Source organism: Giraffa tippelskirchi, chromosome 4, assembly GCF_054371585.1.
Source record: "Giraffa tippelskirchi isolate mGirTip1 chromosome 4, T2T-mGirTip1v1.2.pri, whole genome shotgun sequence".
NCBI classification, from domain to species: domain Eukaryota; kingdom Metazoa; phylum Chordata; class Mammalia; order Artiodactyla; family Giraffidae; genus Giraffa; species Giraffa tippelskirchi.
In genome coordinates, this window is record NC_137278.1 from 7,412,294 (window position 1) to 7,688,109 (window position 275,816).

Here is a 275,816-nt window from a genome sequence, read left to right on the forward strand (position 1 = left end):
TTAAAGGGATAGGGGGAACAATCAGGTTTCGAAGGGGCTTTAAAGAAGGAACGGGCGGCCTCTGCCGCCACGGTCCCCACCCAGACAAGTCCCCGCCCTTCGGGCGCTCTCTTTCCAGTGCCACTGCCTCTAAAACTTCCTACAGCATCCTTCTGAGCACTTGCCACTCTCCTTTTTCGGGCGCTGTTTGCAAAAGTGCCACGCTTCCGTCACCAGACAGAAGTCATCTCCCTGAGAGTTGGTTCGGTTCTGCCCGCCCAGCTGTGCTTTGCGCCGAGCACTCGGTTTGATATCAGGCCGATCTGAACTGGAATCAAGTTGTGTCACGTCAGCTCTCTGGGGTTTATTCAGTTTCAGGGTGTGAGTCGCTCAGTCGTGTCCAGTTCTTTGCGACCCCATGGACTGCAGCCCGCCAGGCTCCTCCGTCCATGGAACTCTCCAGGCAAGAATATAATAATGACTCAGTTTCAGTCAGTTCAGTTCAGTCGCTCAGTCGTGTCCGACTCTTTGCGACCCCATGAACCGCAGCACGCCAGGCCTCCCTGTCCATCACCAACTCCCTGAGTCCACCCAAACCCATGTCCATCGAGTCGGTGATGCCATCCAGCCATCTCATCCTCTGTCATCCCCTTCTCCTCCTGCCCTTAATCTTTCCCAGCATCAGGGTCTTTTCCAACGAGTCAGCTCTTCGCATCAAGTGGCCAAAGTATTGGAGTTTTAGCTTCAACATCAGTCCTTCCAATGAACACTCAGGTCTGATGTCCTTTAGGATGGACTGATTGGATCTCCTTGCAGTCCAAGGGACTCTCAAGAGTCTTCTCCAACACCATAGTTCAAAAGCATCAATTCTTCGGCGCTCAGCCTTTATAGTCCAACTCTCACATCCATACATGACTGCTGGAAAAACCATAGCCTTTACTAGACGGACCTTTGTTGGCAAAGTAATGTCTGCTTTACTCAGTTTACTCCTCTGTAAAATGGGAATGGAATCCCTGCCTTGCCTGAGTAACAGGGCTTTGGTGCTGATAGTAAGGAAACTGTGGCAGTCCTTTCATAACCAGAGAACTGGACACATCTAAGTTTTTAAAATGTAATTATCAGTAAGGTTACATTCTTTCACTCATTCAACAACGGAATAGTTCTGTGTGACAGCCCTTTGGCTGGACTTGATAGTGGTAGACAAGATACATATAGTGAAGATAATTACAATCTTTTGTGGTATTGTTCCAATGATGGAAACTGAGAAATCCAGGCTCCCTCCGTATTCCTGAGTTTCCCCAGGGACGGACACCTGTGCTTCCATGGGGAGGTGAGAGACTCCAGAAAGAAAGTGACGTCCAAACAGAAACCTAAGGATGACTAGAAATTAGCTGGGCAGAGAGAAGAGGAAAGAATGTTCAGGAACAGCTTGGACTGTGATCCAGAGGCAAGAGCAAACCTGGCATCTTTGACTCAGGGTGGCAGAGAGAGGGGAGGGTGGCAGCTGATGAGCCAAGGAAGTGGTAGCCAGAGCAAAGGAGAGCAGGCTTCACCACTGAACTGCCTGCGTCTGAGGCCAAATCCATCGCTTACTCCCCTGTGTCCTCGGGCAAATCATAACTTCTCTAAACCTTAGTTTAATAAGGAGGAGGATACTTTCTGAGTGGTTATGAGGATCTCATGTGATTATTCACTTTAAAGTGCTCAGTGTTCAGCCTGGCATGGGCTTAGGAAATTTCAGCCATTGCTATTAGACAAACCGAGTGGAAAGCTAGATAAACAGATAAAACATACAGACTGGACAGAGACAAGATCAGGAATAACTAACACTTACTGTCTCTCTCGCTCTCCTTTACCCTGTTGTTTTTCTTCCCAGGATCTGACATGGTTATATATCTGTTTGTCCAAGAAGAGAGGGGCCTTGTTTTGTTCACTGCTGTGTCCCTGGCACCTAGAACACTGCCTGCCACAGAATTCGTGCTGATAAGGTCTTTTTCCTTGACCTGACCGAAGTCAGGCTCCTCTAAGCCCTCTACTCAACTAGGTTCAACCTGGAGCTCCCATCTTGTAGAGTGCAGTTTTAGCAAGAATTCTGTGGGGCCAATTTACCAAAATCTCCAACCCTGGATTTCTGATCACCCTCCACATCTGATCAAATTCTTCATCCTCCATCCTGAATATCTTATCACCTGGGCCTGCCTTCAGCAAGAATCTCACTAGCCTCAATGTTCCTGCTTAGTCATTTTCCATCCACTGACCCCTAGTTCTGTTCATGGGCTATAAATCTTCACTTGGCCTTATTGTATTTGAAGTTGAGCCCAATCTGTCTCCCCTACTGCAAAACCCCCACTGCACTGGTCTATCTTGAATAGTCTTCCTTGCCGTCTTTAACAAGTATCCTGAATTTTTTTTTTCTTTAACCGTGCTCAGTGTAATTACCATGATCAGTGTAGTTACCAAATGAATGAACATGTTACTATATTGATTTATAGCTGTTGAAAGGTGATATGGCTGGATGCTGGCTAAATGAATGATACAGTCAGCTACAGACAGACGCTGGTAAATAAGTCAATGATCAATACAAATAGAAATACGTAGTGAACACATATAAACACACAAAGAAACAGAGATGAACTGCAGGTGTGTGAGTGACATGAACACTGATGATGACTCCATGCAGATAATAATACAGATCAGTGGTTCTGAACCTGGAGTGCACATTTAAATCACCTGGAAGCTTTTCTAGACTCTACCTGCCAGGCTTCACCTGTATGGAGAGAACCAGGACTGGGAGTGGGACCAAGGAGTTTTTAATAATCCCCCAGGTGACTTGAAGCTCACTCTGGACAGACAGGCTGGGGTAGAGGATGGGGAACTGGGGTGAGTGCAGGGACATAGACAAAGCTAGGAATCCAGGGACAGAGCTAGAGAGGAAAGGGTACAGATTCAGGAACAGAGCTCTCCACTGGGTAGGAAGAAGAAGTCTAGAGGTAGAGAGAGGTGAGCAGTGGAAACAGGTAATAAACCCGTTCCAAGCCCCCTGGGAGTGGGGGATATACCTGCAGGCCAACCTTCTGCCTGTCTGGGTCTGTGATCAGCACCGGGTCCATGCCTGGAGGGTTCCTCCACCTAGGCTGAACAGAAGCCTCCCTTTCCTCCTTTCCTACCTGTTAACTCTTCCTCACACACTTTGAGGAACCAGAGGGTTTCCTGGGGCCAAACAGCTGTTCCCCAGCGGTGGAGTCCCCAGTGGCCCATCCCCTAGCTCAGTGGTCCTTAGTGTCACTAGGAGGGGCGCTAGAGAGGTCATGCTGATGGTGGTGGTGGTGGTGGATGGTGGCACAGAAAGATCCAGGCCTAAAGAGGCCGAGAAATAGGGAGCCAGAGGGCCCAGCCGGCGAGGAGGGTGCGAATGAACAACAGGAGAGTCGTCAGTTCAGTTCAGTCGCTCAAGTAGCGTCCGTCTCTTTGCGACCCCGTGAACCGCAGCACGCCAGGCTTCCCTGTCCATCACCAACTTCTGGAGTTGACTCAAACTCATGCCCATTGAGTCGGTGATGCCATCCAACCATCTCATCCTCTGTCGTCCCCTTCTCCTCCCGCCTTCAATCTTTCCCGGCATCAGGGTCTTGAAAAAAAAAACAAACAGGAGCGTAAGAGGCACCAATGGGCAGGGAGCCACCGGACCGGTAAGCCAGAGAGGCTGGCCCGCTGGCGGCCGCAGCGGGGCAGCCGCGAGCAGCCTCCAGCCCGGCCGCCCCGCCCCGCCCCGCCCCGCCCCGCCCCGCCCCGCCCACCCGGAGGCTCCGCCCCCGCGGCCAGCGCCCCGCCCTGCGCGCTCGGGCAGGCTCGGGCGGAGGCAGCGGCTGCGCCGGCGGTAGGGACGGGCGGGCGCCTGAGGAGCCGGAGCCTCGGCAGCAGGTGGGCGCGGTGAGGGCCAGCGGTCGCGGGCAGGGGGCTGCCGGGCGGCGCTCGGGCCGGACGCGCCGGCCGTGCGGAGCGCCATGGACTTCAACATGAAGAAGCTGGCGTCGGACGCGGGCATCTTCTTCACCCGGGCCGTGCAGGTGAGGAGGCCGTGCGCCCTGGGCCCCGCGCGGCCGGCGGGCACCCCTGCAGCAGAGCCCGGGGCCTCGGGACAAGGCCCTTGCGGCCACCGCTCCTTCCCGGGTCACCCTAGCCCCCCACCAGCCTTCCTCCTCTTCTGCGCTGCCCAGTCGAGAGAAGGAGCCCCGGGGCGGCCGGCTGCACTGCCCTGTACTACTTTCTGCGTGGCCCGAGGGCCGGGGAGCGAGCTAGGCCTGCCTCGGCCCCGCTGCTTGGGCGGGAGGTGTCAGCCTCCCCCGTTGCGACCTGCCGGGGCCGAGTTATCCCACTGCTCTGGTGCCCGCCCCGCCCGGGTGGGGGCTCTGATGGGGAAGGGCAAAGGGCCCCAGGCGGCTTCTGCCACCCTGCCCGTGGCCAGCAGTGACTCTGACTCCCGGCCGGTGTTTGGAGGCCTGAGTTCCAGGCCCAAGGACTCGTGCCCCCCGGGCCCCTGAGCCCTTTTCTGAGCCTCAGTCTCCACACCTGTGCAATGGGCTGTTGGAACTGATTCCCTCAGGTCCCTTTGACACGCTTGGATAGTCAGTCCGGAAGCCAGGAGGGCTGGGGTTATTATTTCCTTTCTGCTCCATGGCAGGCCTGTTTGCTCTTACTTCCCCAGCCCCAGGGGAATGGGGAGAGGGCTGGGATCTGGCTGCGTGCCCTCCTTGGGGAGCTGTACGCTGGGTGACACTGGGATTAGAACAAGTCCTATCCATGTGGAGGAAAGGAGAGAAACTGAAGCAGCTTATCGGTGAAGACCGGGCATCAGCTGTGGTCATGGATGCCCCCTCTTGTGACTTTGAGGAGGGCGGGGGCTTCACCTCTCTGGGCCTCAGTTTTTCAGTCTTTTGAAGATGGCCTTAGCAATCCCTCCCTCCCAGCATGGTGTGAGTGTCCCTGGCACTCCACATGAACGTGCTCACTAAAGGCAAGTCACTGTTGGTGTAATGTGCTTAGTATTGCACCCGTGCCGCCTGTGACCTTGGGCCAGTCACTTCTCTGGGAGCCTCCATGTCCCCTTCTGTCCATCAGGAGTGGCACCAAGTCTGCCTCCAAGGGTGGCCGCAGGCTTGGGGCTTGGCCCAGTCACAGCGCCCTGGGAACAGATCCTGTTGTTTGTCCTTGTGGCAGTTGGTTCTCTGGAGGAGCCCAGCCCCAGACCGTCTCTTGGAAGCCCACGTGCCCATGTTTACTAGAAAGCGCAGCATCCTGTTGAGGATGGGTGCCCCAGAGAGGGTTTGAGGCCCTGGGTTCTCAGCCCTACCGGTGACCCCAGCCTTAGTGGGGATGCCTACAGCCTGGAGCTCCTTGGCCAGCCCCAGTCTATCCAGAAGGTGGGGAGTTCGGCCCTCCTCCCCGTGTTGGTATGGCAACCACTTTATCTCCCACATCTGGGAAGAACCTGATCTGCCAGTTTCTGGCTACTGTGGGGCCTTAGCACCCGATCAGATCTGGCCACGTCTGCAGAGCCTGGGGCGTGGGGAGGCTTGGGCCCCGTGGCCTGGTGGGGGCAGGCCCACTGGGTCGCCCATACTGGCGTGGGAGCCAGCGCCCTGGCCCCCCGCCTCCAGGGCGGAGGAGGGAGCTGGGAGCTTTATAAATAGAGGCTTTCTCTGGCTCCAGCCGCCCACCCCCTGCTGCTGCCATCTTGCAGGGAGCAGCCTTGGACTCTGCAGTCATGAGCCTCTGAAGCCTGGCCCTTTCTCTTGGCAGGGATGGGGCCAGGTGGCGGCCCGAAGAGAGAGGGGCTTGAAATGTGACCTGGGCCGGAGAGCCCACTCGGGGGACCCCCCCGAGGCCAGTTGGCCCTGGGATAGGAGTCAGCCAGAAGGGACGGAGGGTGGTTTATTATCAATGTGTGGGCAGCTCTGCGTGGGTGCCACCTTGCCAGGTGGAAGGACATGCTGGGCAAGTGCTCAGCCCCTCCAGGTACCAGGGGCACTTTGAAAGAGCCTCATCTCATCCCCACCCCATAAGGAATGGGACCTGGGAGAAGAAGCCAGAGTGAGGATCCCTTTTGCACGGGTGATCCTAAGGTGGCTTCTCAGTCCCCAAACTGTGCCTTGAACAGCAGGAAGGGTTTGCAGAGTTGATCCCGGTGATGGGAGCAGCTCAGCGAAGGGCACCCAGGCAGGAACAGCTAAAGCATATTTGGGTAAGATGCCACTGGGGGTGGAGTGGGCAGTGGAAGTGCTAGTACCAATGCTGTCAGTAGTACTGACTGTATTACTAGGAGTGGAGGTAGGAGTGATGATAATAAAAGCCAGGGAGGCTGTAGCATTGTTTTCATCTGAGCCGGGCAGGCAACAGTGGACGTGGGAGGGATGCCCAGGATGTTGGAAAAACCTGGTAGGACTTTGAACGTGGGTGGATGTGTAGTGTGAGGGACAGGTGGCCAGGTGGCCCGGCGGGAAGTGCTGCCCATAACCGTGGCAAGAAGAGGAGGAGATACTGAGCGTGACACCGTCACCAGAATCAGAGCGGCTGGTCCTATCGGGGTAAGGACGTCCCTAGGTGGCTCCTGGGAGCCGAGGAGGGACCTGCAGATCTTTTATTGATGATGGTGATGACATTGACACCAGTTGACATTTATCAGGCCTGTGCTGTGTGCTGACCACAGAACTAAGCACCTCCTGAGTATTCTGTGAGATGGTTCCTGGTATCCCCATCCCCCCGGTGGAAACTGAGGACCAGAGAGGTGACTTTGCCTCTGAGCCTCAGTTTTTCTCATCTGGAAAATGGGGCTAGCGCCACCCCGACCCCCGAAGAGGCTGGGTAAGGGCAGGCCTGTTCAGGGCCTGGCTCTGGGAGGCCCCAGTTTGTGGAAAGTGAGGAAGAAGAGTCAGGAGAGCAAGAGTAGCTGGCTTCCGGGCGGGGAGCTGCAGGCTCTGACGCCGGCCCACCTGGCCCTGCAGAGAGAAACCCAAGCCCCCATGCATAATTGATGGCTGCTGAGCTGGAGAAGCCTGCAGTCGGTGGGGCCTCCCGCTCCTTGCAGCTGGAGCTGTCCTTGGCCTCTGGGTGACTCAGGGCTGCCAGGTCATCTGGGAAGGGCCTCCAAACCCCCAGCCTGTGACGACCCTGACTCCAGCGCAGCCTGCCTCTTGCCCGGCCTCAGTGGCACATTCTGTGAAATGGGAAACTTGCCCGTGCTGAGTGCCGGGTCAGCAGTGTCTGTTGTTGTCAGAGCTGATCTCGCTCCTGTGCGGTTTATCTCTGACCACCACCCACCACGGCTGGACAGGGCCTTTGAGATCAAAAGGGCCAGGACCTGGGCTGGTTTCTGGCTTTTCCTACGTGGCCCCCATGGTTCCAGCCAGCTCAGAAAGAGGACCCTGTGACATCCTGGTCCCACCCTGGCCTTGGGGCGGGGCTGCCGAGCTTCCTGGGCCTGGGCGTGCCCAGCAGTTGGCTTGGATGACTTGGCGCTGCTCCCCATGTACCATGCCAGGCGGCGGAGGCCATCCTCCACCCCACCCCTCTTTTCTTCCCATCAGGTCTTTACAGCATCAGCCCTTACACTGGGCACAGAACTCCCTGTCAGACCCTGGCCTTCATATCTTACTCACATCTTTTTTATTTCCTTCTCACAACCTACGAGGGAGATGCTATTCCTTATTATTCCCATTTTCAGCTTAGGAAACTGATGCTCAGAGAGGCAAAGCCACTTGCCCCAGGTCACACTGCTCATCAGAACTGAGACTTGAATCATGTCTCTCTGGTTCTGGAACCTGGGTTCTTCCCACTTCCTCCCCCGGGATCCCCTTCCCCGGGGCTCCCAGCTGCCCCGGCGCCCGCTGGTCACCCCAGACCTTGCTCTGTGCCCCTTCTGTTCCCTGAGCGCCGTTACCAAGTGCTTTCCTCCAGAGTCAGGCTGGGAGGACCCTCAGTGATGGGCTCCCAGCCTTCCTTACACTCGAAGTTGTGTTTGATTTTGTACAGGTGTGCATTGAGGGGGCAGGGGGTGTCTGTATCTTTCATTGGATTTCCGAAACAAACCGAGATCTGCCAACTCTGGCCCAACCATCCCATGTCACAGAGGAGCAAGCTGAGGCCCAGGGCAGGGTTGCAGTTTGATCAGGGTCCCAGAGCGGATGGGGTAGACTGGTTCCTGGACCTTAGGACCTGCGTTCCAGCCAGGTGGGAGGGGTAGATGGGTGGGGCAGGGCTGGTCCTCCCCTCCCCCTGCTGAGTCTTCCACCCCTGGGTGCTCCCCCCGCCCCGCCCCGCCCCACCCACAGTTCACAGAGGAGAAATTTGGCCAGGCGGAGAAGACCGAGCTTGACGCCCACTTTGAGAGCCTCCTGGCCCGGGCGGACAGCACCAAGAACTGGACCGAGAAGATCTTGAGGCAGACAGAGGTGCTGCTGCAGCCCAACCCCAGTGAGTGGACACGGGCCGGCCCTGGGCAAGGGGCGGGGCGCCGTGGGCAGGGGCCCAGCTGCTGAGGCCGTGCCTGGGCGGCAGGCGGGACTTGGGTTAGACTCGTGGGGCTCAACGCTGCTGTCGGTGGCAGCGGAAGGGGGGTGGTCCCCATTAAGAACAGCCAGTCTCAGTGTTGGGCTCCACAATGCACTCACTCTCTGGGTCGTGGAAATGCAAGTTTTGCACAGAGGCGTTGAAGAGATGCCTGGAAACTAAAAAGTCACTGGGAGAAGAGGCAGGAGAAACGGGAGACCAATCACTGGGGAGCAGGCAGCGAGGCTCAGGGGTGAAGAAGGCTCATCCAGGGTCACACGAGAGCACAGAGCAGGCCCCCGCAGCTGCAGGGGAACCTGCCCTGGGGTCCGGAGACGTGTCTGCCTGTATGTCTGCTCTTAGCTGAGGCAGTGTGCTCAGAGCTTTCTGGGTCCAGCCAGAGCGCTGTTCACGAGTGTGGTGCGTACACACATGCTAAGTCGCTCAGTCGTGTCCGACTCTTTGCGACCCCATGGACTGTATCCCTCCAGGCTCCTCTGTCCATGGGATTCTCCAGGCAAGAATCCTGGAGTGGGTTGCCATGCCCTCCTCCAGGGGATCTTCCCGACCCAGGGATCGAACCCATGGTTCTTAGGTCTCCTGCACTGGCAGGCGGGTTCTTCACCACTAGCACCACCCATGTGTCACGCTCTGTAAGTCCATATTCTAAGGAGGGAGGAGTGGAAGGCCCGTCACTGCAGCTGTGTGACCTCAGGCGGGTCTCACAGGATGGGGCATCAGCAGGAGAATGTCCTGGAAGTCACCGGGCTGGGTGCCCCTGTGGGCCGGTCCTGGACTGGCCTTGGGCTCCTCTGGAAGAGCCCTGTGGCTTTGGCTGCTGTCTCCCACAGGCGCTCGAGTGGAGGAGTTCCTGTACGAGAAGCTGGACAGGAAGGTGCCCTCGCGGGTCACCAACGGGGAGCTGCTGGCGCAGTACATGGCAGAGGCGGCCAGTGAGCTGGGGCCCACCACCCCCTACGGTGAGCTGGTCCCCATGGCCGGGGCGGGGCCACAGTCTCTGGCCCTAACCTCCCTCCCTCCCTTCTTTCCTTCCCTTCTCTGGTCTTGTATTTACACATGTGATGCCCAGATTCATTCTACTTGCAAATACCTCAATCAACAGAGGTGAAAACAGACTGAAAAATAGAAGCCTCCTGGGACTTCCCTGGTGGTCCAGTGGCTAAGACTCCACACTTCAGTGCAGTGGGCCTGGGTTCAATCCCTAGTCAGGGAATTAATATCCTGCATACCACATGGCACAGCCAAAAACAAAAGGAGCCTCCTTTACCCACTTTTGGTTTGTGTGCATTTGTTAATGTGATCATATTATCTTATGTGTGCAATTCTGCAACCTGATTTTTAAACTTGGTATTGTTTTACAGGTTACCTGTTCACAGAGGCACTTAAAGAGCCACTTGAATCTTTGTTTTTTATTTAAGTTTTATTGAGGTATAATTTATGTATTGTCTTTCTCTCTCCAGTATGACAGTCTCTGGGTTCATCCATGTTGCAACAAATGGCATTATTTCATTCTTGTTTTTATGGCTGACTAATGTTCCATTGTATATATTTACCACACCTTTTTTATCCATTTGTCTGTTGACGGACATTTAGGTTGCTTCCATGTCTTGGCTATTGTGAATAGTGCCATGATGAACATTGGGGTGCATGTAGCTTTTCCAATTACGATTTTCTCCAGGTATATATATCCGCAGGAGTGGGACTACAGGATCATATTGTAGCTCTGTTTTTACTTTCTAAAGGAGCCTCCATACTGTCCTCCAGAGTGGCTGTACCAATTTACATTCCCACCAGCAGTGTGGGAGGGTCCCTTTTTTTCCACACCTTCTCCAGCATTTATTATTGGTAGACTTTTATCATTGGCAGACTTTTTGATGATGGCCATTCTGACTGGTGTGAGGTGATACCTCATTGTAGTTTTGATTTGCATTTCTCATCTGACCTGTCTCTTGAGAAACCTGTATGCAGGTCAGGAAGCAACAGTTAGAACTGGACATGGAACAACAGACTGGTTCCAAATAAGAAAAGGAGTACTGTATATTGTCACCCTGCTTATTTAACTTTTACGCAGAGTACATCATGAGAAACGCTGGGCTGGAAGAAACACAAGCTGGAATCAAGATTGCCGGGAGAAATATCAATAACCTCAGATATGCAGATGACACCATCCTTATGGCAGAAAGCGAAGAAGAACTAAAGAGCCTATTGATGAAAGTGAAAGAGGAGAGTGAAAAAGTTGGCTTAACATTAACAAAAGCTCAACATTCAGAAAACTAAGATTATGGCATCTGGTCCCATCACTTCATGGGAAGTAGATGGGGAAACAGTGGAAACAGTGCCAGACTTTATTTTTTTGGGCTCCAAAATCACTGCTGATGGTGATTGCAGCCATGAAATTAAAAGATGCTTACTCCTTGGAAGGAAGGTTATGACCAACCTAGATAGTGTATTGAAAAGCAGAGACATTACTTTGCCAACAAAGGTCTGTCTAGTCAAGGCTATGGTTTTTCCAGTAGTCATGTATGGATATGAGATTTGGATGGTGAAGAAAGCTGAGCACCAAAGAATTGATGCTTTTGAACTGTGGTGTTGGAGAAGACTCTTGAGAGTCCCTTGGACTGCAAGAACATCCAACCAGTCCATCCTAAAGGAGATCAGTCCTGCATGTTCATTGGAAGGACTGATGTTGAAGCTGAAACTCCCAATACTTTGGCCACCTCATGCGAAGAGTTGACTCATTGGAAAAGACCCTAATGCTGGGAAGGATTGGGGGCAGGAGGAGAAGGGGACGACAGAGGATGAGATGGTTGGATGGCATCACCGACTCGATGAACATGGGTTTGGGTGGACTCAGGGAGTTGGTGATGGACAGGGAGGCCTGGTGTGCTGCGATTCATGGGGTCGCAAAGAGTCGGACACGACTGAGCGACTGAACTGAACTGAATAATTAGCAATGTTCAATTATGTTGAACATCTTTTCATGTGCCTTTTGGCCATCTGTATGTCTTAATCGATGTGTCTGTTTAGACCTTCTGCCCATTTTTCACTGGGTTGTTTGTTTTGGTGATGTTAAGCCTCAAGAGCTGTTTGCAGATCTGGATTGCTGTTTTGTTACTGTTCTCCCTGTGTCTCGGGTCTTTTTTGTTCGACCCTCTTTTACTGACTTCTCTTGAGTTAGAATGTTCTGGTGTAACATTCTAGTTTCTTTGCTGCTTTTTTTTTTTTAACTTAAAAGTTTTTTCTTAGTGGTTTTAAAATTTGAATCACAACATGCATGTTAACTTAACACAGTCTAATTCAGAGTAATGCTAACTGAATTCCGGTAAAATATAGAAACTTTGCTGTAGGGCAACTCCCTTCCCTCCCTCTTCCTCTGTGCTCATATTGTCATACATACTATTTCTCAACAATACAGTTTTATAATTATTGTTTTGTGCAGTTGTCTTTTAAATCAGTTAAGAAAAGACAAAAAGCATTTTTTTTGTCTTTTATGTGTGTCTGTGTAGTCACCTTTACTGGTGCCTTGTATTTCTTTGTGGATTCACCTTACCCTCTGGTGTCATTTCACTTGTACGTGAAGTATTTCTTCTGTGGCAGGTCTGCCAGCAATGAATTCTTTTTGCCTTTGTCTAACTGGGAATGTCTTCATGTTCACTTTTGGATGGCAGTTTTGCTGTGTTTAGAATTCTTGGATGAGAGTTTTTTCCTTTCATCGCTTTGAGTATATTCTCTCACTATCTGACGTCCCTTGTGTCTGATAAGAAGTCAGTTCAAATCTGCTATTGAAGCCTTCTAGTGATTTTTATTTTTCATATCAGTTGTTAAGCTTTTCAACTCGAGAGTTTTCACTTCTCTTTTTATAATTTTAATCTCTTTATTGACACTTCTTCTTTGAGAAGTCATTGTCATCGTACTTTCCTTAAATCTTTTTTTAAAATTTTTAATTGGAGGTAATTGCTTTACAATGTTGTATTGATCTTAAATCTTTAAACATCGTTTTTTAAATTTTTTAACTGAAGTATAGTTGATTTTAATATGTGTTTGTTTCTGGTATATGGTGTAGTGATTGAGTATTTTTGCAGATTATATTCCATTATAGGTTATTACAAAGAAATGGCTGTGATTCCCTGTGCTATATGGTATGTGCTGTTGCTTATCTATTTCATATACAGTAGTTTAATCCTATACCGGAATTTGTCCCTCCCTGCCATTAGGGTTTTGGTTGTTTTTTGTTTTTTACTTATTTGTAATAGCTTCTTAGAAGTCTTGGTCTGCTAAATCTAATATCTGGGCCTCCTCGGAGATAGTGTCTGTTGATTGCTTTTCTTTCCCTGTATATTGACTGTACTTTCCTATTTCTTTGCATGTCTTATAATTCTTCTTGGGTTATTAGTGCTATTCTTTAGGGACTTGCCTGAGCTAATTGTTTAGAGTCTGTGTTATTTGCTGTATGCAGCTACCGATGCCTCTGCTTATTTTTCTACGTATTCTTTTTACTTTTAAGCCTAGCTTCCTAAGGGTTGCTTCTAGGTCAGCATATGTTGGTGGTCAGCTAATGATTAATCAGAAGTTGTGCTTAGATGTCTTGCACCATTAAGGCTTTGCTGATGAATTTTTGAGTGGGCTGGGAATACACTCACATTCAAGCAGTTTATGCATGTGCCCAGCTTTTACTTCGTGAATGTGCAAAGCCTCCCACGAGCCAAGAATGAGCTGATAGCTGGGGTTCTCGCCTGTCTCTCCCATGCATGCTACACACAGGCACAGCCATCCAGACCACCAGAGCTGTCTGGAGTTTATCAAGGCTCACTGTGACTATCTCATTTCCCAGATCTCCTGTTAAATTTCTGGCAGGCCTGCTGCTTATTCCAGCCAGTCCTCCAGCTTCATGTTAGCTGTGATATTGGCCTTTCCTGATTATTTGCCATTGAGATCATTACTGTTTGTGACCATGTCTTGTGAGTTTTATTGTGTTCCAGCCAAAATCAAGTCCGCCCCCTCCAGCAGCTTCAGGGCTTACCCCACCCTGATAGAGGGGCACACCACAGAGCTTGGAGAGAGGGCAGCATGCCCAGGCTAAAAAGCCACCATCTCCATGGTTCTTACCAAGGTCCTGTAGTTCTGGAGTAAATGCTTCTCAATTTGTTACTTGCCTGTGGTCAGTTTCCAGGGTCCAGAAATGACTGTTTTTGACCACTGTGTCCAGTTTTGTTTTGTTTTTGAAGGAGATAGATAAATAGGTAAGTTTTTGTTTTTTGCCATACTGCATAGCATACGAGATCTTAGTTCCCCAACCAGGGATCAAACCTATGCTTGCCGCAGTGGAAGTGCGGAGTCTTAGCCACTGGACCCCCAGGCAAGTTCCTGTGTCCTTTCTGGGAGGAGGATTTGCTGAGTTCCTCCCTCTGTTATTCTGAAAGTCCCACCCCCCTTCTTTCTTTTTTTTTTTTCTGATAATGTATGAAGATTTATTTATTGCTAGGTAATATTCTGAATTTGAACATTAAAATAGATTCCAGTTAAAGGCATTCCATTGTCTATTTGGATATATGACTGATGGGTTTGTTTTAGATAGCTACCAGCATTAAGATTCATCGTTACTGATCTCTTTGTGTCCATGTTCTATATGAATTAACCCATTCTAAGGGCCATAATGCTTTGTGTGAATTAACTCATTAATCTTTACATCAGTCTTATGAGGAAGATACTATTACCTTCATTTAGAAGTGGAAACTCTAACCAGAGGGCTGAAGCAACTTGCAGAGGTCACGTGGCTACAAAAGAGTAGAGCCAGGACTGAGCTGGACTCACTCAAAGCCTGTCACCTGATCATAGGCATGTGTATATATTTCTGGGCTCTCTGTTCTGTTCCACTGATCCATATGTCTGATTTATTTACCAATACCATACAACTTTGATTACTGTTCAGTTAAGTTCAGTTGCTCAGTCGTGTCCGACTCTTTGTGACCCCCACCCCCCTTCTTTCTAATGGCTGTGAAGTGTTCTGGTTTGGGGGTGTCCCAGTATTTATTGGTCAATGGGTATGTGGATATACAGATTTTCTCCCATTTTCCCATGCCAGCCGTTTCTGCTCTTGCCTCTCAGAACATCTCTCTTGGAGCTCTCTCCTCCCTCCTGGGAGCCAGAGTGGCTGGGAGCCAGAGTGGCTGGAGCTCAGCCTGCCTCCTCACCCCTGACTCTGCTTCTCAGGGAAGACGCTGATCAAGGTGGCAGAAGCGGAAAAGCGCCTGGGAGCGGCTGAGAGAGATTTCATCCACATGGCCTCCATCAACTTCCTCACGCCTCTGCGCAACTTCCTGGAAGGGGACTGGAAGACGATTTCGGTGAGGGGCCTGGGGCTGCATGCCTCCTGGTGACCCTGGCCACCCTCTCCTTGGAGCCATGGAACCCAGCCCGGGACCCCGCAGCCCTTAGGGCCTCCCCAGACGTGGATCTTGTGGACCGAGTGGCCTGGAGTGTTTGACCTTGCCCGTCTGGGCCTCAGTTTCCCTATCTTGACCGGATGGTCTTGTGGGCTGGTCCCGCTAGGGCCAGGGGTCTCCCATGGCAGCCGTGGGGCTCACGTCCCTGACTCCCCCCACCCCACCCCGCAACAGAAGGAGAGGCGGCTCCTGCAGAACCGGCGTCTGGACCTGGATGCCTCCAAAGCGCGGCTCAAGAAGGCCAAGGCTGCCGAAGCCAAAGCCACGGTAGGTGTCCTGCTGAACCAGAGCGGGTGGAGGCTCGGGGTGGAGGCTCGTGGTGTTTGGCATGACCTCCCTCCCCGTCCCTGCCTGGAGAAGCCTGGCTGGGGGGGCGCTGCTGGGGGCAGACCACGTCAGCTCACGCCCGTCTGCTCCCACTCCCGACGGAACCCTGCTGACCCAGAGCTCTGGGTCCCCGGACAGACATTGGGTTGAGGGGATGGGTGGGTAGACTCGCAGCGCCCTCACCTGAGCTCAGGACAGCCCGCAGCCTCCCCAGACAGACAACCTGTTGGCTTCTTGCATGCCCCTGCCCTGCCCTCCCTGGATGCTCAGCTCTGTTCCCGGGTCTGCCCGGGCATGGCTCTGCTACTAACCGCCCCCCGTCTCCGCTGCTCCAGCACTGTTCCCTGGGCGCCCCGTCCTCAGGCTCCACTGCGGTGGTGTGGAGGCCCCAGAGCTGGGCTGCTCACCTGCCCAGGGGCGGGTCTCGGGGCCCTTCAGGGAGCCCCACGTTGCTGGATGGACCTGGGGCTATTTCGGCTCCCCTTCTGCTCAGCCAGGCCAATGGGTGGCAGCGTGGGACACGGTGACCAGGGCTAGGCCAGGGTTTGGGAGAGCTGGGCCCCAGGGTCCTCGGCTGCTCGGGGTGCAGGGGCTGCAAGGCCACCTCCCGCCCTGGGGTGGGAACTCCCCAGGTCAGGTCCGGGCCACACCAGGGACGCTGGCGTCTGTGCCTGCCGGGCCCTGGGCCAGGGAAGGCCAGGCCCCCCCCGCCCCCGCTGCCCGAGAGTCAGTTACAGCCCCCGGCCCTCCTCGCATGCCCCTCCCTCTGTGTGGCCCCCTGGGGCTGCGGAGCCTGGGTGGTGCCCCTGGCAAGAGCCGTGGCACCTCGTCCAGGTGTGTAGAGTCCAGACCGGAGGCAGGGCTTCAGCTACCAGTGTCGGGTTGGGCTTGGGTAGGATGAGCTGTGGCTGCCAGAGCCCCCCTGGACGGAACAGGCTCCCCGCCCCTCAGGGCTGGGCAGCTCTCTGGAGCCCCTTAGCCAGCACAGGCCTTCCTCCGTCAGCCAGGCCGGGGAGCACTCCATCACTGGAGCGGCACAACCTCCTGTCCGGTTTGTTGGCCCAGACCAGCTTCGCATGTTTGGCTTTTAGCAGGACGCCCCCTCCCGAGCTGGGCCCTGGCAGCCCAGGTACAGCATCCCAGCGGGCTCCAGCCCAGCAGGGCAGCCCCCCCTCCACCTCCTACCCCTCAGCACCCACACTCCGGTCAGGACTCCTTCCGGAGGGCGGGCTTGTGCGTCCCCGGGGGGCCTGCTCCCGCCTGCGCTGTGGACTCACTAACTCTTTGTTTTTGTTCCTTTCCGTTCTGCTTTGGGTAACTTGGCTCAGTGTGAGGGAGATGTGAGTATACCTGTCCCACGTGCTGTGCCGCTTCTGGTTTGCCCACCTCGGCCTCGGGCTCCACAGGGCCGGGCTGGGCCAGCTGGGCCGGGGAGGGCAATCCTCCAGGCCTTTTGCAAGCAGCTGGTCTCCCCACCGGGGCCTCCACCACGTGTAGCCTCTGGTCTGGGGGGACGCCAGGCGTTGGAGCCTGTTAAGTCAGCTTTTTGCAAATGTTGACCGCCTGTCACTCTGTCCATCCATGCATCCATCTGTCCATCCTCGTGGTGGGGGAGGGGCCCGGTCCTTGCTGCAGGAAGGAGAGATGGGGTGTGTGCAGAGGTGTGGATGGAGCGAGCCAGGCGGGGTGGGGGCGGGCTGTGCTTGGAGAACGGTGGGTCTAACTGGGGCCTCTGAGTGAGACGAGGCTGGCCTGGGGAAGAGGGGCCTGAGGACTGCCGGGGCTGGACGGGTCTGCATCCTGCCCGAGGTTCAGGGCTGTCCCCTCGTTGGCATCTGCTCTCCCGGCCTCCCCAGCGTGCCCACCCTCTTGGTCTTTGTCCCGACCCTCCGAGACCCTCACTCAGCCGGCCTCCTGGGCAGGTGGTTGGTGTGGGGGGTCCGTACTGTTATCTGTCCGTAGCCTCCTGTCCGTGGGGTCGGTGAGTGGGGGGCTCCTGGCATCTCCCTGGGGGAGCCTCTAGGGCGGCCTCCCGGCCTGGCCCCTGCCCTGCGTGACTCCCCCCTCCCCCGTGAACTCTGTTCCCACCAGACGGTGCCTGACTTTCAGGAGACTAGACCGCGTAATTACATTCTCTCGGCCAGCGCCTCCGCGGTAAGCGCCCCCGCCCACCCCGCCCTGGCTCCCTCCTCCCTCTCCCCCCACCCCACACCTGGGGCCTGATGCCAGTCGAGGAGAACAGGAGGCAGAGGGTCAGGCAGGGGCTGCCTGTGCCCTGTGCCCTCGCCCCTCCCTGTCCAACGCTGAAGGTGAGCCTGGCCCGCTGCCTCGCGCAGCCTGGTGGACTCCAGGGGGCCCGAGAGTCCGCCCACCCCCACTCAGCACCCACCCCTGAGAGCCAGGCCCCCCCTGCGCCCAGAGGAGAGCGAGGAGGTCCCAGCCTGGCCTGCCAGGAGGTCACAGACCCCTGGACAGGACTCGAGGACGGTGCTGTCCGTCCAGCGGCCACCAGAGCACATCAGCTAGGTGTCGGGGAGGCGCCCGGAGGCCCTGAGACCGAGCAGGGCCACATGGGAAGGCAGACCTGGGGGGGAAGAGCAGCCCGCGGCCGAGACCCCCCCCCGAAGTGGGGGAACAGGCGTGTCCCAAGCTGGCCCCTCCGAAGCTGAGCAAGAGGGCAGCGGTGGATGGGTGGGCTGGCGGGACTGGGACTCCGAGAGGGTGGGCTGGGCGGGGCGGGGTCAGGAGGACTTTGAACGTCTGGTATCTTTTTTTCCTACAGCTTGTTGAGATCTTGGTGTTTACTGTTTAGTTGGGGAAATAGGCAGACGCCACCTGTCCCGTCATGCCTGTCGAAACCAGTGCTGGGCCTTTCTCTGCCTCTGTCCCTCCTTTCCCCGTGGGTGACATCCTCCCGCACCGCCCCCCCGCCGGCTCCTCTCCATCTGTCATAAGCATGTTGCCATGTGTGTGTGGGGTCCCTTGTCCCCTGGGGGCGTTAACCACAGTGTAGGCCCCTGGCCCCCTGTGGCTGGCTCGCCCACGTGTGTCCACGTGGAGGTCGCTTCACGTGTTGTGCGATTTGCCGAACGGCGCTGGGGTGGGGACGCCTCCGTCCCAGCCGGGCTGGCCTGGTTTTTGCTCTCTGCCCCCCCAGACCCCGTGTTAGGGTAGCAGCGGGCCAGAGGAACGGGTCTCCTAAGCCGTGGTGGGGGGAGGGGGGTCTTTCTTCTTTAGACTCTGGAGGACACTTGCCGCCCCCCTTCCTGGGCCGAGTGGAAGGAGGACTATCCAGGAGGGTGGAGACGGCCCTGTTTTTTTCTTGTGCCTTTGAACCCCAGTGTGACTCTGGCACGAGGCTGCCTTTCTCTGCCGAAGGACGGAAAGGTTCAGTGACTGGTCTAGGGTCACACGGTCCTGCCTCCCAGCCCAGCAGCCTCAGCAGAGCGTCAGGGTGGGGTGGGGGACGCTCGGTCTCCCTGGAGACCCCAGTCCGAGCCTGGGGGCTTGCCTGTAGGAGAAACCCAAGCAGGACTTCCCAGCTGGCTGTCCCCCCTCCCCGCATGTGGCATGTGGGACTGGATGGACTGTGACGTCAGAGCCCCTCCTCCCTCTCACACCAGGCCTCCCCCCAGCCTCAGCTCCTGGTGGGGTTGTGGGGAGGACATTGGGAAGCGTGGGGGGTGGGAAGAGGTTGGGGGGTCTCGGGAGCTGGGGCAGGGGCCCGGGCTCTGGGGTACAGCCGTCCCCCACCTCCCTTCCCCTCCCCTGCTGACCGCTGCCCCTTCCCTCCCCTGCTGACCGGTCCTGTTGTGGTCTCCGCAGCTCTGGAATGATGAGGTGGACAAGGTGAGTCGGGGCTCAGGGAAGAAACAGGGTGGGGAACGGGAGTCCAGTCTCGCCTGCTGTCATTGGGGGCAGGTCTGCGTCTAGTTCTGAGCTCTGCCCTGCAGCCGCTGGGGCCATGGTAAGGGGCGGTCACTTCCCTTCTGCCACACAGCACACCATAGGCCCTCCGGAGGCCAAAGCAACTGTTGGTTGAATTTGTCCCTGCTGGGTGGTGGCCTCAGATGGACAAATGTGTGAGCATGAAAGGCCAAGGAGGGCACTCGAGGCTCTGTCTGCCCACCCAGCAACTGGCCTCCTCTGGGGGGGTCCCAAGCCGGGCTAAGGCTCCTCCAGGGGGTCAGGGCCCCAAGCCAGAAGTCAGGGGTGAGAGGTGAACCCCTGCCCCATGTCTGCATCCCAGGGTGGGGGGGAGGGTTGGGGAAGTCCATCTGCCACAGAAGGGAAGGGAAGACCGCTCCCAGGTGGCTCCGGGGGCGGGAGGAGGCTGGTGGGAGGGCGGCTGGGGGCCATTTTTGCCCTCGTGCTCATCCCCGGGCCTTCCCAGGCTGAGCAGGAGCTCCGAGTGGCCCAGACGGAGTTTGACCGGCAGGCAGAAGTGACCCGGCTCCTGCTGGAGGGGATCAGTAGCACCCACGTGAGTCCTGTCCCGTTTCCTCCTCCTATCGTCCCAAGTCTTCTTTGCCACCCATGTGTCTGACACCACGACTCTTTTAAGTTCACGTTGAGGCAGCTGGTGAACCTGGGTGGAACAGGGGGCACTCGAGCCCACGATCCTTAAGGTCCCAAAGCAGGGGGTATGGCCCCCTCCCACCCCAGGGAGCAAGAGGCCTGGGCAGAAAATGCCGGACGCCGAGCCGGGGTCTGCAGAGTGTAGGGTGGGGAGAGGGCTGCTTCGTCTGCCCGCGGGTACCCTGTCAGCCACCACCTCTTCCTTGCAGGTTAACCACCTTCGCTGCCTCCATGAGTTCATCGAGTCTCAGACCACATACTATGCCCAGTGCTACCGCCACATGCTGGACCTCCAGAAGCAGCTGGGCAGGTGCCCACCGGGGGCCCCTGGCTCCCAGCCCCCAGCTCCCCCGAGCTCAGAAAGCCCCACTGATGCCCAGGGCAGGGTGGAGGGCTGCTGACCGTGGTGGGGCATCAGCCCCGCCTCTGGGCCCTGGCACCCCATCAGAAGGAAAGTGAAGGGTGGCTGGCCTCATGGACCTCGGGCGCGGCTTCTGGGGTGGGGTAGGGGGTGGCGGGGACGGCAGGGGCGTCTCACTTCCCCTTGTTTCCTTCTTCACGCCACCAGCTCCCAGGGAGCCATGTAAGTAGCGAGGTGGCCTTGCCTCCGCGGCCATGGGCCTGACTGGTGTTTTGTGGGGCACGTGGGACCGCCCCCCACAAGAGGGTAGCTCCCGGCTGCTAAGATGGCCCCTTCCCCCTACTCTCCTCTCCAGATTCCCAGGCACCTTCGTGGGCACCACCGAGCCCGCCTCCCCACCCCTCAGCAGTACCTCGCCCACCACCGCTGCAGCCACGATGCCCATGGGGCCCTCCGTGGCTGACCTGGCCCCACCAGGGGAGGCCGCTCTCCGCCTGGAGGAGGTGGCCCCACCAGCCAGCGGAACCCGGAAAGCCCGGGTTCTCTATGACTACGAGGCAGCCGACAGCAGCGAGCTGGCCCTGCTGGCTGACGAGGTGGGCCTGGATGCCACAGGGACGGGGTGGGGGGACAGGCTGGCTTAGGGGGTCAGGGGACCGGAGCTGGGGGCTTGGGGTCTGAGGACCCTGCATCATGGGCTCCCCGCCTCTGAGGGGTCTGGGGGGTGGGGGGAGAGCTGGGACTGGCCGCAGGGGACAGAGGCGGCTCCAGCTTTGAGGAGGCAGGCTCTCTGATCTGTCTCCATAGAGCAGCTGAGGAGAGGGCGCCCGCCACTGTAGGCACAGGGGCCCCGCGTAGCAGGGGCGTGACCCTCCTCCTCTGTCATTCTCTTCAGCTCATCACTGTCTACAGCCTGCCTGGCATGGACCCCGACTGGCTCATTGGCGAGAGAGGCAACAAGAAGGGCAAGGTCCCTGTCACCTACTTGGAACTGCTCAGCTGAGCAGGCCCCCTCCCCCAGGCCCTGCCCACTCTGGCCTGGGCAGGGGGAATGGGTGCAGCCCTGCCTCTTGTCTGTTGGTGACCCAGCTGCTCAGCGTGGGGAGGCTCACCCCATCCCCATCCTGCCCCTTGACCGTTCAGCTGCGAGGGGCCCCAGAGGCTGAATGATCCCGGCTCCTCCCCCAGCCTGCTTCTGACCTGGTTCTGGAGCCCCCCACCCCTGCCTGCGTCCCTGAGCCCCCAGCCCTCCCGGCTCCTGCTCAGGAGGGTGGGCCTGGCTGCAGCAGCTGCACTTGGCGCCCCGGCCCGTGGGGGGGTCAGTGCAAGACGGGCTGAGGACGCCCTGGGGCGCACCCTTGGTGAGACAGCGCACCTGCCTTTTAGTTGCCAAAAGCAGCAAAGGGGGCAAGGCAGGCAGGCAAGCAGGTCTGTGGCAGGCTGGGGACAGGGGTGCCGTCCCGCAGGATGCGCTGCAGCGGAGGGGAGCCTGGCCAGAGCGGCAGCTCCCGGGTGCTAGCCCTCCCCTCCCAGCCCTATCGCTCCAGCCAAGTCTGGTGGCTGCCGCCTGCACTCTCCACACTCACTTTTTAACGGATCTTTTTACTCTGCCTGTCTGCTTGCTCTCTAGCCAGTGACCAATAATAAACCATCCTTCGTGTGCATGTTGCCTGGGCTCCAGTCGCGCCGTGGGCCCCCCAGGCGGGAAGGGGAAGAGGAGACGGCACACTGCTGCACCGTGCCCACCTTCTGGGGGAGGAAGTGATGCACAGAAGCAGCAGCGCCGGCCGTAGTCCCCTCCTCCCTCCCAGGGCGCCCGTGCTGCTCCCAAGGAAGGGAATGTGGGTCTGCTGCAGCTGCGTCATTGATGTTTTATTCCTGAGAAAAACTTGCCTGAACTGGGGCAGAGTGGACTGTAAAATGTGCATGAGGGTTTACTCTTGAGTAACTGACAGCTGACAGGGCTTCCCAGGGACCCGGCATTGAGTACAGCACGTTCACACGTATTCTCGTGTTGTCCTCACAGAAGAGGGAAAAAAAATCAGTCACCTCCTCGAGGTTCCATAACTGGCAAGTGGCCACGCAGGGACTGTAGCCCAGGTTAGTCTACTTCCCGAAACTTCCCAAGTGATAGCTTTGGTCCACAAGCCAGGTTTTAGATTGAGGCTTGCAGCTGGGCCCAGAACTCTCTGATTAGGTCCCAAGGAGGCCAGAGGCCACCCCACCCGGGGCTTCAGGAAAGGCTCTAACCCAGTGATCAACTCAGGCAGCTGGTAAATGGAGGTGAGGGGTGGGGGCCAAGACCTGGGTAGAAGGAAGACCCGAGTGTCCACCCAGTAGCCCCCCTCCACTCTGGGCCCCTGGCCAAGGGAGGCAGAGCAATGCTCTGAGAGCTGGTTAGTCCTTGGGCTCGGAAGGTATACCCACGCAGTTGTGTATAAACAGTATTTTAATATTTGTATAAATAGACCACAGTATTACCAAAAACTGCAAGAACAGAGTGTGGAAAAACAGATTCTCAAACCCGTGAACACAGCCTCCTGGCTGCAAGTGACATTGGCTCCCCGCCTCTCCCCTAGCCAGGGACAAGTGCTGTGGGGAATGCTTGAAGGAAAGGAATACACCTCTTTAGGGGCATTTTGAACGTGAGACGGTGAGCGGAGCAGACTCAACGGCTCCCCACCCCTGCTGCTGACCTCTTGATCTGTTACAAAAATAACGCCGGGGCAGTGGCTGGAGTCGTGGTGACTCGGGAGGGTGATGAGCTGCTCTCGGGTCCGGAGAGGCCGTCTGCCAGCAGTACCCCTGCTCCCCAGGTGTGCCGTACAGGCTGGTGCAGAGTGTAGGCGGCAGTGGGCCGGTGCCCTATCTTTGCACGTGTCGGACAAAGGCCTGCACCAGCTGGATCAGCGGCTCCTGACTCTCAGGGCTGACCTTGGAGAGAGAGGTGGACTTGCCCTGAGGCGAGGGAAGGACGCCAGCAGCAGGGGAACTGGGGGCTCCCCGGCGGAAGTAGCGGGAGAGGCTGGAGAGTAGAGTGCTCTGCAAGAGAAAAAGCACCCAATGAGGCCCTGTGGCCCCCCTCTCAGGGTGGCCCCAGGCAGTGGGGGGCCGGGACCCCTGGGTCCCCCCGACAGGCAGGGCCCTCCACTCCTCCTACCAACTCTGAGCTGAGCTCCTGCTTCATCCGCTGCTTGTCCCGGGGGTGCACGGCCGGGTCCCGAAGGTAACGCATCGCCTGGGAGATGAGCAGGTAGAAGCAGTTCTCCATGGTGAACATCAGGAGCGACCTGGAGCAGGGGGCGGATGTGGGCCGTGTGCATGAAGCGGCGGATCCAGGAGAGCCAGCCCAAGATCACCCCAGCCCCCAACCAAGGTCCAGGAGGGCCTTCTCACTTCAGAGTTCTGGTCCCTTCCGCTTGTGTGCTGAGCCCCACAGCCTGGGTGAGAGGCTCCTTTTTCTTGTCCAGCTGGAGGAAGAGAAACGGGGGTTAAAAAAAATGTAGTAACAACTCCAACTCACTGAGACCTTCCCATTTCACAGGACCTCCGCTAGGCAATTTTATCAGTTACTCGTTAGCTCTCACTAGCTCTTACAGGTCAGCTCAGGCTGGATACACAGGCCCAAGGCCGTGGTTAGGCAGTGGAAAGCTGGGGGGAAGGCTTGGGGTGAGGGGCCAGACAATACCCGACTTACCTCTCCAAGCATGTTCAGGGCCACATTCACGGTGGCCAGAAGAGTCCCGAAGGACGGGGCCCCTTCAGAGTCAAAAGTGGGAGTGGTGAAGCTCAGGGCAAACAGGAAGCTGTACTCAGCAAGGTCCAGGGACTGCAAAGCAAGACAAGACTGATGGAGGGCAAGATCCCCAGGCACCTCTGGGCGCAGAGCGGAGCCCCAATGGCTCCATGGAGGATGGGGGTGTGGGGCGGGGTACCTGATCCAGCAGGACCTGGCAGACGTCGGGGGTGAAGCGGCGCAGGGCGGCCAGGGTCCTGCTGAGGATCCTCAGGAGGCCGTACTGGACGGTGCGCAAGGCCCGCTGCTCTGAGGCCTCTGTGTCCGGAGCGGGCTGCTTGGAGGAGCAGGAGGGGGCAGCCGGGGCAGCTGTGGGTGGCCGCTGAGCTCGGGGGGCGACGGCTGAGGGGATGCCCTCCCCATTTTTGTTCTGGCGGGGGGACAGAGAGCTGGAGCACGGAGGAGCTGGGGCGAGGCCACCCGGGGCAGGGCGTGGCGGGGGCTGGGTTACCTGCAAGTAGTGCTGCAGCATCTTGCGGCTGTGTAGGAGGGAGGTGCAGGCCTGGCACAGGTAGCCGAGGTTCACCTGCAGTGAACCGGGGAGGGTGAGGGGGATCCGCGGGGCGGCCCCGGCCAGCTGACCAGAACCACCCAGAGGGGCGCTACCAGAAACCATACACTTCTCCCGCGTCCCCCGCACCTCCCTGCGTCCTCCAGCCCCAAACCTCACAGCCACCAAGCACGCTCAACCAGACTCTTGGGTCAACAGATGCCAGGACGGTTTCCAAGACCCAGCTAGATAGCAAGCATGCTATAAAGTCCTAAGTAAATAAATAAGATGGGGACAGTTTTCCCCTCTTATAGAAGGAGAAAAGGGTGAGATGAAAGAGAGAAAAAGTGACCTGGCCAAGGTCACACAACCACAGGCCTGACTCCAGAGCCTGTGTTCCTTCCCTGCCTGCTCCTCCAGCTGGTCCCTAGTTTCAGTCCTGCACTAAGGGATGTGAACCAGGGTCTACGCCACAGAGCCCAGGTTCTCACCCTGTAAGGCTGCCCTTTGCTATGGAGGCAAAACGTCGCTGCAGAGGAAGCAAGGTGAACCCAAACCTGTGCCACCAAAGAAAACAGCCACATTCCAGGAACTAGCCTGCCCTTTACGCCCTGCCCCGTTCTCCCTGAACCTCTCCCCAGATCCTCCAAAAAGCTGGTCTCAGGCCCCACCTGGACATCCCGCATGAGCTGAGGCAGGTGGAAGTGCCACTCCTTCCTGAAGCTGGAGAGCTGCAGGAGGAAGCCCACGGTGTGGTCCGCCTCCTCCAGGCACGCCAGACTCTGCACCGTCCTCACCGCGTTGAGGCACTGGGGGGGCACAGGGAAGGGTAGAGTGACTCAGCCCTGCCGTGTCTGCTCCGGCCCTCCCGCAGGAAGGGGAGTGCTGGGCCCACAAACGCTGAGGCGACAGCATGACAGGTGGCTGGATGAAGAGGCTTCTGTCTGAGCTGATCCCAGACCGTTCCCCTTCCTCCGTGGGGCCTGTCAGCCCAGCAGTCCTCACGGCACCTCAGAAGTGGGAGCACCCACACTCAGTCCTGAAGAGCCCAGACGCCCTTGAACCCCAAGTCCTGACCCCAAAGATGCCAGCAGCTCCTCACCTGTAAGGTCCGCTCCTGGTGAACCCCCACGAAGTCCAGGGCCTCAGTCAGGAAGTTGTAGCGGAGGGTTTTGAGGAGCCGCTCCATCAAGGACATGGAGAGACGGTAGACGCCGGGCCAAGAGGGGGCATCCAGGGACTTCCGAGAGGTGCCGGGTGTCTGAGACACAAACAGCAGACAGGATCACGACATGGGCCCAGGAACCAACTGATAGGGACCTTGGGGCCTCCCTGCAACCCAGCAGCTAAGGAAGTCTGGCTCCTTCGAGGAGAAAAGCCCCTGGAAGGGGCGCCAGCAGGGTGAGAGGGGGTCCGAGGTCAGGCGTTACGCGGAAAGAGCACCAGACGGAGATACGAGAAGCCGAGGCTCCAGGTTCAGGCTGGGCACTAACTAGCTGCGTGAGCTTCTCTTGCTAGCAGTCAGTGCAGGGGTGGGGAAGCTTCTGTACTCTCGGTGCCTTAATTAGGCCTCTCAAGAAAGCAACTTCCAGGCCCAGTGACAGCACCAAGGGGCCTGGGGAGGCGGGGCAGGCCCCTGACACTCACCTGTACTGTCCCGTTGGTGCTGAGTTGGTACACGCTCAGGAGAGGCAAACAAATGCTCTGGGTGATGCCAGCTCCGGCCACGGCCGTGGCTCCCTGCGAGGGAAAGATGCAGGATGAAACGGACGCTGTCACTGCAGCCACCCACCCCAGGACGGGGTGGGAGGTCTCAGGCTGGGAGAGCCCCAGGCAGCGTCAGCACCCACCAGCACAAGCCCAGCCAACCCCTCTGCCTGCCGCCTACCTGCTGGGTGCGGGCCAGGGTGAGGAGCAGGTGCAGCGCCGCCTCAGTGAAGTGCAAGTTCTGCTTCACGCGGAGGCTCACCTCCAGGGTAGTGAAGAGGGTCGGCAGGATGGGGAGCCGGCGGGTCACCTGCAGCCACGAGTCCCCGTCCTCATCCACCTCACACAGTTCCTTGGCCAGATGCAGGCCCAGGACACACACCTGCTGGGCCCAGGGGCAGAGATGGTGAGAGGAAAGGAGGCGGTACCGGGGGAGGAGGAGAGGAACAGGTCACCCACGCCACGTGGGGTCAAAGTGAGCTCCCCTCTAACTGCACGATCGCTCTCACCTCCTAAATGGCCCCTCCTTCTCTCCAGACCAGTGGCTTTTCACACTTAATGGCCATGAGCCACCTAGAGTAACCCATACTGCGCTGCAGTATACGCATACTTACATGTTTTCATTAAAGAGTACCTACCCTTATCCTCTGCAAAGCAAGCTGGTATTTTCTTCTACATTTTATTCTACTTCGTTTAGAAAATGCTGGTTATAACCAAATGAGCCCAAGATCCATAAATAGGTCCTGACCCACAGTTTGAAAAACACTGTTCTATGCTACGAATACATCCAGGAGGCTTTCTAACATACAAATCTCATCATTTTTCTCCCTTACTTAAAATCCTTAAATGGTTTCCTGTTTCACTTAGCACCCAGAATAAAGACCCCGACAAGGCTGCTGGTCAATCAGCCGCTGCTCTCCAGGCCTCACTTGACCCTGGCTCACACCACGTGACTCACCCACAGCTCAGCACATGCGGTTCTCACCACTCAACTCCCCCTGCTCCCGCGGCCTGCCAGCACTACCAATGCCCAAGTCACTGCTGAAAGGGTGCTTTCTCTCCGAATCCCTAGATGAGGTGAGAACCCCACGGGGCACTCTCTCCCTGTGTTTCACCCCTACAACACTTGCCACGATGGAATTCTGACACATCTCTGCACAATCTGGTTTATTAACTTTCCCTATCAGGCTGTGACTGTCTTGGTCACTCATCACCTCTGGGCCTGGCCCAGAGCAGGCAGCAGTGCACAACTGGGGATGCGAGTGGGAAGGACACACCGATTCCCAGGGCGCCCCCCTCACCCCGTCCCGCTGGTCCTTATGCCGGAGCCGGGAGCAGTCATCAGTCTCCATGCTGTCCTTGTCCTCGGTGGCACTGCCCGCCGCCAGGCTGTGGCGGGTCTGGTCGAAAAGTGCGATCACCTCTTCCTGAAGGGTCTCGCAAACGTTCAGCACCAGCTGGGAGTACTGGGGGATGTCATTCACTGCCAAGGATACAGGAAGGGACTCTGTCATGCTACCCAACGTGTCTGTCTCAGGCAGGCGGCTACAAGCGTAGGGTGCTAACAGGAAGTGCGTCAGCCAGCGGGAGGGGAGGAGATAAAGTTTTCCTGAAGACGAGAGTCCCAGCCTGAAAACACAAGCTTCAGAGGAACAACCCCAGCTCTGACGTGGAAGAAGTCTTGCCCCTCACTCCTTCCCGCCCCTCACCTCTCATCTCCTTCATCTGCAGCACCGTGATGAACGCCGAGAACACCTTGGCCTTGGTCTTCTCCATGAGCTGCTGGTCTGCCTGCAGCACTCCCTCCAGGATCTCCGTCAGGGGCCCGAGGATTTCATCCACAGAACCTAACTCTCTAGACACAGTGCAGAGTGGAGAGGGCGGTGGAACACACTTCACAGAAAGGCCACACATGGCCTCACAGAAAGGCCCACACACGCTGCCCTCAGGATGCCTGTGGGGCAGCAGCCTCTCACCAGAGGTCTGCTTCAGTCCCCAAACCCAAGGTGGGGCCAGTGAGGAGGGTGGAAGAGGCTGCCCCTCCTGGCCAGGCTCACCTCTTCCACTGCCGGAGGAGAATAAGCAGCAGGGTGCACATCATGGAGCCGAGGCGGAGGCAGTTCACGGAGGCGGGGACAAGGAGCTGAGGGGAGACAGCACAGTCAGCTTCCTGTGGGCTGACACCCCGGGAAGCTGGGAGCACTGTACACAGGCTCCTGCAGCCCCAAGCCTCTCTCTCCCGGCAGCGAGCTCACGGGGGTGGGCACAGGGAAGAGGCCAGGGGCTGGCCCGGCAATAGCAGACCTCCACCTGGCACTACAGCCTCAGGCTGCCTGAGTGATCTGACCACTCACTGTAAGCGGCTACAGGCTTAGGAGCTGCTATTTGACTGCAGAGGCCATCTCCCTGGGAGGAACGGGAACTCTCCCAGACACACTTACTAACGCCTTGGTCCCCTCGAGCACGTCAAGAAAGAGCTGGCGACGCACTGCAGAGTCCGTCAGGTGCGTTATCTCTGCCTGCAAAGGGACAGGAAGGAAATGTCAGAAGGAAAACCTCCCAGACTTCAGAAGCCAAGACAGACAGGGTCCTCTGTCAGGCCACTGTCTCCTTGGTTAAAATGAGACTCAAGGGCCCTGATGTTTCCAGGTCCTCCTTAGCCATGGTCAGAACCAAGAAGCCCAGGTTCATCTCCTCCCCAACAACATCCTTCCTCTGCTCAGACCTTTGAGGCTTCCCAGTGCAACCCTTCTGGAAACATCAACTCCTCCACGAGGCCTGGGCACCCCCGAGGATCTGGTCCACCTGATTTTGGTATCATCCCTACCGAGCTCAATCGACTTCAACCCTACTGGCCCCCTTCCTCCTCCGTGAAAAGGCTGAGCTCTTCCCACTTCTGGGCCTCTGTACCTGTGACTCTGACTGCCCAGAGCATCATCTAGATGGCTCCTCGCACACTCGGGCCTCAGTGTGAATAGTACCTCCTTAGAGGGCCTCCTGACTACTCCCACCCTCCTTTAGCATTCCCTACCATAGCATCCGAGTTATTTCCTTCAACATGAAATATCACAATCCCGAACTATATTCCTTTGTAAACTTGTTTACAATATGCCTCTCTCATGGGCCACCCTACGTGAGATCAAAGACCATTATCTGCCTTATTCACTGCTGTATTCCAGTGCCTAGCATACAGTAAGCAGTCCATTAATATCTATTAAATGGATGAAAAAGTGATCAATATCCTGGACAAAACCAAAATCGGTTTCCTAGGGGAAAAGATGTTAGTGGGATTTTCAGAGCTGCAATTAAGAACTGCTGCCTGTTCGGACCTAAAAGGTGACACATAAATTCTCCAGAGACAACTGAGCCTTTTGGTGTATACCAGGGGTCCAAAACCACCATGTCACAGCCCACCTCCAAAGCTGTGGACAGTCAGGCACTAGGGAACAAGTCATGGAAGATGTAAGAGTGTGCCTGGAACAAAGGGTATCTGTTAAGCTGAAGTTATAAAGTGAAGATACTCATTTGGATTCCCTAGGGCAAAACGCGTCAATATCAAGTCCTTACTATACAGCAAGATGTTGTCAAAGCACACACAAAAGAAAAGCCAAGGAAAAATGCAAATTCTTCCCAAACATCAACTCGCTAAAAACCTCTGCAGTGTGTCTACATGCTCTGTAGACACACTGCAGAGACAACGGCCTCTGTTCTTTTTCTAAGAACACCAGGGAATGCAGTTTCTAGAGCCAATGAAAACCACTGTTCTCTAGAGGGTGTTGCTGCAGCCATTACAGCCTCCTGCTGACCAGTCAACAAATATATTTACCTAGCGTCCCCAGGGCACACAGAGTGAGGCAATTATCCATGTGTATGAGAGGTGGAAGACAGAAGGGGTCCCCAAGACCTAGCTAGGTCCGCAAAGGCAGCTACGGGAGGCTTTTATGAACAGCTGAAGGGATTTAAATAATGCCTTCTCTGCACTTTCCTTAAGGGCCCCTTGCTGGCCAAAAAGCATTCAAGCACCCCACATTTGGCACAGAACCTATTACATTTTAGCTCTCGGAGAAAAACCCTTATCATTCTTTAGCCCAAGGGGCTGTATCTGCTAAGCACCCCAGCATATCGTTGCTAGGATACCAAAGCCAAAACTCGCCCCAGGAGGTTCTTACGTGACTGGTGGCAATGATGAGAAACATCCTCCAGGCGGAGACCAGCATCTGATACTCTACCAGGGAGGTGCAGCTGCTGCCCTCTGTGTCGGCCATATGAACTGCCAAGGACTTGACATACCCCGACCAGTAGGCAAAGCGCTTCTCGCTGGAAAATTTCTTGAGTGTATCTTTTAATGACTGGTCTAATGAGCCCCTAGGGTGTCAGAAGAAAAACAAAACCTATGGTTAGGTCTGAAAAGCAGATGGGAGTGTGACGGGCACTGACCCTTGTTGAGGCAGAGAAAGCAACCTCACATGGGCTTAAAGGCAGACGGCTCCGGATCAGCTCCAATGTGTGGGGCTCACACTTCTTGCTCAACATAATGGGTTAGGCTGAGGCCTTTTCCAGGGTTCCTTCTCCATAAAATCCCGAGCACAAGGAGTTTGCTTCACAATCACTCTTTCTGACAATCATAAATGCCATCAATGGACTGGCCAGGGACACGGATCGGTGGCCCTCCAGAAATGGCTCCAAACCAGCTCTCTCCTTCGCCTGGGCTCAGGTAGCCACGCCCTTAGCAGTACACTCCATAGGTCCCCCCGCCACAAACCTCTGATTAAAGTCTCAAAAGGGCAAAGGACTCACTTAACTACATAGTATATCTCCAAGCAAATTATCTTCATGATTAGGGCACAGGTTTCCAGGATGCTGGGCTGTGGAGGGGAGAGCAGAGCCGTGAGAACCTCTCCCCTAGGGCCCTTCCCTCCCACATGGGACAGAGCAGGGAGTGGCACTAGCAACCAAGAAAGCACGTTCCCTAGTGAGTGGGCATCTAACTTGCAAGAGCAGAAGCGTCAGGTCCACCGTGTCTCCAAGCGAGTGGGGACCACAGAGCCAGCAACAGAGCAGGGCATGCCACCCTCCTTCCCAAAGCAAGACCTCAAAGGAGAGGAGACAAATGCTTCTCTGAGAAAGAAGTTTCAGGTGAAGAAAACGTGCTGGTCGTTTAGTCAAGTGGGGGTAGACATTTTCCACAGCCCAGTCTCACTCAGCCCAGCCTTCACTCCCAGGGCCTCTCCGCCATTGTCCCTCCGTTCACCACTCACCTCGGATGTTTCCGAGGGAGGAGAAAGCGTACCAAATAGTGGACTCGTTAGATTTTCCCAAAACTTGGGTCTGAAAAGAAAATAAATGTCAGAAATCACACCTTCTCTCATACAGTCCTTTTTCTCCTCTTTCCACCTCCCCTTGGTGGTCACCTTTCCACATTTTCTCAGTTCCAACCCTAACATCTGCTGCATAGGTCACCTGTTTCTATTATAATACATAAACAGAAAGGGGTTCCATGGAGAAAACAGGGACCCAGAATAAAGTGTGTTCCATTCAGTTCAATGGCTCGAGCAAGCCACCCTCATCTGACTCTGCTGTTTCTTGTGAACAGTGGTTTCGGGGGTTGGCAGAAGGCAGGAGCTTGAAAGGTGGGAACTCTAAAGTAAACACCTCAGAGTAAAGATGGCACCTGCTGGGGCAGCTTTAAAAAGAGAGTAACTCCCACACACTGACCCAAGCACGAAGCACTTTTAAGCACGATCTGTCACAACAAACCTCTCAGAACGATTGCTCCCTCATCTTACAGACAAGGACACGTACTCAGGAAACTAAGTAATTTCTGGAGTCAGACTCACTTGGTTCTCAGGACCAGCATGGCACTGTCCCGCCGGTCCTGCCACAGGGCGTGCAAAAAGGCGATGGCCGCCCGGTGCAGCAGTGGGGGACACCAGTAGCGGTCCTGCTGCTGGGATCCGATCAGCTCCAGCACCGCGTGGAGACAGCTCCACACCCCAAGGCTGAATTCCTGCAGAGGGGCAGTGACAGCTCAGGCCCACAGCTTCCGCCTACAGCCGGACCCGTAGCGTCCAGCACCCACCTCCCAGGGGCCATCTCCCAGCTTCATCCCAGGTGCAGGCTCACCTTGGAGCCATCGCTGCCATCCTTCACCTCCAGATTCAGAAATAGTTCAATGAGGCCTGGCTGCGTCTCTACGGCAACCGTGAGGAATTCCAGAATCATGACTTTGATGCGCATATCCTCAATCTTGCTCTGCAGTCGGGTTAGGAAGGCATCTCGGATGGCAGCCGCATCACTGCCCAGGCAGGCATACACTGACATGGGGGCCACCTGAGGGAGACCGGGACACACAGGTAGACCTCCACCTCCAGAAAAATCGCAACAGGCATCTGCAGAAAGGTGCTGAAGAACTCTTGGAAAATGCCAGAGAGGGAAACATCCAGATGGACAGGTCTGGGCCAAAAGGGACATCACACCAAACTACAGCAAAAGATGCCCCATGATTGCCAGAGAAAATACTAATCAACATAAAAAGATGCATAACCTCTCTCACGGTTAAATAAATGTAAAGTTTTTAAAAACAGATAACACTGATTTGCCCATTAGGTTAGCACAGATTTAAAAAACTGATGAAGTCACTGTGGCAAGGATATGAGACTTAGATTTTAGGAGGATAAACTCTTACATCCTTTCTGGAGGCTAATTTCAAAATACTAAAAATTTAAATGTTCGTTAATATCTAACTAATTTTTAGGAATTGTAAACAAAAGTTTACAGAGTTCTGTGAATAGGAATGTTCACTACAGCACTATTTAACAGTAAGACAGAAAATAGCCTAAATAAATTAGGACCCATCCATGCTATGGCATGCCACACAAGCATTAGAGAATGAGGTAGATCCCAATGTGCCTACATGGCAAGGCTGTAGGATATGGTGTTAAGGGAAGAAAGCTAGTCACAAAGCAGTACGTATCGTGGAATTTTGCTTTTGAAAAGAACAAAAGCTCACACTAAACATCCTTTAATACATAAGCATGGATAAAAAGAAACCTGGAGCAATGCGTACCAATCTGCTTACAGGAATTCTTAGAATGAGGAGATAATAGAGGAGACCTTAATTTTCTGTAAAAGTTTATCTGTAACATTTAAGTAAGTATTTTAAAATGAGTATGTGTGTCTTTTATAACCAGGAAAAAAAAAAGTGTGTGTGAGTGAGTGTGTTTCTATGGCTACATCACTTTAAAAGTCCAAGTCAGTTACATCTCTTAGGAGAAAGACTGTTCTCAAGCACAAAGTCAGTTTTCTGGGGCTTTGACTTGTTAGGTGGGATCCTACCGTGGCCAGACGTTTTAGCAGCTGGATGGCAAGACGAGGCAGAGCTGGGTCGTGTTTGTGGTAGATGTATTTGGCAAGAACAGCAATAAGGTTGTTCCCATGGGCACCTGAGGAAGTGCAAGAAACAGTTCAGACACCAAAGTATGCCTAATTCAAGCTCTCAGGAGAGGTTTCTGTTCAGAAAGCTCACATACATGAAGGAATTTACTCTCGAGTACTTGGAGGGCCCAAGCGGATGCAGGTGGCCCTATCATTCTCTTTCTTCAGTAGCCCAGGGGACAGGCAGGATTGGGGGTAAATAGCTCAATCCAATACATTAAGAGCAGCATTAGACACATTTTTAAGAAAATAGTCTTTTAACAAACAGGTTAGGAAAAAGACATCACATTATATATAACATGGCACTAAATGCAAAAAATCATAAAAATCCCAAAATGATATACCTAGAAAAAGGTCATAGATGTTGTCCAAATGCCTACTTGAAAATGAGGAAACTGGGTCCCAAAGAGATTAAATGAGTAGTTTAAACATGACTTCATTCGCAACACATGTGCTCTCATGAATTAGATTCCAGAGAGTAATAACAGTCAACGCTAACTAGGTATCAGGTTTTACAGGTAGCAATTGAATGTTCACTATGATCTTACAAGGTAGATATTGCGACTATCCCCATTTTATAAATGAGAAATCTGAGGCACAGTTGTTAAAATAAGGTGCCCAAGGTCAAAGCTGGCTGGAGCCAGAATTTTAACCTGAACATGTATTCTTTACTATTATTCTATCACCACTAGGAGGCAGACATGAAGTATGATACAGTCTTATTTCTAAGTCCAACTGGCAATCATTATCAAATTTCCTCAAAGAGTTCATCAGAAAATACTGTTGACCTCTAAAACACAGCCTGCAGTATGTACTTATGGGCAGAAATGCTGCTGATTAGAAGAAAATACATACCATGCTGTGTAAGAGCCTGTTCCAGAGGGGATACCACATTAGAAGGCGGTTTCAGTCGAATGACATTGTTGGTGACGGAGAATGCCAGTTTCACTGTCTTGATCAGCAGCTGGCCCTGGCCCTGGCCCTCTGCCCCATCGCTAGGGTGCCAAATGGAAACCAAAGTTGATTCAGACAACATGACTTCATTTGCAACACATGTGCTCTCATGAATTAGATTCCAACAACAACCCCAGAGTTCAACAGCTTCTTTTAGAGGCCCCAGTCCAAACTATGAGAGAGGAGGCGCAATCAACTCCCTTTGCTATGTGCCAGCCTACACAGCAGCTAGTAGGTTATACAAAGGCTACATCCTAGGAAGAATAAGGTTGTCTTTCTTACACTCCAGTTCTTACAACATGCAGGCACGATAAAGATACATGGGGGAAGGTGGAGAAGAAGGCCTACCTGCGGGGCTGAGCAGCCATGACCATGTCGATGGTGTCCACACCGATGCCCATGATGTTGATTACTGTCTGTCCTGCTTCCGTGTAGGCCAGGCTGCAGATGCAAAGAGACTGCAGGCTGGGGGTATGACTGGAAGACAGACACATTCCGAGTTACCGGGGAGCCACCAAATTTATTACTGGAAGTAAAGGGTATTGTCCAAATCTAACCAATTGGACATCAGTGATACAAATCAGCTCTCTACCATTCTGATTCCTTTCCTTAAACAGACACTGAGAATCTATCTAAATATCCGTCAATTAATGAAAATGCCTACTGAAACGAATCACAATTAATCCATAGAGTGGAATGCATGGAACCACTAAAACAAGACAGATCTGTATGTAGTGGCATGGAAATAAAATTACAGAAGAGTAAGTACAAACAAAGGAAAAAAAACCTAGAAGATACATGTTAACTTGTTAATAGCCATCTCTGGGAAATAGGTTTATGAAGGGCATCTTGCCCTATTTCTCTATGAACATACACAGCTTTTGTAAAGATCATAAAAAGCGTGCATATAATTTCACTGGGAACAACCTTGTTTCCACTCCTTTGCTCTTCTCTCTTCAAAGGGATAAAGGAGAAACAGGCTGGTGAAAGGCAAAAAAGAACCCCAAGAGCACTGAGCTCTGGGCCCAACCAAGCTGAGTTCTCTGGAAGAACGAGCCAGCTGTGCACAGCAGAAGCCCGAGTCTTCCCTTGCAGAGTGGCAGCGTCTCAAAGTACCAAGTGCTAGCAATCTCCCCCCTCCTACCTGCTGTGCAGGTCTGTCTCATGGCACAGGTTCAGTATTGAATGAATCAGCTCCAGGATCAGGCAACCTGGACTCCAGAAAAGACACAGTAGTGATGTGACCTCGTGTGATGACCCTTATCCCAAGAAAGAAGGTGTCCAGGGAGCCTCCCATCTTTGCTGCCCACGCTCTCCTTACCAATCTGTTCTCTCACACCATGGGAGTTGTAGCGCCACTTGTGGTAACTTGGCAGCATCTCCTTCAGCACAAACATGACACAGGGCACCAGCCCTTGGCTCTGGGTACTACCAAGCTGCCCCTACAAGAAACCTTGCCGTGAGGGCATATGCTACTTAAGGATAAGTCACTTTATCACTAGAGATTTAACTCTAAGATCACAGATCCAAAAGAAATCTGGGCAAACCTTGGCTATCAGTGGGAGAAAAAAAAAAAGAAACATCAGAATACTCTAGTTCAACTGAATCCAAGTCATAGGTTTCCCTAGAATAGAGAAAGGGACTAAAAAGACAATGTGACAATATCACAAAAGGCACCCACAAGAAAGAGAAAGATGAAGGCTAAACCTGAGCAGAAGAGAGGTCCATCTTAAACACAGAGGATACAGGACTGTTGACAATGGAAAAATCCAGGTTCACCGTCATGATCACCAACCACCCTCTAAACTCTATCCCATCACTCAAATATCAGAAAGGAGACCTGACACTCAAAATTCTTTGTTCTAATATTACTTGTTACCATCAGCTTCCTTATCTTAAAAGTGAGACTTCTTTATATAAACATATCTACTTCCCTGTCTCTACACAGAACCGTTTATATTTAGTGTTCATTGACTGATTCTTGCGGGCAGCAAGTGTGCTGAGCGTTCTTCATGTGGGGCCCTCTCAACAACTCTATGAGGTAGAGATCATTTATCATCGCAGTTCAGAGAGGTGCTAAGAAATACAATACTCGTCCAAACACCTAGTAAGTGGCCAACCTGAAAGGTAAACCTAATGTTGACCCCCAAATCCATGCTGCACAAGTATTTTTTAACCAGAGCTGAGATTCGTTACTGGATTGTGAGACCAGCTTGTCAGAAAACGTCAGAATGCACTGTGCACAGCACACGTTGTACCACACTGTGCGTCTCCACTTTGTGCGCTTAGTCGCTCAGTCGTGTCCGACTCGTGCGACCCCATAGACTAGCCCGCCAGGCTCCTCTGTCCATGGGATTCTCCAGGCAAGAATCCTGGAGTGGGTTGCCGTTCACTTCTACAGGGGATCTTCCTGACCCAGGGATCGAACCTGGGTCTTCTGCATCACAAGCAGATTCTTTACTGACTGAGCTTTGAGGGAAGCCCCAACCCCACTTTAGAAATAAACATACGATGTGTATACTGGGACATGATGAAATGTGTACATATTATCCTGGGCTTTGTCAGAAATAACTTTATGAAGTCACTGCATTATGCTGTATGGACTCTGAGTATCAAATCAGTTAACAAAGATGAAGCATCTACTATAAAGTCAGGCACAATAGTCAGGACACAGAGACTGCTATCACTGTAACGTCAGGACAATCGTTACACTTGCAAACAAATGACTACAGTAGCGGGACATAGGAAAACGATATCAGATGCTTCTATCTGATGCGATTTTACCTTGACAAGAGTGGTGATCAAGCGCAGAAAGGCAATAGTGACCCCATACTCGCCCTGGGGCTGTTCACTATTCATCAAGAGGTTTCCGTACCCACCAGCATTCATCCCCTCAGCACTGGGAAAAAACAGAGGGACAAAGGGGAAAAAATGATAGGACGCTTTCAATAAACTGTAATGATTCCTGTTATTGTCTAGATGACTTGGGCATAAAATGGAAAAGCTCTGCAAAGGAATTAATCAAATCTAGGCTACTTATTAACAAGGGGAAGCATTAAGGACTTTACTGATATACAACCTCAAAAGTGAAAAATCAAATAAACGTGAAGCAAGCATGTTTGTCTTATAAGCAAGAGAGAGCAAGGAGAGAATGCTCAGGCAGTAAGATGGAGCCGGTGTATTAATCACTGGTCCATTAGTAAGCTCAAGTGGCCATGAAACAGAAAGCACAGAGTGACCTCGGCTTAAAAAGGGGAAGTTGAGCCTCTGGATCCAGACACCCCTGGATTCTCTAGACTAGAAAGTTAATTTCCACATACCTAAGGTGGTTGCTGCTGGATGAGAAATATCTCTCTCCCTCAGCTTTAAAGACTGAGCCATCAGTGCTCGCCTAAGGAAAGAGCCACTGTGCCCCAAGTCCCATCACCTCCTTCGCCTCATCCTGACTCATTTCTCGTGAGAGGACTGAAAAGGCAAGCAGCAGAATGCACAGGCACAGAGAAGCACCTTTAAAACTAATGAAGCTAGCTGAGATCTGAAATGTAAGTGACACTCCCCAGGAATACACTCTACCCCAAGACCTGGCTCACCTGATCATCTGACTCATGTTGGAGACCTGGTGGGCCACAAAAGGCAAGAAGCCTGTGTGAAGAAGATCAGTCCAGACCTGGGGAGGGAAAAGAAGAGTCGAGTGTTTATGGTGTGTCTTCAGGTATATGCCATGCATGACATTTTTTGGTTGTCAGAAAGACTGTGTCTCACCTTTGCTGGGTTCCGGGCAGCCAAAACGGTCAAGCAATTGACGCAAGAAGCAATGACATCTACAGGTGGGGAGATCACTGTCGTTAACCTGGTTGGAGAACAGTGCACTGTACTCAGTAAAATGAATAAAGTGACTTGTTACATCACAAATATTTTCTAGTCCTCTCTCCCCAGGTCCCTCCCGGCAGCAGGGAATGAAAACAGGAAATCCCTCTGCTATGGACAGATATCACACCAGGGCTTCCCACCGTGGGCTGCACGCAGCCTCTGACCCAGTGGGAGGGACCAGATACTGACCGTTGCAGCAGCATGTAGATGCGGGACGTGATGGGCAGGAGGCAGTCTGCTATCGACAGGTCTGTACTGATGACCTTATGGACCAGGTCAATGATGGGTTTGACCCGCTGGCAGTGCTGAATCACATCTGAGGGAAAAAGTTGTGATCTCAATGAAAACTCCTTTAAGATCACTGAATAGTCTCTGAGACCCAGATAAATGATGCTAATCACAATCTGGATGGTTCTGAATCTTATCTTGAAACTCTGTCTTCCGAATCCTCTAACCATGTCCATTTTTCTTCCCATAGTGATCACTCTCTGAGCCGAGCTCACCTGCAGTGGAAACGACATGCAGCAGCATTTCAATCTCACAGGTGAAGAGGGTCCAACTGCTATACGAGTATTCCCAGCGCACCAGGTAGGCCCTATCGTCTAGCATCACTTGCCCCACAGTGCCTTGAGGTATGCGAAGGTTGGTCTGACCCCCTAAAGAAGAAAGAGAAATTAGTCTAATACGAAGAGAAGACTCCTATGACAGCAATATCTAATCACAGAGATGTACAGACTCTCTTCCTAGTACCCACTACTGTTATAGCTCTTTGCATTAAAAAGGAACAAAAACAAAAAGTCTCAACTGTCATAGGGGAAGTGAGTCTTTCCGTGTGTCTGAAAAACAATCGCGTGCAGAGTGCAGTTCTCCACTCACACAATGACTATAGGAAGACCACCTTGGAGGACAGAAGGTGCCCAGGTCACCGGGTAAGTCACTAAGGATGCAGAGACTAGAAGAGTAAGGCTGTGCCTTCCACATTTTATTCCTTGAGCACGTGGAATATACAAGAGCTTACAACTGTTAAGAGGTTACTCTCACACGCTGCCAGCAGGAAAGGAAATTGCTGTTTTTCTACAACTTAATTCGACACAATCCATTCAAAAATTTTCTACCATTTTTCTCAAATTGTGGTAAAAAAATACGTAAAATTTACCATTTTAACCATTTCTAAGTTGTCGGGCCAGTGGCATTACGTACATTCACATGGTTATGCAACCTTCACTACCATCAACTCAAAGATCTGTTTTCATCATGCAAATCTGCAATTCTGTACCCATTAACCTGTAATCTCCATTATCCCAGCCCCCAGCCCCTGTCAACCACCCTTCTATTTTCTGAAACCATAAATCTAACTACTCTAAGTACCTCATATGCATGGAATCATACAGTATTTATCCTTTCTGGACTGTCCTATTTCATTTAGTATCATGTGTTCAAGGTTCACCCACATTATATTTAGCATGTGTCAGAATTCCTTTTCTCTTTAAGGCTGAATAATATTCCAAATTTTGGCTTGTAAGAAAACTTGGTGTCTTACCTATATTTACTGCATTTTAGAAAATCCATTTCATTTGTCAGTGGACATGTATTTAAAAATTTTATTGTATACACCCTTTTACCCAACAATCCCACTTTAGGGATTGTATATACTAAAAAGTAAAAGCACCAGGATATAAAGGTATATGTCCCCAGAGAAGCATTGTTTCTAGTGGCAAAAACCTGACATAGCCTATATGTCCTTTAAAAGGTGAAAGATAAAAAAATATGGAACATCAAGAATAATTATATAGTTATTAAAAAGAATGAGTCAGATCCACATGTAATAAAATCAATTTGTAGAATGAATCTGTGAGAGAATACAGAAATGTGTAAAAGGACACACACCAAACTCTTCACATTAATTATCTGATGGAGACAGGTCTGAATAGAGATTAACTGTTCAAAATGTAGCTCTGCACTGTTTCCCTTGTTATAATGAACAAGCATTATTTTTTGAAGTGAAACAATCAAATGATGTAAAACAGTAAGAAACCAGTAATTTATCAGCAAATCAACAAGCACAGTGGAGGAGAGGATCCACTTTAAAGGCACCTGCCATGAAATATTAAAACGGCAGTAAGATCAACACAGACGCTGTCGAAGAGGCTACTGAAGCAGGGTCGTCTGTCTCTCTCACCTAGAGGGTAAAGGAGTTTGGGTGTTTGCCTCCGCCAAAGGGTTCCATCTTCATGGGAGATCACATCATGGGGCTTGTGCTTATAGAATTCATTGTAGAAAGACATCTTATCCAAGAAACTATACACCTGCCAACACATAGGAAAAAAACACGAAAGCGCTACACATTTACTGAGGGACACTTAAGGGGCCTCCCATCTGCTTTTCTGCTCTTTTAGCCAGACTGTGTATGTACTGACTCTCAAACTTCCTATAAAGCCATCCCTAGGACTCGTCTGAGACTTGCCTCAGCACTCCTTGTGAAGTTAAATCCTTCTTATTCTTTAACACCCAACTCAAGGCCCCTCTCACTCCACAGAGAGCTGTCTCTCCTGAACAGTATGGTCTTGACCACTCAAATGACATAAGTTACATACCACCTGGCTTTATGGTTCTTATTTAGTCACTAGGTCGTGTACAACTCCTTGCGACCTCATGGACTATAGTCCACCAGGCACCTCTGTCCATGGGATTTCCCAGGCAAGAATATTAGAGCGGGTTGCCATTTTCTTCTCCAGGGGATCTTCGTGACGCAGGGATCAAACCCTATCCCCTGCATTGGCAAGCAGATTCTTTACTGCTGAGCCGCCAGGGAAGCCCACCTAGCTTTATTACTTAATTCTTATATCCATTATCCTCTTCAAACTAGATATTAAGGAACTTTACATTTTGTCTTACTCCCACAATTTTATAGCACTGAGGAACTATCTTTGGCATTTTTCATTCAACTGCAGACTAATTCTTGCCAAGGCAGTGGAATTGCAACGTGAAAAGCAGAAAGGATTTCTAAAAAACGTCTCCCATTCTATTTAGGCATCTAACTGAACAACCTACCTTCTTAGCAGTAGACTTCCCTGATACAAGAGCTCGAAGCAATTGCAGGAGTGGGGAGAGGAGATGGGGAAACATTCCACATACACTGTCCAGAATGATCCCAAGACCAGAGGTTGGTTCCTATGGCAGAAGGGAGAAGTCACTGACCTTCATATTATCCAGAAATTAACACATCTCTGAATTGCCCAGCAACCATCAGAAAATGTAAAATTAATCCTTTTCTTTAGGTAGACGGCACTTCTCTAATAATTTAAAACTTTTATGTTAAACATCCAGTGAAAAAGGCTTCAACAGCTGACTGAGTGAGACCCTGAAAAGAGACTACTGCTGCCTCCAGTGACCTCTGCTAGGCATCCTCGCCACAGGAAAACACTATTTAGCTGTACATGATCTGCTTCCACTGATATGAAGAGCACCCACAGCCTGTCAGCAGTTAGCGCCACACATGAGCATCACATCCTAATCTGCATTTTGTTTCCCACCACCTCAGGAGAAAGAGGGTACAATACACAGGCAAATCATTCAGGCCATAGTTCAAAGAAAAACAAGATTTATTCATCACCTGGGCCTTGAGGCTTGAGGCTGCTGTCAATGCTAAGACTAAATACCAGTGAGAAACTGGTCTCTCCAAAGCCGAATCCTTACCCTAACCTGTAACAGTACTCTGAAAATTTCTAAGACAGTTACAATCACCCAATGATATGTTCAGGTGTTATAGTACTACTGGTGCCTGAGACTCTGGATGTGAAAAAAAGACTTGGTGGGTAGGAGAGAGGACACACCGGTGAATAATGTGGACTAGGGACTCATGTCAGATAGAACTACATCTTGATCCTATCTAGCAGTGGTGACTAGCTCGGGCAAGTAACTTCACATCTCTGAGCATCACATTTCCCCACACAAAAGACTGGATGATATTATCTAATTTATCAATTTTTGTATAGATTACATGAGAAAACAGACTTAAAAGCTTAGTATAAGAACTAAAACAAATTCTGCTACAGAGAACACCATAGCAGGACTCCCTCTGACATACTTACTGTTCCCCAGAACAGTTCTGGGAGAGAAGGGTCTGCCAGGACTTCACATGCTGTGTCAATTACATCCTGTTGAGGAGGGAAGACGAAAATGGCTTATTTTTCCTGGTTTAACCAGTCTTTTTTTTTTTTTAGCTGCATTCTATTGAAATAAAAATATGAATAATACCTTCATATAGCATGTCAGAAAGAATTCTGGGATTAAAAAGTAAGGAACTGTAAGATATAAAGCAAATTAACCTTTCTGAACTTCAAATTCTAACCGGGTGAAAACATTACCTGCTTCACAATGTTGTCCTAAGGATTAAATGAGATCATGTACCGGGAAACATACTGCAAACGTTTCAATGCATGTGAATGTGAGGTACTACTAGGCCCAGCTTAGCTGAACCATCCCTCCATCCACTCTGTCCATGGAAAAATTATCTTTTACAAAAGCGGTCCCTGGTGCCATAAAAGTCTGGGATGCTGCTCTAGGGAACTAATGGATGGAGACGATGATGTGGTTTCTGGCTACCATAATTAACAGCACAGCTACAGACTAAAAGAAATCTGACATATATATCAACCAATAATATATGGATCTAATTTATTCAGATCCTAATACAAACTTATGATAAACTTAATGACATTCACATCTAGAAATTTGAGTCCTACCTTATCTGAAGATACGTTTTTCTAGATATGATAAAGGTTTTGAAGCTTTACTAAAATATTCGTATTAAGTAAATACTGTCTGGGATTCGCTACAAAATAACCAAGGAGGTGGGAGGGAGGTTCAAGAGGGAAGGGATATATGTATACCTATGGCTGACTCATGCTGCTGTGTGGCAGAAACCATAATATTGTAAAGTATTTATCCTCCTTAAAAAAAGTAACCAAGGGGGGAAGGGGCAGAAATGATTATAATCAGCTGTGTATTGATAATTTGGAAGCTGGTGATGGATCATGAGGGTTCATTATACAAATCTGTCTCCTTCAGTATATCTTTAAAATATTTCATTTTTTAAAAATACTGCACAAGAATATTTATTAGCATCCACGGATGTTTGGGGCAAATGCACTACAGAGTAAAAAGTTAGGTTGTAGAACGGTATATAATTTGTGATTACATTTCTAAAGAACTATTATATTTTTACATTTGGAAGGGAATATATCAAAATGTTAACATAGGTTATCCTGTGTGGTGAGCTTATAGTTTTTTCTTTTTATCAGCACTTTCTCACTTTTTATTCATTAATATGCACCATTTTATAATACAGTAAGTGAAAAACAGCAATAAATAGCAAATTATGCTTGAAGTGAATGGGTCTGTGTTGTATCAGCTCCAAAGGAGTATTTTAGGAAGAAGACTGCAAGCTGGGCAGTGCAGACAGTCTCATGAAAGCCAGACACTGACCTGCTGATTCCCCAGGGTGTGCAGCTCCAGTGAGGTCAGGACAAAGGAAAGGAGTCCATAGACACACATGCACGCAGTACTGGTGGTACACTGTGACAACAAAGGAGTCAGGGGTGATTCTGAGCAACAACACTCTTCTCTAGGTTCGGCATAATCTCATCACATTAATGCAGCCTCTCTAAACAAATGGGAAGAGAACCTGAGGCTTCACAATTTTCCTAATTTAGTCCCAAAATCAGGAAGACAAAGGAAGAAAGGAGAAAGCAGGAGCTACACACATTACAACACAGTCAAGAACATCAAAAGGGAACCCTTTTCAAAACGATCAAAGTTTTCATACGGAAGAAAACCACCTCCAGCCTACAAAAAGGATAGAGTCTCTATGTGCTGGTATGAATGAAGCAGCTGCCTCAACTGTCACTGAGATAAATCAACCAGTGCCAACAAGTTGGCTAAGGTTTCATTCAGGATGTCAAAACAAGCTGATTAAACCATGCCGCTCAAACTAAGCCCCAACACAAGACTCAAAGAGAATTTCTAATTCATCCCGTTACAGTTGAATGAATAAGCCCTCTCAAAAGATTTATCCAGTCACTATGACCAAAGTTGTAAGAGATATTTAGCGGCACAGCATAACACAATGGCAAAGGGTCAGACAGAGTAGGTTCAAGCGGGACCCACCAACTGCCAATTCATTGTTCCTGGGGGCAAACACCATCCCTTCTCAGTTTCAATTTCCTAACATGTAAAACAGGGTAACAATTCCCAATACACCGAAGTGTTGTGAGGATGAAACAAGATCCTGTGCAGAAAGTGCTGAGAACAATGTCTACCACAGTAAAGGCTCTATAAAGGTTACAAAATTATCATCGTTATCCCCGTCACTGACAATCATTATTACTATAATAATGATTCATCAACGAGCATCCACCCTGCTCTCTGCCCGCTCGCACGCTCACGTCATTTCCCCCACTGGCCAGCGAGCGGAGCAGTCGGGTCAAGTACTGAAAGACGTTCAGTTGGATGGCTGTCCCCCCTATCTTCCGGACCACACTGCTTGTCTCTTCTGGATTCAGGGTGTGACGGAGGAGGGCCCATGCCAATAGCACTGGGGCATGATGCGGAATGTCCCCAAAGGTCAACATCAAACGGTCCATATCCTAATAAAAAAAAGATACAACATCCGTGTCACTTAACACAAAGGGTCAAGACCCTCACAGAGGATCTTTCACCATGCTTAATAAGTCTTCCATCTATCTACAGTGGCCCCTCTCTCCCATTCTAACATTTTTACTCTCCCCAAGCCCCCGGCCACTTCATTAATAAGACCCCTCAATTACTCTTCCTTTACCCGCAATTTTCTCTCTTGATTTTAAGTTGTGTCAATTTAAGATGATAAAATATATGTTCAAATGGGAGACTCCAAGAAAAATGACCCTGATCCTTCCAGAACTTTCTCAGATCTCTCATTTTCTGTCTTTCTGACCATCCTATCTCCATGTTCTTCCCTGTTCCTCTTCTTTCACATGCTGCATAAGCACAGACAATACCCAAGGTTCTGTCCTTGGGCCCCTTTTGTCCTTCTATCATCTCCCTGAGGGACTCTACTCATTCTCACAGATTGAACTATCACCTCTGTGCAAATAATTAATAAATCTCAGATTTCTTCCAAATCCAATGAACTGCTTTTTTAAAAAAACATGTATTTATTACATATTTGACCACGCCAGGACTTGACTGCAGCACACAGGACCTTGCATCTTCACTGTGGCATGTGGTATTTTTAGTTGCAGCATGTGGGACATTCAGTTGACTCAGGTGCAGTTCGCTGACCAGGGAGTGAACCCGGGTCCCTTTGCCTTGGGTGCTTGGGAATTTTAGTCACTGGACCACCAGGGAAGCCCCTTAATTAACTCAACAGTGCAGAACCACAAATTCCACAATAAGGAAAATTTTACGTCGCAATATAGTTGAGTGGTTAAAAGCTTATTACTAACTACATAAACAGTCTGAAAAAAAAAGAGGCTGTTTCAAGTTCACCTGACAGATAAGTCCATCCTGGGCAAACTGGTGCAGTTCTCGTCTGTCATCCAAAGCACACTTATGCAAGGATTCAATATCCATGCCTTCCACCAGGATAAGGGCACTGAAGTAGCTGGAAAGAAAAACAGTATCATGGTGTCATACATGCTACTCTGAACCTCAATGGAGAATAAGGTAAAATGGAAGACACTTCATCACAAACATTCAGTTATTTTACATTCTTTTTTCATATTCAAGACTTCTAAATTCAGTAGGTATTTTACACTTCCAGCTCATCTCAATTTGACCATACATATTTTACTTTTTGGCTGCACCACATGGTTTGCAGAATTTTAGCTGGCCAGTCAGAGATTGCACCCAGGTCCTCAGCAGTTTGAGTGCGGAACCCTAACCACTGGACCACCAGCGCATTCCCATGACCAGCCTTATTTTGTATTATTTTAGTTTTAATTTTTATCTTTAAATTTTATTTATTTTTGGCAGCATTGTGCAGCAGGATCTTAGTTCCCTGACCAGGGATCAAACCTGTGCCCCCTGCAGTGGGAGCATAGAGTCCTAACCACTGCCCCACCAGGGAAGTCCACCAGCCATATTTTAAATGCTTGATAGTCTCATGTGGCTTCTGCCCGCCAAAGCACAGATCCAGTACTACAGGTTTCTACAGCAAACAATTATATCTAGCCCAGATCAACTGTCTCACTGGTCAAATGTATATTTTTGTTCATAGAGGAAATGGGCTCAAAATATGGATATATCCATTTCCATAAAATTTAAAAGTCTATATACACTATGACCTCAAAGAGGGCAGAGAACACACCTGCCCTATTTATCACTGTTTTCTTAGTACTTGAACAGTGCTTGGTCTATACATTGCTCAATGGATTTTTCGCAGAACGAAAGGATGTACCCTTAGATGAAAACAGTAAGTAATAGAATAGAATGCGATATCTATTTTGAGAAAAGATATCCCTCTCAATCCAAGTCTTCACTCCCTGAATGACCTGGAACGTGGTCATACACTCATCTATTTCCACAGCCATTAAGTGAAAAATATATCTAGCCCCTCCCCTCACCCATTCACAAGACCACTCTAATATCAATGCTCTAAATACTGAATAAGTTCTAAGACCTCAGTTCATTCACACTTACCCAATCCGATCCACAAAAGGATCCATGGTCTCATCTACCAGGTGCCTATTAGTCTGCCTACTACCAAATCCTTGCTCTTTAAACATCTTGGTTAACACCAATAGGTCACTAGGTGCCATCTCGAAGTATGCATAATACAGGAAAATAATTTCTAGCAGCATGGACTGCTCCCGAAGGCACTGAACAAACCAGCGAGACACCTGGCGCTCAGTCTGCAAGACCAATGAAGAAAAGTGGGAGAGAGGTGAAGTCAGATTTTAAACACATTTGAATCCTTCAAGTTATTTTTATTAGGTAATACATATATAAAAATAAGATTTAAAAAAGTCTCGTCCCTACAATTTCTGTTGCCCAGGTATCCAAATCTATCCCCAGAGGCAACCACTGATGGAGGTATTTGTCTTTCCTGCCAGTAATATGCCACACACTTTCACTCATTCAGACTAGTGGCTGCTGGGGGCCAGGTGTCACAGACTAACTGCAAACTTCCTAGGTGGACAGAAATGTTCTGTATATTGATCACGAAGGTGGTTACTGCATATAACTATATACAACTGCCAAAACTCAAAATGAGTGCATTTTACTGGATGCAAATTATACCTGAATAAAGCTGGGAGATGCTACAGACTAGCCCTTTCTTCATGTAAGTGTGAATGCATTTATGGAATAAACTCAAAGTGAAACTACTAGGTCAAGAAATACATGCTTTTCAAGTTTTAGATATTATCACAATGTTTTCCATTAAAAAATACACGAATCCAAACAGTAAAATGTAAGTGCCCATTATCCCAACCCTTGGATGTGAGTGTTTATATATGTTCATATCATTTGCCCGTTTTTCTCTTCAGTTTTGCTTATTGATTTCTAGGCATTCTTTCTATTTTAAGAACCCTTTGTGCTATGAGTTTGTCTTCTGACTTTACTTACAGCACTATTTTTGGTGTTTTGCCTTGTAAAAGTTTTTGATCTGATGTTGCTGAGCTTATCTTTTAATAGCTTTTGAGTTTTACTTTTAAAAGTCTTCTCCACTCCCCAAAAATAAAAACAAAATCACCTCCCACGTTTCTTCTAGTACTTCTATGGTTGAATTTTTAAAATTAAAATCATTGATCTCTCTCTGATTTTTCTCTGGTAGAAGGAATGAGAGAAAGAGATATAGTCGATTTTTCTCCAGATGGTTACCCAGTAGTTCCAACACTACTGACCTGAATAACTTATTAATTAATAATTAATTCCCCATTAATTCAAAATGTCACCTTTACCATACACTAATTCCCTATCAGCATTTGGTCCATACTAGACGCTCTACTTACTATGTGCTAGTCTTCAGTCTATTTACTTATGTACCAATGCCATCTTTAAATTATTTTAGTCTTATTTATAATAAAATTAATCTTCCTTTCTCAAAAATTTCCTGGCTACTGTTACTTATTTTTCAAATAAATTTTAGAACCATCTGTCTAGTTCCAAAATAAATAGCAAATACCTGTTAGTACTTTTTCTAGAATCACACTAAATTTATAAGTTAAAATAAGATCTGACACTCTGCTGAGCTTTCATTTTCAAGAGTGCACCACGTCTTTCCATTTGGTTATTTGGTTATGATATTCCTTTTAGCATTTTAAAGTTCTCTTCGCTTAGATTCTGGATTGTCATAAGCTTATTCCTGAGAAATTTGTGCTTTTGTTCTATAAGTGAGCCCTTTTCTTCAATTAAATATTTTAAATACTTCCTGTCTATATTTTGGCTGAATTGTTTTAATAAACATGTACTGTTTTCAAAACATAAAAGATTATATTCTAATTTATAAATCTATAAATGCAGATTGGTTTCTCTGTTCATTTCCAAGGCAAACCATTCAATATCACGGTAATCCAAGTCTATGCCCCGACCAGTAATGCTGAAGAAGCTGAACTTGAACAGTTCTATAAAGACCTACGACCTTCTAGAACAAACACCCAAGAAAGATGTCCTTTTCATTATAGGGGACTGTAATGCAAAAGTAGGAAGTCAAGAAACACCTGGAGCAACAGGCCAATTTGGCCTTGGAGTACAGAATGAAGCAGGGCAAAGGCTAATAGAATTCTGCCAAAAGAACGCACTCGTCATAACAAACACCCTCTTCCAACAACACAAGAGAAGACTCTACACGTGGACATCACCAGGTGGTCGACACCAAAATCAGATTGATTATATTCTTTCCAGCCAAAGATGGAGAAGCTCTATACAGTCAGCAAAAACAAGACTGGGAGCTGACTGTGGATCAGATCATGAACTCCTTATTGCCAAATTCAAACTGAAATTGAAGAAAGTGGAGAAAACCACTAGACCATTCAGGTATGACCTAAATCAAATCCCTTATGACTATACAGTAGAAGTGAGAAATAGATTTAAAGGACTAGATCTGATAGACAGAATGCCTGATGAACTATGGATGGAGGTTCATGACACTGTACAGGAGATAGGAATTAAAACCATCCCCAAGAAAAAGAAATGCAAAAAAGCAAAATGGCTATCTGAGGGGGCCTGACAAATAGCTGTGAAAAGACGGGAAGTGAAAAGCAAAGGAGAAAAGGAAAGATATACCCATTTGAATGCAGAGTTCCAAAGAATAGCAAGGAGAGATAAGAAAGCCTTCCTCAGTGATCAATGCAAAGAAATAGAAGAAAACAATAGAATGGGAAAGACTAGAGATCTTTTCAAGAAAATTAGAGATACCAAGGGAACATTTCATACAAAGATGGGCTCAATAAAGGACAGAAATGGTAGGGACCTAACAGGAGCAGAAGATATTAAGAAGAGGTGGCAAGAATACACAGAAGAATTGTACAAAAAAGTTCTTAATGACACAGAGAATCACGATGGTGTGATCACTCACCTAGAGTCAGACATCCTGGAATGTGAAGTCAAGTGGGCCTTAGGAGGCATCACTGCAAACAAAGCTAGTGGAGGTGATGGAATTCCAGTTGAGCTATTTCAAATCCTGAAAGATGACGCTGTGAAAGTGCTGCACTCAACATGCCAGCAAATTTGGAAAACTCAGCAGTGGCCAAAGGATTGGAAAAGGTCAGTTTTCATTCCAATCCAAAGAAAGGCAATGCCAAAGAAGGCTCAAACTACCGCACAATTGCACTCATTTCACACGCTAGTAAAGTAATGCTTAAAATTCTCCAAGTCAGGCTTCAGCAATATGTGAACCATGAACTTCCAGGTGTTCAAGCTGGTTTTAGAAAAGGCAGAGGAACCAGAGATCAAATTGCCAACATCCGCTGGATCATCGAAAAAGCAAGAGAATTCCAGAAAAACATCTATTTCTGCTTTATTGACTATGCCAAAGCCTTTGACTGTGTGGATCACAATGAACTGTGGAAAATATTGAAAGAGATGGGAATACCAGACCACCTATCTGTCTCTTGAGAAACCTGTATGCAGGTCAGGAAGCAATAGTTAGAACTGGACATGGAGCAACAGACTGGTACCAAACAGGAAAAGGAGTATGTCAAGGCTGTATACTGTCACCCTGCTTATTTAACTTATATGCAGAGTACATCATGAGAAACGTTGGGCTGGAGGAAGCACAAGCTGGAATCAAGATTGCCGGGAAAAATATCAATAACCTCAGATATGCAGATGACACCACCCTTATGGCACAAAGTGAAGAAGAACTAAAGAGCCTCTTGATGAAAGTGAAAGGGGAGAATGAAAAAGTTGGCTTAAAGCTCAACATTCAGAGAACTAAGATCATGGCCTCTGGTCCCATCACTTCTTGGAAAATAGATGGAAAAACAGTGGAAACAGTGGCTGACTTTATTTTTCTGGGCTCCAAAATCACTGCAGATGGTGACTGCAGCCATGAAATTAAAAGACGCTTACTCCTTGGAAGGAAAGTTATGACCAACCTAGACAGCATATTAAAAAGCAGAGACATTACTTTGCCAACAAAGGTCCATCTAGTCAAGGCTATGGTTTTTCCAGTAGTCATGTATGGATGTGAGAACTCCAATACTTTGGCCACCTGATGCAAAGAGCTGACTCACTGGAAAAGACCCTGATGCTGGGAAAGATTGAGGGCAGGAGCAGAAGGGGAGGACAGAGGATGAGATGGCTGGATGGCATCGCCGACTCAATGGACATGGGTTTGGGTGGACTCAAGGAGCTGGTGATGGACAGGGAGGCCTGATATGCTGTGGTTCACGGGGTTGCAAGGAGTCGGACACGAGTGAGCGACTGAACTGAACTGAATTAGACTTAATGTCATACACTTAACAGATGAGGATAATAAAGAAGATGAAATCTTGGGTTGAGAGTTTCATTAACCATTAAGAGAATATTTCAGGTAAGAAAAAAAATAAACTAATTGGATTGACAAAGTCAAGAGGAAAAGTCCAAATTAAGTGCCATAGTTAAAGTCAATGTTTTGATTCATATGACATGCTTAAACTTTTCTGAAGAGTGATAATCTATAAATGTTTTAAGTTAGTAAGTAAATAATTTAACCTGGAGCTCTATAAGCAAACACACACAACTCTCCAGAGTTACAGGAGGGCCCAGTAACCACATACCATGAGGTTTCCATGTGTCTCCCATGTTGGTGCTTCAGTTTTATAAAGCTCTTCAAACTGCTGTCTATATTTTGTAACTAGCTCCTTTTCCAATTTATCTACACAGTCGGCATATTCAACCTTAAAAAAATTCAAAAGAGTAACTTGCATCTTTAATAAAAAGTAAATATTCAAATGAACAGAAATATGAATAAATTATTAGAAAGGACTAAATTTTACAGGGTAAAGAGAACCAAGAGGACTAAATAGGCTTACCCTATAGGGGTGTCTTTCATCTTGGAAGTAAGTGAGAAGGTGTAAGACACAACGAAGAATGCAGGTTCTTTCTTCATAGTAATAATCTGCAATCTGCGAAGAACCCAAAGATTCAAAACCAGTTACTCACCTCTGCATAGAAGATATTCAATTTTAAATTTACTGACAAAGAAATCACTTAAAAATGTGAAAGAAGTTCCTAAGAAATTGTATATAGAATTCCTTGAACTACATAAGCAATTACAGAAATGGAAACACTGTTAAGCCAAAAAAGCAAAAGATCTTCCTGAACTAGGATACAAGTAAAGTCATACAAGATAAAAGGAATTATTTAATAATAAAAGTAAGTTTTCTAGCATGATTTCTTAGCTCAGCATTCAAGTAACAAATAATGCTATAAACTGACAGACCAAATACATGAAAGCATATATAAAAACATCACTAGTGTATACCCTAATTGCTTGCAACTGATGTACTCAGTTCTCATTAAACAGGAAACTACTTCAGAAGTCATGGTCAAATTCCATGTTAAAATGAGATCCTATGCCCACTCTCACCATTTCTAGTCAACACAGGATTGAAAGTCCTAGCCACAGCCATCAGAGAAGAAAAAGAAAAGGTATCCAAATTGGAAAAGAAGAAGTAAAACTGTCATTATATGCATCTGATATGATCCTATATGTAGAAAACCCTAAGGATTCCACACAAAAATACTGGAACTGATAACAAATTCAGCAAGGTAGCAAGATACAAGATTGACATAAGAAATCTATTGCATTTCTTTACACTAACAATGAAATTATCAGGCAGGGAAAGTAAAAGAAAAAAACCCTTTTAAAACCACATCTCGATAATCAACAAGGATCTACTATATAGCACAGGGAACTCTACTCAATATTCTATAATAACCTATGTGGGAAAAGAACATGAAAAAGAATGGATATATATGTATTCATATAACTGAATAGCAAGGAGAGATAAGAAAGCCTTCCTCAGTGATTAGTGCAAAAAATTAAAGGTGTGATGTGTGTGTGATCACTCACCTAGAACCAGACATCCTGGAATGAGAAGTCAACTGGGCCTTAGGAAGCATCACTACAAACAAAGCTAGTGGAATGATGGAATTCCAGTTGAGCTATTTCAAATCCTCAAAGATGATGCTGTGAAAGTGCTGCATTCGATATGCCAGCAAATCTGGAAAACTCGGCAGTGGCCACAGGACTGGAAAAGGTCAGTTTTCATTCCAATCCAAAGAAAGGCAATGCCAAAAAATGCTCAAAGTACCGCACAATTGCACTCATTTCACACGCTAGTAAAGTAATGCTCAAAATTCTCCAAGTCAGGCTTTAACAATACATGAACCGTGAACCTCCAGATATTCAAGCTGGTTTTACAAAAGGCAGAGGAACCAGAGATCAAATTGCCAACATCCACTGGATCATCGAAAAAGGAAGAGAGTTCCAGGAAAACATCTATTTCTGCTTTATTGACTATGCCAAAGCCTTTGACTGTGTGGATCACAATAAACTGTGGAAAATTCTGAAAGAGATGGGAATACCAGACCACCTATCTGTCTCTTGAGAAATCTGTATGCAGGTCAGGAAGCAACAGTTAGAACTGGACATGGAACATCAGGCTGGTTCCAAATTGGGTAAGGAATACGTCAAGGCTGTATATTGTCACCCTGCTTATTTAACTTATATGCAGAGTACATCATGAGAAACGTTGGGCTGGTTGAAGCACAAGCTGGAATCAAGATTGCCGGGAGAAATATCAATAACCTCAGATATGCAGATGACACCACCCTTATGGCAGAAAGCTAAGAACTACTAAAGAGCCTCTTGATGAAAGTGAAAGAGGAGAGTGAAAAAGTTGGCTTAAAGCTCAACATTCAGAAAACTAAGATCATGGCATCTGGCCCCATCACTTCATGGCCAAGTAGATGGGGAAACAGTAGAAACAGTGGCTGACTTTATTTTTGGGCTCCAAGATCACTGCAGATGGTGACTGCAGCCATGAAATTAAAAGATGCTTACTCCTTGGAAGAAAAGTTATGACTAACCTAGACAGCATATTAAAAAGCTGAGACAACGAAGGAGGGCGGGAGGGGAAAAAATATATAAATAAATAAAAAGCAGAAACATTACTTTGCCAACAAAGGTCCGTCTAGTCAAAGCTATGGTTTTTCCAGTAGTTGTGTATGGATGTGAGAATTGGACCATAAAGAAAGCTGAGCGCCGAAGAATCGATGCTTTTGAACTGCGGCGTTGGAGAAGACTCTTGAGAGTCCCCTGGACTGCAAGGAGATCCAACCAGTCCATCCTAAAGGATATCAGTCCTGAATATTCCTTGGAAGAACTGATGCTGAAGCTGAAACCTCAATACTTTGGCCAAGAACTTTGAGAAGAACTGACTCACTAGAAAAGACCCTGATGCTGAGAAAGACTGAAGGTGGGAAGAGAAGGGGACGACAGAGGATGAGATGGTTGGGTGGCATCACCAACTCGATGGACAAGAGCTTGAGTAAACTCCAGGAGTTGGTGATAGACAGGGAGGCCTGGCGTGCTATAGTCCATGGGGTCACAAAGAGTCGGACATGACTGAGAGACTGAACTGAACTGATAACTGAATCACTGTGCTGTACACCTGAAACTAACAGAATATTGTATATCAACTACACTTCAATGTAAAATTTTCTAAAACATTAATAAAAAATCACCCCCCAAAAATAAAATACTTAGGAACATACCTTACCAAAGAGGTGAAAAACTTATAAGCTGAGAACTATAAAATATGAAACACTGATGAAGGAAACTGAAGATGATTCAAAGTGGAAAGATAGTCCATGCTCTTGGACTGGCAGAATTAATATTGTTAAAAGGGATTCTTTACTGTCTAAGCGACCAGGGAAGCCCATTAAAACAGCAGCAATACTAACCCAAAGCAATCTACAGATTTAATGCAATCCAGATGAAATTACCCATGACATTTCTCACAGAAGTAAAACAAATACAGAACCATAAAAGACCCAGAATTGCCAAAGCAATCCTGAGGAAAAAGAACAAAACTGGAGGCATAACGTTCCCAAGTTTCAGAAAATACTGCAAAGCAACGGTAACCAAACAGCGTGGTATTAGGACAAAAATCGACATATGATCAATGGAACAGAATAGAGAGCCTAGAAATAAACCCACACACCTATAGTCAATCTTCAAAAAAGGAGGCAAGAATGTACAATGAAAAAAACAGTCTCTTCAGCAAGTGGTGTTGGGAAAGCTGAACAGTCACACACAAATCAAGTTAGAAGTTACAATACTTCCTCATACCACACATAAAGATACACTCAAAATGCCGTAAAGACTTAAATATAAAACATGATACCATACAACTTCTAGAATAGAACAAAGGCAAAACATTCTCTGACATAAATCATAGCAATGTTTTCAACACTTAGGTCAGTCTCCAAAGGCAACAGAAGTAAATAAAAGCAAAAATAAACAATAGGACCTAAGCAAAGTCACAAGCTTTTGCACAGCAAAGAAAATCGCAAACAAAATGAAAAGACAACTTTGGAGGTTGGGGGAGATAAATTAAAAAATTCAAATTAGTCCTACTGCATTTAGACCTGGAGAAAAAATATCCATGGACCAGTTCCCATTCCCAGTGGCTGAAGAGTCTGGTATGGAAAAAGGCTTCAGTTGGGTCTAGTGGAAAGCCTCTCGTTTCACAAATGAATTAATGAGCTTCTTCATTACGACATGAATGCTTACTCAACAAGAAGTCAAAGCCAGCAGTGCTCAGGAGAACTCAGTCAGGAAGCTGTTGCCCAATTTTACATCAAAGAATGGAAATGGTGACTAGCACTGACCTTCAGGATTAGGGCCTGGCTCTGCCTCTCATCTTGCAGCACCGTCTGAAGGAAGAAAGAGCAGTCAAAGAGCCATCTTATGAGTAAAATCAATTAACAAAGAAAAAGGTAAGCATCTTCACCTTATCCTTCAAGATTAAAACTGCTCATTCATCTCTGGATATGTTTTTTACCTAAGTATATCCAAGTCTGTGTTTAAATCCTCGTCCCTCTCCTCTAGCCTCAGATTTCTCATATGAAAAATCAGGGGCTGGAAAGGCTAGACGTTGTCTCAGGTCCTTTTCAACTCAGACACCCTGTGATTCTATGATTAACACACTAATCTTTGGCCTTTCAACCCCTCCACATCTGAGGACAGACTCTAACTTAAGCATATGTCTTTAAAGTTTACAAGGTCTTTCCTGAGAATGGCTGCATCTAATCACCCATCTCTGCTGCACAGAACTGGTACCAAAACTGTATGAAGTGTCTAAAACCAACAAGGAAAAGGATAAATGCAGGAGAAGGGAGCTGGACATAACTACAAACCTTTAGTGAGTCCCGAGTACCTCTGTAATCCTCTTGAAGGTAGCACTGGAGTAAATGCACACTCTGTTCTTCATCAAGACCCTACAAACAGAAGCCATAAGGGAGGAACAGTTACCTCGGGTCAGAAACCACACAGAGCATGCAAAGCAACCTGAAGTTCTGTCCTCTGGAATGAACACAGAACTTGAATAAACAAAAATTCTTTTAAAAGATTTCATAAACATAATGATTTTAACTCAACAGGAGAAAAAAGCTGTAGCCACTGACGTGTAATTTACATGCCAATTAAATTTATATGTCAGAAACAACTGTGCTTATTCACCAAGCACATTAATATAGCAGGAGGCATGATCTGGATTTCCAAAACTAAAAGGAAGCAGCTATGTATTTAAATACAATCTAGTCAACTTGAAGAATACCACAAGCATGCTGAAGATGACTCTATGATGTGCAGTAAACAGGGTCAGGCAACTTGACTTGTGGCTTTTAGCAAGAAGAGTTGCAGCCTGGGCATTTTTGAAATATAATATGTTCTATTTAACTCTAAAACTGAATTAAACTGAATTTTCACTAACAATCACTAACAATGAAACCATGCATATCCACCTTGCAGGTAATAAACTGAGCCAGTGCTAATTTTTACTTACCAAAAACTTGCTGATTCTTAAACCCAGTTCCTTCAGTGGTGAAGCTACATCTTTACTAGCTTTCACTTTTTCAGCTGAACTTGAACTATGAAAAGAACAGTGAATCATTTTTTCATTCTCAATGACTTTCTAGGGGTTTTAAAGAAAAATACTTAACCTTTCTCTGCTCTTTAGGTGCCTATAAAACACATACACACACAAGTTCATCTCTACAGACTTTATAACACAAAACTATGTCTAAGTAATAAATATAGTATATGTTTGTTACAAACTATAGTTATAATTACATTATTTGTAGTTATAATTAGTGATATTAATTATTTTCATCCTTAGAACCATCCTGGAAGGCAAACATTACTATCTCCATTTTGCAAATGGAATTACCAACACTTAGGAAGAATAAATAACTTACCAAAAATCTCACAGCTAATAAAGTTGACATGAAATTTAAAACCAGGTCTGTTAGCATACATACATATATTACCTAGCTATGTCCACTGGGAAGGCCTAGATGCTACAACATCCCAGTAGCAGCGAACACACCCAGCACCCAGATCTTTATTTCTAACATCATTCTCTAATAAAAGGTATTAGGACTCCTTGGAGAAATGGCTGAGTCTAGAGCTGGGGTGGGGAAAATACTAGATGAGCCTGGAGCATCTCATAATGCCAAAGAGAAAGAAAATACTCAGAAAACAAAAGGATGGGGACATATCAAAAATCTGAAAGGATGTCCCATGGCCAAAGTTGAAACAGGTATAAACAAAATATGAAATGAATGAGTCCATGATGATCTAAATAAACGAAAGAGTGAATAAATATATACATATAAACAAGTGGGGGAGAAGGGAACAATCTTCCTTACAGAAGTTCAGTAACACACATATATGCTACCCCTTTTAGGAGGTAGTTTAATTCCACTACACCCCCACACTGAAAGTAGACTATACCAAGTGACTCACTTCTGATAAATAAAGGAGGGGAAGAGAAAAGAGACTTTACAGAGGAGACATCTGGCAAATGCTACCTTACCCAAGTGAGCAAGGTTAACATCACCAGTGATTTCATGTGGGTACCATGTATCCTCTGCCGTGATATTGTAAGAATGAGACTTCACCACTGTGTGTTCTTTCCAAAAACCCACCACCTCAATCTAATAATAGTAATAATAATAATAAATAATACAGTTCCAAATTGAAGGCATTCTACTACAAAATACTTGACCAGTCTTCTTCAAAACTATTTGAAGTCATGAAAATCAAGGCATGATTGATACACTATCACAGCTAACAGCTAAGGGGACATGACAACTAAATATAATGTGATTCCCTGGTCTGAATCCTGGAATAGAAAGAGGACATTAAAAAAAAAAAAAAGTCTTTAATGGCTAAAAGTCTGTGTTAAATTCAAATTAAGCCTGCAGTTTAAAGGGAAAAAAAAGAAAAACTTTAAATCTCATGTTACTACAAAGGGAACTTTTATCTTTAAAAAAAGAAACTCATACCACAAATGCCCATTCTGTGAACTGAAGCATATTGTTGTTGGATTTGTTTTTTTAAGAGAGACTCTCACATTTCACAGAAAATCCACAACACAAAGGCTACTATAAAGTTAAACAACAAGTTCTGAAAGAGGCAACACAGAATGATGATTAAGAACACAGACACTGGAGTAAGACTGCCAGGTTCGAATCCTGGTTCTACACTTACTAGCTGTGTGACCTTGGGCAAGTTACTTAACCTCTTTGTGTCTCAGTTGCCCCATCTGTAAAATGGAAACAATAATGATAAAAATACCTAAATGTGATTATAGTGCTTATCTTCTTTAAGTTCATCTATCCTAGATACATAGTAAAGTATTTATGAATAAAAAAACATGATATCTAGGAGTCACTTCAATGTAACTATGGTGGAAGGGAAAAAAGAAAGTTCTTCACTAACATAAGAGAATGAAGATGGAAGGCGAAAATGTAATAAAATCAACAGGTGTTCAGAAATAGAAGGGAAGTGAGGGCAGCTTGGGAACCATGAGGCATAACAGAATGAGATCTGAACTGAGAGTCTGGTCCTACAAGGTTTATTCTCTTTTTAACCACTTTATATTTTATTATTCTTTTCTACTGCCCAGCAAAAAAAAAAAAATCTATATATTCAAACAAAGAATAAAAATAGTACCTATCTCAAAGGGCTGTTGTAGGGATTAAATAACTTACCATAGGTCTAGTGCTTAGAGCAGTAATTGGTACACAATAAACAATACATAAGTGTCAGCTGCTATTCTCTTTGCTCACCGCTATATCCTAGCATTTGGTGCTGACAGTTTCTCACATAAACATGATGGACTGAAATAAATATTAGGAGTATTAATTGAGTATTTAATAAAGCCTCATTCCCAACACTAGGGTTATACAATAGATTCGGCATTACTGTATTTCTAGAAGCATTTTCCTTTTCTTCAACAGACAGAAAAAAATGTGCTGTACTCTTTTTCCCTGGTTAACCAAATTATGTTCTCTCTGGTCTAACTAATCCAATAATATCATAAAATCCTACATGAAGTATATTATCATATGTGAAACAGATCGCCAGTCCAGGTTCGATGCATGAGACAGGGTGCTCAGGGCTGGTGCACTGGGATGACTCTGAGGGATGGGATGGGGAGGGAGGTGGGAGGCGGGTTCAGGATGGGGAACACATGTACACCCGTGGCTGATTCATGTCAACGTATGGCAAAAACCAGTACAATATTATAAAGTAATTAGCCTCCAATTAAAATGAAAAATAAAATAAAATAAAATCCTACATGAGGATGGTTTTGTCTATTCCAGGTTCCTCAGGGAAACTACTCAAATGAGACCCACAGAATAGCCATACCTGGGAGGTTTATAGTAAGAAAGTCCTTCTAACAGCCGCTGCCAATGTTTATTCAGCTCTGCCTCAATCTGATTCTGGAAAAAAAAGAAGGAAATTATACCAGTGCGATTTTAATCAGATTCTACGGTCACACTGAGGATAACATATTCCTTTTGAGTCTTTTTAACATGCATCTTTCACCAAAGCTGAAATAATTTTGAATATAGAATTCTGTAGCCTGCTTTTCTTTGCTTAACATTCTAACATAATGATTTAACCTTATTATGAAAATCTTGATAAACATCCTTTCTAGTGGTTGAATAATATTTTATCAAGTGACTAGATCATAATTCATTTACCATTCTTCTAATACTAGATATACTTAAGCTGGCTGTAATTCTTTATCCATATGAATAATACTATGGTAAAGGAGCTTGTGCCCAAAATTTCTTCAGTATTCCTTTCCTTTAGATATATTCTTAGAAGTGGAATTATCAGAAGAGGGCATATAAAAAAATGTTACAACTCTAAAAAAGATGTAACATTCATTATGTTAATTATAATCACAACACTAGTAATAATTGAATGTCATCTTAACACTTTAGGGCTTCCCATGTAGCTCAGCTGGTAAAGAATCCACTTGCAGTGCAGGAGACTCCGGTTCAATTCCTGGGTGGGAAGATCTGCTGGAGAAGGGATAGGCTACCCACTCCAGTATTCTTGGGCTTCCCTGATGGCTCAGCTGGTAAAGAATCTGCCTGCAACGTGGGAGACTGGGTTCGATCCCCGGGTTGGGAAGATCCCCTGGAGAAGGGAATGGCTACCCACTCCAGTGTTCTGGCCTGGAGAATTCCATGGACTGTATAGTCCATGGGGTCGCAAAGAGTCGGACACGACTGAGCAACTTTCACTTTCATTTTAACATTTTATCCTTACAGAGTCAGAAATGGGGGATGAACATGAAGAATTGTTCTTTACCGATTATATACTTGGAAATGCCCTAAAAACCTCAGCCTCTGTGACATAAGCAGCTAGCTAAGTGGAAAAGGACGAAAAGGCAAGTCAGTATGAGATGGAGGAAAAGCCTGAGAATCTTTCCTAGCCCGCAGTGGTAAAATGGTTTTTGTACCCCTACCCTCAGCAGCCAATCAAGTAGCACTGGTATCTTTTCAGAAAAGGAATCACTAAGATACAAAGAAAAGTAGAGACTTGGAAAACTTCGGCAGCTAGGCTGTAAGAAACACTGCATTTCAATAGAAATAAGTGGGGAATCCATAATGCTTGTTTTAGAAGTAAAACGGGAATTAATTTTAGAAATAAAAAAGGTGGTTACTTCCTATTTCAAAGAGAAGGAGGAAAATATTTTTTGGTAATAAAAGCTACACAAAGAACCACAGAATCAATTCAAGAACATACCACTTACCAGTTCTCTCAGAGCTGACCTTCCAAGCAGAATTGTCCACAGTTCTCTACTGCTCCTGAAAAATGATAGGAAGCAGAGGTAAGTTTCCTCTTTTGGAAAAAAAAAAAGTATATTTTAGAATTAATGAAACATAGTAATTAATGAAATACAGTACATCTTCTATGCTAAGAAGATGCTTCAATTTAGTATTTCTGTCTCCTCCCTTTTCATTAAAATGTAGTGACTAATAAGGAACAAGAATCTAGAGAAAGATTAATCTATTTCAGGACTCCCATCACCTCCAGAAATACATGACATAATGCACTTTCTCAATCAAGCGAAGTCTAACAGTCAATACAGATGGCACTACGTTCACTCACACCCTAATGGATTCCCACCAGGTGGGATCTGCAGTGCTAAATACAGAAGCCAAAGAAAACACCGGAGAGGTGGGGCCAGGTCTTGGTGTCAAAGGGTGGTCTCCAGCACAGCTCACCCCAATAAGTACTCCCTAGTACCTCTGCCACCAGTGTCCTTGACCCCACAGTGAGTCACAGGTGCCCCCCTACCCTGCCTGCCTCCCCGGAAAGACCCTCCAAGACCATCAGCTCATCCCTCAACAACAGGCATAGATTTCTGGAGAAATGTGTCATCTCTGGGAAATATGGATACTGAGATGAAAAAAAAAGCGAGTCCTTTAATAAATGTACATCACAGCAAAAGGAAACAAAAACAATGAAGGAACACAGTGAACTGGGGCATGTATCTCCCACAACAGCCTCTGTCCTGTCTTCTCTTTAGCCATGGAGCCATCAAAGCAACTTCCGCTTCCTACATCATATTTTCATGTATCTTTTGCTCAGGTTCACCAACTATTATTTATTATTTTCTTTCTCCCTCTTTGTGTCTGTAATAATTATATATATATATTTATATGTATAAAATGCATATATTCATGTACATGTACACATACACACATTTTCCCAAAATTATACAAAATTGTTTTAGATACATATTCCTTTATCTCTAAACATTTCAGTGTGTTTTTCCTAAAAGCAAGGACAACATCTTACACAGTACAACTATCAAAACCAAGAAATTAGAACTTTCCTGGTAGTATAGTGGATAAGAGTCCACCTGCCATAGAGGAGAAGGCAATGGCACCCCACTCCGGTACTCTTGCCTGGAAAATCCCATGGATGGAGGAGCCTGGTGGGCTGCAGTCCATGGGGTCGCTAGGAGTCGGAGATGAGTGAGCGACTTCACTTTCACTTTTCAGTTTTCACTTTCATGCATTGGAGAAGGAAATGGCACCCCACTCCAGTGTTCTTGCCTGGAGAATCCCAGGGACGGCGGAGCCTGGTGGGCTGCCGTCTATGGGGTCGCGCAGAGTTGGACACGACTGAAGCGACTTAGCAGCAGCAGCCATAGAGGAAGGAGCCTGGCAAGCTACATTCCATGGGGTCGCAAAGAGTCGGACACAACCGAGAGACAAAGCACAGCACAGCACAGCACAGCCAACGCAAGGGGCATGGGTTTAATCCCTGGTCTAGGAAGATTCCTGGAGAAGGAAATGGCAACCCACTCCAGTATTCTTGCCTGGAGAATCCCGTGGACAGGGGAGCCTGGTGGGCTGCTGTCCATGGGGTTGCAGAGTCGGACACAACTGAAGCGACTTAGCATGCATGCATGCATCCATTGGAGAAGGAAATGGCAACCCACCCCAGTATTCTCGCCTGGAGAATCCCAGGGACAGAGGACTCTGGTGGGCTGCCGTCTATGGGGTTGCACAGAGTCGGACACAACTGGCACGACTTACCAGCAGCAGCAGCAGGAAGATTTCACATGCCGTGGAGCAGCTAAGACTGTACACTACAACTACTGAAGCCTACATGCCTAGAGCCTACGCTCTGCAACAAGAGAAGCCACCAAAGCCCACACACCGCAACAACGAGTTGCCCCCAGTTGTCGCAAGCAGAGGAAGCCCAAGTGCAGCAAAGAAGACTCAGCACAGCCAATAAACAAACAAACGGGGGGAAAAAATCAAATTGATACCAGCAAAGAAAGCACGCATACAGTCCCTGCCCCCATCCAGTGAGCTCTTCAAACATACTCCCAACTATGTGCTAACACCATTTCCTTCCCTCAGCCATGCCTTCGGAATTTCAGGAAAACTTGCTTTGTGTTTTGTTTTTTTTAACCTAGAATTAAATTTCAAAAGGCAACCATTAAAAAATTATCTCAAGAAAGGAGTATAAAAAGCATAGGGAAAAAAAACACGCATGGGATTATATTTGGGGAGATTCTAAACAAGCCCTAGAATAGTTACCTGAAACAATTAACAGTGCTTGGAAAGCCTATCTTCAGAGAGAAGATGAAAAGGTCCTAATAAAATATATTAGACAGTTAACAAGAATGCAAGTTATATTAACTATGAGGATTAACTGAAAAATCTTTTCCTCATCAAGGCAAAACACAAAGCACTAGCCCTATCTATTTAAAAATGGTCTTTCAGGATTTTCCCATCACAAGATTAAATTAGACATCTAAAAATCATAAATCTCTCTCCTAAGGGTTAATGCTACTAAGAAAACAACTTCAATTCTGCTGAATCAATAATTACCAACTCCTACAACTGCACTGTGGAATCACTATAATCATTTTTCTGATAACAAGAAAGCATTCACTATTTTAAAATTAGGAGATTAGATCCAGTTGATGAAACAAGTATGTCCCTTTGTACTGATAAACTATATTAAAAGGTTATGACTATGGAGAAGGAAATGGCAACCCACTTCAGTATTCTTGCCTGGAGAATCCTAGGGACGGCAGAGCCTGGTGAGCTGCTGTCCATGGGGTCGCACAGAGTCGGACACGACTGAAGCGACTTAGCAAGACTTTCCATCTCTGAACTGAAAGCTCAAACAATTTAAACTCATTCTTGAAATAAAATATATTCTTGAAGATAAAAAAAAAAAAGGTTATGACTAAATCAAGCCCTAAGAAATTAAACACAGAAGCAAGCTCACTGTTTAAAGAAATGTATAATAAATTTTTAAAGAATGCCTTTTGTAAAGACGATAAACATCTAACTTATTGTTTGGTAAATCTGACCTGGCAAAAAAATAAAAGGAGGGCTTTCTTTAAAATGTCATATACTGAGCGACTTCACTTCACTCACTTCTTACTTATCACTGGCGAGGGAAATGGCAACCCACTCCAGTCTTCTTGCCTGGAGAATCCCATGGACAGAGGAGCCTGGTCGGACACGACTGAAGTGACTAAGCAACAGCAGCACACTACTTTCACTTTACCAAGAATAGCTTCTGGTTTGCAACAAAAATATCAGATATCTATTATATAATAAATAGCTAATAATGGGGCTAACAGTATCCCACAATTAATGGAAAGAAATTTATTATTAACTGAAGGCTCTGGTATGCCTGAGCCAAATTACTCTTTCTGGATCATCCATCTTCCAATTTCAGAAGCGTGGGCACCACTGAGCTCTAATTCATCGGCATCTACTTTCAGAACTTTGATCTCTAGCTAACTAGGTAGCAGTGATTCCCAAGAGACTCAGAATACCACTACCTGTACTCAAGGACCACCTGCCAGGATCCAGAATTCTTTGTTTACTCAAATTCAAGCTGTGGGTTATTTGTTACACCAAAATCCATAATTCAAACAAACAAAAAATTTCCCAAAAGAGTGTTTCTCAGAATGAAGTTGGTCCTCAGGCCAAAGAGCCAAATCAGCTGAAAACAATACAGTAACACTGCAGAACCCTGATCATTCCCAGAACCACACTTTCCCAGAGGTTAGGCATGGGAAATCTACATTTTAAAATCAATTCCTAAATTACCACTGCTGGAGGGCATCAGCTTGTCTCAGAGAAGCAGGTCAAAGACCTGGTCAGTATAGATTTTTTTGCCTTTTATGTCTGACACACTGGCTTTTTTGGGGGGTGGAGAGGGGAGGAAAAGTTTCTGCTAGGAAACAAGACTGAAGTAATGCAGTAACTTTTATACTTACTAATTAAAAGAAAAAATAGCTATTTCTTTAGAAATAAAAGAGTCTCATTTGCAAAACCAAGTCATTGCATGGTCTTTTTGTTACAAGGTATCAAAAATAATGTTTATTGAAAAGAAGTTGGATAACAACATTAGCCAACATTTACTGAGCAGTTATGTGGGGCACTGTCCTAAGTCTTTAATGCTTTGTCTTACTGAATATTTCCACTGACCTATGAAGCAAATACTATTACTATCTCATCAGGAAACTAAGGTTTCAGAGTGGTTAAGTAACTTCTGTAAGGCCACAAAGCTAATATTTAATGGAACCAGGGCTTGAACCTAGGCTTGCAAGATTCCAAAGTTTAATCATTATAAGACAGGGTCTCAAGTAGCACCGAGGAATTCACTCTGCACGCAGGCAAAGACTGAGGTGAGGTTTTCTGTCCTACAGTGGTATACCATACTCTAATACCGAGGCGGGCATACAGCAGAGGCCACCGCAATGAGAAGCCTGAGCACCACAACAAAGAGTAGCCCCTGCTCACCACAACTAAAAAAAAAAGCCCACACAAAAGCAATGAAGACCAGCACAGCAAAAACTAACCAATCAATTAAAAAAAAAAAAAACTACAAGTCCCTTTTAGACCTGCAACCTAACTGGAACAGAAAAACTAGAAAAAACAAATATTACATGCAGAAGTGCCAAGAGATGGCAGAACAAAGGAGAAAACAGTAGCTTATCAGGAAGGGAATCATCCTGGAAATGAGTGTTACTGGTTCCTCAATTCCTACACATTTATGATCTAGGAATAACGGGAAGCCAAATAAATGTAAGACCTTCACGACGATCATAAACTTAGTGTTGGGAATGATAAAGGATGTTAAACATAACAACACAATCAGCAAAAAAGTAGAAAGTACCAACGGGCAGGACCCTAACAATTAAGACACCACAAGGAAAATAAGCACATAGGACAGAAAAGAGTCAGAGAAGAGGGTGATCACTAGGAACTAATCCAGGGATCGAAGAAAGACTTCACCTCAAACTGAGACCTGGAGGTTTGAGCAGGTGATCCTCAAGACTCAACAGACAAGATTGGAATTGTGATATCCAATTCAAGCCTCAGAGTAACATCTTCTACATATACTTTCAAGAAATGAAATAAGTGCTACAGTGTCTGTCACTTATTTGCACAATAAGTAAATAAATTTGAGGTAAGTACAAACTAAGGCACAGAAATTAAACAATTTGACTCAAAAGTGAGATTCAAAAAATGTATTGACTTGCAGCCCAATATTCTAGCAGACGACACGGAACTCCACTTCTGTAAAAGCTGGAGTTAGTGGAAACAGGAAATTATCAGTAGAGATATCCACGTGGTTGGAAACCTTTGGATGAAAGCAACTAGGAGATTGGAAATACCAGGGAAGTAAAAATCCCTTCCATTCAAGAAGCCGCCTTGCCCTGCAGGAGCTAAACTTGACCAAAGATCCACAAAGACTGTAAGATAAGGCTGAGAAAAGAAGAGCACAGTGACCACAATGCTGCCCGACATTAAGAGCTGACATGCTACAACAGCAGGAGGAAGAAACAAACCCGTTCTCACAAAGTTCAATGGAAATTCCAAAGATGAAAATCTCACTCGAGCAGAGAGGTGAAAAAAGTGACAAGCGGAATAAACATTTACTGAGAGTCTACTACTGCTCTTCTGGGTGTTGAGGCTACAGCAGTGAAGAGAACAAAAAAGGGAGAAAAGCTGCTGGTACAAAGGGAAAAAAAAAGTGGCAGGGGCGGTTGGGCGGGACGGGTGGGAGAATGGAGAACACTTTGAAGCTGCAAGTGAGAGATGGAAGTGCGGCGATCCGGCTCAAGCTTCTGAGTGGGACACTCCAGTTAGGAGCTGGGTTTGTGAGTCATCTGTAAAATTACAAGGTGCCTCCCCAGAGTTGTGGGAGTTCAAGGAGACAACGCGGAAAACCAGAAAGCGCGTCGCCAGGGTTTGGCGCTAGTACGCCAGTAAGAACTGTCTTTTTAATATTTTCTCTTCCTGTCCTTTAAAGCCCAGTAACAGCGCCCGGGATGCCGACTGAAGGAATCAATGCTAGAGAAAACGACCAGACGGATGAATGAAAGAGCGGCGAAAAGAGGGCTGAAACCACAAGGTGGTTCCGCGACTCCCGAAACAGACCTCCCGGCGAGAGCACATGGGGAACCCGGGGGAAAGCCCGCCGGGCACGGGAGGCTGCGGCGGGGACCGGGTGAGGGCTCCCCCCGGGCAACCGCGAAGCGCCCCGTCGCGCCTCGAGGGAGCGTCACACCGGACAGGAAGCGCGGTGAGAGGGGGAGGGGGGCGCCGAGGGACGCACCGCCAGGAGAGGGAGGGGAAGGAGAACGGCCGGGTGAGGAGACGGGAGGCCGGCGCCTAGGGAAGGGGGGAGGCACCGGCCCCCGCTTTTACAGAAGTCGCCTCATATCCCCGCGCGCGGGGACCGTTTGGCCGTAACCGCCTCCCGTCCCGGCGCCCTTACACCTAGCCAACCTTCGCCCTGCCACTGCCGCCACATCTCGCCCTCAACTCCCGCCCCTGCTTGCGCTTGGCTTGGACCCCGCTCCTCAGCCACCCCAGCCGACTCGGCCCGCTCCGCACCTCACACACGGACCGCCGGCGGCAGCCGCCATCTTCGCGCGCGCGCGCGCCCCCGGCGCCGCCCCCAGACGCCACGCCCACGTGACCGCGCGCTTCCAGGGCGGGGACCGGGTTTTCGTCACGTGACTTCGGGGGGCGGGGCCAACATGGCGTTGCCGGGAGAGGTGAGGAACCCCGGGCAGGCGCGGCCGAGGCTGTGAGGGAGGTGGCGGAGGGGAGACGTCTACGCCGTGAGTGGGAGGCGGTGGAGGATAGCCTGACGCCAACTCCCAGGCGGCATAGAGTGGCCTACAGTGGAGCTTCTCTTCTGGAGGGAGCTGGAGAACGGAGAAGGAAGGTGCTGGCAAGGCGAAGCTACCGCTGTCTACCGGGCGGGGATTAAAGGGCCAGAGTCCAAGGCATCCCTAGTCACCCCGGTTTTCCGTGGGTCCCGAGTCTAGAGACATGACCCGAGAGTGCACTCCCCCGACCCCTGGGTCCGGGGCTCCGCTGAGTGGTTCCGTGCTGGCAGAGGCGGCGGTGGTGTTCGTAGTGGTGCTGAGCATCCACGCAGCCGTGTGGGATCGATACTCGTGGTGCGCCGTGGCCCTCGCGGTGCAGGCCTTCTACGTTCAGTACAAGTGGGACCGACTCCTACAGCAGGGAAGCGCAGTCTTTCAGTTCCGAATGTCCGCGAACAGTGGCCTACTGCCCGCTTCGGTGGTCATGCCTTTGCTAGGACTGGTTATGAAGGAGCGCTGCCAGGCTGCGGGGAACCCATATTTCGAGCGGTTTGGAATTGTGGTAGCGGCCACGGGCATGGCAGTGGCCCTCTTCTCCTCAGTACTGGCCCTGGGCATCACCCGCCCGGTGCCCACCAACACCTGTGTCATCTCGGGCTTGGCTGGAGGTGTCATCATTTACATCATGAAGCACTCGCTGAGCGTCGGCGAGGTGATCGAGGTCCTGGAGGCCCTGCTGATCTTCGTGTACCTCAACATGATCCTGCTGTACCTGCTGCCTCGCTGCTTCACCCCCGGAGAGGCGCTGCTGGTCCTGGGTGGCATCAGCTTCATGCTCAACCAGCTCATCAAGCGCTCTCTCACTGTGGTGGAAAGCCAGGGGGACCCTTTGGACTTCTTCCTGCTGGTGGTGGTGGTAGGCATGGTGCTCATGGGCATCTTCTTCAGCACCCTCTTTGTTTTCATGGACTCGGGCACCTGGGCCTCTTCCATCTTCTTCCACCTCATGACCTGCGTCCTGGGCCTTGGCGTGGTCCTGCCCTGGCTGCACCGCCTCATCCGCAGAAACCCCCTGCTGTGGCTTTTTCAATTCCTGTTCCAGACAGAGACCCGAGTCTACCTCCTAGCTTATTGGTGTGTGCTGGCCACCGTGGCCTGCCTGGTGGTTCTGTACCAGAATGCCAAGCGGTCATCTTCAGAGTCCAAGAAGCACCAGGCCCCCACCATCGCTCGAAAGTATTTCCACTTCATTGTGGTAGCCACCTACATCCCAGGTATCATCTTGGACCGGCCCCTGCTCTACGTGGCCGCCACCGTATGTCTGGCTGTCTTCATCTTCCTGGAGTATGTGCGCTACTTCCGCATCAAGCCCCTGGGCCATACCCTGCGAAGCCTTCTGTCCCTCTTCCTGGATGAACGAGACAGTGGGCCGCTCATCCTGACCCACATCTACCTGCTCCTAGGCATGTCTCTTCCCATTTGGTTAGTCCCCAGGCCCTGCACACAGAAGGGTAGCTTAGGAGGAGCCAGGGCCCTAGTGCCCTATGCAGGCGTCCTGGCCGTCGGTGTGGGCGACACTGTGGCCTCCATATTTGGCAGCACCATGGGGGAGATTCGCTGGCCTGGAACCAAAAAGACTTTTGAGGGAACCATGACATCTATATTTGCCCAGATCATTGCTGTAGCTCTGATCTTAATCTTTGACAGTGGAGTGGACCTGAACTACAGTTATGCCTGGATTTTGGGATCCATCGGCACTGTATCCCTCCTGGAAGCCTACACTACGCAGATAGACAATCTCCTTTTGCCTCTGTACCTCCTGATATTGCTGATGGCCTAGCTGCTGTGCATTAGCAATGGAGGAAGCAGGGACATGAGGAGGACCAATGGTCCCCAGAGCAGCCAGCCACTTGGGCTTGAAGAGCCAAGATGGGGAGGAGCAGATTTAATTTTTCAACTGATTTCAGATTTAAAATAAAAATCAAAGCGCTCCTGGTGTTAGTTTTGCTGATACATAAAAACGCAAAAAGGCATAAAGTCTAGTCTAACAGCTCAGAGAGCTTGAGTGTGCTATAGGGCCCCTGCCTTGCAATCCTTGAGGGGCCATAGTAGACTCTGGAGGCAGTAGGGCAGAGGGGTTAAGACTTCAGGTTCTGGTGTCAACTCTTGTGGTCAGAATACTTGGTTGAATCACCTCTTAACTGTGTGAGTCCCTTAATCCCTCTGGGTCTCAGTTCTCCTGTCTGCAAGATGGGACTAATAAGATCCTGCACCTCATGGGGTGAGAGTCTGGTGAAGTGACGTGAATGAGGTGTCCAGCCCAGGGCCTGCACATAAGTGCAAAAGTGCCACATCAGTGAGGAACTGTTTGTTACCCAAGACCAGTCATTAGCTCAGCAAAAAGCCAAGCAAACCAAAGGGTTATATGGGTTGTACTTGGAGAGTAGAATGACCCTACTCCCCTGGCTTCATTCAGAGGAGAGTCCAAAAGGAAAACAGCCAAGTGCATGTGGTTTCTCCCGTTTGGCCTCGGAAGAGCTGAGGGGGACAGAGGGCATCTGTTTCTTGCATCCCTGGAAGGGCTGGAGGAAGAGGACCCCGTCCTGGACTGACTCCCTGTTTCAGCCAACACCACCCTGCCTCAAGGCCTCTGCTGCCCGGCTGAGTGGTGCTGATGACGGACAGGCTGGACAGCACGGCGTCCTTGTCCAAGTCCCTCCTGAGACCTCTTTGCCCTTCTGTCATGTCCATACCTGTGTCGGTCTCTTCTCTGAGCAAGGAATTAGAGCCAAGGGGACTGGTGAAGCTTACTGAGTGCTCAGACTCGCTCTGCTGGGAAAGCCAGGGGTAGGCATGCTCCAGCCTCACTCTCTGAGGGCAGAGTCCAAGCTGCGTGGTTCCCCACCGTATCCCCCGGTGCCAACACAGCCTGGCAGGTAGCCGGAACTCGGCAGACCTTCGTTGAGTGGATGAACATTTCCCATCAGTGAGAAGATAGCACAGCAGGTTTCTCAAAGGTTCTGCCCACTTCTCACCAGCCTGACAGGAAGGGGCCTGGCAGGAAGAGGTGAGAACTCTGTCCCACCAAGGCTAGAAGCCAGCAGCCGGGCGCTGGGAGCTTGTGCTTCTGCCTGGGCATCACCGGCAGGCCCTTTCTCTCAGAGGAGGGTATTAAGACATTCCTTCTGGCCTCAAAGGAGCGTTAACAAACCTTTCCCTTTGCTCGGACTGCTGCTGCTGCTTGGCTGAAGGAGGCAGAACCATGGTAGGGTGCAGAGTATATGAGTGCTGGCTTTGCCCCCCTCACTCCCCAGGTGGCCTTGGTTTGTCCACATGTACAGCAGGGGTTGGAAGGCAAGGTCATAGAATCCTAAGGCCCCTGAGACCAGGCAGGTTACACAATGAGAGAGGGCGGGGAAGGGAAGGGAAGTGCACACGTGCCTATAAAGACCAGCTCCAGCCAGCAGTCACCTAGGCTGGACCACAGGCCCGGACTGTTGACCCAGGCTATTGACCTGCTCATTCAAGGCAGCTTAGAAACATGGATCGTTATGTGAAATCTCTCAGCTTTAAAAAGTTGTGGGTTGGTTGGTTTGCTTTAATGCTGAGGCCCAGACAGAACACTTCTGCATTGTGAAGTCGGCTGATGGCCCTCAGTTGGCAACCACTGGGCCAGACCCCAGCCAAGCAGGTTTGGGATTTGGTAATTGTTACTGCAGATCTGGGTGCCTATCAAGCATGCCCAAGAAGAGGAACCCATGGAGGCCCTAGTCCAGCCCCTTGGTGGGCCCAGAGAGAAGGGCCTGGCCTGAGCTGGAAAGCAACCAGAATCTAAGACTGGATTCCAGGCTCCGGTCCTCTTTCCCCCAAAAAGGAGAACTAGGAGCGTAGAGGTCAGAGCACAGACACTGCACCCGGCTGACCTCTCCAAACATCTGAACAGCTGTGGGACTTAGGCAGATCACTTAACCTTCCCATGTGTCAGCTCCTCAGCACTGTCAGGTACACAGTGCCTGCCTGAAAGGTGTGAGGATCCAGTGAGCACAGCAAGCTCCTGGCGCCACGAATGCCCACCGAATGTCACTTACTGTTACCACATCACATGTACCTCACCAGGCAGGGCTGGACCACACGAGATGACTCTTACCAGGGCTCTCATCTTGAGAGCAAGTCTGCCTGGGAAAGGAGGATCAAGATGCTGCATTCGGAAGTAGTCTTTATTCAGTGTCTCGCCATACTGACCAAGACTTCCATGTGAGAGAGGAGAAGACTGAGAAGCCGGCAGAGAAGCAACAAGAACCGTTTTCGGGGCTGTCAGGCTGCCTCTCGGGGCAGGTTGTGTTGGGGCAGGGAGAAGCAGAGACAGAGATGTCGGGAAGGGTGCCCAGCCCAGGCTCCTGCTGCCAGGCTACCACCTTGTGCCCACCTATCTGCAGAGACACCAGTATGAGGAAAGCCCCGGAGGAGAGACGTGGCTTCCTCGTTGAGGCCAGGCGGTCGGGTGAGGCGCTGGCGTTGGTGGCCCGCAGCTTCACCCGAGAGCGGACGTGTCCCGCCCTGAGGGCCTCTAGGTGTACAGCGGGGGGAAGGGCAGCTCGGGGGTTGGCTGGAGCCTGCAGAGGATGGGGGGGAAGACCCTGAGGGGCCAGGAGCACTGGCCAGGGCCTCCCGGGCAGGCCTGTTCGGGAGCTGTCTGGGGCACACAGCAACCCTGCCACCTACCAGTTATCTGGGCTCCAGACGGTGCCAGTGGCCTCCATGAGGTGGAAAGTGTAAGCATGGCGCGAGCGGTCAGAGAAATTGCGCTCGCTCTTATGCACCACTTCTCCGTGGATCAGGATGAGGGCCCCTGGCAGGGACACGGCAGGTCAGGAGAGCACTCGGGGCAGGAAGGGACATGGTGGGCAGTCCCCTCCCTCAAGCGGTGGTGTGGCCTCTTCGTCCCCATCCTCATCCCGGGAACCTCAGGGGCCTGGAATCTGCCCCTTGGACGTGGGTTCCTCCAGGATCAAGTCCTTCCACTGTGGCCCACGCCCTCACAGGCCTCGGCAGTGGCATTGCCTTCTGCAGCATTTCCAGAACCAGGCAGAAGCCAGCTGGGGCCTCACCCAGGAACACAGCATTGGAACTCAGTTTCCCTTTTCTAAAACAAAGGGTGTGGGACTTCCCTGGTGGTCCTGTGGTTACCTTCCCATGCAGAGGATGCAAGTTCGATCCCTGGCTGGGGAACTAAGATTTCCACATGCCCCGAGGCAGCTGCCTGCATGGCACAACTCCTGAGCCCACACGTCACGACTAACACCCAATGCAACCAAATAAACGTTAATATAAAAATAAGAAAGAAAAGGAAGTGTGTGCCGACAGCCAGGGTTTCTGAGCACCTGTGCACCATCTCACACACAATATCTCACTGGCTTCCCCACTTGATGTTTGGGGAAACAGGCTTAGGGGGTTTCAGTCATTTGCTCTTAGAAATAGTCTGGAAGTAGCAGCATCGGGATTCCAGCCCAGCCTGGGGGACCCTGGTGTCAATCACGCAGCTTTCAGTCCTCGCAGTGCCCACCCGATCTTCCCTCCTGCTGTGACTCCCCAGCCCTCAGGTCAGCTGGGTGGTCAGAGCAGGCACAGACCCCCTGGGCATGGCCTCCAGGCCCTCCTCCCTGCCCTCTGCACCCCCCTACCTCTCAGCACTGGTGTGGGCACAAAGAGGCTGTTATCTCGGGTTGGCTCTGACCCGAGGAAGCTGGTGCCAGGCGCCGAGCCAGCAGGGGCCCGGACCATCCTTCTCGACACTCCACCTGCAGGCCAAAGTGGGGCCTTCAGCCTCTCTTTTTTCCAGATCCTCCCATGGGGGTGGGAGGCTTCCCAGGTGGCTCAGTAGTAAAAAACCCGCCTGCTAATGCAGGAAATGCAGGAGACATGAGTTCAATCCCTGGGTTAGGAACATCTGGAGTAGGAAATGGCAACCTGCTCCAGTATTCTTGCCTGAAAAATCCCATGGACAGAGGAGCCTGGTGGGCTACACTCCATGAGGTCGTAAAGAGTCCAACACGATCGAGCAAGCATGTGCACACTCGTGGAGGGTGAGGACAAGTGAGCAGGGAGAGGCAGGTGGCCTCACCTGTGTGGGAGCCAGGGATGAACCAGAGGCAGCCATTCTCCAGCGTGGCATCTTCCAGGGCAATCCACAGGCCCAGCACCCGGCCCAGGGGCTCCGTGTACAGGAAGGAGGCATCCTGGTGAGGGTTGACTGCAGCAGGCCCACCTGGGCGTGAGAAGCCCCACCCCACCTCACCTGGGCCCCAATTCTACTCCTCAGCCCTCTCAGGACCCTCCAGGCTTCCCAGGAGCAGTTAGAATCTCCCCACTTCCTGGGCTGGAGACTCTGGGCAAGAGAGATCACCTCTTAAAACTTCAATTTCGTAAACCCTAGAGCAGTCCCTATGATAACCTAACTGCGAGGTTGCTGAAGAATCCCATGAGGCAATATGTGCTCAACATTGTAACTGCAGCCTAAAAAGCAGCAGCTATTGTTTCATTGCAGCAGGTAACTGAAGCTGCTGTCCTTAGGCAGGGAGGGCACCTTGGCCACCAGATGGCCCAGTGTAAGCCCCCAGGGGCTGAAGACTGAGAAGTTGGGTGCAAAGCAAGGGACGGACAAGCATCCCCCTTGTAAACACCCCCTGCATGATGCTGGGGCCCAGGCCACCTGGGAGGATCACTCAAAAGAGGAACTGAATCTATAATAACAAAAGTGGGTGCTAGTCCTTTCCCGAGGAACTGTGTGCTTTCTGAACACCAAACTTTAAGAGGGACTTTGACAATCCAGTGTCCAAACAAAGGTGTCCTAATGGTGGGGGCCCTAAAACACTGGGAGGAGGAAAGGCTGAAGGAGCTGGGGGTGCCAGATTAAGCAGAGATGGCTCAGGGAGAGGATGGTACACCCTTCAGGAGACTGTCCTTGAGCTTGATGGTGCGGAGGAGGGGGCCTCACAGAGGAAGGACTTGGGCTTGTGCAGGAAGGGAAGAGCTGCCTGCAGGGGAGTGAGCCCTCTGTCACTTGAGGTATGTGAGAGAAGGGGATCATTGCCCATGAGGAAGGTGGGAAAGGGTAACTGTGATTCCAGCAGGTGTGAATCAGATCAGCAAATTCTATGCTGAATCAGCCCTCCAGGGAACTTGGTAAAATACAGATTCCCAGGCCCTTGGTTCCCTCAAGATCTCAGGGAATGGGGCCCAGGAATTTGTATTTTTAACCCACAAGGGGTTGCTGCCAGGTTTGGGAACCACTGTGTCAAGGACTCTAGGACCCCCCCCCCCACCACCACCACCAGTTCACTCTGGAAGAAGCAGAAGAGGCTGATCCCTCAGGGGCCCTGACAATGACTGATGTCCCAGATCTCCAGCCAGGACCTTTGCCAGGGCCCCCAGCCTGCTCTTGGCTCACCTTCACCTCCGAAGTGAGGTTGCTGCAAGAGAGAGCAGAGGCCAGGTGAGAGCAGGGAGGGGGCGGGGGAGGTGCTGCGCTGAGTCATCTCAGTGGGATGCCCCCGCCACAGGTGTTTATCTCCCGGGCTTCCCCATCGGCACCCAGCACCTACTGTGCCAGCCCAAGAGGGCTGTAGAGAGAAAAACGACCCTGCCTGGCAGGGAGCTCCCAGTCTGAACACGCCTCCTCCAAGCCACATTCAAACTTCCCTGGGAAGGGAAGACTCAAGTGCCTAACAAGAACACAAGGGAGGGGACTTCCCCAGTGGTCAGGTGGTTAGGAATCCACCTTCCAATGCAGAGGATGTGGGTTCGATCCCTGGTCAGGGAACTAAGATCCCACATGCTACAAAGCAACTAAGCCCACGCTCTGCAACTACTGAGCCCACGTGCTGCAACAAAGACTTGACACAGCCAAAAATGTGTTTTGTTTTTTTTAAAAAAAGGACACAAGGCAGAAGTGAGGGGCAGCGGGAGAAACTGGGGCCCAGACTAGCAGTTAAGCCTCTAGGCTTCAGGGTCAGAGATGGGTCCTCACTTCCCAAGGGAGTTGGAAGGCTTCTTGGAGGAGGTGGCACTGAGCTGGGCCTTGAAAGCTGGAAGCAAGGCATTTCAATAGCCAACAAAAGGAGGAAGCAGCCCTCGGGGCCCCTTCCCTTCTGCTGCCAAATTGTAACTGAGTGCCAAGGAAGTGCCAACCATCGTAACCAGGGGAGACCAATGTTCATGTTCTCCTGCCCACTGAGTAATAATTCTTCAGGGAGGCAGCTTGTGGCCCTTGTAAGGAGGGGCTGGTTTAAGCACTATGCCCATTTTACAGAGGATAAACTGAGGCCTGGGGAGGACAGGGCACTCACCTTAAAGATATACATGCTCTGCACCACCACAGGCATCTGGAGGCCCAGACTTCTGGCCAAAGCCTGGAAGGGGCAGAGGTCACACAGCCAGCCAGCCCACACTCACATCTGGCCCACTGCCCGCCCTTGCCGACACCTCTGCTCACCTGCACCTTGGGGGAGTGTGTGGCACACTTGAAGACGGGGTCATGGGCATGTAGAGCTGCGGACAAAGGTGAGATGAAGAGCCAGTCCCCAGCCCCCTCCTGGGCCTAGGCCTGCGCACCTAGGGTCAGGCTTCACTTTGATGTTCTCCACTATTTTCTGTGCATTCAGCTTTCCACTTGTTTATAACCGAGGAGTGGAGACCAGGCCCAAGGGGGAGCCTGCACCCAGAAATGCCATCTGTTGGGCTACTAACTTACTGTGAGCTTTGGAGGAAGGCCCCCCCCCAGCTCTTCAGACCTTAGGTTCCCTCAAGCCCCTGCTTACCATGGCCAATTTTGTTGATGGATTTCTCCGGTGGAACCAGGAAATTTCCTGTGGCACAAAGAACAGGTCAAGGCAGAAGAACTGGAGTCCAGCTACCCGCAGACAGCTGGCTTCAGTGCACCACCCGCCCTCCCAGCCCCTGGGGGCAGACACCCAAGTCCAGCCAGTCTAAGGCCCCAGTTCCAAACCTTGTTTATCAAAGACGCCTTTCTCAAAGAAGAATCGAATCTTGTCACCACTGCTTAAGAAATAGTCTGTGCTGCCCTGTGGAGAGGGGACATCAGAGGGACTGAGAGAGCATCCCGGGGTCACAGGTGGGCCTGGCAGAGAGGGAAGAGGATTCAGAGGCCCCCCCCACCCTGCACCCAGCACAGAGCTGCAGACTCCACTGATGCTTCTCAGACTTGTTCACTGCAACACAGACGGTGAACTGGAAACTCGAGGGCCTGACAGCAGATTCTGAGCTACAAGCACGGAATTTTTTTGAAACCTCTTTTTTTTTAAAATTAATTTATTTATTTGACTGCACCGGGTCTTAGTTGTGACACGCGGGATCTTTTTTCTAGTTGCGGTATGCGGGCTCTTAGTTGCGGAATGTGGGCTCCTACTTCCTTGACCAAGGATTGAACCTGGGCCCCCTGCATTGGAAGCATGGAATCTTACCGCTGGACCATCAGGAAGTCCCCTTGGACACCTTTTAATAAATCACATGACTCATGCCCAATAATGGCATGATCAAACAGGCCTGGTTCCCAGGGAGCTTTGGGCCACTTGGGAAATCCTGGAGCTAGAATACTGGAGTTCAAATCCCAGCTCTGCCACTGATGGGCTGTGACTACAATCACATTACTGAACCTCTTTAGGTTTGGTTTCCTCATAAAATACACAGGCTATTAAAGGTACCTATCTCATAGGGTGTTGCAGGGATTATGTTGTTCAGTTGGTGACTGAACAACAACATATATAAAGCACTAGAACAGTTGCTTGGAATGTGGTGTCATGTGAATATCTGCCCCTTATTATTATTATTATTGGGCTTCAAGGTGGCACAGTGGTAAGGAATTCACCTGCCAATGCAGGAGATGTGGGTTCGATCTCTGAGTGGGGAAAGAGTCGGACATGACTGAGCATGTACATGCACACACACACACACGTACACACACACACAAGGCTCTAGAACAGTCCTTGGAATGTGATGTCATATGAATATCTGCCTTCATTATTATTATTTATTTATTTATTATTATTTATTATTATAGAAAACAGTGAGGACATGGCTAAATGCTCTACACTATAAATATAAGCTATTACTAATCTTTTTCTTAATAACTTCTCCTTGTTAATTTTAATATCATATTTCAAACTTCTTAGCATCATATGAAAATGATGCTCCAGGAGGATGTCCCATGTTTTCCTTGTGGCTCTGGTCACACATGATCACCATGCCACATATATATGAACACATACAATGAAAAGTAAAAGTGAAAGTGTAAGTTGCTCAGTAACCCCATGGACTGTAACCCGCCAGGCTCCTCTGCCCATGGAATTCTCCAGGCAAGAATACTGGAGTGGGTTGCCATTCCCTTCTCCAGGGGATCTTCCTGACCTGGGGATCAAACCCCAGTGTCCCACAGCGCAGGCAGATTCTCTACTGTCTGAGCCACCAGGCAAGCCCATACACGATACACACATATACGTAATCTTCCTTCCAGGTAGGGGCATTGGTATCACTCAACTGTGCTTATGTCAACCATGGAAGAAAGATTGTATATACACAGCACACACACATATATAATCTTCCTCCCGGCATGGTGACTTAAGGACAGTTGAGTGATGCCCCTACCTGGGTTCCCAGGTGGCACAGCCCCACCTCCCCCTCACCTGAACACATCTGCTATCACAGGTGCCTGCCTGGCTCAACTCAGTGACTCATCGTGGTTCTTTGAAAACTTTCAGCTTTCCACTGAAAACTGAAAGGTTTTTTCCAACATTCTCAGCTCCTCTGTACTAGGATCAGAGTGAGGGAAACAAGTCTGGGAAGCATAATTGATAATAATATTAAAGACAATAATGCTGCATGCATGTCAAAGATGTTACTTAACTCAGTAATTCACAAAGGAACCAACAACATGTTCAAAGGAGAATTCCAATAACCACACAAATATAGGAAATGAGAAACACTAAAATGAATTTACAGATCAATGCAAAACCGATATAGCCACAGGGGCAATCAATAATTGCATCCTGCCAGACCCAGTTCATGCCCATTTCTATTGACAAGTATCATGTGAGTTATCACACAACTTGCAGGATTGTCAACCCAAAAAACAATGAAAAGTGCAGGTAAGCTGGAAAGGAGAGCTGAACAGGACACCTACCGATCTTTTTTTAATATCCATTTCAAAGTCTTTCACAATATCAGTAGTGAATATTGAGGATGTACTTGATACCAATGCAGCCAAATGAAACTGACTGTTGGGAGCAAAGCTGTCATCCTATAAACCCTCTTTCCTTCTGAAGTCCCCATTCTCTGCGTAGTAAGCCTTCCAGTCATTGTAATTCCCTTTATGCCCACCAGATGGCAGAAGCTCATTGCCATGAGTAAGAGGGAGGCCCCATTATTGAGCCTAGGCCACAACTTGTTTTGTTGTTGTTATTTATGTATTTATTTGGCTGTGCCGGGTGTTTAGTTGTGGCATGCAGGATCTTCCATGTTTGTTGCAGCATGCAGATTCCTTAGTTGCAGCATGTGGGATCTAGTTCCCTGACCAGGGACGGAACCTGGGCCCCCTGCACTGAGAGTACAGTCTTAGCCACTGGACCCACCAGAGAAGTCCCTGGACTGCAGCTTTGGCTTGAGGGCCCAGCAGCAGGCAGGCTCATAAATTCAGACTATGAAGGGTTACAAGAACTGTGTGGGAGAACCCCTGGGTCTCAACTTATCCATCTCAAACTGTACTGAGTCCCACTAGGTCACCGGGGTGGAGATAGGGGGGGTAGTGGCAGGACAAGCAGAGTTCCTAGTCTCACTAGGGGATGACTTAGCCAGGTGGGCCCATCGAAATCATCAGACTTGTTCTGGGTTGTGGCCACAAAGTGGTCTTTTGTGGCAGGAAAACTTCTAAGGAAGTACAGCAGAGCAGTGACAACCTGAACTTGGTATACGGCAAATCTGGGTTTGAGTTCTGGCTCTATTAGTGATTAACTGTGTAGTTTGCGACATGTGAACTGAACTTCAATTATCCTTAATTGATCTGTCAAATGGGGGCAGTAATGTTGACTTGATAAATTCATAGTAGCTGCTGCTGCTGCTGCTAAGTCGCTTCAGTCGTGTCCGACTCTGTACGACCCCATAGACGGCAGCCACCAGGCTCCCCCGTCCCTGGGATTCTCCAGGCAAGAACACTGGAGTGGGTTGCCATTTCCTTCTCCAGTGTATGAAAGGGAAAAGTGAAAGTGAAGTCGCTCAGTCATGTCTGACTCTTAGCGACCCCATGGACTGTAGCCTACCAGGCTCCTCTGTCCATGGGATTTTCCAGGCAAGAGTACTGGAGTTGGGTGCCATTGCCTTTTCCGATTCATAGTAGGGAGTGAAGGAAATAGACAAATAAGACACAGTCTGGAGCCTTGAGAAAGTTCAAGCCTGACTCAGTGTCAGAATGAGCCGATGGGGGGACTCTCCTGGCGCCTCGTGGTTAAGAGTCTGAGCTTCCACTGCAGCGGGTACAGGTTCTATCCCTGGTTGGGGAACTAAGACTGAGCAGTGCTGCACGGCCAAAAAAAATTAACCCAGGGGCCTTGGGACCCGATGTTTCCAGGCTTCACCTCCCATCAGAGACCAAGTCCCATCCCCATCTGCTCCAGGCACCTACCTGTGCTCGCAGCTGCTCCTCCTCCTGCGTAGAAAATTCCGTGCGACAGTGGAGAGGGACATCCATCTCAGCCACGATCTCGCCAATCCTCCGCTGCATGGCCTCACACTCATCTGCAGACAAGAACCCTTCCACCACCAGGAATCCATCCTCCTGAAACTGCAGGCAGACAGGCAGGAGACTCAGGCTTCTCCTCACCCTCAAACGTTCTTCATGAGGACTGATTTGACCCCTCCCCAAACCAGAAGCTGTCTGAAGGCAGGACCTAGCATCCTGTTCATTGCTCTGCCCCCGTCCCTGGCCATGGTGCCTATGTCCAGTGAAGGGCAGTGAGTGTTGGCTGCTTGAATGAAGGGGAGTGGAAGCAGAGATGTCCCCACTGTAACCCTCCAGTGGGCTTGAGTCACATGGGGATACATCCTCATTCATTTATCCAACCACCATTGACTGTGTATCTACCGTGTACCAGACACGGCTTTAGGAGCTAGAGATTCAGTCATAAGCAAGCCATCCATGATGCCTGCCTCCCACAAACTGGTCTAAGAAAGGAGATAGACATCCAACAAACCAGCATACAGGGGGATCTATTATACAAAGTATGCTTTATCTCCCTGGAAAATAACACAGGTGATAGAAAAATATTTACTGACATGGGAATGTGTTCTAGATATAGTGTGAGATTAGAAAACAAAAAGTCAAGGGACTTCCCTGGTGGTTCAGTGGCTAAGACTCCCTGCTCCCAATGCAGGGGGCCATGGTTCAATCTTTGGTCAGGGAAATAGATCCCACATCCCACAGGACTAAGGGTTCACATGCTGCAACTAAAGATCTTTGCATACCACATAAGAAGATAGAAAATCCCGAGTGCTTCGACTAAAACCCAGCCCAGCTAAATAAATAAATGTACTGAAGAGCCGACTCACTGGAAAAGACCCTGATGCTGGGAAAGATTGAGGGCAGCAGGAGAAGGGGGTGACAGGATGAGGTGGTTGGATGGCATCACCGACTCAATGGACGTGAGTTTGAGCAAGCTCTGGGAGACAGTGAAGGACAAGGAAGCCTGGCGTGCTGCAATCCATGGGATTACAAACAGACACGACTGAGTGACTGAAGAACAATAAAAAAGCAAAATACAAATTAGTATTCTAATTTGTGAGAACTTGGGCAAGTGCTGTCCAGTGGGGTCACACCTGTGCCTCCACAGAGGGTTGCATAAAGGCCCAGTGGACAGCAGGAGTTCTAGGTCCCAGTACTGTGCCTGGCACATAGTAGGAGCATAGGGAAACGTGTTGAATGGGCAATTCTACCATCTGTAAGAATACATGGAAGAACTATACAAAAAAGTTCTTAATGGCCCAGATAATCACGATGGTGTGGTCATGTACCTAGAGCCAGACATCTTGACGTGCACAAAGCTAGTGGAAGTGATGGAATTTCAAATTCTAAAAGATGATGCTGTGAAAGTGCTGCACTCAATATGACAGCAAATTTGGAAAACTCAGCAATAACCACAGGACTGGAAAAGGTCAGTTTTTGTTCCAATCCCAAAGAAAGGCAAATGCCTAGAAATGTTCAAGCTACCATACAGTTGTGCTCATTTCACATGCTAGAAAGGTAATGCTCAGAATTCTTCAAGCTAGACTTCAACAGTACGTGAACTGAGAACTTCCAGATATATAAATTGGATTTAGAAAAGGCAGAAGAACCAGAAATCAAATAGCCAACATCTGTTGGATCATAGAAAAAGCAAAGGAATTCAAAAAAAACATCTACTTCTGCTTCATTGACCACACTAAAGCCTTTGACTGTGTTGATCACAACAAACTGTGGAAAACTCTTAAAGCGATGGGGACACCAGACCACCTGACCTGCCTCCTGAGAAATCTGTATGCAGGTCAAGAAGCAACAGTTAAAAAAAAAAAAAAGAAGCAACAGTTAGAACTGGACATGGAAAAACAGACTGGTTCCAAATTGGGAAAGGAGCACATCAAGGCTGTATATTATCACCCTGCTTATTTAACTTATATAAAGAATATATCATGTGAAATGCCAAGCTGGATGAATCACAAGCTGGAATCAAGATTTGCTATTCAGTCGCTCAGTTGTGTCAGACTCTTTGCGACCCCATGGACTGTAGCACACCAAGCTTCCCTGTCCTTCACCATCTCCTGGAGCTTGCTCAAACTCATGTCCATTGAGTCAGTGATGCCCTGTAACCATCTCGTCTTCTGTCATCCCCTTCTCCTCCTGCCTTCAATCTTTCCCAGCATCAGGGTCTTTTCTAAAGAGTCAGCTGATTACTGGGAGAAATTTCAACAACCTCAGATATGCAGATGATACCACTCTAACGGCAGAAAGTGAAGAGGAATTAAAGAGCTTCTTGATGAGGGTGAAAGAAGAGTGAAAAAACAGGCTTAACACTCAACATTCAAAAAACTAAGATCAATGGCATCCAGTCAGTCCTATGACTTCTTTGCAAATAGAAGGGGGAAAAGTGGAAATAATGATATATTTTATTTTATTGGGCTCCAAAATCACTGTAGATGGTGACTGCAGCCTTGAAATTAAAAGATGTTTGCTCCTTGGAAGAAAAGCAATGACAAACCTAGATAGTATGTTACAAAGCAGAGACATCACTTTGCGGACAAAGGTCCGTCTAGTCAAATCTATGGTTTTTCCAGTAGTCACGTTTGGATGTAAGAGTTGGACCATAAAGAAGGCTGAGCACCCATGAATTGATGGTTTCAAATTGTGGTGCTGGAGAAGACTCTTGAGAGTCCCTTGGACAGCAAGGACATCAAACAACCCTAAAGGAAGCTAACCCTGAATGTTCATTGGAAGGACTGATGCTGAAGCTGAAGCTCCAATACTTTGGCCACCTAACACAAACAGCCGATTCATTAGAAAAGATCCTGATGCTGGGAAAGATTGAAGGCAGGAGGAGAAGGGAATGACAGAGGATGAGATGGTTGGATGGCATCACCAACTCAATGGGCGTAAGTATGAGCAAACTCCAAGATATAGTGAAGAACAGGGAAGCCTGGTGTGCTGCAGTCCATGGGGTCACAAAGAGTCGGGCACAATCTATTCGGACACAACAATTGTGATGGACCTTTTATTTTATTTGGCCCCACAGTGCGGCTTCCGGGATCTTAACCCCCTGTCCCGGCATCAAACTTGTGCCCTCTGCAGTGGAAGGGCCAAGTTTTCCGAAGGGACCACCAGGGAATTCCCCTGGACCTTTCAGCGATTCAAGAGCTGTATACCAAAATATTGTCTCAGCGTAGGGAATGTATGCCTGCTTGCTCAGTCGCTTCAGTTGTGTCCGACTCTGCGACCCTATGGACTGTGGCTCACCAGGCTCCTTTATCCATGAGATTCTTCAGGCAAGAATACTAGAGTGGGTTGCCATTTCCTTCTTCAAGGGAATGTACAGGATGTTTTAATTTTCTTTTTTGAGATTTTCTGTAATTTTTTTTTTGCATTTTCCTCTTGCTACCACGAACAAAACCACAAGGGTCAGGTTTTTTCAAGGCTTAATTCTTTCCAGGTGGCGCTAGTGGTAAAGAACCCGCCTGCCAATGCAGGAGACTTAAGAGACGCAGGTCGGATCCCTGGGTCCGAAAGATCCCCTGGAAGAGGGCATAGCAACCCACTCCAGTATTCTTGCCTGGAGAATCCCATGGACAGAGGAGCCTGGCGGGATACGGTCCATAGGGTCGCAAAGAGTGGGTCACCACTAAAGAGACTTAGTACACGAGCACGCTGGACCGCCCGCTTCCGGTTCCGCAACCAAGTGCCTTGGGTTAGGGGTGGGCTCAGCGGGCCCGCCCCCTCGTCGGCCCCGCCCCTCGTCGGCCCCGCCCCTTCCCAGACCCTTGCCCCCGCCCCCAGCTCTCAAGACCCTGTGTTTTAGTCCGGTATTGTCACCTACACGTTCCCATACCACCGCGGGTGCGGTGGCCTGGACGGCCCCTGGCTGTGTGTGCAGAAGTTAGGGGTCGTGGCTGTGAACCGACCACTCTGGCCTTCTGTTTCCAGTTCTGAAAAATGCAAGGGGGTGGGGTCGAGTTTCCTGGACTAGTTCCGAGGGGCCCCTTACACTTATCTGACCCTCGGGGTCTCCCAACCGGCAGGCCTCTACCTTCTGGAGCTGTGAGGGACTCAGGCAGGCCATGATGACCCGGGGCAGGGCGCACGGGTGGCGGGTGGCTCGGTACCGAGGCCTAGGCTGGACCGGAAAAAGGTCTGGAGGGAGAGGGGCGGGGAGAGGGGCGGGAACCTGAGAAGCCCCAGAACGTTTAACCCTTCCCTGCCCAGAGAAAACCCGAATCCTGGCCTCCGGTCCTTCCCTGGCCTCACCCAGAGAAAACCCAACCTAGCCCCCAGCCCTTCTCACACCACCCCCCACTGTCTCCCTTCTGTCCTCAGGTGGGGCTTATCTCTGCCCCACACCCTGGGGCCATCCCTTGCCCCACCCTCCAGCTAATCTAGGATTAGCCAGTCCTACCTCTACAAGGCTTCTATCTGAACTGTCCCCTTTCAATTTCTTTCCAGAAACCACTCCTGCTGGCTGTTTACAAGGTGCCTACAAGTTGTGTCCTAGCAGGGTCCCGGCAGGCAGGAGGACACCTGAGTCCCAGTCCAGGTGCCACCACTGACTGGACCCTCCGACCCACGCCTGCCCCTCTCTGGGCGAGGATTAGACAGTCCCGGGCCACCAGCTTAGATGGTGCGGCAGTCCATGGGGTCACAAAGAGTCGGATAGGACTGAGCGACTGAACTGAACTGAGGCCACCAGTGGGATGGCTTGGAATGCTGGGTGGGTCTGGGGGCCTGCCAGCAGACAGGCTCTGAGCGGCTTTGCATTCCAAAGGTGGAAGAGGGCCTGGGGGAGGAGTGTCCACCCCTACTCCACGCCCACCCCTGATCCCCAGAGACTCTCTAAGTCCCGAGAGGATTACTCATCTGTCTGCAGCTCTGAGGAAAGTAGAAGATAAGGGGGATCTAATGGGGTGGGGTGGGGCCTGGGCCTTCAGAATGAGGGAGAAGGAAGCCAGGCTTCCTGTTCCCCACCCCCAGGCCCGAGATGTTGGTGTCTGAGGCTGGCGGTCAGCACACCCACCCTTCCAGCCAGCCCTGCTCAGCAGCTGACAGGGCCATTCTGAAAACCGGCCACTGGCCTTCCCCGAAGTGACGCTTTCTGAATGGCGAAGGGACAGAGTGTCTCGGGAGTGAGCGTGGGGACACTGCTCAGCCCTTGGGGGCCTTGGCCCTGAGTCAAGTCCTGCTTTCTGAGCCACCACACTGGGACTAGCTGCCTGGGCCCTGCTTCCCCAGAGTGCAGAGCTGGGGGGGAGGGCCCGCCGTCCCCCTCCACAGGCTTCTGAGGCTAGAGGGTGTGAGGTCCCCCGGGGACAGGCTGGTGAGGAAGACACAAGAGAGAACCCTTTGGGGAAACACAGCCGAGGCTCTGCTCCCTCGAGGCAGGGAGTGATCCCAGCTGTTGCAGCCCCTTCCCAATCGGTTGCCCCAAGGAACCCAGAGACGGCCACCGCCATGTGCCAGGAACACAGCGAGGGTCCCCTTGCAGTGCTGGGCCAGCAACTCTTGGGGAACCCCCCGCCCCTGCCACCAGCAGCCTGACCGGGTTGCTACTCGTGCCCCTGGCCTTAGTTTCCCACCCGCAGTTTTGGGGACAGCAGGAGTGCCTCCTGGACACTTGGCCAGTGCCACAAACTGTTCGTTAGCAGGAGCTGTTCTGGCTGGAATGTGAAGGTATTTTTAGTTTATTTTTTGAATGTCCTCAAGTTTAAAAAAAAAAAAGTCTTCAAAATTGCTGTAATAATCAGAGAAAAGGCCACCAGTGTGGTTTTAAGTGGAGTGAAGAGCCCTGGGTTGGGGGAAGGAATGGGGCTGGGCCTCCCCATGATTTGTCCATTCATTCCGCTCAGGCTTTGGGAAGTGGGTGGGTGGTGTTTCCACAGGGCTGTTTTTTTCCAAAAGCTAACCAGCTCCAGATCGGGGGCTGGGCCACCCCAGGGCTGAGGCGGGAGCACTGTGGGAGAGGTACCAGACCAGAGAGGCAGGGGAGACCTCCATTCCTGAGATACAGAAGGGTGTGGCAGGGGGGTCGCAGCACAGCTTCCTCATCAAAAATCCCATGACAGAGGCAGAAGGGAAGACTCCTGACTCACTCCTGAGGTCACCTGGGGGAGTCAAAGACCACGTAAGGAGGAAAGACTCTGGCATGTTACCGAGGCGTTGCCCAAGCAGCAGCCAATGCCTCATTGTTAAGGCCAAGGTCAGACACAATGGCCGTTTTTCTTCACCGAAAGACCCCTGCCCTGGGGCCCATGTTGGCCCAGCAGAAGCATCACTGTTCCAGGAGGAAGACAGATGATTGATTACCAGGAGGCAGGCCCACTGCTGGAGTGGAGCACCTAACAGCAAAAGCGAAGGAAGCCCCAGAACCATCCTGTGAGGTTCCCTACACCATCCTAACTGTATAAATGAGGGGACTGAGGACCACATCAAGTAAAGGGCAGAGCTAGGATCTGAGAGCAACTCTGCCCATCCCCCAAGCCTCTGCCCTTGACCCCAGCGCGTACCTTCAGCATGTCCAGCCCAAAGGGGCTGTGAGCTGGTCAGGACTGCCCATGGTGACTCTCGGGCCTGCCTCTGCAGAGCCCTGGAGACTGGCTGCTGGAATTACAAGGAACCGAGGAGAGCAGCATAGATGTGCCCAATGCACAGATGGGGACATGGAGGGCTCAGGGCGGGGTGGGGGAAGGGTCCGCCCAGCTTCACACAGCGAATGACTGAGCTGGGACAAGGAGACTCCTGGCTCCCACTCCAGTCCTCCTTTCCCTCCCACCAAAAGCTCACGAGGGCCCGAACCCTAGGCTCTGGCCAGCAGAGGACACCTGGCTGTGGGATCTACGCCTGACGGGCAACAGGGGCTGTGTCCAGCGAGTGTCTGGTGGTAGCTGCCTCTGAGGGGCTTCTGGCTTCATGGGCAGGTAGGGAAGCAGAGTTCCTTATCTTCTTGAGCCCGGTAAACGGTCACTCCACAGGCTAGACCATGGGGCCGAGCAGACCTCAGAGAGCCGAGGGATGTGGAGACCTCCAAAGGCTACTTTCTGTTATAGGTTTATTTGATATTTGAACCGAGTCCACAAGTTCAGACCCACGTGTAACGGATTGCTTCATGGTTGTCAGAGGCTAGTGTGCATTATTTCTGAGGATTACATTTGATGATACGGCGCGGAAAACACAAATGGACAAATGGACATAATCGTGAAGATGAGAGACGCTAGAACGTGCCTTAGTGTCCAAGTGATTGATCTAAGGGGCGGGGACCCCGGAGACTGATCTCAGTAAAGTGAGCTGGCTTCCCGCCGCCAGGCGCTGCGTGGGCTGGGCGCCCGGGACAGAAGTCGCAACCAGAACCTGGAGAGCCCATCTACCCGAGGGCCACCCTGCCCCCAGGTGTCCCGTTCTGAAGGACCGGGTGGCATGTCAGCAGGTGGGGACAGGGCTGATGTCAGCAGCTGAGGCTAGTGGTGGCACTGGGCTAACTCATGACACATGAGGTGGGAAAGCAGAGTCCGGGTGAGGTGGCTCCTCTGGGCTCCTTAACACTGCGACAAAGTTGGGGGGGGGGAGGCACGCAGCCGCGGGGGGCGGGGACGGAGCACCATTCGTCTGGGGATTAGCCAACCCGAGTCCCCTCCCTTCTTGGCAGCTCCGGAACATTCCCTTTGGCCAACAGCCACAGAAACGAGAGCCTGCCAAGATACATGGAGGAGAAAGAAAACAAGACACCAAAAAAAACAAAACAATCCCCGTTCTAGGAGGGGAGAGGAACAAACAGACTCCTGGACCAAGGTCACCGAGGACCGGAGGCATCCTGCAGCCTGCACCCCCGGGGAAGGAAACTTAACTCAGTGTCCTGCTGCTCTGCTCAGGAGGGACGGCTGTCCTGCCCCGAGACTCCAACTCACTGGCCTTTAGTGTCCTTTTTTTTTTTTTTTAAGTTTTTTTTTTTTTCTTTTAGATACCCAAACCATCAATTTTCAAATCTTTAAAAAAAAATTTCTTTCTCCTTAAAAAAAAAAATCTCAACTGTGGCAGCAAACCCCAGGCCTGGCTTCTCCGCCTGGCAGCCTGCTTTTGGGGGCCGTGCCCCCAAAGCCCAGCCTGGCACCTCCGGGGTGACCGTCCCACAGCTGGTTCACCCTGGACCACTCTGCTCACGTCTGGGTGGGCGCTAAATGCTGGCGGCACCACCAAGAAAACGAAAACGGAAACACGGTCCCCCTTCCTCCAACACCGCCCCCCATCTGAGCTGACCTTTTTTTGGGAATGTATAAGTTATCTGGAGGGAGAGGGCGGGAAGTGGAGAAAATAAATACCAAGAACTAAGAAGGTGTCCCTGGACCTCTGGCGTCGGCTCGGCCTCTGGGGCAGCGATGGCCTCCAGGGAGCAGGCCCTGATTGTCCAAATACTGCGCTCGCTGGGAGACGGACTGCAGGTCTCTGATCTCCCCCTCAGGCGCCCGCCCTGGGGGGCACAAGTCTCGAGGAGAAAAGGGGCCAGCCCCTCAGGTGCGGTCTTGTTGCCCGGCCTGGCTCCGGCCCCCCACTGACAGGCTGGGCTGGTGGTCTGTCCGGGGCTCCAGGATTCCTGGGCCCAAGGCCTCCCCAGAGGTCTGGCTGCAGGCCGCCCGCTCCGGGCCATCCGTGCTCGACATCCATGGGTGCTCAGGCCTGCTCCTTGTCGGCCCTCCAGAGCCGCTCCTTCACCTCGGGGGGCAGGGTGTTGAACAGGTCCTCCTCCACCACCAGGCCACTGCGCTTGAGCAGCGGGCACTCGCCCAGCTCCACAGGCAGGCACTCCAGCCGGTTGCCGCGCAGCTCGATCTGGGTCAGGCTGGTCAGCTCGCCCACCCGCGAGGGCAGCGACTGCAGCACGTTGTTGCCCAGGTGCAGGGCCCGCAGTTTCCGGCACTGGAAGAGCTCGGGAGGCAGCGCCTCAATCTAGAGGGAAGGAGCAGAGGGCATAGTGAGGCAGGCGCAGCTGGGACCTGGGCCTCGGGGGCCCCCGGCTTCCCTCCCCCGGGCATCGGCACCTTTTCTGATGCCCATTTCAGCTACCCCAGACCTCAGGGACAAGCACAAGCTGGGCCCGAGTCTGGCTAACTCCCCCTGTTCTGCAGGTCTTGGCTTTGCTGTCACTTCCTCCAGGAAGCCTTCCTTGACCTCCTGGTAACCTAAGGCGCCCATGTCCCCCGGACAGCACTGATCCTTCTGTGGTAAAACTGCTTGATCTCCTGTCACCGGCAGACCCAGGGACTCCGAGAGGGCAGGGCTGGGTGTGCCATGCTCCCTGTTGTCTCCCAGCACCTGGCACCCCCCCCCACCCTCCCCAAAGCAAATCACACTAGCCAGCTGCTACCAGCTCCATCCCCTCCTCCACCACCCAGGGCTCACCAGGAGCCAGACTGGGGGTCCTGCCGGGTTTAAGAACAATTTATGAAAGCAGAGCAGCCTGCTGAGAAAACTCTATATCCTCAGCTGTTGCTGAGAACTAGGGAGAGCTCACCAACAGGGTCAGAATCCCAGCTGTGTCACTTCCCCTTTCTGGGCCTCAGTTTCCTTATCTGTCAAGTCACAGGCTGATGGTGGGTGCGGAAGCCCAGTGTTGGCCATTCAGAGCCCTCTCCTGATTTTGCAAAGTTTGAATAAGAGGCAACACCCACTTGCCGCTTACTATAGGAAAGGTTCACTCTGAGCACTGATGTTATTAACAGTTGAACTCTCAGAACTACCTCCAGGTACTTTGGAAACACTCGTTCCACTTTACAGATGGGAAAACTGAGGCCCTGAAGGACCCAGCCTGCCGAGAAGTTCACAGCTGGAAAGTGGTGGAGCCAAGACATGAATCTGGCTCGAGTCCATGCTCTAAGTGTCCACTGTTGGTGGAGCAAGGAGCAAACGGTGCAGCTGGGTGGGGACACACAGGAAGAGCCCCACAAAAGCTGGCTTCCTCCCTACCCTCCTGTGAGCAATCAGCTACAGACAGGAGCACTTCCTCGGCCTGTTCTCCTACAACCAGCTCCTTCAGATACAGCAGGCAGGAGGGACCCTTCCAGCGGGGCAGGCAGGAGCCAAGGGATGGGCCCCGAGCCTACATAAGGGTGATGGGCAGCTTGTTCTGTCACTGGCCCCGTTTTCCTGCTGAGGCCGGGCAGAGGCCATGCCAAGAGGAGCACTGTGGATGTTTTAAAGGGGACTCCTGACCTGGGCCTGCGAACCCGCCACTGCTGCACCCAATGGTCAGGAATCGGGCAGGGGTGGCTTCCAGGTGGACAGGGACTCCAGGAAGGCGAGAGGACGGATGGGAAGTGGGTTCCAGCAGGACCAGAGCCTCCCAGAGACCCCACTGCGCCCAAAACTGGCCTCCTCCGGTGACACAGACAGTGGCCGGGGAGCGGGAAGGACCGGACCAGCGGGTGGCAGAACTGGGGTTCACATCGGGGCTCTCCCCCGGACACACCCCCTCCCTGGGGCACCCCCGGCTCCTCAGCGAGCTCTCTGCAGACCCCATGGAGGGAGGAGAAAGGTGCCTCTGATGGCTTGGTGCCCCACCCTGGCCACTCCTGTCCTTCCTGAGGTGTGCTCTCGCACTGAAGGCATGAAGTCGACTCCCATCACCCTAGTCACGCCCTCTCCCACCTCCTCAGGGACCTTGACGGCTCCTCCATCAGCACTGGCTCCCCCTCAAGTCCACCTGGCCCTTGGGAAAAAAAAGACAACCCTCCCAGGAGCCTCTGCGACCTTCCCAACAAACCGCCTGGAAAGATGCCATCTCTCTTGGCCTGCCAGGAGCCGGCTTCTACCCCTGCCCACCCTGGAAACTACCCGGCCAGAGCCACCCGCGGCCACTCCTCATCCACTGGACCTGCATCTGTTCTGCTGTCATCACCCGACTCCCGCATGGGCTGTGCGCCCACCTGCCTGGCCCTGCTCTCCACCGTCCCTCCCAAAGGCTCGAGCCACACTCCCCTGGCCCCCATCCTCTAGTCCACCTCCCACCCACCCTTCCCAGACTCAGGAAGGACTGATCTTCACCCAGGAGCCTGGGGGATGACTCCCTGAGCTTCAGGTTCAGGCTGACTCAACCTGGTTCCCTGGATGTCCCAACACGGGACCTACCCTCTCCTCTCTGAAAACCCGTGCCTTGTCCCGCCTCAAAGACCCTCCAGCCACCCAGGCAGCCACATGAGAAACTCTGACCCATGTCCTGTGGATTCTATGCCCCAGGTCTCCTCCAAATCCACAGGCCTCACCCCCTGCTGACAGCTGCACACGGGTTTTTTTTTTCAAGATTTTTTTTTTGATGCAGACCATTTGTAAAGTCTTTATTGAGTTCATTACAACATTGTTTCTATTCTAAGTTTGGGGGTTTTTTGGCTCTAGGGCATGTGGGACCTTAGCTCTCCAACCAGGAATGGAACCTGTACGCTCTTGGTTGGATGGTGAAGTCTTAACCACTGGGCCGCCGGGGAAGACCCTGCACATGGGTTTCTATAGCTCTGGACCTCTGTCCTGCCCCACCCCCACCTCCCTGGAGCTCCAGGGAGAGCCAGCTCTCTGCATTCCAAGGCAGACCCTTCCTCCCTCGCTCAGTCAGCGGGAATTTGGTGGACAGTTTGCCCCAAGTCAGGAACTGGACTGAAGAGCCAAGATCCTGGTTGTCAGAGCGCAGAGGGAAGGAAGGGACGTGAGGCAGGTAATCTGCAACCCTGGCCTCAGGGGAAAGTCCAAATTCCACCGCTTTGCCCCTGGCTTTCAGTTCCCTGTGGACAGAACCTGCTAGATGTTCCCTCTCCTCTCCGCCTGGCTAACTCCTCCTCATCCCTCAGGGCCAGGTGAGACACCTCCTCCTCCAGGAGACCCTCCTGCCCCAAGCTGAGCCCAGCCCCTGGCACAGTCTCGTCCAGGGTGCTAACTTCGAGTTACCCCTCAGTCCCTGGGAGAGGTGAGGTCAGGACCGGCCAGGGGTCCTTATCGGTTCCTGGGTTCCCTGGCTCCCTACTAGGAGAGCACAGAAAACACTTGCCAAATCAATGAATGAATATTCGAATAACCACACAAGGAATGTCCCCTTAACAAGGTCTTCGTTAGCTTGACTTGAAACCTGAGAAAACCACGGTGAGGGCTTGAGTCGACCCACACTCCCCCGCCCTGTCCACTTCACAGGTAGTAGCCCCGGGGGTGGGGGGGGGGTGGGGGGTGGCTCCCGAAAAACCAAGGAACCGCCAGTAAGTCTGGCTGGAAGGAACTTTCTTTCCCTACAAAGTCCTCTGGGATTCCGGGGGCGGGGACAGGACGTGATGAGGCACTGTGCTGAACTGGGGGCCAAAGGGTCTCCTTCCTCAGGGACTGTGTGCCTCGCCGCCACCACTTCCTGAAGGATGACCTCAGTCAACAGGCGTGACCTGACAGCTGCGCTTGGACCGAGGAGCTGGGGGGGTGGGGGCAGGACGGGGCGCCGGGCTGGGGGCCAGCCACACCTTCCTCCACCGGGTATCTGGGGGGGAGCTGCCTGGTCCCCCTCCACATGCTAAAGGAAGGGTTGTGGTTGTCCCCTCCTCCCCAAATGGGGCTGCTCCCAGGAGTCCAATTTTCCCGACTGGTGGGTGATAAGCCTGTCCTGGGCCCCAGGGGCGGATTCTCTAGGATGAAGCAGCCTGAGATCTGACCTTCACCCCTGTACGTTCTCACATGTGCACACGGGTATAATCTGGGGGGGAAAGGAAGGATTTGTCACAATCTCTGGTTTCCAGGGAGAGAGGCTTGGGGAAGAGAGGAGGGGTTCTAGTGGTCAGAGGTCTGGAGTACCTGACCCTCCTACGTGAGTGATGCTGGACAGGGCGTCTCCCTCCCTGGGGCATTTCAGGGGCTGCTGCCTCCCAGCTGCTAGAGCAAGCCCCCGCTGTCCTCCCTGAAACCACCTGCCTCCCTTCGAGAGGGTTTCCACCCAGAGCAGGAACTAGGAAGACCTCCTTCCAGCATCAGGAGTGGGCAGGGCAAGGTGAAGGCTCCCCAGCAGCTGTGGCAGAGGCCAGGCCACAAAGCCACAGGACCACCTGCCCCCAACCCATACCCAGGCCCTTGGGTGGGAGGGGCTTCCCTGACAGGCAAGGGGTGGGTGCAGAGGAACCGAGAAAGGTCTCAATCACCATCAGGGTGTGGCCTTCGGCTCTGCAGGCCCACGACGGTTTGCACAATTTCCTCTCCAGAAAGACAGGTGGTGACAAGCCAGCCCCAGCAAAGCCCAACTCTGCCCTTCGCCACCCTCAACACACAGAGAGGGGAGAGGGTATGAGTGGCTCTGGGAGGTGCACCAGCTGCCCACACAGTTTCCATCCTGGGTGGGCCCATCCTGGGCTCCAAGTCTGGTCCAGGACAAGCTGAGGAAGACACCACACGCCCTAGGCCGAGATCCGCCTCCCATGACCGAGCCCTGACAGAGAAGGCTCCTGCCTGTGGACATCCCCGTCTCTGAGGAACCCGCCCAAAGCCACCTTGGGGACTGGCCCTGCCTGACCACACCATCCCTCCTAGCAGAACTCAGCCGCATCCTGCAGTCGAGACAGGCTCCTCAGCCCACAGATCCTGATTCAGTGGGTCTGGGCTGGCGGGACGGGGGGAGGGAGCCGCCTGGGAATCTGGATTTTCATCCAGCTCCCCCCCTAGGTGCTTCTGGGAACCACAGCTGCAGACCCCAGACTCGGGAGCACGAGGCTGTCCCGAGACACACACTCCGCCCCGCCACGGGCCACTCACCCGGTTGGCCGTGACAGCCAGGTTTTGGAGGCTCTGCAGGAGGCCAATGTCGGCGGGGAGGAAGGTCAGGTTGTTGTGGCTGAGGTCCAGGTAGCGCAGCTTGCGGCAGTAGAAAAGCTGGGTGGGGATCTTCTCGATCTTGTTGCGGTTCAGGTAGAGGCGCTCGAGGTTGGTGAGGTTGCCAATCTGGATGGGGATGTAGGCGATGTGGTTGTACCACAGCTTAAGGCAGGTGAGGCGGTGCAGGTGCTGGAAGCTGATGATCTCCTCGATGGTCTTGAGGTTGTTGTCCTTGAGGTCAATCTCCTGCAGGTTGTGGAGGCTGAAGATGGAGTGGGGGATGCGCTCCAGGTCGCAGCGGATGAGCTCCAGCTCCGTCAGGTTGGCCATCTTCTTGAGGCTGTTGAGCACGATGAGCTTGGTGCCCTCGTTGTTGATGGACAGCTTCTGCAGGTGCACGCCCACGTCCGTGACCACCTGCGGCAGCTTGCTCAGGTTGCTCTTGAGCCGCAGCACCTTGAGCCGCTTGAGCTCGCGCAGCCCGTCGATGACGATGAAGCGGTTGTTCTCGGCGCTCAGGTTGCCCGTCAGGTGCAGCTCCTCCAGCGTCTTCAGGCTGTAGATCCACAGCGGGATCTCCTTGATGTCCGTGAACTTGATGTGCAGTGCCCGCAGGTTCTCGCGCAGGAAGGCCAGGGCAGGCGCCTCGATCTTGGCGGCCGTGTGGTACAGCCACAGCTCCTTGAGGCCCGTGAGCTGCGCAATGCTGGGCGGGATAGTCACGTCAGGGATCAGCTCCAGCTTCAGCACCTCCAGCTCCACCAGGTCGAACACCGTGTCGGGGATGCCGCTGAGCATGAACAGGTGCAGCTCCAGCTTGTCCTGCGCGTTCTTGGTGAGCCGCTGGCGCAGCTTGTCCAGCGTCCACTCGTTGTTGAGGTTCAGCTGCCGCAGCTTGTTCTCACTCACCTCCGACAGGAAGACAGCGAAGCGCTTCGAGTAGAGCGGGTCATACTGGTCGATGAGGTGCAGCATGAAGGCGAAGTCGTTCTTGACGTCGGGGATGTCGCTGTAGCTGCTCTCCTCGCGGATGGACTCGAATGAGTACTTCTTCAGGGAGCGCCGCAGCATCCACCAGAGCGTGTACATGCAGATGAGGCCGTAGAAGATGACCAGGCTGATGTAGAAGGACGCCAGGATCTTGAAGAGCGTGGCCAGCGGGTGGGCGCACCGGTACGTGCGGTAGCCCGTCAGGCTCTCGATGTCCACTGTGCAGTCCACGTCGAACTTGATGTTGTGCACGTAGTAGACCGTGTAGCAGATGATGAGAATGAACTTGATCACCTTGATGATGGTCTGCCGCATGTACAGGCGGTACACGATGTCCCCCTCCTCCACATGGGTCCGGAACTTCTTCACCTTCTCGAACAGCGCCTTGGCCTGCTCGCCCTCCTTCTTGTCCAGCACGCCCGTCTCCGAGCGGTCCACGATGCCCTGCTCGATCCGAGACTTGGTCCGCTGCAGCATGGGCACGGTGGCCTCCACGTCCTCGCTGACCGTCGATGACTTCTTGTCCATGGAGCCATTCATCTTGCTGAAGGCCGGCTTGGGGTCACTCTCCTCCACCACTGTCTCCGACAGGGCCCGCGTGGTCCAGGGCGAGTCAAAGCACTTGAGCAGGATGGACACAAAGTGCTCCAGCTTGGAGCTGGTGCGCGGGAACTTGAACCAGAAGTTGCTGCAGGCCAGGAAGATGAGCGTGTGCAGGAGCACCAGGTAGGGGAAGTACTTGGCGAACCAGTGCAGGCGGTTCTCGTAGCACACAGCGTCCACGTAGTTGTACTGGTGCCGGTCCAGGTCGTACTTGATGCCAGTGGGGCCAGTGTCGGGGGTTGGCCCGATGGTGGCGTTGGGGTAGGGGGGCTCTGGGCCAGGGGCCGCCCAGCCCCGGAACGAGTCGTTGCAGGAGTCCTTGGTGACCCACTTACAGGGCAGGCAGATCATCTTGTCCTGGGTGACCTGCAGCGTGCCCCCGAAGACAGCAATCATCAGCATGACGATGGAGATGTAGTCGGTGAACACGTCCCACCACGGCTTCAGGATCCGGTACGCTGGCTGTGTGTCCGCAAAGTAGCGGAGCTCTGTCACCGGAATCATGGTTCAACCTGAAAGGGACCACAAGAGGGGGTTACTGAGGAGTGGCCGGACTTTCTGAGACCCAGGGGGCAGGGGCAGGAGACTATGGACCCATTGTCCAAAATTCCACCTCGAGGCTAGCTGTGAGTCACACTAGCTGGGCAACACTCACAGGGCAGCCCACGGAGTGGCCTTGGTCCAGAAACCAGACGGTCACTGGGTGGCTGGAGGGAAACCACTGGAGGGAAGGTGGGCAGCCTCCCCATTCCACAGACAGGAAGGCTGAGGCATGAAGTCCGGGCCACGCTGACAGATCACTAAAGAGCCTCATAGGGACCCCTGCATTCCAGAGGAGCAGTCCAGAAGTCCTGTCTAGACCTCATCCTGTTAATGACAAGACCAACCAGAGGGGCCAGCTGAAAACTTCCAGTTCCTTCAGAACCAAGTGCCATGAAGCCACGCCAGTGATCTTAAGAGTGGTCGTGCAGCTTGCGGGATCTTAATTCCCTGACGAGGGATTGAACCCAGGCCGTCTGCAGTAGAGGTCAGAGTCCTAATCGCTGGACCACCTGGAGATTTATTCAAAGTCCCTGAAGAGATTTATTCAAAGTATGAGAAAAGCCAAGTCAGAAGAGGGAGTGGAATATGAACTAGCTTCTATAGAACAAATAAGGAAGCTTAAAACATTCCGTGTGTGTGTGTGTGTGTGTGTGTGTGTGTGTAAATATGGCCACACAGCATTCTGGGTGTGTGGGGAGAGCGGCAGGAAGGACAAACACGCAGCAGGTTGTAATGACGGGTGCCGAGGGGAGGGGCCGGGCAGCGAGAACTGGAAAGCAGGATGACATGGTCACACACTTAGGGCATTTACATCAGATTGTTTCCGGCTGTGTGCATCCACGTGGATCTGTAAAGAAATTTAGAACAGCAGCAGATTCTTCCCCTGCAGAGTCCCACTCAGCAGGTCCTGGGTAGAGCCTGGAAGTCTGGTTTTTTAACACTTGACTTCGAGGACACTAGTGCTTCGATAAGAGGCCACATTCAGGAAGCACAGCCAGAGGGAAGGTGTGCAACAAAATGAACCTGTGAAGAAACCCTGAATCCTTGGGCTGGCAGGGGGCACCTTGCCGGGACACGTCACTCTTACACTGCTGCTTGGGCCATGAGGCTGTAACAGACAAGAAAGGGACTAGGTGTTCCCTGAAGAACAGTCAGGAAAACGTAAAAAGCATTATGGACAGAAAAAAAAAAAAACCTGTAAGAACATCACCCAGAGTCACCCACCTCTGTTAACTTTTCACTGAGTGATAACCTTTCAGTCCTTTCGCAAATAAATTTATGATTTGGGGGACTTCCCTGGTGGTCCAGTGGCTAAGACTCTGTACTCCCAACACAGGGGGCCCAGGTTCAGTCTCTGGTCAGGGAACTAGATCCCACAGGCCACAACTAACATCTGGTGCAGCCAAATAAATAAACATCTTAAAAAAGAACATTCCCTGAAAAAACACTGTCATTTTTACATTTTACTGTTTTCTAATCCAGAGTCTAGATTTTAAACCAAGATTTAAATACCTGTGTTTTGACAAATGGGTCTGTGGGGAAAGGCACAAAGGGGCCAGGTTATGGGACTGGGGCCCTTATTTTGATTACTGATAGTATTAACAGTGACAAACACTTCATAGGACAGGGCCTCCCTGTAAACACCAGATGCTCATATCATCTTGGGCATGCCAGGACGGGTAAGGAGAGGAGGAAAGCCAACCTAGACCCCTCGAGGGAATCGGGGTGTTCAACAGATGGACATGTGCCAGGCACCAGGCTAAGCCCTTACCATGGGGTCCACCTCCTGGAGTCGCTTTGACGTCCAGCTGCAGGGCCCTATCTTTGGCCCTATTTCACAGATGGGACAATTGAGGCTCAGCGGCATCACCCACCCAATGTCACTCTACAATCAGGGCAGAGCCGAAAAGACCAAACTGAAGCCTCCCCACTGGAGTCCTCACCACGGCTCAGGCTCGCTGACCCCTCCTGCTCAAGGCCCCACACAGGGCAGTGCCAAGAGGTGGAGCCCAGGAGTCCAGCTTCCTGCCCCCCTCCTGCCAGGATTCCCAGAGCTCAGGTCACCGTGGGGCCAGCAGACACCACCACCCGCCCTGGGCTGGCGGCTCCAGCCCAGGGGGTCGGCCCTCCTAGTAAGTGCCCGCCCCGCAGGAAGGCCCTCTAATGACCAGCTGGCTCCTTGCACTACCCACACTCCTGGGCGAGCGGGCATCCAGGGGAGGGCCTGCTAAATCTCGCAGCCGGGCTCCCCCGCCAGCTGAACGATATGCCGACACTCCTTCCTCCTTTCCTGGCTCCCCAAGTCCACATCCAGGCAGGCGCCCAAAGACTGGGGACCGGAAGGGAGGAGGGGACGGGACCGAGGGCCCGAGGGCGTGCGAGAGCCTGCCCCTGGAAAGTCCGGGGCTGGGACCGCCGAGGCAGGATGCCAAGCGCTGGGGGTGGGGGCAGTCTGTGACCAGGCAGGATGTGGTTGCAGCCTCGCTGCTTCGGGGGAGTGGGTGTGTCACGAAACGGAGAACAGCCTGCCTCTCGCACCAGGAGGATCGGGCCCTGCTGTCCTGGGGCTTTGCTTACGTTGTTTTGGGTCTGAGGTGGGAGGTCCACTCTCCATCACAGGTGAGGGACCTGGAGGCTCCGAGAGGGAGACCGTCCCATCCACCCAGTGTGTCTGGCTCCTCCTGTCGTCCCCCAACACTTTCGTTCTGAACTCTCTGTAAACCATGGCTACACCTCCCTGCTGAGAAGGGCTTCGTGGAGGGGACAGTCCTGTGAGGGTCCAGGGGGGTTCCTGGAACCTCCTCAGCCCAGGGAGAAGACACAGAGGTTAAGAGGGATAAGGCCAGGGGCCCAGGCCACACAGCTGAGAAGGGCAGGCCTGGCCTCGTGGGGGGGACCTGGGGAGGTGGCGGGAGTCACCCTCTAGCTGCACCACGTTTCAGCCTCTGCCACCAACTCACTGTGGGATTCTGGACAAGTCCTCGCCCCTCCTCTCTCTGATGGCATTTTGGGGGAAATCTGGAAAGAAGGCACAGGTGCCAAAGCCCAGGCTTTCATCCCCAGGGTGCCAGGGACGTGGGGCCTTCCTCTCGATGGGTCCCCCAAGAGGAGATGGCTGGGTGGTCAGGGCAGGTTGCTTACAGGGCTTTGGGAAGAGCCCAGGGAATCCCATGCTTCTAAAGCGCTTTGTGCAGAGAGGGCAGCGGGCAGCCTGGGCTGGTGTCATCTATCCTCAACCTCCGCCCAGATGCTGCTAGAGGACAAGGGTCTGCCGCACACAGCAGGTGCTCAATAAAGGTATCAGGTGCTCAATAAAGGTATCAAGAGAGCGCCTGAGAAGGCAAGGGAAAGAAATGGGGCGGGGAAGGGCATGGCCTGGGGGTGGTGGGCTGGCCTGGCAGAGTGGGGATGGGGGTGGGGGCCAGGGAGGAAGCTAAGGCAACTGTGGGCACCCCTCCCTCCCGGTTTCTGCCCAGTCCTCCCCAGGCGAAGGAGCGGAGCCCCCTCAGGCAGGTAGGGCCAGCGCAGGAACCTGCCCCCGGAGCTGGTGACTCAAGGTTAAGAGACACCCATAGCTGGAGCCACTCCCTGTTCTGAGAATGAGGGCCCAGCCCAGAACCCTCAGAGCCCAGGAGTGCGCTCTGTTGGCACCCTCCTGATTTTCTCAAAACTGTTTTATTGAGGTAAAATACACGTAACGTAGCGTGAAGGATGTTCATTCTGTTGCACGGCCATCACCGACCGTCCATCTCCAGAACTCTTTTCGTCTTGTAAAACTGAAACTGTCTCCACTGAGCACTGACTCCGCCCTCCTCCCACCCCAGCCCCTGACCACCCCATTCTTTCTGGCAGCATGAATCCGACTACTCCAGGGACCTCACATAAGTAGATCATACGCTGTTTGTCTTTTGGGGACTGGTTTCGTCCACCTAACATAATGTCCTCCAGGCGCATCCATGTTGTAAAAGTGGAAGTTGCTGTCTTGTCCGACTCCTTGCGACCCCATGGACTGTAGCCTGCCGGGCTCCTCTGTCTATGGGGTTTCTCCAGGCAAGAATAATGCAGTGAGTTGCCATGCCCTCCTCCAGGGGATCTTCCTGACCCAGGGATAGAAATTGGGTCTCCTGCATTACAGGCAGATTCTTTACTATCTGAGTAGCAGGTGCCAGGAAAAGGAAATAATTTCCTTCCTTTTCCAGGCTGACTAATACTCCACACCCCCCATTTTACAGATAGGGAAACTGAGACTCAGGGAGAGAGGTCGTGTGCCCAGCATCACACTGCCTGTCACCTTCAACCCAGATCTGGGGTGGAGTCCCAACAAGCAGCACTTCCAGGGAGCAGCTCCCACCCAACAACTACCCTGGGCCTACCTGGGGATGGTCAGGAAAGCACTATAAGGTGAAGGGGGCAGATTCAAGCGAGTGGGGACCTTTTTTCCCAGTCACAGAAAATGTCCTTTTCAGGAAGTTTCCTGTGGGTAATGTGTTCATCCCTTCCTGCACTGAGGCCTCTGCAGCCAGGACTGCCCCCAGCAGAGGTGTGCAACAGCTTCTCTCTGGGGCCTGTTTCCCCATAAGAAGAGGAATAGAGAATCTGTCATGGATGTGCCCACGTTTTGCATAAGGCAGTCAAGGATCATGGAGAGTGTGATCCAGGCTTCGCTCACCCCGACACCTCCCTGCCCACTGGCATCACCCAGACATTCACTCACTGTCCTGGCCACCCCTGTCTATAGCCAGCAGGGAGGGGGAGGCGCCTCCAGCAGCCCGGACTTGGTCTCTCCGTGATAAAATGCCCATGGTAACAGATGCCCTGCCGAACTCTCAGGACTATCAGGGAATCACAGGAGTGAGGTTTCCCAGACAACCTGTGTGGGGGGACCTCAGGCAGGTGGAGAGCAAAAAGTACGGTGATGGGAGCTTAGAGGGAGGGCCGGTGGGCTCTGCCACTCAGCAGTGGAGTGACGCTGGGCAGGGAACTTCACCCCTCTGAGCCTTGGTCCCCCTATCTGTGGAATGAGGCTGAGACAGGCACAGATCTGGCCCCCGACGGCCATCCTGACTTCAGCAGACAGCTGATGGGTGGATGAAAAGAGCGCAGAACCAGAGCATGACGGGAGAAAACAGAAGAAGGAAAAGCACCCACGACGTTGGCCCTGACACCTGGCACAGGGACAGAGTTAGTTGAGGCTGGGCACACAAGAGGCGGCGGTAAGCAGATCCTGGTCCCTTCAAGAGGCCGCTAGAATGCAACTGGGTCTTTTCAGCAGAATAAAGGAGCTCTGTATGTAACACCATTTTGAAAATAAAGCGAGATTCAGAATAATAAATAAATACATTGCCATGTTGGTAAACCCTAACCCACTTGGGGAATGGCTCCCTGTTAAGAGTGGGAACAGGAGGCAGGATGAAAGGAAACCGTAATGTTTTTACCAGCAGGCATTACCTTTGTGATTGAAAAGTAGCACAGAATTTAAAATAAATAGAGCCTAGAAGAAAGAAAGAAAAACTGAGCCCTCAGGCGGAGAGTTCAGGTGTTCTTTTGTGGCTCTCAGAGGGCAATCTCAGGAAGGTGATGGGGTGTCTGGTTGGGTCAGGTCTGGGCCCCAAGAGATGGAGAATTTGGAGAGGATCCTGAATAGAAGACAAAGATTAAAGGGCTGAAATCTAAGCAGCTGAGAAAGACAAAAAGGCCGTGTGCCCTGCTGTCCTCTGCGCTAACCCTTCTTCCAGAACAGAGGCATCACTTAAAGCTACTGACTGTGTCCTCCTGGAGGTCAGCGAGCTGGGATTCACCCCAGCAGCACCACGTAAAGCTCGTGGGCAAGAGATTACCCACCAAGAGGTCGGCAAGGTAGGCTGGGAGCCCTGCAGGAAAGGGACCCCTCCAGATTCATCCCAGTCCCCATGCAGAGCCCGGAACCCAGAAAGTGGAGTAAAGGTTTGCTGAACTGGGCTGAGCTGGGACGGGGAGGCAACAGGAAGGAGGTGGGCAATCATCAGGGCAAGATTCTAGGACAAAGGTTTAGTTACAGGAACATTCATCATGGTGTTATTTATACCCCAGGAGAATTGGAAACCATCCAGATGCCTGTTACTGGATGATCGGTTAAATACCTATTTAATGATCTGATGATGGAACACTATAAAACAATGAAAACATGTTAGAGCAAAACACTTGATGACCTGATGACATGACAAAATATCTTCAATGCAAAAAGGAGGTAACGAGACTACGATAGAGGAATAAGCCTTCTGCAATAACTTAGACATATACTTGAAAAATACTGACAGTGACATTAGACTGATGTTTATCATCTTTTTTTTACCCCAAACTTACCTCTGTTTTCTGTTGTAAGAATACGTTACTCAGGGAATTAAGAAAAAAAGATTTTTAAAAATCAAGATTCCCAAGGATCAAGAACAGCTATGACACCTGGGAAGAATAACATGGGAGGAGACCTACTATAAAGGTCTCGGAATTCAACCAATTCGGCGTTGATGTGGGGATGGACGGATGGACCAGGGGCCTAGAAGAGCAAGCCTAAAAGAGACCCCAAAATTTCTGGAAATGTAGACATGACAGTGTCAACTTTGCAGGGAAAGAATGGGTGTCCATAAATGGAGCTGGCTTAGTTACCCACAGAAAAAAGCATAGCCCCATCTACCGACTTGCAGGAAAATAAATTCCAATGAATTCAAGACCTAAGGCAAAACTTGCAAATGTTTAAAGAAAAACCTAACAGACCATCTTAATGTCTTTAAGACAGGGAAAGATCTCTTATCCCAAAGAGTACAAATCGTTACAGGAAGAGGCTCATCTACCGATCACATTACAGTTAAAATGGACGCACATCAAAAGACCTAGTAAGTGAAATGCACCCACAGACCTGGAGGATATACTTGCAGTGGGTTTCCTTGCCAAAGGATTAATACCCAGAACAAAGACAGAACTCCTCCAGATACACAGAAAAGACAAACCAACAGGAAAAAATGGCAAAACATGAACAGATAATTCACAGGGGAAAAAAATACAAATGGAAATTCATGTATGAAATAATTCTTAAACTCATTGTTAATCAGGGAATGCAAATTAAGACAATCACCAGCCATTTCACTCCCCTGCGATTGGCAAAAAAATGTTGAATTCTTAGATGAGAAGATAGAATGCATGCATCCTCTGACCCAGTAATTTCGCTCCTAAGGCTCTAAGAGTTGCCTTACACATATGTGTGAAGCCATGGACAAAAATGATCACTCCAGAGTTGTTCCTGATAGCAAAAAGTCAAAAACCTAGATATCCAACAACAGGAGAAAGGATGAATTACTCTGAGAATACAGTGAAATGCTGAAGCAAGGAAAGTATCAACATGTATCAACATGAAAAAAAAGTGAAAATGAAGTCGCTCAGCCGAGCCCAACTCTTTGTGACCCTATGGACTGTAGCTCACAAATCTCCTCCGTGCATAGGATTTTCCAGGCAAGAATTCTGGTTGTCATTTCCTTCCCAAAACAATGTCCAAAACAATGTTGAACCCCAGAACAAGCTATAGGATACACATATTATCTAAGGTTTCCTGCAATGGATATACCCAAGTGGGGTGAAGGTATTAGAAACATGCATGCTGTTGTTTAGTCAGTAAGTCACGCCCAACTCTTTGCGATCCCATGGACTGTAGCCCTCTAAGGCTCCTCTGCCTGTGGGACTTCCCAGGCAAGAATCGTGGAGCCAGTTGTCATTTCCTCCTCCAGGGGATCTTCCTGACCCAGAGATCGAACCTGCATCTCCTGAAGCTCCAACATTGCAGGCAGATTCTTTACCACATGCATGGAGAGCCCCAAAATCAAGCTGATAATTTCATCTAGAGAGAAAAGAAAATGGGATTGGGGACGAGGCTTCAACTACACCTGAAGTGATTTGAGAGAGAATGTGTGTGTGTGTGTCTCCACATGCAGATGTCTATGTGTGTGCATCTGTGTGTGTGTTTATCTGAAGCAATTACAAAACATTAAGATCTGGCAAAGTTAAGTCCTGGGTACAAAGATATCTGTTCTAGTTTCATAACTTTCGCAGATGCTTAAACTATCTCATACAAAATTTACCACAATAACCATCTGTTTCTCTCCCTCCGGACTGGTCTGCTCTCTGGTCCTCACACCTGCAGGGCTCAGCTGGAGGCAGCAGCTACTAGGCCATTGCCAGGGCAGCAGACTCCGCTCCTTCCAACTGCCCTGCTCCTGGCCGGTGCAGCAGCACCTGTGGCCTCTGACGATACTGCAGAACGCAGCATCACCCCGGCCTGGCCCTCCCTTGCCCCAGGGAGACACAGAAGTGAGTAGGATGCAGCCAGACCCTTTCCATTGGGCAGCACCTGCAGGTGGAGAGAAGTGAGACCGGGTTCCTGAGGCAGGGCTGGAGCATCTCCGTCCCCAGGAACTCAGAAAGGCAACTCAGAGAGCCCCTCTCCTCCCCATGGCAGCAGACAGATCCCAGGAAGTGTGACGAGCAATAGCTCTGGAGTTGGGGAGACGCAGGTTCAAATCCAGCTCTAGCATGAAACAATTCATGACTCCAGGCCAATCAGTGAATCTCTGGAGGGTCAGTGGTAAAGAATCTGCCTGCCAATGCAGGAAATGCGGGTTCCATCCCCAGGTGAGGAAGAGCCCCTAGAGAAGGGAAATGGCAACCTACTCCAGTTCTTGCCTGGGAAATTCCACAGAGAGAAGAGCCTGGCAGGCTCCAGTCCATGGGGTCGCAAAAGAGTTGGATACAACTTAGCGACTAAACAACAACACACAAGGCAAATTATTCAGCCCAAGGCTTGGTTTTTGCAACTTTAAAATAAAAACAATACTACCTACCTCATATCTGTATACAGTGACCCAAAAGATGTCCGAGAGATATTAAGTAATAATAAAAGATGCTGGGTGTTCCCTGGTGGCCTAGTGGTTAGGATTCCAAGCTTTCACTGTGGTGACCTGGGTTCAGTCCCTGGTCAGGGAACTGAGATCCCACAAGCCACCAGCCACAGTTAAAAAAAAAATGCTGATCAGTCTTTAAGATACATGATGTATCATGTATTATAAAGTGATATAAAATGTCACAAAATGGACAAATACTTTATGATTTCCATGTTTGGTACTCAAATCTGGTACTTTTGGGAGTAGAAAAAAATAACTGGGAAAAGAAATATAAGACTGTCCTCATTGTGTGGTTTCTGAAGAGTGTAAAAGAGTTTACGAGAGCTAGTACCTGCTGTCTATCAAGTACGGAAAAGGTTCGCCTGCCTGCCCTACCCAGGTGTGCCCCAACACGCCCACTTAGGGCGCGGGGAAGCCAGGCCTCAGCCTGGGTGAGCTCAGAGCCCGGGGCCAATGAGTGCTCTTCTCTGAGCCTCAGTTTCCTCGACTATCAAGTGGGAATGTTACAGTACCAATCTCAGAGGCCTAGCGTGAGAATTAAAGAGAACACAGTGCACGCCTTATGGGACAACCCAAGGCCGGCACACAGGAAGATGCGCTGTACAGAGCTAACCTGCCTGCCTTTGCAGAGAACCCTCCCAGAATTTACTGAGGGACAGACACCCGAGAGAGGGCTGAGCCCCAAGCAGCAAACACCTCCCAGCACAGACCAGGCATCCCCGAGCCCCCAGGACGTCCCAGGACTCAGACGCCACACTCCAGGCCCTTGCACTGCTGCAGCCCCGGCTCAGGACTCCAGGACCGGACAGAGAGCTGGCAAGCCGCCTGCAGAACCACCCGAGGGGTCAAGCCCGCTCCATGTTGTTGATGTCCTCGCAGGGCCTCTCGCAGATGGGGAAGGAAGTCAAAGAAATGACACGCCGTCCCTCTGTCCAGAGGGTGGCCAAGCAGGCAGGCTCCGACCACCCCCACGCTGGCCCGCAGAGCTTGGCTTTCACACCTGAGCCGTGGCAGGCCGGCCAGGCTGTGGGTAAACAGGGCACAGAGAGCCCTTTGTTAAAACCCAAATAGAGAGGCCGGGAATACTTCCCAGGCGGGAGGGAGGGAAGGCCGGAGGCTGGCCCCCTTCGCCCCTCCTTGTACCACTCTTGGGGAGGCTGACCCTCCAAGGCGCTCCTAGCGAAGGGGGAAGGGCCTTTCCCAAGAGGTCCGAGGAAGGCACTGGGTCACTGGCCCTGCCCTGGGAGCGCTCTGGGCCTGTGAATCTGCTCCTTGGTCAGCACCCTGGGGCCTCCTCTGCTCCCAGAGCAGGGACCCGGGGGTGGGGGGTGGCAGTGGAAGGAAGGAGAGGGCCCACTCGTCATCTGGGGCCCCCAGCCCCCACCTGCCCCAGAGCCAGCGCTGCCCTCGAGGCCCCCACACCCACCAGGGTGAGTCAGCAGCTGTGGGCTGGGGGTGCTGCCTGGCTCCATGCGCCCTGGGTTGAAGGGCACACCCTCACTTTCGGGGAAAGAAGAGGGGAGGCAGTCTGGAGCAGGGAGGGAACAAGTTTCAGTTCCAAACTGTTCTCCATGTGGGCCAGGCCTCCCAAACAGGTTGGTCCTCATGCGCTCTGGCAAGGGTGTGGTGGCCTTCTGGGGAAGGGTGACGGGTGAAGGACACCCACCTTGGTTCCCTGAGCCAAGCACACAGAGGCCGCAGGCTGGGTCCAAGGCTCAAGCTGGCCCCCTCGCCCCACCAGGCGGGCGTGTTACTGCCACGGGCTCCAGGTCACTGACGTGGACTGCGCCCCAGCACCAGGTCTGGCACGTCCGGGGCCTCGGCTCCCAACCTCCAGGAACCTGGTCTGGCTCCCCGCCTCACCAGTGCGTGACCCTGGGAGTCACTTCCCTCCCAGGTCCCTGGTTTCCTCATCTAGGAAATGGTATTCCTGGTTCAGGTGGCAGTGAGGACTGACGAGGCAGTCCATAGAAAGCTTTTGGCTCGGGGCCTGTCTCGTAGAAACTCTGTAATGTTAGCTGCTGTGACCATTACAGGAGGTTTCATCAGTCCCTTTAGTGGTGTGAAGTTGAGGCCAGACAGGTTAACTGACCTACCCGAGGCCACACAGCTAGGAGATGGTGGGAAAGATCACCACCAGTCTGGTCTGCCTTTCCCTTGCATTTCTGCCTGTCTTGAAGGCCAGCAGGTCTCCTGGGCCTACCTGGGCACCCAGAACCCTGAAAATGCTTCCTGAGACAAGATCCCTGTTTCCAGAGGGGTACCTGGAATCGAGGTCTCTGCAGGGAACTCTAGAAGACCATCCTCAGATGTCTCTGGTCTCTTAGGTACAGCTTTAAGGAAACTCTGGGAGGGAGCTCAGCTCTGGGTCTGTCTCCCTGCAGAGCAGAAGGGCCTTGAAGACAGGTCTTGGTCTGCTTTGAACACCAGCACCGCCTTCCCAGACGGGGTAGGAAAAGTGGGCAGGAGCCCCAAAGAGAGGTCATAGACGCATCTGCCGAGATCCCAGGGGACTGCGACTGAGGGGGGCCTGGCCAAGGGTAAGCTGTCTGTTGCCGGGATCCCTCCAGGGATCCAGCCCCAGGTGGGCCGGGAGACGTGATGGCAGGACTTCTGCGCGGTCCTACCTGGTTGGCATGTCCGTTAACAGGCCGACTCTGCCAGGGGTGTGAGGTTGGTGGAGGTGCCTCTGGGGTGCCCAGGTGGCATGTGAGAGCCGTGGAATTTTACAGCTACTTCTCCGGTGGAACAATGCTCCAGACCTGAGGCTGTATCTTAGTATCCATTTAATTTGGAGGTTTTAAGTCCTCAAGAGACGGTTAAACATAGAACTTCCTACGAGATGTGAAATGCAGGAGAAATGCGTTGGGAAAGAGAGCAGGGAGATGTTTGTGGCTGGGAGGAAAAGTCCTTCTAGAAACCTCAGCCTTCCTACTCTACACACGCTAGGAAGTCACTAAAATCCTGGGCCCAAGAGAGCCCAGCCCTGATTCCACACCAAGGGTGCCTGGCGGCAGATGGAGGTAGGGACCAGGGCCGACGGAGGAGCCCTGGTCAGTGTTCACCGGCACGGTCAGCAGGTCCTCGGCTCCATGACGGCCTGGGGAAGCTTCTTCAAAATGCAGATTCCTGGGCCCACCCCCTACTCAGCCGCTGCAGGCCTGTGGTGATGGGTCCAGAGGAATTAGCATTTTGAACAAGCTCCCAAACAACTCTGAAGTACCCTCAAGCCTGAGAACCTAGAGAAAAAGACAAAACGAGAAGTGGGCTAGAAACAGCACAGGCTGGGACTGCCCTGGTGGTCCAGTGGCTAAGACGCCGTGCTCCCAGAGCAGGGGGCCCGGGTTCGATCCCTGGTCAGGGAACTAGATCTTACATGCTGCAACTGTGAATTCACATGCCACAACTAAAGACCCCACATACTGCAGCTAAGACCCGGTGCAGCCAAATAAAAAAATAATGGAAAGGAAAAGAAAAAAAAACAAACAAATAGGTATCGATCAGAAAAAAAAAGCACAGCTGCCCAGACACACAGACCCAGGTCCACATCCTGGCTCTACCACCTGAATTGTACAACTTCCGGCAAGAAACTTCACGCCTCCAGCCCTGGTCTCCTCACCTGGAAAAGTAATGCGCCCTCACCCAGGAGGCCGTGGCGGGTCAGATGGCAAACTTCACGGTGACCAGCCCGCCACCTGGACTCGGACCACGGCCACCGTGGACATGAAGGCTCTGCTGCTGGAAGGAAGGTGAGCAGAGCGTCGTCCACCGAGAGGCCAGGTCCCAGACTACCGCCAGAGGTGGCCCAAAGAGGCCCGTGCCAGATGGAAAAAGGCTCCAGGAAAGACTGGGAGGAAGAAACAAGAGAGGCAGACGGCCTGGGTGGACAGCTGAGCTCTGCCAGCGGAGGGATGCATCTCCGCACAGACCTGACTCCCAGGGTGGTCCTGCCCACCGGGCTACCCAGGGGTCCCTCCTGCCAGGAAAAAAAAAAACCCAGCCAGAGGTATGTACGCCCCAGTGGAGCATCCTGAGATTCTGGTCCCAGGGCAGGGCCCCACCTTCACTTCACCTGTCCACCCTCGAGGCTAAAACCTCCAAGGACTGTTCGGGGGACCGAGACCGAACCATCCATCAGGACAGCCTGGTGAACCAAGCCAGGGCCAGGCCCAGGCCAACGCCACACTGTGGCCCTGCCTCAGGCAGACAGAGGAGGGCCAAGACCTGGAGGCCAAAACCTCTTGGGCTGGCCCAGGCCATTCCTCCCCTGCACGGAGGAGGAGTTCTGATCTCAGATAAGTAGGATGTGCTGCTTCCTGCTCGTCACTGGCCAGAGACCTCGGCTCGGGCCTCCGCTACTGGGGCAGGGGGGCTGGCTGAGTTCCTCAAAACCAACAGGAAACTCCTACGGGGCAGAGCTGGGGTTTGCTGACCTTGTCCCAATAAACAGGACAGTCAACATTCACACACCAGGCACTTCCCACCACCCTCTGCTGCTGTAAATGTCCCGACAAACAGCTCAGAAACCCCGGGATGGGGAGGCGGGGGAGCACTGGGGGTGGGAGGATCGGGAGTGAGTTGCGACCCTCTGACAGGACTCACCCACAACTTGACCCTCGCCGGGAAAGAGGTCCAGGGAGGACCCTGAAATGAGACAAGAGCAAGCAGCAAACCAGCGGCTCTAACAGGACTGACTTGATTTCAGGCAAAAAAGGCAAATGCTAACAATGCATGTGGGCGAATCAAGCCCTCCTCACTCACGTCTCTGGAGACAGGGACCACAGGAGACTCTAGCTTTCCACAAGGCATTAATGTCAAAACAAAACAAACAAAAAAGCACATAACGGGCACGCAACCTTGCTGGTAGTTACAAAAGCAAAACAAACAAACAAAAAACATCGGAGATAACCATTTCTTCTAAAATCCAGGCTGGGAAGGGCCAGGCCTACCTTAACAAAAAGCCAGGGTGGGAGGTGAAGGCACAGAGAATAAAGGACCCCAGCCTGGGATTCCAGGATCTGGCTCCAGTCCCACACCCCTGCCTTCCTACCCGATGAGTTGCTTCCTTCCTCTGAGCCCCAGTTTCCCTGTCTATAAACAGCAGGGGTGGGGAGGTGGGTAGGGGTGGATCAAGGCCACTGCCTGAGCTTTCACAAATGACCAAAGAAACCATTGATTAGGTTTGTTTTACAAATTATTAAGCAGTTTATACACACACCCACTATGCTTAGAGAACACGTTTGAGGACACCCTGAGCCACCTTCCCTGGATCAACATATTTAACCCTCAAGATACTCTCACGGGAGGCAAGGAGCTAATATTACTCTCTCTTCATAGATGAGGAAACTGAGGCTCAGAGAGGCACAGTGACTGGCCCACAATCACTTATCGAGCACGTGACAGCTGGGACTCGCACCCAGGTCTGACCACAATGTCTGGGTTCGAACCGGTGCACGCTCCTGCCTTTGGGAACTGTTCTCCAAAGCAGAGGCCAAGGAACCCCCATCTTCAAAGCTGTCCATGTGATAGTGCGGGGGAAAAACAGCTCGCTGGCTCCCTCTCAGAGACTCAGGCTCTCAGTCAGCTCTGAGACACCCGTCAAGGCTCTGAGAAGTCCTGCAGCCCAGACCACGACAGGTTACTGTTCCTGGGGTCACTTGACCACTGTGCCCAGAGAAATCGGTGTCCCACGGAACACACCTTGGGAAACATGGTCACGAGACAGCATGAACCACCACCCAGACTGACAAAAACCAGGGGTTCACAATGCAGGTTCACATCTGCTGGGTATGGCGTACATACATGTGCTAAGTCGCTTCAGTCATGTCCGACTCTTTGCGACTCCGTGGACGGTAGTCCACCAGACTCCTCTGTTCATGGGATACTCCAGGCAAGAATACTGGAGTGAGTTGCCATGCCCTCCTCCAGGGGATCTTCCTGACCCAGGGATGAAACCCACATCTCCTGCACTGGCAGGCAGGTTCTTTACCACTAGCGCCACCTGGGAAGCCCCAATGCTACTCAGCTGACCACTGAGTTGGGAGAAGGAAGGAGAATTTTGTCTTCTGCACCCTTGTCCTAGAAGCCCTGGCCTTCCAGCAAGAAGAGCAAAGGGCTGCAGGGACGGGGACACTGCCCTCTTCCCCCTGCCTGAGGGCTGAGGGTAGCCTGGAGAGACGGGGCCCAGTCCTTACCCTGAGGACGGCTCTGCTATCTGCGAGCTGGCTGATGGTGCTGAGGCTGGCCCACGTCTGTCTGGGCAGGGTCCTGGCATTCCTTTCGCTCCATGGAAGCTGCCTGCCTACGAGGAAGCAAGAGCTACCGTGAGCAGGGAGGTGTGTGGCAATCAGTGTTACCTGCTGTGCGGCCAACAGTTTCCGAGCCCCTGCTTACTGCCCGGCCTGGACCGGGGTGACGCTGAAGAATCGGACAGTCTATCGGGGAGATGCCAAGGCAAAAGTGACCACTGGCTCTTGAGTGCCTGGGGCTCTGCTGGGGAAACCTGGGCTCTCTGGGAACGGGGAAGAAGCACTAGGCCCAGACGAGTTGGGTCAGTGAAGGCTCCCTGGAGATGGAGAGGGTGTTGCCTAAGCTGACCTCCTGGGAAAGAGTGGGAGTTGGACAGAGAGCATTCCAGGCAGAAGGGACAGCACATGTTTGCCTGCAGGGAAGACAACATGACATCCAGAGCACGCTAAGCGGTTCAGCCTGGCTGGATCTAGGGCTGGAGGCGGAAAGTGGCAAGAGGTGAGCTGCAGCGGGGTGAGCCAGATCCAGGCAGAGACACGCCCTCAGCCCAGACACGTGATTTCAACTCGAACACAAAATCCAACCATCGTCCACAGTCGAGGAGCGTTTAGTGAGCATCTACTCCATGCCAGGCGCTCTGCTCAGAACTGTTCACAAGTCAGGAGGGTGGGGAGAGAAATGTGATCCAACCACGATAGGGTGGCTGTTGCTGTTCAGTCGCTCAGTCCAGTTGTGTCCGACTCTTTGCGACCGCCGTGAACTGCAGCACACCGGGCTTCCCTGTCCTTCACCATCTCCCAGAGTCCATTTAGACTCATGTCCATTGAGTCGGAGATGCCCTCCAACCATCTCATCCTCTGCCAGGTAGGGGGAGCGTTTAAACCAGCCAGGCGCTGGGAGTGTGGTCCAGCCATTAGTGCACGGGGAAATGACAAGGAGTCAGCAGGAAGGGGGATATGGCGGGGGGGAGATGGTTACATAGAGAAAGGGATCGTGGAGCTTTCCAGCTGCTTATACCACGGAACGTTTATCACAGCTGCTCAATGCTCAGGCTCTGTGCTGAGAGGAAAGAAGTTAAAAGATGGTTTCCAGCCTCTCAGAGAACCCCACACAGTGATGGCGGGTGGGCAGAGAAGCACCTGGGTCCATGAAGGCATGGAAGCCACAGGAGCCACGCTCTACCCTCACCCCCGTCCTCCTTGGCAAGGAGAGGGATTTGCACCGAGGCTGGGAAGGCCAGTCACTTGCCCATGACAGAGGCCGGCCCAGAACTCAGGCCACAGGACTCACCGGCACTGATTCTCCTTACCATTCCTCTTCCGGGAAACACTCACGGACCACCCCCCTGCACACTCACCCACAGCTAATGCCTCTTTCCTCTGGGCTGCCTCTGAGACATTTCTAGCATTATGCTGGCCGCTGTGTCAACGTTTTCCTGTCTGCCTCTCTTCCCAGACTATTAGCCAGGGACCATGTTCTCCTAGCGCCATTCCTGGCCCAGGCCAGGTACTTAACAAAGGATGGTTGAATGAATGAATGAGTCAAGGGAGGGAGAGGAGGTATGCTGGGCTCTAGAGCCCCACATCTAACCCACCTGATTCCCCATGAGGTCTCACACCATCAGCCTGTGAAAACCCAGAATCACCTCCATTCTCAGGAGGGTTAGGAAAACAGGCTGATCCCTTCCCTTCAACTCTACAAGCGAGGTCCAGGGCAAGCCAGCTCCCTGAGTTCTGACCCACTGGGACAATCCTCACGCCCACTGTCCAGAAGGACCACTCGAAGTCTGCCAAGGAAACAGGTTCCTAGTGGGCGTGCCCAAGAGATGGAGGATCTGGGTGAGTTACGGGGGAAGTCACAAAAGTTCCTCAGGCCCTTGCTGTGTGCCCCACAGCCCCTGGAAGGCAGGGGGGTGGGGCATGGGAGGTAACCCCAAAGAATCTCTAAAACAGGGAAGACAGGGCGGCAGGGGCCAGTCATTCATGCCCCAGTACCTCTCCAAAAGCCAGTCCTCCAGCACAAGTCATCTGTCCTTGCCTCCCCCTCCCCCCGCACCCCGAGCCAAACTTGACCTTCACAAAGGCGCTGCCCAGTCCATTTGAACAAACTTTCACTCCCCCATCCCCTCCACAAGAAGAATCACCGACATCGGACCTCCTCCTCCTGCCTCCAGTCTGTCTGTCTGCCTGTCTGTCTACCCAGACGGCAGGATACACAGTTCGTCAGGGGAACAAGGTAACTCCTAATGGAAAAGGTAGGAGAAGCCCTTGGGAGCTTTTAAGCTCCACCAAATCCTTCCTCTACAATTTAGGCCTAAATTCCCTTTCCCTCACACCTCATCCCAGAAAGGCTTCAGGGGATAAGGCAGGGGAAGAGCCCTCAGGGAAGAGACGGCCCCACCCTTCCAGCCAAGTCCTCATCAGGAGGAGGTTGCCAGAAACACCCCCCTACCATCTCCCCTCCTTCCCAAAAAAGGCAGCACTGGCATCAGCCGAGAACCAGCCCAATCTTGGTTTCACTCCAGTCCAGACCAGGGGAAAGAAGCGGTCAACGCAAGGAGCAGAATCATCAGGGAGCCTCAAGAACCCGCGGCTATGCTGCCAACTTTGGGAGGTCTCCAGCCCCCACCTCATCAGACCTGGCTCTCAGGCCCATCTGAATGCACAGGACACCGGCAGGGTTCGGAACCTCGGACCCCTGGACTGGGCTTCCCAGGAACCCCAGCCCAGACAGGCCCCCAAGAGCCTAGCCAAGGATCTGCCCTCCCCCCCAAGTCAGGGCACAGTTCCCGCCGGATCCAAAGGAGGGAGGGCTCCAAGGGAAGAGGAACGGGCCAGGAGCCCAGGAGAACCTTTGAAGAAGAAAAAAAAAAGCTTCCAAGGAGAGGGCCCAGAGGTGGAACCTCCAGTAAGGGGGGGAGTGTGTGTGTGTGTGTGTGTGGAGGAGTGGGGATCTGGGGGAACCCAGGGGATGACAAGGGGACCTGGGGGAGCCAAGGCGGAAACTCCCGGTATGTAGAGCGCAGGGAGGCACTAGGGTGCCTGGGAGGGGGCTCGCGCGCCGCGGCGCCGGGGAGAGGCGGGGGGTACCCCGGTGACCCGGAGCGCGCGGAACCCGGAGGTAGGCCGAACCGAGCTGCCGCGGGAGGCCCCCAGTGAGCCAGCCCCGGCGGGCAGAGCCCGAACTGCCCAAGGCGCCTGGGGCCGAGCAGCTGGCCGGGGACGTCTAGGAGTTGATTTCAAGAGATGACAGCTCGCGCCCCCTTCCCCTCCCCACCCGCTCACCTGGGCCCGCCGCGCCTGGCCGCCCAGCCGGCAGCCCTGAGCCCCTGCCGCTCTGTCCCGCTGCCGGCCACTGCGCCCCTCCGGCGCCTCCTTTTGTTTGTCCCTCACTGCACCACTCAGCCTCCTCCGCCCCGGAAGTGACGTCACCGTCGGGCGCGAACGCGGCGGCCAGGGCGTAGCCATCTTTTTGAGGGGCGCTCTTCTCTTCGCCTTTACCCGCTCCGCTCCCGGTGGGCGCCATGTTGCTTTGGGGCGGAAGTAGCGGAGCCAGGGCTCCGCCCCCTTAAAGAGACAGGGTCAGCTGTAACCTTCGGGGCTTGGGGACGAAGGGTGAAGCGGCGGAGGCGAAGGTGAGTAGCCGGTGCCGGAGCGTTGTTGCCCTGAGATCAGGTGCTGAGGCAGGAGGGCCTGACAGCCGGTTCCAAGCTTGATTGTGCCAGACTACTCGCTGCGTTTGGTGCTGCTGGTATAGCGGAGTGGCTAAGCCGGAAAGGTTGACTTCAGTCCCTAGCTGTTGCGCGCGCTTCTCGCCGATCCGCACCCGGACACTGGGATCCACCAGGCTGGTCCTCGATTCATTCCCATTCCCCGCCCCACCCCCGCTCGCGCGATCGTACCTTACGGGTGGGGAAGAGGGAGCCCAGGGCAACTGGGTGAATACTGGGCGGAGCCGGGACTGGAACCGGGTGCCGGACTCCAACTCGACAGCTCTAAGTATCCCGAGTCCTCGGAGTTCCCAGATTGATAATAGTAACGGCAACCGCGTTAAAAGAGAATCCGTACAATGGAATACTGTGCCACCGCTAAAAGAGAAAAATGTTCACCATGCACTAATAGGGGACTGCTTCCAAGATACCATAGGTGGAAAAGTGAAGGGGCGAAAAGAACAGCGTTGATCGCTGCTACCGTTTGTGTGAAAGAATGTGAGTGGGGGAGTGGGTGTCTGCCAATGTGTGTTCATTCAGTTCAGTTCAGTCGCTCAGTCGTGTCAGACTCTTTGCGACCCCATGGACTGCAGCAAGCCAGGCTTCCCTGTCCATCACCAGCTCCCGGAGCTTACTCCAACTTATGTCCATTGAGTCGGTGATGCCATCCAGCCACCTCATCCTCTGTCGTCCCCTGCTCCTCCTGCCTTCAATATTTCCCAGCATCAGGGTCTTTTCAAATGAGTCAGTTCTTCGCATCAGGTGGCCAAAGGATTGGAGTTTCAGCTTCAGCATCAGTCCTTCCAAAGAATATTCAGGACTGATTTCCTTTAGGATGATCTGGTTGGATCTCCTTGCAGTCCAAGGGACTCTCAAGAGTCTTCTCCAACACCACAGTTCAAAAGCATCAGTTCTTCAGTGCTCAGTTTTCTTTATAGTCCAACTCTCACATCCATACATGACTACTGGAAAAACCATAGCCTTGACTAGACAGACCTTTGCTTTTAATATGCTGTCTAGGTTGGTCATAACTTTTCTTCCAAGGAGTAAGTGTCTTTTAATTTCATGGCTGCAGTCACCATCTGCTGTGATTTTGGAGTCCCCCAAAATAAAGTCTGTCACTGTTTCCCCATCTATTTGCCATGAAGTGATGGGACCAGATGCCAGGATCTTAGTTTTCTGAATGTTCAGTTTTAAGCCAAATTTTTCACTCTCCTCTTTCCCTTTCATCAACAGGCTCTTTAGTTCTTTGCTTTCTGCCATAAGTGTGGTGTCATCTGAATATCTGAGGTTATTGATATTTCTCCTGGCAATCTTGATTCCAGCTTGTGCTTCATCCAGTCCAGCATTTCTCATGATGTACTCTGCATATAAGTTAAATAAACAGGGTGACAATATACAGCCTTGACGTATTCCTTTCCTGATTTGGAACCAGTCTGTTGTTCCATGTCTAGTTGTATGCAGATCAGGTGGTCTGGTATTGTCATCTCTTTAAGAATTTTCCACAGTTTGTTGTGATCCACACAGTCAAAGTCTTTGGCATAGTCAATAAAGCAGAAGTAGATGCTTTTCTGGAACTCTCTTGCTTCTTTGATGATCCAACAGATGTTGGCAACTTGACCTCTGGTTCGTCTGGTGTGTGTATCAGCCGTCTAGTGAGATGCACGAGTAATTAACTGTGGTGGCCTGGGACAGAGAACTGGGTCCTGGGTGCCCAGACAAGGGGGAAGAATTAACTACCGAGCGCACAGGTTGGTTAAAAATAAAATGGGATGATGAGGATATTAATAACAACTGGCTTCCATTTATATTCAGTGCTGACCAGTGCCACGTTGCAGCTCTCCTGCTGGGAAGTCTTGTATCTCCCCATTACTAAAGGAGGAAACAGGCTCAGAGATTAGAGACCTTAGTAATATCTTATAGCCAGGATGCAGAAAAGCTGGAATTTGAGCCCGGGAGCATTTACACTAATGCCATTCTTGCTCATCCCACTGCCTCCTGAAAAAAGCATTTTTTGTTGTCAGCCTTACAGCTCTCAGCTTGGGACCTGGCATCCAGCAGGCATCCAGTAGCTGTTTATTGGCTGTCTATTGACTGAGGAAGTGAAACAGACAGGCAACAACCAGCAGTGTAGAATGATGAGAGGCACAGATTGGAGGCCAGAACCCAGACCGGAGTCCAAAGCTTGCCTTTTCTAGCCTAGAGGCTGGACCCAGCATGTACCTTCCTGAGCCTCCATGTCCCCTCCTGCAGAACCAACTATGATCACTGATACTGCTCCCTCATTCCCTACTTTATGCCTTACACACAGATTAGTCCCATTTTACAGATCAGTAAGTGAAGTCCAGAGAAGTTAAGAAAGTTGCCCATTGTAACATTGTAAATCAAGTATACTTAAAAAAAAAAAAAAAGTTGCCCAAAGGGGGTCCTCACTCCCCCACTTCTGGAGAGGTTGTTGAGCTCCTCAGTCTCTCCCTCAGCCTCCAGACCCTCCCTCAACCATCAGCACTAATTCTTTGAGACACCTCAGGTCAGTTAGTTGAGCTGCCAGAGGCTGAGGAGCTGATGGAGAACAGGACAGACACACAGTTCCTTCCTTTCCTTAAAGTCTGGTGAGGGCAACAAACGACCCAGCTGTTGGCATCTATGATGAGCGCTGTGGTGGGTGGGCAAGCTCAGGCCTTGGGAGCACAGAGGAGGTGGCATCTAGTTCAGCCCCAGGGGAGTCACAGAAGGCTTCTCAAGGGAGGTAACATTTAATCTGACTGAAAGATGCATAAGGGACTTCCCTGGTGGTACGGTGGTTAGGAATCCACTTTCCAATGCAGAGGACATGAGTTCCATCCCTGGCCAGAGAACTAAGATCCCGTATACCAAAGGGCGACTAAGCCCATGCTCCACAACTAGAGGAAAAAAGCCCACGCATTGCAACAATGACCCAGCATAGCCAAAAAAAAAGAGAGAGAAAGATTCATAAGATATCTGGGAGGAGAAATGATGAAACTGGAGCCTGAAGCAGAGATACATTCATACCTGAAGATAATTGACATGATCAAAGACTGTGCAGGTTAGAAATGATCTGTCTGGTTTCTGCCTGAATCAGCTTTTTCCTCCTAGACAGTGCCTCCTCATGGCAACATGAGTGCCTCCAACATGGCATCCCACTCTCTATGCCGCACTTAACCTTCCACATCTCCAAAGCGGAGGACTCCCTAATGTCATAATCCAGATTGGGGCAACAAAGGAATACAGGAGAGTTAGCCATGAGACCCGGAGGAGGGCATGGTAACCCACTCCAGTATTCTTATCTGGAGAATCCCCATGGACAGAGGAGCCTGGTGGGCTACAGTCCATGGGGTCACAAAGAGTTGGACACAACTGAGCAATTAAGCACAGCAGTGAGAAAGTCCTTCATACTGATGCCCATTCCCTCCATTCATTCGGTCCCCGGGGTGGCAGCCAACTTGCTGACTTAGAAACTCTGCCGACATGAACAAAGCTGTCAGCACAGAAATCTTCCTCCTGTGTTCCTGGCCATTCATGCTCACCAGGGTTGTCAGGTCTCCTGTTTGCCGGGACATTTAGCTGGGCACACCCCGCTCCCTGCCTTCTGTAGCCAGCAGGCCAAAGTCACTCCAGCTTCAGCAAGAGATGAATCACTGTCACTCCTGCCCTAATGGACCTGGGGCCACTTCTCACTCTCAGATGGCACTGCCCGCACCCTGAAATATTTTCCAAACACTCATCTACTTCCTCATTCTTGTACAGTGATACAAGCTTTGGATTCATAGCTGAGGTCCTTCTGTGCTTTCCCAGGACTTTCACTTGGGGTAAGTCATTTCCCCACTCTGACAGTTTCTCCATCTGTACAACTGGTATGACTCTCTCTGGTCTTTCTGCCAGCACTAAATATATACACATATATTGTTTTCTCCTCCGTATGTAAAACTGCCCCAAAGAGTGAGATTTCAATTTTTGGATCTAGATCCTGTGTCAGGAGGGAAAAGGAGTGGCCTTCCTACTGTGTAACTCACTCAGGCTCCCCATCCACCAGCCCCCTCTGGCCTGGGAGCCTGCAGTCTGGGCTCCAGAAACCATTTCTCTCTCTTTTGCCAATTCCAAAGCCAAGGGGCGAGTGTGCGTGCTAAATTGATTCAGTCATGTCCAACTCTTTGCAGCCCTATGGACTGTAGCCCACCAGGCTCCTCTGTCCATGGGATTCTCTAGGCAAAAATACTAGAGTAGGTTGCTATGCCCTCCTCCAGGGGATATTCCCAACCCAGGAATCAATCCTGAGTCTCTTATGTCTCCTACGTTGGCAGGCAGATTATTTACCACTGGCATCACCTGGGAAACCCAAAGCTAAGTGGGAACTGTGTCTGAGTCAGTGTACTTGTTAGAGCTCCCCAGACAGATGTCACCTCCCTTTTGGGCAGAACCATGGACTCAACAAGTTTTCACCAGACAGTTGTCTTGGAGGGACTCTGTATGTCCAAGACAAACCAGAAGATAAAGGATTCATTATCTGCAAGAGATTTTATTGTCCTGCTTGGGTTAACTAAGTTACGGAAAATCTTAGAGGTTTAAATGTTAACAGTTTATTGTTGTTGACAGGTTGAGTGGACCAGGAACCTGTGCTAAATGCTTTCTGAGGGTAATTGCATTATTATTGTCCCCACTGCACAGATGAGGAAGCTGAGTCTGGTTGTGGTAGGACTAAGGTCCTATAGCTCGTTCAGAGTGGAGCCAGGACCATTTTATCCAAGTTCAAGTTCTAAATCCAAGCTTTCATCTTCTGTGGATGTTGGTATAACAGACTGGTCTTACCTGGGCATGGTACCCAGGCCTCTCCTCCAGAGGTGCCTTGGTTTCTGTTTTCTCAGTAACTGGACAGGGGAGGGGAGGAGGGGGGTCTTCTGACATTTTTAGGCTAAGGATGGTAAACATCCTTCTAGGCACCGTGGGAAGGTATAGATCTTCCCGGTAAAGAACTGACTCAGCCCAAACACCAAGTGTGCTACTATTGAGAAACACTAAAACCCGACATCCTTACTACACACAATTGGCGTAGGCGATGTGCGGCCAGGCTGTAAAGCCAAAACCACCTTGCCTGTCCTTGCAAGTTGCCATGCAGGGTGGAAGCTGGATAAGGCATGGCTCGTGTCCCCAGGGGCTGATGTTCTCCTAGATGCAGGGGAGCTGATAGAGGCAGCAGCACCCTGGAGGGATGCTGCCGAAAGGATTTTTGGGGGGGACAGGTTTTGACTTTGGAAACAGATAAACCAGGGGGTGAATCCAGCCCAGCTCAGGCTCTCTCAGCTGACTGAGCTTTGTTCATTCTACTCTTGAGCAAAACAGGGACGATGATGCCTTCCTGAAGGCTGTTGCGAAGATGACAGTTTAGCACAGGGGTCAAGCACATCATAGGTGCTCTGAGTTCTAGGGAGAGCCCAGACTGACCCAGAAGGCTTCAGAGCTGGGGTTCAGCCCTGCTAGGGGATCAGATTAAAGGGCCTGTAGGCAGATATAGCTTGAGCAAAGGTGGGCAGCATCTATTCAGAAGCAAAAGACTTATATATTTGGGAGTTGGAGAGAACACAGAAGCTGCAGAGTCTGGACTTAGGCCTACTCCAGAGGTCAGGTTAGCAGGCTTTGGACTTTATCCAGTCTCCCTCCAGGCTGTATCCAGCAGGAAGTGTAGCTGACAACAGCAGCCAGAGGATTGGTCGCTGAGGCCTGTCCCGAGGGGTCATCCACCTGCTGTTCACAAGATGTGGTGACTTCTGGCCGAGAAGGTGGCCAATAGCTGCTCAGACTGATGGAGGCGTGTATTAGGGGAGGCACTGACCGCTGGGCACCAGCCCCCTGCCTGGCAGCCAGGAAGCCTGAGATCATAGATGCCTTGTAGGCTGCCCAGAAAGGTGTCCTGAAGGTCGCCTGGTGCATTTCTGCTCCCCTCTGCAGGCAGGTTTGGCCTCCCTAGAGCTGCCCGCGCTGCAGCACTTCTCAGACTAAATTTTAATAATAACAATGATACATTTTTGAAACACTGACCCTTGCCTGGCACCAGACTAAGTGGTTTTCGTGTGTTAACTCACTGACTTCTCACTACAACCCCTGGGCCAGGAACTTTCATTATTTTCATTTCAGAAATGATACTCAGAAAGGTTTAGTAATTTGCCAAAAGTCACACAGCTAGTAAATGGCTTCAGTCCAAGGTGTGATTCCAGAATTTCACCACCTCAAAATTAATTAATTAATTAAATTTAATAAACAAAAACATCACCTCAAAAAAAAACCCAAAAAACCCCCAAAACGGGTTTTTTCCCAGGTAGTGCCATGGTAAAGAAATCTGCCTGCCAATGCAGGAGACACAGGTTCAATCACTGGATCAGGAAGATCCCATGCACTAGGAAATGGCTATCCACTTCAGTACTCTTACCTGGAAAATTCCATGGACAAAGGATCCTGGTGGGCTACAGTCCATGGAATCACAAACAGTAGGACTGAGCAGGCCCGCCCGCACACACACGTGGAAGTTTATAAGACCCTCCCCAATTCAATCCCAGGGAAAGTCACTGTTAATAATTTACACACAAGCATATACAGTACATAATGAAGCAGTCCTTGCTTTCCAGTATAGTTAAATAACACCAGTCCTTAAATGAAAGTGTTAGTTGCTCAATCGTGTCCAACTCTTTGCGACCCCATGGGCTGTAGCCCTCCAGGCCTCTCCATCCATGAGAATCTCCAGGCAAGAATACTGGAGTGGGTTGCCATTTCCTTCTCCAGGGGATCTTCCTGACCCAGGGATCAAACCGAGGTCTCCCGCATTGCAGACAGACTGTTTACCGTCTGAGCCACCAGGGAAGCCCTTAATAACACAGTTCAAATTTCATTTGCCATATTATGTTACCTATGAGTAATTGCACCAGATATGAACTTTGCTACTACTTCTTCCATCCACAAATCACTGCAGAAATGACAGATGCACAATGGTGAGTGAGCAATCACATCACTTCTTTCAAAGCCTGTTGTTGATTGGTCAGTTCAGTTCATTTTAGCCGTTCAATTGGGTCCGACTCTTTGTGACCCCATGGACTGCAGCACAGCCAGGCCTCCCTATCAATCACCAATTCCCGGAGTTTACTCAAACTCAGGTCCATCGAGTCGCTGATGCCATCCAACCATCTCATCCTCTGTCGTCCCCTTCTCCTTCCGTAGTCAATCTTTCCCAGCACTGGGGTCTTTTCCAATGAGTCAGTTCTTTGCATCAGGTGGCCAAAGTATTAGAGTTTCAGCTTCAGCATCAGTCCTTCCAATGAATATTCAGGCCTGATTTCCTGCAGGATTGGTCACCATGCGTGTTATTCAGTTCCTACACAGACATCAAAGCATGTGGTTTGTGTTGCTTCCTGTCTCCTAGTGATAAACCCATGTGACATTTTACAAAAAATGTGTAAGCAAAAGAATAAGAAATAACCACCCAAAAGAGGGAATTGGGCAGCACACAAGGAAGCGCAGCCCAGAAGTGCAGAGTGATAAGACTGAAAGTGCAATCTGAACTGAAGATAAATTGAATGATTTTAAAAATAGCTGGCGAGGACTTCTCTGGAGGTCCAGCAGTTAAGACTCAGAGCTTCCAATGTAGGGGCATGAGTTCATTCCCTGATCTGGGCATCTAGGATCCCATAAATCGTGTGATGCAGCCCCCCCACCCCCAAAAAGTAGCTGGCTCTGGGTATGTTGAACCTGCAGCTATTTGCTGTTCCAGAAACTCTAACTATGCAGCCAGGGAAACTTAGTGAAGGCACATCATATCGACATACGAATGAAAGCAGTTCTGACAAAAAGGGTGATGTCCTCCCAAGGAAACGATGCCAGCAAAAACACCACATTAAAGGAACTGCCAGGTATATTTCATAGCATTGAAAGTACAAAGGACAAAGCATTTTAAGTTGGTCTAAACTTAGAAAGTAGTGTGATGATTCACCAATGCATTGAGAAGATGATGGTTCTGTGTCATAAGTTACACAACTGGAAGGCAAGCACTGTTTAAATGGCTCTTGATAATTTTCCCCAGATTTACTGAAGTATAATTGACAGATAAAATTGTAATATAAAGTATACAACGTGATGATTTACTCTATCTGTACATGGTGAAATGACTCCCAGAAACAAGTTAATGATGCATCCGTTACCTCAAGTAGTTACCCTTTTTTTAGGGAGAGGATGTACTCTCTTAGCAGATTTCGACTATACAACAATAAAGTATTGTCTACTGTAGCCACCAGGCTATGCGTTAGATCCTCAGACTCGTTCATCTTATAACTGAAAGTTTGTACTCTTTTATCAACCTCTCCCTGTTTCCTCCATTCCCAAGCCCCTGGCAACCAGCATTGCACACTCTCCTTCCATGAGTTCAACTTTTTTCTTTCTTTTTTTTTTTTCAAATTCCACATATAAGTGATACTGTGCAATATTTGTCTCTTTTCTTTCTGGCTTATTTTGCTTACCATAACGTATTTCAGTTTCATCCATGTTGTCACAAATAGCAGAATTTCCTTCTTTTTAAAGAATGCATAATACTCCATTGTATATACATCCATATCATATTTTCTTTATCCATTCATCCATCAACAGACACTTAGGTTGTTTCCAAATGTCTACTCATGAATAATGTGGCAATGAACATGGGAATGCAGATGTCTTCTGAGATAGGACTTTCTTCCTTTTAATGTATACCCAGATGTGGGATTGCTTGGTCATCCTTGATACATTTTTATAATGAAAGAGAATACTTTCTCAATGTTTTAATTTAAATTACACTAACAATTTAACAAGTATTAAATATATTATTATTAGTTTCACTTCTTTTTCACTTCTCTATACATTTATAACAGACCATCAAGAGGTTTTTTTTAAAAAATCTTTATTTCATGTCTGTGGTGCATGTGTGACTCTATTCATGTCCGACTCTTTGTGATCCTATGGACTATATAGTCCACCAGGCTCCTCTGTCCATGGGATTCTCCAGACAAGAATACTGGAGTGGGTTGCCATGCCCTCCTCCAGGAGATCTTCCCAACCCAGGGATTAAATCTATGTCTCCTGCGGCCCCTGCATCATCAAGAGGTTTTAATGCTTTAACAACACCTTTGAAAGGTCACTGAAGAATCATAATTTTTCCCATTAATTATTCAGTTTTCTCTGCACAATTTCAGCTTGAATGGTCATTTTTACAGTCTCACAATACAGTGGGAAGCGAGAACTATTCATGTGTATGTGTATGTATGCACCACCACATTTGTATCTATCTGTATAATTTAAAAATTCAAGTGGAGTATATTTTCTTCAGTTCAGTTCAGTTGCTCAGTCGTGTCAGACTCTTTGCGACCCCATGGACTGCAGCAAGCCAGGCTTCCCTGTCCATCACCAACTCCCGGAGCTTACTCCAACTTATGTCCATTGAGTCGGTGATGCCATCCAGCCACCTCATCCTCTGTCGTCCCCTGCTCCTCCTGCCTTCAATATTTCCCAGCATCAGGGTCTTTTCAAATGAGTCAGTTCTTCGCATCAGGTGGCCAAAGGATTGGAGTTTCAGCTTCAGCATCAGTCCTTCTAATGAACACCCAGGACTGATCTCCTTTAGGATGGACTGGTTGGATCTCCTTGCAGTCCAAGGGACTCTCAAGAGTCTTCTCCAACACCACAGTTCAAAAGCATCAATTCTTCAGCGCACAGCTTTCCTTATAGTCCAACTCTCACATCCATACGTGACCACTGGAAAAACCATAGCCTTGACTAGATGGACCTTTGTTGACAAACTAATGTCTCTGCTTTTTAATATGCTGTCTAGGTTATAGTGTCTTCAACATGCCTCTTTTTTCTTACCATATATTTTGCATCGGGTCTTAAGTTGCGGCATGCAGGATCTTTTGTTGTGGTGCCTGGATTCTCTAGTAGCATGAAGGGAAGGCTTAGTTGCATGTGGGATGTCAATTCCTCAACCAGGAATCAAACCTACATTCCCAGCAATGGAATGGCGTAGTCCTAACAACTGAACTACCAGAGATGTCCCCATACATTTTTACAATTGAGGTACAATGCACATAACACACAGTTAACCATTTAAAGTATATAAGTCAGTGGCATTTAGTGTATTCACAATGTTGTATGACCACTACCCCCCTCTAGTTTCAAAATATTTCTATTACCCCGGAAAAGCACCCTGTGTCTAGTGAATAATCACTCCACATTCCCCTCTCCATACCCTGTTATCTACTAATTTGCTTTCTGACATCACGGATTTGTCTATTCTGGACATATTCTGTGAAAGCAATCGTATAATAGGTGACCTTTTGTGTTTGACTTCTTAGAATGCTTTTGAGGTTTATCCTAGTTGTACAATGTATCAATGTGTCTGTTGTTCCTTCTTACGGCTAAACAGTATTCCATTGTATAAATATACCCCAATTTACCATTCATCTGTTGAAGGACATTTGAATTGTTTCCACTTTTTGGCTATTATGAATAATGCTGCTATCAACATTCATGTACAAGTTTCTGTGTGGACATATGTTTTGTTTTGTTTTTCCCGTATAAACCTAGGAGTGGTGTTTCTAGGTCATAATCTAATTCTATGTTTGGACTTCATAAAAATGTAAAACTTTTGTGCATCAAAGGACACTATCAAGAATGTGATCAAAGTCATTGATTAATTTTGAGTTAATTTTTGTAGATGGAGTGAGATAGAGGTTCAACTTCACTCTTTTGCAAGGGGCTATTCAGTTGTCCTAGCACTATTTGTTGAAGAAATTATTTTACCCTCATTGAATGGTCTTGACACTTTGTCAAAAGTCATCTGAGCATAGATGTTTGAGTTTGTTTCTGGGTTCTCAATTCTGGTCCATTGGTCTGTATGTCTATCCAATGCCAGTGCCACACTGTTTTGATTGCTGTAGCTTTGTAGTATGTTTTGAAATCAACATGCATTTTTCATGTAATCTGAATATCTTTTCATGTCAGAATGCTAGGGGTGGTCTCATTCCTTTTAGTGGCTGCATAACATTCCATTGTATGGATAAATCATAACAAATTGAACCAGCCTCCAACTGATGGACATTGAATTGTCTTGTTTTTTCTCACACACAATACTGCAATAATCATCCAGGTTTATGTATATGTATGAACATCCCTGTAAGATAAACATCTAGACGATGGAGCGTTAAGTCAAAGAATAATACAAGTCACTAATATTAAGTCGCCCTCCAGAAGTTATACCAATGACTTTTAGTGCATCATACTATTGCCTTGGTGGATCTTAATCTTATTATTCTCTGCCTGAGACACAGAAAATAGTGTTTCATTTTAGTTTGCATTTTGTCAATTATAACAAGGTTCAGCATCTCTTCAAGTTTACTGGATGTTTTCTTTTTGTGTGTGAATTTATATCGTTTGCCCATTTTTTTTTTTCCTATTGAGATGTTGGTCTTTTGTTATTGATTTATAAGAATCTTTTGCATATTAAGGCTCACACTCTATTAGAATGGTCTGGTTACTCAATTGTCTCCCTCATTCTGTGTGCACACCTTGAAGGAAAGGAAGGTATCCTATTCCCCCTTGTGTGCCTGGTGGCTAGCCTAGGGCATAGCACATAATGGAAGTTCAATAAATACTTGCTGAATTGATAAAAGGTGTGCACTTAAGTTCCTGCACCAGACGTTGATAGTAAAAAGATGAACAAAGAAGAGTCCTGGTTCTATCGGAGCTCACAGTCTGGTTGGAGAGATAAATATTCATTCTCTCACTCAATGGAAGTTTATTGAGCATCTTCCTCTGGGACACATGCATAATAATGTCCCAGGCAGCTGCTAGGATGAGAAAAATGCCAGGATTGTGACTCAGGTGATCTGGTCCCCCTGGAATCTGGGCTGGTTGGTGCCCCTCCGTGCTCATCACTGTCCACATCCATAAAATGTAAGCAACTAGATCAAATTCTCTCATTTCCCATTGAGCATCTCTCAGTCTGTGCTTCATCAATTCTTTCTGGAAATAGTGAGTCAGTAGCCCAAGGGGCCGTGGTGTCACTGCTCAGCCTCCTCTTGCTCCACAGTGGCAGTGAGTACAGGCTTTGAAGTCTGTGTCCTGAGTTCACATTCCAGCTCCGCTACCTGCTAGCTGTGGCCTTGGGTCTGTTACTTCACCTCTTGATGGCACCTTTCTCATGGGATTAAAAGTGATGGACCCTGCAAAGTGCTGGTCAGGCAGCCTGGCACAGAGAAAGTGTGCTGTAAACAAAAGGCTATGGTCATTACCCTTAGGCCAGTCTTCAGGGCTGTAGAGGAGTTGTCCAGGGAAGACTTGCTTCCTGGAAGATGAAGGATGAGGCACAAGGGGACTTGGAGGTGAGTGTGGCCTGGGAAAGGCTGCCCCAGAGCCTTCCTGGTGTCTCTGAATGAGGCGATGGTGAGAGCTCCCAGGTGTTTGTGAATGAGGCCCTGTGGAGATACCTAGGTCATCCCAGTCAGTGGGAGAACTCTGGTCTGGGAGGCCAGCAGTCGCACCTCGGGGTGGGCCTGGACCAGCACGCTCCCCACCGACGGTCTCCTCTATGAAGTGGGGTCACACTCCCCTCTGAGACACAAAGTTGTCCTCTGTCCTAATGTATCGTATGACTTAATGTCTAGGGCCAGCTCGCCAGAAGTCTAGACAGGCTGGCTCTGCATACCCACTGCTGGTGGCCTCAGGAACCAAGCACTCATTTCCCCACAGGGCAATGCCTTGCAGGGATTCCCAGGTGGCTCAGTGGTCAAGAACCCGCCTACCAATGCAGGAGATGCAAGAGACCTGGGTTCGATCCCTGGGTCAGGAAGATCCCCTGGAGGAGGAAATGGCAACCCACTCCAATATTCTCGCCGGGAAAATTCCATGGACAGAGGAGCCTTGTGGGTTTCAGTTCAGGGGTTGCAAAGAGTTGGACATGCAACATGCAAGCAGCATGTAACGCCTTGATACCTGGCAGTGTTGCTGGTGAGGGCAGCCTGCGTGGCCGCCTGTGCCCTTCCTGCCCTCGGCTCAGACCCCCAGTGGCTTTCCCTCCCCTTCAAGTTTCTGGAAACTGCCCACATGACACCCATGGACTCACGAGTACAGAGACATGTGCAAGTACTCAAGGGCAAACACTCTTATTTGCACAAGTAGTCACAACCACACACAGACTTACCCACGTTCAAGGTCACTTTAAAACTTTCAGGGACCCTATTCACTTCTACTTCATGGGCCCCTTTCTCCATTAGAAAAAAACAAAGGAGAACTCCTTGGTGGTCCAGCGGTTCAGACTCCGTGCTCTCACTGCTAAGAGCCCTGGTTCAATCCCTGGTCAGGGAACTAAGATCCCGCAAGCCACACAGCTTGGCCAAAATATATATATATACTTTATAACTATGTTGGTATAAAGAACAAATATCATCCAGGCTAGATTCATTATTATATCATATTCCCTTGTGCGTGCATGCTAAGTCGCCTCAGTCGTGTCCGACTCTTTGCAACCCCATGGACTGTAGTCCCCCAGGCTCCTCTGTCTATGGGATTCTCCAGGCAAGAATACTGGAGTGGGCTGCCATGCCCTCCTCCAGGGGATCTTCCGATCCAGGGACTGAACGCGTGTCTCATGTCTCCTGCATTGGCAGGTGGGTTCTTTACCACTAGCACCACTTGTGTTCTTATTTTAAAATAAATTAAAATGAAAACATTTTCATAGGCCTTCCAAACTATTGCAGGCCCTCAGCACTAAGCCTCCTGAGATCTGGGATCTGATGAAGTCAGTCCTGCTGACATAGGTCATATTGTATGAATTCCATGAGTATTCATAAAGTGCCCACTCTATTATTAACATTTGTCATTTATAGTCACCTTCTATGTGCCAGGCATTCAGTGAAGGGCTTTCCATGAACTACCTTATTTTTATTTATTTTACGGATAGGGAAACTGAGATTGAGAGAGGTAAAGTGACTTGCCCTGAGTCACACAGCCAAGGTGTGCATGACTCCAAAGCCTGTGTCCTAACCTTCTCCCCCGGTGTCTGCTTGGTGCCCAATCCCAGGTGGGCATCAAAGGTTTGGCAGGACAGACCTGCCCCACAAAGGGTGCAGTATGATACTCACTCCTGTGCCCACAGACTCACCCGGACACACACACCAGTCGCTGCCCTGGCAGTCAGTCCCCTGCAGTGGAAGCCTGACCCTGGTTTCCAGCCCCAGCCCCAAGGTAGCATGAGTGGTTAAGTGTGTCCTCATTCTGCGCAGGTTCTCACCCCCTCCACGGAGCCAGGCGGCCCAGGCCACCCCCAGCCCCGAGGTACCACCTTTCCTGAGAGCTGGCAGTGAGAGTGAAGGGCCAAGACTGGCAGAGGAGAGGAAAGGGACACAAACTGGGATCTTATCCTGTGGGCATCCCGTGATGCGAACCCTCCCCTGACCTGCTGGAGCCCCATTTGCGCGTTTGCTGTTTTTCAGTCACTCAGTTGTGTCCCACTCTTTGCGACCCCATGGACTGCAGTATCCTGTCCTTCAGTATCTCCCGGAGATGGCTCAGATCCATGTCCATTGAATCGGTGATGCCATCCAACCATCTCGTCCTCTGTTGCCCCCTTCTCCTCCTGCCTTCAATCTTTCCCAGCATCAGGGTCTTTTCCAGGGAGTCAGTTCTTCGCATCAGGTGGCCAAAGTATTGGAGGTTCAGCATCAGTCCTTCCAGTGAATATTCAGGGTTGATTTCCTTTAGGATTGACTGGTTTTTGTTGTTATATTATCATTTTTACAAATTTCCTTGCCTTTTTTTTGTTTTGTTTTTAAATTTTATTTATTTTTGGCTGCACCAGGTCTTTCCTGGCGTACCCAGGCTTTCTCTAGCTGCGGCAAGTGGGGGTTACCCGTTGTAGGGCTTTTCACCGGTGGCTTCTTGTTGCAGAGCACTGGCTTTAGGCACAGGCTTCAGTAGTTGTGGCACACGAGTTTTTTTACTCCGAGGCATGTGAAATCTTCCCAGATAAGGGATCGAACCCGTGTCCCCTGTATTGGCAGCTGGATTCTAATCTACTCAGCCACCCGGGAAGTCCCTTCCTTGCCTGTTGGGGTGGGGGGTGTTGTTGAGGATAGCACTTGCTTTCCAGGGCTGTTGAAAGGGTCTGATGACATCAGTATCGTCCTTATTGCAGTGCCTGGTGCCAAGTGAGCAAATTAGAACTGATCATATTAATATTATTTCTACCTCTGTGATCAGGTGAGATGATGCAGGTGTGATCTGGGGCAGGGGAGGTGTAGCCACCTTAGGCGAAAGGCTAGAATTGATAGACATAAAGGGATGTGGGCAACCATGTCAGAGAGAGGAACAGCCTACCAGGCACCCGCAGATTTTGAACCAAGTGGGCAGGAGGTAGCTGAGGAGGGGGGTTCCCTAGGATTAAGTCCATCTGGGGGAGTCAGCAGGGTTTCAGGCACAGGACGGGAGCAGCTACCCCTGCACTCGGCCTGTCTAAGGGGACCACCCATCCCCGTTCGCTCAGGATGGTGCTAGTTTTAGCACTGGAAGTCCTGTGTCCTGAGAAACCCTTCAATCCCAGGCAAGCGCGGTGGTTGGTCCCCTCAGAACAGCCACGGTTGTGTCCTCCAAGGCCAGCACTGGGTGCCCACCAGGCTGTGCGCCTGCCATCCTCTGCTGAGGGACTTTGAAGCAGGCCGGCACTTTCCCCCAGACACACAGTGGAATGTCCCTCCTCAGATAATAATCGCACTGCCCTTTGTTGCTCCAAGCTCTCCTTCTTAGCCGCAGGGCGTAAGTCAGAGGGTGAACTCTGACTGACTTCCAGCTCCCGGAATCTCCCAGCTCGCCCCCATGGGCCTTTACACCACCGGGCACCGTTTCCCTTCCTCTGGGACTGGGCTTGAAGGCCGCGTCCTCCAAAGAGCCCGCCAGAACTCCTGCCCGCAGGGGCCGAGCCCCCAGCGCCCTCTAGTGTCCAGTTGTATTCGTTTCCTGGGCGTCTGTACCAAAGTACCCCACACCAGGTGGTTTTCAATAAAGAGAAATTTTTTCTCTCACCGTTCTGGAGGCTGGAAGTCCAAAATCAAGGTGTTATTGGGGCCATGCTTTCTCTGTCGGCTCCAAAGGAGAATCTGGTCCATGCTTTTCTCTTAGCTCCTGTGCTGTCAGGAGGCCTCGGTGTTCCTTGGCTTGTAGACATATTAATCTCTGCCTCACCCACTCCAGTGTTCTTGCCTGGAGAATCCCAGTGACGGGGGAGCCTGGTGGGCTGCCGCCTATGGGGTCGCCCAGAGTAGGACACGACTGAAGCGACTTAGCAGCAGCAGCAGCAGCTGCCTTCACATGACCTTTCTCCTGTGTGTCAGTGTTCTTTTCTCCTCTTCTTACAAGGAAACAATGGTCCACTCTCATCCAGTGAGAACTCGTCTTAAATTTTTTGAATATTTATTTATTTACTATTATTACTATTTTTTAGAGAAGGGAATGGCAACCCACTCCAGTATTCTTGCCTGGAGAATCCCATGGACAGAGGAGCCCAGTGGGCTACAGTTCATGGGGTCACAAAGAGTCGGACACAACTGAAGTGACTTAGCATTCATGCGTTACTATTTTTGGCTGGGCCAGTGTTAGTTGCAGCACGCGGGACCTTTAGTTGCCACATGTGGGATCTAGTTCCCTGACCAGGGATCAAACCTGGGCTGCTTGCAGCCCAGAATCTTAGCCACTGGACCACCAGGGAAGTCCTTTGTCTTAAATGGGTTACACCTTCAAAGATCCTGTTTCCAAATAAGTCCACATTCACAGGCTGTTGTTTAGTCACTCAGTCATGTCCAACTTTCTGCGACCCCATGGACTGTAAACCACCAGGCTCCTCTGTCCATGGGATTCTCCAGGCAAGAATACAGGAGTGGGTTGCCATGCCTTCCTCCAGGGGATCTTCCCGACCCAGGGATTGAACCTGCATCTCCAACATGTCTCCTGCATTGCAGGCAGATTCTTTACCCCTGAGCCACTGGGGAAATATTCACAGGTTACCAGAGGTTAGGACTTGGACATATCCTTTTGGAGGACACAATTCGAGCCATAACACACACCTTCGCATTGGTCAGGAAATACTTGCTGGATAATGGTGGAGACAGTGTTTGTGGGCATCTCTTGCCAGGTCTGGTCCACGCTGTGGTCTCAGCGCATTGCCAGGACCTGGCCAGAAAACGTGCTCCAGAGAAGCTGATGACTGAGTGAGGACCAGAGGAGGAAGTGCCCCACCTTGGGACAGATGACTAGTCTTCTGGGCTCTGAGATGCTTTGAAAGACCTTGGAGAAACAGGCTGGATTGGGAGCAGAGTTTAGAAGGGACTAGGCTAGGGAGTTGCCTAGTTTCAGTTCAGTTCAGTCGCTCAGTAATGTCCGACTCTTGCGACTCTTTGTGACCCCATGAATCGCAGCATGCCAGGCCTCCCTGTCCATCACCAACTCCCGGAATTTACCCAAACTCATGTCCATCAAGTAGGTGATGACATCCAGCCATCTCATCCTCTGTCGTCCCCTTCTCCTCCTGCCCCCAATCCTTCCCAGCATTAGAGTCTTTTCAAATGAGTCAGCTCTTCGCATTAGGTATCCAAAGTATTGGAGTTTCAGCTTCAACATCAGTCCTTCCAATGAACACCCAGGACTGATCTCCTTTAGGATGGACTGGTTGGATCTCCTTGCAGTCCAAGGGACTCTCAAGAGTCTTCTCCAACACCGCAGTTCAAAAGCATCAATTCTTCAGTGCTCAGCTTTCTTTATAGTCCAACTCTCACATCCATACATGACCACTGGAAAAACCAGAGCCTTGACTAGATGCACCTTTGTTGGCAAAGTAATGTCTCTGCTTTTTAATATGCTGTTTAGGTTGGTCATAACTTTCCTTCCAAGGAGTAAGCGTCTTTTAATTTCATGGCTGCAGTCACCATCTGCAGTGATTTTGGAGCTCAAAAAAATAAAGTCTGACACTGTTTCCACTGTTTCCCCATCTATTTGCCATGAAGTGATGGGACCAGAGGCCATGATCTTAGTTTTCTGAATGTTGAGCTTTAAGCCAACTTTTTCACCCTCCTCTTTCCCTTTCAACAAGAGGCTCTTTCTTTCTTCTTCACTTTCTGCCATAAGGGTGGTGTCATCTGCATATCTGAGGTTATTGATATTTCTCCCGGCAATCTTGATTCCAGCTTGTACTTCCTCCAGCCCAGTGTTTCTCATGATGTACTCTGCATGTAAGTTAAATAAGCAGGGTGACAATATACAGCCTTGACGTACTCCTTTTCCTATTTGGAACCAGTTTGTTGTTCTATGTCCAGTTCTAACTGTTGCTTCGTGACCTGCATACAGGTTTCTCAAGAGGCAGGTCAGGTGGTCTATTATTCCCATCTCTTGAAGAATTTTCTACAGTTTATTGTGATCCACACAGTCAAAGGCTTTGGCATAGTCAATAAAGCAGAAATAGATGTTTTTCTGGAACTCTCTTGCTTTTTCGATGATCCAACAGATGTTGGCAATTTGATCTCTGGATCCCCTGCCTTTTCTAAAACCAGCTTGAACATCTGGAAGTTCACAGTTCACATATTGTTGAAGCCTGGCTTGGAGAATTTTGAGCATTACTTTACTAGCGTGTGAGATGAGTGCAATTGTGCGGTAGTTCGAGCATTCTTTGGCATTACCTTTCTTTGGGATTGGAATGAAAACTGATCTTTTCCAGTTCTGTGGCCACTGCTGAGTTTTCCAGATTTGCTGGCATATTGAGTGCAGCATCATCTTTCAGGATTTGAAGTAGCTCAACTGGAATTCCATCACCTCCACTAGCTTTGTTCGTAGTGATGCTTCCTAAGGCCCAGTTGACTTCTCATTCCAGGATATCTGGCTTTAGGTGAGTGATCACACCATCGTGATTATCTGGGTCGTGAAGATCTTTTTTGTACAGTTCTTCTATGTATTCTTGCCACCTCTTCTTAATATCTTGTGCTTCTATTAGGTCCATACCTTTTCTGTCCTTTGTCAAGCCCATCTTTGCATGAGATGTTCCCTTGGTATCTCTAATTTTCTCGAAGACATCTCTAGTCTTTCCCATCCTGTTGTTTTCCTCTATTTCTTTGCATTGATTGCTGAGGAAGGCTTTCTTATCTCTCCTTGCTATTCTTTGGAGCTCTGCATTCAGATGGGAATATCTTTCCTTTTCTCCTTTGCTTTTCGCTTCTCTTCTTTTCACAGTTATTTGTAAGGCTTCCTCAGCCTAGTTTAGGCCAGACTTATTTCTTTTCTTTCTTTCCCTCTTTCTCTCTTTCGTCTGTGCTGGATCTTAGTTACAGCACATGGGAAAAGATCCGCGTGGCATGTGGGATCCTAGGTCCCTGACCAGGGATCAAACCCGGGCCCCCTGCATTGGGAGCGGGGAGTCTTAGCCACCGGACCACCAGGAACATCCCATAGGCCAGATTTATTTCTTATAAGCAAGGGCCAACAACTATCCACTTCCTAGAATCTTCTAGCGTGGGCAAGCCTGAACATTTGCATCCATTACTGGGTTATAAATTACTTTCCTTTTATTTCTCCTCTATAGTAAAGTTCGGAGAAGGCAATGGCACCCCACTCCAGTACTCTTGCCTGGAAAATCCCATGGACAGAGAGGCCTGGTAGGCTGCGGTCCATGGGGTTGCTGGGAGTCGGACACGACTGCGCGACTTCACTTTCCCTTTTCCCTTTCATGCACTGCAGAAGGAAATGGCAACCCACTCCAGTATTCTTACCTGGAGAATCCCAGGGACGGCGGAGCCTGGTGGGCTGCCGTCTATGGGGTGGCACAGAGTCGGACACGACTGAAGCGACTTAGCAGTAGCAGTAGCATAGTAAAGTTAGAGGGTTGCGCTGGTAGTTATGACATGTTGTGAACAGGTAGAGTATATTGGACTTCCAGTTTCCAGTCCTGTGTGTAAGGAGCTTGGAAGTCATCACACTGGCCTTGTGAATAAAAAGCTAAGGGAAGGAAAAAATCAACACCTTTTCTTAGATTCATCAGAGAAGTGAGGCTGCAACGCAGACCACCGCCTCCGGTTTGTGTATGTGTCATCTGAGGCTGCTTGCCCAAAGCCGCAGCAGACTTGAGAAGCTGCAACAAAGACTGTCTGCCCCGCAAAGCTTAAAATCTTTGCTCTGACCCAAGGCAGAAAATGTTTGCTGGTGCTGATCTAAGATAAGGAGAGTGAAAACAGGGGAACAGTTAACAGACAGGAATGGTGAGTGCGGCTGGGAGAGAGCAAGCGAGAGGAACAGTGATAGGAAACGAACTGGGGGCCTCATCTCTGATCTAATACGGCCTCGTAGTCTATGGTAGAAACTTTGGGTTTTATTCTTACTGTGAGGACTTTTAAAAGAAAGAAAGAAAAGTGAAGTCGCTCAGTCATGTCGGACTCTTTGTGACCCCATGGACTGTAGCCTACCAGGTTCCTCCATCCATGGGACTTTCCAGGCAAGAATACTGGAGTGGATTGCCATTTCCTTTTCCGGGAGATCTTCCTGACCCAGGGACTGAACCCGGGTCTCCCACATTGTAGGCAGATGCTTTACCATCTGAGCCACCAGGGAAGTCCGGGTCTTAGTTACGGCATAAGGGATCTAGTTCCCTGACCAGGGATGGAACCCTGGTCCCCTGCATTGGGAGTGTGAAGTCTTAGCCACTGGACCACCAGGGAAATCCCAATGTACAAGTTTTTGTGTGGACATATTTTTGTTTTTCATTTATCTTGGATATATACCTAGGAATGGAATTGCTAGGTCATATGATAACTCTATGTTTAACATTTTGAGAAACTTCTAGACTGTTTTCCACATCCGCTGCAGCATTTTACATTCCCAGAAGCAATATACAAGGCTTCCAATTTCACATCATTCTTGAAACACTTGTAATTATCTGTCTTGTTATAGCCATTCCAGTGGGTGTGAAGTTGTGTCTTAGTGTGGCATTTACCTAATGACTAATGATGCTGAGGATCTTTTCATGTGCTTGCTAGCAATTTATACCTCTTTGGAGAGATTCAGGTTTATGATTTGCAAATACTTTCTCCCGTACTGTGGGTTTTTTCATTTTCTTGATGGTATCTTTTGAGACACAAAAGTTTTTAATTTTGATGAAGTCTAAATCCATTTTTTCTTTCATTGCTTGTGTTGTTATATATAAAAGCTGCTATATATGGTGTTATATATAAAAAACCATCTTCTAATGCATGGTCAAAAACTTTACTCCTGTTTTCTTCAAGGAGTATTATAGTTTTAACCCTGACTTTTAGGTCTATGATCCGCTTTGAGTTAATTTTTTTTATAAGGTAGGAGTCCAGTTTCATTCTTCTGCATGAGGATATCTAGTTGTTTCAACACCAATTTGTTGAAAAGGTTGTTCTGTCTTCATTGAATTTACTTTTCTTTTTTTGCTCAGGGGTCGCATAGAACTAGTTAGCATGCCAGAGTCTCCTTCATTATCGGAATTAACCAGACAAGTCACTTTACCCACTAAGAATGGCCACGCACCACCACCCACAGAATCGAGAAAGAGCTATCAGTCTGTCAGTCCTGTCCCTCATTGAATTTTCTTGCCACCCTTGTCAAACAGCAGTTGATCAAATAGCAGTTTACTTCTGGGCTCTCAATTCTATTCCTTTGTTTTATATGTCTATCCTTATGCCAGTACCACACTGTTTTTTGGTTCCTTTAGCTTTTTAGTAAGTTTTGAAATTGTGAAGGGTGTCCTTCAATGATTTTCTTCTTTCTTAAGCATTCACTTTTTAATTTATGTTTGTTGAATCTTTTTTTTTTTTTCTTGGCAGTGCTGCAAGGCTTGTGGGTTCTTAGTTCCCTGACCAGGGATGGAACCTGGGCCCTGGCAGTGAAAGCACCGAGTCCTAACCACTGGATTGCCAGGGAATTCCTGAGTCTCTTTAAAGGCACAATCTGCTGTAGATTTGGTTTTAGCACAGGAATAATCTGCTGGTGGTATGTGTGTCTCCAGAGTCAGGACGTGATGATGTAGGCTTGGCTCTGTCTGTGATGTGGGAAGCCATCCACAGTCTTCACCTGGATCATTTTTAATTAGAGGTGATTTACATTTTGAAAGGGTCACTGTGGTTGCTGGGGTGGGGAGTGGTCCCAGGATTTCAAGGACTGAAGGATAGTCATGCGACAAAACACTTGTTGCCCCGCATGGCACAGAGCGACCACTCGATAAATACCAGCCCTTATTGTTCTTGTTATTAGAGCTGCGTAGGGGGGACCAAGTCCTGGGCCCAGAGCCATTTTTCTGGCCAGGGTGTTCTCCCTTCTCCTCTGCCCTTGGAGGGGACGTCGCCCTTGGAGGCTCTGGAGGCATGTTCAGGAATGCGATGGCCATCTATTTGCACCTGGTGGGGCCCCTCCGGGGAAAGAAGTCTGGAGCTTCGCTCACCCGGTGTTTGCACCAGACTGTAAGTGCTCTCGCCCCTTGTGCTCTGCTGCTCGCACGACCTGGGGCTCCTGGGATCTGGCTTGGTCCTCGCTTCAAAGCTGTGTGTGAGCCTCCTCTTTCAGGAAGCCTTCTCTGACTGCAGCCTGGGTGTGTGCCCCTCCCTTGCCCCTGCTTCTGATCTAGCTTATAGCTCTGCATCCTTGGTGCTGCAGCCTTTCCATCAACCCCTAGCCTAGCCCGGTGTTTGGTACACAGTAGGTGCTTCATAAGTGTTGGCTGAATAAATACATTATGCATAAGCTCAAGAACAGGCAGTGGTTCCTCCCTTATCCAAGTAGTGTGAGATGTACGCAAAGGTCACTCCATTGAGCACCCCGAGTTTCTGGGGTCCCCCCTTTTTTTATCTCCTCCCTGAACTCATTCAGCTCGGTTCATCTTTGTTCTCTCTCTGTGCCCCTGTACCCTTCTACTCCTTCACCCATCTCAACCCTCCTCAGACTCCCTCACTCCGACCTCTACTCACCTCTCCACCCCTACCCGGACTCATCTTTGCTTTATTTCCTTAATGTGATGCATACCCAATTCAAAAGCAAGTCCTTATATCATTGAACCCATAATGACATCAATATTAAGATACATTGTTATTTTATGGACTAGTAAGGGAGGAGGAAATTGCTTATTAAATTCATTCTATAGGTTCTAAGATACATCTGAAAGTGCAGTGTGAAAAAATACGCATATCAGAATCAAATATGATATGATCTCCATACAAAAACACTTGGCAACATAGAAAAGCACACCCATAATTCAATTACCTACAATTCCACCACTCAGAGGGAACCTTTGCTAACATGTTACTATGTTTCCTTCTAAACTTTTTTCCATTCACATATGATCATAAAAAATTTATATATACAAGCATACACAAGGGTATTTTTTTAAACATAATCATCCCATACATGCTATTTTGTAGCCTGTTTTATTGATATCAGTACAGCACATTTATAAACATTCCTCTAAAATGTAATTTTCTCCCATATTTTTAATCATAAAAATTAAAATTTATTTTAGAAAATGTGGAAAAAAGAAAATTATTAAGGAGGAGAAGAAAAAATGTCTGTTAACTAACCAAAGATAATCACTGCTGTCTAACATTTTGGTGATCACACGATTTTCCCTGGCAGAGATTATGCTCTCATTTTTTACTATTTCCACACGTGCTGAGTGCCAGCCCGGGCGAGAGGTGTCAGGGCCTGGTGAAAGCACAGGGCCGCCAGTGTTAGCAAAGCACTCACTAGGTGCTCCACGCTGGGCTCTCTCTGAACCATTTACATCACCAGGGCTCCCAGGCGATGGAAAAGCCTGACCCGTGTACAGACGGTCCCCACACCCTTCTCCAGGCCCAGGGCCAGGTGCTGGGAGCCCTGCTGTTGCTGTAGTCCTGACCCAGAGCCCTGTGCAGCTCCTCTTCTGACCTTGGGCAAGTCCCCAAATCTCTTTGAGCCTCAGTGCCCTCATCTCTAGATGAGGATTATCCTGGCCCCTCCGAGAGGCATGTCGTGAGAACTAGGACTGTGAAGAACAGTGAGAGCCCACAGCTGGTGGCTCCACCACCTGCCAGCCCTCTGAGACTCCAACCCACAGGGACCAGGCGGCTCCGAGGGACCACGAAGCCCATGCCCCTAGTACACTGATGGGGAGACTGAGGCTGGGAGGAGTTAACGCACTTGTGCAATATCATCCAGCCACGACAGACTGAGGACCTGTGTCTGATGGTCCCCGGGCCAGGCCAGTGTCTACACACCTGTGGGTGAGGGGGAAGCTGGCCTGGAAGGAACCCAGGGAAGGGGAGGGGTGGTCCCCCTGAGCCCCTGAAAGACTGCGCAAGTGGCCCCTTGGCCTGAGTCCGAACATGACCTCATCTCAAACAGGCCTGAGTCTATCTGTCGTGTGACCTTGAACACAGCCGTCTCCCACTCCTCCCTGCATTTTCTCATCTATAAAATGGGTCCAGGCAGGGGGTTCCAGGAAGTTCATAGAAGAGTTTAGCAAGAAGCTGCTGCCATCACTGTGGCCCTGTTCCGCTCTCCTGCTTCCTGCTGCCTCCTCCTCCCCAGCCCCTTCTGCGTCAAGTTTTAACCTGATAGAATCCAGTCTATGTCCCAGGACGTGCAGAGTCTGGGCTGGCAGGTGGGCAAGTCCAGGCTGGTGGCGCGGGGAGGAGCCAGGCGCCGGGAGGCTGGAGGAGCCTTGCTTTCCGCCTCCTCCTGGAGGGGCGGACACGGAGGCTGTGGTCACAGAGCAGTTGCTTCCCAGGGGTGAGCCCAGGCTGACTCTCCACTTGCTCTGTCTCCAGCTGACTCGGCTTGCTCTATTGTCTCTAGCTCACCATGGCTAAACGGCTGCAGGCTCGAAGGCTGGACGGGATCGACCACAACCCATGGTGAGCCAGGCAGGACTGGGGAGGGAGGTGGAGGGGGTCCCCTGGCTCAAGGATAGCAGGGCTAGCGGTCCCTGAGTTAGCAGGGACTCAGTGGTACCCACGACGGCTGCGTACTTGGACTGGGAGGTTTGCAGCCTCAGCCTTTGAGAGGTGACACCCCCCCAGCCACCGGCTTGGGTTTGGGTCTCAGCCTCACCCTGCTTGGCTGTGGCATTTGGGGCTGGTGACTCACCTGCTCTGAGCCTCCAGTTCCAGCTAGGAAATGGAGGTACTTCTGTCTCCCCTGAAGGGCCTTGGGAGGATGAGATGAAATACTGTGTGAGTCACTACCCAGGCACCAGGCTGAGGGCTCCGGGGGGGGGGGGGGGTGTCTTTCATTTCACACTTAGTAGAGAACAAGATAAGCTAAAGAATATAAGAAGGTAAGACATGAGCAGCTCCTCACCAACACTTGCAGAGCTTAACATCTTTTCTTTATTGACTCATTCTACATGTGAAAGACGTACGTGCCTGCTGTCACTAGTGATACAATGGATGCAATCAAAGATGCGTAAGAAAGACTGAATGACCTTCCTTCTTCCCCTTTCTCCAACCCCTGTACCCTGTCCACTCCCCCTTTGGCCGAGAGCACAGAGCCACCTCTGTACATAAAAAAGATATCATTGGCTGTTGTTTTTATCAAAAAAAGGACCATCTTTTTCTTTCAAACTCCCCTCCTGTACAGCATTTTGTGTTTTGCAAAAATCTTCCACCTCCCTCTTCTCTGATGCTCCCTGGTGTTTGGGACGGGGGAGCCAGGACCAAAGACCCTGTGGTGTCTGGCTGACCTCCAGGTTGAGCCCCCCAGGGTCCTGCTCCCCAGGCTGCCCCCTCTGTCCTCTCCGTGAGGCAGGAGGGCAGGCCTGTGGCCCATTTTGCACATAAGGTAAAGTCCAGCCCAGAGGGAGGAAATGACTGGCTGGGAGAGGCAGCTAGAGTCTTTCCTGACTCACAGGGCCAGCAGACTCTTGAACCTGTCATACCCGTTCTACAGAAGGGAAGACTGAGGCCAGGAGAAGCCAAGTCTCAGGCAGAGTCAGGGCAGAGCTGGCCTGGGAGGAGTGCACAGAACAGGGGAGGAGTGCTAGGAGGGATGAGGGCCGTGAGAGGCCCCAGGTTCCTGTGGACCCCAGGGTGGTGGCCTGAGGATCTAGCTCCATTGTCCCAGCCACCATGGAACACCCACCATCTGACTTTGCATCTCAGTTCTGCTTTAGCCACTAGTGTGGCTCTGGGCAGGTCATGGGCCTCTCTGAGCCTCAGCAACTTCATGTCTTCAGAGACCTTATGAAGCTCTGGGGAGAACAATAACCGATTTTAGACATATCTATTGTTAGGCAAATTCATCACCACCGCACCTGACTCCTCTGCCCCCTGCCAACCTGGAACCGTGTGCCAGCCTTTTCATCCAGCCTCTCAGCTTCTCTGCCAGCTTCCCTAAAGAGGTGGCCAGCAGGCAGGCCCAGAAGAAAGGTGGTAGGGGGCCAGAGGCTGCAGATGGCAGGCGGGTGGGACCGCAGTCTGTTCAGGGTAATTCTCCAGGGCCCAACTGTTGCTTCAGACAGAGGTGGACTCAAAAGCCAACTGGGAAAAGCTAATTGGGAGCCATCGGGCAAGTACCCCGAATCCCACCTGCTCTGTCCCCATTGCAACTGAGGAGCAGAACTTGCCTCATAGACTAACAGAGGCGATGTGAGCAAATGTTTCAAAAGTGTGGTGTTGACAGATGCATGAATGGGTCATGAAATCCATTTAGGGGTGCTCAGCAAGTATTTGTAAAGACCAGAGTAGGACAGGACGGGAAAGACTGCCGTGGATCCCACTGGAAGGAGAACGTGGAGTCCCTGTTTGTCTCTCCAGAGTTTGGGATATAAAAGTGATTTCTTACTGTGGATCGTGGTGGAAAGTTCAAGAGCCCCTGGGCTAAAACATGTGACCAGCATGTGACCAGTTATGACCATAAACAGATCAGGATGGGTGCTGATTATCCAGTTTTTTTAGAGCAAGCCCAACTGCCTTGCTCACGCTGCCCTGGAATCGAGCAGAAATCCAGGTTGGGGTGGAGGGTTCTGCTGGTACCCACTCTCTGCTTGTTGCCCAGGGTGGAATTTGTCAAACTGACCAGTGAGGAGACTGATGTTGTAAATCTGGGCCAAGGCTTCCCAGACTTCTCACCCCCAGAGTTCGCCATGGAAGCCTTTCAGCACGCCGTCAGCGGGGACTTCATGCTTAACCAGTACACGAAGGCATTTGTGAGTCTCCCAGCCCCTCTGGGGGCCCCCAGACATGGGCCTCTGCAGAGGTCCCAGGGGAGGAAGGGGCAGCTCTTTCTGGACAGCAGGCCAATCTAGATGTTAGGGTTCATGGGGCAGAGCCCTTGAAATTCAGTACGGCCACAGTTCAGTGTTCACTGACTGTCTCCTTTGTTACAGGCCCAGGGACAGTTCATGGCCTGGGGGAAAGACAGATTTAAAAAAACAAAAGAAAACATGAGCTGGGAGATCATGGTCTAGTGGGAAAAGCAGATCAAACAACAGAAGCAGAAATGAATGGTAGTTGATATGCTGTGATGGAGGAGCTTGGGGTCCTTGGGAGCACAAAAGAGGGAATGAAACCTGGGAAATCAGGGAAGGCTTCCTGAAGGAGGTAACACATTAAGCTGATGATTTTTTTTTTACTCTAAATCCAGTGTCTGTGGAGTAGGAAATGGCAGCCCACTCAAATATTCTTGCCTGGAAAATTCCATGGACAGAGGAGCCCAGTGGTTTACAGTCCATGGGGGTCTCAAAGTGTTGGACATGAGCATATATACAACAGTAAAATAATTTCCATGCTGTTTGTAAAAAAAAAAAAAAATCCAGTGTCTGTAAAGAACCACAGAGTAAATATTTGCCAGCCCTGGAGCAGGTTCTTAAACGTTGGTGTGCATTTCACAGCCTGGGGGAAAGTGTCTTCCAATCCCACCACCCAGAGTCTAGCACTGCCAACAGTGTGCTACTTTGCTGAGTGTTTAGACTTTTGAGCTTTTAACTTTTAAAAATATTTATATAAACACACACATGTATCCACATGTGAGATTTGTGTGGCTTTCTGTTTTGTTTTTTTATTGAAATATAAAGTTGACTCTCTGCATCATGTGGCCAAAGTATTGGAGCTTCAGCTTGATTTACAACTTTGTGATAATTTCTGGTGCTCAGAAAGTGATTCAGTTATAATATACATATATCCCCATTTAAAAATATTCTTTTCCATTATAGTTTATCACAGGATATTGAATATAGTTCTCTGTGCTATGCAGTATAACCTTGTTTTTTTTGGGTTTTTTGGCTGTGCCGCTCAGTAGGTGGGATCTTAGTTTCCCTACAGTGGAAACAGTGTCCTAACCAATGGATCTTAAGGGAAGGCCAACATTGTTTATAGTATGAGTCCATTTGTGTTAAAAATCACAAATCTTTTTCTAGAAACATATGACCCACCAAAATTGAATCAAGCACAAACAGATAATTTGAACAGATTGATCACTACAAGTGAAATAAGAGTCTGTAATTTAAAAACTCCCTGCAAACGAAAGTCTGAGACCAGATGGCTTCACAGACTGATTCTGCCAAACATATAAAGAAGAATTTATATTGATCATCCCCAAACCTTTCCAAAAAATTGAAGAGGAAACACTCCCAAAGACTTTCTATGAAGCCATCATCATCCAGATACCAAAACTAGACAGCACCAAAAAAGACAATTACAGGGCAATATCTTGATGAATACGGATGCAACAATTTTCAACAAAATATTACCAAACCAAATCTAACAACATGTGAAAAAGATCATATACCACATCCCTAGTTCACAAGGATAGTTCAGCATAGGCAAATCAGTGTGATTCACCACATAAACAAAAGAAAAAACAAAAAACACATGGTTATCTCAATAGATGTGGAAAAAGCATTTGATGAAATTCAACATCCATTCATTATAAAAACTCTTACCAAAGTGGTAATAGAGGAAACATATCTCAACATAACAAAAGCTGTCTATGACAAACCCACAGCCAGTATAATACTCAGTGGTGAAAAGCTGAAAGCCTTCCCACTAAAATCTGAAACAAGACAAGGATGCCCACTCTCACCTCTTCTACTAAAGATAGTATTAGAAGTCCTAGCCACAGCAATCAGATAAGAAAAAGAAACAAAAGGTATCCAAATTGGAAGGAAAGAGACAAAATTGTCACTATATGCAGAGGATATGATACTATATATAGAAAACCCTAAAGACTCCACACAAAACTACTAGAACTGATAAGCAAATTCAACATTTATATACAATGTTATGGAACTTGTTTATTTCACTAAATAGTATGATAGGGGCATCTTTCCATGTCAAAATAGCCTCATTCTTTTTGATGACTGCATAGTATTCCACTGACTAGATGTGCTATAATTTATTTACCCAGCCTTGCACTGATGGTGTGGTTTGGCTATCTCACTATTAAGCAATGCCACAGTGAATATTTTGTGTGTACACATAGGTGAGCATTTATCTCAAATCACAAGAAGTAAAACCAGAGAATCAAAGGGTATAAGCATTTTAGCCTATGATGGATATCATCAAATTGCCCTCCAGTAAGACTCACATTCCCATCAACAGTCTGGTCTCAGAGCTTGCAGGAAAGTTCATTCTTTTCCTATCAATATAGAACATCAAGTTTTCTTTCATGACTGCCCTCATTATTTCATTTGGCTATATATCTTTGTTTTATCACTTCTTTATGTTGCAATGTTTCTCTCTTGTTTTCTAACTTTGCTCATGGAATATTTTGATGTATAGAAATTTTTCATTTTCATATGGTGAAATCTGGTTTGGTAAATTATTTAGTTAAGTTCCAGACCTTAGGTTTCAGTCCTTTGGCCTAGCCTGGAATGTTTTATAAGTGTCCTCAGCAAACAAGCATATAGATCCAATATTCCTCTCGAAGTGAGGGGTTTCCACAGCTGCAACATAAACTCTTAGTTCTGCACTTCAACTGCCATGACCTTGGGTAAGTCATTTCCTTTCTCTGGGTCTCTTTTTCCACCTGTTAAATGATGGGAATCAAGTAATGTCTCTCTTGCAAGGCTGCCAAGAGGATCAGATGGCACGAAAGTCCTTCTTAAACTTAGAGTGAAAGTGAAAGTCGTGTCTGACTCTTTGAGACCCCTTGGACTGTATAGTCCATGGAATTCTCCAGGCCAGAATACTGGAGTAGGTAGCCTTTCCCTTCTCTATGGGATCTTCCCAACCCAGGAATCAAACCCAGGCCTCCCGCATTGCAGGCAGATTCTTTACCAGCTTAGCCTTAAGGGAGGTCTCTTAAACTCTCTTAAACTTAAAGGGAGGTGTTTAAAGCACGGAGTTGTTGCTGTTTTGAGGGTTCCATCGGACTGTCATTCATGAAGGCATACACTCTGTCTGGTTTCCCACCAATCCCAGCCCTGGGTGGTGAGCCTGGCACAGAGCACACTTCATGGCAAGGGGTGATGGCAGAGATGAAAGAACCCACCCCACAGAAGCTGTCTTGGCCCCCAGGTTTGCTGCTGGAAGATGCTAGAATTGCATGAGAGTGTCTGAACAGGAGGGTGGGCCCAGGCTGAGCCAGGCACCTGACCCATGCTGTCCTGGCAGGGTTACCCACCCCTGACGAAGATTCTGGCCAGTTTCTTTGGGAAGTTGCTGGGACAGGAGATAGACCCACTCAAGAACGTGCTGGTAACCGTGGGTGCCTACGGGGCCCTATTCACAGCCTTCCAGGCCCTGGTGGACGAAGGAGATGAGGTGAATGGGCAAAGCCTGGGCTGGGTGGGGGTGAAGGGTCCGGGTGGTGCCAGCACCAGCTCATCTGATCTTTGTACTAGGTTATCATCATCGAGCCCTTTTTTGACTGTTATGAGCCCATGACATTGATGGCAGGGGGTCGCCCGGTGTTTGTGTCCCTGAAGCCGGTGAGGACGCTGGTTGGGGTGTGGGTGGGCAGAGGGGTCCAAGGAGTGTGCTGGGTTGAACTGGGGGAGGTGGGAAAGAAGGAAGGAAGTGGAGGAGGCCAGTTTCTCCAGGATGGAGGGAGAGGTGTCCAGAGCTCCAGAGGAGAGACGGTGGAGACAGATGCCTCAGGGGAGGAGCCTAATTCCTAGAGATGAAAGTCAGGGAATAAGTATTGCCACCCCCGCCCCCCTCCTCTTGCAGAGCCCCACCCAGAAGGGAGAACCAGATTCCAGCAGCAACTGGCAGCTGGATCCCACGGAGCTGGCCAGCAAATTCACATCTCGCACTAAAGCATTCATCCTCAACACACCCAACAACCCCCTCGGAAAGGTACCTGAGAGACCTCCTCACGGGCACCCCTCCAGATTGGCTTGTGTCCCTACTCTGTTACCCGTGTGCTGCCCTGAGGCCTCAGTTTTCTTATCTGTGAATTGGGAGAGCTATCTGCGATGAGCTCTGAGGATCGAGGCTCCTGGGGGTCCCGGGGCCTGGGGCAGGGATCCCCAGGAAAGGTGTCAGCAGTAGTGCACTGGGCTGGAAGCCTCTATTACTTCCCCACAGACCTGGACCCGTGACTTCACTGCTCCTGTTTTTCTCATCTGTAAAATGGGAACATGACAGAACCGATGTCAAGGAAGACCCAGTCTTCCACCTGTGTTTCTCCTTTACTGTCATACCATTATCACACTCACAAAGCTTCTGACACCAGATAGGTGGGGTTCTTTTTTTCCCCACACTAAGCAATTCTGTGAGACCAGCTGGGTGTCCCACAAAATTCAATTCAATTTAATTCAGTGCTGACACTGTCTACCTGGAGCTGGTGTCAGCTCCCACTAGTGAAGGGCTCAGTCTGACAAGGTTGCCCCCCACCCCACTTCAGACACCAATCACAAGTCAGTTTGTCACCTGTGCTTCTGACCTGTGACTGTAGATCTGAGATGCCCAAAACCCCCTCTTCAGGTTCAATTCATTTGGGTGGTTCACAGGACTCAGGGACACACCTACTAACAGTTATCAGTTTATTAAAGGAGATAATAAAGGATACAGATGAACAACCCAATGAAGAGACAAGTATGGCAAGGTCTGGGAGGTGCCCGAGAACAGGTGACTGCTTCTGTCCCTGTGGAGTTGGGGTGCATCAGCCTCCTGGTGCCCACATGAGCTCATCCACCTCTGCAAGCTCCCCAAACCCCATCCTATCGGGATTTTGATGGAGGCATCAATTATCAACCCCATTTCCAACCACTCTCCCTTCTCTGGGGAAGTGGCAGGAAGTGGGATATGGGAGGGGGCTGAAAATTTCAGGCTTCTAATCATGGCTTGCGTGGTCTTTCTGGTGACCAGCCCTGATCCAGGAGCCCACTTAGAGTCACCTCATTAGAACAAAAATGCTCCTAGTGCTCTTATCTCTTGGGAGTGTACAGGGGTTTCCAGAGTCCATGTCAAGGTCAGGATCAAAGACCAAAGATGAGTAAAAGATGCTTCTAGTGCTCTTGTGCGTGCGTGGTCAGTCGCTTCAGTCATGTCCAGCTCTTTGCGACCCCACGGACTGTAGCCCACCAGGCTCCTCCGTCCATGGGATACTCCAGACAAGAATACTGGAGTGGGTTGCCATGCTCTCCACCAGGGGATCTTCCTGACCCAGGGATCGAACCCACACAGCTTATGTCTCCTGCATTGGCAGGCGGGTTCTTTACCACTAGACCACCTGAGAAGTCCTCTAGTGCTCTTACCACTTAGTAATTACAAGGGTTTTAGGAATTCTATGCCAGAAACCGGGGCAGAGACCAATATAGATATTTTCTGTTATCTCACAACTGACCTCACAGGGTCACTGTTGCAGGGATAGGAGAGGGCAGAGAAGCCCTTGGCACCGGCTCTGGCCATGTGCTCGCATTGCTCTGAGCTGGCATCTCTGGTGGGGGATGGTCCCTGTAGGTGTTCTCCAGGGAAGAGCTGGAGCTGGTGGCCAGCCTGTGCCAGCAGCATGACGTGGTGTGCATCACGGACGAGGTGTACCAGTGGTTGGTCTTCGATGGGTTCCAGCACATCAGCATTGGTGAGCCAAGCCGGCCAGGGTGGCCCAGTCCCCCGGACCTTTGTGGCAGGGCCTTGAGCCCGGTCCAGTGTCAGTGCAGTTCTGGTGATTAGGACCAAGGGGTATGGATCCACACAGGTCAGATGACCTGGGGCAGTGACTTCACCTCTCTTGGGACAGGGGAACACAGTGGCAGCTACCTTCCAGGGTTATCATGAGGAGGGGCCTAAATAAGTCTTGGAAATAGCTTAGTGCAGGGTGGAGTCCGCAGCGCTGAGAGCCTGGGTCCCTGCTGGGAGCCAGGCCCCACTCCGTGCCCCCACCCCCGTCTCAGCAGCCGCTCTCTTTGATCTTGGGCAGCCAGCCTCCCTGGCATGTGGGAACGCACGCTGACCATCGGTAGCGCTGGCAAGACCTTCAGTGTCACAGGATGGAAGGTGAGGTAACGAGGGTATGGGGGGCCCCCTCCCTCTGCAATCGTTGGTGGGAGAGGCTGGCCTGGGAATCCGGAAAGGGTTTGGCCGGGCCCCCAAGCGCCTCACCCCCTCCCTGTGTTCTTGGTCCAGGTGGGCTGGGTCCTGGGTCCGGACAGCCTCATGAAGCACCTGCGTACTGTGCACCAGAACTCCATCTATCACTGTGCCACGCAGGGCCAGGTGAGGGGGCGTGGCTCTGGGAGGGAGGGGCCAGGGAGGGGCCAGGGAGGGGCGGGACAAGAGAGGGGTTTGGGCCAGCTTCAGGGTCCCGCCACCCCTGACCTGCTCGCCGCGCCCCCCACCCGCCCCCACGCCCTCCCCAGGCCGCAGTGGCCCAGAGCTTCGAGCGGGAGCAGCTGCTCTTCGGCCAGCCCAGCAGCTACTTTGTGCAGTTCCCACAGTACATCCAGCGCTGCCGCGACCACATGATACAGAGCCTACAGTCCGTGGGCCTGCGGCCCGTGATCCCCCAGGGCAGCTACTTCCTCATCACAGACATCTCGGACTTCAGTAAGTGGGCCCGGCCAGGCGGGGCCAGGGCTGCGGCCCTGGAGGCTGCCCAGGACTCAGCACGTCCTCTGTCCCCCAGAAAACAAGATGCCCGACTTGCCTGGAGCGGCAGATGAACCCTATGACAGACGCTTTGTCAAGTGGATGATCAAGAATAAGGTGGGCTGGGCCTCTGCCAGGCCGCTGTGTGTGTTTTACAGGCTGTGGACTGCGAAGGGTGCCTGACCCCGGAGCTGATGGGCCAAAATCCAGCCCGGCCTCTGCCCTGAGCCGTGGTTCAGGGTTGTATCCATTTCAAGCAAAGGGGAGCCTGTTTTTAATGTGCTCAAATAGGCTTTGTGGGCTGGCAGGAATTCCTGCCTTCTCAGGGCCTCAGTCTTCCCATCTGTACAGTGAGGAATTGGCCCATTAACTCTGAGGTCCATCCAGCTCAGTGCTACGATTCTAAGACATTTCTTCTACGGCTCTGCCCTGACCTGCCAGGTGATCCTCCTTGCTCTCAACCTCCCTCTGTCCTCAGTACATAAAGAGGGACTTGGAATGGTGCTTTGGGATGTTTTACTTCTGACCTTGACACAGCATTGGGAGGTGCTGCGTTGAAGCTAATTCTCTTTCTCGTTCCTCATCATGGAACCCCTCCGACCCCCTGAGGCCCCCCAGAGGCCTGCCAGGCTGTGGGACCGTTGAGACATGGGCTTCCTTCTCCCCAGGGCTTGGTGGCCATTCCAGTGTCCATCTTCTTCAGCGTGCCTCACCAGAAGTTCTTTGACCATTATATCCGCTTCTGTTTCGTGAAGGTAAAGGACAGGCCTCGGGCGGGCAGAGCTCCCCAAGCCTTCCCAGGCTTCCTGGGGAGAGGGGTAGGACTGGTCTGTGTTGGTGCAGGATGAATCCACGCTCCGGGCCATGGACCAGAAGCTGCACAAGTGGAAGGCTGAGCTCATGCCCTGAGGTCGTGACGTCAACCCTAGGCCCTGCCTGGTGCCTGCAGACTCTGCGAGGCTCTGTCTTTGTCCAGCTCGCGGCCATCCCCAGGTGGCAGGTAGATGGTACCAGAGGAGCCCATCTCTGTAACACAGAATGATCACGGGGAAGAGTCCTGCTTTTGGTCTTTCAGGAGTCAGGAGCACTTCCTCATTGCGCATGACTCTGTTCCTGTCACAGAGATGAGGGAGGCCTGACCGGGGCCTCTCCCTGGTGCTTCCTGTGCTGGGCTGAATGGTCTTGGTCCCCTCTCCGCTTCCTAGGCTCAGCTGGGACTCTGAGGGCAGACTTCAATAATGTACTGGCCTTGGTCCCAGTCCTGGCCCCAGCCAGGCCTCAGACATCCTTCCCTTTCCTTATCTACATTTGTTCTTGGTAAGTTGTATTTAGGCTTGAGTCTTGAAGCCAGTACTTTTTGCCCATAATAAAGTTTTAAGCTATTCCGACTCTTATCGGCTGCTTCTCTCCGCTTCACATCCTGGTGCTGATCGCTGGCGAGGGCTCAGTCAGAACAGAAGGCACCTTCCACCTCCCTGAACCTCAGCTCCCAGACTCTCTTTGTACAAACGTTTTGGAGCCTGAAGAAGGGCAGGGACTTGGGATTTGTCTGAGGTCACCTAGTTAGTTAATGATAAAATCAGGCCTCGGGGCTCAGATGGTGTGTGTTACCATTGTTGGGTGTGTGTTGTGTGTGTTGGGGGCCTTAGTTAAGTGTCTAACAGGAAAGATACAGACAATCAAGTCTCATAAGGATCAGAGTCCAGGCCAGGAGTGCCAGGGATTGCGTAATTAGAACAATAGGGGAGGAATTTCCCTGGTGGTCCAGTGGTTAAGAATTCGCCTGCCAATGCAGGGGACATGGGTTCGATCCCTGGTCTGGGAAGATCCCACATGCCACAGGGCAACTAAGCCCATGTGTCACAACTACCCAGCCCACATGCTGCAGCTGCTGAAGATCTCGCGCTCTAGAACCCGTGCTCTGTAACAAGAGAAACCACCGTAAAGAGAAGCCTGCGAGCCACAAGGAAGAGTAGCCCCCTCTCACAGCAGCGAGAGAAAGCCCGCACGTAGCAATGAAGACCTAGCGCAGCCAAAAACAATTAAGAAACAAAAGAATAGAAGGGCAAAGGAATGTTTCCCCGAACATTTATTGTGCACCCCTGCTTGCCAGACACCTGGATGCCCATCATCTCATTAAACAGCCTCTGAGACAGGCGTTACTGTCTCATGTTACAAGTGAGGAAACCACTTTGGAGATCTGGTGACTAGTCTGAGGCCCTCTGGCTGGCAAAAGGTAAAGGGGGAGACCTGATCCCGGGAGTGCGCCTCCCACTGGAAAGCAAGGGAACTTCTGAAATCATTTTTGGAAAGGTGTGCTGGGTGCTTGTCTTGAAGTTGCATTTGCGTAGAAAGCTCATGGGTTTTGCTCATATCATAGATTTAATTGGGGGAGCTGATGGGAACATACAGCATAATAAAATGTATTGGGTCTTTGTCTTGGTTCCTGGCACAGAGCTCCTAAAACCCTTGGATTTCCTGAGTGATAGTAGTGTCTTTTGTTATTCCAAATGAACCCCTTCAACCATGTATTTTTTTAAATAATTTTATTTACTTATTTTTTAATTTTTGGCTGTGCTGGTTCTTCGTGCTGCTCAGGCTCTTCTCCAGTTGCGGGGAGCAAGGACTACTCTCTAGTTTCGGTGCTTGGACTTCTCATTGCAGTGACTTCTCTTGCTGCAGAGTACAGGCTCTAGGGATGCAGGCTGCAGGAGTTGTGGCTCCCGGGCTGAGTTATTGCTCGGCATGAGGGACCTTCCTAGATCAGGAATCGAACCCATGTCTCCTGCATCGGCTCGTGGACTCTTTACCACTGAGCCACCACGGACACCCTCAACCAAGTATTTAAAAGGTCAGAATTTTCAGCTCCAACCCCAGACCCCAGGGAGGGTAAAGGACTGGCCACTGAGTTCAGTTACATGGCTAATGATTTAATCAGTTGTGCATATGTAATAAAATCCCACATAAAAACCCTGAAGTGGGACTTCCCTGGTGCTCCCAGTGCAGAGGGCTCAGGTTCAGCCCTTCATCAGGGAACTAGACCCCACGTGCCGCAACTAAGAGCCTGCGGGCCTCAACTAAAGATCCTGCATGCGGCAACTAAAACCCAGCATAGCCAAATAATTTTTTTTTAATTGGTAAAAATTAAAGAAAAGGGCTTCCTTGGTGGCTCAGTGGCGAAGAATCCGTCTGCCAGTGCAGGAGACCCAGTTTTGATCCCTGATCTGGGAATATACCACATGCCACAGAGCAGCTAAGCCCATGCACCACAACTCCTGAGCCTGTGCTCTAGAGCCCGGGAGCTGCAACCCGAAGCCCTTGCAACCCAGAGCCCATGCTCTGCAAAAAGAAAAGCCACCGCAATGAGAAACCCGTGTACCACAATTACAGAGTAGCCTCTACTCACCACAACTAGAGAAAGCCCGAACAACAAAGAGCCAGCACAACCACAAATAGATAAAAAAAAAATTTAAGATAAAGAAAAAAGCAACCCTGAATCAATGAAGCTCAAGGAGCTTCTGGGCTGGTGAAAACTTCGATGAGCTGGTAGGGTGGCCCATCCAGAGAGGGTATGGAAATTCTACGCCCACCTTTCCACCTTAGTCTATGTACCTCTTACATTGGGCTGTTCCTGAGTTGTATCTTCCATAATAAAACTGTAACTGTAAGTATAGCGCTTTCCTGAGGGCTGTGAATCGTTACAGCAAATTATCGAATCTGAATGGGGTCAAAACCACCACTCCCATGAGGTGGTCATGGGAATGCCGGAATTTGCAGTCAGCCAGGCAGAAGTTGTGGGTGACTGGGCACCCCATTTGCCACTGGCATCTGAAGTGGGGGGCAGTCTGTGGGCTCCCTTAACTTATGAGATCTGTGCCAACTTGTCAGAATTGAATTGAAGCTTAGGACACCCACTTGGTGTCAGAGAATTGCTATTTGAAACATATTGGTGTTGTGACATAGGACACTCCACTCTCTCCCTTTCCAAACGACTTTGTACTACTATCACTGTTCCAAAGTCAAGATTGTGAAACAATACAATTCAGAGGCTCAGGCTTGGAGCCCCTTTGCCGTACTACACATAGACTAATGATAAGAAGGTCCTCCAGAGCCAGAGGAGAAATTATGCTAATAGTTTTGAGTACTAAGGTGTTTTTTTTCTCCATAAACTTCTCTCTCTAGTCATGATCCAGCTAATCATCATTATAGATGACTAAAGATGCCCATTTAAAAGAAAGAAAGGAAGCCAGACAGGCAGGAAGAAAGAAAGAAAGAAAAAAAGGATTTCTTGGATAGAACTGAGGCAGAAGGCAGATGGGTCCCAGGCTAGGTATTTGCAACGAGGTTCCTGTTTACATTTCTTGGGGCAAGAAAAAAGTGGACTTCAGGCAGAACATATACATGTACACCCCTTGTTTGCATTTTCAGAGATAGGAGATAGGTAGGCTCCAGGTTAGGTATTTCCAACCAGTCTCCTGCTTGCTCTCCAAAATGGGAGTAACAACTGAAACAGGGTAGATAGCCAGGCTTTCTCTCCTGAGGACACCATAAGATAACAGTCATGGCAGGAACGGAGAGCAGCTAAACCTTGTTTGAGTAACGAATCAAGAGGCCAAATATTTCCCATCCTTGGGGCAAGGGAGACATTGCACATGGGCAGAAAGGCTCCCAGGGGATCAAAAGTCAGGGGATGCCAGGCCATAATAAGTAATGCTTCTTTATTCCCAAAAGCCTCTGTGTTGAAACCCATCTTGGAAAAAAGTCGTGCACACATGTTGCCTAGGGCAGGGCAGGTGTGGAAAAATAAGTCAGATTGTTGGCCAAAGGTTAACAAAGACCCAGAAGAACCGCCCTGTATGAGTGATTTAACCACCTTTTTTCTGGTTCCTCCTCATCAGGGAGGATGCCCACACACTTTCTCCCCAGGTCCCCCTGTCTTGTCTTGCTTCTTTCTTAACTAAACAAATGGTTTCTCTGTGTTCTCCCACTTGTTGTCTATGTCTCTAATAATAAACTTTGTACCCATTTTAACAGTTTTTGCCTCCAGTGAAATATTTCACTGGAGGCAAGAGCCAGGGAAAAATAACCTCTAGCTCTTCCAGCCCTTCCTGGTCTGGTGGCAAGGATTCTTGGTATCCATCTAGGCCACCAGGATGGAAACACTTTTGCCTGGCTGATTGCAAATTCCAGCATTCCCATGACCACCCCCTACCCCCCAGATTCAGAAAGTTCAATTCCTGGGCAGGGAATTAAGGTGTGGCTTCACGCCAGCAGCTCACTCTGCTGCCTTTCCAAGATGAGAACCACTCTGACTAAAGGTTTCATAGCTCATGAACCAATCTAGAATCTGCCCTTAACTCAAATCTGTGACTCTACAGAGGTTTCAAGTCTTGGACTGAGTAACCTCAGCCAACTTGAGATGCATAAATGAATTTGCATTTCATTAAAATGTGGGCGAGGGGAGAATGGTGAAGTAAACACAATAATCCCTATAATGTTAACACACACATTGAATTAGAAATTAATCTCTCTTCTACTAGGTTGTAAACTCCAGATCAATATTTGTTTTTCCAGACTATTGTGTCCCTGGCAGTCAGCACTGCCAGGAGTTCCTGCCTCAAAATAGGCTCAGCTTGATAAATATTTGTTGACTGAATGAATACTGACTCAAATTTGTCATTTAAAAAAGAACGTGTATCTCATTCCTTGCTGGTAGGGGTACAAAATGGTATGTAACTACTTTGGAAGACAGTTTGGTGACTTCTTTCAAAGCTAAACATAGTCTAACCATTGGATCCAGCAATCAGACTTCCAGCTGTTTATCCAAATGAACTGAAAAGTCAGGTCCACACAAAAACCTGCACATGAATATTTACAGCAGTTTTATTTATAATTGCCAAATACTGGAAACAACCAAATGTCCTTTGAAAGGTGAATGGATAGATATGCTGGCTTATCCATACAATGAATAACATCCAGCAATAAAAAGAAATGAGATATCGAGCCACTAGAAGCTAGGGAGGAACTTTAAATATATGTTACTTAATAAAAGAAGGGAGTCTGAAAAAGCTGCATATTGTCTGATTCCAACTATATGACATTCTGGAAAAGGTTAAACTATAAGAACAGTTAAAAAAAAAAAGATCAGTGGTTGTCAGGGGCTTGAGGAGTGGGGAAAGTAGGTGGAGCACAGATTTTTAGGGCAGTGAATCAATTTTGTATGATACTGTAATGACTGGGGCTTCCTTGGTGGCTTAGACACTAAAGAATCTGCCTGCAATGCAGGAGACCCAGGTTTGATCCCTGGGTCAAGAAGATACCCTGGAGAAGGAAACGGCAACCCACTCCAGTATTCTTGCCTGGAGAATTCCATGGCAATGACAGATATGACATTATGTATTTTGTCAAAACCCACAGTGTGAACAACACAAAGAGTGAACCCTAACGTATACTATGAACAAAGCATCAATATTGGTTCATCAACTGTAACAAATGTACACCTTAAGGCAACATGTTAATTACAAAAACTGAGGGGAAAGTCTGTGGGAACTCTGTACTATCTGTTCAATTTTTGGTAAACCCAAGTCTTCTCTTGGGCCACCTGATGCGAAGAATTGACTCACTTGAAAAGACTGCTGGGAAAGATTGAAGGCAGGAGGAGAAGAGGACAGACGGTGAGATAGTTGGATGGCATCACCGATTCAATGGACATGAGTTTGAGTAAACTCCGGGAGTTGGTGATGGACAGGGAGGCCTGGTGTGCTGCATGCAGTCCATGGGGTTGCAAAGAGTCGGACACGATGACTGAGCGACTGAACTGAACTGAAAAGAAAAAAGAAAGTGAAGTCGCTCAGTCGTGTCCGACTCTTTGCGACCCCATGGACTGTAACCAGGTTCCTCCATCCATGGGATTTTCCAGGCAAGAATACTGGAGTGGGTTGCCATTTCCATCTCCAGGAGATCTTCCCCAGGAGATCTTCCCCACCCAGGGATTGAACCCGGGTCTCCCGCATTGTAGACAGATGTTTTACTGTCTGAGCCACCAGGGAAGTAAGTCTTCTCTAAAATAATAAAGTCTGATAATTAAAAGAGAGAGTAAATGAACGAACCTATAAAATAACTGGATTTAATTATTGCCAGCTCTGAATCACACTCCAGCTCTGGGCCCCAAGGTCTCCATGTACAAAGGAGAGGTTTGACTTCCGCGCTCGACCTGAGCCAGAGGACAGCGCTCTGGCAGTCCAAGGTTTCTGCGCACTGGGACACTCACGCCTGCGATGAGCTCAACACCACCACCCACCCCTGGCCCCCACACCAGCTACGACTCCAGCTCACGGGGTGCCGCCCCCTATCCGCCCCTAGGTAGCCCACCCAGCACCTCCAGCCCTCCCCTGTCCACGTGATCTCACCGCCCCGCACCTAGGCCACGCCCACGCGCGCCACTGGCTCTCCAATTGGACGGCTCGAAGGAGGTGTTGCCGGAAGAGGTGAGTCCGATTGGCCGAACGGGGCCGACGGCGTGCGGCGAACATGGCGGAGCGCGCGAGGAAGCGGCCTTGTGGTCCGGTGGGTGGAGGGATGTGAGAGCCCTGCGGGAGGGCGCGGGGCTGGGGTCAAGAGACAGAGCCGCGTGGGGCCCCGTGGCGGGGTCGAGTCGCCCCTCTAGCTCCAGGCTCGTCGCTGCTCCGCGGCCGGAATCCCCGAACTTGTTGCGTGCTTGTGGCCTCAGTTACCCCTGTCCCGATGAGCAGCGAAGGCGGGAACCGGGTTTGAGTTGGAGCCGGGGCGGCGTCGGAAACTCATTGCCTTACCGGAGCCCTTAGTGGCAACTCTGTCCGGGGCTCGGATTCGGGAGGCGGGACCCGGCTCGCCTTCCCAAGCTCTTTCATGGCGTATCTCTTCTGATAACCAGGGCGGCAGTGGGCAGGTCCTGTCCCCCTAAACCTATTTCCTCTTCTCTCATTTAACTCATTTAACAATTTACTGAATGCTTACTATGTTCCAGCTATGGTCCCATTTAACAGTTTACTGAATGTTTACTATGTACCAGCTATGGTCCCAGGCACTGGGGGTACATGTCCCTGCCCTCCTGACGCTCTCTCTTGGGCAGTATTGTGTGTGTGAGTGTGTTTGTGTGTGTGTGTGTGTGGGTGGGTGTCCCTCGTTTCCTCATCACCCTCATTTAAAGGGGCTTCCCTAGTGGCTCAGACAGTAAAGAATCTGCCTGCCAATGCAGGAGACTCAGGTTCGATCCCTGGGTCAGGAAGATCCCCTGGAGGAGGAAATGGCAACCTGCTCCAGTATTCTTGCCTGGAGAATCCCACAGACAGAGGAGCCTGGTGGGCTACAGTCCGTGGGGGCACGAAAGAGTTCGACACGACTGAGCGACTAACCAACAGCAACTCATTGAAAGGAAGCGGACAGCTGTGGAGCGACAAGTAGGAACCCTCACCTCAGGTGTGACCATTCAGCCTCACTCCTGTATCTCCCCTGACTCCTTTTCCAGGGTGAACATGGACAAAGGGTCGAGTGGCGGAAGTGGAAGCAACAGAGTAAGTCAGGGACTGGGGGGGGTGGGCCCAGTGGGGAGCCAAGTGTCTCTGCTCACCTCCGCTCCTCCACTCCATCAGTGTGCAGCTGAATCTTGGGGAAAAGCCACCAGGTTTTTTTCCCTCTAGGTCTCACTAGTACCCAAAATGGGGACGAGGAGGCCAGAAGCCCTGGAAGACTCCTCTGACTGCTCTCTGGGCAGCATTGGAGTTCCCAGGCTGACCTACTGAGAGGACACCACCTCCTGGGCTGTTCCAAGTCTTTTCCACGTCCAAGTCACTCTTCCCTCTACCAATTGGGATATCCTCTTATCCAGAAAAAGAGGAGAAAAAGAAGTGGAAGGATCTCAAGATGACAAAGAAACTGGAGCGGCAGCGAGCGCAGGCGGAACAGGCAAAGCGCCAACAGGAGGAAGAGGCAGCTGCCCAGAGCGAGGATCGGGGTGAGCAAGCTGGGTCCTGGGGAGGGCAGAGAATGTCACAGGCGGAAGGGCCCTTAGGGGCCCAGACATCTTGTCCTGATGGAGAAACTGAGGCTTGGAGAATGAGAGGGACCCAAAAAGCTGAGCCCTAACCTCCTACTTAGGTGGATTTCAGTTCTCTGGAGGATAAGTGTCATATATCAGAACTTCTAGAACCTCATCATTGTAATGTCTGTTTTTACTTTTCTTTTAGTTCCTTTAGCCAGACTTTATTGTTTGAATATTTGCAACTGCTATTCTATACACAAATTTTCTTACAAAATTCTATATTCCATATTGCTAGATCACTTCACTCTCCATTTTTATGCCACATTTCCATCCAGATCTATTTCTCCAGATCACAATCTGCCTGATGGTGTGTTGTTTTGTTCAGTTGCTAAGTTGTGTCCGACTCTTTGCAACCCCATGGACTGTAGCCTACCAGGCTCCTCTGTCCATGAGATTTCCCCGGCAAGAATACTGGAGTGGTTTGTCACAGTTTTTACTTTTTTATTGAGCACTTTCTGTGTGGTTTATTTCAAAAATCCCAGCAAAGATTGCAGTTAACGTTTCTCCAGCTGTTAAAGTGGAAAGTACAATCCAACTCTTTTGCGACCCCATGGACTGTAGCCTACCAGGCTCCTCTGACCATGGGATTCTCCAGACAAGAATACTGGAGCAGGTTGCCATTTCCTTCTCCAGGGGATCTTCCCAATCCAGGTTTTGAACCTGGGTCTCTTGCATTACAGGCAGATTCTTTACCACCTGAGCCACCAGGGAATCCTCCAGCTGTTAATACCCACTTATATCCAGGTCAAGAGGTATATAGATACAATTTTACAGAAGTGAGGCTGCTTGATCCATGCACTTCTGGACCTGGTTTTTCTAATCCCACATTGTGTCCTAGATATCCTTCCATACATTGTGTCCTTCTGTACATCTGCATCTACCCTAACATATTGTATCTTTCCTCCTCCGTCAGACCCGAAATTCTGGAGTATCAGGGGGCTGTATTTTACTCTGTAAGCCCAGTGGTTGTTAGTGATGATGGTGACATAAGGGACAGAAGCTGAGCATGTCAGCTGTCTCAGACACCAGGAAAGCCCTTTATCTCATGTGGCTCCCTTTGGATGACTGGGAGCAAAAGTGTGGTGGTCTTTCTGAAGTCAGCTGTTTTGCCTTTTGTATGACTTTGGGTCATGTATTTGACCTCTTTAGGCTTAAGCTTCCCCAACTCTCAGTGGGGATCATGGTAGTACCTACTTCCTAGGGTTATTGGTTAAGTCTGTACCCATAAAAGGCACTAAGAATAACTTTTTTGTTGTTGTTAATTTTGTGCAGGCTGCTCTGCAACATGTAGGATCTTAATTCCCCAACCAGAGATTGAACCCATGCCCCTTGCATTAGAAGCACAGAATTTTAACCACTGGACCACCAGGGATGTCCAGTAAGAATAAATATTAACTCTCATTATTACCCCATTTTGATGCCTGGAGAACTGAGGTAGTAGGGGACAGAGGATGTGAATATAGGTCAATGCCTCTAACCACTCCCTGCCATAGCTAGTGGTACGTCCTGTTTATGGGAGCCCTGGAGACCGCCAAGTTCATTTTCTTCCTGGGGAGATTGAGGTCTGGAGAGGGAATCTATGCTACTTATCTCAAATCTCCTCCCAGTAAGAAAATTTTCTAACTCTAGGCTCTGGGGTTAGAGGAAGGGAGGGGAGAGATGGCCCTGGCTGCTCTAGCTGACCATGAACACCTTTGTCCTGCCCAGGGCGGCACTATACCCTGAGCGTGGCCCTGCCAGGCTCTATCCTGGACAATGCCCAGTCGCCCGAGCTTCGCACCTACCTGGCCGGCCAGATCGCCAGAGCCTGCGCCATCTTCTGTGTGGATGAGATCGTGGTGTTCGATGAAGAAGGCCAAGATGCCAAGTGAGGGGCCTCCAGCAGGGTCCCGGCGGGTGCAGGGAGAAGGGAGGGGCTGCCAGGATTGGCTGGGCTGCACTTCTTTCCCCGCCCTCTTGCCTGGGCCGAGAATCCTGTCTGAATGCCCCCACTGTCACCCTGGTGGGTTGAGTTGCAGATTACAGGCGCTGCTGAGGTCATATTGGGGGTGGGAGAGCTCTCAAAGAGATCCCGGTGGGCTGGACCCCTGTCTTTCTCTCCTAGGACTGTGGAGGGGGAATTCAGGGGAGTTGGCAAGAAGGGGCAGGCGTGCGTGCAGCTAGCCCGGATACTACAATACCTGGAGTGTCCACAGTAAGGACAGACCTCCTAGACTGGGGCGGTGGGCAGTCACGGTGCAGGTTGGGTGGGACATGGCCTCCCTGGGAACTTCCTGAGCTCTGCGTTTTTTCCTAGGTACCTAAGAAAGGCCTTCTTCCCCAAGCATCAGGATCTGCAGTTTGCAGGTAAGGCTGGGGGAGGGGACCTGACCCCCATTTCCCATGGATCATCCTCCAGGCCCTGAGAACTCACGGTCCAGTTTGGAAAGCAAGACCCATGCCTGATGGCACACAGCAGGTCTGTGGCCGAGCTGGATCCTGGACCAGTTCCTAGCCTCACCCCCACCACCACCTCCATGTGCCTCTCCACCTCCCAGACTCTTCCTGGCCCCTTTCCAACTGCAGGGCTCCTGAACCCCTTGGACAGCCCTCACCACATGCGTCAGGATGAGGAATCCGAGTTCCGAGAGGGTGTTGTGGTGGACCGGCCCACCCGGCCGGGCCAGGGCTCCTTTGTCAACTGTGGCATGAAGAAGGTAGGAACTGGAGGGGGTGTCGAGACATGCTTCCCAGACACTCACAGGGTTCGAAGGGGACGTAGAGGGAGTCCTGGCCCCGGGCCTCTCTGCCTACCAGGCCCCCGCTGATGCAGATCTGAGCCAGAGAAGTGCCTAAAATGGGCCTCAACAGATAGAGCCAGGAGCAAAATTTACTGTTTTTTTTTTTTTTTTTTAAAGCATATCAACAGAAGATAGCCCTTGTGCTAAAAACAAACCAAAAACAAAACCCTGCAAAATCAAGTTCAGAGTCTCTTTGGGGCTGCTCCAGTGTGATGCCAAGCTCTGGATTGGAGCATTCATTTGCCACCTATTAGTCTCATGTCTCCTAGAGTCAGAGGCAGAAACATTTAAACACATGGGGATCCCCTTCCCTCAAAAAGAACAGACCTGAGAGAAGGGGCCGAAAGCAGACCAGGATACCCAGACTCAGATGAAGGGAGAAACACACGTGAAACCCTCCAGGGAGAAAGCCATTCTGAATTCAAAATTGGAACAAGGGACTTCCTTGGTGGTCCTGTGTTAGGACCAGGCTTTCACTGCCAAGGGCACTGGTTCAATCCCTGGTCAGGGAACTAAGATCCCAGATCCCGCAAGCTGTGCATCAAGGCCAAAATAAATACATAAATTGGGACACAACACAGACATCAGGTGTCCTTCATCACAGCTCCCATGTGGTCAGCATCTACTTTATGCCAGACCCCGTGCAGTGTAACTATAGCTGCTGTTTATGGAAAGTCTTCTACTGACAGATGAGGAAACTAAGGCTCAGAGGAGTTAAGTGACCACTTAAGCTCCCCAAAATGTAGGAAACTGGGATTTCATCCCAGAAATACTCCCTACTTTGTGCCAGGCCTGGACTGATCCTTTTCACCCATATCATGGGGTAGTCATTTTGCAAGAATGGTCTTTTGTGAGCAGGTCTGGCCCCAGGCGCTGGGGAGTAGGGCACGAAGGGTGACCTGGACCCCTGAGATGCTCCCGTGTCTGGGAGAGCTGTGACCCCTGCTGTCCTGCAGTGGGGGTGGGGGTGGAGCAGCAGGTTTTTTCTGGCTTCCTCCCAGGAGGTGAAGATTGACAAGAACTTGGAGCCTGGACTTCGGGTGACAGTGCGGCTCAACCAGAACCAGCTCCCAGGTATCCTAAAGCGTCCCTAGCCCAGCCAGCCTGCAGGCTCGGAGCCACTTCCTTCCACTTCCTTGTCCCCTCACCTCATCTTCACAGCCTGTCTGCTTCTTCTCCAGAAAGCAAGACCTACCGGGGGAAGGTCGTGTCGTCGCAGGACCCTCGGACCAAAGCTAGTCTCTACTGGGGCTACACGGTCCGCCTGGCCTCCTGCCTCAGTAAGCACAGAGCCTCCTCTTATGAACGTCTGTCTTCTTCTCTCTGTCTAGGGGACCTCAGAGAGCCCTGCTTGACCCAAAAGTCAGACTGGGATCCTAATCCTGCTAATATGCTGTGTGTCCTTGGGCAAGTGCTTTTCCCTCTCTGGGCCTCGAGTGCACTGCCTGGGATGCTTTTAAGGACTCCTGAGGCAAAGCATCTTTAAGGATGTCTGCCGCGGGGCTGGGAATGGGGGCAAAAGGGCCAGGTGAGTCAAAGGTACGCCACTTGTTTTTGGAGTTCCTTCCTCCCCAGCCTCCGCTGTTTCTCCAAGCTAGCTCAGGCACGGTCTCTGCCCACTCCAGCCCTGACTTTCCAGCAGGAGTGCCGGCTGTGGCTCCCTTATCTCCACCACCCCAATACACACATGCAGGCAAGTGACAGTGGCTTGGGGGGGAACAGGGTCCCCAGTGAGCTGGCCTCCCCGCCAGGTGCTGTGTTTGCTGAGGCCCCCTTCCAGGATGGCTATGACCTGACCATCGGGACGTCAGAGCGAGGCTCAGATGTGGCCTCTGCCCAGCTTCCCAGCTTCAGGTGGGTCCAGCCAGCGGAGAGGGCATGGAGCAGGGGACTGGACTGGTGGGGGCACAGCTGAACGGACTGGGACCCTGCTACATATGGGGGGTTGAGAGCCCTGGGGGCAGCATTCAGAGGGCTGTGATGGGCAGGCAGTGATCCCCTCCTGTGGGCAGCAGGCACGCTCTCGTGGTGTTTGGGGGCCTCCAGGGGCTGGAAGCTGGAGTGGATGCCGACCCCAACCTGGATGTGTCTGAACCCAGCGTCCTCTTCGACCTGTACGTCAACACCTGCCCCAACCAGGGCAGCCGCACCATCCGCACAGAGGTGAGCCCACCCACCTCCCTGACCTCCAGGCCCCACCTCTTCACCACCAGCAGGGCCTGGAGCCCCTCTGTCTGGCCAAGGGGGTTGCAACTCTTTCCCTGTCCCTCACCCACCCCAGGGCTGCCTTGAGCCAGCCTTCTGGGGTGGTCCCTTCACCCCCTCAGCCTCTCCCCACAGCAGAACTACAGCAGGGACAAGCTGAGAGTGAGCTGGAAGCCAGGAATCCTGGTTTTGGTGCCCGTCCAGCTGCTCCCAGGCTGACTGACCCAGGGAACCCACAACTCCTGCTCCAGGCCTGTTTCCTTAGCTGTACACTACGTGTCCCACTCCCCGTGTCTGACCATGGTGGGCAAGGCAGCCCTCCTCGCCGGCACCTCTGTCCCCAGGGGGACAGGATGCAACCTTCTCTCAGAGCCTTCCACCCGGGCAGCACAGAACGCTGTGCCTGTGGGCACCTGCTGGGGGAAGGTGCCACTGCCTCCACTGGTCTCAACGGTGGCGACCAATCACGTGGATGGCCTCAGTCTCCCTGTCCCCGGGAGCCCGGCCAGGTGCTGTGCACTTCCAGTCTCAGCCTCACGGCAGAAACCCCTGCTCCCACACTTCCGAGGGCCCTCCTGCCCATCACCTCCCCTTCCCCGGCCGACCCTGGGAGGCGGGTATTATGATCAGCCCCATTTTACAGAGGAGGAGACTGAGGAGCAGAGAGGTGAGGCCCTTTCTTGGCAGGGCCTACAGGTGGCCAGTAACAGTAGGATGAAGCTGAACCTGTCTCCCCGCCTCCTCACCACCCCTGCCCCGGACCCTGCTGATTGCAGCATACCCCACGGGCCAGGGTCCTGGGCAGTGCCTCCCCACACCCCCTGAACCCTGCTGATGGCAGCATACCCCAAGGGCTGGGGTCCTGGGCGATGGGGCCATAGCCTGTTGCTGTGCTTGTCTTCCAGGAAGCCATCCTCATCTCCCTGGCTGCCCTGCAGCCTGGCCTCACCCAGGCAGGTGCCCAGCCCAGCTGAAGGTTCTGTGGGGCCCAGGATGGCAGAAAAGCAGCAGTGAAGCCAGAGGTTCCCACGGGTTACCTGGACAGACACACTCGAGACTTGCTTCCAAAAATAAAGACTTTTAAGTTGACTCAGTCCCCCAAGCCCACAGTCCAGCTGGGGCTGCCCTTACTTGCTGCCCGCAGTGATGGCCTTCAGGCTGCCTGCCCGTGCCAGGATGTTTGGCACAAAGAGCAGCCCTGAGGCCCGCTCAATGCTCTCAATGGGCACCAGGAAGCGCTCCAGCGGGATCGCCTCATCCACCGGCGCGTTGGGCATCACGTAGGAGCGGAGTTCGATCTGCCCGCCTGCCGCCTCCAGGATCAGCACCTTGAAGAAGTGGGTGGGCACCGCCACATGGTTCTTGCCGATGACTTGGTACTTCACGTAGGACTTCCCGTCAGCTTCCGTCCTGTGGACAGAACCAAGCACATGGTGTTTCACGACTCCCAGGGGGCTTGTTCAGACCCAAGGCCACCATCTCCAGGAAGCCTTCCCTGATTGGACCTCCAATTTGTGTCACCTGCAGGACCACCCTCTCAGTGTGAGGCTTCTCTGCCTGGCTTGGCTTGCCCAGGAGACTGGGAGCTCTGGCAGGGTAGAGACTCATTCTTCCCTTGTTTTTCTCATGCCCAACACTGGGTTCAGGGAGAGTGGGTGGTGGCAATAAACGCTGCAGAAAGAATTGGGCCTTCATTCACATCCTCCTTGTGGACACTTGACTACTGTCTGTCTCTCCCTGTGGAGGGTGGGGTTGTGATAGCAGAATGCCGAGCACCAGCACACGGCCTGGGGCAGAGCAGATGCCCAGAACACTGGACGGGTGACTCTGGCTAAGTCTCCGAGGAGTCCACTCCATTTCAGCAGGCCAGAGGAGGCACTGGCTAATTAAAGTGTATCAGTGCCTTGGCAAACCTGTGCTGAGTCCTTACTACGGTGACATCCATCATCCCACTGTCCCTTAAACAACTATGTGGTAGATAATGGGTATTATCCCCATTTTACAGGAGAGGATGTTGAGGTCATTTGCCCAGGGCACTCAGAGGCTGAGGCTTCGCTGGTGCTTCAGTGGTAAAGAACTCGCCTGCCAATGCAAGAGAATGTGGATTCGATCCCTTGGATGGGAAGATCCCCTGGAGAAGGGAATGGCAATTTCCCAGTATTCTTGCTTGGGAAATCCCATGGACAGAGGAGCCTGGTGGGTTACAGTAGCCACAGTAGCCCGCCAGGCTCCTCTGTGCATGAGATCACAAGAGTCAGACACAACTGAGCGACTAAACAACATCAAACCCAGAAACTAGGTGACAGGGCCTGGGTTCCAACCCCAGCAGAGCCAGATGCCTGGCCACAGTCCCTTGCCTCACTCATCCCAGTCCTCAGCAGAAAAATCACCCAGCAAGCCCAGGGGAGGTCAGTCCCTTCCATCTGGGAGGCCAGGCAAGCTGCACAGGAACAAGAGTGAAGGCTCAGGGTCAGGAAGACTGAGTTCAACGCTGGCTTCAGGAAGGGATGCCCCAGCAGAGGAGACTGAAGGTGAGAACCCCGTGCAAGGTTTCTATCTGGGCAAAACATGAGTTAGGTGGATGTGACAAGCGATGACATAGGAGAGGAACAAGGGTAGATTCAGGGCTTGGTACACACTGGCAGAGATGTGGGTACCCCAAAGGTCTCTGTAGAGTAGAATCAGGGGCTCAAGGTAAGGAATGAACAGACTTGCCCAGAAACCAGATGAATGGGGACCTGGCAGTGTTGACATAGAGTCTGGCGGGAGCCTGGTTGGGATGACCGGGAGGTGCTGCTGTCCCCAGGCACCCCCAGCTCTAGCCTTACCTGGGTAGGAAGAGCGGCCCCGTGCAGACGTAGACATTTTGGTAGGTGCGGGTCAGACTGCGGCTGTACTTTTCCAGGTTGTTCCAGGCATTCTGGTTGAGGTGGGGCACCTGGCAGGAGAGGTGGGCTTCAGTGAGACTGGCTGGGACACTTGTAGTCAGAGGGCTGCCCCAGGCCTAGGGGCAGGCACTAGCACAGAGCCAGAAGGTTCCAGCAGGGGGGTGGGGGTGGGGACAAGCATGCAGAGGAAAGGGAGGTTCACGGAAGGAGAGTCACTTAGCCCAGACAGAGCTCACAGGGGTGCTAGCTGCCCCCACCTAGATTGGGAGAACTAGCATCCCAGGTCTCCGAGCTGTTTCTCAGCCCCAAAGAGCCGTATGAAGGGGCAAACCTCCCAGAGAGAAACAGGCTTGCTCCCGCCCCAGGAGCTCATGGGAAGACCAGCTCTTTCAACCATCTCTCCCTTCCTTCTCCCGAAGTCTGAATTGCAGAGCCCAGCAGGGAAGGTCAAAAATCTGAATCAACCACCTGACCTCTCAGGTCCTTGGCACAGTGTCCACTCAAATGGGTGGGGGTCTCTGCTCCTGGGTGAGCACCAGTCAGGTCAGAGGCTGGGACCTCACAAGTCTCACTCAGAGCCCCACCATCCACCTCCACGGGGGTGTCAGGCCCTGGTGGGAACAGGGCTAGAGGAAGGCCGGCTAGTCCAGGGTGCACAGGGACTGCTCCTAACAGCCACTGTGGGCACCCATCTATGCGTTTACTCGTAAAGGCAGGCAGAGTAGGACAATGGATTAAAAAAAGCTCAGGGTCCCCTAGACAGACTGCCTAGGTCTCCTCCCACGGTGTGACCCTGGATCGGTCACTTTGTCTCGCTGGGACTTTCCTCATCATAGTTCTTATTTACTAAATGCTTGCCAAGAACCAGGAAGCGTGCCTGGTACTTTTATGTATGTGGACAGTTATCTTCAGTTCCTCGGCGCTACTGCAAGAGGCAGGTGAATAACAGTTTCATCCTGATTTCAGGGAGGCGCCCGGGGGCCCTCGGGTTAAGATCAGAGCCCAGTGGGTGCTCAGCGCCTCACCGCTCCATCCCTCCCGCCGGCGGCGCGCGCGGTGCGTGCGGCCAGGCGCCTGACCTAGAGGGCGCACACTCGGCAACTCTCCCATTCTGCAAAGGGGAAAATCGAGGCTCAGAGGCGAGCGCTGGCCTCGCTTTCCGCCGCCGGGTTGGCGGCGTGGTGGCGGGGGGCGGCGCAGGTGCTACCTGGGGCGCGACGTTGCTCAGGTAGAAGGTGTCGTCCACTGCCTTCTGGCTCCAGCGGTGGTTGGCCGCGGCGGCGAGGTGGCCGCGGTCGAAGCCGCTGCCGCGGTAGTCGGCGTTGGTGGCGCGGTGGTACTCGTGCACCGAGTCGTCCTCGTGGAAGTCGCAGGAGCGGCGGTCGCCGTCGCCGCGGAGCCCCTCGGGCCGCAGCTGCTCGACCACCCAGAGCGCGCCGCGGGTGCGCGGGTCGTAACACAGCACGTACGACGCGCGGCTCTTGAGCTGCGCCACCCCGGGCAGCCCGTACTTGGCCAACTCGCCCGGGCCGCCACCCGCAGGAGCCCCGGGCACCGCAGGAAGCCCCGCCGCCGCCGCCACTGGCAGCACCGGCAGCCGGCTCAGCAGCCCCGGCGTCGCCCGCTGCCGCCGCCAGCCCTCGACAGCTGCACCCAGCCCTGCGCCCAGTGCCAGAGTCAAGCCAGCCCGAAGCAACTGCATGGCAGCGGATGGTGGCCGGGGCGCGGAGGGAGGGCCGGCCTGCGGCGCTGAAGGGACGCCGCGACCTCGGGCTTCCGACCCGGGAGGCTCTTAAAGGGGCCGCACAGGCCTACTGGGCCCCACCGCGGGGATGGAGCGGAGCGGAGGCGTGAGACGGCGGAACTTGGGTCCCTTCCACTCACGAACGCTACGAGGTACTGTCCAGCCCAACAGTTGGGGGGTCTGTGCCCACTTAACTGGATGAGCGGACGCCCTTTCTTTGCCCCTTTAGGACGCGGAGTTGAGGGGAGGGGGCGTGGCATCACCACGGCTCACGACTGGCCGTCTCGGAACCGACTCCGCCCCGTCCCGGCCCCCTCGGTCTCCACGGAGGTTCCCTCCCACTCAGCAACTAAGATCCCTAAAAAAAAAAAAAAACTTACCTTCGGATTTACAGGACTGAACTGAGAAAACAAATCAGGAATGCAAGGATTCCCTACCGTATTACTTATGATAGAGGCCGGGGAATAAGTAAGATACTCAGGGACTGGTTTTGGACATTTTTAGCACATCAGATAGAATATAGGGCGTAAAAATATTTTAAATTCATACAACAGCTTGCTCACCACCTGAGGTAATGGGGTGGCGGGGAGGCGGGGAGAGACAATACACAAAACTCTGCATCAAGAAAATGATTATCAATGTATCAATTATCTAATAAAAATTACATCTGCAAAGAAAAGACCAACACAAGTGATTTTCTGCAGATGGTGGGCTATAAATGACTTGTTGAAGTTCAACTTTTTTTCAATCAAAGAACTTACTATGAAATCACAATGTAATACCTCTGCCCCATTGCATACTCTCCTCCCTTATGCAGCTGCAAACTGCAGTTGCGTAAGAGTTGAACAAGCTCTTTGGACAATTTCCTAGCTTTTTCCTTTAACCACTCTAAGAACCTCCTGACTTTTTCTCTGCTCATTTTTTTTCCTGCTCTGAGGTCTCAAAGGTTTCAGCCCATCACAGAACCAACACCTATTGCAAAGAACAATGATTTATTAGACAACTTGTCATCAACAGCATTGATTCAAAGAATGAAACAGATGAAAAAACAAAAGCAGACTAACATTCTGACCCTCGGAGTGAGACCTGCTGAATTCATTCAGCTCATTCTGTATATGTCCCAAGTTCTGGGGGAGCTTCCAAGTAGGAAGCCTAGGAGTCTCTGGCTCTTGGGGCCTCCCTTGAGAGTTGGGGGTGGGGCGAGGGGAATTGCCAAGGGCAGGTCCTCCCACTGGGGGAGCTCAGTCTGACCTGGGTACGGTCCCTGTGCTCTTTTGACCTTTCTCACAAGGCCAAGGAGAGGGCACTGGACCCAGGTCTGCTGATGAGGCAAATCAGATGCAGTGATTCAAGTAGTATGGTCCAGGAGGGAGGGCAGAGTGAGAAGCGAGAGAGAATGCATCAGGGTCCTGGGCAGTGTCTGCTGGGTCCCAGGCTGTGGCCCAAGACTCGGGCTCTGAAGGGATCAAGCTGGGAGTGAACTACCAGTCTACCAGTTCTGGGAAGAGGGTAACCAGGCTGCTGGAAAGCGGTGTGTTTCTGCCCCATGCCAGGGTCTTTACACACCAGTTCCCCTTATACCCAGCTCTATTACAGAGCTCAGAGCCCTCTCAGCCAGATCTCCTGGAAAACCAGGAAGGTCCCAGAGGCAGGGGGAAGAGGATGCTGGCGGACCTGAAAGGTCAGGAAGACCATGTTTCCACTTCCCGAGCCCTACCCTTCATCCCCAAAACAAGCACTTGCCAATCTGCAATAAATAACCAGGAGTCTGAATAAATAGTAAAATCTCCCAAATAGTGTGCTGGGAGAGGAGGAGGAAAAAGGAAAGTGAAAGCATCCACAGGACAGCCTGGCAGGGGCTGCCTGGGGGGAAGCTGTTCCCGGCCCTCAGCCACAAGTCCTGGCTGTCAGACTCTGGGAGGCTTTGGGGGGCCCTGCGGGCCGGTCTGGGGAGACAAAGAGGACCCGAGCTAATTATCCAGCCTTCCAGATGCAACCCCCCTGCCTCCTCATAGAAGGAGGGAGCGTCCTGGTCAGAACAGGCCCAGGGTGGGAGGAGCCAGCTGTTCTACTCCAGATGCACCTGCCTCAGATCCCAGTCAGAGCACAAGACCAGGGAAGGGCCAGCATCGCCTTCAGCTCCCCTGTGAGGGGTGAGACATGGCACTCCAGGCCTGGACAGGACCCAGGCCTTTGATCTCAGCCCTGCCTGCCCCAGAGAGGCTCCCTTTGGCCCCACTTGCCCTTAAAGGGACTCGCCTGCCCTGGGCTGGCACCTGGAAGCCATGGGAACGACTACACCTCCGGAGCACCTGGATCCCAACCTTAATGCTTTTTTTCCTTTGGGAGATGACCTTTGAGGAAACCTCAGCTCTCCCTCTCCTCCCTCCCTGGGTAGGAGGGCGCTGGCTCTTCACGGGCCAACCGCTCCCAGCAGCTTGGAGTTTCCAAGAATTCTGTGGTGGGGCATGGGTTCAGGGCCCTCGAGTGAGGCACTGTGGACTGGGAGCCGTGGGCGCCCAGCGCTGGGGGATGGGAACAGGCTGCAGAGGCCAAGGCTGACCTCCAGGAGCTCTGCTGAGCCAGACTCTTCATTCTGTCTCCAGGGTTCTGAGCCAACGTTGAGAAGGGAGGGGAGGGGCTGGGGATAAGGCAAGCCAAGAGAGAAGGGCAGACGGACAGCAATGGAGAGAGCGGCAGACAGATGAGAGCCACACACCCTTCATGAAAGAGCTGGAGGGAGAGAAAGGGAGACGAAGGCAGAGAGGTGACAAAACAAACAGAGACTAGAGGGAGTCACCTCCCTCCGTACACAGGGACACACACACACAGACTGGAGGAGGAGCTCACGCCAGGGGGAATAGACATACACAGCAACCCACAAGTACACACACACACACACTCTCAGTGGGAAAGGGACACAAGGTGTGACCTGGGCCCGGCAGCCTCTTAGCTCCTTCACAGTGTCACCTTCCCCATGGAGAAGCCCAGGAAGCACCAACCTCCAGAAGAAGCGGTTTCTGGCCCATGTGCTGAGCACCTCCCTGACCAGAGCCCAGAAGATGGAGCAAGAGGGCAGGGAGGGAGGGGCAGAGCAGAGGCAGGGAGGGGCTCGCAGTCTGCCCCAGCCCCGGGAAACAACCTCGAGAGCCCCGGCCTTGCTCGTGGCCTGGGCAGAGGGTCCAGGGCCGAAGGGTGGGGGGGAGCCCAGGCTCGATGGTTAGGAAAGAGCGGGGCACAGCAGGCCCTTGACAGGAGGCCAGGGCGAGGCCTGGAGCAGGCCGGTCCGGCATCGGCCCCTCTGGCTGGGACCCCACAGGCTTCTGCACATCCCAGAAGCCAGGGCACCAGGGTCGGCAGGGGCTTCTCTCCCAAACGTGGGCCTTTTGCCGCCAGGCTACTGTGAGTCTTGGAGTTCCTTAGCTTTCTGAAGGACCTGGCAGATGTCTGTGATGGGGTAATCCTGTGTGGGGAAAAGGCCAACAGTATGCCTCTGAAGTCAGCCTGCCCTGCACCACTGCAGTGGACCTGGCACCCTGCTGGACCCTGGGCTAAAGGCCGGGGACCACAGGATATCAGACATCCCCCATCTGTCCAAATCCTGCAGGGAGCTGCTGCTACACCCACTGCAGCACTGACTTAACCACCCCAACCAGTCACGACCCAAAAGGTCTCAGCCCCTTCCCCAGGACCAGGACTACCTGCCTCACCTCTCCCCATCTCCTGCCATCAACCTCTGAGCTCCATGCAGGAGCCTGGATCAGGGCCGGACATTGTCCATGCATTCGCTCACTGGGTCACCTCAACAGCCTGATGAGGGGTTATGCGAATCTGCCTGTTTAACAGATCGAGTCAGTGAAGTTACTGAAAACCAACCCCAGGCCAGGCATTGGCAAAGTAATTAAGGCTGAGAGGTTGCCACTGGGCTTAGGTGACATGACTAGCACAGGAGAATAAAGATGTAAAGCCAAAACTGACTCCTGGGCCCATGTTCTTAACCACTAAGGCCCCCAAGTTTCTTCCCCAGGCCGAGAGCCATTACCAATGGGCATTGTTACCACATACTGGGTAATAAGGCTGTGTCTCAGCTATGACTTACTTATGCAGAGTGCATGGTTCAGAGAGGCCAAGTCACTGGCCACACCACACTCAAGGTCAGTGGCAAAGCCGGATTCAACCCAGATCCAAACCCAGATCTGCCTTGGGGGTCTGGACTCTTAAGCCCTGCTACCCTTTTCTGATCCCAAGGCAGCCTGTCACAGCAGCTGGCATGGGGTGGCAGCTGGCTAAGTGTCTGCCTCATGGTTAAAGACTGAGCCCGTCCCCCTGAACTCCATTACCTGCAGGAGTCGCATGTTTACGGTAAAGTCCCCTTCCAGCAACTGCTCCCGGATCAGTCTAGGAAAAACAAACAACAAAAAGTGCAAGGCCTCTTGACTACTCTGAGAGCAGGCCCACCGGGCCTCTTCCTGCCCCTGCCGCACCACCCCCAGCAAGTTTGGTCTGATGCTCCCCTGAGAATCCCAGAGGCTCAGTCCAGCCTCTTGACAGCAGCCCCTGCCTGCCCCCCCACCAGCTCCCCCTGCCGCCCCCGGCCACACTCACATGAGCATGGCACAGCAAACCAGGAGGAGGAAGTCAAAGCGGTTGCTGTCGGCGAAGAGGGAGTCCCAGATCCGGATGACGTCAGGCAGCACAAACTCCTGGGATAGCAGCAGGGTCAGCCAGCGGAAGGCGAAGAACTGGGGCTTGATGTTCTGCTCTTGCTGGGGAGACAGAGGTGTTGGCTAGTGGCCACGGACCACCATGCAGCCCAGCAGGCATGAATTCAGATTAAGCGGCAGGCCCAGCGTGAGCGCCAGGCACGCTGAGGCAGGGATGGCACTGGGCCGCCCAGAGAGCCTCTCTCTGTGAAAGGGGCGACTGCTGCTTGCGGCCAGCCAATGCTGTCAGATCCTCTGATTTTTTTGAGGGAAGCTAAAAACCCAGACTTTTTTAATATAAGCACTTTAGATTTATAAGTGATGGCTCAAATTCTTTTAAAACACTACACAGACTGTCACTGTGGATTTATGGACAGAGAAACCATTATTGGGCACTTGCTGTAAGCGTGGCCTTCTGCTTAATACATTAAATATCTAACTTATTTACTCCATACAACAACCGCACAAGGCAGTTATTCCCAATGGGGATGAGCCCTCTGGTCGGCCACAGTGGATACTACTGACTGAAAAGCCTGTTACAAAACAACAAGCCATAATTCTACACTTGGTTAAGAAGATATGTTTATGTATATTTTCTTGTTCACAAAACTGTTCCTGTTTATAAATAAACATTCTTTTTACTGAAGAGTTTCCTGAAATAAACATGAAATGCCACTCCCAATAAATTTTTTTGGCGGGGCCGCCTGGGTCTTAGGTACAGTATGTGGGATCTAGTTCCTTGACAGGGATTGAACCTGTGTCCCCTGCACTGGGAGCACAGTCTTAGCCACTGGACTACCAGGGAAGTCCCTCCAATAATTTTTAAAAATGAAGTTCACACTTCCTTTCTGGGAGGATTCTAACAGGCTGAACTCAAAGCATAAGGTAAACAGCCTGCACCATGCCTGGCACACAGGGCACCATACCCACCTCCCCTCATCCTCAGCCTGCCAGGCTCCAACCACCAGCTGCCCCACCTCCCCACCCCACCTCAGCACCTGGGTCATTGGCCCCTGGCAGTGGCAGTCACTTCTAATCCTCAGACTCAGGCCAGTCCCCACCCTGGGCCTGGGTAGGGTGCTCAGGAGCCTGCTGTCCTCTACCCCGTTCTGTCTGCCCTAAGCTGTGTGGCCCTGGGGGTCCTCACCAGTTTCAGGTAGAGTTCTACGTCCTTATCCTTCAGGGTGGAGTACACCTTTTCCATCTTGTAGGTGATGCCACACTGTGAGTCGTCAAGGCTCTTGATGAAGTTGTCCCGGATCTCAGCCATGAGGTTGGTGAAGCAGAAAAAGGTATCTGCCTCAGCATGCTCTGGGAGAGACAGGCAGGGTCAGGGCAGCCGCGAGAGGACCAGCTGGCTCACAACACACCCCACCTCTCAACTACGTGGAGAGCTCACCCTCAGCTCTGAGCCTCCATCAAGTCACCCCGCCCTGGTCAGGCTGCGTCCCTCCGTACTTCCTCCGTCTATAACCACTCTCTACACCCCACTCTCTAGCCCCAGAGCAGACATAATTCTTTTTTTTTTTGGCCACGCCAAATAGCTTGCGGGATCTCAGCCAGCGCCCTCCGCAGTGAAAGCAAGGAGTCCTAGCCACTGGACCACCAGGGAATCCCCACTTCTTTTTTCTCACAACTCTGACAACACTGTACACTGATTTTGCAGTTGATTACATGTTCTTCTGCTGACATTTTAAAAATCATTATTTATTTAAATCCTTTCTTTCAGCTTCCTGTCTATACATCTCATCTCATCTACCAGAAATTCAGTTACAAATATGAAGAGATCAGTAAACCAGGGGGCGGAGAGGCGGGGGAAGGTGCTTCCCTAGTGGTCCGGTGGCTAAGACTCCAGGCTCCCAGTGCAGCGGGTCCAGGTTCAATCCCTGTTCAGGGAACTAGATCCCACGTGCCACAACTACAAGATCCACGTGATGCAACTAAGACCTGGTACAGCCAAATAAATATATACATATATATATATATATTTTTAAGGAGATCAGTAAACATCTAACATTCTAGAAAGTTCAAGCCAGAAAAGATCTCAGACATGATTCAGGCCAACCCCCTTATCCGACAGAGAGAGAATGGAGACACCAAAACAAGGAACTGAGTGGCACAACAGCTTGCTAACATAAAGCCCATCAGTCCAGCTTTCCTTGGTCCGTTTCTCTAAGAGGCAGCAACAACGAACGTGAGCAGCCAGGAGCCCACCTGTTTACCTTTCCACTCGCTGTTGGGGTCGGTGGCAAAGGTGTAGTAGAGGGGCCCCACGATCTCGTTCATGCCCTGCACGTAAGCGATGCCGGGGTTGAGCTTGGCGTAGATGAACAGGATCCGCTCCACCACCTCCCAGTGGGCCTCACAGCCGTTGGGCAGCACCACGTACTCGTTCATGGAAGGTGCCGAGTTCTTTTGTGGGGAGCTCATCTAGGGGACAAGGGCAGGGGCTTGGTAAGAAGGTGGGAGGCATGATGGACAGCGAGCTGAAACTTAACTTCCATCTCATGGGCAACCCAGGGCGGAGAGGGATGTGTCCAACGCCACCGGAACGAGCAGATAAACCCACAATGGGCAACATTCCGCAAGCCAGAGGGACTGAAATCTAATAATTTAGTGATAAAAGTCAGAACGGTGCTTACCTCTGAGAGAAGGGATACTGACTGGGAAAGGGCATGAGAGAACTTTCTGGATGATGGAAGTGTTCCATGTCCTGATCTGGCTGGCAGTTAACATAGGTTTATACATGAGAAAACGTTCATCCAGTTGTATACCTAAGGTTTGCGCTTTTCTTGTGCGTAAGTTATAGCTCAATTAAAAAAAAAATTCAAAATATGTCAAAAACAGACAACTGGGAAAGATTCTTGAAGAAGTCAAATGCTGTTGGGGGGTGGGGGGAGTGGAGGTCTGCTCCAGCCGAAGTGACTAAAGAAACTCAACATCCCAGTGCAACGCATAAACCCTAACCTGGTGCTGGCTGGGATTTAAAACGACAAAACATTCTTGGTACAGGGAATTCCCTGGCGGTCCAGTGGATAAGACTCCTTACTTTCACTGCTGTGGGCTCAGGTTCAATTCCTGGTCAAGGAACTAAGATCCCACAAGCCATACAGGGTGGCCAAAAAAAAAAAAATTCTTGATACAACTAGAGGACAGCTGAACCGGGACTGGATGTGAGCTGTTATTATGGATTATGGGTAATACGGGCAGATGTGACAGTGGGGAGGAGGAGGATGTCCTGATTCTCAGGGGATGCCTGCTGAAGGACTGAGAGGTAAGGGGTCAGGACCTCTGCAGTTTACTCTCTATGTAACACACACACACACACACACACACACACACACACACGGCAAAAGGTTAACAACTGATGAATTTAGGTGGAAAGTATGAGGGTGCGTGCTGACTCTTCTTTCAACGTTTCTAAATATTTCAAAATCTTCGTAAGAAAAAGTTGGGAGATGAATGAAGAGATGATCTCGCTAATAACTCACACAATAGAGCAGAGGACCCCAACATCAGGATCCCTTTGGAGTTTTGTAAAGGTTCAAGTGCCCGGGGTTACCTGTATGAAGGTCACAGGCACATCCCCGCAGGGTCAGAGTATAATGCTGTCCTGGAAGCCCAGGGTTTTGAGAACATTAAGCGTCCTTTTCCATCATATATATACATCTATACACATACACATGTGTGTACATATGCACACACTAAGATGCATATATCACTAACATTTACCAAGAGGGTTTTATGGGCAAGAAAAAGCCCTACAAGCCTTACTGTTTAATGCCCAACACAGCCTAGAAGATTCTTTCCACATTAGTTTCAAGATGAGGAAACAAGTTCAGAAATGCTAGGCCACTCATTAGACGTCTCGCATTAAGTGGTGGCACTTGGACCCACGCTGGCTCTAGAACCCGATGCCCAGGCCTCAGAGAGTGCCCACCGCTTTCCAAGAATCTGCACAGCCATGACCTCAGTTCACCCTCTTGGCAATTTAAAAGCCAGACAGGGCAGAAATGATTACGCCCAGTATACAGAAGAAGAAACAAGGGCCCAGGAAGGCAAGTCTGGTGTTATTTGCGCAGCGTCAGACAGACAGTCAGCTTTAACTCAAACTGCCCAGCCCCCGGATCCAGAGACCTAAGGATGGAGCTTGTGGTTCGGTTCTCTACCACCAGGACCAGGTCCAAACCTAAAATTTGTTCTCAGCCACCAATTATTGTAGTGAAAGGAATGACAGAAGCCAGGTCCCCATCTTTCCAGGCAGACAGAACATCAGCAGCCAAACAGGACGACCAACTCAGGCAGCTACAGTGTCATGGAGCCAAGCGTTTGGCACCTCCTGACACATCCAGCTCTGTTGTGGACGGGTGGCACCGGGGGATCAGCCAGAATTTCCCAGTCACCCATGGGATGAAAGATGGCTGGTCTCCAGGAAACAAAGCCCTGATTGGTCATTCCACCAGGGCAGCAGGGGGAGAGTGGAGCTGCTACAGTACCTGTCTCTAGCTTGCTGGGAGTTACAGAGAAGGATTTTTCCATTGTTGGAGGACAGTGAAAAATTTTGAGAAGTCAGTCAAAGCTCCAGGTATGAAAGCAGTATGTGTTAAGGAATAAGACAATATACCTTTTAGCAATAAGCAGCTTCTCAGAATCACATTAAGTCTGCTAGAAGCCTGAGGTTCAAACACTCAGCATAACTTGGCCAGCACAAGACCCATCCTTCCTTTCTCTGAGGTCCCTCACATCGCTCCCTCTCCACCCCAGTCCCCGCCCCTACCAACCACAGCACCAGGCAGCCTCTCCACCTCCATTCCTGCTTCTCCCATCAACATCCTCACAGTGTCCACAGCAATCTTTGACAAAGGCAGTCTTATATCCCTGGCTCCAGGAATCCTGCAGGGGTCCCCAGTCCTCAGGACAAAGGCCCACATGGCCTCACCACCACTCACTTCTCCAGCATCCTCCGGACACCCTTCCCTCGCCCTCTCCCCTACCCAGCTCAGGCTGGACTCCTTTCCTTGAACACACCCTGCTCTCTCCACACATGTCCTTCTCTCCTCCTGGAAGGCCCTTTCCTCTTCATCCTTTGAGCCTCAACTTAAATGTCACTTCCTCAGGAAAGTCCTCCCTGATGCCCAGATCAGGTCAGGTCCCTGCCCGTCACTGTTCCCACTGCACTTCACCACACTTGCAGCTCCTTTTCCAAGCGCCGCCTCCACCACAGACCAGAAGTGTGGCCCCTTCACTGCACAGCAGGGCACCCCACCCCCCGCCCCGGCACCGTGACAGCCTTCGAATCCCATTTTCAGAAAGAGCCTGGAGGGGGATGGGGCAGGACCAAGGCTGCTCTGGGTAACGGTCAGGGTGGATGGTCAGGGGCCCAATGGCCTGTGGCCACTAGTTCCAAGGAAGCAGGAAGGAAAAGGCTGTCACGAGGAGTCCCCGAGGCCCTCAGGTTGCCTCTCACATTTGTGACGCCGCTCCGGTTCCGGGCCACCGTCTGGGATTTCAGGGTCGTCTGCTCCACCCGCTTACGAAGGGTCTCGAACTCGTTCTGGGGATCCAGGATGAGGAGGCAGGGGTACTCGGTGGCCCTCTGGAAGAAGGATATGTCTGGACACAACCTCCTGCAAGGGGGAACAGGAGAGGACTGTTACTCGGCAAGAGGGTTTTAAGCGTCTCCTCAGCCCTCTGCTGCCAGGTGTCCCAGCCTCCCCAAAGCCTTTTGTGTGTGTTTAAGTTAGTAACATTTTATTTCAAAAGCAACGTAGTCATCTTATATGTGTACATACCCATATATGGTATGTATGCTTACAAATAGATACACATACACACATATTTTAAAGTGTCCTTAGAATCTTTAAGAGAAGAGTCTAACTCTTCTCTTAAACCACAAACAAATTACCATGTCAAAAAGATAATATGGACAAGAGTATGAACTGCTTGTATTGAGGCTAAAAATGGTAAAAGAGGTTTCATTAAGTTATAAATTGTACGATGGAATACTACACAGCTGGGGAGATAGAGAAACAATCAAGTGGGGAGACGGTCTCTAGAATGTGAAAGTTTTTAAAATGTATATATCGCGGTGCACGCACATTGTCCAGACTTCTTAGCCGAAGCTCACTGCAGACTCGCCCTCCGGGAACACTGAACAACGTGCTACAGTCACTACCAGGCTAAGAACCTGTCTGCCCAGATCTGGGTTCAAGACGTGGTTCCTGACTTAAGATGGGGCGATGAAACACCTCGTGGGTAGAGGCTCCCCAACACCAGCCTGAGAAGGAAGGAGGCAAGAGACCCACTGTCCCCCCTGGCTGGGGTCCCACCGGGGCTGTCTGGGAGGAGGGGGGGCCTGGGCACAGTGAGCACAGGAGAGGAGGAGCCCCGGGTGGCGAGGGGCTGGTAACACAGCTGACAAGCAGTGGGGACGGAAAGGGAGGTGGATGGACAGACTCTAGAACCCAAGCTCTGACCACTGGGCCACTCCAGACAAGCCCCCAGCTCCTCACCTAGCCACGTGGGAGAGTCACTGGCTGCCAGGCTCACCCACCCCGCAGGCCAGCACAGCCAGCTGGCCACACTTCCCTAGAAAGAGGAACAGCGTGCCACACGGTATAGCTCACAATTTGAATGAAAAAAAAAACAACACTTTTCTGACCTTGTCACTCCTCTGCTTAAACCCTTTGGGAGATCGCCCCATGTCCCTGGGATCAAGTCCAAGGTCTGACCCCCGCCTGCCTCCGGTGGGGCCTCAGGCACACTGGCCTTCGCACTGCTCCTTGGACGGCCCAGCTCTGAAGGCTCTCAGGGCCTCCCCTGGGAGGTACCACAGCCCTTCCTTCCCCCTCCCCTCCAGGCTTCTCAGAATCTCAGCTGCTTCCTCAGGCGAGAAGTCCCAACTGCCCTGAAGCACCCTGAACTCTGCCTTCAGAGCAGTCACCACAAATGTTAGTGACACGGAAGATCCATTTTGTTGACCATCTTGTCTTCACATCTTCCCCCTCAGCTTCTAAGTTCCTTAAGGAGAGGGACCATGTCTGCTTATTCCATGCTCAACCCCCCAGCCTGGCACTGAGCCTGTCACATAGCAGGGCCTCAGTATTTGCTGAAGGAAGGAGCAGATGAATCCGTAGGGGCCTGGGCTACAAGTGAAACTAAGGCAGGGAGAGAGGAGAGCTGGGCGCTCAGGCCACCGCCAGCACCCCGCACCCCTGCACCTCGCCAGGCCTGCTGTGCCTTTGGCCTGGACTCAGCTACAGGGACAACTCCCCAGCAGTTCCTCAGACACCTCCCTGTGGGCCTGGGCTGGGCTGGGAAAGGGCAGAAGCAGAGGAAAACCCCCAGAAGCCCCAGGGGCAGCTCCCCGCCCCAGCGACCTGCTCACCGGACATCTTTGTCGATCTGCAGCAGCACCTCGTTGTCCCTGAAGTACGTGTTCCACCGGCTGTCGGGGTTGGGGTTCAGAGGCTGTGGGGGAAAATGAGCCACGCTGTCCTCGGCCGGCTAGGACCCCAGGGGCAGACCCCAGTCTTGGGGGCCTGAGCAGTAGCCCATGAACCAGCATTCCCAGCAGAGATGCAGCTATGGCTGAGACGGCCTGCGAGCTAGTCGAGCAGCAGCACAGGCACCCCCTCGGCCTCCCAAATCTCCATCCTCGTCCACATCCCGCAGACAAGCCCCGAGGTCAGCTCTAAGCACTTCCCTGCTCGGCAGGGACTCAGCCCTTCCCTGTCCACAGCTCCAGAACACTCTGTATAACAGGTGCTCACTAAATGCTTGCTGAATGAATGAATATTGCATCGTTAGGTCTCTTCGAATCTAATTCATCAATACTCTGAGTTGCCAATTTCAGTCTTTGGAGGATCAGGCTGGATCCAATCCATCTCCGGTTCCCGACTGCGAAGCACCAGGGAGAAGTTGGGTTTTTGCAGATAGAATGAGGCTTCCTCCGGGCTGCAGAAACGCAGTTTACCCTCACCCCGGCCCCGCTCGGACTCCCTTCAACTACAGTATCACAGAAGCTTCCTGGAGTAAGGGAGCTGAGAAGCCAACGTGTGGAGGACTAGGCTCAGCACTGCACACACAGCACTCCTGGATCCCAGTCATCACTTGTGGTCCTGACTGGGCCTGGAGCCTGGGGAGAGCATGGAGACTCAACAGCCTTTGTCGGCAGAGAAGCCAAATGCAAAAACGAGGTGCTGGCGGGGGAGGGGGTAGAAGGGAGTAGGATCAGCAGCACCTGGCCTCTGGACTGAGGGACCTCGCCCACTCCAAGGCCCACACCTCTCCCCCACCCCACTCTGCAGCCTCGGTCCCCACTGTGCGCCCCTACTCACATGGTCCTCAAAGGTCACATCCTCCCTGGACACACCCATGTTGGCCTTGGCGATGCCAGGCTGGATGATCATTTCCCTCAGAAACTGAGAATACAGCTCCCTGGAGGAGAGGAGAGAGGGATGAGCCCAGAGCAGCGTAGCAACAGGAAGTGGGCTGGACTCACACCACCTGCTCTGCCCAATACAAAGGCCCTCCCGCCATCCCCGTGTGTCAGGGTCTCACCTCTGCTTGGCCAGGATGGAGGTCCATGAGGCTCTCTCCAAGGGGAGGTAGTTCAAGAGAATCTGCAGAGAGAGAGAGAAGAGCAAAGCTCTGGCGACTCCCCTAGCCCAACCCCGGAAGTAGATGGAGGCTGACAGGCCTCAAGGAAAACGTCTGATAAAGCCCAGAGAAGTCAAGACGGGCTAGGTAAAACCCAGGAACATAGGCACAGGCTGCGGGTAGCCTCCCCTCTTCTCCCCACTGGCTTCCTCGTCCTTTATCCTGAAGCAGCCCTTTCCACTGCTTTCCCTCCCACAGACTCTCCCAAATGATAATAAAATCTTGTGCTCAAAGGGGTTGGAAACCAGGACACTGAGCTTCTTCTGCTCCCACCTCAGCGAAAAGCTTTAGACAAAGCATAGCCTTTTATTGTCCCAATCAGCATCGCTTCCACTGAGCTGTCTGGACCAGGAAGCAGAGGGCTTTGCTGGCATTACAAAGCATTCCATCCCCAGGGGGATCCCGGACGGGGATGCCAAGAGAAACAGAAAACCCAGAACTTCCCAGAAAAGCTTCCTGGGACAAGCAAGGAAAGGCAGAAAATTGGAAGAAGGGGCCAGGGGTGGGGACAGCCCATGCGGGAACCCGGGGACTCTCAGCAGAGCAGAAGCCCCAGCCCAGGCACACCCACCTTCCAGCAGAGGCAGCGCAGTCCGCCCTCACAGGGGATGCCTGTGGACACAGCAGGCAAAGGTCACGCCCCCGCAGAGGCCCGGAACCCCCCAGCCCTCCACCTCGGAGCCAGTCGGCAGGGAGTGTAGTGGGCAAGAAGTACTTCTTCAAGAACTGTTTGCCGCCAGAAAGATTACTAGACAATGCTAATCTTATGCGTACTCTCGCTCTGTGACCCCGTCTGGAATGTTCTTTTGAGGATAACAGCTTCTGATCTTTGATATTTCTTCCTCAGAGCAGCCTTCACCAACCACACCACCTTTTCCCAAATAAAGTCAGGCTCCTTGACATAAACAATAATGGCTCCATCACATCTCCTTCATGGAACCCCTCGCAAATGGGAATGTATGATATAATCTGTATATTTATTTAACATCTGTAACCCCTAATACTGGGGAAAGCCCCAGAAAGATGAGGACCAAATCTGTCTTACTGTTTCACTACCTAGCCCAGGGCAGGTATTCTATAAGCATCTGTGGAATATAAACTAAGCTCTGAATGCTCAGTGTTTTGCGTTTTACAGATTTAAAATTTCACTTAATCCTTATTATAGCCCTAGTAAGTAAGGAAGATCAGCATCATTGTCCCCATCTTACAAATAAAGAAATTCATCTATAAAGACAGAGCAATCAAGGACTCCAACACAGGTCTGACTCTAGAGACCAGCTTGTAACCGTTGCCGCAGACTGCCTCCCCTGGGGCTTGGCAGATTCTTCAGCTCAGCACAGATCCCAGAACCCCTCAAGATCTTCAGGGCCTAAATATCACTCCTGAACTGAAAGATGAACTTCTCCTGAAATACTGTCAGGACGCTTGCTAAAGCAGCTGTTGCTACAGTCTCCCCAGTACTGTGAACAGCAGCTAATGTCCTCACCTCAGAATCTGCATGGGGATGCAGGGGGCAACTCAAGCGTCCTTGCTGACAAAGTTGCAAGGGCAGAGCAGTCACAAGAAGCTACCAGAACACCCTAGGGTATTTTTAAAGACATGCACGAGTCTCTGCGTTGAAAAGTTAGCCAGTCCGAGGAGGGCAAAGTCAAAAACTGCTGCGGTTCAGCTCCTTAAAGTGAGTGACTCAAGGCTGGAATTTTACCATGAACCAAAGTTCACTGTTGCCTGAGTTGGCTTAGGTCCTAAGCCACAGAGAGAACCAGGAACCGCTTCGTAGCTAACCAAATTCTACAACACAGGAAGCCTGCTGAGGAATGAGGAAAGACCTTTCCTCCATTCAAGAAGTCTCCCCTCTGCCCTCCAGTTACTCCCAGGAAGCAATCAGCATCCCTTACAGGCCAATGAGCGCCTGGTCTAAGGGCTGTGTGTGCGTGCACGCGCACTTAGTCACTAAGCCATGTTCGCCTCTTTGCAACCCAATGGACTGCAGCCTGCCAGGCTCTTCTGTCCACGTGATTCTCCAGGCATGAATACTGGGTTGCCATGTCCTCCTCCAGGGCATCTTTCCGGCCCAGGGATCAAACTCGCGTCTCCTGCACTGCGGCGAATTCTTTACCACTGAGCCACTAGGGAAGCCGTCTAAGGCCTACAGGCATGTTAACCTAGGGCGCCACTGCTCTGAGAACCAAGCTCAGGGCATTCCTGGTTGTTCAGCTCCACAGAATCTGGAAAAGCTCCCAAAAGGCAGGCTGGTCCCCAGAAATAGCCAGGTGTGGCCTCGGCTTGCTCCCCCTCCATCTTTGTCACAACGCTGCTCCAGGAAAACCCTGAAAATGGAGAGTTGCCTCTTACCACTAAAACTGAGTTCCCGAAGCTTTTCCAAGGCAATCGTGGGCTCCTTCAGGACATCCTGGAAATCTGCAATCCTAGAAGGAGGGAGACAGAGGCAAATGACACACAAACCCCAAGATGACAGGGTCAGCGATCCCTCCTAAAGCCCACAGCTCCCTTACACCCCCAGTCTCCAACCTGTTCCTCCCTCCCCTTCAGGACACAAAGATGGCAAAGCACAGGCAAAACCCTGGCCAAAGGGCAGCTTTGAAGAACTACAGATCACTTTTTCCTCTAAGTCCAGAAATCTAGATACTCTTGTCTAAAAGTTCTCAAATGAGCACCATGAAATCAGACACATTCTAATATTTACTGAGCCGGCATTTACTGGGCACTTCCTGCTGGCCAGGTCCAAACCACACTGCTGCTATCTGAACTCCAAAAACCCTAAGAATCAGGAGTAACCTGATCTGTGGACAAGGACCTGTGTAACCCGCACCCAGCATCCCAAGCTTAAAAATAAAACCATTAGAAGACCTCTGGGCCTGCGGGCAGGCAAGGACAAAAGGTTTAAAAACTGGAGGAAAACTGAAGTAGGAGGAAAATTAGCCAACGCTGCAGGATTTGGCCTCGGGGGTGGGGGTGGGGGGAACAGACTGGAGAATCTAGGTTTTCTAGCATTTCTAGTAAGAAAAGGGTACGTGGGAGGGGAAGCATTTGAATAGATGAGGGTACAGGGGCAAAGGGTTAACAAGGAGGGGAGAAAAAGGGGGGGTGCATCGGGATCGGGCATCAAGGCCCTAGAAGAGGAAGTAACCAGGGGAAAGGATCCAGGGTGCGGGGGAGAGAGAGAAGCGGCAACACCGAGAGGCAGGAGAGATGTCCCCGTTCCGTGCCCCGCCTCAGGCCCACAGCAAAGAGGCTGGAAAGTGGGCGCCCAAAACCTTCAGCCCGGGAGGGGTGGGGGGGCGGCGAGGTGAGAGGTCCCGATTCCTAGCCACATTCGCGCGCCCCCCCACCCCCGCAGGTCAAAAGGGACAGCTTGGCCAGCAATGGCCTGGCTGGTCGGCCCCGGTGTCTCCTCACCGGCTCTTGTGCAGACTCGACATGGTGTTGACTTCCGGATCTCCCCCCAGCTGCTGCCGCCTCCTCCACCGCCGCCCCGCCGCCGCCCCTCAGGGACGCGGGGCGCTGGGCAAAGGCCTCCGACCGGAAACTCAACCGCAGGCGCGCGCGTTCCGCACTGCCCCGCCCCGCCCCGTTCACGTGCCACCCCTGCTCCCTGCCACCGTCAGACGGCCCGGCGGGGTGGGCGGGGCGAGAGGACGCCGGGAACGAGGCCCCGCCTCTGCTCCACCCCCCCGCCCCCCCGCACCTACCTCTACCTACCTAGTGCGTCAAGTTTGCGGACGCGCAGGTGACCGGCGCAGACCGTTCGCACCGAGGCTTCTGTCTTGCCCTTGCATGGAGGTTAGGAGGGGCAAGCTTCCGAGTACGCAAACACACCTGTCACCTGGTCCTCTTCCTTACGGGTTCCACACCTGCAGTGAGCTGCTGAGCTGTCGTTTCAAGGATGTCCTGGTGATGGTTTAGTCGCGAAGTCGTGTCCGACTCTTGTGATCCCATGGGCTGTAGGTAGCCCACCCGGCCTCCTCTGTCTGTGGGATTTCTCAGCCAAGAATACTGGTGTGGGTTGCCATCTCCTTCTCCATCGGGGATTTAGACCCCAACCCCCTCGCTAAGCTATACAGGCCTTCCTGGCTGGTCTTTTCACTGCTGAGCCCCCCACACCTATAGGAGTGATCACACTGAACAGATGGTTCAGTAACTACTGAACGGAAGAGTAGGACCACAATTCAGTGATTCCTTGATTTTTGGATTTCATGAATATGATATTTACCATAATATCAGAACAACAGAAAAGGAAAAACGAAATTTCAGGATCCTTCCCAAGAAAAGACAGTTGGCAGCCATACATATGTGTACTTATGTGCTAATTGTCCGTATTTTTTAATGTCTCCGCAGATCGGTGAAAACTTTGTCACTGGACTGTATAATATTGAAATCTCCTCCAGCTCTCAGCTGCTGCTCACCAAGACTTCACTGCCCCATGGACCAGGCACACAGACATCTGTTACTTTATTCACTCACCACACAGCTTCTGCTCCCACTGTGTGCTAGCTATTGTGCTAAAGGGCTCCACACAGTACAAAGGTTACATTCCTTTGCATGAAATATAAGAAATGAATAAATGTTGACTTAATTGCTGGTGGCTCAGACGGTAAAAAAAGATCTACCCAAGAGACCCAGGTTCAATCCCTAGGTTGGGAAGATCCCCTGGAGAAGGGAATGGTTACCAACTCCACTATTCTTGCCCGGAGAATTCCATGGACAGAGGAGCCTGGTGGGCTACAGTCCATGGGGTCAAAAAGAATAGGACACAACTGAGCAACTAACATTTTCACTTTTTTAAAAAATGACTTAGTTGCACAACAGGAAAGAAATTTTTTTCCGGATAAAAAGAATACCAGACAGCCCTTTGAAAGTTTGATTAGGAAGACAGGGAAAAACACAAGCCACGTGTTAAGAAAAATAGACCACTGGCTATCATTTGGAAGAAAAAAAAAAGATCTATTCCTATCTAATATCTGACTGAAAAATTAATTCTAAATGAATTAAAGCTCTGTAAGGGCAAAAACCTATGGGATTGAAAGAAAAATATATAGAAAAAAATATTTATAATATTAGAGAAGGAAGACAGAAGGCCCAGAAGCCATGAAAGATAAGACTGATGTATAACAATATAAAATTTTCAGTCTCTAACTTCCCTGCTGATGCAGTGGTTGGGAATCTGTCTGCCAATGGAGGGGACGTGGGTTCAGTCCCTGTCTGGGAGAATTCCATATTCCTCGCGGCAACTAAGCAACTGGGGCAACTACTGAAGCCTGAATGTTTAGAGCCTGTTCTCTTCAACTAGAGAAGCCACCACAATGAGAAGCCTGTGAACTGCAATTAGAGAGTAGCCCCCTACTTGCTCCATGGGGTCGCAAAGAGTTGGACAGGACTGAGTGCCTTTCACTTTCACTTTCCCCTACTTGCTGCAACTAGAGAAAGTCCATGCACACCAAGGAAGACCCAATGATAAAGTAAAGACAAGCATCAATATGGAAAAGTATGTGCAGCTTTTATGATAAAGGGTTAATCCTCCTAACATATACAGAGTTCTTAAATCAACAAGAAAACGAAACACCCCAAAAGGGAAAAGCACTCATTCATTCAAGAAATTAACTCAAAAAAAAACAATAAGAAATGAATTCAGTGCCTCTGATGTGCCAGATATGTCCTGGGTATTGGGGATTTAGTAATGAATAAACGACAAAATCCTTTCCTTCAAAGCATTGAGGCTTTAGTGAGGGGAGTTAGACGTTAAATAGGGTAAACAAGTAAACTGAATGGTATGTCAGATGGTGATAAATTCCAACAGGGGAAAATAAAGCAGGAGTAGGTAATGGGATGGACGTGAGTTTGAGTAAGCTCCAGGAGTTGGTGATGGACAGAGAAACCTGGCATGCTGCAGTCCATGGGGTCACAAAGAGTCGGACACGACTGAGTGACTGAACTGAGCTCAGATAGTGGGAGGGGGCTGCGATTTTACACAGTGGGGTCAGAAAAACTGCTCTGAGGCATTGTCCAAGCAAACATCTGAAGGAGGTAAGGCAGCAGAGTTTATAAGCAGGCACTTCAAAGAAGAAAGAAAGATGTCTTGCCAATCCCTGAAACGACATTGAATTAGACTCATACTCAGGAATACGAATTGAACAACCATATCGCACCACTCAGACTCGGAAGAGTCATCAGTATTTATTACACCCACCATCACCAGGGTGTGGAGAAACAGACATCTCTCAAACAGCTTTCAAAAGACTTGATGTGGTACAACTTTTTCACAGAGCCATTTGACAAGCACTAATGAGAAACCTGTATGCAGGTCAGGAAGCAACAGTTAGAACTAGACATGGAACAACAGTTCAGTTCAGTTCAGTCGCTCAGTCATGTCTAACTCTTTGTGACCCCATGAATCGCAGCACGCCAGGCCTCCCTGCCCATCACCAACTCCTGGAGTCCACCCAAACCCATGTCCATCGAGTCGGTGATGCCATCCAACCATCTCATCCTCTGTTGTCCCCTTCTCCTCCTGCCCCCAATCCTTCCCAGCATTAGGGTCTTTTCCAATGAGTCAACTCTTCGCATGAGGTGGCCAAAGTATTGGAGTTTCAGCTTCAACATCAGTCCTTCCAATGAACACCCAGGACTGATCTCCTTTAGGATGGACTGGTTGGATCTCCTTGCAGTCCAAGGGACAGACTGGTTCCAAATAGGAAAAGGAGTACATCAAGGCTGTATATTGTCACTCTGCTTATTTAACTTATATGAAGAGTACATCATGAGAAACGCTGGGCTGGAGGAAGCACAAGCTGGAGTTAAGATTGCCAGGAGAAATATCAATAACCTCAGATATGCAGATGATACCACCCTTATGGCAGAAAGTGAAGAAGAACTAAAGAGCCTCTTGATGAAAGTGAAAGAGGAGAGTGAAAAAGTTGACTTAAAGCTCAACATTCAGAAAACTAAGATCATGACATCGGGTTCCATCACTTCATGGCAAATAGATGGAAAAACAGTGGAAACAGTGGCAAACTTTATTTTTTTGGGCTCCAAAATCACTGCAGGTGGTGACTGCAGCCATGAAATTAAAAGATGCTTACTCCTTGGAAGGAAAGTTATGACCAACCTAGACAGCATATTGAAAAGCAGAGACATTACTTTTTCAACAAAGGTCCGTCTAGTCAAGGCTATGGTTTTTCCAGTAGTCATGTATGGATGTGAGAGTTGGACTATAAAGAAAGCTGAGCACTGAAGAATTGATACTTTTGAACTGTGGTGTTGGAGAAGACTCTTGAGACTCCCTTGGACTGCAAGGAGATCCAACCAGTCCATCCTAAAGGAAATCAGTCCTGAAGAGTCATTGGAAGGACTGATGTTGAAGCTGAAACTCCAATACTTTGGCCACCTGATGCGAAGAGCTGACTCATTTGAAAAGACCCTGATGCTGGAAAGGATTGAGGGCAGGAGGAGAAGGGATGACAGAGGATGAGATGGTTGGATGGCATCACTGACTCAATGGACATGGGTTTAGGTGGACTCCGGGAGTTGGTGATGGACAGGGAGGCCTGGTGTGCTGCAGTTTATGGGGTCACAAAGAGTCGGACACGACTGAGCAACTGAACTGAATACCATTTTTTAAACTTTTTATTTTATTGGCTGTGCTGGGTCTTCATTGCTGCACCAGGGCTTTCTCTAGTTGTGGAGAGCAGGGGCTGCTCTCTAGTTGCAGAGCGCAGGCTTCTTGTTGCAGCGGCTTCTCTTGTCACAGACCACGCTACGGCCTGTGGGCTGGGTTGTTGTGGCTCCTGGAACACAGGCTCAGAAATTGTGGCACACAGGCTTAGTTGCTCCACAGCATGTGCAGTCGTCCTGGAGCAAGGATCAAACCTGTGTCCTTTGCATTGGAAGGCAGATTCTTCAGCATTGGATCACCAGAGAAGCCCCAGTTTTTTTTAAACTTTTTATATTGAAGTATTATAGGTTTTCCCTCAGTGGTTTCTTTTTTTTTTCTTGGCCACACCACAAGGCTTGTAGAATTTCAGTTCCCTGAGCAGGGATGGAACCTGAGCCTCTTCACTGAAAGTGTGGGCGTCCTAACCCCTGGACCACGAGGGAATTAATACAATTTTACCAGTTTCTGGATATAATCATCTGTAAACGACACATATTTAAAGTGTACACTTCTATAGGCTTAGACATACGTGAAATCACAATTAAAATAATAAACACACCCATCACCCCCAAAGGATTTCTCCTGCTCTTTTCTATCTCCTCACTTCCTCCCCACCTCCATGCCCAGGCAACCACTGATCTAGTTTCTGTCACTATAGATTAGTTTGAGTTTTCTAGACTTAATTTTTTTATCTGGCTCTTTTCACTCAGCATAATTACTTCGAGATTCATGCATGTTGTCTCATGTATCAACACTTTTCATTGCCATAGATTCCATTACTAGATGAATCAACCATAGTTTATCCATTCATCTGGGTTGAACATTTGGGTTGTTTCCATTTTTTGTCTATTACACTGAAAGCCGCTGTGAACATTGATGCAAAAGTCTTTCTGTGTGCACATACTTTCTTTTCTCTTAGACTGGAACAACTGGATGAATTTAAAATTTTTAAACTGCTAAACCACCTTCCAAAATGGGTGTACCATTTTATAGCCACTCTAGAAGTGTGTGAGAGTTTCTCTTGTACCATCTCCTCACCCCTCGTGGCTCAGATGGTAAAGAATCCGCCTGTAATGCAGGAGACCTGGGTTCGATCTCTGGGTTGGGAAAATCCTCTGGAGGAGGGCATGGCAACCCACTCCACTATTACTGCCTGGAAAATCCCCATGGACAGAGGAGCCTGGTGGGTACAGTCCATGGGGTCGCGAGGAGTCAGACACAACTGAGCAACTAAGCACAAGCATGCGCGCACGTGCGTGCGCACACACACACACACACACACACATCTCCTCACCAGCACTTAGTGTAGTGGGTCTTTTTTATCTTAGATATTCTAGTAGGTGCATAAAAAGTGAAGTGAAAGTGTTACTCACTCAGTCATGTCCACCTCTTTTCTACCCCATAGACTGTAGACCACCCCCAGACCCCCAGGCTCCTCTGTCCATGGAATCCTCCAGGCAAGAATACTGGAGTGGGTAGCCATTCCCTTCTTCAGGTGATCTTCCCCACCCAAGGATGGAATCCAAGTCTCCCACTTTGCAGGCAGATTCTTTACCCTCTGAGCCAGCAGGGAAGCCCTGTGGTATTTTATTGTTGTTCTAATATGCATTTCTATAAAGATTAATCATGTTGAACATCTTTTCATGTGTTTGCCATCTATATATCTTCTTTGGGGAAGTTATCTGTTCAAATCTATTAAAATTTTCCCTTTTTTTTCTATTGAATTGCTTGTTTTCTTGTTGAAATTGAGTTTTGGGAACTCTTTAGATATTCTGGATGAATGTATTTTATTTTTAATTGTGGCAAAATGAACGTAACATAAAATTTACCTTCCTCTTCTAAGAAAAAAAAAAAAATTACCTTCCTCATCATTTTTAAGTAAGATTGAGTAGTGTTAAGTACACTCAACATTGTTGTGGATCCAATCTCCAGAATTCTTTTCATCTTGTAAAACTGAAACTCTACACACACTAAACAACTCACCGTTCTCCCTCCCCCAGCCTCTAGCAGCCTCCATTCTATTTTCTGTTTCTATGAATTTGACTACTCTAGGAACCTCACGTAAATGAGATAATAAGAGTATTTATGCTTTTTGTGACTGGCTTATTTTGTTTAGTATAATGTCCAAAAGGTTTATCCATGTTTTATCATGAGTCAGAATTTCCTTTTTTAAAGGCTGAATAATATTTCATGTTTTGTTTATCCACTCATCCATCAGTGGACACTTGGATTGCTTCCACTTTGGGGCTACTGAAAATAATGCTGCTGTGAACATGGGTGTACAAATATTTCTTCGAGACCCTGTTTTCAACGCTTCGGGGTGTATACTCAAAAGGTAAATTGCTGGGCCATATGGCAATCCTATTCTTAATTTTTTGAGAAACTACCATACTGTTTTCCACAATGGCTACACCCATTTACATTTTTACCAAAAGTGCACATTTCAATTTCTCCACATCTTCATCAACACATTCTTTTCTATTTTGATGATCATAGTCATCTTAATGGGTATGACATGGTATGTCTTTTAATTTTTTTCCTATTTTTTGGTCGTGCTGGGAGGCATTTGAGATCTTAGCTCCCCCACCAGAAATCAAATCCATGTCCCCTGTAGAGAAATTGTGGTGTCTTAACCACTGAACCACCAGGGAAGTCTCTATCTGTATTTTTAAAATATGTGATTTGTAGATATTTTCTTGTGGTTTGTGGCTTGCCTTTATGGGCTCTTAAGTTTTGTGTTTTTTTTAAGAGCATTAGTTCCTAACTTTGATAAAGTCTGAACAATCTTTGATGTCATATCCCTCAATCTTTTACCTACTCTGATATCACAAAGATTTTTCTCCTACAGTTTATAGTTTTAGGTTCTATTGTTGGGGCCAATGTGAAGAAAGCAGGAAAGACTCCATCTTGAAGCCAGTCATCCATCTTAAAGACAAGATGTGAACTGGGCCTGAACCCTGCCCAAGAGTGAGGAAAGAAAACCAGGTCTCCTGGAGACTTCCCTCCCTACAGATGACAAAGGGAGATTGTAGTTGAGATCAGGCTGCCCCTGTTAAATTAACCATGGAGACATCCCTCCTTGATGTATAATCATTGTTCCCCATCTTTAACCTTAATTGTTTGTTAGCACCTACTTGTTGTAAAACTCAGTCATGTACAACAAAAAGGTTGCTAACATGTAACCAGTCACATAGCTGGGGTTATAAAACTGGGCCTCTCCAAAACATCAGGGTCCTTGTAGGGTACTGATTCCCCTTGGACCTGCTGGCGTAATAAACTGTACTCCACTGTCCTGAGTGTCCTTTGAGGTGTGTTTTGTGACTCTGGATTCCACAACACTATATTTAGATCTGTGATCCATTTTGAATTAATTTTTGTAAATACTGTGAGGTATGTATCAAAGTTCATTTATTTTCATATGAATATCTAATTGTCGAACCACCATTTGTTGAAAAGGTTTATCTTTTTTCCAACTGAATCAAAATCAACCATGTACTTGCAGGACTTATTTCTGGACTTTCTGTTGCATTACAGTGATCGCCTTGTCTATCCTTTTGGCCTCACAACACTACTTAAGTATCTCTGTAAGCCTTAAAGCTCTACACTGTAGCTCTATAATTCTGTAGCTCTATAACGTCTTAAAGTTAAGTAGTTTTAAGTCCATCAACTCTGTTCCTTTTTAAAGGTTATTCTGGCTTTTGCTCTTGATAATTTGCATTGTATAGGAACTTCAGAGTCTGCTTGTCAATTTCTCAAAAACAAAAACTGCTGGGATTTTGGTTGGGACTTTTGAAACTGCAGATCAATTTGGAAAGAACTGATATCCTGACATTATTGAATCATCTGATCCCTGAACATAATACATGGCTCAATTTATTTGGGTTTCCCTGGTGGCTCAGTGGTAAGAAAATCTGTCTGCCAATACAGGAGACCCAGGTTTGATCTCTAGGTTGGGAAGACCCCCTGGGGAAGGAAATGGCAATCCACTCCAGTATTCTTGTCTGGAGAATTCCATGGACAGAGGAGACTGGTGGGCTGCAGTCCATGGGGTTGCAAGAGTGGGACACGCCTTAGTGACTAAACAACAACAGCAATTTATTCGGGTCTTTAGTTTCTCTCAGCCGTGTTTTGTAGTTTTCAGTGTACAGGTCTTACACATAATTGGTCAGATTCATTCCTGCATGTGTGGTTAAGTCGCCTCAGTCATGTCTGACTCTTGTGACCCCATGGACTATAGCCCACCAGGCTCCTTTGCCCATGGGATTCTCCAGGCAAAAATATTGGAGTGTGTTGCCATGCCATCCTCCAGGGGATTTTCCTGATCCAAGGATTGAACCTGCCTCTTACTTATGTCTTCTGCATTGGCAGGCAGGTAATTTACCACTAATGCCACCTGGGAAGCTCAGATTCATTCCTGAAAGTGAAAGTCACTCAGTCATGTCCAACTCTTTGCAACCCCATGGACTATGCAGTCCATGGAATTCTCCAGGCCAGAATACTGAAGAGGGTAGCCTTTCCCTTCTCCAGGGGATCTTCCCAACGCAGGGATCGAACCCAGGTCTCCCGAATTGTGGGAGGATTCTTTACCAGCTGAGCCACCAGGGAAGCCCAAGAATACTAGACTGGGTAGCCTATCCCTTCTCCAGAGGATCTTCCCGACCCAGGAATTGAACTGGGGTCTCCTGAATTGCAGGTGGATTCTTTACAAACTGAGATATCAGGGAAGTCCTAGATAATTCTAGGTATTTTTTTGATGCTATCGTAAATGGTATTTTTTTTTTATTTCAAACTATGTGTTACAGGAATACAGAAATCAAATTGCTTTTATTTTCATTATTATTTATAATGATAAAATTAATTTCGAATAATACATTATTATCTATTACTTTTCTTGACTCGTATCTTGAAATCTTGCTGAACCCAATCATTAGTTTGAGAAGCTTTCTTGTAGATCCCACAGAATTTTCTATACAGACAGACGATTATATTAGGTTCCTAGGATTTATGTAACAAATTACCACAAACTCTAAAGCAGTTTATTCTGCTAAGAATTCAATTTATTCTGTATTTATTCTGCTGAAAATTCTGTTAAAATATTTGCATCTATATTCAAAAGGATATCGGGCTGTAGTTTTACATTCATCATGTCTTTATCTTTGGTATCAGTGATGAGTAATGATGGCCTCATGAAATGAGCAGGAATGTCTTCCCTTGTCTTCAGTTTTATGGAAGTTGTATAGAGTTGGAATCATGTGGTATTATTTACTGCTTAAATGTATGGTAGAATTTATGAGAAATTTTTTTGTCAACCAAATTCCGCCAATAAGAAAACTGTGCAATTACTGGAATACAATGCAACTATTCAAAAGAACTAAACAGGACTATATGATCTGACGTAAAAAGTGATTAAAAATATGTCACAGAACAATTTGCATAATATGATCCTATTTATATCATGAAATCCATCCTGCATTATGAGTTAACATATACACATTTATTAACACATTTTAACATCTTTATTGGGATATAATTCACATTTAGAGCATACATTTGAAGTGAACAGTTTGGGACTTCCCTGGTGGCCAGATGGCTAAGACTCCATGCTCCCAATGCAGGGGGGCCAGATTTGATTCCTGGTCAGGGAACTAGATCCCACATGTCCCAACCAAGAGTTAGCATGCCGTGAGTAAAGATCCCACGAGGCAACTGAAGATTCCGCATGCCACAACTAAGACCCAGCACAGTCAAATAAATAAATGTTAAAAAAATAAATAAAGTGAACAATTCGCTGTTTTTCACTCTATTCATTGTTTTTCATTCTAACCACAGAGCTGTGTACATGTACAACTATCATCTATCAACCACACAATGATCATCACCATCTAATTTTAGACCATTTTCATCACTCCAAAAAGAAACCCTGTACCCATTAACATTAATTCCTATTTCACCCACCCCTCAGTCCTAAGGCAAGCACTAATCTACTTTCTCCAGTAGCATATTGGGCACCTACCGACCTGGGGAGTTCATCCTTCAGTGTCCTATCTTTTTGCCTTTTCATGCTGTTCACGGGGTTCTCAAGGCAAGAACACTTAAGTGGTTTGCCTTTCCCTTCTCCAGTGGACCACGTTTTGTCAGAACCCTCCACGATGACCCGTCTGTCTTGGGTGGCCCTACACGGCATGGCTCATCATTTCATTGAGTTAGACAAGGCTGTGGTGCATGTGATCAGATTGGTTAGTTTTCTGTGATTGTGGTTTTCAGTCTGTCTGCCCTGTGATCAGTTCAGTTCAGTTCAGTAGCTCAGCCGTGTCCAACTTGCTGACCCCATGGACTGCAGCACGCCAGGCCTCCCTGTCCATCACCAACTCCCGGAGTTTACTCAAACTCATGTCCATTGAGTCGGTGATGTCATCCAACCATCTCATCCTCTGTCAGCCCCTTCTCCTCCTGCCTTCAATCTTTCCCAGCATCAGGGTATTTTCAAATGAGTCAGCTCTTCACATCAGGTGGCCAAAGATTGGAGTTTCAGCTTCAACATCAGTCCTTCCAATGAACATTCAGGGCTGATTTCCTTTAGGATGGACTGGTTGGATCTCCTTGCAGTCCAAGGGAGTCTCAAGAGTCTTCTCCAACACCACAGTTCAAAAGCATCAATTCTTCAGTGCTCAGCTTTCTTCACCATCCAACTCTCACATCCATACATGACCACTGGAAAAACCATAGCCTTGACTAGACGGACTTTTGTTGGCAAAGTAATGTCTTTGCTTTTAAATATGCTATCTAGGTTGGCCATAACCTTCCTTCCAAGGAGTAAGCGTCTTTTAATTTCATGGCTGCAATCACCATCAGCAGTGATTTTGGAGCCCAAAAAAAGCAAGTCTGACACTGTTTCCACTGTTTCCCCATCTATTTCTCATGAAGTGATGGGACCAGATGCCATGATCTTAGTTTTCTGAACGTTGAGCTTTAAGCCAACTTTTTCACTCTCCTCTTTCACTTTCATCAAGAGGCTCTGTAGTTCTTCTTCACTTTCTGCCCTAAGGGTGGTGTCATCTGCATATCTGAGGTTATTGATATTTTTCCCAGCACTCTTAAGAGGCTTATGGAAGCTTCCCGATGGGAGAGACTGACTGAGGGGAAAACTGGGTCTTGTTCTGACAGGTGGGGCCATGCTCAGTAATCTTTAATACATGGGGTCGCAAAGTCAGACACGAATGAGTGACTGAACTGAACTGACTCTACTTTCTGTCTCTAATAGATTTGTATATTCTGGACATAAGAATATAATCATAAATGTATCACCTTTTGTGACTGGTATCTTAAATAATATTCCATCATATGACTATATTATTCTATATCCTATTCTCTCACCAGTTGATGGACACTTGGATTATTTATACTTCTTGACTATTATGAATAATTGTGGTATGAAATTTTCCTCTTGGGTATATGCTCAGGATTGGAATTGCTAGGTCATATAGTAACTCTGCTTAACTTAAAAAAAAAAAATTTCTTTTTTTGGCCAAGCCAAACAGTATATGGGACCTCAGTTCCCCAAGCAGGGATCGAACCCATGCCCACTGCATTGTGAGCTTGGAGTCTTAACACCTGGACTGCCAGGGAAGTCCTAAGCACATCTTGTTTGATAATTCAAAATCAAAACACTTTTTAAAGCATTCAAAATTGTACAAACATACTTACACATGGTCAAAGACTAAAAGATACTGCGCAGAAGGAAAACATCCACAAAATTAGTTATCAGAATTGCGGGGGACACCGTGTCAGAAAGGATTCCTCAAGAAAGTAGCATCTAAGCTGAGACAAAAAGGACGAGAGGTGTGTGCTGCATATAGATGGGAGCAAGAAAAGTGTTTAGTAGGGAACAAATGGCGCAGACAGTCAAGAATCCGCCTGCAATGAGGGAGACCTGGGTTGGATCCGTGGGTTGGGAAAATCCCCTGGAGAAGAGAATGGCAACCCACTCCAGTATTCTTGCCTGGAGAATCCCATGAACAGAGGAGACTGGAGGGCTACAGTCCATGAGGACGCAAAGAGTCGGACAAGACTGAACGACTAACACACACACACACACACACACACACACACACACACACACACACACACACACACGGGAGAGAAGATCATTAAAAGAACCAAAAGTCCATTAAAAGAAACACACACACACACACACACACACGGGAGAGAAGATCATTAAAAGAACCACACACACACACACACACACACACACACACACGGGAGAGAAGATCATTAAAAGAACCACACACACACACACACACACGGGAGAGAAGATCATTAAAAGAACCACACACACACACACACACACACACACACACACACACGGGAGAGATCATTAAAAGAACCACACACACACACACACACACACACGGGAGAGAAGATCATTAAAAGAACCACACACACACACACACACACACACGGGAGAGAAGATCATTAAAAGAACCAAAAGTCCATTAAAAGAAACACACACACACGGGAGAGAAGATCATTAAAAGAACCAAAAGTCCTTTAAGCTGTTTGGACTGGAGAAATGAAAGGATGAAAGGATGGTGGGGGGGTGGCAAGAAAGGGGAAAGAGTGGAGAGAGAGACGGGGGTGCCGATCATCCTTGTCTATGCTAAAGGTTATTAAGCAAGGAAGTGCCCTGATCAGATTTATTGGTTTTGGAAACATTCACTATGGAACTGTGGAGAGCATGAGGGGAAGGAGCAGGGGGTTCCATCAGGAGGCTGTTGCAGAAATCCAGAGGAGAAACGATGGTGGACAGAGACTGGCCCTACTGGAGAAGGAGAGGGGCTGGTTTGAGAGCTCCTTAGAGGGTTTGACGACTTGGACAAGGAGATCAGGAAAACGGCAGGGGCCAAAGCCGACTCCCCACTGCCCAGGTGATAGCCGAGGCGCCTGGAGGGCTTAATTAACTAACCGGAGAAGTAGCACCAAGTTCAGGAAGAAGACGGTGAGTGCTTTCGGACGCGTGGGAGTGAGCTACCTGCGGAGAAGTCAGAGAGAGACGTCCAACAGGGCGCTGGACCGAGGGGCAGGCGCTGGATGCGCCTCGTCGGTGCTGACGAGGAAGGTGGAGTAAGTCCGCCCTTAACCATTCCCGGGCTCCGGGGAACCTCAGGTCAGAGCGCCGCCGGAAGCCGGTATCACCGAGCCGGTTCCCCCTCCCCCCCAATCACCGCCCCAGCCCCGCGAGCGCCCGTGAGGAGCGCCCGGAGGACGGACTGGAGCGGGGACCAACCACCGCTCCCCTCCTCTACTACCCACATACCCGGCCGGTGTCCGGGAAAGGAGGCGACACGGGGCCCCGGAACCTTTGGCCGCGGCAGCCCGCGTTCGCCGCGGGAACAGGTCCGGGGAGCCCGTTCGCTGTTGCTAAGGGGCGGCCCCGGAAGTGACGCGCCTGGGGTTTGTTGACAGCGGAGGCGGCGGCGGCTGCAGGCTCCGAGCCGTAGGAGCCGGATCGGGGGTGGGGCCGGGCCCCGGAGTCAGCGCCCGGCGGCCCTCCGCCCCGCCCGCAGCCCTAAGGGCAAGGTAACGGCCACGGGGTCCCCCCCTCCCCGCGCCACGGCGCGACCCCCATCCCGCCCGGGGATCCGGTCCCTGGGATTCCCAAGCTCCGCCCCGCCGACCCCCGGTCTTCCCCAGACCCCGGCCCTAGCGTGGCGAGATCCCCTGCCTCCGCAGGAGCTCTGGCTCGGGATTCTCCCCGGGCCGTATCCTCTGCCCCTCCTCGCCGAGGAAAGCACACCCTGTCCGTTCCCGGGGCCAAGGGATGGATCTGCGTCCTACCCCTTTCTCCTCCTGCCTCCGCTGCCTCACCATCGCCGCTGCAATCATTTGCAAAGGTCCATCTGGGCCGGAGGTGTGGGAGAACTCCCTGGTCTACCCCTGCTGCCAGGTCTGAGAAACGTGCCTTTGAAAAACTGAGCACCCTTCGTCCAGAAAGAAAATGCCGCCCTGTCCATGGCCCCTACAAAATGGGGGATAGATACAGGGCTGGAAGAACCAGCCTCTGCTCCTCCTACCTGTTGGATGAGCTTGAGTTCCCCCAAAGCAGTGCTTGAAAACTCAGGGATGACACGATGGAGGGGGAAAATCCAACAGGGTGGGAAAGGGATGGTGTGGGATTGCAAGCCTAAGGGCCAAGGGAGTGTGATAGGTGAGTTGAAAGTGAAACTGACTGCTGGCTACAGCTCCGTGGGTGGAACTTCACTTGGCTGCGGTGGGGCACAAGGTGTCCAAGATTGCCAGTCTTTGTGCCAGTAAGCGCAGCGTTCGATTTTTAAATCAGAGAGGGAATGTCTGATGCCCCCATGAAAAAATTCCCGCCATATGATCTTCCTCAGAAACGGTGTTTCTCTTCAGGATTCAAGCTGGTTAGAATGAGTATTGAGAACAGCTTTGAAAGGGTCATAGGAGGCTGTACTGGAGAGCAGGAGGTGGTTGCCAATTGGTAAAGAAGTCTCTCTGTTTCAGTTCACTCGTTCATTCAGCAAATCAGAAATATATGTAAGGTGGAGAAAAATATATGTAGGATGGAGAAAAATAGAGCAGGAAGGGCCATGGAAAGGGTCAGATACTGGGTTTGCCCTTTTTATAGAGGGTGATCAGAGAAGGGTTCTAATAAGGTGATGTCTGAGCAGAGATCTGAAGGGAGGGAGGGAGCAAGTGCAAAGGTCCTAAGGTGGAAAATCCAATGGTTTTATGAAATAGCAGGAGGACAGTAGGGCTGGAGCAGAGTGAAGGAGGGGAAGAGTGATTGACAAGGAAGTCAGAGAAGAGTATGGACGAGACACTGGTGGGGAGGGTGTCAGGGGCTGTTCATGTGATGTAGGGTCATAAGGTGTCTAATGGGACACCTTTCAGAACTCCACTAATTTGGAGTGTCTGGTAGTCAGAGAAAATACAGTTTTGTTCTAGGTGACAAATGGCCGTTGTGCTCTGCCTGGCGTTGTAAGTACTCTCTCTCCATCTTGACAATGACCATTGATGGAATAAATTTAAAAAAGGATGGAAATAGAGCACTGTAGTTAAATCTGGTCATAGCACTTGCTTGCTGGTTATGAGAACTGGACGAAGGGCCTTTTCCCACCTCTGTGTCCTCATCTATAGCATAGGATTGTTGGGCTAAATGAGAGGTCATGTACTAAAGTGCTTGGTACACTATTTGGTGCATATTAAGAGCTCAGTAAGTCTTCCAGGTATGCTGATGGCAATGACGATGGTGAGGAAATGTTCGCATGTGTCTGTCTCAAAGCCTTTCTTTTTAGCACCAGCTGATGATGTCACTAGCTCTTGGCTCCCTCTCTGAACTCGTAGAATTCTGGAGAACAGTGGGGGAGACAAAGTGGAAACTTGCTGTCACCCCTCAGTGGGAACAGTGGTTGCCCAACACTGTCATAGTAGCTGGGTCCTGGCTTTTCTGACACCAGTGGAAGGTTATGGGGCTCTTTTTTTTTTTTAAGGGCCCAGCAAATCCCCATTTTGCCATGTAATATAGACTAAATGATGGTGTTGAAATAGATATGACATGGAGACGGGTCGCGGGGAGCGGTGTATGTTGGCATGTGGTTGGGGTGTGTGTGGCTGATGGAGACTGTTGATCCTAGATGCGCCCAGCAAAGGCTGAGATGTTGCAGCCTGCCTGATAAGGCGTGGAACAGTAGTGGTTGCTCTCTCTCCTTAACCCCCAAGCCCACAGTAGTATGTCAACAGGCTTGGGTTCTTAAGCTGAGCAGCGCAGCTGGGCCAGAGGATTTGAAAATGACAAGTCATAGCACACTGACACTGAGAGCTGGGGGGCTGGTGCCAGTTGCTGTGGGTAGAACCTTGGACCAGTCATCTAGGGAGCTGGGGTCAAGGCCAGCTCTGCAGCTGGTTCACTGTGTGAACTTGGACAAGTCCTGTCCCCTGCCTGGGGCTCCATTTTCCTGTGTCTACCCTAGCTCTATGCTGTTGGGAGGATGAAATGAGACACAGGTTTTAAAAGAATTTAGCACACTCCAATGGGCTTACCTTGTGGCTTAGCCGGTAAAAGAATCTGCCTGCAATGCGGGAGACCTGAGTTTGATCCCTGGGTTGGGAAGATCCCCTGGAGAAGGGAAAGGCTACCTACTCCAGTATTCTGGCCTGGAGAATTCCATGGACTGTATGGTCCTTGGGGTCGCAAAGAGTCAGACACGACTGAGCGACGTTCGCTTAGTGTAGTCTAATGCCCTCTACACAGGTGAGAACAGCTCTTGTCGTTAGCACCACCACAATTCTGCAGGCTTCACTTTGGGGCAGAGGGCTTCAGTACCTCAGCTGTTCTTGACTCTTGAAATGCAAGTGCAGAGACCCCTGTTGGATCATTACAGGAGACCAATATCCTGTGACTGGTTCAATCACTGACGCTGATTCTTCTAGCTTCAGAAGTGGGCATAAGGATCTCTCCAAGCATTATTCTTGGGAAATCCCTCCATAATTATTGGTTACCACCTTCTTGCCATTATTTCATCACATCTCCTCAGCAAACCCATGTGGTAGGTGCTGTTGGCAACTCGTGGACAGATAAGGACCCTGATGAATATTGAGGCTGGCGAACATTGCCTGGGGACCTCGTGGAGCTGAGGCTCCTTCACCTGCAACCAACCAGTCACATGGTTACTGTATCATGGAGACCCCATGAGTTACACTGGGTCCCTTCTTCAGGAAGCTTCTAGTCCTGTGGTCAAAAAATAATGTATAAATGTATGGCAAAAACTATTACAATATTGTAAAGTAATTAGCCCCCAACTAAAATAAATAAATTTATTAAAAAAAAAAATAATGTATACCCATAGGATAGTTACCAATGATACCTGATTATCTATGCTCAGTGCCCAAGGACACTCCAGGTTGTAAGGAGGCGAAGGCTCATGCTTCAGAAGAGGAAGCTAAGGCTTGAAGAAACGGTTCCTGCCCACAGCGTAATGATGGAGAGAGCCAAGCTCCTCCTGGGGCACTTGAGCACATCATCACATATCTTTGAACCACAGTTTCTTCATCTGGAAAACAAAATCATATGTCCTTGTAGGTTATTTGCGGCTTTATTGAACACATGCATGGAAAACACAAAATTCTGGGTCTCAGAGTAATGAATACATGTATACATACTGATATGTACACATGGACCCGTGGACGTATACATAGTCTGTGGCCAGTTCACCACTGAGTCTCAGCTGCCTCATTTGTAAGTGGTCGATTATAACTCCTGCCTCATGTGGTTGTTGGGAGAATTAAATGAGTTAACGCTTGTGGAGTACTTAGCAGGGTCCTTGGAATACGGTGCTCAGTATGACTGTGATCGTCATTCAGTTGCAAATGTGAAACCCAGGTGTCCCCAAGGCCGCTCTGCCTCTTTGTACACCAGTGAGGGGTGATGCGCATTCCATTTCCACATTTTCCTAATGTCACCCACCCTGCAGATTAGCCTCTGCAGGTCAGAGACCCGCTGGGATGCCCTCAGATCCTCACCTGCACCCCTGTCCCCAGCCCCTGTCCTGACTCCCTCCACAGCAGCCTTCCACCCCCTCCATCTGGCCTGTGATCCGCTCCCTCCTGGAAAGCTTCCAGCCTCTGTAAATAGGATATTTGTTTGGGTTTTCCCTCTAGCTCCTGGGTTAATATTTCACAGGGTGGGCACCGCTCAAAGCTTCTGGCTTCCCCAGCCGCTGTCGGCTGGGTGTCAGGACCCTGGCGGGGTCCCATGTGCCCTCCTCTGGATCCTAGATTCCCTTCCCCTTCCATTGGATGGACGGGAGACTGGATGGCTTGGTAAGAAGCATGGGTTTGGTTTAGGTTTGGATTGAGTCCCACTCATGTTAGTTGTGTGATTTTAGACAAGCCTCAGTGTCTCCATCGGAATACAGAGTAACAATCTCTACCTTAGGGTGTTTTAATGTGGCAACTGGGGCAGAAGCAAACCTTTATTCTGTTATGTGCCAGGCACAGGCCAGGCCCAGAGGATCCAAGAAGGTGGAAGCGGAGAGGAATCCAATCCTCCTGGATCCTTGGGGCCCAGCCTGGGCTGGGGGAGGGGTCGTTAGACAAATTATTATGCAAGCAATGAATTAGCCACAAGCACAGGATCCTAGAGAATGTCCTTTGTTGGTTAAGTTAGAAACTATATGAAACAAAGCCGTAAGGAACTTAGACTGGAAGCGACCGACTTGGAGGCGGCTGTTACTGTTCGCTCCCCACTGCCCCCCACCCCCCAGGGTGTCATAGCCCCTATCAGATGCAGGCAAGAGATGGGATGGAGGAAGAGGCAGGGTTCTTCTTGCTGTGTGCTTGTTCTGTTATAATTAGAGTTCTCTCCATCTCCAGTTGCCAGAATCCCAAATGGCCAGTGCCCGCCATGAGAATGCAGAGCCCGAGGGGCTAGTCGTGGGGTGGGTAGAGATGCCCACCTCTGGCCGGTGCCAGGCTGCAGCTGGAAGGGGTACAAGTAGGGGGGCCCCCAGGTGTCTCAGCCTCTGTGCCGAGATGGACGGCCCATTCTTCCTCCAGCTCATCCCCGCCCCCAGCAGCAGGGCTGGCACTGCCAAAAGCTGGTTGCCAGATCCGTGCCATCTGGCCGGTTATCTTTTGAAGGCATTTGGTTCATCTGGGCTGCTGACAAACTGGTCTTTCTTCCAGCTGAGGAGCAAGGTTAGGGCCGAGCGGCTACCTGGGTGACTGGGCTTGTCTTGCAGAAGGGGTGAGGCCCCTGCAGCTCTCTCATCCAGAGTGGGGAGGGTTCTGCTGTGCCCCCTGGGTGCTGGCACTGTCCCGGGCACAGTGGGCGGGGAGTATCTGAGAGCATGCCTTGCCTCCCAGGTTCCCTTCTTGGGCTGAAACGCTACAACACACGTGCCGTGCCCACATGAGGCATGTGGCCTTTGTTCGGCCAGAGTCGTGGAATCGAGCCTGTGGTGCCAGGGCCCTACACCCTCTGCCCTTTCAGTCTGGGAGCATCTTATCCTTCTTCCTGGAATGCCTTTCCCTTCTCTCCCTGCCACCAGAGTGAACTATGACTCATCTTTTGGGTCGCTGCTGAAATGTCACGTCCAAGGACGCCTGCCCTGACTCCCCAGCCCAGGCCAAGTCCGCTGGGGCTCGGGTACCCAGAGCCCCAGGTACCACCCTCTCCTTCAGAGCACGGGGCCCAGTGGCATGGGTTTGTGTGCTTCTTATGTGGGGGTGTCTGTCTCCCTCCAGAACCAATGTGCTCCATGAGGACCAAGATCTGCCTGGTTTCAGATCACCCTCAGGCCCACAGTGCCCCATAGACAGTAATGCTGGGCCAAGTACAGGGATGGGGCCAGAGAAGACAGTCCGGTTCCTGCCCTCATGCAGCTGGCTGTCTGGCAGGGAAGCTGGATCATTAAACCAGCATCAGTTCAAAATGTTAATTGTTATGGTAGGGCCCGTGGGGGCAGCCGCCCAGCCAGCATGAGAACCCTGGGCAGGTCAGGGAAGGCTTCCCGGAGGAAGCAACACTAAGGCCTGAGGGTATGGAGACATCAGCTGAGTAAAGAGTTCAAAGGTAGTGTGGGCTGGAGCCTTTGGGAGATGCTTCCTGGAGGAGGGGCAGGAATGTGTTTTGGGGGTTGGAAACGGGGTTTAGGGGAGAAAGTGGATGACCGAAGGTCTGAAGGTGACCTTGTGCCTCTGGCCCATTGCCAGTACAACGAAGGAGGCCAGTGTGGCTGGAGTAGGGAGTCGGAGGCGGCGAGCAGGCTGCAGAGCTGGTTCCACTTCTGGAGGCCTTGAGTGATTGCTTGAAGAGATGAACTCGGCAGTTTCCAGCAGGATGCATGGCCCTGCCAGCGGTGAGCATGCTGGGCCCAGTTTCCCAGGCAAGAAGCTGCTGCCCTCTTGAAGACCTGAGAGTGAGCGCAAGCAAGGGAAGGCCGTGCCCAGGGCCCAGGCCACCTGTTTACTATGCTTTTCCTTGAGGGTGTCATGGCACCAGTGGAACAGCTGGCACAGTGAGCCTGGTGGCAGGAGACCCAGGCCTGGGGAGCCAGGGGCCTGGAGCTGGGGGGAGCAGACCCTGCACTAGGGACCAGGGCAGGTGAGACAGGAGAAAGGGATGATAACGGTGACGGTGATGTGAAAGCTTTTAGTGAGCAGTTACAATGTGCTAGGTACCATGCTAAGCCCTTTCTATATTGCCCAAGAGACACTTGCCCAAGTTCACCAGCCCTCAATCAGCGGGACTGAGACTGGAAGCTGGGTTGGCCTGGCTCCAGAGCTCTTAGAGCACAGTCACCAGTGGTGCCAGAACTTTGAACTGGCCATTCCAAGGGGCACAGTGTTGTGTGGCTGCCCACTGGGTTTCCCGAGCAGCCTAAAAAGCTCAAATGTGGATGCAGAGGCTCCAAGAAGCCAGGGGTGATGCTGGGGCCTCAACTCCTGCAGAACTCTCCAAGAGATGAGGTTCCTGTCCCAGTTTGGACAGAGCAGCCCCTCTCTCTGAGCCTGAGTTTCCTCATCTGTAAGGTGGGGTCATAACCACCCGTTGTTGTGCACTGAGTCGTGTCACACCTGAGATGAGGCATTTTTCCCAACAATCTTGTGAAGTGGGGATTGTTGTCCCCATTTTCCAGATGAGGAAACTGAGGACTGGAGAGGTTAAATAATTTACAAGTGAACTGTGGAACTGAATTGAAACATGGCTCTGTCTAACCACAGAACCTTCACTTGAAAAAAAAAAAGCAAAAACTATTGAAGGATACTATAGACTAGGACAGGCGCACATAGCCTGAAAGGACAGTTTGAATCTCCACAAGTGTGCACACGTGTCCCAGCCCACCCAGAGACCCCTGCCACTTTCTGATTACTGCCTCCTGCAAAGGTAATCACCACCCTGACTTCTAACACCACAGATGCATTTTGCCTATTCCCCGGCTCCTACTTCTTTTTCATCTTTGTTTATTTCGCTGCTCCAAGTCTTAGTTTGCGACACACAGAATCTTCCATCTTCCTTGCAGCATGTAGGATTTTTAGTTGCATCATATGGGATCTAGTTCCTTGACCAGGGATTAAACCAGGGCCCCCTGCATTGGGATCTCAGGGTCCTAGCCATCAGACCACCAGAGAAGTCCCTTTCTCCCCCTCTCTGACGTAGACTGTCATAAGAAAATTGTTTGGAACTAATTCCTGACTGTCCTTGGGTCTATAAATGGTTGATTGCTTTCTGTCTTGTTCACTCCAGTTGGAGATGAAGGTTCAGTTTTCATTCTCTCTTAGCCACTTACGGTAGCTGAAGATGCATAGTCAGTTGGAATATCACTTACCCGGACCCCGAATCCCTTTTAAATGTGGACCTCTTTGGTGTCCAGGCCATTTTCTTTTTTGTTAAATTGCAATATACATTTTTAGAAGTGCACACGTCGTAATAGACAGCTCTCTGAATATTGGCAAAGTGCACACACCTGTATGCCCAGCACCCAGATAAGGGACTAGAAGCTTCTCAGCACCCAGCCAGACCCCCAAAATAACCACAGTCCTGACTTCTGCTACCACAGATTAGATTTTCCTTCTTTTAAAAAAAATGTTTTTTTACATGGCATGCAGGACCTTAGTTCCCCAACCAGGGATGGAACCCATGCCCTCTGCAGTGGAAGTGTGGAGTCCTAACCACTGGACCACCAGGGAATTAATTCCCAGTTTATCTTGTTTTTTAACGTAAGGAAGTAAAACATAAGTGAATTCATTCAGTGTATCAGTATACACTCTTCTGCGTCTGGTTCCTTTCTCTAAGCACTGTGAGGCTCATCCTGGCTGTTGAGAGGTGGTGCATTCTCATTGCTGTGTAGTGTTCCATTGGTGCTGCTGCTGCTGCTGCTGCTGCTAAGTCACATCAGTCGTGTCCGACTCTGTGCGACCCCATAGACGGCAGCCTACCAGGCTCCACCATCCCTGGGATTCTCCAGGCAAGAACACTGGAGTGGGTTGCCATTTCCTTCTCCAATGCAGGAAAGTGAAAAGTGAAAGTGAAGTCGCTCAGTCGTGTCCGACTCCTAGCGACCCCATGGACTGCAGCCCACCAGGCTCCTCCATCCATGGGATTTTCCAGGCAGGAGTACTGCAGTGGGTTGCCTTTGCCTTCTCCGGTTCCGTTGGTGAGTCGACCATAATCTTTGTTCTCGTGTCTGGACATTCAGCTTCTGTCCTGTTAGGAATAGCGCTGCTGTAGACATTCTGTCTGTGAACGTTTACATGCCTTGCTGGTGGGTGTATGCCTGGGAGTGGAGCTGCTGAACACCGAACATGTGTATATGTTCAGCTTTAATAGCATCTCACAGTATTCTAGTTACACTCGCAGTTCACACCAGTTCACACTCCCACCAGCAGTGTGGGCGGCCTCCTCTTGTTCCGTAGCTTCACTTTTAACACAGGCTCGGTGTTGCCTGTTTTGTTGTTTTCAATGGAGCTGTTCTGATGGCTGCAAAATGGTATCTCATTGTGGTTTTCCTTTTCCTTATGTTTATTGTTTGTTTCCTTATCCTTTATCAAATGGCTGTTCAAGTCCTTTGCCTATTTTTTAATTGGATTCTGTGTCTTGATCTGTAGAAGTTTTTATATATTCTGAATACAAGTCTTTTGTTGGATATATTATTGGAAATATCTTCTAGTTTGTGGCTTGTCTTGTCTATCTCTTAATGGTACCTTTGGATGAAAAGAGTCTTAATTTTGAGGCACTCCAATTTGTCAGTTTCCTTTTATGGGTTTTTGTGTGTGTGTGTGTGTGACCTATTTAAGAAATTATTGCCTGCTCTAAAATCATAAAGATATACTCCTATGTTTTCTTCTAGAAGTCTGTTTGTTTTACCTTTCATATACAGGTCTGTGGTCCATCTCAAATTAATTTTTGTGTATGTATGAATGAAGGTTCTTCACTTCAGTGCATATCAGTTTATCATTTTTATCTTATGAGTCCTTTTAAGAAAACTTTACCTACCTCAAGGTCATGAAGATTCTCGGAGACTTCACTTTTTTTTTTTAATTAAACTTTTTATTTTGTTTTGGACTATAGCCAATTAACAATGTTGTGATAATTTCAGGTGGACACCAAAGGGACTCAGTTGTACGTATACATGTATCCATTGTCTCTCAAACTCCCCTCCCATCCCGGCTGCCACATAACACTGAGCAGGGTTCCCTGTGTTATACAGTAGATCCTTGTTGATTATCCATTTTAAATACCTCATTTTTATTTTATTTTATTTATTTTTTTGCCACACTACACAGCTTGTGGGATCTTGAACTAAGACCCTGACTAGGGATTGAACCCTGGGCCCTTAGCAGTGAAGGCATGGAGTCCTAACCATTGGACCTCCAGGGAAGTCCCCACTTTTTTAATTTAATTGAGGTATTTTTTTTTTATCACCTAATTGAGGTATATTTAATGTACACTGTGGTATGTTGCTGCTGCTGCTGCTAAGTCGCTTCAGTCGTGTCCGACTCTGTGTGACCCCATGGACTGTAGCCTATCAGGCTCCTCCATCCATGGGATTTTCCAGGCAAGAGTACTGTGGTATGTTACAGGTGTATAAAATACTCATTTACAATTTTTAAAGGTTACACTCCATTTAGAGTTACTGTGAAATATTGGCCATATTCCCTATGGTGGAACAATATATAGTTATACACTATTTATTTTACACCTGATAGTTTGTACCTCTTACACACCTACCCCCATCTCACCCTCCCCTTCCCTCTCCCCGCTGGTAACCACTAGTTTGTTCTCTATGTCTGTGAATCTGTTTCTCTTTTGTTATATTCACTAGTTTGTTGTATTTTAAAGTAAATCATTCAGTGGCTTTTGGGTCTATTCACAGAGTTGTGCAACGTCACCACGGTCAATTTTAGAACATTTTCTTCACCCCAAAAAGAAATCCACAGCCCTTAGCAGTCACTCCCCGTTTCCCTGCACCACTCCCCAGCCTCCCAGCCTCAGGCAACCGCTGATCTACCAGGTGTCTCTGTGGGTTTGCCAGTTTGGCCAAACATTTCATGCAAATGAAATCATACAATAGGTGGCCTTTTATGATTGGTTTCTTTGACTTAGCCTAACGTTTTCAAGGTGCAGTGTTGTAGCGTGCGTCAGCACCTCGTTCCCGTTACTGCTGAGTAAGATTCCATAGCATGGTTATACCATGTTTTTGTCTATCCATTCGTCAGTTGATGGGTATTTGAGTTGTTTCCATTTTTGACACTTGGGATCATACCACGCTGAACATTAATTAATGTACAGCTTCTATGTGGTCATGTATCTTCATTTTCCCCCGGGAGGAGCCCTCATTCTGAATCGTATATGGTGAGATGTGGTGATGCCCTGTCTATTAAACCCTGGCACACACTAAGTGTCCCCACCATGACAGCTCTAGACAGGGTAGGTGACACAACGGCGGATACCCCAGTATAGCAGTTAGCGAAAGCCCCTGCCAGCCCCACCCAAGCGCTGGATCCCCAACACGGACATCGGCCCACAGACTTGGGGAAGTCACGGAGACGCTCCGACAAGGCCCTCTGCTCTTTGCACAGGTCAAATCACGCGTAGATGGTAGCGCATCAGAGCGGGGCAGGGGGCAGGGGAGGGAGGAGTCAGGAATCCTGGGCCCTGACCTCTCTAAGCTGCTGAATTTGTTTTTTTGTTTTTAATTTTTGCTTATTTATTTGGCTGCGTTGGGTCTTCATGGCGGCGCACAGGCCTCTCTTGAGGCGACCTCTAGAGCACAAGCTCAGTAGTGTGGCACGTGGGCTCAGTTGCTTCACAGCTTGTGGGATCTTAGTTCCCTGACCAGGGATCGAACCCATGTCCCCTGCATTGGAGGACAAATTCTCAGTCACTGAACCACCAGGGAAGTCCCTAAACTGCTCAATTTGTATGTGCCTTTCAGGCACCTCGGCTTTACTACTCAGAGAGCGGACGGACCTAGGGCAGCTGGAGTCCCGGCCCTTGCCCATGGCTCGCTTAGCTGCTTTCACCTTCCCCAGGCTGCGGCTCTGCCAATGATCCTGTGAGTGTCAGGTTGTCACCGTTGCCCCTGGGGGCCCCTGTCCCAGTGTGGCCCACCTGCCGGCTCCCAGCATGGCGTCCGACACCCCTGAGTCCCTGATGGCCCTCTGCACCGACTTCTGCCTGCGCAACCTGGACGGCACCTTGGGCTACCTGCTAGACAAGGAGACCCTGCGGCTGCATCCAGACATCTTCCTGCCCAGCGAGATCTGTGACCGGCTCGTCAACGAGTGAGCAGGCGCGGGGCTGGGGCAGGGCCTGAGCCTCTGCACGAGTGTGTGCGGAGAGGTTGAGAGGCTTGCGTGTGCCCCCTTGGGGGTGTGCATGCACGTTGCTAACCGTGGGTGCAGGAGAGCACCGGCCTGTCTGTATCCATCCAGTTGTAATTGTGCATGTTGGTATGTGTGTGGCGGGGTGTGCATGTGAAGGAATGTGTGTGCCTGCACGCAGGCTTCTAGTGCACAGGGCAAGTTTGAGTGTAAAACTGCCGGTTTGCATTACACTTACTAGAGGATGTAGAAACTTCTCATGTAAATGAAGGAGTTATGTGCTGTCCTATGTGTGTGTGTGTGCACGTGTCCATGCATGTGTGTGTGTACATGTGCCTGTGCACACTTGCCTCTGTGTGAACCTGAACATGTGTTACATGTTTATGCACCAGTGCCTGACTGCTTGAACGGGGATGAGATCATTCGGAAACTCTCTCTCTGGCTTCTCCAAGGGACTCCCCACTAGTAGAGACTAGTAGAGACTCCTACAAGAGTGATATCCATGCCTGACTGCTCGGGGTTTGGTCCAGGTTCCCCAGAGGGAAATGTTTAGCCCAGAAAGTTGCCTATAAAGGTGGGAACCTGTGTGTGACCCAAGAGCCCAGCTTATAAAAATGTTCTGAGTATCTAATGTGGATTGGGCACTAGATTAGACACTTTGCAGACCAAAGTTGTGTCCACTTTACAGATAAAGGCACTGAAGTCTGGGGAAGTTCAGTTACTTGTGTGAGGTTGCCCAGGTATTAAACATCCAGACCAGGATTTAGATTCTAGAGTGTTTGACGCCACAGCTTTTCCCACAAGGCCAGGATTCTTGCCTCCACTGGTATCTCAGCAGAGTTATTACTGAGTGCTTGCCCTGTACCCAGCTCAGAGCTCCAGACCCCTTGGCTCAGTCTTGCTGTTGATGGGGTCCTGGGAGGGGCTGATCAAGGAACCAGAAGCTGCCTTAAAGAAGACGGGGAGTGTGGACGTCCGTGTTTGTTACAGAAGCATCTACAGTTTAGGGGGGAAGAGCTTGAGATTTGCCAGTGATAAGAGGCCCTTCATCACCAGTTAGTTTACTTTTGGTCTCCTGGGTCTTGGGGCCACCCTTAAACTCACCAGTCAAGTGCTCAGGATCCAACCAGGTACTGTGAGGAGGAGGAGACAGAGATTGCTCCTGGGATGATCAGGGAAGTCTTGGCAGGGGAGGCTTGTGCTGGGCCTTGAAGGGAGGGCGAGGGGCCCTCCCCTGAACCAGGCTTCCCTCCCTCCCAGGTACGTGGAGCTGGTCAATGCCGCCTGCAACTTTGAACCGCATGAGAGCTTCTTTAGCCTCTTCTCCGACCCCCGCAGCACCCGCCTCACGCGCATCCACCTCCGTGAGGACCTAGTGCAAGACCAGGACCTGGAGGCCATTCGCAAGCAGGTGAGACCCGGTCATTCAGGCCCCAGGCACAGCCACGGAAGGCCACCCCAAGACAGTAAGGCAGGGAATCAGAGCAGGAATCCCAAGGCCCTGCCAGCGCCCTTCCTACTGTGCAGTGCATGCGTGTGTACTCACTAAGTCATGTCCGACTCTTGTGACCCGATGGACTGTAGCCAGACATCTCTGTCCATGGGATTCTCCAGGCAAGAATACTGGAGTGGGTAGCCATGCCCTCCTCCAGGGGATCTTCCCAATCCAAGGGTCAAACCCTCATCTTCTGCAGCTCCTGCTCTGCAGGCAGATTACCACTAAGCCACCAGGGAAGCCCCCTATTGTGCAGAACCCTCCCCAATCCCACCTGTGGCCCAGGGCCAGGGTAGGGTTGGGCGGAGGTGATGACGGGGCTGTGCCCACTGCCAGGACCTGGTGGAGCTGTACCTGACCAACTGCGAGAAGCTGTCCGCCAAGAGCCTGCAGACTCTAAGGAGCTTCAGCCACACCCTGGTGTCCCTGAGTCTCTTCGGCTGTGCAAACATCTTCTACGAGGAGGAGAACCCCGGGGGCTGTGAAGACGAGTGCCTTGTCAACCCTACCTGCCAGGTGCTGGTCAAGGACTTCACCTTTGAGGGCTTCAGCCGCCTGCGCTTCCTCAACCTAGGCCGCATGATCGACGGGGTCCCCGTGGAGTCCCTGCTGCGGCCCCTCAACTCGCTGGCCGCCTTGGACCTCTCGGGCATCCAGACAAGCGACGCGGCCTTCCTCACCCAGTGGAAAGACAGCCTGGTGTCCCTCGTGCTCTATAACATGGACCTGTCGGACGACCACATCCGCGTCATTGTCCAGCTGCACAAGCTGCGGTGAGCTCTGAGCTTGTGGGGTTGGGGCGGGGAGGTGGGGGTTGGCAATCCCAGAAGGTTCCTGAGCCCCTAGCCAGGCAGCATGTGGGGCTAGAAGAGACAGTCCCATGCTTTACACCCCCTGTTCCAGCTGGATCAGGGCTGTTCAGGGGGCCTGGGTCAGCTGTAGCAGGGACCTCAGACTGAAGCAGCAGGAGTCTACGAGGCAGCCCCAGTCTGTGTCCAGCTCCTGACCCGTGGCCCCCCGCCCCAACCTCCAGACACCTGGACATCTCCCGAGACCGCCTCTCTAGCTACTACAAGTTCAAGCTGACTCGCAAGGTGCTGAGCCTCTTTGTGCAGAAGCTGGGGAACCTGATGTCCTTGGACATCTCTGGTCATATGATCCTGGAGAACTGCAGCATCTCCAAGATGGACGAGGAAGCAGGACAGACCAGGTGGGGCCCCACCTGCCCTGTTCATGAGCGGGTGTCATCCAACAAGCGTTGACCAGGCGCCCCTCTGCCAAGCGCCGTGCTGACGAGGAAGAAATAAATCAGGCCCTCTCGCGTGGGTATGAGCTAGTGGGGCAGGCGCCCCTCTGCCAAGCACCGTGCTGACGAGGAAGAAATAAATCAGGCCCTCTCGCGTGGGTATGAGCTAGTGAGGACAGGCAGGTCATCACTGGGGCTGTGGTAGGGGCAACACAGGGCTCCGGAGTGGCCCAGAGGATCAGAAGGAAGGAGGAGGCATGGCATCCAGGCTGTGCCAAAAGGTCACTCTTGAGTTTGCCAGAAGAAGACGTTTACCACGACGCTCTGGCAGAGGGAACAGCATGTGTAAAGGCTGGAGGTATGAGTACGGGGAGTGACTGGGCGATTACAGCACTCATGTGGGCTGAGCCATGTGGTGGTGTTCATGGGAGGCCAGCGTACCTGCCACTCGTTAGGTGTTACCGCTGACAGGCTGGACCCCGGGTTGGTTGAATCAGAGAGCTGATTCGAACCCCTCTAGCTGTCTTTGGTCTTTTTTTTTTTTTTTAATATTTATTTATGTATCTGGCTGTGTTGGGTCTTAGTTGCGGCATCTGGGCATGTGGGATCTTAGTTACTCAACCAGGGATCAAACTCATCTGCCTGCACTGCAAGGCAGATTCTTAACCACTGGATCGCTAGGGAAATCCCTGGTGTTTTTTTTTTTAATTGGAGTATAATTGCTTTACAACGTTGGGTTAGTTTCTGTTGTACAACAAAGTGAATCGGCTATATGTATACATGTCCCCTCCCTGTTACTGTCTTAAGCCCTCCCCCCAACCTGGACTGGAGTGGAGTCTGGTTGATGGGCATGTCCATCCATGGCTGTTGAGGGAACCTGAAGGTGCCACGCCCTCCCTGGAATGGCAGCCAGGATTGGCTGCAACACTTACCTCCCATCCCACATGTTCTCTGAAATGTGACCTTGTCACCCTCCCATCGAGAGGTGGGGTCTATGTCTGTCTCCTGCGTGTTTTTTTTTTGACCACATTTTTTTTTTTTGACCACACCACGAGACATGTGGGATCTTAGTTCCCCAACCAGGGATCAAACCTGTGCCCCTGCAGTGGAAGCGCTGAATCTTAACCACTGGACCACCAGGGAAGTCCCCCACTGCCTTTAAAATAACAAATGGACAAGGCTAGAGGGCCCCAAGGAAATGTGCCTCGCCACCCCCAGGGAGAGGCTCTCCTTTGTGCTGAATCCAGGGCAGCCGCAGGCCCCACGCCACTGATTCCAGCACCCTCTCCCCTCAGCATCGAGCCTTCCAAGAGCAGCATCATGCCTTTCCGGGCCCTGAAGAGGCCACTGCAGTTCCTTGGGCTCTTCGAGACCTCCCTGTGCCGCCTGACGCACATTCCGGCCTACAAAGTGAGAGGGGGGCACGGGGAGGGGAGGACCAGGGCACCCCGGACAAGGGAGGGGGTGTCCGCCCTGGGGTTAGAGATGGAATTAGGGTCAGGCATCCCGCCCCTCGGCCACTTCCAGGATGTTCTGAGCATGCTCCATCTCCAGGTGAGTGGTGACAAAAACGAGGAGCAGGTGCTGAACGCCATCGAGGCCTACACGGAGCACCGGCCGGAGATCACCTCACGGGCCATCAACCTGCTTTTCGACATTGCACGCATCGAACGCTGCAGCCAACTTCTGCGGGCCCTGAAGGTCAGCACCAGCCCTGGAGGGCCCTCCAAGGGACTCCAGTTCATTCCCCCGCATCGCCTCCTCAACCACCCCCCTCCTCCTTCCCAGGACACTGGCCATCCCACCCCCCGAACATCAACCCCATCTCTCAGCGCCTCGCTTGGCCCAGCACTGACCCTGTCCCAGGACCATGGCTGACCCCAGTTTCTGCTCCCCAGCCCCGACTCCTGCCCTCAGGGAGCAGAATCGGGCTGAGCCCTGCTGCAGAGGACCTGTCCAAGCCCCCGCCCCTGCCCCAGGCCTGTCTTTGCACACCTGCGGCAGGCCTGGCCAACCCCTGGCCCTTGCCCTGTCTTCGTACAGCTGGTCATCACAGCTCTCAAGTGCCACAAGTATGACAAGAACATCCAGGTGACTGGCAGCGCCGCCCTCTTCTACCTGACCAATTCCGAGTACCGCTCTGAGCAGAGCGTCAAGCTGCGCCGGCAGGTCATCCAGGTGGTGCTGAATGGCATGGAATCCTACCAGGAGGTGACGGTGAGCCCCCGCGGGTGCCATGCTTGCCCTCCCCTTTTCTCTCCTGGCTCTGTCCCGCCCCCTCCCAACCCCCCCTTTCCTGGGGCATCTCTCCCAGACTCTGGGACGGGGCATTCAGGGCCCCCTGACCTGGCCCCACCCGACCGTCTGTCTGCCACCCCACCCTCCCCCCCACCCTCCCCCAGGGGCCCTGGGCCTTTGCTCCTGCTTGTTCCGTAGCCCTTCTTCCCTTTAATGCTCTGCTGGGGTGGGTGGTTTTTTTTTTTTTTCAATAACTGCTTTTGTTATAAAAGTAGTCAAACTTTTACTGGAGAAAAATTACAATTACGGATATAAAGCGGGAAAAAAAGCCATAATTTCAGCACACAGAGATAGCCAGCGTTAACATGCTCTGGCTTTTAGTCTATGCATAATTACTGAGTAAACGGGACCATCTTGTGCGTCCTGTGTGTTGTAACTTGGGTTTGTATTTCAACAGCATTTTGTGAATGTGACTCTCCCTTATCAACAAATGCTTTACAGCAAAATTTGAAAAGTAAAGTTTCTTTTCTGATGACAAAAAGTGAGCTACCTAATGCTTAGAAAACAAATTCAAGTAGCAGAAAATGTCCAAGACTAACTAGAAAGTGAAAGTGCCAATCCTAGCGCTCCTCCCCTCAGGCGGCTGGTTTTAACAGTTCAGCTCCCTAATTGCTGATGTCAGCACCATGTGCTTTGCCTCCCCCCTGGTGCTGACTCTGCAGGGGACTCGGAGGCCGTGGCCAAGCCCCATCCCCAGGGAGTAGTCAGAAGGGCTCCCCCTGAGTACGTGGGCTGCACTGACTGAATCAGCCCCATGGTTGAACATTTTAGATTGCTTTTCACGTTTTGCTATTTCTTTTTTTTTTTTTTCAATTCGAATGTGCCAGCTCTTAGTTGTGATTAAGCGGGATCTTATTTGTGGTATGTGGGATTTAGTTCCCTGACCAGGGATTGAACCCGGGTCCCCTGCATTGGCAATTCAGAGTCTTACCCACTGGACCACCAGGGAAGTCCCCATGATTTGCTCTTTCAAATCAGGCTTTGCTGAATACATGTAAGCCATGCTTGTTAAAAGACTTGTCTAAAAGGGGAACTGCTGGAGCAGTGGGTCTGTGTATTTTTAAGGCATTTGGTATACATTCTTGCCTCATCCTCCAAAAAGGCTCTGGTGGGGATGCAGCCTCTGCAGGAGTGAGGAGACCTCTTTCCCACTGACTCCCAACTCCAGACTTGAGAGCAACTGTTTTTCCTTTGTTGAGACAGATTTTATCATCAGGTAAAAGGGGTGTTTTTTTTTTTTTTTCCCTTGGCCGTGCTGTGCAGCCTGTCGGATCTCAGTTCCTCAACCAGGGATTGAACCTGTGTCCCCTGCATTGGAAACACGGAGTCTTAACCACTGGACCACGAGGGAGGTCCCAGTGGTGTCTTTTTTTCTTTTTTTAAGAAAAAAGAATGCTAGTTGAAGACTTGCAAATTAATAAACTCATTCAAAGAAATAGAAACTAATAAGATACCACTTTTGACTGGGGAAATTGATGATACCCATTGATGAAGGCCAGGGGAAGAACACACTCCTGCTTTCCACTGTTGATGTATGAACTGAACAGCCTCTTCACGGGGCAACTGGCAGAACCTGCCAAAACTATAAGCGCCTAGGTATTCCACAGTTAAGAAATCTTCATAAAGGAAAAGTATATACACATTCTCCCTTTTCGATACATAGAAGTCAGAGGAAACCAAAAGCTTTCAACAATAGGGGCCTGGCCCTGCAAAGTAGTGTAAAATCCACTCATATTATGGGATATGATGGTAACTCTGTACATCCTAACATGAAAACATGGATGACCCTGGGGGTGGACAAGTGAAGAGACGTTCTGGACCAATGTGGATAAAACCTCTTTTGCCCTTCCCCTCCCCATGTTTGTATTTCCATGGTAGAGAAATCTTGATGGTTGTGCACCAAACTTTTAATAGGGATTACTTCTGAAGAATAAACTGAGGGACTTTCACTTTCTTCTCAGATAACGTTATTTGAATGTTTCACAGTAAGTATTGCCTCTATAATTTAAAATAATTTTTCCCCCAAATTACATAATGTGTGTATATTATGGGGGGAAGGACAGAGTTAACAAGGGTTTGGCAGTGTTAGTTGCTCAGTCGTATCCAACTCTTTGCAACCCTGTGAACTGTAGCCCACCAGGCTCCTCTGTCCATAGGATTCTCCAGGCAAGAATACTGGAGTGGGTGGCCATTCCCTTCTCCAGGGGATCTTCCTGACCCAGGGATCAAACCCGGGTTGGTAATATTCTCTAATTTATGTAAGTAATGAAGTGTGGTGAACTTCCAGTATTTAATGAGAAAGGATGGAGGGAAGTTAAATTATGAGGAAAATGTGCTGAGAAGACTATGAAAATAAAGAGTAACCCACAGACAACACAAAAAGAAATCGAGGGGGTAAAGCAACTGGAACTTTTCTGTGCTGCTGGTGGGAGTGTAAACTGGAACACCCACTGTGAGAACGTTCTGGAGTTACCGGGTAAACCCGAAGACGTGCACACCTTGTCGCTCAGAAGCTCCACCCCCTCGAAGGTGGCCCTGGAGGAGCCCATCCACGGCTGCCGTGAAGTAACCAAACCCCGAAGTCTACCCAAGTGCCCACCAGCAGTGGGCTGGATGAATCAACTGGAATTCTACACTGCCAATGAAAAAAAGAGAAATGCATTTCAGCTACTAATGACAATGTGGTTGATCTCGTAAAGCTGCAGTGGAACAATAAGCCACAAGTTGCTAGAGAATCTTTCAAGTGGAAAGGCCGGGATAGGGCGGTCTCGCGGGGAGGGGGCTTACAATCAGGAAGCGACACATGGGGGCTTCTGGCTGCTGGCAGTGTCCTTTCTCCTGACCCAGATGGTGGTTCCATGGTTGTTGAAAAGTTCATTTGCTTAATAATTATTTGCAAAACTATACCTTGGTATTTTACACCCTCCATTCTGTATATTATAGTTCACTTTTTTTTTTAATGTTAAAAAAAATAAATGGCCTCTTAGTCTCCTCTTCCAGAAAGCCTTCCTGGACTGCCACAGCTCTGGAGGATCCCACACTTCTAGAGAGACTCTCGGGTCCAGCTTCCAGGGCCACCCCTGACTGTGCTCCGCTTGTCTCCTGGCCTCACCCAGGTCCAGCGGAACTGCTGCCTGACACTCTGCAACTTCAGCATCCCGGAGGAGCTGGAGTTCCAGTACCGCCGCGTCAATGAGCTCCTGCTCAGCATCCTCAACCCCACACGGCAGGACGAGTCAATCCAGCGCATCGCCGTGCACCTGTGCAACGCCCTGGTCTGCCAGGTGGACAACGACCATAAGGAGGCCGTGGGCAAGATGGGCTTTGTTGTGGTGCGTGCAGCGGGGGCAGCTGCCCTTCCCTCCTCCCCTCCCTCTCTCTTCCAGAGCTCCCCTGCTGAAAGGGTGGATTTGGGATTCACATCCTAGCAGTGAACATTGCTTTTGACCCTAGATTTCCTCCGCCTAGAACTCTCTGTCATCCTCTCCCAGCCCCTCCACTGTCCTAGGAGGTCCCACTGTATGAGTCACTCCTGCCTGCTCAGACCAGGTGCCCCTGTTATGTCTTCCCAGCTGGGATTAAAGAAGTATCTGAGGGACTAGCTGTTTAACGCCAGCCTCCTCCCTGGATGTGAGCTCCATGGGGAAAGACACCATGCTACATCCTTCTATCATTCCTGTCCCCAGCGCTTCCTAGCACAGGGCCCGGCACACAATGGGGGAGATAATCAATATTTGCTGGAGAAAGGAAGGGAAGAATGAGGGAGGCACCTCCAGTCTCCTTTCAATCATCGCTGGGGAGGCTGAAGGCCACAGGGTGGGAGGGCCGTGGCCAAAGCCGGGCAGGTCAAGGTTGAGCCAGGCCTCCTAATGCTAAGTACCAGGTCTGTGGGTCGCACTTCTTCAAACAGCCTCCAAAATAGAGAAGCAGGTTTGTTTGTTTTTTTTTAATATTTATGTATTTAATTGGCTGTGTCAGTTCCTAGCTGCGGCGGGCTCAGTAGTTGTGGTGCTCGGGCTTAGTTGCCCCGCAGCATATGGGATCTGAGTTGCCAACCAAGGATCCCACGTCCCCTGCATTGGACGGTGGATTCCAACCACTGGGCCACCAGGGTAGTGCCTAGAGAGGCAGATGTGGTCTCATCAGGAGGTGTTAACAGGAATGGAGTAACTGACTCCTCCCTCCATCTTGGTTCTGGGAGGACACGGTAGCTCTTGAAGCCCTGGCCCCCCCACGCCCCCCCTCAAGTTCTCTTCTCTGCCCACAGACCATGCTGAAGCTGATTCAGAAGAAGCTGCTGGACAAGATAGTAAGTCGAGTCTTCATGGAGCCACCCGCCCCCTCCCCTCGGCTGAGAGGACTGGTTTGCCGTGGGGGGTGTGTGCCTCTGTCCGGGGACCCCCCTCAATGGGTGCCTGCGGGCCCGTCCCGGCACACCTGTGCTGAGCCCTCTCCCCGCTTCAGTGCGACCAGGTGATGGAGTTCTCCTGGAGCGCCCTGTGGAACATCACGGACGAGACGCCCGACAACTGCGAGATGTTCCTCAACTTCAACGGCATGAAGCTCTTCCTGGACTGCCTGAAGGTAGCGCCTCTTCAGCAGCAGCTGGACCCCCACTCAGCCTCTCCTCTGTCCCAGGTCCCCCAGCCACCCTCTCCCTGTGGTTCCCACGGAAAGGCAGTGGGGGCCCACTCAGACCCACCAGCCCAGGATGTGCTGTGGAGGTCTTCCCTGACCCAGACAGCCTGGCTGGGCCTCTCTCAGAGCCCACCCTCCAACGGAATTCCCAGGTGGCGCTAGTGGCAAAGAACCCGCCTGCCAACATAGGAGACGTAAAAGAAATGGGTTCGATCCCTGGGTTGGGAAGATCCACTGGAGGAGGAAATAGCAACCCACTCTAGTATTCTTGCCTGGAGAATTCCACGGACAGAGGAGCCTGGCGGGCTACAGTCCATGGGGTTGCAAAGTCAGACATGACTGAAGTGACTTAACACACAACACACACTCCAAGGAAAAACCCAAACTGGTCCTTCTCAGCGTGGTCGCTCAAACTGCCCAGGTCTGACCGGAGTCCACTGGGGTGTCAGCTGGACAGAATTCTGTCCAGTAGGATAACCTGTTCATCCTAAAACTTATTCTTTATTTTCTTGCTCTAGCTTCCAAAAGGGTTCCCTGAAGCTTAATATTTCGAGTTTTGGTAAATAGAATCATGTTTGCCCCATTCATAATTTTATAGGTTAGATATGCACACTCAGCCTTTGAGTTTGTGGCATGGAGCCCCACCATTTTAACCCCTTGTAGTGTGTACCCAGCACTGTCCTAGGTGTACTGGGAGGTAGGAGGGCAGCAGATTGCACCTGCTCTTTGTCCAGTAGAAATGGCCAGACAGATGCTCATAAAGCTTCCAGGTTACCAGCATCAGACACAAATCAGGTACTCACCCCAGTGAGTGAGTTAACAGCATCAGACACGAATCAGGTACTCTGGTGAGTGAGTTACCAGCATCGGACACGAATCAGGTACTCACTGCTCTGACCCCAACGGCTCTTATCTTGCAGGAGTTCCCAGAGAAGCAGGAGCTGCATCGGAATATGCTGGGACTCTTGGGGAACGTGGCAGAGGTGAAGGAGCTACGGCCCCAGCTAATGACTTCCCAGTTCATCAGTGTCTTCAGGTTGGTACTTCTTGCCTTTCTCTTTTTGCCTTGGCTGCCAGGATGCTCAGAGCTCTAGTCAGTGCTCAATTGTAACAACTGCTATCAGCCTAGTTTTCTATTAGGAATGTCACCTTCACTCTATGGTACAATTCCTTATCTTTTCAACCCTCCATAAATGGTCCCCTTGTAGCGATATCTTAAATGACCTCAGATTCCCTTTAGAAGTCATCTGGGGGAGGCGTCCCTAGCAGTCCAGTGGTTAGGACTCCAATGCAGGGGATGTGGTTTCGATCCCTGTTCAGGGAACTAAGATACTGCATGCCACACAGCATGGCCCACCCAGAAAAATTTTTTTTTAATGAAAAAGAAGTCATGGGAAATTCCCTGGCAGTTGAGTGGTTAAGACTCAGCACTTTCACTGTCAAGGGCCCAGGTTCAAGTCCTGGACAGGGAACTAAGATCCCATGAGGTGTGCAGCACAGCAAAAAAAAAAAAAAATGCCATCTGGGTGTAGCTAATAAGTGATAAAGAAATCAGTAGTCCCTCTGGCATCTAATCTATGGGTTGGAGTCAGCAGCCTGTATCTGAAGCAGGCCTTGGGGATCAGGACTCCATTTTTCTCCCTTCTTGGCAGCAACCTGCTGGAGAGCAAGGCGGATGGAATTGAGGTTTCCTACAATGCCTGCGGCGTCCTCTCCCACATCATGTTTGATGGACCCGAGGCCTGGGGCATCTGTGAACCCCAGCGGGAGGAGGTGGAGGAGCGCATGTGGGCAGCCATCCAGAGCTGGGACATCAACTCACGGAGAAACATCAATTACAGGTGCGGTGGGGTCAGTGCTGGGACAGGCCACTTCTTCCTAATGAGGCCTGGTCGGTGCAGCCTGCCCTTCTAGTACTGAGTTGGGTCTTTCTAACTGAGGTGTGGTCCATGGAGAGCCCACATGTGGTCCATGAGGTATGCGTGTAAAGGCGCATACCTCACCTCTTCAGCTTGGTGCCTTTTTCCTCACATCAACACCTGTGTATGCTAAGCCTGCCATTCACAGATGTTCAATCCATGTTCAGTTGTGGGAGAGAAAAAAAAAAGGAGAGAATACATAAACAACAGGAAACAAACAGAAACCATTCATTCCTAAAAAGAGCATCCCCCTAACATTCCGGCGTCTCTCCTTCCAGCAGTTTTCTGTGCACAGATTTAACCACCTCCGTCCAGCTGGCATCAAGTCTTACTATCGCGTGACTGAATTTCCAGTCGCAGCTATGGGTCTCCTTCCTTATTGTATAACTGAGTCACTTTCTATGTGTGCCTGGGCCATGGGGTACTGATTGACACTGAAGCCGAAACCCATGTTGGGAGGAACAGGCTCATGCTCGTGGCTTTGCTTATGCTCCAGTTACCATCCTTTCAGAGGAGAGAGGAAGTGGAATCACTGGCCTGGGGAGGGGCTTGGTGGGGGTCGCACATACATCTTGCAGGCTTTTGGACCATGACTCCAGATGGCACGTAGAAGGCTGTGATGGGAAGTGCAGTCACAATCTCTTTTCCTTCCCAGGACCCTCCACCCCTACGGCCCAGGCTGGGGCTCTCCTCCCTGCCGCCGTCCCCTGTCTCTCCACCACCTGATGTGTTCCTCCTCCCTGCCTCATGTTCATGACCTCTCTCACAAGGGAGCTCTCTTTGTGGAGCCTGAAGCGGGCTGAAGGACCATATGCCCGCCCCCTGCCATGTCCCCTCCATCCTGCTGACCTGCTCATCGTTTATCCATGAGACCCTTCAGCAAGGAGGAACCCCCGGTGCACCCTGCCAATGCCCAGCATCAAAAATAACCTTGGTTTTTCTTCTTGCAGGTCATTTGAGCCAATTCTTCGCCTCCTTCCCCAGGGCATCTCACCTGTCAGCCAGCACTGGGCCACCTGGGCCCTCTACAACCTGGTGTCTGTCTACCGTGAGTACCCACTCGCCCCTCATTCCCTCATCGGTGTTGAGCTGGGTGGGAGCGCTGTGAGAGCTGGTGTCAGTGTCTGCACACACCCCCACCTCTGCTTTCTGGCATCAGTGGGACACCCAGCAGCATGGCTAGCTTCTGCCTCATCGGCAGAAGCAGGCCTGACAGACAAGCCGGCCCATCCAGAGACCCCACACACGCAGCTTTCTTAATATTTCCTGCTTCAGATGAGTGAATAGTCAGAAATCTCCATGCTGCGACTTCCCTGGCGGTCCAGTGGTTAAGACTCCGTGCTTCCACTGCAGGGGGCACGGGTTCTATCCCTGGTCAGGAAACTGAGATCTTGCTTGCTGCACCACGCAACCAAAAAAATAGAAAATAAAAATCTCTATGTCTTCTGTAAGGCAGGGTAAGACCAACCCAAAGCAGAACTAACCCCTGAGGAAACAGACATCCGAGAGGACAGGAGAGAACTTGAAAACTCCTCTCACTTATTTTCTCCAAGAGAGTCCCGCCCTCCCTGAGAAGAGCCTGAACCGAGTCCTCTGCTCAGTGGCTTTTGGGGAGAGAAGGAGGGTGTAGCACTAAGAGACTCTGATGACAGACCAGGCTCACCCCTACTTCTCTGCTTTGCTAGCTATGTGATCTAGGGCAGGTAATTTAACCTCTCTGGGCCTTGATTTTCTCCTCTGTAAAATGGGGGTAATAATGCCTACTTCATAAGGTTGGTGGGAAAAGAGAACCAGTGGAAAGCTGAGCCCTGGTGCCTGGATACTGCTCAGTCCTGTTAACTGGTAAGCAGAGGGGATGAGAGTGCATGCCCTCCGCAGAATTAGGTGGAAGTTGAAGGGGATGGACTTGAAACTTTGATGTGTCCAGACCAACTTGTTTTGCTCCTGTGTATATGTTTATCCATGGATAGCTTGCTTGGGGTGAACATTTTGGAGACCTTTTATATAAAGGTGTAAAGAGAAGGGTTGGCTTGCAAGGTATGGAACAAGGACTTTTTTTTAAGCAAAGGCAGATACATTGTTATTCTGAAGATTCCAAAAGCATTTATGACAGCAGCAGTCACACACCTTAGCAGGTGACAGGCAGCTAGATGGATGCTCATGGGAGAGATGAGCAAACAGCTTTCCATTTTAATAAACATTTATAAACAAACCAGGAAAAAAAAAAAAAGAGGGCAGGCCCTGGAGGAAGACTGCCTGTGCTGCTTTGAGCAGGTTTCTCAACCTCTCCAGGCCTCATTTTCCCCATATTTAAAATGGGCTAATAATAGTACTTACCTCATAGGATTGCTGTGAAATAAGACATGTAAAGTGCTGAGAAGAGCACTTGTCACATACCAGCTCAGCCAATTTTTTATTATTCCTTGAGGTTAGTCTTACTAAAAAGTAGCACCTTACCTCAGAGGCAGCGTGGCAGCTGGGAAGAGCTCTGAGCCAGGACTCCCTCAGACAAGCCTCTCGAGTGACTCCGAGTGGGTAACTTCATTTCACTGCACCTCAGCTCTTTCATCATTAGATGGAGATGATAAAAAATAGCTCCAGTATATGATACTATACTGTACAGCTGCTAGAAGGCCACTGAAATGCCCGTGTTCTCTGTGGAGTGTGTATGTAGCCCTGGATCCCAAGCCCTAGAATGTTCTTTGTGGGAGTGAACCATGAAGCCCCTCAGTGGGCAGGCCTGGTGGTTTCCTTCCGGCAGGTCCCAGAATCACCTGGAGATATTTTGTTAAAAGTACAAATAAATGCAGGTTCCTGGATCTGTTGAATCAAGACACCCCGGGGGCGGTGCTTAGGAAGCTCTTGTTTTTACAAACACTTCTCAGAGAATAGAAGGGGCTGGACTGGGTGACATTTGGGGGAAATGCCACCATGAAGGGAAGGGAAGAGCCTTTCCCAAGGGATTCACCCCTCACTTCCCTCAGGTGGCCTCAGGAACTTGGCCTCAGGGCTGGGCCAACATGGCTCCTGCAGCCGGGCCCTCACTCAGGCCAGCGTCTTCATCCCCCCTTCTGGGAGGGCCGTCGTCAGAGCAGGGGAGGGTTTTGGGGCCACAGGCTGATAGAAGTCCCACCCTGATCACCTGCTGTCTGACCCCCCTCACAGCGGACAAGTACTGCCCCCTGCTGATCAAAGAAGGCGGGATGCCCCTCCTGAAGGACATGATCAAGATGGCGACTGCGCGGCAGGAGACCAAGGAAATGGCCCGGTGAGAGACTGGCAGTGTTTCTGCCTGGAGCCTAGACTTGGGGGAGCCAAGGACACACAGCCGGGCCCTCTCGTGGTTGGGAATGGCTAACATTCCCAGGGGCAACTCAGAGCTGAGTGTGGAGGCGGACAGCATACTGATGTCCAGCTGGGGCCTCCCTGAGTGTAGTAATGGCCACCGCGTGGCCGGAAACTAGATGATCAAGCTCTGAACAGAGCATCGTTGCCCTCATTTGTAAGTTTTGTTTTCCTTTATTCCCCGTAAATCCTGTCCTCTCATTCCTTGGCATTAGCAAGTCAGGTCAGAATTTGTACTTAGTTTTGGCCAAAGACACTCCCAACTAAAGAAAAGGACACAGTGTGGTAAAATACATTCTAAAATTGGGCAGAATGCATGAGTTTCTGAACAAGGTCCTGTACACAGGCCTTCCGCTGCTCTGTGGTTTTCACTTCCGGGTCTAAAATATCACTTACTGGGATCTCACACCCATCACTGCACAAGAAAGACCCTTAGGGATGCTGCGTGTCACGATCAGCAGTAACAACCGCGCTTCCTCCAGGGTCCCTTCTAGAAGGGGATATCGTTAAGTTTACCCCGTTTCTAAAGACAATATAGAATAGAAAGTGTCATGGTGGGGTGGGGAGGGGTGCGGTGCCTGGAGTTCAGAGTCTCCCCAGAGAAGGACTCACTGGCTGTTTGTGCAGTTATTTTTGGCAAAGGGCACTGCTTAAACATTTAATTGACAGATTTGTCTGAGCTTGAGAATGGTAAAATGAGTGGTTCTCCAACTTAATCTCCCCAAAGGATCACCTAAAAAGACTGTTAAAAATGTATAGGCCCTACCCTAGATTTTCTTTTCCAGTGGGTCTGGGCAGTGGGCCTGGGGATATGCATTGTCAACAGAGCTTCCAGGAGATTTGAGAAGCACTGGCTAAGACTGACCCATAACCTACCCCAATCACTTTGAAATCTCTGTAGGACCTGAGCTGTGTACCTGAGCTGACCAGCCTGAGGGCAGGGTGCTTAGGAGAAGTCCACAAGTCCTGTCCCACCCCAGACATCCCTTAACTCCTAAAAGGCAGTGTGGCGCCTCTTTGGCACAAAGAGGCTGCAGTGAACACCACTCCCACCACCAACCCAGAGGCTTAGTGTGAATGGGAAGGCTGTCCAGGGTTCAGGATGACACCTGACAGCAGTTCCCAAGGGCCAGAAAGAGTGGGAAAGAGATGCAGATCTGAGGACGAGGGGTGGTTCCCAGCACCGCACTGGGACTTGCCCCTGCAGGGTGTGGAGCCCCTGTACTTGGACAAGCACAGCTGCCCTCGCCCTACCCAGACCTGCCCAGATCTTGCTGGGTCAGGATCTCTGGATGAACCTCATGTGCAACCAGTTTGGGGACCACCAGTAGACTCAGGGGAAGAAAAAGGCCTGGGTGGGCAGGGAAAAAGTGAAGGACGATGTTGATGAAAAAGATCAGAAGGTTTTGGGGGTCAGGCCTGAGCTGATTCAGGGAAGCCCCTAACCACAGATGTCCTGGTGCTGAAACGTGGGAAGAGGAGGCCCAGGGAGGTACGAGGGGGAGGACGGGGGCTGAAGGTATTCATGGCCACAAGTACCATTTCCTGGGTACCCCGCACACGCCGGCCAGCCACTCTGCCAGCCACTTGGCACACATCATCTCATTCAGTGTCAGCATGGTTAACATTTGCCAACAAATCCAGCAGCCTAATCAGCTGGCAGGGGCTGAGCCTACCCCAGTGCAAGCCCACCCTCCAATCCTCTTTCTCCCATTGTCTCCAGCAAGGTTATTGAGCACTGCAGTAACTTTAAAGAGGAGAACATGGACACGTCCAGATAAGGCCTCCGCCCCCACGGCCTGCCACTGCTCTGGACCACGAGGCCGGGAGGAATCGCGCTCAAGCCGCCCAGCTGGCAGATCCCCACGCCCCGGGGAGCCTCCCACTGGACGAAAGGACACAGGGGAACTTTTGCACAACCGACGCTTTTCCTTAACATTAGTGAGATATATATATTATATATATATATATATATATATATTATTTTTTTTTTGGTTAGGAAGTGTGAAGTTTTGTGTGTATGATTTCTGTACAAAAACAAAAGAAATAACCCCCTGAGTCCTTGCAGCCTCCCTGGCCATCCTCAAGCCCCTACTTTCAAAGCCTTCATCGCTGCCACACTCACTCCCACCCCTGCGAGAGTAAATGCCTCTTAACATTGTGAGTGTCCGGCCCGTGCCCTGTAATCTCCGACCCTGGCCTTGCTTCCCATTCGGAGAGGCAGTGGGGCCCCCAAGAGCCCACTCCAGCCTCCTAACCCTCCCACCGAAGCCCGAGAACGCCGTCTAGGTACCTCGGTGCGACTGATGGGGTTTGGGGATTAAAACTAACCCCACTGGGTCTCCCCAATGCCTTGGTGCTCCCGGCTGTGGGCCTCTGGGGTGAGGAAGTGAGCTGTACCTGCCTCGGTCCAGGCAGTCCCAGCCCCAGAGGGCCCTCAAGGCACCTAATGGCTCTGCTGCCCTCTGGCCAGGCCTGCCTGAGGCCACGCTGCTATGGAGGCTGCGTCCTAGTCTCCCACCAGGCCCAGGCTATGGAAGGCCCCAGCCCAGGGCTGGTCAGAACCCGGGCCGACTCCACTTCCCCTTCTGCCAAACATACCCAGAACCTATGCACCCCACCACCCACCTCCTGCCCTGGAAGCCAACACCTCCAGGGGCCAGGGGCTCGCTCTCTCACTCCCCACCCCTCATCGGCCTGCAGCCCCCACGGTGCCCAGGCACCCCACCAGCAGAACTGAGCCTGCCTCACTTGCCCCTGCCTGCCCCGCGGCCCAGAGGAGCCCACACCTCTCCCGCGGACAGGGGGGTCCCCACGCCAGCCTTCCCTGGCGGTCACAGGCAGACACCTTCAGACCAGCATCCGCCCCCTCCTGCCCTGCCCCCAGGCTTCCCCTTGGAAACCTCCGCACTGGGTTTCAGAGAAGTGTGTGAGACACACAAATGTATCTCAAAAACACCTTGCGGTCCTCCCTTGACGTCACTCCGAGTTGCTTCTCACGGCACCGACAGAGGGGAGGAGGCCCCATCTGGAACAAGGGGCCGGGGAGCAGAGCCGACTGCAGGCGGCCCTTGCGGGGTGGCTTTTTGTCTCTCCTTCCCTGGGCCTGTGCTTCAGATTCTCCTGGCGTTCCTGCCTCCAGACAGAACAGGCGGGATGAGCAGCGCAGGGGAGAGGCACCTGGCCTTCCCCTGGGGTCTTTCCTCCCAACCCCAGCCCTGGGAAAGGCCGGCTGCCCTGTGGCCCCTCCGCTCAGCACACAGGCCCCATCTGCCCTCCCTTCCATGCTCACGTGGCCTGCACCAGACCCCAGGCAGAGCTCACATCGCATCGCTTTACCAGCCGGGGCCTGGGTAAATGTCTGTACTTTGGGATGTCACAGAAATACATTTTTGTGCAAAGTGGAGAAGAGCAGAGTGTCTTTTTTTGTGGAAGGGATGGGGCCTGGAGAGGGGGCCTGGGCTGGCTCGGGCGGTGGGCCTGGAGAGCGAGAACAGTGATAGGAGGGTGCATTGGGTCAGTTTGTGGGCCTGGCCCAAGGGGACAGGTGGCAGTTTGGTCAGTTCAGTCGCTCAGTTGTGTCTGACTCTGTGACCCCATGAACCGCAGCACGCCAGGCCTCCCTGTCCGTCACCAACTCCCGGAGTCCACCCAAACCCATGTCCATTGAGTCGGTGATGCCATCCAGCCATCTCCTCTGTCATCCCCTTCTCCTCCCACCTTCAATCTTTCCCAGCATCAGGGTCTTTTCCAATGAATCAGCTCTTTGCATCAGGTGGCCAAAGTAGTGGAGTTTCAGCTTCAGCATCAGTCCTTCCAATGAACATTCAGGACTGATTTCCTTTAGGATGGGCTGGTTGGATCTCCTTGCAGTCCAAGGGGCTCTTGACACCACAGTTCAAAAGCATCCATTCCTTGGCAGTGGCAGATGGGGCTAGAACACGTGCTTTTCCTCTGCAGTATCTCCACAGCCCCGTGCCCAGGCACTGAGGGTCCAGCTGGCCACAGACCAACAGGGTCCCTGCCTACAATGGCTGTCTGATGGTAAAGACAAATAAACACGAGACAATGGCGTGTGAGGAGCGGGGGGAAGGGAGCACACAGCAGGCCCCTCAGGCGGGCCGGCAGGACTGCAGGCAAGGGACAGGGTCCCAGTGCAGGCAGGGGAGGCTTCTCACAAGGGGAGACCTTCAAGCTGAATCCAGCAAGAAGGCAAGGCTGCCAGGCCTGGCTGTAGAGGGCCAGGGAAAGGGGGGTCCTAGATAGAGGGCCCCTACCAGGAGAAGGGCCTTTCAGGGAGAACCAGGAAGCAGCCCCTGTGGCTGCAGCAGAGGGAAGGATCGGGGGAGCCAACAGGAGGGGACGAAGGAGCCAGGGCCAAATCGTGAGGTGACTGGGCTTTGCCCAGCAGAGTCCACGTTTACACCAACTTTGTCCCAGAGTAGCTCTCAGCAGTGCCCTCCGTGCCCCCAAGGTAGTACTGAGGTCGCACCCAACGGTGCAGAGCTCTTCCCCAAGAACAGTCCAGGCGCTGGTCCCAGATCAGGTGGACCTGTTCCCACACGTGCTAGGTGGGTGTGCCCCCAGCGCCCAGTGACAGAGATTCTCTGCTAGACCAGACTGGAGCCAGCTCCATGCCTTCCCACCAGGCGTCAACCTCAGCCTATGAAAACTACAAACTTTTCAGCTCCAGGGATTTCACCCACTCCCTCCTCTGACCTTAAAAGACTTCACATTAACAGAGTTTCTAACAGCCCCGGGTCACACCTGCAAGATGACCCTACCTAACCCCCCCCCCTTAAAGTGCCTGTCTGAGAAACCTCCAGGCTGCCAAAAGAATTCACTGTTTGGGGCTTCTCTTGTGATTCAGTGGTAAAGAATCTGCCCGCCAATGCAGGAGACGCAGGATTGATCCCTGATCCAGGAAGATCCCGCGTGCCATGGAGCAACTAAGCCAGCACAACTACTGAGCCTGTGCTCTAGGGCCCGGGAGCTGCAGCTACTGAGCCCGTGTGCCGCAACTACTGAAGTCCACGCTCCAGAGCCCGTGCTCTGCAACAAGAGAAGCCACCGCAATGAGAAGCCCGCACACCGCAACTAGAGAGAATAGCCTCTGCTTACCACAACTAGAGAAAAGTCCATGCAGCAACCAAGACCCAGCACAGCCAAAAAAAAAAAAAAAAAAAAATTATATTAAAAAAAAAAAAAGAATTTGCTGTTTAACACCTGAATAGCCTTTCTTAGAGCATTTACTAAAAACAGCTTAAAGTTGTGAATGCTTCCTCTGTTCCTCTGAGGTGTATCTGTACCTCCTATAACTCAGCAGCATCTTTCTCAAGGACCTGAAAGCCATCCCTTTAAAATGTAATCATCAGGAAGGATCAGGCCTCTGTCTCCCAGTCTCCGAGGGAGGACAGAAGCCTAACTTCAGTTGCTGCCAGCTACCAGACACAGTTGGCTTAATGAGCATTTACCCTGACCGGCTCTTTGTAAGTCTTCACTTCCCTGAGTCTCATCAAGCCCCTGCCCTTCCCCATCTCTACTCTCTCATTCTCCCTTTAAAATACCCAGTCACCTCTGTACAAAGCAAAGTTACATTCAGTTCATGTTGGATCCTCTTCCCTACCGCAGTAGTATTTTACTGAGTAAAATCTGTCGTTAGAGCTTTAACTGATGTCCAACTTTATTTTAATCTTTGACACCAGCATAGCGGCTGACTCATGGCATCCTCAGGATTATTTCTTCTTTTAAATTAATTTATTCATGTTTATTTGTGCTGGGTCTTCATTGCTGTTGCATGGGCTTTCTCTTTCACACTGCAGTGAGCGGGCGCTACTCTTCATTGTGGGCTTCTCATTGCAGAGTACGGCTCTGTGATGTGCAGGCTTCAGTAGTCGCAACATTCGGGCTCTAGAGCACAGGCTTAGTAGTTGTGTCTCACGGGCTCAGCTGCTCCAATACATATGGGATCTTCTTGGACCAGGGATCAAACCAGTGTCCCCTGCATTGGCAGGCAGATTCTTTAGCACTAAGCCACCAGGGAAGTCCCACAATTATTTCTTAAGTTGATAATGTAGTAGATGTCCCCACTCGGCACACTAAGCCATGCAACCACTGCAGTAATTAAGACAGAGTTGCAAGTGACAGACACTCAAACACTTACCCAAGTTCAAAGGTAGGAATTTCATTGATTAATGCAACTGGGAATCTAATGTTAAGATCAACTTCAGGAACAGCTGGATCTAGGGGTTCAGACCATGTTTTTAAGGCCATCTCTCCAGACATCTCTGGTGGTCAAGTGGCTAAGATTCTGCACTACCAGTGAAGGGGGCCTGAGTTCAATCCCCTGCCAATGCAGAGCACACTGGTTTGATCCCTGGTCTGAGAAGATCCCACATGGGGTCAGGGAACTAGACTCTACATGCTGCAACTAAGAGTTCACAGGGTGCAACTAAAAATGCCTCATGCTGCAACTAAAGATCCTGCATGCCACAACTAAGATGCGGTGCAGCCAAATAAATAAATAAATATCTTTAAAAAAAAAAAGACTGTCTTTCACTCCCTGCTTCAGTGCTGGTTATTTCTACATCTCTTTATAGTTGGCCTCCTTCTCTTCTGCCAGAGTCTCTCACTACATAGCATAAAACCGGCTGCCAATTGCTATTATATCCTATTCCTCATGCTTGAGATCCAAAAGAATGCCCCTTCCTCTCTCAGCATCTATAGAGTACTCTCATGGAATGATACTGACTGACCCTGCCAAGTCACATGCCCACCACTTAGGTCCAATCACTGGGAATAATGAGATGAGGACCATGTTTGCCTTCTAGTCACATGCCCACGGTCTCTCTCCCACGACCCTATGAGTGAGGGACACAGTTCCTCCAGATCCACACAGGATGGGGAAGAGTCAGTTTTCCAACAGAAAAGGGGATGTTGAAATGACAAAAACAACAAATGTCAGAAGAGTATACTGTGGAGCCAGGAGGGCACCAATCTGATGGAGGAAGGTGGATGTCGGTATCAGTGGGAGGAATAGAAGGAAAGGCAGGCCCTGGGGATACAGTCAAAGTCAAAGTGAAGTCGTTCAGTTATGTCCGACTCTCTGCGACCCCATGGACTGTAGCCTACCAGGCTCCTCCATCCATGTAATTTTCCAGGCAAGAGTACTGGAGTGGGTTGTCATTTCCTTCTCCAGGGGATCTTCCCGATCCAGGGATCAAGCCTGGGTCTCCCGCATTGCAGGCAGACGCTTTACCATCAGAGCCACCAGGGAAGCCCTTAGGGACACAGTAAAGGAATGTAAGCAGTGAATGACTAGGCTTCATGGTAGATTAGCCTGAAGCCCTAGGTTGGGCAAGTCATTGGGTGTAGGTGCTGGTTTAGAGCTGAGGCGACAAGACAGTCCCGTACTACAGACACTAGTTCCAATATTTAGTCCTCCAGCCACCTGAGGAGGAGTACTATTATCATCTCCATGATACAGACAGAAACAGAACTCGGCGTGGTTTTGTAACTTGCCCAAACGCACACAGGTAGGAAGGGGCAGTGCTGGGATTTCCGGCTCTGACCCAGTCGGGCCCCTCATAGCCAGAATCTGCTACCACGTACTTCCACTCTGCTCTCATCCCGTCTGCAATATCTGAAAATGAATAGACGGAGGTAAAGTCATCACCCCGGAGCCACTTTGGGCTAGTCCTGCCTCTCTCGAGGCTTCGAGCATCTCATCTCCAAACCGGGCGCAATTTTGCCACCCGGAGTCACAGCACCTGGATCTTCCTGGACGCATGCCTGAGGCTGTGGGCTGCGGGCGGGTGGTGGAAGTCCAGCGGGACTGGGTTGGGACTCGAGACGGAAGCTCGGTTTTCGAAAGTTACCTGGATGCTGGGGGAGTGGGGGGGTGGAGCTGGGGGAGTTACCGGCTGCGCGCGCGCCGGCCCCGCCCTCAGCTTCTTCAGGCACCTGTTGGCTCGAGCGCCTACTAAACCGCAGCTGTCGCCCAATAGGCGACCTCCCTGGCCCAATCCGGCCACGCCCACAGCCCGCATCCGCCAATCCCCGGGTGGCCGCGATCCCTGTTCCTCGGAGGGCCCGCCCCTCTGAGCGCTTCTTCCGGGTGGGGCCCGGGGCCGAGGCGATGGCGCCCTGGGCGCTCCTCACCCCTGGGGTCCTGGTGCGGACCGGGCATACTGTGCTGACCTGGGGGATCACGTTGGTACTCTTCCTGCATGATACCGGTGAGCCGGAACCCTCGCGACCCCGGACCCACCCGATCCCGCCTGATTCCCCAGATGTTTGGGTCTCACTGAGTCCCTTCCCGAAGCCCCCGGCGATCCTGGGATTTCCCCCTGACTCCTCCCGCGCCGGAGGCCTCCCTCCCCACCTCTCATTCCAAGAGCCACCTGCTTTCCGCCTAATACCCAGTTGATCCCTAATTAATCCCAGAATCTTCCTGATCCCTGCCAGACACCCTTGTCTGTCCCAGGACCCACCCGGTGCCCACCTGATCCGACGACCCGCTGGAGACCCCATCTTCCCTGATCCTGGGACCCGCCCGACCCTTCCCAGGAATTGACTCCCAAGATTCCGAGGATCAACTAGATGAAGGGCTGGCATCCCGCCCACCCCACCCCTGCGTGGCCCTAGCTGCCCCAAGTCCGGGCTCCCCACCTTCAGGCAAGAGGACATGGCACAGGGGAGCAGCCTGTCCCTCCTGTTCTTATCCCAGTGAGCGCTCATTCATTCCACCCACCCACTTCCATCCTTCACCCTCTTTACCTGTCACAGGCCACCTCCAGCACAGGCTTTCACTCTCCCTCACTGCCACCACCACAACCCCCACCCCTTCCTCCTCGCTGCAGCCTAAGCTCCTGGACTAGGGGCATCCTCACTTTCCTCCAAGACCTTGAGTCTCCTCCACTGGCTTCACCCCTTAGCCTAAAAACCTGCTCAGTCTCCCCATCGGAAAGAAATCCCCCACTGCAACCTTTTTCTTCTCCACTCCCCTTTACAGTCAAGGGGCACCTAAGTTGTCCACACTCTGATGTCTGACTGGCTGTCTCCTGCCTCTCCCTGCTCAGCCTTCCACCCCCTTCCCCCAAACCTTCAGTCACCTCCATGGGCTGGACCCTGGAGGTGGCCTGGGTTCCCCTACAGCATTCCAACCTACCAGCCACACTCTTCTTTATCTCTGTTTCTTGTGCATCTCTGACCTGGCCAGCCTCTTCCCATCTCAGAGCCAGACCCCTCCTCCCTGTCCCCCATGTCCAGCCAAGCCTGGTTCCATCACCCCTTACCTCCAATCTGGCCAACCTCCCTACCATTACCCTTGCCCAGACACACTCCTCTCTGTGTCCTGGATAGACCTCCCCTCTGATCCATTTCTACTTCTGTACTAAGAGGGCTTTCAGAAACATGCATGCTAAGTCACTTCAGTCATATCTGACTGTGCAACCCTATGGGCTGTAACCCACCAGGCTCCTCTGTCCATGGGATTCTCCAGACAAGAATACTGGAGTGGATTGCCATTCCCTCCTCCAGGGGATCTTCCCGACCCAGGGATGGAACCCGAGTCTTTTATGTCTCCTGCATTGGCAGGAGGCTTCTTTATTGTTAGCGCCACATGGGAAGCCGTTCAGAAATATATCTGACCCTGTAACCTTCCATGGTTCCCTACTGCCCTCCAGAGATAGTGTAGATTAACTGCTTTTTTTCTCTTCTCCCAAACCTGAACCCTATGCAGTGGCCACACCTGACCATTCATCAAACCCCATTTCCAGGCCTTTGTTCAGCTAGGGACACACTTCCCGCCTCCAGTTGCACCCTCCACCCCCACCCCCCATGCCTGTTCCACAGTCCTGGCCTCACTCTCCCCCTCTGGCCTCTCCAGCGCTTCGACAGTGGGAAGAGCAGGGGGAACTGCTCCTGCCCCTCACCTTCCTGCTGCTGGTGCTGGGCTCCCTGCTGCTTTACCTGACCGTGTCACTCATGGACCCGGGATACGTGAATGTCCTGCCTCAGCCCCAGGTAACTAGGAGGCCCAAACCCCTCCTCCCTCCAGCAGGGAACTCAAGACCCCAGTGAGTCTCATGCTAGACTCAGCTGAGAGCTTTCCTAGGGAATCCCAGGGAATCATCTTGCCAGACCTAGGGCCCCATCCTACAATGAGAAAATTGCCAAGGTCCAGAGAGGGGAAGTAACTGGCCAAGGTCACACAACCTCACAGTCCAGGGCACCCTGCCCCACTCTACCACCTCGATGACGCATGGGATAGATCCCCAAATGTGCACACCCAGAACTAAGCTGGCCCCCAAGGGAGACACCCACAGTCTCATCTGCCTCCCAAGGGACCCCCATCTCATCCTGTCCCCCCTTTTTCAGGAGGAGGCCAAGGAAGAGCAGACAGCCATGGTTCCTCAGGCCATCCCCCTTCGGCGCTGCAGATACTGCATGGTGCTGGTGGGTGATGCGGGGACCTACCTTCGTGGGAGGACTCGGGCAAGGCCGAGATGCCTTGGCCTCACCCCCCTCCTCCAGGAAGGCCTCCCAGATGCCAGCCCTGACCTCCCGCCCTCATTGCTGGGCCTAGAGGGGAGCCAGTGTTGAGGCCCAACTCCCTCTGTGCCCACAGCAACCCCTGCGGGCTCGGCACTGCCGTGAGTGCCGTCGCTGTGTCCGCCGCTACGACCACCACTGCCCTTGGATGGAGAACTGCGTGGGCGAGCGCAACCACCCGCTCTTCGTGGCCTACCTGGCGCTGCAGCTGGTGGTGCTTCTGTGGGCCCTGTACCTGGCATGGTGGGTTCCCTGGGGCCCTGGGTGTGGGGGAGGACCAGTCCCCCACAGGCTCCCTCTTCAGGGGCCTCGGACCCTCTCCCAAATAGCCGTCCCCTCGGGCGACCCCGCCCCCAGCTCTGGGTCCTTGTCGCTTTCCCTCCCTGCAGGTCTGGCCTCCGCTTCTTCCAGCCCTGGGGGCTCTGGCTTCGGTCCAGCGGGCTCCTGTTCACCACCTTCCTGCTGTTGTCGCTCTTCTCCCTGGTGGCCAGCCTGCTTCTGGCCTCACACCTCTACCTGGTGGCCAGCAACACCACCACCTGGGAGTTCATCTCCTCCCACCGCATCGCCTACCTCCGCCAGCGTCCCGGCAACCCCTTCGACCGCGGCCTGACCCGCAACCTGGCCCACTTCTTCTGTGGATGGCCCTCAGGGTCCTGGGAGACCCTCTGGACCGAGGATGAGGAGGAGGAAGGCAGTAGCCAAGCTGTTTAGGGTCACTAGAAGCCGGGGCCACCATCTTGTGCCTAAAAACCAGAGGGGCTGCACCCAGAGGGGTCGGCCCTCCAAGGTCCTGGGGCTTCTCACTCCTGCCCACTCCTTCCAGGCCTCAGAGTGGAGCTGAGGGACTGAACCCTGCCTCAGTGGGCAGCTCTGCCCTCCCCAGGCAGAAGAAAAGGAAGAGGACCCATGGTGGAGGCTCAGGCACAAAGAGAGACCTGGGCTTCGGACACCTCCATCCCACCCCATGAGCCAGGCTGCGTCCAATGCAGTTTTATAAATTTAATGAGCCATAAAGCAAGTCAAGTATTAAAAAAAAACAAACCATTCCTCGCTGTGCCACGCTTTCTGGTCTAGGTCTTGCAATGGGCAAGGGAGAGGAGGTCGGGAGAAGAGGGCGGGCAGCATTGGCCCGGTGACTGAGCAATGCCCACGACAGCAGCCCCATCAATCCCAGGGTGCCCAGGTGGGCAAAGCAGAGGCTCTAACCGTCTGGGGTCAGGGAGCGGGCAGTGGGTGGAGAGGCCGGGAGGCCCTCACGGCTCCAGGAATCTTTCAGACACAAAGTCAAAGTCCCGGAAGGCAGCCTGCTGGCGGGCGGTGAGGGGGCTGCGGGTGTCGGGTGGGGTCAGGGCAGGCAGCAGCCCCGTGAACTCGCCCTCGAAGTAGCGCAGGTCTGTGGGGCCGCAGAGGGTGGGCACAAAGGGGGGCTGGACGGTGCGGGCGAGCAGAGCCTGCCAGTCGGTGGTCTGGGGGCAAAGGCGTACCTCAGACGATGGGAACAGCAGCCCCCGTGGGCCCTCCCCTCCCTCTGCGCCAGGCACCAGGACCACCGTGGCCGTGGCCGCTCACCCTGAAGAAAGGCTGGGTCTTGATTTCCTCAGCATCTCGCTCGCCTGCCCCCAGGCGCTTCTCGGGGCACTTCTGGAGGAGCTGGGGGCGAGGACAGGGGTTCATTCAAGGTGCTCAGCCCCAGGCACTGCCCACCCGCCCCTAGCCTCTGGGGTAGGGAGCCCCGAGAGCCACGAGTAGCCCTCCGGCCCAGTCCGGGACCCTGCAGCGGTTACCTTCTGAATAAGCTCCAGGCCTTGCACCGACAGAAAGCGGGGGTATGGGGCTTCCGCATTGACGATGCAGTCAAACACCTCCTCCTCAGTGTCCCCTGGAAACGGGCACTGCGGGGAGGGGGCTCAGCAGGGAGGCCCCACCACCACCTCCACCCAGCCTGGGGGCCCCAGCAGCTCTCCCCATCCAGCACTCACCTCACCCACCAGCATCTCATAGAGCAGCACACCCAGCCCCCACCAGTCCACAGCCCGCGTGTAGGCCTCCTGAGTCAGCACCTCAGGGGCCAGGAACTCCGGGGTGCCGCAGAAGGTGCTCGTCCGGTCCCCGAAGCCGATCCCTGCCAACCAACATCCACACTGATGCCAGCGTGCTATGGCAGCCACAAGAACCTCTGGTTGTAAGAATCAACCACCAACCCTTAGGACCCCATGCAAGGAACCCCGTGCCGTGCCCTGCCCTGCACCCCTGGAGGTGGGAACAGTTTTCATGCCACCTGATGGATGAGGAATGTGAGTCTCAGTGAAGCCTGTGTGCCAGGGCCATGCAGAAAGCAGAACCCAGCACCATCTCCCAACCCAGGCTTTCCCTCCGGCCGAGGGCAAGGGGGTCTTTCTGAGTTTTTAGAGCGGGGAAGGACGAGCCAATGCGTCGGAAGGAGGGCTGGGAGGCATATTTCCTGGAAGATGCCACTTGCTCGCCACCCTCCTGGCCTCAGCAGAGCGAGCAAGGCGGGAGGACACAGGCTCTTGGATGGGAGGCACCCACCTTCCTTACAAAGCCCAAAGTCCGCGATCTTCAGGAAACCCTGGGCGTCCAGGAGAAGATTATCCAACTTAAGGTCTCTGAAGGCAAGGCAGGGCAGACCCCAAAGGAGCTGAGAAGCGCTGAGGCCCAGAGAACGGCCCCGCCTCATAACATCCCAGGAGGAGGGCAGCCCCTGACTCCCTTGCCTACTCCCCCAGCATCCCGGGGGCAAGTTACCTGTAAATGATCTTCTGCTCATGTAAGAACTGCAGACCCAGGACCACACAGGCCAGATAGAACCTGGAGGGTTGGTGCAGCGGGGAGTTCAGGCCTAGAACTGTGGGGGACAGGGCAGGGAGGCACCAGGATGGCCATGGCCTGGGGACCCCCGACGTCCCTGCCAGAGTCAGATGTGGGCAAGAGGCTGGGAGGAACCTCAATGCAGCAGGGGTGGGGCTCCTCCCGATAACAGCCTACCCTTCCCGGGCCCTTAGATTGTGCCAGGAATGACACCAAGTGTCCACATGCCCATCCTGGCATCCTCCTGGCAGCCTCCATTGGTACCATCATGCCTATTTTTTTAATTTTTAAAAAACGTTATGTATTTTTTTTTTACTGCGCTGGGTCTTCTTTGCTGTGCATGGCCTTTCTCTAGTTGCCGTGAGCAGGGGCTACTCTTCATTGTGGTGCATGGGTTTCTCATTGTGGTGAATTGGGGGTAATGGTAACTGTTTCATAGGTTTAGGTACAGAGCATGGGCTCAAGGTGTGTGGGCTTCAGTAGTTACAGCCCTTGGGCTCAGTAGTTGCTCCGAGACATGTGAGATCTTCCTGGACCAGGAATCGAACCTGTGTCCCCTGCACTCACAGGTGGGTTCTTAAGCATTAGACCACCCAAGAAAGCCTCATCATGTCTATTTTTTCAAATGAGGATCTGAGACTCCTGGTAAACGACCCACCCTGGGTCACAGAGCTAGCGGCAGAGCTGACGTGTGAATCTGGGCTCCAGAGTCCACATTCTGGTGGGTAAGACATAACAACGCCATCTGTCAGTCACTTACTGCTCACCAGACCCTAGGCTCCGCAATTTCTAAATGTTATGTCCACCGATGCACCAAGCCTATGAAGCGGTTATCATTATCCCCAGTTCACTGCCATATACACTGAGGTCTGAGGTCACAAAGGCTGTGAGGGTTTGATAACCAGGATTTGAACCGAGGCCTCCCTGACTGAATGCACTCTTTGGCTGATGGGCACCATGGAGGAAGCAGGATGAAGGGGCTGCCAGGGACGGGGGGCCCAGGGAAGGCTGGCTGGAAGAGGCGAGAGGGGGACCCACCGGGCCTGGGGCTCAGGGAAGACGTCCTCATGGATCTGCATCATGAGGTCACCGCCGGGCGCAAACTCAGTCACGAAGCAGGCGTGGCTGGATGTCTGGAAGCAAGCGAGGAGGGGAAGCAGGAACGGATGCCCTGTGCAGCCCACGGCCTCGAGGATTCTCTTCTCACAGTACAGGCTGCAAGAGGAGGGCGTGGGTTTTACAGGCAAGGAGGGAACCCAAAAGGGAAGGAAGATCTCCCCTGGCTGTGCCCTGTCACCCACACAACTCCCCTGGGTCACTGGCTCTTAAAACTGCCAGGCAGATAGAGTGATGGTTCACATGTATCAGGGGCTTGCACAGGTCTTGAACTTGTACCCCTACCCTGTTCCCATTTCACAGATGAGGAACCTGAGGTGCACAGAGAGGAGACCTGCCCAAAGGCACACAGTTCACAACTGCAGTTGCTAATAAGAGAGCCCAGGCCTGGCTGGCCCCACAGGGTCACTTCTTCAAAGCCCCAGCAGCATTCAGCTGCCTTCTGGAGCCACTAGCCCAGCCCAGGCCTGCTGTCCTGAGTTCCTTCCAGACGCCGGGGTGCTGGGAGCCCCCCGATCTCAACACACACCTCTCGATCTCGTCCCGGCTCAGCACCTCCTGCTTCTTCAGCGCTTTGATGGCATAGTATTGCCCCGTCCCCTTGAATTGGACCAAGAGGACCTGGGGACCAGAGAGGTTTAGGCTCCAGGTGGGCAGTACAGGAGTCTACTTCCCCCACCCACTGCCCCCCAGAGCCCAGAGCCCCCTAGCTAACATGCTGGGGCCTTCCCACCCCCTTCCATTGCACCTCCTCAGCCCCCTACCTTCCCGAAGTGGCCCCGGCCCAGCACGGCCAAGCAGCGGAAGTCCTGAAGCCGGGGGGGTTTCCTGCAAGAGAGAGGGTACAGGAAGCCCCAAGGATGAGGAAGTGCTGGGCCTCCACCAGGAGTCGCTCCAAACCCCCCATGCTCAATCCTGGGTGGTCCCCCTCTAGTGGGGCTGCAGAGCCCGGGGTGGGGTAGGGCTCCCGGGACTGCAGTTTCCTGGGGTCTGGCAGGTAGGCTGAGCTCAATAATGTGGGTTCAGCGAGTGAGAACCTGAGAGCGAGCCAAGGAGCCCAGGGTGAGGTGTGAACGTCTGACATGCAAATACCCAGATGAGTGGATAAATGTCTAAAACACCGAGGTGAGCCCTCCAGGGTACCTGGTAGCCGGGGCTGGCAGAGGCGGCTCGAGTCGAATCCTGGACTCCATGTGGGGGCGTTTGGTGCGCTGTGAGGGGAGAGGGTCTCAGGGCAGAGCAGGGCTTCCTTCCCTCCAGCCCTGCCACCCGACCTGCGCAGCGCCCAGGGTGACCAACCCTGCCCTGCTGCCCCTCACCGGCATCTCTTCGGGGGTTGGCTCCTGGGCCAGGTAGAGGCGAGGGGGCTTGGGTGGGGGTTGGATCTCTTCTCGCAAGGGGGTCTTCTTGGATGGGAAGTTACTGTGGGGTAGAAGCAGACATATACCGGGCACAGACAGCTGGAACAGCAGCAGCAGGGAGGGCGGGGGTGGACACACAGCCATGCAAGACAGACAGACAGGGTAGGCACCATCTGTGTCTGGAGAGAGGTGACACCGCAGAGAAGCAGGCAGCCTGGGGTGAGCAAGGCTCCTCACCTGGGCGAGTCGGGGTCAGTGGCCTGCTGGGGTGTGGCTGGGGTCTGGGAGCACACTTTGGGGGGGCTGATGGTGCTTGGGGAGCTGCAAGGGGGCAGCAGGCTCATGACCAAGCGCCCCCAGGCCGCCATGCTGAGGTTCATCTGGGAAGCCCTCAGGAAGTCCTGACCTGAGGCAAAAGCAGGCTCAGTCTCGAGGTCTCTGGAGGGGCCCAGCCCTGCTCCCTGCTCACCAGCCTTCCATACCTCTGCGTTTTGAGAAAATGCGTTTCTGCCTCTGCAGTCGGGGCCTCCTCTCAATGACAGGGTCACAGAAGGTCACCTGTGGGGGCAGGGGGCAGGGCTGAAGACCAGTCCCCTCCCACCTGCCCACCTGCCCCGGGGCACCTCCTCAGCCTCCAGGATCCCAGCCTGAGCCCGTTGTCAACAGATGCAAGAGCTAGAGGGACTCAGAGAGAATGGATTCAGCATCCTCACTGGTACCAGGGGGGAAACTGAGGCCTGGAGAAGAAAAGGACTTGTCCAGGTTGCACACGCAGCGGGGTAGTCAGGAAAAGGACACGGGCCTTTCCTCTCCTGTGAAGTCCTCAGAGAGTGGCTGGGAATCTTTCGTCCCTGGAAAGTTCCTCCCTCAGGGCCTCAATTTCCACTCCTTGCTGGGGGTGGGGTGGGGGGGGTGAGGGGGTGGGCACAGTCTCCATGGTCCCTCTAGCGCTAACAGAGCCAGGGGCCCATAAGGTCAGAGGGCAGGGGCCACGGGGCACCTGGGCGAAGAGCAGTCCCTGTGGCACCAGGCTGAGGGACAGCTGGTGACAGGCGTTGTCCAGGAAGTCCTCCAGCCTCAGGAAGGCCACGCCGCACAGCTGCCGCCAGTCCCGCCAGTGGACCCCGATCTCCAGCTCCCGGGCCTACACGGGCAGGCCAAGTTGAGTTGGGGGGAGCCTGGCACCAGCCATTACCTGTCCAGCCTTCCACCCCGTGGCCTGCGATCACCCTGGTCCATACAGGGGCAGCCTCACCCGCTCCAGGGCGATGACAAAGGTCTGGTCCCAGGACTGCTTGGCCACAGGCCCCCAGCCCGTCTGGCCCACAACGCGATTGTCCACCTTCAGCACAGCCAGCACCTCACCTGCAAGGCCAGAGTCGGGGCTCAGGGCAGGCCAGGAGTGGTGGGGAGACCTTCACGCTCCCCAGCTCCCCGGGCCCCCTACTCACTGGCCAGCTCGCCTCCCCCACGCTGCTGCTTGGCTCTGCTCCGAAGCCAGCCCTGGGAGGGGCTTCCGGCCAGTGCGGCCGCGGGGGAACGTCCAGGCACCGCTATCAGCAGCTGCTCACAGCCCAGGAGGCGGACCTGCAGCGTCCCTTTTGGGGAGCGTGGTGAGGGGCCATCATCAGATGCCATCCTCCAAGGGGTCCCTGGGACCCCAGGAATGCTGCCTTCTCATGGAGGTAGTAAACCCAGAGCCTGCTCACCTTAGGCCTCGGCAGCCACCTGCCACCCTGGGGGCTGACCGACTGGTCCACCCCTCCTGCCCGCCCTCTATATGTGGGAAGGAGCAGGGATGCAGAAGCAGAGGAGTCAGACTCAGATCTCAGTCCACATGCTGCCCAGGGCTCCAGGCCTAGGGAGCACCATGCCAGGGACGAGAGCCCCAGAGGACAGGGTACCTGGCTGACCACCTCTTCCCAGGGCCTGTTTCCCCATCAGTACAGTGGAAAGGAGTGCCAACTCAGCCCCACTTCCTGTGGTGGGTACCAGTGTGTTTTGCCAACCAAGTGGGCTCATTTTTAGGATCACTAGAGATTTGTCTATCCGAGGATAGAGGAAGCAGTGGGACTCTAGCAGCTCTTGAGGACATACATGGGGCTGAAGAGCACCATTTAGGGAGTCGGGGCCTGGGGGGTTATACTCCGAGAGACCTTATAAACCGAGGCAGTGCCCAGGATGGGAAGGTCATCTAGAAAGAATGACTGGAGGAATGTGGGTGTTCAGCTGGAAGACAGCTTATGGGGTGGCTCCAAGTACCTGAATTTTAGGCCTCTTAACAAGCCCTAGAGATGGTTGGATAGCTTCACCGATTCAACAGACACAAACTTGGAGAAACTCTGGGAAATAGTGAGGGACAGGGAGGCCTGGCGTGCTGCAGTCCATGCGGTCGCAAAGACTCGGACACGACTTAGCGGGGAACAACAAACAAGACCTTGCCCTCACCTTTCCCAACTTGTTGATTTGGTCAACTCCCAAAGCCCTTCAAGGACATGCCTCCCCATCCAGGAAGCATTCCTTGGTTCCCCAAGGCCAGGTGAGGGGGCCCATGCAGTCCCTGTACTTTTCACCCTCAGCTCTGCTCACAGTGGGATGAGGCCTATCTATTCTGTACCAGCTCTGTGCAGGCAGGAGCTGGGCCCTCTAGTTGGCACTGGGTCCAAGATGGGAAACTCAGGGCTTCCATAGTGTTAGATCCACTTGGGATAAGGAAGAACTTTCTAATAGTGCAAACTGTCCAGAACTGGGTACCAAGGCCTCCAGGGCCGTGAGCTCCCTAATACTGGCACTTCCAGCCTAACACTCTCATGGTTCCTCATTTAAACACACTGGGGAAGAATTTTGGAGAAGATTTCCAATCCCAGCTTCACCATCCCTTAGCTGTGTGACCTTGGGTGACTGACACCCCCTCTCCAGACCTCAGTTTATCACTCTGTCAAATAGGGGTGATAACAGCACATACTTCATAGGGTTGGTGTGAAAATTCAGTGAGTTGTTGCATGTGAAGTGCTTGAATTTTCGCACCAACCCTATGAAGTAGGTGCTGTTATTGCCCCCATTTGACAGAGTGATAAACTGAGGTCTGGAGAGGGGGTGTCAGTCGCCCAAGGTCACACAGCTAAGGGATGGTGAAGCCAGGATTGAAAATCTTCTCCAAAATTCTTCCCCACTGAGTTCCAGGCTCCTCCCTGGAAGAGAAGGAGAGCTCTGAAGTAGGAGGGGCTCCCGGGTACCTGTCATGGCAGTGGGCTTCACGAGTGTCCCTGAAGGCTGCGGGTTCCCAGACGCAGCAGTCCGCAGCTCCCGGGCCACTCTGCCGCGCAGAGGGTGGGCAGGAGGCAGTCTCTCCAGCAGCTGCTCCAAGGCCAGCCGCAGGAGGTCCAGTTTCTGGCAGGACTCCTGGAGCTGGGCCTGAGCCTGCAGGAGGGATACGGGCAGGGGATACAGGGCCCTGGGGTAATGGTGGAGGCAGCGGCTCAGGCCACCTGGAGACACCCTGGATGAGGTCTAGACCAGTGGTCCCCAAACTTTTTTGACACCTGGGATTGGTTTTGTGGAAGATAATCTTTCCACGGACTGGAGGTGGGAGGGATGGTTTCAGGACGATTCAAGCGCATTACATTTTTGTGAAGCTGAAGCTCCAATACTTTGGCCACCTGATGTGAAGAGTCGACTCATTACAAAAGACCATGATGCTGGGAAAGACTGAAGGTAGGAGGAGAAGGGGACGACAGAGGATGAGATGGTTGGATGGCATCACTGACTCGATGGACATGAGTTTGAGCAAGCTCCAGGAGATGGCGAAGGACAGGGAAGCCTGATGTCTTGCAGTCCATGGGGTCTCAAAGAGTCAGACACAACTGAGTGGCTAAACAACATTTTTGTGCACTGTCTTTCTAATCTAAAGCTGCCGCTGATCTGATAGGAGGTACAAGTCTGTGGCCTGGAGGTTGGAGACCCCCGATCTAGACAAGAATGTGTCTTCTGGGCTTCCCTGGTGGCTGAGTGGTAAAGAATTTGCCTGCCAGTGCAGGAGACACCAGTTTGATCCCAGATCTGGGAAGATTCTGCATGCCTTGGGGCAGCTAAGTCACGGGCCACAATTATGGAGCCTGTGCTCTAGAGCCTGAGAGCCCCAACTACGGAGCCCTGGATCCCTGTGCCCTGGAGCCTGTGCTCTGCAAAAAAGAGAAGCCACCACAATGAGAAGCCTACGCACCGCAACTAGAGAGTAGCCCCTGCTCACCACTACAGAAAACCCCAAGCAGCAACAGAGACTCAGCAGAGCCAAAAAGAAAGAAAGAAAGAAAATTATAGATATAAAAAGAATGTGCCTCTTTGTTTCCTCATGGCCATCGCTCGTGGCCCATTGAGCGGTATCACCAGCCACTACAGAGGGTGGTACCAGTCAGACAGGAAGCGATGGGAGGGGCCCATGGTCTGACCTCGGCCAGCACCTTGCGGTCCTGCGTTCGCCGACTACCGAGCAGCTTCACCACGTTCTTGGCGCCCTCAGCCACAGCAGCCTCGATGCGTAGACGGTGCCGTAGCTCCTCTACCATCAGCTCAGGACCTGGGAGGAGGAGGGGTCAGCCTCAGGCCCCAGCCCTGCTCCACCCTGCCCAGCCTCCTTGGCTAGGCCTCACCTGGCTCAGGGGATCCACTGGCCTCCAGGCTACTGATCTTCATTCGCAGTAGGGCCACCTTCAGCTGGCTGTCCTGGAGCATCTGCTGGGCGGCCGCCAGCAGCTTCCTCTCCTATAGAGTTGCGACACATACCCCATCAGGCCAGGACTAGGCCAGAGCCTTCCTGGTCAGACTGGGGACTGGACCAAGCCTCCTCCATCAGTCTGGGTTGAAGTTAAGCCTCCCTCAGTAGACCAGATAACTACAGCCAGTTCAGCTCAGTTCAGTTGCTCATTCGTGTCCGACTCTTTGTGACCCCATGGACTGCAGCACGCCAGGCCTCCCTGTTCATTGCCAACTCCCAGAGTTTACCCAAACTCCTGTCCATTGAGTCGGTGATGCCATCCAACCATCTCATCCTCTGTTGTCCCCTTCTCCTCCTGCCTTCAATCTTTCCCAGCATCAGGATCTTTTCAAATGAGTCAGTTCTTCACATCAGGTGGCCAAAATATTGGAGTTTCAGCTTCAGCATCAGTCCTTCCAATGAATATTCAGGACTGATTTCCTTTAGGATGGACTGGTTGGGTCTCCTTGCAGTCCAAGGGACTCTCAAGAGTCTTCTCCAACACCACAGTTCAAAAGCATCAATTTTTTGGTGCTCAGCTTTCTTAACAGTCCAATTCTCACATCCATACATGAGTACTGGAAAAACCATAGTCTTGACTAGATGGACCTTTGTTGGCAAAGTAATGTCTCTGCTTTTTAATATCCTTTATATTGTATTTTTAAAAATTATTTATTATTATTTTGGGGGGGCCCAGGCCACATAGGATGTGAGCATCTTAGTTCCCTGACTAGGGATCAAACCCGCACCCCTTGCATTAGAAGTACAGTCTTAACCAGGAAGCTTCCAAGCCTCCCTTTTTAGACTAGCTCTGCAACAGAGCCTCCCCCATCAGACTAGACAAGGAAGGGCTCAGGTCAAGCCTCCATTATGAGATCAGGGCGAGCTTCCACATCATGTTGGAAGCTGGGACAGGAGCTGGGACTTCCCTACTAGACTTGGGGTTGGGCTGGGATTCCCCACCACCCTAGTGTTTTGCTTTCTTTGTTAGGACAAGGGATTGGAGCCAAGCTGAGATTTGGGGCCTGCTTCCCCCCTCAGACTAAGGGTAGAGTGTCTCCCTTACAGGATCAATGGCTAGGCTGCATTTCCCTATCAGATTAGGGGCTGGATCACTACCTTCTCAAATCATCTTAGAACACAGTCTCTTCCCCCCAGGGGGCCTTACCTTGGGAGTGCCACTGGCATAGGTGTGGGTCATGTTCTCAGCCCCCTGCTTGACCTTCAGCTCCACCTGCAGCTGCCTCTGTAGGGCCTCCAGGTGCCGGGCCCTTGCCTGCTCGGCCACCGGCCGAGGTCCTGAGGCTGCGGGCTCTGTGTCCAAAAAGTGTGGGGCACATGAACCCCTCCCCTAGAGCCGAGAGCCCCCCCACCATGGCCTAGCTCACTCCTCTCCAACCCTCGTGGGCAGGGCTCTCTCAGGAGAAGCTCTGAGAGTAGGTCAGGACCAAGGTCAAGGAGCTGGGTCAACTTGTTACTTCCCATCCAGAGGGGCCTCCTCACGCTCCTCACTCACCAGCGGGGCCCGGCCCAGGCCCGGGCAGCAGGATGCGGGCATGAAGCTCCCGCAGCTCTCCATGCAGCTGCTCCAGGCGGCGGTTGGAGGACCGCAGCAGCTGCTGCACGTGGCCCAGGTGGCGGCGGTCTGTGGCCACCCGCCGCAGGTTTTCCACACCCTCCTTGATCTTCAGCTCCTTCTGGATGGCCCGGCGGATCACCTCTTTCTCATCCTCCAGGGGCCGATGGCCTGCCCCAGGCTGTGGGAAGGCAGAGGGATCAGGCCTCTGGGACCCCACCTCCAAAGCCTCCGCTCATTACAGGAGAGGGGAGAGAGGCAGGAGTGGATGGCACCCAGGACTGACCCACAAGGTGCCTCTCTGACCTCAGAGCGAGTATCCCTAAGCCCGGTGGATGCCCCAAGGCTATTTATCCAGCCCACAATCCTGTCGTCTGCCATCAGAGAGAAGGGGAAGAGGGAAAAAAAAAAACTGTTAACATTTATAGGGTGTTCTGTTCTAAGACCTGTGCAGACATGAACCTGTCGAATCTGACAGCAACCCCATGAGGTAGGTGCAGTTATCATCCCCATTTTACAGATGAGGAAACTGAGACACAGAGAAGTGATGTAATTTGCTCAAGGCCACAACACAGAGACGGAGAGGCACTGTCTCTTGGGCCCCAGTCTTTCCCTGCTGCCACACGTTATCAGGCTGCTCTCAAGTCTAGGATCCACACTAAGGTCTGAGGGCCAGAAAAGAGACTGGGGGGGGGGACTTCCCTGGCAGTCCAGTGGTTAAGAATCCACCTTCCAATATAGGTGACTCAGGTTTGATCCCTGGTCACAGGGATCCCATATGCTGCAGGGCAGCTAAGCCCGCACGCCATGACCAGAGAGCCCGCAACAAGAGAAACCCGTGTGCCGCAACAAAGACCCACAGCAACCAAAATTTTTTTAAATAACTTCAAAAAAAAAAGAGGCTCAGCACTGAGAAGGGACCTCCTGAGGTCACACAGACAGGGCAGTCCGTGGCCTGAGTAGAAGAAGCCAGGGCTGCTCCCTTGAGGGTCTGACCCCTCAGGTGGCAAAGCAGAGGCCCAGTGGGGCTGAGGAGGTCTCCAGGGGCCCACTCCCAGCGAAGCTCAGCTCTTGGGAGGAAGTGGAAGGCTCTCTCACCACTTCACCCCAAGTGGGAGCAAAAAGAGGAAAACCTCTTTCCCAGAGGCCGTTTCAAACCAACCAATGCCAAAGCTGACTTCAGCCCAGGGTAACTCATGACACCCCCACCCCAAGGACTCTCTGAGATCCTCCATCTTACCTCTCCGCGCTCCATCTCCCAAGCCCAGTGGAAGGGGTGGCCACCCCAGTCTCAAGGACCCTCACCCCAGGCCTCCGCTTGCCCGCTGGCCCGGCTGTCAGAGGGCAGGGGCGGGCCTCAGGAAATCCTTTGAGGGCCCTAGGCCAGAGGGCCAGAGCCAAAGGCCTGAGCAAACAAAGATCCCATGGAGCTGGGGGCCCGGCACCGGGGTCCTGAGTCACCCAGCTGCCGCTGCTGGGCGGAGGTTAACAGGAAATCGGAAAATGTGTACAAGCCACGGCGGGAACAGGCCTAGGGACCTCCGGAAGAAGGGGGAGGGAGGGAGGGGGCAGACACAGTCCTGAGAGTTGCCCAAGGGGTGGGGGCACTCAAGGAGTCTTCTGGAAAACACTTCACCAGTGAGCCGAGCGGAGCCCGCGGTCCTGCCGGCTCCGGGCTGGAATCCCGCCAAGTGCGCACACACCTCTCCTTTTCCGCTGGGCGTCTGGGGGGCCCGATCTTGTTGTACACAGACGTCCCCATCCCCGTTTGCTGAGGGCTAGAACTCCACTTCTCGCCACCCCCCCCACCCCTCCAGCCCCCAATAACAAGACACACAACCTCAGTCCCAGTGCCCACGCGAACCTACTGCTGGAACCCCGACCCCTCGCCATTTGGGCTGGAAGCCTCTGTGCACCCGAAGGTTCCCGCCCGGGGCGCTGGACTATGCCCCTCCCCCGGGGGTCCCCCCAGCCCCGCCTCCTGTGTGCTCCGGGAGGAACCCCACAACCTGCGCGGGGTCGGCGTCCTCCGCCTGCTGATCACATGCTTCTCTTCCCCCGCCCCAGAAGTGGTCCACATGTGCCTGCACCCGCCCCCTCTGCGGTCCCAGCGGGTGCTCATCGACCTTAGAGTCCTACCTGGAAGAATAGATTTTTAGGAAACTTTCGGGCCCACCCTTGGTGGCCCTGACTGCGGATTCAGACGTGCTCATGGGCTGGCCCGACGGAGGCTCTGAGTCAGTGGGAGGTGATTTGGGGACATTTCCAGGGGGCAGAAACCACTAACCCCACCCCCATCCCCACCGCCCAGGGCTCAGATCTGCTCTGCGGAGTTGTAGGGGGCTCAGGGCAGGGGGCTGGGAAGGGACACGGGAAGGGGGCTGGGGGTCGCGGCCGGAGCCCCGGGCAGTGAACGAGCTCCCCCCCATCCCCCCCCACCCCGGCCCGCGCCCGCAGCCCGTCCTTTCCGGGCGCCGTTCACCTGCCGCTGCGCCCCCTCCTCCATGGCGCCGCTCCCGCTGCTCGGCCCCTCCTCTCGACCACTCGGGTTCCGGAAGCCCCGACCCCCTCCACCAGGCCTTTCCAACTTGAAACTTCCCGGGAAGTCGCGCCGGAGACGCGGGATCCGGCGCCCCCTCCCGAGCTCCGCTGGCCCTGGCGGGAGCCGGGGATCAGCGCCGCCCCTCGGCAGTGCGGGATCGAGCCCCACTGCAGACCCCGAGGCGCAGGATCCGACGTCCCCGCGGAATTTGGAACCCAACGCGCCTCATCTGAGGCCGCGGTTCCCGTGCGACACTGGGCCCCGCCCCGGGATACAGGGACAGAAAGGGACATTTCCCGGGCCGGGAGTTCTCCAGTAGCCGCCGGGTTGCTGCAGCCAGAGGGGCAGGCCCAGGTGCGGACAGCGCCGCCTGCCGGGCTCGGAGCAAGGCCTGTGTGGCCGGTCCACTCCGGGCCGGGTCAGCCTCGTCTTCCTCGGAACCCCGCTACGACCTGGCTCCCGCCCTAAGAAATCTCTCTTTCTCTCCCATGTCGTTGGTGTAAAATGGGCTAATATCATACCTGTCGCTCCCTAAGAAGTCTTGGCCGTCTGTAGACACTGTAAAAATGTATGCGTGGGAAAGTAAAGCCTTACCCAAATGATACCAAATTAGGAATGAATCCAAAATCTCTCAGGACCTCCCCCCCACCCCCTCCATCTTTTGACTAGACTGGAACTCTGGTTCAGCCAGTGCTGTTCATTCAGTCTTTGCCCCAAAGCACTCATCTAAACAAAATACACATTTAAACCTTAAGGAGAAAAAAAAAACCACCATCTCAGGAAACTAGGCTGAGCTAGGTATTCTGGCAATGGCTTTCTAGGGGACCCTGGTTCTTTATTGCCAGCTAGTCTAGGATTGTCTGGAGAAGGGAATGGCAACCCACTCCAGTATTCTTGCATGGAAAAATCCCATGGACACAGGAGCCTGGCAGGCTACAGTCTGGAGGAGACGGAGGTTTAATCGCTAAGCCGGGCTACAGTCTATGGGGTCACAAAGAGCCAGCCAGCCAGACTGAGCAACTAACACTAGGGTTGTTGCTCCAATACTTTGGCCACCTGATGGGAAGAGCTGACTCATTGGTAAAGACCCTGATGCTGGGAAAGATTGAAGGCAAAAGGAGAGGAGGGCAGCAGAGGATGAAATGGTAAGATAGCATTACTGACTCCATGAATTGGAGCAAACTCCAGGAGATAGTGAAGGACAGGGAAGCGTGGAGTGCTGCAGTCCGTGGGGTCACAGGGAGACACGACTGAGGGACTGAATAACATAGGGTTGTTCAACCAATCCCTGTCATCCTATGCTCACCAGCACTTTTTGCCAGGACTTCACTGGAAGGAGCCTCCTCCACAGGGCCAGAAGTGAATAAGGGTCAAATATTGAAGGTGGCTTATTTGCTGACTTTGAAGAGGTGCCCTCCAATGCTTTCAGAGGAGAAACCATGTCAGTTCCTCTTTGACCAGTTCCTTAACAAATGTGGCATAATGTGGGCAATCCTGGGATAGTCCCGCAATGGGAAATCAACCAAATTACACCAACATATGCAAAGGCAACATGGTTCAGTGGGGGAAATGACTTCATTATCAGAGACAAGTGACATTTTACACATATACAAACCAGAGTTGTTGAAGGCTAGACAAATATTTAACACCTAGTAAGCTAGGAGGCACATGGTAGACTCTTCAGGTGGGGTTTATTGAGGTGCCCTTAGCTCAATGTTGATGCTAACAAATAACAGAGGTTACGTAGGTCATGGGTTTCAGAAAACCTCAATTTATGAGTAAAGTGTCCCTGTTCAGGAGGATGTCTATTTCCCCTCTTGAGGCTCATTTGCCTAAACCTACAGCCAGAAACCTGAATTAGGTAGAACTCAATGATTTTTCAAGTTTGCATTCAAGTGTTTCACTGCTTTGTGGCCACTAAGGGAAAAAGGGGTTCCAAAGCAGAATACATCCCACCTTTCCTAATGAACCCCAGGCTGGACAAACCTACAGCCCTGGGCTGATGGCTAAGTATGAAGAGATAGCTGCACCTTACTTAGATGTGTGATGGGTGATGGTGTTTCATAAAATCGTTAATTCTTAGGAAAACTGAGGTTCACACTTAACATCCAGTGGATAGTGAACAGCCCAAACCAACTCCGGCTAACGAACTATTAAAGTTGTGTAACATCAACTTGAAAGGAACTGTCCCAGCAGGCTACATAAGTGCACATCTACTCCTTTCTGTACCTCTTTTTCCTTCTGGGTATGGCACACATCACTCCACCTACATTTAGATTTGCCTCCCTTAGATTTGCATCTGAGTATGCAATGTCACTAACTAATCAAGTTGGCACACACCCTCCACTTCCTATTCTCATCATAAAACTGTAGTCCCTTTCCCCTCAAGATTCATTAAAAATAGAACTTATAAATCTCCATTAAATACAGCCATGCATACAAAAGGGAATAGACTTTTGCTATGGTGAGGTATAGACTTTTCAAAATGAGCTGTTGTCCTTTTAAACAACTGAAATAATTTGCTATTTATTCGTCTCCTAAAGAGTTTGTCTCAATCTTCAGGAAATCCTGAACATCTTTTTTTTTTTTCCAAATAATTCCATCCTTGCAATAACTAGAAAGGGTTTATAGCAAAATCGGACAGAAACGCAGAAAAACCAAATCTGTTTATGAGCTGAAGTGAAACCATGAAACCACGTTATCAAACAGTAATGATAAAGATTACTAAATTAATTCAGAAACACAATTATACATTCATCTGAAGCCTACAAACAGCTAACATGGTTGTGAAGTAGGCCAGATTTTGTTAAAAGCAAATTTGTCAGCTCAAGACATTTAGGTTAGGGTTACAAACTGCATTTCAGAGCCACTTGCTTGAAATCATAAGGAACTGTTATGACAGTCAGACCACCTCAACTGCAAAGTATCCTTGAAATTTTTAAATATACAACACATAAGCTACTGTCCTCTATGTCCCAATTCATGTAGCTATTAAGCTCTCCTCATAAGCAGAGTATAGCACAGCTTGGCAAGTAGATGTCCCAGAGAAACTACCAAAACAGGCACTATTCACTTTTTGTTTATATGTCCTTGTACCGAAGGAGTTTTAAGCCATTCACCTGGTAGTTTTCAAAACATACCTAAGGGCCTGCTCCAAACTCTTCTTGCAGTTGGAAACGCAGACTATTTTGTGGTCATTTTTCCAGTACACTAAGTTCGCCCCTTCTGCCTTCTCACAGCCTACCACTCCTTCATTGGGCATAAGGGAATCTAAAGGGTAGTCTCAGTAATCAGGATGAAATTCCCTTTAAGGGATCCTATCTTTTGAGCACATCTCCCAAAATTAACATAGTAGTTTCATCAAATAACCTAACAGCAAACTTTAAATGGGTAAGAAGTCCGGCTCGCTGGCGGAATGATTAGAGGTCTTGTGGCCAAAACGATCACAATCTATTCTCAAACTTTAAATAACCTAACAGCTCCAGCATACAAAAACCAGTTTTGGTTAAGATGTCACTTTGTGAAACATAAATCAGTTATTACTTTATGAATATTACTTCAAGTGACTATCCTTTTCTCTAGCTAAAAGCCCTTCCAATGTTGAGACCTCAAAATCGAAGACTGAATCCCCTCAGGAATTGACTACATGTCAAATAACAGTTAATTTGTCCATGCCTTCCAAACATACCTTTCCATGTAGACGTATGGATCTATGCTATACTTACTGAACTACCTGAAGGGGCAGTTCTCCCCATTTCCCAGTCACAATGAACACAAATAAAAACAAAGCAGAAAAACTAGCTTATCGTCTAAATCCAAAAGCAAGTAGTAACATTTCTCTATGAAACAAGGAGAATGACCCCAGTCAAAAAAATCTTTATGTTCCTTTATTGGAGCAAGATTCCTGACCGGTATACAGTGATGTATTTGCTACAGAAACCTGTGCAGAAATTACACACTATCCATCTAGACAGGTTTTTGTTACACTTTGCCTACTGATGGAGTAGTTCCATTTATAAAGTTTTTATACATCAAAAAGCTTTGAATTTGACCCGGCTGTCCATTAATTCATCTCTGAAAAAGCTAAGTGGCATTTAATTTTAGCTACTATATTTTACAGCATTAAAAAGCTTATGCATTAGGTAGCTTCTCAAAATGTGATTTATGCACAATGGCATTTAGCAGATAGAGCAGTCCATCATCTCCTTCGGATTCACACAGACAGGTCTCGTTGGAGAGCTATATGCTAAAAAGCTGGTACTTTGAGATAAAAAGTACTCCTAACCTGAGTTTCTCACCACCAACATGGACTTCTTACTCTGAAAGCCTGTCTTCTCGGCCACATCTTACAGCGCCAGTGAAGACATGCAAACGATTGCCCTGTGTTAACTCGGCAGAGGAGCACCAGGTAGGTCTGTCTGATGGTGGTGGCAGGCACTATTAATATCTAGGTAAATAAAAGCCCGTATTTTGAAATGATGATTTGAGATACAAATCAAAGGTACAACACATTCAGAACCGAGTTTTCAGCAATCTAGTATCCCCAATGATGTGAAAAATTTCAGAAACTGATGGCAAATTGTACCCATGATGGGTTCCCAGCTATGGAGACATTAATACATTGATTAAATCCCTTTACTCAATCAATATAGCCCTGAGGTCATCCTGCAAAGTGCGTTATCAAAAAATATGAAGATAGGGTGACAAAAAGTTTGACAATAACGTTACACAAGTCAAACTTGAAAAGTCATAGTTTATCTGAGAGAAAAGCATCAAATCCTTTGTGTACACATTTAGTTTTATTGTAACAAAGCAACTTGTACACTTTTAACGTTTAAAACTGAGCATCATCTTTCCTTTCCAGTGAAACAAAAAGAAAAATTTAAAAATAAACAGGAACAAAATTACAATAGAGAATGTCAATTGCAAATAAGATCCTACAGGTTCTGCTGATTCTCCCATCGAGTGGCAGGGCTCAAGTCATCATTAGGAGAGAATTTATTTTAAAAGTGTCATCTTAAACTGCAAGGATGTCCGTTAAACATCACAATTAAACATGCCAAAGGAGAAGCCATGTTGTCAAAATGCCCACTTAACCCACCCAAACATCTCAAACCCACCCTTTGCTGACCTTCTATAACCCCATTTTTTTAAGTTTTTTTTCTTTTTTTAAACAAGAGAAAGTAGACAGATACATGTTGGTAAATGCTAACTGTCCATATTCACATAGAGACACAGTGTAATCTCTGAGCCCAATATACAGAGAAAGGAGGAAAAAAGCTAGAATTCTATGCACTACTACACAGGGGCCTAGCACCCTCCAGCTTCCAGCAGAGCTAAGGGAGCAGAAGGTTTTTCTTTTTTTCCCACAGAGCATGGTGGTGTTGATTCCATAGTTTTTGTTGAGACAGGAAGGGATAAAAATGAATTTGGAACAGAAAGGGGTAGAGATTCTTTTCCCACTGAATTCTGCTCAAGGTATTCCCCCCCCAATAAGTTGTGAACCATGGTATAAAGGAGAAAAGAGACCTCAAAAACAGGGCGACTGAGCACAAGAGGAGGAAAAAAAAAAAAAAAAAAGACTGCAACTTGCTCCCAGGGACTGGAGAAAATTAAAAAAGGTTGGAATCCATCATTGTTCCATTAGTCATCTTCTCCTTCATCTTCCTGTAAGAAAAAAAAGCAGGCAGTTAATCTTTAGGATTAATTCTAAGATCGGTCCCCAATATTCATATGGACCATGATGGACCCCACAGAACATAATGACATGCCAGGGGAAATGAATTTTATGAACCTCCACAGTGGTCCCTTGGTACGTGTGAGGGATGGTTCAGAACCTCCTCCACATACAAAAATCCTCAGGGGGACTTCCCTGGTAGTTCAGTGGTTAAGACTCCATGCTTCCATTGTAAGAAACACAGGTTCAAGCCCTGGTTGGGGAGCTCATATCCCACATACAGCTCAGCACAGCCAATACAAATTTTTAAAACAAAACAAAATACAACCCTCTGAATGCTTAAGTCCCTTAAATAAAAGGGCATAGTACTTTCATGCAACCTACTCACATTCTCCCATGTACTTTAAATTATCCCAGATTAGTTGTAACAGTACACTGTAAATAGTTGTGAATACAATGTAAATAGTTGCCAACACTCAGCAAATTCAAGTTCTGCTTTTTGGAACTTTCGAGAATTAAAAGAAAAAAAGTCAGCTGTTGGGTCAATCTGAAGAATGGGAACCGACAGATACAATCACTATGAAGGGCCAACTATACACCAGTCTGCACCAACTACTTTTTCCCCCCTCAGGCCACGTAGCTCACAGGATCTCAGTTTCTTGACCAGGGATCAAATCCGCACCCTAGCAGTGAGAGGGCTGAATCCTACCCACTGGACCAGAGAATTTCCCAATCTGCATCCCAATCTGATTTTTGAAAGACCTAGTGATGTTTCAGATGTATTAACTTCCAGCATTAACCAAATCAGACATCTTTCAGACCAAGTAATACAAACCCAAACCTAATCTATCTCAATCTGACTCGAAGAATTTTATAATAGCTCGTCCAAAACATGCCTATTTTTGTTATCTGGGAGATTTGTCAGAATTTGGGCATTTGCAATGTCTACAGTGCTTTCACTGAGTACTGGCTAGGGAATGACATAACTGACTAGTCATAAAAACCACAAAAGTAGAACTAATTAAATCAATGATACAACAAACTTATCAAAATCTCCTTCAATGCTGAAGGAAACAGCCTATCCTTTCTACAGATCTTCCCACAACTAGTTGAATCAGTTTCACTACACAATGTATGTAATCTCCAAAGTAACATGGTGAATTCTTTGAAGATTATGTTTGGATTTAACCGAATCTTTTTACCTCTCCTTCCTCCCCCTCATCATCATCTTCATCTTCTTCACCTTCATCCTCATCCCCTTCTTCATCAATATCTTCCAATCCTTCTTCCTCTTCATCATCGTCATCATCCTCTTCTCCTTCCCCTTCCTCATCATCCATGTCAGGAACCTAGAGAAAAACCAAAACCAAAGGTTACCTTAACAACTCACTTTCAAACAAGTGAAACAAGTACAACCTTGAATAAAAGAATATTCTCAACTCACCAAGTAGTACTGTAATGGATTTGGCCAAATATCATCTTTGATGACCTCTCCTAACTCATCTGCACCTGCATCAGAATGATCAGTAAACCAGGTGAAGAAGCTTTCTGGTTCCTCATGCTGTCTCTTCCTGCTGGCTTTATTCTGTGTTTGACTTGATCGTTTCGTCAAATCCTAAATGAAGATGGAAGAACTTATGATATATAGGCTCTCTATACCTCAAGTCTCTACAACTTAAATAAGGTTTTAACCGAAAAGCAGAGCAAAATCTGGACATAATATGATCCATACTATTATTCTTATCTGAAGTTATAAAAAGTACAATTAATAAAGAGAAGAAACCTTAGGATTTTAAGTCTGCAAAGAATGCTGTCAAATGTGTGTGTCAACCTTTTCTTGCAAGTTACTGTCTAGGTTTGGTTTTTTAACACATATACTTAAATGCAGACAGAAATAGGTTTTTGGAAACAAAGCCACCAATGTAAAATTCAAAATGATTTAAGTCCATGTCTACAAAAACTTGCTCCATTAACTTATAAGACCATAAGCTATTGTATTTGGCTTTAACACAGATCTTTTTATTTTAAGGATCTGCATTTAACATATCACCAAAACACCAAGTATTAGTTAAATGGTTAAACTAACTCAATCTATACAAAATATTAATGCACAAGTCCTCAAATACCTTTCCAGATTTCCATTTGATTTCAGTGGACTTTGAAGATGGATCACCACTCTCATTCAGATGAAATTCTTTGGAGAGAATTTTATTTTCGAAGTAAGGGTTTTCATCAAAATACTACAATAAATAATAAGAGAATCAGAAGTCAAAACAAATAGCCCTTCTAAGCAAAGCTCAAGTTAATTTCCATAGTGACAAATAGAGTTACAGATACTTACAAAATCTATTCTGTAACCTGATTTAATGTCTTCAAATTCTGTCACTTCAACTCTTGTCAAATAATGCAGCGCCTCTTCATCCTCCTCCCCAAGCAGTGCAGACACTAGAGCCGCAAGGAGACCCGCAAGGAGACCAAGTGATTATACAAATGAACAACTCAGCAATCCCCTTTAAGATTGCCCAAATTTGGTTTCATAAATGCACTATTGACTGAATAACCAAATGGCTCAGAGTCAGAGCTACCATCATCTTTTATCAGGTAATTAAACACAACCCCACATTAGCATATGATCTCTTATATAGAAGACATTAATTGCAAGCCTCTCCCTGTTTCAACCTCTGCAGGTAACCAACATGTGGGATCAAGTCCTCAACCAAGATCCCTCCCCTTTACAACAAGTGGACATCCCATATCCTTCAATAATGCCCTGCCATCACATACCTTGTGGATGGTTAACAAATGTTGTTACCCAAAAATTTGGGATTTTGGCGATCAATTCTGACCTCTTCTGAAAAAATGGTTGGCGGAGTTTGTTATATTTCTGTTCTACTTTCAAAATCTCCTCACTGGCTTGTTCATTAAGTCTGAAGCAAATGAAAAGACACGCTGACCAACAACGGTACTTAACAAATACAAGACGGCTGAGATTATAATTATTGACTCTTGTTAGCCTTAGAACAATGCAAAGTACCTATTTGTAATAACCAAATCACTTAGATTTTTGCAGTCAGACTCAACTCAAAATTGAGATGGCAATCTAATCTGCTTTGCCACCAGGCACTCGGTAACTGACAGTTCTTAAAGTACCAAAACAGCATTTTGGTAACATTTTATACTTTATTTACTCCATTACTAGGCTAACCTTAATTGTTTCTCTCAAGAAGAAAAAGCTGCCAATCAAGTAACAAAGTTATTAGGCAAGTCAGAGCAACACTAATGCCATAATATTATGCTATCAGAAGTCCACACACTGCAACAATTCCTCACCCTGTGAAAGCAATCCCCATCTTTATACAAGGTCAATGTACTTTCATTAGCAACTTTTTGGTGGCCTACAAATATATCACAGAAAAAATAACACTGTATCCTAATATTTCCAAGTTATAGTCATCTCCTCTTAGCCAGTATATATAGATTTACCTGGCCATACTGTCAATGATTCCCAAAACATAATCAGGTCAGAAAACTTCAAAGTACACTGAGAAAAATTTTACCTGTCTATTTCATTTTGTACTTCATCAATATGTTCAATTGCTTCTTGCTGTTCTTTTTCTGCAAGAAAAAGGTGTATGAAAAAGACTCAATACTAAATTTGAAGATAAATTTAACTAGTTTTCCTTCTTGATGTTAACAGTCTGTGACGTGAGTTATATCAATAAAGCTCTTAAAAAAAAAACCTGCCTACTACAAGGCATGCTCTCCACGTGTTCATGCGTACAGTTGACAAACTACTTTTTAATTAGAAGAGTGCTCACAAATCATGCTGTTAAGACTACAAAAGAGTAGCTAGAATATGGAAGCCCACAACAATATCAAAAATTAGGACACCACCTATCTCCATGGTGGAAGCACCTTTTATAATATTGAAAATACTACTCAGTATCGATTACTGTTAAGACATCAGACGTGCCTACAAGACGGGGAAGGCCCAAAAAAACTACCCTAACACTGTAACCATTCCAGTTTACCTTCCAACCCCCTTTTCAGGCGGGCTAATCTCAGAGGCAGCCCCACACGACTTTTGAGCAGACTTACAACGAGCAAGCATGCAGTCAGAAACTGAGCCAAAGAACCGAGAGGAAGAAAGTGTGGCGGGGGGGGGGTGCGAAGAGAAAGGTGCCCTTTTGTCGGGTGAAGACCGCAAAACCTACAAAGCTAAGTGGGCGTGAAGGCGCCGGATCGCGCGGTTCATTTCCGGCAACCAGCCCGGGTTGGTGTAGCCCCCCTGCCGAGAAAAGCCTTTACGGACAAGGCCAGTAGGTTTTGCCAACAACCCATTGTAAAGACCCTCCTCCGACACCCCGGGGCCGCCGGGCCGGGTTTCTCAGCGCGCTGCCGCCAAGGGGTTGGCCACCCCACGTGGGGGATGGCCCGGGGCCGGCCAGAGCATCCTCCGAGCGGCCCCGGGGCCGCGGCGCCACCAGCCGCGTGCTTCTCCGCGCCCCCACCCCGCCCCAGCTCGAGGCCGAGGCCGAGGGCCGCGCCGGGGCCGGCCTCCGGGTTAGGGGTGCGGGGGGCGCCGCCCGCGGGGCCGGGCGCGGAGGGGCCGGCGGGGTGAGGGGGGATAGCCGCGCGAAGGCCCGGGCGCGGGGCCGCGTCCGGCCGCACCATGTGGCGGCGGCGGCGGCTGATGGGAGCGAGGCATCATGGCGGAGCACAATAAAGAGAGGCTTCTCGGGAGGGAGGGAGGGGGAGGAGAGCGAGGGAGGGGGGAGAGGAAAGGGGGGGTCTCCTCCGCCCGCGCCGAGCAGGCCGCAGCGCCCCCGCCTCGCAGCGCCGTTCGCCGCCGCGGCGCCACCCGGCCCCGGGCCTCGCGCGCACAAAAAAAAAAAAAAAGGGCGCCGAGGCGCGCGCCGGCCCGTCCGCCTGGCGGGGGCCCCCCCACCCCCCGCCCCGCGCGCCCCGGGCCCCGCCGGCGGCCTGCGGCCGGGCGGACGGCGAAGATGGCGGCGCGGGCCGGCCCCCGCCTCGCCTGCTCCTCACCTGAGGTCTCGTCGGCCCCGTCGTGGTTGGAGTTGAGCTCCTTTTTACTGACTTTGGCCGCCGGCGCCGACATGGTGCTGCTCCGCGGTCGGGGGGGGAGCGGGGAGGGGGAGAGAAGGGAAGGCGAAGGGGGGGGCGGGCAGCGGCTTCCCCTCACGCCACACGCGCGGGCGCTCGCTCGGTCCGGCCGCCTCCTCCCGGCGCTCTTTCGCTCGCTCGCTGTCCCTCCCCCTGGGCTCGCGCGCGCTGCCCTCGCGGCCTGACGACGAGGGAGGGGCTGTGGTGAGGGGCGGGCGGCGTGCCGGGCCCCGGCCCGGGCTCCTGCTTACGGAGGAGAGGCGGCGGCGGTGCCGGGCGGGCGGGCAGGCGGCTAGGCTCCCTTACTCGCGTTCCGCGCTCCAGCTCGCTGCTCGATCTCCCCGAGCCGCCTCCTCCTCCACCTCCTCCTCCTCACGGCGAGGGGCGGGCGGCAGGGCGCAGGCGCGCCAGGCCTCGCGCGCACGCCCCGCCCCCGGCCGAAGAGGCTCGCGCCGCCTCGTCATTGGCTGAGGGCGCCGGGACCCAGGGGGGCGGAGCGGCGGCGAGGAGACACAGGGCTTGGCGAAGAGGCGGGAGGAAGGAACGCCGCGACGTACGGGGCCCGGCCCCCCGGCGCTGCGCTCCCCTCCCCCGCTTTCCCCTTCTCCAGCCCGACCCGGGACATTTGCGTGCTGCGGGCGCGCGGCGGCCCGAGAGGCGGGGCCTCGCCGGGCTGCGCGAAGGCTCCCGGGTGGGTGCCGTCGCGTGGTGGCTGAAGCGGCTTCCCTCCTCCGCCGGGGGTACGCAGGGAGAGGGGTGTCCGCAGACACCCCCCTCCAAAAAAGGGCAGGCCTCGGAGTACCCTGGCTTCAGAATATCCGGCCCAGAAATATATACACCCTGGGTTCACTGGGGCGCCCCTTTTCGCGGGTGAAGCAAGGCGGCACGGTACCTCCATCCTATTTCCCAGACGGGGAAGCTGCCTTCGGATTCAGGCTTGTCATTAGCAAAGCCGGAAGCTGCCCAGTCCACAGGGCACAGGGCCTTTTCCTGGTTCTTAGTCTCAGCTCTGCCCAGCAGGCTGTGTACACCTGGGCAAGTCGTTTGCTCTCTGTGAATAACCTATTTCTGCTAGGAAATTACAAACTTCACAGAAGACTAACAAAGTGGAAGTCCCCTGAAGGTATGGAGGAGCCACATTCAGCTGTGGGTCCTTTTGGCCCAATTCAGTACGTAATTCACAGACCTTACAAGAAACCGGACAGAGCACTAAGCGCGAATCCCAGCTAACTGCGCCTGCGTCGCACTGAGGCCGAACAACTGGAAGATGGGGTCGAAAGTGTTCATTTTAAATTTAATTTCACTGTGTCAGAGAGGATCAACAAGGCCTCCTTTAGAGGTCAAGCCCTGAAACACGAAGGCTAAGGCACTTCTATTTCAACTATGTGCTTTCCAAGTAATGTACATGAACTACTCAAGGCTCTACTCTGTCCAGCAGGGCCCCAAGACGTGGACCGCAGAAGGCCTGAAATCTCTTTGGGTATTTGTAACCAAAACCAGGGGTTGGATTACTTGCCTCCCAGGAGTCACACTTTACTATCAGCTCTTAAAGCTCAAGCAGCGTCTTTAATGTTCAAGCAGCGTCTTTAATGTTCAAGCTCATCCATTGGTGGGTGACCGACAAATGTTAAATGGCGGACAGTCCATGGGTAGAGAAAACAGACATCTTCTTGGGACTTTCCTCAAAACCCAGAAATTAATCTTTCTCCTCCAAACCCTAGTCTCAATTAGCTCAATCCAGACCTGTCCCAGTTGGAGGCTTTTTAAGGGAAGAATTATTAGCACCAATAAGAAGCTGGGAAACTTTGACAGACAGCTCCCAGAGGAGAAAAAATACACACCAAAAAACCCTGACTGTAGCATTGGCTGACTTCAGTGGTGTATAAATACTCTCACCAAGGCAAATTTCCTGCTACCGCTTTGATGCCACTGAATAGAGCTGGAAAGAAATACCAGGCTCCAGTGCACTGCTGAAGCATGTAGCATGGGAAGAACCAGGCTCCCACTGCTGAAGACTGTAATAAGTATATGCATTTCCTTCTTTTTTAATCCTCACAAAATACAAGATAGGTATTAATATCCTCATTTCACGGATGAACTCAACTTTTTTGATACATGTGGCAGAACAGAGGCTAATGAAGAACAAAACCCCTGCACTAAGGATAGAGTTTTTGACACAAACTACAGTAAGGTGGGCTTTCCCAGGTGGCTCAGTGGTAAAGAATCCACGTGCCAAGCAGGAGACGTTGTGTTCGATCCCTGGGTGGGGAAGATTCCCTGAAGAAGGAAATGGCAACCCACGCCAGTATTCTTGCCTGGGAAATCCAATGAACTGAGTCTGGAGAGCTACAATCCAAGGGGTTGCGAAGATTTAGACACAACTGAGCATGTGTACACACACACAAACATACCTACAAACAAAACAATGCTTACCCTCACTGAGTGTGATGACTCTCTTAATCTATTTTATTTTCTTTATATGCAGGTCACTATCAACTAAAATAATTTCATAATCCACAGTGGGATGAAAAGTTCTGAAAAACACTGTGCTAAAGGCTACTGCTTTCATACACTAAGCCTGCTCTCACTGCTTGGTACCAGTGACCCAGAGCATCTCCTGAGTACCAGATCTACTGGTGTTTCTCCTGTATGGGCAGCGGCTCCAGGGAGCCTTCCAAAGCTTTCTGATTAGGCAATGGGCTTTCAAGGTTTCCATCCGAGCCCTTATGACCATCCCGTTCTTCCTGACCTTTCCCACAGCACTCCTCAAGATGAATTCAAAGAGCACACACTAGGAAGTAGAAGAGAAAGAGAAAGCAAAAAAGGGCAAGAGTTTCAGTAAACAAGGGAGTGGCATGGACACACCAAGAGATAATTCACCCACTGTGAATTATTCTCCATGGTCTCGCCCCCTCCAACATCAGGAGCTCAGCATTCTCTCCTTGGCCTCTCACCTCACTCTCAGAATTCTTCTCTCCTCTCCTTCCCAGCTTTCTTTGAAGGAGGAGAACCCCACAACTTAAAGATTGGAACAGAGCAAAGTTGGCATTCCCTACAAGACAGCAGTGTCCCAGGATGAACCACCTTGGAGGGACTGTGGTTACACCTTGCCATCCCTTCTGGTCCTGTTAGTTCTCCCAAGAAGCTAAACAGAAGGCGACCAGAAGGACTCATCCACATTTTGCTGCTCACAAGTGGGAAGGAATTTACTATCCGTCTCAAGAGCACTGATTATGAGCCAATTGCTGTTTTGTGTTTCACTTCCACTTCAGCCTCACAGCAAGCTTAACATACTGTTGAGTCCATTTTACAGAAGAGGAAAGAAGCATGGGTTATGTCGCTTGCCCAACATGGTCACACAGCTGGACACAGCCAGGCCGCAAACCCTGGCTTTCCAGCTTGACCACGTCGGGGTATATCAGCTGGGCAGGAGGTCTTTGCATCTCATTTGGAAGAGGATTGACAGAGACTCCTTAAATTTAAACTTGCCACATCACCCAACAAACCTACAGGAGTTCTGCAATGAGGACTCTATCCAGTGCTCCTTCCACAAGCAAAGCTGGACCTCAGTCAGGTCAGCAAATTAGGAAGATTCACCGGCTCCAAGTCTCTCGGCTCTGCACTGAGCCAGCCTACAGTCACTTCCTGGAGCAGTGCTTTCCTGCCTTCTAGGACCTATCCAAACCCAACCCCCCCAACCCCGCCCCCAGAACACTCCACCACACCCCTATCAGGGAGGCCTCATCACCAGAACAATGCACTTTGTGCTCCACTCCAAGCCCTGTGTCTGCAAAACACAGCCCTCACCTCCAAGTTAAGGGTTAATGCGGGGGTGGGGCAGACCATGAAACCAACAATTACAATGTAAAGGCCAGACTGGGGTGACTGGGTGCTGCAGGGTCAGATGGGGGCTCCTGCTAGGGGCCACCTAGCAGCTGTGGCTCAAAGGAGAATAACCCCAAAAGTAACTTTTCAGTAGGAAACTGCAGAAGGAGAAGAAATGCACAGGTAGGGAGAGGGGAGTGACCCAGGCAGAGGACTGTGGGTTTTCCAGGCCCCAAGGTGAGAGGAGCCCCAGGAGATGAAAACAGGGTAAAGGTGCTGAGAGAGCCTGAACCAGGAGAGGTCCTCAGAGACCAGGTGGGCAGCGCCCCGGAAGTCTTAGTCCATACCTCCAGGGCAATAGGAAGGCTAGGAAGACCTGGGAGTCACGTGATTGGCTTTGCAGTGGCTGGAAGGAAGGAGGAGGAAGCCGGAAGCAAGATGAGGAAGAGGTAGCAGTAATCCCGGCCAGAGTTTCAGGCTGGCGGCAACAGCAGGAAAGAGAAGTGGATGGATCTGAAGGCTGTGGAGGAGAGGAGAGGGGTCACCTACATTTCCACCAGCCTCAGGCTGGCTGCTGGTGCCTTTGAACTAAGAAACGAAAGGAAAGAGTTTGCGGGCTGGAACGTAGGTGTGGGGTCAGTGCCAGGACTGAACTCACATGTGCTCCAGGCCTCCCACTTTTCACCCCTTCTGGTTCTTTCTAAACGTAAACCCAACCCATGTGCCCCATGCTGACAACCCTTCAGGGGAGTTTGCAGTCACAACTCAAAAGGTTTGAGGGGCAGGGGGAAATCACCTAAAAGTCAATCCTTGCAGATCCCTTAAATCTCCAGTAAACTATGGCCCTGGGACGTACCTTCCTTCGGCAAGTTTGAAGAAGCAGATGCCTCGTCTGGCCTGGAAGCAGGAGTAGGCCTGGCTTTCTTCAGTTTCTTCGCTTGGGGTGGAAGAGAAGACTGGTGTTTGGGGGCCATGCTGGGGAAAAAAAAGCCAAGAATCCTCCCAGGGGAAGAGAGAGGTACTGCGAGCTCAGAGAACTGAAGCTGTCCCAGGTGACAGAGGTTTAAATATGCTGGGAATGTGCCTGGAGGGGATATTTAAGAGACAGTGGGACACACCCCACCCCCCTGCCACCCACCCTCCAATCAAGATCAACTTCTTTTTCCCTGCTCTTTCTCTCTAAGGGCTTTCTAGGCCTTGGGTGGGTTGGGAAGGTGTTTTCCTTGGGCAGGAAGCATTTCTTTTCTTTCTAGGACCCTCTTGGTCTCGACTTGAAACCCCAGTGACCCATCCCCCAGTCCTTTCTCAAATCTTCTCTGGAGGCAGCACTGCCCTCATTGAGAACTTGGACCTGGCTTTTTTTCCTCTGGCCTCGCGAGGATTTCAACGTGCTCTTGCCTCACCTCAGCCTGTAACATTCTTCGGTCTCTCCACTCCCACCACCATGTCTGGCTAACTACTTCCCAGGTAGTTAGATCTCAGCTTGGAGGAATAAGTGAATGTTAAAGGAATCCAGTCAAAAATTACAAAGGAAGAGCAAAAGCAGTTATCCTTGAGACAACTGGGTGCAGCCATTCATTCTTTCAGATACGATTAGAAGATTAAGAGGTTGAAAAACCTGTTGGGACTTCCCTGGTGGTCCAGTGGCTAACACTCCATGCTCCCAATGCAGGGGGCCCAGGTTCAATCCCTGGTCAGGGAACTAGCTCCCACAAGGCCTCAACTAAGGGTTGGCATGTCACAATTAATGATCCTGAGTGCCACAGCTAAGACCCAGCACAGTCAAATCAATAAATTAACTAGGGGAAAAAAAAGTTAAAAGAACCTGTAGAAGGCATCTTGTCTGGGGGTCCCCAAACCCAATGCCTTTCAGAGCTTCTCAGGTAATAACTGAGTAAGGAAGCAACTGGAATTCACAGCAGCTGAAGAAAGGTAGGCTGATACAACCACTCTGGAAAACCATGTGGAGGTCTACCAATGCAGAGCAGTTGTACAGCTGGCTGCATGCCCAACAGAAATGCATACCTGTGTGCACCAATAGGCATGATAAATGTGCACAAGAATGTCTATAGCAGCGAGATTCATAATAGTCAAGATCTGGAAAGGATACAGGTGTCTACCAACAGCCGAATAAATAGATTGTGAGATAAGTACAATGGAACGTGATAAAACTATGAAAGCAAATGAACTACAGCTACATCCTTAATGAGAATGCAGCCTGCAGACAGAATGTTGCGTGAAAGACACAAGGCACGAAATAGGACAGGCTGTGTGATTCCACTTATATAAAGCAGAAAAATGGGCGAAATTGATCTATGCTATTAGAAGTTTGAATGTGGTTACCTTTGTCCTGGGGAGGGACATCATCTAAAGTGGGCATTTAGGGCCTTATAGAGTGCTTCCTGGAGATCCAGTTTCTGGATCTGGGGTTTGCTACACCAATGTATTCTTTTAAACCCTCCTATCAACCTTTCTAGGACAGTATTATGTCCTTGTTCTTGGGTTTGTGAACCCCAAGCTGCCATACCTTTGATTCTTCTCAAGAGCAGGCAGAGATACACATTTTTATATGAAATCTCTATTCTTTTTGTTTTGTTTGTTCAATCTTTAAGTCATGTCTGATCTTCTTGACTCCATGGACTGCAGCACACCAGGCTTCCCTGTCTTTCATTATCTCCTGGAGTTTGGTCAAACTCATGTCCCTTGAGTTGATGATACCATCCAACCATCTCATCCTCTAATTAAACTTTTTTTTTAGTTTAAACTTTTAAAAACATACTTTGTGGCACTCCCTGGTGGTCCAGTGGCTAAGACTCTGCCTTCCCAATGCAGGGGGCCCAGGTTCAATCCTTAATCAGGGAGCTAGATCCCACATGCCGCAACCAAGACTCGGCACAGCCAAATAAATAAATATATTATATATTCAAAAAAAAAAACACTTTGTGGACCAAATAAAGCCTGTTGTCAGGCCACTCTCAGCCTATGAGCCATGAGTTTCAAACCTCTGAGATAGTGCAAATTTTTTTCTTTTTTTTTCACCAATTAATTACCCTTTTAACAAATCAGCATAAATCAGTGATGTCAACACTGACAAAAAGCTGAGCTGTTTTCTGGTGGAAGACTGCACACCACCATCACCAGCTCTTGCTCACCTTCTCTGACAGCTTCTGGGGAACTTTGGGCTTCTTCTTAAGACATTTTGGAAGTCTCAAGTGTGTTGGTTTCACAGGTGGGCAAACTGAGACCCGAGAGAAGGGATTTACTTAAGGTCATGGGTGGAATAACTGAGTGATGGTGGGAACCACAGTTCTGGGGTCACTTTCTCAGAGGGATGCACTTTCTAATCAGCCTAAGTGTCAGTGTCCACACCTGTAAAATGGATGATAATAATACTAGCCTCTTTGTTTTAGGATTTTCGATATAAGGACAGTCAGTCATTTTTTTTCCCTGTTTTTACCAAAGAAATTGTCCTTAAAAAAAACTGTGGAAAACAAAAACTTTCTTTTGATGAAACTGGGAGTCAGCTAACCCCCAAGCCACAGAATAGGTGGCTGGATGGTCAGAGCAGTGGAGAAGGAGCAGGATGTGTGCAAGAAGAGAGGACAGATACCCTAGCTGCAGGTTTCTGGAAGTATCAGCAAAGGACAGTTCTGGAAGTTGAGGAGCAAACCCTAAATCCCTTGCTTGTAGCAGCCAGAGGGTGTATACTAACAGGATTCTGCACTGGCTCAGTTTTTAGAAACAAAGAACAAAGGGGTCAACTAGGAGTAGCAAAAGGAGCTTCTTGAGACCCATATAGACGCCAGCTATCTTGAGGTTCCTTTTTTTTTTAACCCTCCAATCTGAGATCCAAAAGTTTAAAAACACCTTACCTGGAAGATGGCCCCTTAAATAGATACAGTCCCTTTGAAGGGCAATCTAACCTTCAGAGTAACTATCAAAAGTGCAGACGTACATACCCTTGACCTAGAAATTCTCCTAGGTATTTATCCTATAGGTAAATGAGATGGCACCTGTGCCAGGCAATTCATTGCAACATCATAAAAGTGAAAGATTGGAAACAACCTAATGACTTCTTTTAGCTTCAGGGAACCAAAAGGGGTAACCCATACAGTGGAGTGACCTGCAATCATGGAATCAAATGGGGAATCAGAGACAGCTGGTGAAGTGAAATAAGCAAAGTCCTACCAAGTAGGTAGTATGTTACCATTTGCGTAAAAGGGAGGGTAGGAAAAAAATACACATTCACTTATTTGCCTGTATACCTGTAATAGCTCTTAAAGGACTCCTGTGACAGTGATAACTTGGTCATCCCTGGGGAGGGAACTGGGTGGTGAGAAATGACAGGACAGGGATACAGGGAAATGTTTCACTCTTCACCTTGTTGTACATTTTGAACCTTCTGTATCTATGTTGTTTAGTCGCTAAGTTGTGCCTGACTCTTTTGCCACCGCATAAACTATAGCCTGCCAGGCTCCTCTGTCCATGGGATTTCCCAGGCAAGAATACTGGAATGGGTTGCCGTTTCCTTCTCCAGGAGAATCTTCCCGACCCAGGATAGAACCCACATCCCCTGCATTGGCAGGCGGATTCTTTACCACTGAGCCACCAGGGAAAGCCCTGTGTATGTATCACATTAAAGCAAAACAAAAGATTGCCTGAGCTCTGGTACTTGGAGTCACTTAAATCATCTAAGTGCAGCACCTACTGGGGACTTGTCAGTTTAAATTCAAACATGCAAGACCCCACCTTTTCTTTCCTCCACAGCTTCCAAAACTTGAACTTCCTGGATTCCCAGAGGTGTTACTAGGCAACGTGTAAGTGTAACTCTGCTCCAGAACTGGCTGCAGAAAAGGTGGCAAGGCAAAGGCCTCCCTCCGCCCCACCCAAAAGTTGACAGGATCATGTGTTCCATAACCCTGAGGCCAGGCTGCCTCTGGGAACCAGAATTTTCCAAAATACCCCTAATACTCATAGCTGTATGAGAGGATTTCAATAGTATTATTCTTTTAAACCCTCCTATCAACCTTTCTAGGACAGTATTATGTCCTTGTTTTACAGATGGGAGAATCAAACCAAATGAAAAATTGACACTCAGAGAATCTTGTCCAAAAATCAAAGGAACAGGGTTAGAAGAGTCAGGATTCAAACAAATATCTTTCTGGATTTCCTTGGTGGTCCAGTGGTTAAGACTCTGCTTGCAATGCAGGGTGCACAGGCTGGTCAGAAAACTAAGATCATGCCTTGTGGCGTGGAATAATAATAATAAACAAACAAATCAGTGTCTTCCCTGGTGGCTCAATGGTAAAGAATCCGCCTGCCAATGGGGGAGATGAAGATTTGATCCCTGGATCAGGGAGATCCCCTGGAGAAGGAAATGGTAACCCATTCTAGTATTCTTGTCTGGGAAATCCCATGGACAGAGGAGCCTGGCAGGCTACAGTCCAGGGGGTCAAAAAGAGATGGGCATGACTTAGCAAGTGAACAGCAACATTCTTACACCATTGAATGGTCTTGGCATCACTGTGAAAAAAACAAAACAAAACAAAAAACCAGTGTCTTTCTGATTCCTCTGCACCAATGCTGGCCTTAATATGGTACAAATGGGTTACCACCCAGAGCACGATTGCCAGGTGAGCCCACAGCACACCAAGGGTTGTCTATGAGATGGTAGAACCCCAGGCAATCATCTCTGGTCATTTCCTGCTAGATTTCCTGTCATACTACACAGAGGAGACACAGAGATTAAGGCAGTATTTTGTCTTAAATGAGTGCCAGGGCCGTTTTGATACATCTTTCATTGCCTTCATACTGTGCTCTGGCTCCTTAGTACTTATTAAAAAGTTCATAGTAGGAAACTCCCTGGTTGTCCAATGGTTAGGACTCAGTGCTTTCACTCCCAGGGGCCAGGTGGGGGGTGGGGGGTGGGCTGGCTTTGATCCTGGCTCAGGGAACTGAGGTCTCATGTGGTGTGGCCAAACTAGAAAAAGTTAACAACAGTATTTGTATTAAACCTTAGAAAATTAAGAGGACTTCCCTGGTGGTCTGTGAGTCTGTTTTGTTAATAAGTTCATTTGTGTTGTATTTTATTTTATTTATATTTAATTAATTAATTGACCTCACTGCGTGACTTACAGGATCTTAGTTTCCCAACCGGGGAGTTTGTGCCACCCTCTCTGGGGCCCCCCAGCAGTGGAAGTGCTGAGTTCTAACCACTGGGACCTCCAGGGAATTCCCTGTGTCATATTTTAGATTCCACATATAAGTGATTTCATATGATATTTGTCTTTCCTTTCTGACTCACTTCACTTTAGTATGGTAATCTCTAGGTCCATCCAGCTTGCTGCAAATGGCACTATTTCATTCTTTTTTTTATGGCTGGGTAGTATTTCATTGTATATATATATACCACATCTTCTTTATCTCTTCATCTAATGATGGACATTCAGGTTGCTTCCACGTCTTGGCTATCGTAAATAGTGCTGCTGTGAACATAGGGGTGCATATATCTTTTCGAATTACAATTTTAGTCAATATATGCTGATTTAGTCTTTTTATGAGAAAGCTCCAGTTAAGAGTGATAGCAAATGTAAGAATGGATGAGACATAAGCCATCTCTCACTGAGTAACTGAGGTTCATAAGGTTTAATTTTACCCAAATAAGTGTTTACGTATCACTTTTGTTTTCAATAGAACTGGTGCTACGATTCATAATGTTGACAAAAGAAATACTGTAATTAATATATTTAAAAGAAACTTTGCTTACATGGAACTGTATTCATTCATTTAATCAGTCAATATTTATTGAATGTCTAATATATGCCAGGCAGCAATGATTATTAAAAGTTCTATGAACAAATACAGATAATAAGGTAAGGCCTTTCTAATGAGCTGGCATTTGGGGAAAGACCTCAAAGAAGTGAGTAGCAGCCTTTGTGACCTTCAGGGAAAGAGCATTCTAGACAGAGAAACGAAAAAGACTAAGTCCTAAGGCAGAAACATGTTCCAGGAGAAGCAAGGAGGTCGGGTCATTGAAATGGGGTACCTGATGGCTGCTGAGTTCAGCTAGTATTAGAGGCTCTGGTCTTGTAGGACTTGTGGGTAGTGATAGGGTCCCTGTAGTATTCTATATTGAGCATACAAAACTCACAGCTGATTAAGACATGCCTCTGTCCTGAATGAGATCTAGTTCATATCAAAAACTATAATAGATATGAACATAGTTCTATAGGACTAGAGAAAATGAATCAAACAAATCTACTGGCAGAAATCAGAGAAGGTGAGATGTAAGCTGGATCAGCAATAATTGAGTGGATGGTATGGGATTTCTTTTCGGGGTGATGAAATGTCTTAAAATTAGTTGTGTTGATTGCACAATTCTGTGAATATACTAAAAATCATTGAACCATACATTTTAAACAACTGACATATGATATGTGAAGGAAAGAAAGAAAGATCGCTCAGTTGTGTCCAACTCTTTGCAACCCCATGGACTGTAGCCTACCAGGCTCCTCTGTCCATGGAATTTTCCAGGCAAGAGTACTGGAGTGGGTTGCCGTTTCCTTCTCCAGGGAATCTTCCCGACCCAGGGATCGAACCCAGGTCTCCCGCATTGCAGACAGACGCTTTACTGTCTGAGCCACCAGGGAAGCCTATGGCATGTGAAGTATATCTCAATAAAGTTGTTGGAGTTAAAAAAAAAAAAAAAGAAAGAGTTCCAAGTAGAATGGATGTACTTTCAGGTCTTCATTGCCGCGCCCAGGCTTTCTCTAGTTGTAAGGGGGGCTGCTCTCTAGCGGCAGTGCACTGGACTGTCTTTTCGGTGGCTTCTCTTGTTGCAGGGCATAGGCTTCAGTAGTTGCAGTTCACCGGCTTTAGAGCATGGGCTTAGTAGTTGTGGCCCATGGGCTTTCTTGCCCCATGGCTTGTGGGATCATCCCAGCCCAGGGATCAAACTCATATCCCCTGCATTGGCAGGAAGATTCTTAACCACTGGACCATCAAGGAGGTCTGGATGTACATTTTAGACAGAGAAGCTTTGGTCTGGGGACAGTATTTGCAAGGAATCTTTTCTTTAAAAGATGAGAATTCCCTTGCCTGAGACTTTGAAAGCTGCAAGGAATTTATGGCTCATCCTTTTGAGGAATGGATATTATATGTGGTCAGGCACTAAGCTAGGCCTTATAGTTGCACAAATGAAAACGATATAGTTCTATCACTCAAATCTCAAAGATTAGGGACTTCCCCTGTGGTCGAGTGGCTAAGACTCTGCGCTCCCAATGCAGGGGTCCCGGGTTTGATCCTTGGTCGGGGAGCTAGATCCCACATGTTGCAACTAAATATTTCACATGCCGCAACTAAGGCCTGGTGAAAGTAGAAGTGGCTCAGTCGTGTCTGATTCTTTTCGATCCCATGGACTATGCAGCCCATGGAATTTTCCAGGCCAGAATACTGGAATGGGTAGCTGTTCCCTCCTCTGGGGGTCTTCCCAACCCAGGGATCGAATCCAGGTCTCCTGTATTGCAGGCAGATTCTTTACCAGATGAGCCACCAGGGAAGCCCAAGCATACTGTAGTGGGTAATCTATTTATTCTCCAGTGGATCTTCCTGACCCAGGAATCAAACCAGGGTCTCTTGCATGCAACCAAGTAAATAAATATTAAAAAAAAAAACAAAATTCATAGACTAGTGGAGTGCATGTGTTCAAAAGGATTTGAGGGCACACTGTTTACTGAGCAATTTAAGTATTCTACTCCGTTCTGAAATATTGCTTTTGATATACATTAAACATATACTTAAGTCTGTCTCTGGACTTGCTGTTCAGTTAAATTGATACCGATCATTATCCCAGGGCCTCGCAGGTTGCACTGGTGGTAAAGAATCCACCTGCCAATGCAGGAGACATAAGAGACGTGAGTTTGATACTTGGGTCAGAAAAATCCCCTGGAGAAGGGCATGGCAAACCACTCCAGTATTCTTGCCTGGAGAATCCCATGGACAGAGGAGCCTGGCGGGCTACAGTCCATGGGGTCACAAAGAGTTGGACATGACTAAAGTGACTTAGCATGCATGCATGCTGTGATTATCCCAGTATCAATTCCACATTCTGTGTTATTATTTTATTTTCTCTTTTTTTAATAGTTTCATTTAGGTGTAATTTATATGCCATATATTTCCCTCATTTTAAGCATACGATTCAATGATTGTTGGTAAATTCACAAAGCCGTATAACCATTACCACAATCCAATTTTAGAACATTTCCATCACCCCCAAAAGAAACCTCATGCCATTCTCACCCCCAGCCCTAGGCAACCACTTTGTGTCTCTATAAATTTGCATTTTCTGGGCATTTCATAAATATGTCTGGCTTTACTTTATTTCTTAATATGTGGTGAAACTGGCTTCTTTCATTTTGCTTCAATTTTCAGAAATTTTGAGGGCATTCTCATGGGTTTATTCTTTTAAATGAACTGGAACAAAAGTAGTATTCACAACCCATTTTATAAATCAAAAAAGATCAACCTTTTAAATCCTAATTTAATCATTATTTTGTCTCTGAATAACTCTGGACTCTCAAAATCAAATCCATCTTCAAGGGACAGGATATTTTTATTTCTGAGGGCCATCAAACTAAAAAGATTGTTCCAGAAGAAACTGTTACCACACAGAATTAAACTCTAGCCCCAGAATACATACATACCTGATAACCTGACAAGGTAACTGATTGAAGGGCACTTCATGTATTAAGTTCTGATTTGCTTTCTAAAAACAAAACAAATCTATATACTCAGCTGCACAGCAAATCATTCTTTCTTTCTGAACCACAGCTGTTTGTTTGTAATCTGTATAATGCAAACGGTAACATTTGGAATGGTGAATATCCACTTGCTTTACTCCCAGTCTCCCTCTGTAGGGTCACACTAGCCCCAAAACACAAAAAGCATGCTCAGAACCAGATACTTTAATGACAGATACCTTTTATTAAGCTCTTTCAGGTGCCAGATGCCCTGAAGCCTCACAATAACCAGGTGTGGCCAGTATTGTAATCATCCCATGTTATGTGTATGCAGTGAAGTGAAGTGAAAGTCACTCAATCGTGTCTTACTCTTTGCGACCCCATGGACTGTACAGTCCATGGAATTCTCCAGACCAGAATACTGGAGGGGGTAGCCTTTCTCTTCTCCAGGGGATCTTCCCAAACCCAGGGATCATACCCAGGTCTCCCACTTTGCAGGTGGATTCTTTACCAGTTGAGCCACTAGGGAAGCCCAAGTATACTGAGGTGGGTAACCTATCCCTTCTCCAGTGAATCTTCCCGTCCCAAGAATCCAACCAGGGTCTCCCACATTGCAGGCAGATTTTTTATCAACTGAGCTATCAGGGAAGCCCCTTATGTGTATGCAAGGTGGGCACATACACTGATGACCTACCTACCATGGGTGAGCACTGGCCTGGCACAGGTAAACTGGAGGCCAAGGAGACAATGGTCTCAGCGTGTAATAGAGTAGGGAGACATACATTGCAAAGGAGGAAACAAACAGTGAATGTGTAATACCAAA

At 50.6% G+C, this 275,816-nt stretch overlaps 13 protein-coding genes, 2 long non-coding RNA genes and 1 other non-coding gene across 78 annotated transcripts; 7 read left to right on the forward strand and 9 right to left on the reverse strand.

Annotated features, from left to right (window-relative positions):
• Nucleotides 1–3,858: 3,858 nt before the first annotated feature.
• On the forward strand, nt 3,859–21,917 carry SH3GLB2 (SH3 domain containing GRB2 like, endophilin B2). 11 transcript variants are annotated; one of them, XM_081586838.1, is made up of 13 exons: nt 3,859–4,046; nt 8,307–8,448; nt 9,375–9,503; nt 14,755–14,888; nt 15,162–15,254; nt 16,643–16,654; nt 17,406–17,468; nt 19,140–19,163; nt 19,708–19,797; nt 20,102–20,202; nt 20,461–20,475; nt 20,609–20,849; nt 21,149–21,917. In XM_081586838.1, the coding sequence occupies exons 1-13, from the start codon at nt 3,984–3,986 to the stop codon at nt 21,254–21,256; spliced, it is 1,215 nt and encodes a 404-aa protein (XP_081442964.1). In that variant the 5' UTR covers nt 3,859–3,983; the 3' UTR covers nt 21,257–21,917. The 11 variants fall into 11 exon arrangements, 10 of the variants coding, with proteins under 10 accessions (XP_081442964.1, XP_081442958.1, XP_081442959.1 ...); XR_014081319.1 differs by lacking the exons at nt 16,643–16,654; nt 20,461–20,475 and adding an exon at nt 18,552–18,701 and having other exon boundaries at nt 20,102–20,347; XM_081586832.1 differs by lacking the exons at nt 16,643–16,654; nt 20,461–20,475 and adding an exon at nt 18,552–18,701 and having other exon boundaries at nt 19,708–19,852; nt 20,082–20,202.
• Nucleotides 21,918–22,684: 767 nt separating this feature from the next.
• On the reverse strand, nt 22,685–68,005 carry NUP188 (nucleoporin 188). Of its 6 annotated transcripts, none has more exons than XM_081586844.1 (45): nt 67,962–68,005; nt 61,319–61,373; nt 59,917–59,990; nt 57,044–57,128; nt 56,397–56,477; nt 55,869–55,913; nt 52,001–52,093; nt 51,746–51,865; nt 47,184–47,395; nt 46,032–46,146; nt 44,951–45,151; nt 43,992–44,081; nt 42,596–42,661; nt 41,556–41,675; nt 40,684–40,810; nt 39,008–39,160; nt 38,694–38,820; nt 38,397–38,484; nt 38,225–38,301; nt 37,419–37,533; nt 35,956–36,076; nt 35,779–35,845; nt 34,983–35,111; nt 34,536–34,675; nt 33,582–33,688; nt 32,370–32,576; nt 32,084–32,253; nt 31,505–31,574; nt 31,236–31,337; nt 31,044–31,111; nt 30,416–30,611; nt 28,688–28,765; nt 28,304–28,389; nt 27,956–28,101; nt 27,548–27,729; nt 26,428–26,628; nt 26,187–26,279; nt 25,642–25,800; nt 25,211–25,348; nt 24,501–24,575; nt 24,189–24,419; nt 23,951–24,082; nt 23,650–23,723; nt 23,414–23,543; nt 22,685–23,295 (listed from the first exon to the last, which is right to left on the reverse strand). In XM_081586844.1, exons 1-45 carry the CDS (start codon nt 67,991–67,993, stop codon nt 23,119–23,121), a joined length of 5,355 nt encoding a protein of 1,784 aa, XP_081442970.1. In that variant the 5' UTR covers nt 67,994–68,005; the 3' UTR covers nt 22,685–23,118. The 6 variants fall into 6 exon arrangements, with proteins under 6 accessions (XP_081442970.1, XP_081442969.1, XP_081442973.1 ...); XM_081586843.1 differs by having other exon boundaries at nt 26,428–26,631; XM_081586847.1 differs by lacking the exon at nt 31,236–31,337 and having other exon boundaries at nt 24,189–24,323.
• Nucleotides 68,006–68,098: 93 nt separating this feature from the next.
• Nucleotides 68,099–70,173, forward strand: DOLK (dolichol kinase). Its single transcript, XM_081586854.1, has one exon. The coding sequence runs from the start codon at nt 68,406–68,408 to the stop codon at nt 70,020–70,022; it is 1,617 nt and encodes a 538-aa protein (XP_081442980.1). The 5' UTR covers nt 68,099–68,405; the 3' UTR covers nt 70,023–70,173.
• A 2,208-nt stretch (nt 70,174–72,381) lies between these two features.
• Nucleotides 72,382–85,103, reverse strand: PHYHD1 (phytanoyl-CoA dioxygenase domain containing 1). 8 transcript variants are annotated; one of them, XM_081586885.1, is made up of 11 exons: nt 85,015–85,103; nt 80,871–81,029; nt 77,187–77,262; nt 76,999–77,046; nt 76,674–76,729; nt 76,528–76,590; nt 75,630–75,651; nt 74,304–74,432; nt 73,864–73,980; nt 72,905–73,031; nt 72,382–72,795 (listed from the first exon to the last, which is right to left on the reverse strand). In XM_081586885.1, the coding sequence occupies exons 1-11, from the start codon at nt 85,045–85,047 to the stop codon at nt 72,750–72,752; spliced, it is 876 nt and encodes a 291-aa protein (XP_081443011.1). In that variant the 5' UTR covers nt 85,048–85,103; the 3' UTR covers nt 72,382–72,749. The 8 variants fall into 8 exon arrangements, with proteins under 8 accessions (XP_081443011.1, XP_081443017.1, XP_081443015.1 ...); XM_081586891.1 differs by having other exon boundaries at nt 84,973–85,091; XM_081586889.1 differs by lacking the exon at nt 76,528–76,590.
• LRRC8A (leucine rich repeat containing 8 VRAC subunit A) lies at nt 81,794–115,449 on the reverse strand. 7 transcript variants are annotated; one of them, XM_081586853.1, is made up of 6 exons: nt 115,381–115,449; nt 112,042–112,144; nt 110,450–110,491; nt 109,467–109,694; nt 94,728–96,892; nt 88,885–89,912 (listed from the first exon to the last, which is right to left on the reverse strand). In XM_081586853.1, the coding sequence occupies exons 5-6, from the start codon at nt 96,882–96,884 to the stop codon at nt 89,637–89,639; spliced, it is 2,433 nt and encodes an 810-aa protein (XP_081442979.1). In that variant the 5' UTR covers nt 96,885–96,892; nt 109,467–109,694; nt 110,450–110,491; nt 112,042–112,144; nt 115,381–115,449; the 3' UTR covers nt 88,885–89,636. The 7 variants fall into 7 exon arrangements, 4 of the variants coding, with proteins under 4 accessions (XP_081442979.1, XP_081442978.1, XP_081442977.1 ...); XM_081586852.1 differs by having other exon boundaries at nt 112,042–112,148; XR_014081322.1 differs by lacking the exons at nt 109,467–109,694; nt 110,450–110,491 and adding an exon at nt 81,794–81,977 and having other exon boundaries at nt 89,288–89,912.
• Nucleotides 114,219–151,267, forward strand: KYAT1 (kynurenine aminotransferase 1). Of its 11 annotated transcripts, XM_081586856.1 has the most exons (15): nt 115,700–115,730; nt 137,702–137,969; nt 138,129–138,334; nt 140,700–140,758; nt 142,899–143,049; nt 146,456–146,605; nt 146,686–146,772; nt 147,014–147,142; nt 148,751–148,871; nt 149,211–149,287; nt 149,417–149,506; nt 149,650–149,836; nt 149,916–149,995; nt 150,547–150,633; nt 150,722–151,267. In XM_081586856.1, the coding sequence occupies exons 3-15, from the start codon at nt 138,239–138,241 to the stop codon at nt 150,785–150,787; spliced, it is 1,380 nt and encodes a 459-aa protein (XP_081442982.1). In that variant the 5' UTR covers nt 115,700–115,730; nt 137,702–137,969; nt 138,129–138,238; the 3' UTR covers nt 150,788–151,267. The 11 variants fall into 11 exon arrangements, with proteins under 11 accessions (XP_081442986.1, XP_081442982.1, XP_081442981.1 ...); XM_081586855.1 differs by lacking the exon at nt 137,702–137,969; XM_081586858.1 differs by lacking the exon at nt 137,702–137,969 and having other exon boundaries at nt 149,719–149,836.
• Nucleotides 151,268–157,401: 6,134 nt separating this feature from the next.
• On the forward strand, nt 157,402–165,625 carry SPOUT1 (SPOUT domain containing methyltransferase 1). 10 transcript variants are annotated; one of them, XM_081586876.1, is made up of 12 exons: nt 157,402–157,805; nt 158,385–158,430; nt 158,557–158,870; nt 160,665–160,824; nt 161,062–161,151; nt 161,254–161,303; nt 161,523–161,653; nt 162,739–162,811; nt 162,919–163,017; nt 163,489–163,591; nt 163,750–163,900; nt 164,848–165,625. In XM_081586876.1, the coding sequence occupies exons 3-12, from the start codon at nt 158,780–158,782 to the stop codon at nt 164,914–164,916; spliced, it is 1,017 nt and encodes a 338-aa protein (XP_081443002.1). In that variant the 5' UTR covers nt 157,402–157,805; nt 158,385–158,430; nt 158,557–158,779; the 3' UTR covers nt 164,917–165,625. The 10 variants fall into 10 exon arrangements, with proteins under 10 accessions (XP_081443002.1, XP_081443005.1, XP_081443000.1 ...); XM_081586879.1 differs by having other exon boundaries at nt 163,753–163,900; XM_081586874.1 differs by having other exon boundaries at nt 158,745–158,870.
• Nucleotides 165,005–168,560, reverse strand: ENDOG (endonuclease G). Its single transcript, XM_081586892.1, has 3 exons — nt 168,038–168,560; nt 166,771–166,880; nt 165,005–165,352 (listed from the first exon to the last, which is right to left on the reverse strand). The coding sequence occupies exons 1-3, from the start codon at nt 168,530–168,532 to the stop codon at nt 165,070–165,072; spliced, it is 888 nt and encodes a 295-aa protein (XP_081443018.1). The 5' UTR covers nt 168,533–168,560; the 3' UTR covers nt 165,005–165,069.
• On the forward strand, nt 167,939–169,293 carry LOC145544292 (uncharacterized). The gene is made up of 2 exons (XR_014081323.1): nt 167,939–168,726; nt 168,804–169,293. It is a non-coding gene; the product is annotated as an uncharacterized LOC145544292 (long non-coding RNA).
• Nucleotides 169,294–169,549: 256 nt separating this feature from the next.
• Nucleotides 169,550–185,442, reverse strand: TBC1D13 (TBC1 domain family member 13). 4 transcript variants are annotated; one of them, XM_081586867.1, is made up of 12 exons: nt 185,359–185,442; nt 184,294–184,367; nt 182,510–182,550; nt 181,840–181,901; nt 181,617–181,716; nt 180,665–180,747; nt 178,745–178,904; nt 175,500–175,707; nt 174,425–174,588; nt 173,180–173,340; nt 172,915–172,972; nt 169,550–172,037 (listed from the first exon to the last, which is right to left on the reverse strand). In XM_081586867.1, the coding sequence occupies exons 1-12, from the start codon at nt 185,379–185,381 to the stop codon at nt 171,972–171,974; spliced, it is 1,200 nt and encodes a 399-aa protein (XP_081442993.1). In that variant the 5' UTR covers nt 185,382–185,442; the 3' UTR covers nt 169,550–171,971. The 4 variants fall into 4 exon arrangements, with proteins under 4 accessions (XP_081442993.1, XP_081442994.1, XP_081442996.1 ...); XM_081586868.1 differs by lacking the exon at nt 182,510–182,550; XM_081586870.1 differs by lacking the exon at nt 182,510–182,550 and having other exon boundaries at nt 181,840–181,929; nt 184,268–184,367.
• Nucleotides 185,443–199,053: 13,611 nt separating this feature from the next.
• Nucleotides 199,054–231,105, forward strand: ZER1 (zyg-11 related cell cycle regulator). Of its 3 annotated transcripts, none has more exons than XM_081586895.1 (16): nt 199,054–199,186; nt 210,665–210,916; nt 212,216–212,366; nt 212,787–213,223; nt 213,484–213,660; nt 214,992–215,106; nt 215,251–215,397; nt 215,740–215,907; nt 219,111–219,326; nt 220,262–220,303; nt 220,459–220,578; nt 221,553–221,668; nt 222,285–222,473; nt 223,502–223,599; nt 225,717–225,819; nt 230,767–231,105. In XM_081586895.1, exons 2-16 carry the CDS (start codon nt 210,759–210,761, stop codon nt 230,813–230,815), a joined length of 2,286 nt encoding a protein of 761 aa, XP_081443021.1. In that variant the 5' UTR covers nt 199,054–199,186; nt 210,665–210,758; the 3' UTR covers nt 230,816–231,105. The 3 variants fall into 3 exon arrangements, with proteins under 3 accessions (XP_081443021.1, XP_081443019.1, XP_081443020.1); XM_081586893.1 differs by lacking the exon at nt 230,767–231,105 and adding an exon at nt 227,620–227,854 and having other exon boundaries at nt 215,740–215,913; XM_081586894.1 differs by lacking the exon at nt 230,767–231,105 and adding an exon at nt 227,620–227,854.
• On the reverse strand, nt 216,871–216,943 carry TRNAG-GCC (transfer RNA glycine (anticodon GCC)). The gene has a single exon. It is a non-coding gene; the product is annotated as a tRNA-Gly (tRNA).
• A 2,212-nt stretch (nt 231,106–233,317) lies between the features above and the next one.
• LOC145544294 (uncharacterized) lies at nt 233,318–233,775 on the reverse strand. The gene is made up of 2 exons (XR_014081325.1): nt 233,666–233,775; nt 233,318–233,538 (listed from the first exon to the last, which is right to left on the reverse strand). It is a non-coding gene; the product is annotated as an uncharacterized LOC145544294 (long non-coding RNA).
• Nucleotides 233,776–233,999: 224 nt separating this feature from the next.
• On the forward strand, nt 234,000–237,497 carry ZDHHC12 (zDHHC palmitoyltransferase 12). 2 transcript variants are annotated; one of them, XM_081586900.1, is made up of 5 exons: nt 234,000–234,133; nt 235,786–235,922; nt 236,277–236,354; nt 236,527–236,693; nt 236,840–237,497. In XM_081586900.1, the coding sequence occupies exons 1-5, from the start codon at nt 234,034–234,036 to the stop codon at nt 237,162–237,164; spliced, it is 807 nt and encodes a 268-aa protein (XP_081443026.1). In that variant the 5' UTR covers nt 234,000–234,033; the 3' UTR covers nt 237,165–237,497. The 2 variants fall into 2 exon arrangements, with proteins under 2 accessions (XP_081443026.1, XP_081443027.1); XM_081586901.1 differs by having other exon boundaries at nt 236,862–237,149.
• PKN3 (protein kinase N3) lies at nt 237,438–250,968 on the reverse strand. Of its 3 annotated transcripts, XM_081586897.1 has the most exons (23): nt 250,571–250,934; nt 249,329–250,223; nt 248,029–248,269; nt 247,681–247,826; nt 246,409–246,520; nt 246,208–246,335; nt 244,996–245,179; nt 243,211–243,357; nt 243,015–243,124; nt 242,760–242,903; nt 242,242–242,317; nt 241,997–242,165; nt 241,718–241,820; nt 241,542–241,609; nt 241,163–241,226; nt 240,928–241,019; nt 240,321–240,497; nt 239,220–239,282; nt 239,004–239,080; nt 238,433–238,575; nt 238,238–238,345; nt 238,023–238,103; nt 237,438–237,919 (listed from the first exon to the last, which is right to left on the reverse strand). In XM_081586897.1, the coding sequence occupies exons 2-23, from the start codon at nt 249,341–249,343 to the stop codon at nt 237,707–237,709; spliced, it is 2,661 nt and encodes an 886-aa protein (XP_081443023.1). In that variant the 5' UTR covers nt 249,344–250,223; nt 250,571–250,934; the 3' UTR covers nt 237,438–237,706. The 3 variants fall into 3 exon arrangements, with proteins under 3 accessions (XP_081443023.1, XP_081443025.1, XP_081443022.1); XM_081586899.1 differs by lacking the exon at nt 249,329–250,223 and having other exon boundaries at nt 238,067–238,103; nt 250,571–250,968; XM_081586896.1 differs by lacking the exon at nt 249,329–250,223 and having other exon boundaries at nt 250,571–250,968.
• Nucleotides 250,969–255,410: 4,442 nt separating this feature from the next.
• SET (SET nuclear proto-oncogene) lies at nt 255,411–266,330 on the reverse strand. Of its 8 annotated transcripts, XM_081586905.1 has the most exons (9): nt 266,113–266,272; nt 264,513–264,515; nt 259,865–259,922; nt 259,092–259,234; nt 258,649–258,752; nt 258,434–258,547; nt 257,752–257,922; nt 257,510–257,656; nt 255,411–256,297 (listed from the first exon to the last, which is right to left on the reverse strand). In XM_081586905.1, the coding sequence occupies exons 1-9, from the start codon at nt 266,228–266,230 to the stop codon at nt 256,274–256,276; spliced, it is 882 nt and encodes a 293-aa protein (XP_081443031.1). In that variant the 5' UTR covers nt 266,231–266,272; the 3' UTR covers nt 255,411–256,273. The 8 variants fall into 8 exon arrangements, with proteins under 8 accessions (XP_081443031.1, XP_081443029.1, XP_081443028.1 ...); XM_081586903.1 differs by lacking the exon at nt 264,513–264,515 and having other exon boundaries at nt 266,113–266,330; XM_081586902.1 differs by lacking the exon at nt 264,513–264,515 and having other exon boundaries at nt 255,411–256,293; nt 266,113–266,273.
• Nucleotides 266,331–275,816: the final 9,486 nt, after the last annotated feature.

Bases quoted from the DNA above. Each gene is read 5' to 3' on its own strand.
- LRRC8A (XM_081586851.1), bottom strand. From the start codon at position 96,884: ATGATTCCGGTGACAGAGCTCCGCTACTTTGCGGACACACAGCCAGCG. The intron at 89,913-94,727 runs GTGAGTGGCCCG...CCTTCCCTCTAG, and splicing joins TGGCTGTCACGGCCAACCGG to ATTGAGGCGCTGCCTCCCGA.
- TBC1D13 (XM_081586867.1), bottom strand. From the start codon at position 185,381: ATGTCGAGTCTGCACAAGAGCCG. The intron at 181,717-181,839 runs GTGAGACCCTGA...CCTCTCCTCCAG, and splicing joins TCCATCCTGGCCAAGCAGAG to GGAGCTGTATTCTCAGTTTC. The intron at 180,748-181,616 runs GTGAGTAGGGGC...TTTCCCCCACAG, and splicing joins ATGTGACCTTTGAGGACCAT to CCTCTGAACCCCAACCCCGA.
- SH3GLB2 (XM_081586832.1), top strand. From the start codon at position 3,984: ATGGACTTCAACATGAAGAAGCTGGCGTCGGACGCGGGCATCTTCTTC. The intron at 17,469-18,551 runs GTAAGCGCCCCC...TTTCTTCTTTAG, and splicing joins TCTCGGCCAGCGCCTCCGCG to ACTCTGGAGGACACTTGCCG. The intron at 19,853-20,081 runs GTGTCTGACACC...GTACCCTGTCAG, and splicing joins AAGTCTTCTTTGCCACCCAT to CCACCACCTCTTCCTTGCAG.
- ZDHHC12 (XM_081586900.1), top strand. From the start codon at position 234,034: ATGGCGCCCTGGGCGCTCCTCACCCCTGGGGTCCTGGTGCGGACCGGG. The intron at 236,355-236,526 runs GTGGGTGATGCG...CTGTGCCCACAG, and splicing joins GCAGATACTGCATGGTGCTG to CAACCCCTGCGGGCTCGGCA. The intron at 236,694-236,839 runs GTGGGTTCCCTG...CCCTCCCTGCAG, and splicing joins TGGGCCCTGTACCTGGCATG to GTCTGGCCTCCGCTTCTTCC.
- PHYHD1 (XM_081586891.1), bottom strand. From the start codon at position 85,047: ATGGCCTGCCTGAGTCCCTCACAGCTCCAGAAGGTAGAGGCCTGCCGG. The intron at 76,730-76,998 runs GTAAGCAGGGGC...CTTTGTCCGCAG, and splicing joins CATCAACAAAATTGGCCATG to CTCTACATGCCCATGACCCC. The intron at 72,796-72,904 runs GTAGGTGGCAGG...CATCCTCTGCAG, and splicing joins GTCTGGAGCCCAGATAACTG to GCTCCAGCCAACCCCCGAGC.
- DOLK (XM_081586854.1), top strand. From the start codon at position 68,406: ATGACCCGAGAGTGCACTCCCCCGACCCCTGGGTCCGGGGCTCCGCTG.
- PKN3 (XM_081586896.1), bottom strand. From the start codon at position 250,594: ATGGAGGAGGGGGCGCAGCGGCAG. The intron at 243,358-244,995 runs GTACCCGGGAGC...GCTCCCCAAAAG, and splicing joins GAAGCCCACTGCCATGACAG to GGACGCTGCAGGTCCGCCTC. The intron at 238,576-239,003 runs GTGGGTGCCTCC...GTTGGTTGGCAG, and splicing joins CTTTGGGCTTTGTAAGGAAG to GGATCGGCTTCGGGGACCGG.
- KYAT1 (XM_081586856.1), top strand. From the start codon at position 138,239: ATGTTCAGGAATGCGATGGCCATCTATTTGCACCTGGTGGGGCCCCTC. The intron at 138,335-140,699 runs GTAAGTGCTCTC...TATTGTCTCTAG, and splicing joins CCCGGTGTTTGCACCAGACT to CTCACCATGGCTAAACGGCT. The intron at 149,996-150,546 runs GTGGGCTGGGCC...CCTTCTCCCCAG, and splicing joins AGTGGATGATCAAGAATAAG to GGCTTGGTGGCCATTCCAGT.
- ENDOG (XM_081586892.1), bottom strand. From the start codon at position 168,532: ATGCAGTTGCTTCGGGCTGGCTTGACTCTGGCACTGGGCGCAGGGCTG. The intron at 166,881-168,037 runs GTAGCACCTGCG...CTCTCCTGCCAG, and splicing joins TGAGCAACGTCGCGCCCCAG to GTGCCCCACCTCAACCAGAA. The intron at 165,353-166,770 runs GTAAGGCTAGAG...TTCTGTCCACAG, and splicing joins GGGCCGCTCTTCCTACCCAG to GACGGAAGCTGACGGGAAGT.
- NUP188 (XM_081586843.1), bottom strand. From the start codon at position 67,993: ATGGCGGCTGCCGCCGGCGGTCCGTGTGTGAG. The intron at 28,102-28,303 runs GTGAGCCTGGCC...CACTGTGTCTAG, and splicing joins CTCCTCCGGCAGTGGAAGAG to AGAGTTAGGTTCTGTGGATG. The intron at 23,544-23,649 runs GTGAGAAGGCCC...CCCCTGCTCCAG, and splicing joins GAAGGGACCAGAACTCTGAA to GTCGCTCCTGATGTTCACCA.
- ZER1 (XM_081586893.1), top strand. From the start codon at position 210,759: ATGGCGTCCGACACCCCTGAGTCCCTGATGGCCCTCTGCACCGACTTC. The intron at 219,327-220,261 runs GTGCGTGCAGCG...CTCTGCCCACAG, and splicing joins GCAAGATGGGCTTTGTTGTG to ACCATGCTGAAGCTGATTCA. The intron at 220,579-221,552 runs GTAGCGCCTCTT...CTTATCTTGCAG, and splicing joins TCTTCCTGGACTGCCTGAAG to GAGTTCCCAGAGAAGCAGGA.
- SET (XM_081586902.1), bottom strand. From the start codon at position 266,230: ATGGCCCCCAAACACCAGTCTTCTCTTCCACCCCAAGCGAAGAAACTG. The intron at 259,235-259,864 runs GTAAAATTTTTC...CATTTGCTTCAG, and splicing joins GTACAAAATGAAATAGACAG to ACTTAATGAACAAGCCAGTG. The intron at 258,548-258,648 runs GTAAGTATCTGT...TATTTATTGTAG, and splicing joins CAGGTTACAGAATAGATTTT to TATTTTGATGAAAACCCTTA.
- SPOUT1 (XM_081586872.1), top strand. From the start codon at position 157,409: ATGGCGGAGCGCGCGAGGAAGCGGCCTTGTGGTCCG. The intron at 161,304-161,522 runs GTAAGGCTGGGG...TTCCAACTGCAG, and splicing joins TCAGGATCTGCAGTTTGCAG to GGCTCCTGAACCCCTTGGAC. The intron at 163,018-163,488 runs GTAAGCACAGAG...CCTCCCCGCCAG, and splicing joins CCGCCTGGCCTCCTGCCTCA to GTGCTGTGTTTGCTGAGGCC.